The 228,018-nt window shown below is 37.2% G+C and overlaps 1 protein-coding gene across 2 annotated transcripts; it reads right to left on the bottom strand.

The window, feature by feature from the left end:
* Positions 1-33,321: 33,321 nt before the first annotated feature.
* On the bottom strand, positions 33,322-216,117 carry dacha (dachshund a). 2 transcript variants are annotated; one of them, XM_051877523.1, is made up of 12 exons: positions 215,437-216,114; positions 128,615-128,730; positions 94,788-94,919; positions 69,245-69,397; positions 68,674-68,846; positions 67,536-67,671; positions 66,958-67,035; positions 49,503-49,648; positions 48,822-48,969; positions 47,085-47,231; positions 44,049-44,114; positions 33,322-34,776 (listed from the first exon to the last, which is right to left on the bottom strand). In XM_051877523.1, the coding sequence occupies exons 1-12, from the start codon at positions 215,925-215,927 to the stop codon at positions 34,739-34,741; spliced, it is 1,824 nt and encodes a 607-aa protein (XP_051733483.1). In that variant the 5' UTR covers positions 215,928-216,114; the 3' UTR covers positions 33,322-34,738. The 2 variants fall into 2 exon arrangements, with proteins under 2 accessions (XP_051733483.1, XP_051733484.1); XM_051877524.1 differs by lacking the exon at positions 69,245-69,397 and having other exon boundaries at positions 215,437-216,117.
* Between the last annotated feature and the right edge of the window lie 11,901 nt (positions 216,118-228,018).

Here is a 228,018-nt window from a genome sequence, read left to right as displayed (position 1 = left end):
ATATATATATATATATATATATATATATATATATATATATATATATATATATATATATGTGTGTGTGTGTATTTGTATATACAGTGCTCAGTGTAAATGAGTACACCCCCTTTGAAAAGTAACATTTTAAACAACAATATCTTAATGAACACAAAAACAATTTCCAAAATGTTGACAAGACTAAGTTTTATATAGCATCTGTTTAACTTATAACATGAAAGTAAGGTTAATAATATAACTTAGAGAACAAAATTTTCAGTTTTACTCAAATTAGTGTGATGCAAAAATGAGTACACCCTACTGAAAGTCTCTGGAGCAAAGCTAAATTTAACAAGAATTCAACCACAGGTGAGTCTCATTATTCATTACACAGGTGTCCAGCAGACAGTTGACTATAAAAGGGTGTTAAAACCCCTTCCCATTTCATGCTGTCAGCGATGGCACCACATGGAAAAGAAATGTCTCAAGACCTGAGAAAGAAAATAATTTCCTTACACCAGAAAGGTGAAGGCTACAAGAAGATCAGCAAAGTTTTACTTATCAGTCAGAATACTGTGGCAAAAGTGGTACAAAAATTTAAAAAAGATGGAACTGCAACCATCTCACAGAGACGTCCAGGTCGTCCACGGAAGTTAACATCTCGACAGCAGCGTCTTCTGATGAGAAGGGTTGAAGAAAATTGGCATGCAAGTTCACTGCAGTTATCTAAAGAAGTAGAAAGCCAAACTGAGGTGACTATTTCCTGTGATACAATATGGTGTACACTGCACAGGAATGGCATGCATGGGTGCCGTCCACGAAAGAAGTCTCTCCTAAAGCCCAGGCACAAAAAAGTGTTTGCCAGGGCTCATGCTGACAAAGATGAAGACTACTGGGACTCTATACTCTGGAGTGATGAGACCAAGATAAATGTTTTTGGAACTGATGGCTTCAAAACTGTACGGCGTCGCAAAGGTGAGGAATACAAAGAAAAATGCATGGTGCCTACAGTGAAACATGGTGGTGGCAGTGTCCTTATGTGGGGCTGCATGAGTGCTGCTGGTGTCGGGGAGCTGCATTTCAGTGATGGCATCATGAATTCACAGATGTACTGCTCTATACTGAAAGAGAAGATGCTACCATCACTCCGTGCCCTTGGTCGTCGTGCACTTTTCCAACATGACAATGATCCTAAACACACATCTAAGGCCAATGTTGGATTTAGAACAGGGTGAAAGTAATTCAGTGGCTCCTGATCTGAACCCAATCGAACACCTATGGGGAATTCTGAAGAGACAAGTTGAGCATCACTCTCCATCCAGCATCCAGTCTCTAAAAGAGGTCATTCTTGAAGAATGGAAAAAGATAGATGTTGCAAAATGTCGCCAACTTGTTCGTTCCATGCCTAGAAGACTTGAGCTGTCATTAAAAATCATGGAGGCCATACAAAGTACTAGATACTAGTACTAGTAGTAGTTTTGGTAACACTTTAGTATAGGGAACATGTATTCACTATTAACTACGACTTTTCCCTAAATAAACTCCTAATTTACTGCTTATTAATAGTTAGTAAGTTAGTTGTTAAATTTAGGTATTGGGTAAGATTAAGAATACATTCAAGGTCATGCAGAATAAGGCATCAATATGTGCATTTTAAGTACTAATAAACAGTTAATATTCAAGTAATATGCATGCTAATAAGCAACTAGTTAAAAGACCCTAAAATAAAGTGTTACTGTAGTTTTTGTTGTGGGGTGTACTCATTTTTGCATGACCCTAATTTGAGTAAAACTGAAAAATGTGTAATCTAAGTTATATTATTATCCTTACTTTCATGTTATAAGTTAAACAGATGTTATATTAAACTTAGTCTTGACAACATTTTGGAAATTGTTTTTGTGTTCATTGAGATATTGTTTAAAATGTTACTTTTCAAAGGGGGTGTACTCATTTACGCTGAGCACTATATATATATATATATATATATATATATATATAATATACTGTGTTTCAAATTATTATGCAAGTGACATATCAGTAGAATTTCAGTACAATAAACATTCAGATTTCAGTTTTTCTAAGAAAGTGTTTGTTTGTTTATTTATCCATGTTTTTTAGATAACTGGGGCCTGTTTCAGAAAGGAGGTTAAGTGAAAACTCTGAGTATGTCAAACCCGAGAAAGCAGGGTAAGTCAAGCGCGTTTCTGAAAGAGAGGTAACTTATACTCAGAGTCAGTTACCATGGTAACTTACTCTGTGAACCTAACCTGGTCGGGAGCAGGTTTTCTTCGGTAAACCCAGAGTTTCCTTCGGTCTCCTCCCCCTTTTTAAAGTGCAAGTGATGTTTAAATAGTTCATTCATTAATTAATTTTCTTACTAGTATTTTTTTTGTCCTATTTCAAGTACAAATATCTAAAAATTCTTAAATCAAGATGGATTTTCTATATAAGAAAATTATATAAGATATTTAGTCTTGTTTCCTAGGGGGAAATAAATTAAGTGCATTTTACTTAAGTAAAATTATCAATATCTGCCAGTGTGGTAATAAAAATAATCTTAATGCAATCGGAAAACAAGATTATTCGGAGTGTCTATTACTAAGTGCAAATTTACAGTAGCCCCGCCCACCAATGTCCCACAAGATTAAAAACAACGCACTTGACTAATGGCTTCAGTGGTGTAGGTAGTAGCGTGTTGGGTGCAAAGAATTAACTTGTGACGCGATTGACCGGGTTTGAATCAGCCTTCTGCCGAGCTCGCTCTTTTCCCTTTTCCCATCACATATCACATCAGAAAGGCATTTATTTTCAATAAAAATGAAGAAAATATTTAAAAGTGGACGTAAATTGCCTAATGAGTGTTTGATAATGATAAAATCATTTACACTCTGTTATTATTGCATCCTGTTAATGTACAACAATACTGAGGTGCAAATAGTATGTATCTGCCAGTATAAAATATAAATAGCATCTAATTACTATTTACACTTATTGCAAAGAACTGCTGCTTTTAGCCTACATGGTAAATAGAACATAATTTGCAAAATTAAAAAAATGCACTTAAATGATTATTATTTTCTTTTTTTGCATGTTGGATCCCCTGAAAATAAATATTAGTTCAATAACTTACCGTTCTGCCAGTTTTCACCTTTGATATTATAACAGTGATAAGAATTAAACTTGCATTGACTCAGAAGTATGCGGACGTCATTTTGTCACATGCTGTTGCCATGGTGAATCGTAATATCGGAGCTCCATTGATGATGGCTTTTCATAGTCGTGGTGCACACGCTTAGTCGATTGAACTAACTTAATTCAGCTGTTCTGAAACAGAAAACTCAGAGTTTCCCATTTCAGGGTAAGTCAACTCAGAGTTCAAGTTTTAACTCAGAGTTGGTTGAACCTCCTTATTAAAACGGGCCCCTGGTATCAATCTCAGACAAAATAATTTGCCAGGTACTTAGGTAAATGGAAACCCTATTTAAAGATGTTGTTCCACATTATTAAGCAAGTCACAGTTCTCATGCAATGTGGGGAGGAAGAAAGATCTTTCTGAAGATGTAAAGCATGAAATGGTTCAATGTTGTGCAAAAGGCATGAAAACAACTAATATTGTGTGAAAAGTGAATGCAGATTATCGAACTATCATAAGATTTGTGAGTGATTTAGAGCACAGCAGAGCTCGGTCAGATAAAGGCTTATTTAGGAAAGTTTGTGTCAAACAAGTTAATTGTATTAAAAGGGCAGCTATAAAAAAGCCAGTGTTGAGCAGAAAACAGGTATTTGAAGCTCCTGGTGTCTCTGGAGAACCTCTCCATGCAGGCTCGCAGTTATGTGTAAAATTGCATTTTAGCCACCACTAACCAAACCTCACAAAGAGAAACATTTACAGTACATACATTTTCAAACAGTTTTATTGCTGTGGTGGTTTTTTTTTTTTTTTGCAGCATGGGATAGTGCATAGTGCATTGTATTTCAGAAGGCACTATCCTCTTTTTATACCATAGCAGAAAATGGTCAGTTATGATCTCCACATATCTTGCAGAATTCATTTTGACACCCTCAGAGACCCTAAAGGACCTTCCATCTCACTTCCCAATATTCCAGCCCAAATCATCACCCGCCAGCTCCCTGCTGACGTCACAGTCTTGGTGGAACGTGGTGGCCATTCACCAACCATCCAGAAATCCATCCATTTAGACCATCCATTGTAGTACGGCAGTCAGTGAATAAATCTATTTAAAAATAAGTCTTCATGTATTTCTAAACCCACTGTAAATGTTTCTCTTTGTGAGCTTTGGTTAGGAGTGGCTGAAATGCATCTTTACGCACAACTGCCAGCCTGCATGGAGAGCTTCTTGAAACTCCAGAGACACCAGGAGCTTCAAATACCTGTTTGCTGCTCAACACTGGCTTTTTTTTATAGCTGCCCTTTTAATACAATTAATTTTTTTGACAGGAACTTTCCTTAATAAGCCTTTATCTGACTGAGTTCTGCTGTGCTCTAAATCACTTACAAATCTTATGATAGTTCAATAATCTCCATTCAGTTTTCACACAATATTAGTTGTTTTCATGCCTTTTGCACAACATTGCACCATTTCATGCTTTTCATCTTCAGAAAGATCTTTCTTCCTCCCCATATTGCATGAGAACTATGACTTGCTTAATAATGTGGAACAACCTCTTTAAATAGGGTTTCCATTTACCTAAGTAGACCTGGCAAATTATTTTGTCTGAGATTGATACCAGTTATCTAAAAAGACATGGATAAATAAACAAACAAACACTTTCTTAGGAAAACTAAAATCTGAATGTTTATTGTACTGAAATCCTATTGATATGTCACTTGCATAATAATTTGGAACACAGTGTATGTATATATATATATATATATATATATATATACAGTATATGAAAACTTGTCTGCCAAATCAAAGTCATGTGACAGAAAAACACACAAAAGTTTACATTTAAATATACATTTAATATACATTTTCCAGCGATACAAGCAGTCAAGCAGTTGAGATTTGCATAGACGTTGCTTTATGTGAGAGAACTGTATGTATGCGGATAAAGTTGAATAATATATATCCAACTATATAGAGCTGTGTGATACAGTTTATTAAATGACTAAAAGTGGTACTTGAGGCCCACTCAATAAAACCATTCACTCATCGAATCTTCAGACCAAATCTGCAAAACTACAAGCACATTATCTGCTTTGCACTCAGTTTGCAATTGTAAAACAAACTCAAGTCAAATCACCTTTATTTCTATAGCCCTTTATACAATACAGATTGTTTCAAAGGTATTTTACAATAGTAACAAATTCAAATTCTCCTGAAAAGCAGCTCTAACAAGCCAATAGTGTCATCATTCAGCTCAAGTCAGTTCAGTGTTGATTCAGTTCAGTTCAATAACTGTAAAATTCATCAACTGTGCAACAACGGTGTATTCATATACTGTATATACAGTGTATTTGTGCACATACATGCCATGGCAAACTCCTGTACACTCCACTGCACACTGAACAAGCAAAAGACACAAGATAGTAGTGTTTTACATTTTTCACATCCATGTGTAGTTTGATGTATATATGGCTAATCATTTAATGCGTGTGTAGAGTTACTAAGCAAAAACACAATTGTTAAAAGAGTTGTGTGACGTTTTGCAGGTTGTGTGCATGTTTTGTGGTTTAGAGTTTTGAGAAATGGAGCCATTGTTTCAGAAATTGTAAGCAATTAAAAAAAAAAACAACAACAACTGTAATTACGTTTTTCCGAATCATATGAATTCAACATGTAGACACGCTTATGACCCGTAATCTTGCTTGCATACTTGCTCTTAAAAAGCGTAAGTGCAGATAACCTTAACAAAGCTAGTTTTAACTCAGTTACACTCACTTTGTTCTTATGTGTTGCTTCACAAAGTTTTATTGCTTTCAGAAGCAGTGGACTGGACAATAATTGTTTTATTCAGATCAAAATTAGGCCACAGACATTACAGCTTTCCTCCATTATAACCATCTTGCTTTTGCTAGTTTTATGGTTCTAAACCCCTGGTGGTGAGCTATTCTTGTTATTTATTCTGTAAAACATTGCAAATTTTCTCTGAGGGAGTTTTAAATGTATTTATCAATGGGTATTTAGTAAAACATGCAAATTTTCTAAAAAGCAGTTAAGCTAGTTTCCCTACGGTATCATTGAGCGCTTGACATTGCCGCACATCTTTGTTCAGTGTTCCTCTTTTATCTAAGTTGCCTCACATACAACATTCTAATACTGCAATAAAATCCCTACCGAGTGCGCGCTTGGTCACCTTGACATGCTGTTAAATTGCATTCGTGCTCCAGAAACTACGGATGTATCTTTTCCCCCCATTAGGTGCTCATGGGATTGCTTTTAATGACACTTTGCTGATTTGCTTTCACTGTAATAACAGACAGTCTTTGTGACATCCACTGGCTTCTGCAAACACCATGCTAATCTGACCACAGAACGTGTAGCACAGCACCAGCGTAATTCGATTCACAGCACATTGTGCTTACACGCTCCAAATCTGCCTTATGTCTGTGATATTGAAACACCTCGGTGTTTGCTGGAGCCTTACCAAATGAACGCGGGAAAGAGAAAAAAAAATTGACAGAGATGCACTCCTGAACCAGACGATAGCCAGTGGGGGCCAAATGAAAGCTCTCAGAATCGCTGTACTTACCCATCGGTCAAACAATCCATTTCTGCACTGACATCGCTGCAGTCTGTCCGTCTCTGTGTGGCACAGGAGGAAGGTGGAATAAGCTGCAGAAACAAATATATTTCATATCCTGTGCAATTTTGCAAAACTGCCCCTCAAGGTCTCCAGGTGTCCTACATTAAAATAAAAATGCATAAAAGATTTATAAACTTTGTATTTGTACAGTTATAATTATGAGATGCATACCAAGTGAGAAATTAACTTTTATTTACTATTATTATTAGTTTTTTCTTACAGGGCAGTAATTTTAGGTTTTGACCTTTACGAGGGCATATTCTATTTCTAACTGTGTGTGTGTGTATATATATATATATATATATATATATATATATATATATATATATATATATATATATATATATATATATATATAAAATGGTTAGTTCCTGTCCTTGATTCTGATAGCTGTGTTTTATTCACAATAAAACATGACTATGACCGCTTCACCCAACGGTTCTGTGTATCACTACACAACACCTTTAGCAACCACTTCTAGCAACGTAAACTGTTTGTTCTCAATTGATATTGTTCATTGAAGCTTACTGTATTATGTATAAGAGTACTGTGAGAAAGAGATTCTGCATTCAGATTTAGCATTTTCCTTCAGGTCAGTCCTATGTTCATAATAAAAAATCTGTTTAAATGTCCGATGTATTATCTTGTCCTTTTAATAGTTAAGGGGTTTTCCCGCAACTGACAGCGCTAGTCAAAGCATTTGTCAGTTGTGTCTTGTTCTGTGTTCACAACAGTTCAGTCTTTTCAATGTAAAAGTCTTCGCTACTGACTGACACACTCATAAAGACAGTCTTTGCCGCCGTCTAATGGCGTAATAATGTAACTTCTGTTGCTGTTCACGGTCAGGGACTATTTTTTCTAGCGGAAGGAAGGCATTAGTGAAAGTCTGCTTCATGAAGGTTGCATTGGTACATATTTTTGGCTTTAATATTTGTATTGTGTGGTAACCGTTTTATAAAGGCAATAAGGTACTCGAGGCTAGTGCTTTTTTTTCAGGATTCTTTGATGAATAGAAAGTTCAAAAGAACAGCATTTATCTGAAATATAAAGCTTTTGCAACATTATAAATGTCAATACTGTTTTGACCCCAAATTTTTTAACGGTAGTGATAATGTTACAAAAACTTTCTATTTTAGCGTTGTAGTAATACAGATAGAGGGATATGTTCTTACTTGGCCTACTTTTTCACTAAGACACAGTACGCATTTTGCGAAAATGTTGTCGCATACTCTATTTCTCTCACTCTCACACATATTCACCCATTACTGTTTTTTTCCCCCTGCAATATCACTGTGGTGTTTCTCCATTTATGGATGCAGGTCACTTTGCCTTTTCTTTTCTGCCACTGTGTAAATAAGTTATTTAAAGCAAATTCATCATTGGTGGTTGGATTCAGTCAGCCCCTCCTCTGAGTGCTGCTCTGACACGTGTTTATACGGCTTTTATCCTGTCCCCAACTCTTTGCTGAACAGACACTTTTGTCATGCTGGCTGGTGAATTTTTTAACAGATCTCATGGCCACTTTCGCCTTTACGATTGCCAGGTTCACCAATTTACTGTAATGGACTGAAGTAGAGAGACTGTGGGTATTACAAATGATTTTGAAAGTGAAAGGAGAAAGTGAATGGAAAAATAAACAAGCAGATATAAAACTCTTTATTTGGAAGAGCCAGAGATTAATATTTCATAAGGGCCGAGGATGTATCAAGTGTCTTTTTCACAGGCTGTAAAATAAGTTTTGTGCTGTAGTTTGTGTCAGAGGCTATTACCACATGCACCACATTCAGATCATATTATTGGGAATCGTAAAGAATTTAATGATTCTGGTTCCATTTCAAAGAACTGGTACTTTTAAAGAAGTAAATTATTGGAAAAATGTTGATGTGCCAAATGATGAGATCATTTCAATAATGAATTTGACCCCAACACATTTTGCAATAACTGTTCCAGTGACATGACTGGTCATTTTTTTTGTCCAAAGGCCTTATTAATAATAAAAAAAACAAAGATATGACATCCAAAGTATGTAAGGAAGTACAACTAGATCTTTTTTATTGAATCCAAAAGGTTTTAATTATATTTTGCTACATATAGTAAAGGTATTTTAAAGATTCGAAGTGTCAAAAGGTCATTTGGTTTAACCGTCCAAAGGCCAATACAGCCATTTCATTTGTGATTAAAATATCTTAAAATGTAATAAATGTATATATATTTTTTATTCTGGCATGATTTTATAACATCATATATCAACATAGTGCAAAATGGTATTAAAATTATGTGTAAAAGTCATTGCTTTGTTATGAGAAAGAATGTCTGGAAAAATGAATTTCATTGATGTCATTCGGAGTAACCAATATAAAGGGACCATTTTGGATCAAGTCGTGTGGTCAATATCATGTGACAGGATGTGACATCATTCAGACACCTGCAAAGGACCACATGGTCATGAAGTAAAGTAACTAACTCTCTTTTAACTATTTGAAAAATTCATGTTTTCGCTTGCTCATACGCATGTCCCGAAACATCAGGTCATTCGGTACAACCGCTATAAAACATGGAAAATGTTGTAATATTTTAAAAACTTGTACTAAATATAAAATGTTTGATTGTCCTTTTGCTAGCTAGTTAGATATCAGCCTGGTAGCGTTGTTTGAAAATATCGTCATTCAGTATAACCAAAAGTGTCATTCGGTAAACCTAAATTTTGGTGACAAATTTGTCCTTATTGTAAAAAATGACAAAAGCAGTGTTAACTGATTATAAAAACCACATAATCTCATTGTTAACACTTAATAAAACTTTAAAATTAATTATATCTCCATTATGTTTTTTTACACTTTTAAAAACCTTATCCGTCAATGAGATTAACAGATTTTTCAATGCATTTTTGCAATCTTTTTAGTGGCAGCATAAATGCAATACAATAATTGGCCTTAATATTAAATGGCAATACTAAACAAACAGAATTTAGTAACATTCATTAATAAAATATAAATGTGTGTCTTTAGCAACACATCTCATGAATAATAGCTACATGTCATATAAACAGCCAAGGCAAGTAATGCCAACATAGTTGACAATGAAAGTAACATAGTTGTTCGAGCAGACAGCCAAGTCATTTATATGTGAAGATCTCTTACGTTTCAACTTGCAAATAAACAAATCACAATTAATTCAGTAAAATTATTGAAATATTCCTTAATCCTTCCTCATCTTGATTCACACTCATGCACGTACACACATGCTCATGTTCACACAAACACTCTGTCTCTTCTGATACATATAGGGTTAAATTAACTAATTTATGGAAAATAATTAATTATCATCAGAGAACACAGTCACACAGTAGGGTCACAGTAGGGGGTTAGAATGTTTGTGGACATTAATAAAATTAAATAGTTTCTAATTTGAATGAAAATTTAATTTAAACTCAATCTATTTTCTAAGGTAGTTAGATTGTAGAAAAACATTTAATATAGATAATCTTGACTTTAACATTTTTTTATTCATTATTTTGAACTCAAGAACCACTCACTTCAAAAAGTGGAGGCAATTTCTACCCCAGAAATATCATCACCAACAAAATTCATGGACAAACTCTCACATATGCCAAGAGATTGCTCATAGGATCACCAAGAGTCAGATACAACTGAAATGGTTAATGAATGAATGAAAAGCAATTTCAAGCAAACTGAAAAAAAGGGTGCATAAAATATTGGTGTGAGATTATAGTATGCATTCTCTCAATAGACATGAAATTAAACTATAGAACTAAAAAAAAAACTAAACATAGGCTATAAATGAAATACACCACGGTCGTATAAGTTTACCTGTTCAGTGTGACGCTGTTCAATGATTTCAAAACAAGTACAAGCTTTAAACAAATCACAAATGGGTATTATGCATGTATTTTGTTGTAGAATAAAATATCTTGAGCTTATTTTAACCACAAATCTTATTTAATCAGGCATTTAATCAAAAACCCATTTTAAAAAAACCCACTGATTTTGAAACGATGGAACCAGAAGTGCTAAAATGATACAAAAATATGTAATCCCTGCAGCACTCTATTCCAGACACCTCGACACGTGCGAGAACCATTAACTGAAATGAAAATCATTCAATTCCATTATTGTTATTACTATTTTTAATAGAACAGTTTCTATAAACTTTTTCATTTAAAAAATTTGATGTTTGGACTTAGGATAAATTAAAAATATGTCACAGCCCAGAGTTGTCACATCACAGCCAGCAGTTTTGAGCAACTATGTTTTAGCTTAGACTTAAAATTTAAAGCATTTAATTTTGTGATGCAGTTTATTTCTTTTAAAATTTGAATTCCATTTCTGTGAACCTCCTATAAAGACGTGACCCCAAATGCAAAGTCAGCTTGCATACATAAACCGTTTTTATGCAGTTTATCATGAGAATTGATTGTGTGACTGTTAGTATCTGTGACATCACAGTGGCTGTGTATCACTATAAATGAGTGTTTCTGAATGCAAAGGTTGCGCAGACGGCACACAGGCGCGTTGGATAATTAGCGGCAATGACAAAGGAGCAGGGCGCTGAGCCGTGGTCTAATGCGTCGCTGGTGCCGGGACAGGCATGTGCCCCCAAAGCTCCAGTGCTGCCCCATTATTAATGAATGACCTTTGCTGATGTTAAAGGGTTTGGGAGCAAAATTAACGTCTGCGCTCATTTGTTGCTGTCACATTCCTTCCTTAACTTTCTTCATGGTGTGCGAGAGATTGCTTTTTTGTGGAGGTGGGGTGGGGGGGGGATGCTATTAACTTATTCACTTAAAGGCATGATGAGTCCAGTTAGATTGATGTAGGGATCTGCGGTGTTTACGTGCCAGTACTTTCCTCATGCTGCGATGTGCACTGCTGCATTGGGGTCATTAAGTCTTCTGTTCTGCTTTCCATGGTGACGGTTTGTGATTGTTTTGGTCATTATTGTTGCTTTTGTTTACAGCAAGTGAGTATTCAGGAAGTGTAAACAGTGGCACACATCCTCTTCTACCCAGAAGCCCCTCTATGGCCAGCCAGACAGAGCTCACTCTTACCTTACTTCAAAGAAAAAGAAAAAAGTTCAACTCTGCACAGTTTCCTACTGAGTCTTGTTAAAACCGTGTGTAAAAAAAAAAGAAAAAAAAAGAGGCACTTCAAAGGGCCGGTGCTGCTGACTGTCTCGAAAGCACAGAAAGGGTTTTTACTGGCCTGTTCTAGGTTATTAATCTCCACTGCACCTCACTAAATCTTAATTAGTCTGATGATAAAGAAAAAAGTCAACTAACAAAAACAACATAAGATCTTACGGCTAATCTCCATCAACATTGCCGTTTGTTCAGTCACCATTTGAGAGAATGGGAGATAAGAAATAAAAATAGAAGTCATAAACATGCATATGTTCACCTGCAACCCTTGTTGAACGTGGATGAACTGTGATCGTAATGTCCTGTCTTACCTTGCAGTCAGAAAGGCTTCAAGCTCTGATTCATGATGAAGTCATGATGATTTATTCTGTGTTAACGTTGTCTGGCACAGTATATTTGAAAACTGTGTGTGTGTGTGTGTTTAACACTGAAAAATAAAATACACTGTAAAAAAGAATTGTTGGTTTAACTTAAAGTAAGTTACCTGGTTGCCTTAAAATTTTGAGTTCAGTGAAATGAAAAATTTGAGTTAATACAATGAAGGCGATTAGTTTAATCAACAGAAACTCAAGATATTATGTTATCTGAACCACATTAATTATCTAAGTTGATTTTACAAAAAAAAAGAAAGAAAATGTTGTGATAACAAATGATAAAAATAATTTTTTACAGTGTAAGAAATAAAATGATACATAAAGTAAGGTTTATTGTTAAAGCCAGGCATCACATTTAGTTGCGTTAGTTTTGAGGACATCTGCAATTGTTTTCTTACTGTGTAAAATAAAATCAACGTTGTAAATAAAGATGATCTTTAACAAGAAAATACTTTTACTTAAATATTTCTTATTGAATTCAATGTGAAGCAATTTTCACTCATTTTTAACTACAAAGTAGTTAAAAAGAAAAAGAAAAAGAAATGTAGCTATAGAAATTTAAAATTGTTGTGCAGAAAAACAGCCCAAAAATGTTGATAACTCATCCTGCTCTGCACAGATTATTATCCAATCAGATGCTCTTTAGAATGAGAATGCCCCGCCCCCTAATTTCACCTGCCAGTAACTAACAATAGCAAATAGTCCTCTGATATGTCTTGCCCCAGCTTTCTGTTTTAATAGGAAAAACAGCATTTGTGGAGAAAAAAATAGCAAATTTGTCAATGGAACAAAGCAAAATTTCATGTGACAACTGATCTGGCCCCATATAACTTGCAGTTTAAGTCAGTCTAAAAATAAAGTTTTTATGAAAACAAAAAAGCTGATTTTCCTACCTGTGTGAAAGTAGCTGTAGCAGGTAAATTTATCTTGTTTAAATGTATTCTATTGGAAACAAGATACTGATTAATGTAGGCTTTTTCTGCTCCTGGTTTGCCCCCTCTTTCACCTCAGCACATTAACTGAACTGGGGTTGGCGTGTACTTTTCTCTCTTGCTGTTCTTGGTGCGCTCAGTCACTAAATGTTTATATTTATATGTATTATATTTATATATCTATGCCTGGAATGGCTGCTTATGAGATCATTTCTTTTTCCTTGGGGGAGGAAGTGTTTTTTTTGTACTGAATAAAAGCACTTCCTTCTCCCTCACAGGCCCGGATTTTATGTTTATCCATGTCGTGAGAAAGCTACCGCGTTGTAATGCCTTTTCCATAATTAGGCTGATGGCAGGAAACTCAAACTAAATAAATTGGTGTATAAATGGTGGAATGTGGTAAGAAAAAAAAAAAAAAGAAAAAAAACACAAGACATACTGCAAAAAAAAAAAAGGAGGTAATTTGCAACGGAAAGCTTTCGTACATTTCCGAAGACCGACTTTTGGCTTAAAAGGACAACATTAGTGTTGTTTGTTTGTTATCTTCATCTATGTTGCTCTGTTACAGTCCTCCAGTTTTCTGAGCTAAGTTGAAGTTGTAATTGTTTCCGTACCGCAACACTGTTCTCTGTGACTGGCTCATTTCCCCTGTGTAATCAGGCAGATCTATTGAACACTGATCACTAAGGTTTTGTCAGGATTTAAAGTGCACTTGAGTGGTTCTTCCTTGTCTGATTTGTGTACAGACATTTCTGAAACTGGGGTCTCTAATAATCACAAATTTACATTGATCAATGTTGCTCATTTATTCCTTATCTTGTCATCACAATGATTGATTGACACTTTCTGTCTCATGTTCATATATTCCTAAATAGAAAAATCCTCTCTCCTCATAATTTGGCCTCATAATTCCACCCAACCCAGGCTCATAGGAAAAATTTGCCAGTGGAAACAGTTCTGCAAAATATGAAGCTGCTTCTTGCACATTTTGCAACACTTTCAAAGTGAAATGTCCAGTGACTGGTGCAAAAAGGGTGTTTAGTTTTATCTGAAACAGATGAACGGGAATCTGGCAATATTTTATCTTATACGTTGTTACATTGTTTGGAAATGAAATGTCCTGTGAGTGTCGCTCAAAGCCTAATGCTATATCGTGTTTGAAAAATAATAATAAGAACAGTTCATTTTGATTTCATTGTAAAACGCTTACAGTACTCGACATCCTACGCCTCCCAATTTAATGGACGCGACGTCAGTTATGCTTTTTCCGTAAGTTGAATACTGAAGGCAGTCTGGTGGAAGCTAGATATTTTACTAGTTAAATATGGATATTTTTCTTATACAAATGCATTGCTTCGCTTCAGAAGGCCTTTATTAACCCCTCAGAACCATGTTGTGCACGTTTATGATGGATGGATACACTTTCTTGAGCTTCATACTTGTTGGTCCTGTTCACTGCCATTATAAAGTTTGGACAGGTCAGGTTATTTATTAATATAGCTCCGGTTGTGTTCATCAGAAAGAAGAAAGTCATATACCCCTAGGATGGCTTGAGGGTGAGTAAATCTTGGGATAATTTTCATTTTAATGTGAACTAATCCTTTAACCTCTCCTATAACCTGTTATCCTGCTGCATAACAATATTGATAAATACTAAATTAAGAGGAGAATTGGAAATGAATGATCAGCTATGTATCCACATATGGAACCACATTTAAAAGTATCCCACATTGAATGCTAAAAATCCAATATCATCTGCATTTCTGCTGTTTACATGCAAGAAAAAAGATCTGTGGTATTATCTGTGCAGGTATACGTGAAAAAAATTCAGAATTGTTTTACAGCATAAATGCAACCTTTGATTAGCCCTGAAACCAGAACCGTCAATCTAAGGGTCACATGTTGCTTCAAATTTTTGAACCAGGTTTCGTTCTAAATGAAAACTCTACTACTAGGCTCATAAGACATTTCAGTTTGCAATTCTTTATTTTATTGCTATTAGCTTATCAATTGTGTATATGTGTGTTTTCATCTTCTGTAAAATGGGATTATAATGCTTAGATAATTAATAGATTTAGAAAAACATGGTGTGGTACTTTGGTTGGTACATGAATAGCATGGAGTGTAGTATTCTTCTAGCACCTGAGTATCCCATGTTATCTGTGGACTGTGGCCTTCAGTAGGTGTGTGGTTTGGGTGTGGCAGTGTCTCTGTGTCCTCTTCCTCTGCAGGGACAGACGGCAGCGACGCACACGTTAACACTGCGCTCAAACGCTTTCTGACAGCTTTGGCATATGCCACCCGCTAATTACAGTGCCAGTCCTCCCCCGCTGCTGTTTACTCACCCTTCACTGCTTTATCTGGATTAGCCTGACGAGCCACTGCACACTTATTCACACACACATTTATTCAGCTGATGGTGCAGGGATCGATTCCTCTCATCTTTGGTTCTGAAATCTCTCATTCTTACACATTAAGCAGTCTGTCTCCCACAAACAACCACACATACACATTTCATATGTATGTGAGCAACCTTTCATATTTGTATACTACAGTACTGTTCAGATGATGCATGTGTCCAAAATAGTTCTCTTCCTCCTTGTGGAACACACAAGTCATACTTAGGGAGAACCTTCACAGCTGATGGACGAGTTAAAGGAATTGAGTTCAATACATGTTAAGTTATAGCGACAGGCTTTATAGGATGTCATTGCCATAAAAAAAAAAAAAAAAAAAGATCAGCTCCTCCCTCAGTTTTTAAAAAAGGTTTACGGGGACTCTCCATAGACGTAATGGTTTTTATACTGTACAAACTGTACATTCTATCCCCCTACACTACCCCTACCCCTAAACCTACCCATCACAGAAAACTGTCTGCATTTTTTGAATTTCAAAAAACACTGTTTAGTATGTTTTTAAAGCCATTTGGTTTACGAGGACACAGGAAGTGTCCTCATAAACCATGTTTACATTGTAATACCCATGTCATTATACACATTTGTGTCCTCATAAACCATGTATACAAGAACACACACACACACACGTATATATTACTTTTTGCATTAAAAATGTGTGTTGTTTGAGTTGTATAGTTGTTTAACTTTTTCTTCTTTGTGGTATGCTTGGGTATATTGCACAATTAATAGTTTCTGGGTTTTTCAGCTTTAAATGGGCATGACAGACTTTATATTGTCTTTACACTAACAATATATTGATTATAACTAGGGCTGCATGATATTAAAGAAAATTGCAATATGCGCTAACTTGTTAAATAATTCGATATGCATTACTATAATGCTATTTAAATATATTTAAAAACTGAAAATGATATAAAATATTTCACATTCTATTTTTTTTAAGAGAAGAAAGCATCCCTACAACTTCTGAAAGTGAACAGCAGTGGTTTACTGTAACATAACACAAAAAAGTAAGTTTAATTTTATCGTCTGTAACGATCAGTCCAACTGTAGGCGAGTTGATGAACCCATGTGCAGTTTATTGAAGCAAAGTGAGCAAACAAACAAAGCAACCACTTGACTTGAACATGAGCAGACTTGAACATGACACTCACCAGCAGCAGGGTTAAATTATCAATACACAACCAAGTAACATGGAGAACAAGAGGCTTAAATACATGGACTTAGTGAACACATGACTGAGACAACCAATGGGCAAGTGACACAAGGAACAAGGGAACCAATGACAGAACAGAACTGAGAAACCACATGACCATACACAACCAATCAGCACATGACACATTGATTAAGGGAGCACATGAGGAGCAAGGGAAGCATGACACAAACAAGCAACAAGAATCAAACTACAAAATAAAATACATGAACCATGATCATGAAACAAAACTATACATTACAGATCCCCCCCTCTATGGGCAGCTCCCGACTTCAAACAAACAAAAAACAAAACTAGACAGGTGGGCGGGGGAGGGATGGAGGGCCAGGCCCGTGCAGGGGGACAGGACCTGGACCATGGCATGGCAATGGCGGGCCTGGGTCATGGAGCAGAGGCGGACCTGGACCATTGGGCATGGGCGGATCTAGGCAGTGGAGCTTGGGCAGACCTGGGCCGTGGAGCGTGGGCAGACCTGGGGCATGGGCGGATCTAGGCCGTGGAGCTTGGGTGGACCTGAACCATGGGGCATGGGTGGACCTGGGCCGTGGAGCATGGGAAGACCTGGGCCATGGAGCATGGGCAGACTAGGACCTTGAAGCATGGGCAGACTTGGGTCGTAGAGCATGGGCAGACCTTGGAGCAGTGGTGGGCCTGGATCATGATGCAGTGATAGACATGGGTTGTGGTGCAGTGACAGGCTGTGGAGCATTGGCGGGCCTGGACCATGGAGCAGTGGTGGGCCAAGCTCTGCATCCGCTGGAGCTTGGTACCCATAGTCCCCCCCCAAAAAATCTTGGGCAGACATGACGTGAAGGGGCTCTGGTGAGGAGGCCATAATGGCTAGGGACTCTGACTTGGCAGACATGATGTGAAGAGGCTCTGGCGTGGCGTCCGTGACATGGAGAGGCTCTGGTGTGGCGGCCGTGACATGGAGAGGCTGTGGCATGTATGCGTGTGTGGCCCATACACACAGGATCGCTGTGGCCACAATTGTAAGTGCTGCACATGGCTGAGGGCTCAGGCAAGGCAGCCATCTCGGCTGAGGGCTCAGGTGTGGCAGCCATCTCGGCTGAGGGCTCAGGCGTGGCAGCCATCTCGGCTGAGGGGTCAGGACACTGGCGGAACGGCCATCTTGTCTGAAGACACTGGCTTGGTGGCTATGATGGGATGAGACACTGGAATGGCAGCCATGTTGTGAACAGACTCTAGCGTGGCAGGCATGGCGTGAACAGGCCCTGGCTTGGCAGACTTAACGTGAACAGGTACTGACCTGGCAGGCATGACATGAACAGGCATTGGCTTGGCAGGCATGGTGTGAACAGTCCCTGGCGTGGCAGGCGTGGCATGAACAGGCCCTGGCGTGGCAGTCGTGGCAGGCATGCCATCAACAGGCCCTGGCGTGGCAGACTTGACGTGAACAGGTACTGACCTGGCAGGCCCTGGCATGGCATGAATAAATCCAGACGTGATGGTCGGGGTGTGGAAAAACTCTGGTGTAGTGGATGCTGTAGGATTGCGGGGCTCTTCATCCGCAATTCCTACAGTAAATGAGGATCCACTTAACAGAAGGGCATGGTCGATATATTTCTCCAGGTACCAGTGTATTTTTCCCCCCAGGAAGCCGTGAATAAACAGGTTCATTTAACCCAAAACGAAAAATGTCTTTTAAAGCAACATCATTAAAACCCACAAGGTGAGCAAGTTCACAAAAGTCTTGAACATAGTCCTCAATAGCCCCGTCATCTTGATGGAGACACAAAAGCCGAGAAACTGCTGGGTTCATTGCATTGGGTCGTGTATTAATGAACCCATGTGTCAAGTTGATGAACCCATGTGCAGTTTATTGAAGCAAAGTGAGCAAACAAACAAAGCAACCACTTGACTTGAACATGAGCAGACTTGAACATGAGCAGACTTGAACATGACACTCACCAACAGCAGGGTTACATTATCAATACACGACCAAGTAACACGGAGAACAAGATGCTTAAATACATGAACTTAGTGAACACATGACTAAGACAACCAATGGGCAAGTGACACAAGGAACAAGGGAACCATTGACAGAACAGAACTGAGAAACCACATGACCATAAACAACCAATCAGCACATGACACACTGACTAAGGGAGCACATGAGGAGCAAGGGAAGTATGACACAAACAAGCAACAAGAATCAAACTACAAAATGAAAGACATGAACCATGAACATGAAACAAAACTGTACATTACATCGTCTTTGTAAATCAGGGGGGTTTGGGGTTTCAGGTAGGCCTACATTAGGTTTGTTTAACAACAGAAATTAAATAATCAAATGTAGAAATAAAACACTTTTTAGTCTTCACTGTATGAATTAAATATACAAAGATTCTTATTAAAGCTACAAAAGTTTTTCCATCGAGCAGTAAGTGATTTTCTCTTCATATTTTGTTGTTTGATTAAATTTAAGCAGACAGATGGAAGCAGGTTTATTAGGCTGCTGTCACTTTAAGAGCTGCACAGATCTAATATATTGTTACACACACACTTTCTTTTTGCTCGATGATCTGGTGTAGGGGCGCGATAGACAGGAGGTAGCTCATGGCAAGGTAGACGAGTGATTCCTGGCAGGCCATAATTGTCCTTCTCTTAGGAGCCTTCAGCTTCTTCCCTGCCTCCACGTAGAGGTGGAGAAGTCATGGAGGAAACTTTATTCAATTCACATCTATCCTTTCCAATATTATTCTAAGTTATTCGAATGTGGGGGAGATTGCATGAGGGAGGATATTTGTGGATGCCTCCTGTTAAAGATAGCTTGCGGGTTATAATTCACAGGCTATAAGTGAATCATCGTCTTTGAGGGCTCCGACCCTGCCGTGTAGGCCGCTACAGACCACTTTACGTGTTAGAGGGGGAGGCGTATGCGGCAGTGGTTCAGGCAGGTGGTGCTATGTTACAGACATACCAGGCGGATCCACTGAAAGATTTGGATCAGGAGTAGGGATTGTTTCCTCACCCTCCAAGCCACCAAATAAACAGCCGCTGCCATTGGTCGGTAACAATGGTGGCGATGGTGGTGACGGAGAGGCATTTGTGGTTGAAGCTGGTGGATATTAGGGGAAAATAATTTTTTCCTTGATGCGTTGGTCTCGCCCTCTGAACCTTTTGGCACGTCTGTTAGATGGTGGTTAGGAAGCTTAGAGCAGCGAGGGCACAGTCGGCGGCATTCAGGAAGTACACCCTGCACCAATCCAAATTTCCGCCCAAATCCTCTAGGGGGCTTCGGGTCCATCACAGTATAATTACTGTAGGCGGGGCCAGAGGGAGAGTGTGGCCACTCAAGCACCTCCTCCAAAGAGGAGGAAGTGAGGCGCAGGAATAACAAGACCTGAGAGAAGTAGTTAATAAAAGCGGTTTTGAATCGTTGAGTAGTAGTATTCCTCCTTTCCTTCCTGGGGTAGGTAACCAGGTAACTTGTTTTTGGACTGACTAATATTTGTTGCTCTATTACTATCTTTAACAGAAACAATGACACTGGTTGCTTAAGTAACCCTGTATTAACTCAGGGTTGAGTAAGTGAGCTGGAATAACTAGACGCCCTCTCCAATGACAGTTGGATTTTCTCACCTTCTTTCCGTCACTGACTAGTGCTGATTCAAACAGGTACAGGCTATAGTAGGTCCTAGATGAGTGTGTTAAGAGGGTTCAGCTGTATCAAAGGTTTTAGGGAAGCAATATCAAATGTTGTAGATACAGTTTAAAGTGTTTTTTCTGGGCCAGTGTTCCTGATGAGCTGTGTCATGTAAGAGAGGTTGGCATAGCTAAACCTTAGGGCTCTGCTATAATACCACTTGCCAGCTATGAGTCTTACGGCCCCGATATACTACAAACGAAGTTCTTTTTCGTTCTTCATTTAGGGGTAAAACGAAATGATGTCACATCATTTCGTTCTTCGATTTCCTTTGAAGTATATCGGGGCCTTTAGGATGCACCCCAATGATTGACACATCTGACTCTGTAGAGTCAATTGCATAGGCACAGCTAATGAGACAGGCATGGAGCATGGAGGAGTGTGTATTTGTGCCCCATATTGTCGATCCAAGATGCAGTGTCTCATTCCCCTTCTCAGGGAACCATGGTTACATTCGTAACCTGAGACGTTATCAATCACACCACCATTCAAAAGTTTTGGATCAGCAAGATTTTTTTGAAAGAAATTAATATTCAATTATTTTATTCAGCAAGGTTGCATTAAATCGATCAAAAGGAACAGTAAAGATTTTATAATGTTATAAGATTTCTATTTTAAATAAATGCTGCTCTTTTGAACTTTTTTATTCATCAAAAAAATCCTGGAAAAAAAAAAATCAGTTTCTGCAAAAAATATTAAGCATCACAACTGTTTTTAACATTGATTATAATGAGAACATTTCTTGAGCATAAAATCAGCATATTAGAATGATTTCTGAAGGATCATGTGACACTAAAGACTGGAGTAATGATGCTGAAAATTCAGCTTTGCATCACAGGAATACATTATACTTTAAAATGGTTAATTTAAATTGTAATAATATTACCCAGTATTACCATTTTTACTATATTTTTTGATGCAGCACTTATAAATAAATGCAGCCTTTGTGAGCTACAAGACTTCTATCAAAAAATTTTAAATCTTAAGAGAACCCACACTTTTGAACAGTAGTGTATAATTTTTGTGACTGCACATTAAAAAATGTGTATTTTTATCCCATTGGAAAGATTAGAAGTATTGTCGTAGCTTGCTAATCTTTATTATAACAGTTTTGGTCAAAGACATTCTTCATGCATTGTGTGTATTTCTGTGCAGTGCCTTTCCTGATAGACACAAGCTGTAAGCATTAAGCATATAACTATACTTTTGCTTGTTTTTACAAGCAAAAGAGTCAAAATAATTTTCTTTTGTAATTGACAGAGGTTGTATTGAGCCTACTACATTTCTTTAATAACCAGCATACAGGAGATTTACTTGTGTCAGCATGATTTTAGATGACATGTACAGGTTTCATCTACATGTAAAGAGAGATGAGAAGCCAGAATGTCTATTTTACGACTCATCCACAGGACCGAAAAGATGGCTGATGTCAGTTTCAGCTTTGATGGCATATGAAGCACGGGGCAAATGTACTCATAAACACTCCCTAACTGAGGAAACGGTGTGTCTGCATGTGTATGTGTGTATATGTTTTTGAGAGGCACATCAATAATAGATGAGCCCTGTATGGACCTGTCTGCCAGACACGCAGCATTAGCAGATGGTCCTGAGAACTGAGCCTCTGTCGCCACGGCGACACGAGCAGATGCCACTCACTCGCACCCACACACAGACTGCAGTCTGTGTACCACGGTAAAACTGATTTACCATGATCACTTTTCTCAATACAATCAGGAATTACTTTTTTTGAGAAAACTTTACAAGCAGTGCTGTAAAAAAAAGTAGGCACATTCCATGAAGAGTCTGTGGACTCTTCATGGAAATCCAAGAGTCACTTGGATTACCACTTCCGTGGACTTTGTATATACACCGGTGGACACTTTCACATTGGGACTTTCAGCACGCTACTAGGACTCTTAAGGACTGTTTTAGGGTATGGTGAAAATGGACTCCACGCTTTTAAATGGCCTACACTTTATTTATTCATTTATGTTGTCTGTCTCATCTTTTTAAACACTCATAACATCTCACACAGTATAATCTGACCCCAATTTTAATCAATGTAAAATCGACCGATAGGGCCGATCGTTACAGTCTATAGCAGGGCCGAACAGTTCTTAGAATGGCAAGGAACGGTTCCAGTTGTGTTTGAGAACGGTTCAGTCCGATGGTGGAAAAGCGGCTCATGTAAATATAGCTACTTTTATTTCCTAATACTCTGAGAAAGAAAAAATACATTTTTCATGGGTGCACTTACTTTGTCACAGCACTATGGCTGTTTTTATGTCAGTTATATTGTGCTTTTAGCCTTGTGGCATAAATAATATTTAACTGAAATGTTTGTATTGTAATATTTTATATTCTACCAATGATAAAACTATACTAGATGTTAAGTTTTGTGATGGATGTTCAATGAAAGCCTTTGAGCTGTGTTTGTGTTTTTTTATTTTTTATTGTGGTTTTCGATGTGCATAACAGTAACTGTAAAATATGTATTTTAGATATATGAATAGCATATTTTGAGTTTTGATATTTGAGTTATGGTTATTGAGCTACTTTTGGGCTATTGTTGATTGGCCATTGGTCTGGTTTTGTTATGCATATCTGGCAACCGTGTCTGAGGCAATAATCAAAGACGCTGTATTATTATCACTCATTGGTAAGTTTGATTCAGTCAAATGAGTTTGTTCGTTCGAAAGGTTTAGTGTAATGAACTGTCAAAAAACAGATTCACTGATTCGTTTGAATCATCATTCAGTTCTTGAAACTCCCTGCGTTGTACTTTTGTAGTAAAATATTTGGATAAATACAGCTGCACTGTTTTTCTTTTTACTTACATAAAATGTGTTGTTGTAGGGTGTTTAATCTGATTATTTATATAATTGAATAGACCTATGTAGTACTCACCCACATGTCTTTCCACACCCATAAGACCTTTGTTCATCTTCGAAACACAAATTAAGATATTTTTGATGAAATCCAATGGCTCAGTAAGGCCTGTATTGCCAGCAAGATAATTAACACTTTCAGATGTCCAAAAAGGTACGAACAACATATTTAAAACAGTTCATGTGAGTACAGTGGTTCAACCTTAATATTATAAAGCGACGAGAATGTAATGGCCGATTTCAAAATACTGCTTCGACGCTTTACGAATCTTTTGTTTCGAATCAGTGGTTCAGAAATTGTATCAAACTGCCAAAGTCACGTGAGCTATTGAAATTGTGAAACATTTATGACCTAACGAAGCCTCGTTTACTGACTTTGGCGCTCCGAAACCACTGATTCGAAATAAAAGATTCGTAAAGCTTCGAAACAGTGTTTTGAAATCAGCCATTACTAGATATTGTTGAAAAGTCGTTATTTTTTTTTTTTATATAATATTAAGGATGAACCACTGTAGTCACAAACTGTTTTAAATAGGTTTTTAGTACCTTTTTGGACATCTGAAAGTGTTAATTATCTTGCTGGCAATAGAGGCCTCACTGAGCCATCGGATTTCATCAAAAATATTTTAATTTGTGTTCTGAAGATGAACGAAGATCTTACAGGTGTGGAACAACATGAGGGTGAGTAATTAATGACATAATTTTCATTTTTGGGTGAGCTAACTCTTATTTTTTTTTTTTTTTTTTTTTTTTTTTCCCAAAAGTATAGCTTGACGTGTTGAACTACTTGCGAAGTAGCTTTCCTTAACACTGGACACCACCAAATGTTGCCCATCTGTGTGTGAGGCGTTTTTCTCCATTTAACCACTAGATGTGTTTGTAGAAGTGTGAACTCTCACTCTCTCGGTGTCTCTGTGTTTTTGTAACAAAGAACAACATGTTTTCCACCAGTTCTGCTCCACTTACAAGGAAAACTAAAACAATCCATCAGTTGTCAGGATCACTGGACCAACTGTGGGAGAACTAAATGGATCCTGGGTCTGGGAGTCTTCCCTCATGTTTCACTGTGTCTTCCTGAGTCTGCACTTGTGCTCTCATATACTTTGAAGTGGAACTCGCAGAAGTAATCCAACTTGTATGAAAATGCATCTCGCTTCATAATTCTTCAGTTTTCAATATAGCGATCACATTTCATTGTTATAAACATTACATGGAGGTTTTCCCCTTCATAAACAGATCCTGATACAATAATCTCACATCTTTTATTTAATTTTAGGCTAAATGAAATGTCCCAAACGGTTCACAGATTTCCCAGGATGCCAAAGTCTCCAATTAAAAGGGAAAGATTTTAATATAAACTCACATCACTTGGTCAGAAGAATCTGATGAGAAATATTTGTGCAATTCTTTAAAGTTTATAGCTGTATATTCTTGCTGTATGCCAGCAACTGTCAATTTTTTGTCTAATTTTAAAAAACATAAGTATCTAACACTTTATTTAAAAGACAACTAAAAAGCCTGAGCTCTGAAAGAGCAATTTTAGGGTATTATATATGATATGTATATTTTATATGTTTTAATTGATATCTTAATAGTTTACAATAGAAAATACAAAATTTAATTACTGCACATTTTCCCTTGTACTACATAAAAGAGGTTCTTTATTCAAGAACCTCTCCTCCTTGAAGACCTTCTGAAAAAAATTCTTAAACTCATGTACAAAACACCCACAACTGCTCGCAGCACTAAATAATGAAACACACATCCAGCGAGAAACGGCAGCAGTGGACAGAGCTGCTGACCAGCATTATCGCCTGCAGACATCTGAGGCTGCCCCGCTTTAAAACATTCCTATTTACGGCACGGCGGCACAGAAATAAATAAATGTGTTAATATGTTGGGAAGGCTGGTTGGAGGGACCGCTGGTGCTGTTTGGTTTTTCTGTGATGATGCCATTTATCACACGCTGACAGCCCGTTTGTGAAGTGCTGCGCTACGCGGTCCACTTCAACTCACCGTCCCGCCGTCTCAGCTCTTTGGGAGAATGCATAAACGAGACGTCACGATGCAGAACGACTAGCGTACCTTGCCCGTGGGACTTTCAGGGTGAAAAACACTGGAGATTCTCCACAGTCAGACATATGCACAAGTTGATGACACAGTTTTTGTATTTATTTAATGTTTTTCTTGAAGAACATGCTGTCTGCCTGCTTTCTGTGTTGTCTTGGCGAAGTGTGTGAGGGACCTAGGACAGACCCTTGGGGTGCTCCATATCATCAGGTGTGCAAAAGAGAAAATGGAGGTTCAAATGCATCATGAGGATGTTCCAGGCGTTTTTCCATGTAGAAGTAAACTATGGAAAGAGGGCACATTCCTGTGACCTTCAATTTTTTTTTTTACATGGATGTGTGTGTGCAGGTTCAAGCAAATAGTACAGGTGGTGATTTATGATTTTCAGTGCAGCAAGATGCGACTTGACATTTTCCTGCTGTGGTGTAGCCCAGTTCTGGCTCCATGCTTCATTACGTGAGCCTCCCAACGCGATTCCCGACCCAGTAAAAATAAGCCTGCTCACCTCAGCTACGAGTGAATGAGCATGTGTGGATCTGTCTCTGGGGTGGGCGGCTTCATTGTGCTTTGCTATTCTCACCTTCCCCAAAATTTCCATATGGCCATGATGCCACTGCTCCAGTCAACCCTTAAATACACACACACGGCTGACAGCAACTTTCAAAGTCTTACCTGATAAGATAAAGGAAACTGATAAATAAGTAAACAAACACATCTGTGAGCAAAAATGGTTGACATTTGGTGTGATGCAGATCATTTTTAATTTATGGGTGTTTTCATGTCCCTCGACCCACTTGCACAGGTCATATGACAAATGCCTAAAATTAGGTGATGCATATGTGTTCTTGATTTCTTTTCTTTTTTTTACTACTACTAATAAAAGCACATCATGCAATTCTAATAATTGTTGTTAAAGACATTTTTATATATATAATATACAGATATATACAGATATACACATTAAGGTCAGCATGAAATGGAAGCTAACTTACAGTATCTATTTTATAAATGCATGTTATTGATCTTACTGTGAACGATGAACTGATATATATATATATATATATCAGTGGTGTGCGGTGGTGTTTTAAAATGAGGAGGCAACGTCCTCATTTATGTCCCTGTTACACAATTTTCCTGGTTAAGTTAACATTACATAAAAAGAGAGACCAAATACAATTCTAATTTATATTTTTACATTATGTAATGTTCTGTTTATTAAAACCAAGTATAAATTTCATCAAGTTAGTGTTTTTACACATTTTTACATTTATTCCAAAATAATTTCTAAAGGCAGTAACAATTTAAACAATATATATTATTTATAAACTAATATTCAGCTTTTCTTTTTAAAAGTCAATTTATTTTCAGCAGTCATCAAGCTTGTACACACTGGTCAGTCACTCACAGACACAAAGATGCACCTTTAGTTTCACCACGCTGATTGCTCACTAAAACCCCCCCGCAGTCATCATGTTTTCAGGCCATTTCGAGTTTGATTTTGACATGAAATAAAGTTATATCTAAGTGACAGTTGTTTACTTACTTTTTAATTAGTCTTCCCATTGACACCATCACTGTCTTCATTTAGGCCGATTCGACGAGAACGCGCACGAAAACAAGAGGTGGGATTTATCGCAGGAACCAGTCATGTCCAATCATAACCGATATATCCAATCATAGCGCGATGGAGGCACTGCCTCCTCTCACGTGACTTTCCCCCATTCATTCTCAATTACCCCCCACTAAACCCACCGCACGCTTAGGGTGCTCTGCTTTGTTTCTATGAGCTGAAGGGAGGCAGAGAGACTTGGACTCCCCGCTGTAACTTCACCTGTGGGTGTCGCTGTTTGACAGTGTTTCTTTAGAAAAACGAGTGACTTTTACACTTTTTAATATCAAATTTTGTAACATTTGCGTTGTTTTATTTTTGTAATATCGATTATTTTCTCATCCAGGTTTTTTGAGGAGGCACTGCCTCCCTTGCCTCCTCAGAGGAAACGCCCCTGATATATATATATATATATATATATATATAAATTATGTAAACTATAACTGGATCTTCCAGTGAAACAACAGACTTCTCTCTGCTGACATTTGCCAGACTTCTCCAATCATTTAATCTGCTTAAATCCTGTCTCTTTCTTGCAATCGACAGCAAGCTTACATGCATGTCTGCCTCCATCCTCTCAACATTTTTTTTTTTTTTTTTTTTTTTTTTGGTAATCCACTACACATGGATGTCACATTATGGGGGAAAAAATGTTTTGTTATTTCCATTACGTTGTGAAATTTACAGACACTTCTAGGAAATGGGAAAAAAAAAAAAAAAAAAAAAAGTGAATTAATTTATTTTCTAATTTTCTTTAGACACAGCTTGAATTGACTCCTGTTTATAGGGGTACTCCAAAATGTTGGCTTTTCACAGTGTCAGACCCAACTGCCCCACATATAATAAATTAAATGAATAGTTAATAATAAATATAATAAATTAAATGAATAATTGTGGGGAGAAAAGTTGCTCAAAAACATGATGTGCCAAACAATTCATTATCAGTCAGTCTGCCACAAACCACCACTGCTTCAACAATGCTTTCATATTTTTAATTATAATATTACATGAGTCATGACTAACAACATACTGTGCATGGTCATGAGGTGACTGTACAGTGTTTTTTCTGAATTTAAAAGGGTGGACTATGTAGTTTAAATTGACATGAACATGTTTTCATCAATGCCTCAAAGAAAAAAGAAGAAATTCAGTGCTATCTTTCTGACAACTTAAAACAAATTACTAAATTAGCACCTGACTAGCAAGTATAGCAAATCATGGTTCGGTTTGTGGCTTTAATGTAGCAAAAGTCTATATTTTAAAAAGTGTCTCTGCAATGCGTGAACACAGGAAAGAAAACTGCACTTGTCAAGTGGTGATATGGGCTCTTTAAATTGCCATGAGCCTTATAATTTCAGAAAAGTACAGTAGAGGCATAAGTAGGCAGTCTTTAGCGTACAGTATTACCTTTGCAAAACTACAGTCTCTGCAGAAATTCATTATTCTTAATTAGCATTTCTGTAAACAGCATTAACCCCCATCATTTGCCATAGAGGAAAATCTCTGCGGTGCATTTCCACTAACAGTCGCAAACGCAGCAATTTGTTGCAGTTGTTTCTAGTTATTACTTCAGTTGTTAAGAGAGAGGAGGGGAAAATAGAGTAGAACATTCCTAGACACTGCTTTGTCTTCACAAACCCTCATCCAGACACCTATTATTCACTATTATCTTTTAACAATGAAATTTACTGCTGTTTGAATTGTTTAATGCAGCCTGTAGGTAATATCCCATGATTCCCCAGTAGACAGACACTTTAGTGAGCTCTTTAACTCCCTTTCAACTGCCTTTACTCATGTATTCATTCATTTTACAATAACATACTGTGACTTTAACAGCCAACAACAACCTGTGTTTGGGTTTTATTTTGTCTTGTAGTGCTGGAGTGTGTGTGTGTGTGTGTGTGTGTGTGTGTGTGTGTGTGTGTGTGTGTGTGTGTGTGTGTGTGTGTGTGTGTGTGTGTGTGTGTGTGTGCGCGAAGGTTTTGCTTGTAACATTGTGTGTGTACACTCAAGGTGTGGGATGCCAAGTGTTGGTTTCCTTGTAAAAAGACATCACTATTTTGGATCAAAAGGAAAAGCAACAAACAGGAAGACAATTAGGACATAGCATTTCAAGGAATTTGCTTGGCTGTTTCTACTACAGAGATACTACATTAAACAAAGCATTGTTTTTTATAATCTAATTTTAATTATTATATTGATATTAAGTTTTACTATGATAATTATATAATTCATTTTGTATACTAATAAAATATACAAATTGAACAGATATTGAAGTAATTTCAACAAACATGACATGGATGTTACATTTATTTAATAGCCTACTTGTTCACAAATAATAAGCTAAAGAAATGAAATCAAAGAGTTTCCTGTATTTCTGTATTTAACCTAAAATCTTGATGTTAAAATACTCAAATGCAGTTCATATGAGTGAAAATCTGCTTATATCATGTAAATATGTATCATCTTTTATTGGAAAATTAATAAACTTTGATGCCTAAATCTTTTAAACAACTGAGAAGACTTCAAACTTAATTTTATAAAAATCACCTGTCAAGTTTATAAAATACATTACATCAGCATATGAGAGTCAAATTGAACAACTACAGGTATTCATCTCAAGATCACCCATTTAACACTTCATTTACTGCCAACATTATGAAAAAACATCAGTCAAGAATAGAAAATTATTGAAAATATTCAAATCAGGAACGTCAGAATTAGAATTGTAATCAGAATACTAACACAGCAAAGTTTTTTAATTGGATTTACGTTTATTCTCTTTAGCATGCAGTTTGAAGTAATTCACTCAGTTCCCTGATCATTCCCATTCAGTTTCAGTGAGTGAAGAACAAATTTATACTCACGTGCGTTATGTATTACGTATGTTATTGTCTCTGACAGACAGCATGTTGAAGCCGCTCAGGCTGCCATTTTCTCCCTCTTCTTGGAAAGTGATGACATAGTCAAAACATACGGTAGTTTGGTTTTTCCAGGAAATGCATGAACTCGCTGGACCTCTGCTTCTCCTAAATACTATGTGTATTATGCATGTTATTTTTTGACAGACACCGATGTTGTGATATTCAAATGATGTGGATTTGAAAACAGATGGATCGTAAGGTAATAATTATTTATTTCTTAGCCCATTTGATTCCCACGAGTGTCTAATGTTGATGTTTTCACTGTAAAAAGTAATACGCTCTATCTGCTTAATAAAATTGTGGCAACAGATTACAAGCAATATTATTAATTAAATTCAACATATAAGAATTGAGTTAGAACTCATCAAATTAATTCCTTAAAAGTCAATTTAAAATGTGTACAATTTGCAAACACCATTGCAAAAACTACAAACTGACATAAAAAGCAAAGAGTCAAACTGGCCAACTAAGTGAAACACTGATCACCGTAATGGTGACCAACCATTTTCAATAACATCAACATCAACATCTAAACCTCTGTTAATTCATGTGTTTCTCTTTCCTTCAGTGATTCTACTTGTTATCATCAGGTGTCTTCAATGTTTACAATAAAAATTAAAGAGTTCTTAATTCATCTTTGACGTCTGTCTGTTATTCAGATATTTTTGTTTAAATTTTACTTAAATTTGACTTGTTTTAAATAGTTGACATTAAAGGAATTAATTTCATTAATTCTAACTCAATTTTATATGTTTAATTTAATTAATAAAATTGCTTGTAATCTGTTGCCAAAATTTTATGGAGTAGGACGCTATGTATTACTTTTTACAGTGTACTCCAACCGACAGCCAGCATAAATTTTTGACAGACGTGATAACGTGCATAAGGGGTGAACTATGTTTGAATTTTTGATAATCGTAAAATGTGCTGGAGACGTTCAAAATGCTTTTTGCCGTTTTACGGAATGAAGTTTATTTCGTGGCTGAAATAAATTACAAGTTACTCAGAGACTGACATGTTTGGCTTGTGAAAAAAATGTTACATTCAGCTGTTGCAAATTCTTTCTTTTGAAAATCAAATTCATTTTTTTACCAGGAAAGGAGTGGTTTTGATGCACAAGGTTATTTTTATGGTCTCTTATAAATTTAAACCCATGAAAATCACTTTAAAACTGTTGTTCCTTTATTAGCCCTTAGCAGATTTTGACTCATGTAGTGTATATTTTGCTGAAATGTATTTTGGCACCTCTCTCTAAGAGGGAGAGACATCCTGCAGTGTTGCAATGTTTCCATGACAGTCAATCGTTCATGGCCACGGTGGCATAATCTGTTCAAACAGCTCCATTCCGAAGAGGTTGAGAGTTATCGATCCCGGCCACGTGCCATATTTCAACTCCAAGAACGATGTTTTTAATTGACATGGATCTGCTCTTATGGATTATAGGCTAGAGAAAGAAACTGTGGAGGTGCACACCTGGCTCCGATGTCAAGCTTTTATGACTCTCCATTCGTCTGCTCCTTTAATCCCTGCCTTCTTGTTAGCCTTAATCAGATTCAATGTTTTTAATGGAACATATGCAAATGATTCTGTTTTTATCTTATTTCCACTGATCAAATAGTCCACCGCAGCGATTGTGTTTCAAACACTCACCTCAACCCCACCCCTAAAAACATCACTAATCATAAATGAAGTACTTTGACTACTTTACATAAAGCCAGTTAGGGAGGAGAGGGGCTAATCAAGAGTAGATCAAAAGACTCATCTTTAATTGAAGTGCAAAAACGGACCCTCTTTCTTTTTTCGTTACGTAGGGCTAATTCAGGCAGCAGCTCTCAGGGCTCTATCGAGAGGCCTGCTTCTCTTCCAACTCCCAGAAGTCCACGCAGCTACGGACAACAGATGAAGTGCAGTGGTCGCTGTGGGAAATGTAGTCTGTTACTTGACGGCTTGCGAGGCTTGGCGGTACGTGACTAATTAGGTCAGTTCCTCTGGCAGCTGTAGGTGAGAGGTGCTTGCTCGTGTTTGCTTCGTGTTGAACACCTCCGGGACAATGGAGCTTCAGAGCCGTAGGTTTTTATGGAAAGCTGGGGTGAAATGAATCTCAGGCTTCTAAAGAGTGAGACCCATGTGTGCATTTAGGAAAACTCTGAGCTTCAAAGAATGAGTTTGATTACCACAACCTCAATCAGGGAAAAATATCATGAAAGTCATTATAATAAAGAACCAGTTCTAAAGGTCAACTAATGTTTGAACTACAGGTCAACCAATATGGTTTTGCAATGTCTGATGTCAGTATTTTTATCTAGAGAGTAGTGTTGTCAAAAGCACTGACTTTGGTACCAAGTCGGTACTGAAATTTTAAAAATGTGACGATACCAGCGTTTTCCCCCTAGCATTTTGAGCGCTGTTGAGCGGATTCTTAAACAGCTCTGATTGGCCATTGTGTTCACATCCTCAACAGATATGTCTGTGATTGGCTACAATGATCAACCCTCAAAAAAACTTGTAAATAAACATCTGTGACGTGTTTGAAAGCAGGCGTCTATAAGCGTATTTGTCTATCAGTGGATATATTAGTGGTATATATATTATCTAAGTACAGTCACAGATGTCTATTTACATGTTTTTGAAGCGTTGATCATTGTAACAGACATATCTGTTGAGCGTGTGAACACAATGGCCAATCAGAGCTGTTTAAGAATCCGCTCAACAGTGCTAAAAATGCTAGGGGGAAATGCCGGTATCACATTTTTGAACTTTCAGTACCGACTTCGTACCGAAGTCAGTACTTTTGACAACACTACTAGAGAGTGGGGTGTATAATATAATATAATACATAAATAACTAACATTTAAAGATAGAAATTAATAGTTTTATTCTGCAAGGATGCATTAAATTGAGCAAAAGTGACAGTAAAGACTTTTACAGTGCTCACAAAAATATATATATTTCAAATAAATGCTGTTCTTTTAAATGGAATCCTGGGGAAAAAAGTATGAAGTGTTCCACAAAAATATTATGCAGCCCAATAATAATAAGACATGTTTCTTAAGCACCAAATCAGCATTTTAGAAAAAATTCTGAAGGATCATGTGACACTGAAGACTGGAGTAATGTAAATATATTCAATTTAGAATATATTCAAATAGAAAAGGTATTTTAATTGTAATAATATTTCACAATATTACTGTTTTTATTGTATTTTTTGATCAAATAAATGCAGCCTTGGTGAGGGACTTCTTTCAAAAACATTTTAAAAATCAGATTCACATAAGTCAAAAACAGCTCTGAAAATGACTGAGGCAGACCAGGCAAATGTTTCCATCTTAATTTTATTACTCAAAGAAAAAAAAACCTACCAAGATGTCCATAGGGTTGTTTTATTCGTTGTGGCATGTGCAAGGCTGTGATAAGTGTCTGTTGCCATTTTAAAACAAGATTCAACATCATTGATAGCTGCCGATTTGTGATCGCGTTACCTATGGAGTTGCTAGAAATGTTTAAAAATAGATTTGAAGAGGCAGCGTTTTATTTTCAATCGATACGTGTCATTTTTCATCGTTGTATTTACAAGCATGCTCGCTCTGGATGTGCATAAGGGTACTTCTCATCTCTTTTGTGTCACTAAAAATGTATCCACGTAATAACAACGTCAGGATAGCAAACGCTAAAGCATTTACAAGTCTTTATAAACAGGTAAAAACAGAAGGGGGGAGTACTGTAATACTGTTTTTATAGCAACATCAAATGAACACTTTTTTTTTTTTTACTTTTTAAGTTAAGTTGCAATAGAGAAAACATTGTCGCTGGGCAAAGTAAGACGGCAAAGACGTACAAAGAATGTTGTTTCAAGATCACTTAAGCATTCTTTTGAAATGCTGATTAAAATACAATGGAAAACAACAAACCAGATAATAAAATAAACACCAGAATAATAAACTTAAGGCAGGGAAACGACAACATGAGGAGAATATTTCTACACTTTCTAAAAAAACAAAAAACAACAAAAAAACCCAACAAATTAGAAAGAAAAATGTTGATATAGAATCCCTTTCTCAAAAGGCAAAACAACAATTGTAGACAATGTTTATTAAAGAAGCACACGTGTCTTATTTGGAGTCTGTCAGCATAATATTTGTCTCATTTGTCCCTTCATGTACGTAGAGGTGCTGTGGACAAAGTTCTCTACAGACTCGTCAAGACAGTTGTGCTGTTCAGAATCACTGGTGCACAGAATCATGGGGGATCAGCAGATAACACTCAATAATAATAATAATAATAATAATAATAATAATAATAATAAAACTGGAGATTAGAGGAGGGTGATGTTGTGTGCTTCACATAAAGAAGGGTAATTCATCAGGTAATGAGATTTTAATCCAGAAAAAAACTTTTTTTTTTAAAATCTCAAAAAAAGTGTGGGATGTAGAAGTAGTCAAAACAAGAGAGAAAGACATTTTTTTACAAGTCAGTGTGTGTGGTGTTGAAAGGTCAGCAACAAGTAGTGCTCCAGAAACACACAGGCGTCTCATGAGGACCCAAATGCACTGCACCTCCACACGCACACACACACACACACACATACACGTACATACACACTCAAGTCCTGTACATGGGTTTCAGGTGACTGGTCACCCGCACCACTTTTCCACCAGGAAAAAGCCCCACGAACCCCTCTCTGCATCTCTGGGCGGAGATGTTTGTCGTGGTTGTGGGACTAAAGATGCAAGGCTTCAGTACATGATGGGAGGTTTGGAGTAGGGTCTGTTTTCTGTAACAAAGAAAAAAAAAAAAAAACTGTGAATTACAGTGATTTATATGTATATTTCAGTCATGACAACTCCAAGTAGTTTTGGCATGTTAATGAATATGGCAATGCTATTGTCTTGGTGTCTTGCCACTGCCACTCGGAGTAGACTTGCTACTGCCATTAGATACACAGACATGCCTCTGTGAGAATGTAAGATATGCTGCTGATGGCGCATTAATAAACATACATAAACCCCATAGCAGATCTAGACAGGTGGAGCTGGGGGAGGTGGAAAGTTTCAGAGGGATTCTGATCGTAGCCTACAACGAACACAGAATCAGACTATTTAAAACTTGAGCAAACAATCTCACTGGCTGCAGAATCAGCAAAGGCCGATCAAGTAGTGCCATGTGGTAGTGGTAGCTTGCAGATTGTATATAAAGGACCTATCAGTCTGCTCCATCTATAGTTTGGGCCTAGTAATATAGCTCAGTCATCAATCAGATTTTAGAACTCTATCTATTCTTTTTATAATATGACAATGAGGCATAATATAATTTTGACTTGAAAACCAATAACATAAACACTCGATTTTAACACAACAGTGTTAAAATTAATATTCCACCACCCCCAAGAGAATCAAAAGACTTCATATTTCAAGAATCATAATTAAAAAAGGAACAAAAACAAAGACATTAATGTCTTTCAACAGCAAAATTTAGCAAGTTTTCAGAATGAATCATGTTTGCGGTGGCCGTAAAGCACTAGATCAGAGAGAAACAGCTGGTGGTTGAGGGGCAGGAGTGCTGCAGATGCATGTTAATCGGAGAGCTCGCAGCGCACCATCACACAGGAAACAGTTCATTAAGACTCGAGTGCTTTTACATGTTCAACATGCTCGTTTCTGCAAGCACCAACAGATGAGCTAATATGTATGCAGGATGTAAACAAAACAGCACAGTTGTCAAGGTACATGGATGATGAGCAAGCGTAAGAGAGGGAGAGCTGGATGTTAAACTGGGCATGTTTACGCCCCCCGCATAATCTATAGGCCTCCCCAAATCTGTGCACTTTTAAACTGGGCATGTTTACTTGTATATTTTATTGGAGTAAAATTTAAATGGTAACACTTTACAATGAAGTCTTATTAACACTAGTTAATGTATTAACTAACATAAACTAATAAAGAGCAATACATTTGTTACAGTATTTATTAATCTTTGTTAATATTAGTTAATAAAAATCCAGATGTTCATTGTTTGTTCATGTTAGTTCACACTTCATTAACTAATGTTAACAAATACAACTCTTGATTTTAATCATGTATTAGTAAATGTTAAAATTAACATTAACTAAGATTAATAAATGCTGTAGAAGTATTGTTAATTCTTAGTTCATGTTCTAAAGTAGATAATTAATGAAACCTTATTGTAAAGTGTTACTAATTAAATATATTATAAATGATTAAATTCTATTAGTTTAAATACAAAATTTAATTGCCATAAATGTTTATATCTCTGTATGTCCCATTTTGTGAGTGACCTCATTTGGTCACTTGACGGGAATTTCACACAAATTATTGCATTCACTGCATTTGCAAAGCTAAAATAGTCAACACTGTTACTTACCCAAGTTATTGTAAGAAAACGATCAATAACTTCATCAATAAATCCAGACTAACAATTTGAAATGAAACTAGTTATCCCATAATGAGTGACAGCTTAATTTAGGCTAAATTTGTAACCCTATTATTCATTACGTCTTTTTTTTTTTTTTTTTTTTTTTAATAATTAGATTTCTATTTAATTTCTATAATTAGAAATGTAATATTTGCTAATTTTTATTTGTTTATACTATAAAAGAATCACACAAATTGGAGTTTTTAAACTGTAATGTCCCAAATTTTGGTAATGGTTGCAAACATAAAACAGCTAATATATCAATGCAGCCTTAGGCCGGTTTCACACCGCAAGCGTCAGCGGCACGTGAGCGTGAACTGCAGCGGCTCCAAGCTGCATATAGAGTGAGCATTTCTTTACAAAGACAACTATAAATTTGTTTTTATAAGTTGGTCATTTATAAACTTGATAGTCTTGAAAGTTTGTTAACATGGGGAGGTGTACAACATTTGCATATAAACGTAAATAAATAAATAAATAAAAATAAATAAATAAAAGCCTCATGTCATCCATTGCTGCACATGAATGAGGTAAGCTTTGTGTTTTACATCATCTGCCGCGTGCACGTTTACAAGACAGCAAACTCGGGTTTGATTTGGGTATGCTGCAGCCTATATATCTCTGTGTAATAACTAAAAGAATGTTCATATATCATTTTCTGGCTAGTTTACTTTAGTTTTTTTTTTTATAACACACCATACTTTAACCCAAACTGAATAATTAAAAACAAGTTTAAATGAGTAAATCTTCTATAAATATTTTTTAATATTAATTTTCTTTCCTGACATACTCCAATTCTTGTTAAAACACACTAGATATGCTTATTCTGTGCATTTTGAGCACTTTTTGTGTGAAATCATATTTATTTTGTCCATCAAAGGTGTACTTTCACTTTAATTGAGCGTCAGCAGCGCAGCAAAAATAGACCCAGCGCCGAAACGATCGCAGCACTGCTGCTTCTGCTGCTTCTGCTCTGCCGCAGTCTCTGTGCGCGGTGTAAATATATGAGTATAATATTATAAAATAAGAATCACACAAATTAGGGTTTTTAAACTGTAATGTCCCAAATTTTTCAGCCATAAAACAACAAATAAAACATCTATTTTAACTTCCAGAAGTTGACAGTCAAACGTTTCTAAAATTTTCAGCACTGATTTTCACTGATTGTTTGTTGAAAAAGAATGGCAGGGCCTGTTTTTGTACCCTATTCATGGAAAGTGCCTGGTAAACTGAATTGTAGTGCTTTCTCATGTTCAACCCTCTTTGTTCTGAAGCATACATACTGTAGAGCATGAATACTAAATGTGCCATATAAACACATATGACATTCATATGTGTTCATGAACCATTCACAATGTATGAATGCCACATTGAGGCCTGCAGGTGCTGAAGGGAGGGAGAGACGCTGCAAGAGATAAATAGAAGGCGGGTATTTCACTTGCTCTGAAATATGAGTTACGAGTAATATCCTGAAGTGCAATTAATTGAGTCCTATGGCTGACAGCAGACTAAATCTGCCATGATGAAGCTGTACCCAGGAGACACCGGAGCAAATAGTTCATACACTTAATACAGAGACCTGACAAAGCAGGACACTATCTGTTTTGTTAAGTGGGAGGTGGGCCAAAATACTAGTATTCAATGCTTCAAGAATATTCATTTCTCTTTTGTAGGGGTGTAACGATACCCTCACGTCACGATTCGATACATATCACGATACTGAACTCACAATACGATATTATTGCGATTCTCCAAGACATATGGTGAAAGGATAACAAAAATGTACTGTTGATTAAATTTGGTATTACATTGGGAGTGGAAATGAATAGGTTTGGACTTGGTGCTGATAACCCAATGCACAGGACAATGGTGACACCAGAATAAAAATATTCATAATTCTAACGCTGAAACACAGATTTATTTTAGATGAATATATTTGCACTCTGTCACTGACTAGATGTATTTAAAATATTGTAGGCCACTTTTTACTGGTAACATAAGACATTTGGCATTATCAGGACCCACAAATATTCCCCCATTGCATTATTATACATTATATTCAACATTATATATAGTAGTTTAATTTAGTACTGACACTAAAACTCTGTAAACTTGAATATTTTCTCACACAGTAATTTTCATTTTGGGTGAACTATGCACAACACATATCGTCATTATCCACGATACGATATTGTTGCATTTTTGTATTGCGATATATTGTGACACGATACATTGTTACACCCCTACTCTTTTGTGAATGTTGGGAGCTTTCACTGCGTCACATGCTAAACTCCATCTAAAAATATTTTAATCTGCATTTTGCTCATTATTTTTATGACCTCATATTAATTGTAAAAATATTTGTACTTTTGTAATGAAAGCAAAAGTGCAAAAGAAGGCACATTTCATAATCCAGCATTGAAAAGTATGTTATTCCACATTTTGACAAGATGTGCTCTTCAATGTGCAAACCATTTTCATATTCACATTTTTGTATGTTTCTTTTTTTTTTTTTTATCTATTAGTTGTTGTTCCCTAACATAAAACATCCAAATATTTAAGTTGTATTCAAGGCACTCATTCTCCTCCTCATATCAGTATTTCAGTAAGTGAGTATCTGTTGCCAGCGATGAGGTCAACACTATGCATCTTTGGCTCTTTTCCCCCACATGTAGAATACTGTAAATAGATGGATGGGGAGGTGAGGGTGGTCCTCCTCTGGGACATCCTCCTCACCAACACACTCCATATTTAACACTGCTCCCCTCCCATATAACCACGGTCTCATTTATTCTCGAAACACAAACCACTGCCTCATCCTTGATTATTCACCCTTTGTTATATCACCGCATGATAGCAATTAGTGTGTTAAAATATACCACTGGTATGTTTGGTATATTGAAGTACAGTGTGTTCAGATAGATCTATATGAAATCTTTACACTTTCCACACCGATTGTTGGAAGTTACACATGCGGAATTCTTTGAAATGGCGGCCATTGAGTGTGACTGCAATGTTTTGAGTTCAGTTTGCTCCTTAATTACATTTTCACCTCACCTCCCTTCTTCACTCCCTCCACCACTCCACACTTCTCTTAATCGGCTTGTAAAATGATGTCACCTTCCTTTGTGTTCAGCAGTTTTCTGTTAGCGCCACTTGTCTTGATTAATCAGAAAAGGCACGGGTCATCGTAATGGCCCAACACAGAGGTGGAACCTGAGAAAGCGCAAAAAGCTTTTAGCCCGACGAGTGGGATCTCGGCAAGGACAATCAAACCTAATGAAATCAGCTGTCACTGCTAAGCTTGCAAAACTGTGAAGTCCGACTTGGGAGAGAAGCACGGGCTAATTAGATTTTTGCCGGCTGTAATGGATAAATGTGGTGAGGTTCGGGAGCTCGGGGAAGGGTGGAGCGGACAACAGACTTCATACACAAACTCCCCAGGTGGGGCGGCTGCCAGACTTTGTAAGCTGATTGCACAGACACCTTTCCTCTTTCAGCTTGATGGAACTTCTAGATAAAGGAGTGTAGAGATAAAGTGATGATCTGTGCATCCGAGAGAGTACGGGATCATTATGATCTTGGATGTATTCTTCCTGAACAAAACAAAGCATCCCTTAACCAACTGATCGGATACGCTCTTCGACAGTTTCTTGTTTACACTGAATAAGGAATCTACGGCCATGACACATATTTTGTTGTTGTTCATATTGCAAAATTAGTTGTTTAAAATAAGAATTGCCACCACAAATGAAATGAACATTAAAACATGAATTTATGGATCTTGCTCAACAAAAGCAGTCATTGTTATATGATATATGATTAATTTGTGATTAATTTTAACCCTAAACTGAATTATATCAACCATATTGAAGATGTTTTTTCCCCTTTAAGGTAAGATATTAAAGTGCAATGCAAGTAGGGCTGCCCTCGACTAAAGATTTTCTAGTCAACTAGTCGTTCATTTAAGCGATCAGTTGACTGTTCGCACGTGTATATTAATAAACCATATAAATCATAATAATGAGCCTTTAATTGCCTATATATAATATATAGCCTAATCGGCAAAAGTAGTGATTATGAATGTGTCATGAAAAAACAGCAAGGAGACTGTCTAAACATTTTAATAATTAATTGATAATGTTTTCTGTGTTTTCGGCTGCAGAGATGAATTTGACGATGCTGACTCTTCACCTCCGCAGTAGTAGACGCGCCTATATGAACGTTTCAAACGGATTACATAGTCTGAAAATATTTGAATTCCTCTTGAATTGGTTGATAATCACTTGACAATCACTTTCAAGGTTTCTATAGATATATTTCTCATGTCTGTGAGGCAAGTATACACTGAGTTTTGGTTTATTTTTTTGATGCGCTCAAGTTCACAGAGACCGAGACGGCAGAAAGCACATCATGATTGTTTTCTTTATTTCACAAAGGCACAACGTTTTCTTGTTATTGTGAGTTTACACAAATAAAATGAAACCCTTTACAGTTTCAAATGATGTATTACTCTTATCTGTATCCAAAATCTTATCTGACCAAAAATTGAGTATTTTAAGTTGTTTCCACTATTATCAGAAAAAATGCATGTTGCGCCGGCGCCTCCATGTCATGCAGTAAGCACGCCAATACTTCAGCTTCCACACGAACACTGGGATATGCGCCTAATAATAGCCCACATTTAGGTTAATGTTAGAGTGAGCGGCCAAGTAAAGTTGCTACTACTTACATGTTTCAAATGATAAGCTATATTTGAGGTCGATGGATGATAGGCGAACGTTTGGATTTCCTGCCCGACATACTGTAATTATCACAAGGACCCGCCGTTAACAATCTGTGACCACAAGTTTTTTTTTTTCTAACCGACTAATAACGTTTTTAGTTGACTAAGCCTCTTCTAGTCAACTAACGATTAGTTGAATATTAGTGGGCAGCCGTAAAAGCAAGGCTGTTTTTTTTTTGTTTTTTTTTCAGTTGCAGTGTGCTGATCACTACTCATGAAGTGCAGAACAGCCAAAAAACTGTGTCAGAGCGATTATGGCCCCATCACAGAGAGCCTTATTTGCACCTCGTATTAGCCTCTGCGTTATAGGGGAAAGGTCTGATCTTCCCGTTTCCTGGTTCTGCTCATTGCTCTAAAGGTCAGGGGCATTGTGACAGAGCTCTAACACTAATCCCTGCTGTTACATTCACATTAGTCACGCCTCAACTCAAGTCACAGGCCGGTAAAGCAGGCTATATGGAATTCCACTGGAAGCAGGCCTCCACACTGCAGCTGAAATGATCGCAAATGCGATAAAATATTGCTACAGTAGTTTATCATGTTTCAGTTGTCTAATTCAAAATGAACTGGGAACAGTTATTTGTAATTGAAGATACATATTAAAGGATTAGTCCACTTTCAAATTAAAATTTCCTGATAATTTACTCACCCCCATGTCATCCAAGATGTTTATGTCTTTCTTTCTTCAGTCGAAAAGAAATTAAGGTTTTTGATGAAAACATTCCAGGATTTTTCTCCATATATTGGGACTTCAGTTGGCCCCAAACGGTTGAAGGTAAAAATTACAGTTTCAGTGCAGCTTCAAAGGACTTTAAACGATACCAGACCAGGAATAAGGGTCTTATCTAGCAAAACGATTAGTCACTTTCTAAAAAATTTTTTAAATTATATACGTTTTAACCATAGACACTCATCTTGAACTAGTTCTCTTCTTCTTCTTCTCTATTAGAATTCTGGCAGTGTAGATGCTGCTAAGTTGTTATCTACTTGCACTAGCATTTTGTATATGACAATTTAGTTCAGACTTACACTTAGCAGCGTCTTAGCAGCGACTTCAACTGTTTGGGGCCAATTGAAGTCCACTGTAAGGAGAATAATCCAGAAATGTTTTCATCAAAAACCTTAATTTCTTTTCGACTGAAGAAAGAAGGACATGGACATCTTGGATGACATGGGGGTGAGTAAATTATCAGGAAATTTTTATTTGAAAGTGGACTAATCCTTTAATAACAGAGCTTTGTGGTAATAAATGGTTTTTATTTTTATTTATATTTAAGAAAATCAAACATTCTAAAAAAAAATTTATTTGTCATTGTTTAACATGGTGAGGTCCGACTGAAAAAATAAATTATTTAAATGCTTTTGCATTCTCTCACAAAAGTTTTGCATTTCCACAAGAAACTCTGTGTTCGCTCACAAATTTTTGCATTTGTTTTTCGGGGAATGCAAACATTTTTGTGAGCAAAAAATAGGATCTCTTTTTTTTTTCCATCACCATGTCTATTTAGGGGATCCATAATGTTGAATTCATTGCAAGGGAAACTTAGGGACTCCCCCAACCCCCCTCCCTCCAAATTGCCAGAAATATTCTGACAAAAAAAGTGGCCTTTACATTGGCTTCCTGAGTCAATTTTTGGGCTTGATTGTATGTGCAACAAAACGGATCTCTGTATGATTTCAAGATCAGTGCTTCTCAATTGGTGGGTCGTGGCCCAAAATGGTTTGGGATTGTTACTTTTGTACAATAAATAAATACTGTTTTGTGTGTGGTCAAAAACAACTGATCTTGTTTCAAGACAACTCAAGAGCACTAAACTTTTCTCGAGTCACGAGTTACTTGATGTCTCACAAGATTTGACAACAGCATGCTCTATCCTGTCTCCAGATGTCGGCCTACAAAATAACAACTGATGTATTTCTCAGTCTAGTCTAAGGCTGCGTGTCTTTGATCTGCAGGTTTTGTAGATCTGACCTGGAGTTGAAAGTTACAGACTTTGAAACATGAGATGGGCCACAGATTTAGGGTGAAGTAGTGTCTGATTCAACCCGAGAAACCTACAATCACCCGGGGATGACCCCTCTACACTGTGAATGAACCCTGGTGCCGCCCCAAAGAAGAAAAAAAGATATCTACTCTGCAAACGCTTCAGCAGTGCTCTGTTACAGCACCGCTGTCAAAGCCAGAAGAAAAATGGAAGTCTCTTTATTTGCAGACTGTGAAATTGGCTATATAGGGGAAAAACATTTTGCTCATTTTCAGCGGAGCACTTTGCAGCCCGTTTCCACTGCATCTTCTGTAAACATATGTATTTATTCACCTTCCCCCAGCCCCACATTTCAATAAGATGTACGGCAGCGGGTCTTTAATTCGCCGTCAGACGTGTTGATAATAGGTCCCATTTATCAAACGCAACTTTTGGCCAGATTTGGGAGGCTAGCTTGGAGGGAAGGGGGAAAGACAGATGGAACAGGGATAAGAATGAAACTGTATGAGTGTGTGCAGAAAGGCTGTAAAGCGCAAATAGATCTCGGGGAACGGAAGCGTGAAAGGCACATGAAAACATCAGTTTGTAATCTCACTCCTGAAAGAGTTGGACATCTTCAAAGGGACCCAATGAGATGTAAGGCAAGTTCAGGGATTTACTCTGGTAGTTTTGCTGGGGTTCGGCCCCAGGAGAGAGAGGGGCCTCTGGACCATATGTACAGCACATGGCTGGTTGCATCTTCTCAACTGCGGCCATTTTTACTTTTCATTCAAATACTGAATGACTCATGTTGAGTTTTGTAGCTATAAATGTAGTGTACACACAGTATGTGGAACTTCTTACCTTGTACAGCTGAGTTCTCCTGCTGGTTGCCATTATGTTCAGACTTCACCTCTGGTATCACTGCCTCTAAAACCAAATACGTCACACAGTTAGAGCTCTCACTACATGTACTTTAGCAGTAAAACACGCCATTGGTATCTATGTCTCAAATAAATATAGCATTTACAAAAAATATATAATTATTCATTATTTTTTGATGAAGTTGCACCATCTGACATTTTAAAACCTGAACTACATAGACTTATTGACCCTGATCCAAAGTCTTGAGGGTCTTCTGGAGTCCTCTCAGAGAAATTATTTTCCGTTTTTTTTTTTTTTTTCTGCATGTTTCTGCACATTGGTTGCACCACATGACTTTGATTTGGTGGTCAAAAATTGAAATATTTATAAACTTCACTGCTATTTTTTACTAAGATTTTTTTTTAATCTTCACTTTATGCTCCCCAAAAATATCAACATGAATTGTTATATTTAAAAGTGGGCATCATGTCATTTAACTTAAAATAAACGTGAACGTTGGCAACCCATTTTGGTTCTGTAATACTACATATTTTTGAGTGAAACAGGATATTCAGAAAGAAGAAAATTTAGGGTGATTTTATCCATTAGGAATTGATTAGACAGTGAAAGAAATCAGAGGTAGAGAAAGTTAAATATTAAAAATACATACATAAAATTCAAGTTTGGGGGACAGAATTGTATTTTTTTGTGTTTGTGTGTGTGTGTGTGTGTGAAAAACTAATACTTTTATTCAGCAAGGTCGCATTAAATTGATCAAAAGTGACAGTAAAGACATTTATAATGTTACAAAAGATTTTTATTTCACAGATTGTAATAAAAGATTACACTAGATTGTAATAATATTTCACATATTACTGTTTTTACTGTAGTTTTTGATCAAATACAGCCTTGGTGAGCATAGACTTCTTTCAAAAACTTTTTTTTCAAAAATCTCACCAACCCCAAACTTTTGAATGGCATTATGTATTAATAAATATATGAAAGTAAATAGATTTTTTGTTTTTATTTCATGTTGTCTACCAAGTTAAGTTTAGCTGAACTGCATTTGGAAATAATCTCCACTACAAAGGCAGCGTCGCACGGATAAACAAAAGAGGAAGTCGCGTTATCTGAGGAGAGATGTGACGTAACAGCAGACATTCACAATAGGGATCTTTTTCTAGCATTGCCCTCAGATGAAAGGCAAAAACAAAAGGCATTTCTCCTAATGAATTCACGTCTAATCAGCCTTGGCCTAATAATTGCCCCAGCACTCATGAAAATACTTGCAGATGTCTTGAAAATGTTTTTTTTTTCTCCATTTAAATTCTGCTTCTGTTAAGATATTCACAATTAAACAAGTGTAATCAAAACAACAGCGAGCGATTAGGAAAATGGTTTGGCCTTGATAAGTGTGCGCATTTAAAGCGTTTATGATAAACATCAGACTCCATTTCCTCAGCTGAGATTATGACGCTAATGCATCGCTAATAGTTATGACTGAGACGGAAATACCAATATCAGCACCAATTAAAAAAATATGAGAAAGAACAGAAGGTTGAACGAAATATTGATAGACAAACAGATGTAAGTTCTGAATAGGCAGATCTTTAAAGATAGTGTGGGAGAGTATCGCAGGATAGACTGTAAAGAGAAATCATGTATGTCTGTGTGTGTTACACCATGTCAAAACAAGTTGTGATGTGACAAGTTTCCAGCGTTAAAGGGTTAGTTCACTCGAAAATGAAATTTCTGTCATTAATTACTCACCCTTATGTCGTTCCACACCCGTAATACCTTCATTCATCTTCAGAATGCAAATTAAGATATTTTTGATGAAATCAGAGGTTTTTTATCTCCCACAGAAAGCAACGAAATTACCACATTCAAGGTCCAGAAAGGTAGTAAAAACATCATTAAAATAGTCAATGTGACTGCAGTGGTTCAACCTTAATGTTATACATTTTGTGCGCAAAAACAAAACAAAAATAACAACTTTATTTAACAATTTGAGCTGTTGTCATTAAGGTTGAACCACTGCAGTCACGTCGTCTATTTTAATGATGTCTTTACTACTTCTCTTTACCTTCAATATGGTAATTTCGTTGATTTCTATGGCAGATAGAACTCTCGGATTTCATCAAAAATATCTTAATTTGTGTTCTGAAGATGAACGAAGGTCTTACAGGTGTGGAACGACATGAGGGTGAGTAATTAATGACAGAAATGTCATTTTTGGGTGAACTAGCCCTTTAAATCAATATTCTGTTGTCAATGAAAGCAACATAATCACAGCCAAATATAACACACTTAATTTTTAAGAAAATGTACAATTGACCACTCACTTTTTCAGGGATTCTGGAAGTATTCGTTCATTTCTCCATACATATTTTTTAAAAAAAATATCCTCAATGAACCGTTATAAGCCTTAAACCAAACCACAAAGCATTTTATAAGAAAATATGAAAAAAAGAGAATGGTAAAAAGCCAAAATTCGTATATGTGGGATAGCTACTCAACCCATAAAGCACTGAGAACTGAATTAAATCACAAACAACTGTACAATATAATTCAATGAATGCAAGTCATTCATTAAAAACAATATATTTGAAGTTTATTTTGAAAATATGTAAGTTTAGCGAAACTGACTCAATTGACATTCGCAATGCTTCATGGGAGTGGGTGGTCACTGCTGAGCTCTTTTGGCATGGTAACAGTGACTTCACTGATTGGTGGATCTTTCTTTTAGGGTTACGTCCAACAATATTCGTAATTTAATGTTATATTATGAATACTGTAATATGCTAAATGCAAAGTGTTTGGCTTCTACAGAAGCAAATATCATTGATTAACAAACTCTGAGCTTATGGTAGAAAAATTGAGACTTTTATTTCAGGAACGCTTTCAACCTGTTGATCTCATAACTATATGGAGCAGGATTTTGGACCAATGAGATTTCACCGTGGGCTTGTCGTTTATTGTGTCAAATCTAGTTAGGACACTAGTTAGTCTGGGTGTCAAAAAGCGGAACCCCACCGTTGAGACTCATGCGGAGACTCTCAGGAGATGTGGCCTGTTTGAGAGCCTGTTCCACCTGCTCTCTCCTCTTGGACTCAAACTCCAGAGCCTCCTGCAGTTTCCTTTTTGCCTTCTTTTCCTTCTTCAGACGCTTCTGAATAGTGGCTGAGGGAGACAAGAAAGAGGTTTAAACAAACATTCAAACGTAAAACACTTTGCTCGTTCAGCATGGTGTGTGAAAACACAAGGAGACGCCAGCACAGACTCGCGTTCACACATTAGAGACTTGAAAGTGCTCATTAGCACTAGCAAAACAAAAACATATGGTGCGCTACGTGCAACAGCTTTCAGAAAGGATATGTAAAATTGCAAGGTTTTTAGACGTTCAAAGTAATAAACTAATGGAAATATGGCCTAGTTAGTGGTGTTTGCTTGGGCATCAACTATTACTATTAATCACATTCAGGGTTAGGGGTTTGTTCAAGTTCTTACAAGAGCCATTTTTTTCTTGGCATGAAGTTGCTGGTTTTCACTATAAAGAACCTCTTGTACAATGTTATAGGTTCTTCATAGAACCATTGATGCCAATAGAGAACCTTTATTTGTAAGAGTCTAACTACGAGTAATCGTAGTAGCACTACTAATAAAATATCAAGTTAAACCTATCAATTCACATTTCTGGGACAACACAACAGCTGTACACAAACCTCACACCAACACATGTTCACACAGCACAATGTTTTCACACAACACAATCTCTGAATATGTGCAAACATAATCAACTCTGTGTATATGTGGATTCACAGCAATTAACAGCCTTTTGAAACACTCAGAGTCTGGCAGAAGACCTTAAAACAAGCTCCCGGCGTGTTCGCTCGCTTACAGCGTTAAATGTATGTCCCTTCCTCCTCGCACCTCTAATTACTTGCCTTTGATTGGCCAAATCATCCACCATATAACAGTGCGCATTAAAATAACATGAAATGCTGTAACAGCCATGGCTAATAAATTATTGAGGTGTTTGTACATATTGTCAGAGTTGTTATCCAGCTGAATAATTGGCTTAATTTCTTGGCGCAAACGGCAGGAGTTGAATTGGCAGTAAATCCACTAGTGACACGGATTGGTTGCGATGAAGGGAGAGAATTGGCGGCATACACTGAGCTTTTTCCTGAGTGTTCGTCACGCGTTAATGTGTTTACTAAAAGAAAATGATGATTATTGTAAGACCAATGGATTTCCATGACTTTTCCAGTCATTTGTGAATACTGGATAAGACTTAATTTAAACAATTTATAAATGTATTTATGAATAAATAATTACTATTTAATGACTATAAATATTTATTATAATTACATAAATAATATTATAAATATTTAATGTATTTATTAAAAAAAAAAGTCATAGAATTACTATAGAAACTTCCATACATTTTTCATAATTTTTTAACGATTTATATGACTGTGGAAACTCTGGACCTAAAATATAACTATTATATCATGTATTATATGCTGTAAAAATTAAATATTATATACTGTAAAAGATTTTTTGAAGTTTTAAATAAAACAAAGATTATTGTAGTGCTTTCTACTTAAATGTCATGTTTAATTCATGTTTTACTTGCTTGTCTCTTTGTAATCAATTGTGAAATTTACTAAGAATTTTTGAGTGAAAATGTTTTTCAGCATATGACGATAATAGTTAAATTATGAACCACCCTAATGTCCTTCAGTTTAATCAGGTGTGTGTATGTACCTCGGCTGTGCAGTTCAGAGGTGAGTTGTCTCTCCAGACTCTCTCTCATCTCTCTTTCTCTGTACAGCTCCATCTTTAACTCCTTGCGTTCCTGTTGCACCTGTTTCTCCTGCACACGGGCATTATCCACAGCCACCTTCAGAAGACCCTGAGCCGCCAACACAACACAAGACACAGTCGATTTTAATACACAGATAAACATCCACAGTTCCCTTATGCAACATACATACTGTATATATTTTAAAGCAGCGGTTCTCAACCAGGAGGCCGAGGCCCACTAGAGGTCCTCAGCAAACTTCCAAAGGGTTGCAGGATTATATCAATATATTAATTTTTATAATTATTAATATTTAAAAAAAAAAAAACATACAATCAAGATGCAAAATCCTACACATTTTTATTGAAGAACTTTTGGAATCACAAAATGAATTGTGGTCAATCAATCTACCCATATCAACTCCCAGTTTCTGTTAATAATTTTATAGTTATATACACATCTATAAGTCTTTTGAAGCTATACAATGGATTTGTGAGAGGAACACACTGAAATTTAAATCATTCACTAGCAATCCTGTCAGACGTGTCAGTATGAACTGGGAATAACAGGGTTTGGAACATCAGTAGATTATGATTGAACTATTCCTTACAAACATATGCAAACAAAACACACACTGAATGTACCTGGATGTTAGTGAGCAATGTCTCCACGGAAGAGAGGCCATCTGCAAACAGGAAGGGGGCGGGGAAGCCTGGAGGAAGAGTCTGAGTGCCCAGAGGAAGCTTCTCGAACCCTGTCTTCTGCATGGGCAAAGCTAACTGAGCCTCATCTGGCAAAACACAGAACATAATATGAATACACACCAGTGTTTTATGACTGTCGACATTAACATTTTAACACATGCCTTAATGAGCATTTACAATTTACATTTAATTTATTGTTATTCAATTTGGCATCATAACGGTTTTATTTTGTTCTGTGTAAAATAGTGGTTGACTGACTTTTTTTTTTTTTTTTTGATGACCAATGCCGAATTTTTAGAGAGCAGAATGCCTAAAAGCTGATATATATGATATCAGAATATTTAATTTAAGCTAGTAAACAACCATTTCAATTTATACTTATTTATTTCACATAATTTTTACTAAATTAGAAATAAATTAGTTAAAATTAATCATTATGGAAAAAAAACAATTAACCTCTAAAATAAACAGAATTATTCTTTAAATAGGAACTTCTTGATTCTGTAATCTTATTATAGTATTTTTCACAAATAAATGAATTGTTAAAAGTAAAGGAAGTAGACACTGTAACCAACAATAATCTAGTAAGTCTTTTTTTTTAGTAAAGACCGTTAGAAGGGCAAACGCTGTAAAACTTCATAAAATTTGTCTTATAATTTATATTCTGATGTGTACATTTTATTAAATTAAAACACTGTAAAAATTATTTTCAAAGTAGTAAATAAAGCAGATTATTGAAGTACGTTTTACAAGAAAATACAATTCATTCCAGTTTTTCATCAAAATGTCATGTTTAATTCAATGTGTAACTTGCCATTTCTTTGTAATTATTTGTGAAATTTAGTAGCAATTTCTTAATCCCAAAGTGTACTTCACTTTTTACACGTATGCGACGGTCAGCGTACAGTGTGCGTGACGTGTGTACTGTACGTGCACCGCCGGATTTTTGTAACCACCTGTACTTTGTACTCGCACGTCGCACCTGCACATTTAATTTTTTTTTTTTTTTTTTTTTTTGCAGTAATTAGTTTATCCACAAGGACCCCCCACGTGCACTGGGGGGTCAATTCACAAGGTAGTCGAAGAAAAACTACATAAACAGAACAGACCAGACCATGCAAGCTACAGCGACAATGGAGGCCTACATAGATGCGAGATTGTGTGAAGAGGTTAGAAAGTACCCTCATTTGTACTCTAGCATGAAAGAATACAAAGATGTTTACATGGGTTGTAACTTGTAGCGAGAAATTGCTCAAAACTGTGCATGTGTATGCGTACGAGTCAAATGAGGTATACTTTCCAAGGCTGTGCGTTCGACTGTGCGTGTACACTAGCGTACACAGGGCTTAAAGGGTTAGTTCACCCAAAAATTAAAATTCTGTCATTTATTACTCACCCTCATGTCGTTCCACACCCGTAAGACCTTCGTTCATCTTCAGAAGACATATAAAGATATTTTTGATAAAATACGATGGCTCAGTGAGGCCTGCATTGCCAGCAAGACAATTAACACTTTCAATGTCCAGAAAGCTACTAAAGATGTATTTAAAACAGTTCATGTGACTACAGTTGTTCAACATTAATGTTATGAAGTGACGAGAATACACCAAAAAAACAAAATAACGACTTTATTCAACAATATCTAGTGATGGGCGATTTCAAAACATTGCTTCATGAAGCTTCAAAGCTTTACGAATCTTTTGTTTCGAATCAGTGGTTCGGAGCGTGTATCAAACTACCAAAGTCATGCCCCCCAGTGGTGAACCACTGAAATTTCGAAACACTTATCACATAACGAAGCCTCGTTTACTGAAATCACATGACTTTGGCAGTTTGATACACGGTCCAAACCACTGATTCGAAACAAAAGATTCGTAAAGCTTTGACACTTCATGAAGCAGTGTTTTGAAATCGCCCATCAATAGATATTGTTGAATAAAGTTGTTATTTTGCCACACAAAAAGTATTCTCATCGCTTCATAACATTAAGGTTGAACCACTGTAGTCACATGAACTGTTTTAAATACATCTTTAGTAGCTTTCTGGGCATCTGAAAGTGTTAATTGTCTTGCTGGCAATGCAGGCCTCACTGAGCCATAGGATTTTTATCAAAAATAACTTAATTTGTGTTCTGAAGATGAACGAAGGTCTTATAGGTGTGGAATGACGTGAGGGTAAATAAATTAATGACAGAATTTTCATTTTTGGGTGAACTAACCCTTTAAGTGCAAATTGTTTCTACACCATTTTTTTTTTCAGTGTAGTGACAAACCTATTCCAAGTAAATTGTGTCATTTCTGTGTCACCAAGCAGAATTAAAAAAGATTGTTTACAAACTGGTTTCTCAAATATTCCTCCCCTCTCTACCATTGGCCAAACAAACAGATAACCCCACCCCCAAACTCATACCATTGGTTGAGTTGTTGCTGTGCTGGGAAGGTCAGGACACTCAAACTCACAGAGCAATCTTTAAATGCTGCCACAGTTATAAAATCAACCTACAAATTGCCCACTTATAGTCTCTGCATAACAAACTGGGACAGAAGAAAGCATTTTAATCCCAAAAAATGATACTTCACCGTGAAGTGAGTTACAAATTTGTTTCAAAGAGGATGAACTGGCTACGATCAAAGCGAGACTCGACCGTACACTCAGAAACAGTAAACGCGAATATCACTCAGCGGGGAGAATATAAACCGAGTGAGCACTTCACCGTGTATTTCTGATGAAACAGAAAGCTGCTGTGTCCAAACCTCCATATAGTAGTTAATCTCTTATTTTCACACACACAATCCATATTTTACCCACAAGCCCCATAGGCAACCCCTCCCACCCACAGTGCCAGGCCACAAACTATAGCCCCACTGCACCAGCAATAACAGATAGAACTGGGCCTGAGTAAGAAAGAGCGCGAGCAGTCATGATTCACCCCGGCTAATCTGGCCAGGGCCTCTCTCAGCGCACGTTGACACGGCCCGTCCAGGGCTCCCTACGCAAGACAAATAGGACAGCTGGGGTGGGAATTGTGATGACAGTGTATCACGGGTCACATCGATTTCCCTGCCACGCGCTCTCCCGCGCCCCACCAGATAACCCTGCACTGCTTTCTGCCCATTGTTCATACCCCACCTGTCCCACCAGCTATAAATTTTCCCCTTCTTTCCTCGCCACTGCAAAGGGCATTAAAGAAGAGAGGAGCCAAGAGAAAGAGGGGAAGAATTCGCCCTCCTCCTCCTCTCCTTACAGGTTGACAGTGTGTGATTAAGTTTTTGGTGCCGGCTGAAAGTGGCGAGCAGATGAAGGTCACGCAGATAGAGTGTGAAGAGGAAAGCGCGCGAGAGGAAGAAGGATAGGGTGAGAAAAGGGGTGAGCGGAAGGGGACGCTGGAGAGAGAGGTGTGAGGTGAACTGTGAGATAAAGCTGGAGGTGAAGACCGCAGAAATGTTTAAAAGCGCAAGAGGGTGTGTGTTTATCATTCACGGCCGTGCATCTGTTCCTTGTGTTCAATTACACACACTATGCAGGCTTTAAAGTCTACATTAAAATTTTGATTGTACGTTTTTCTGGTCTTATTGTGTACGATTCATCACTGCACATTATTATTTCTGAGAGGAGCACTTTTCCTTTGACCATGAAAAATGCCGTTTTTGTCTGCTCGCTTCTGGACGACTGGCGCTTCCTCTCAGCACAAGTTTGGTATTGTTTTAAAGCGCAGCATTTCAACTTTGTGAATATTCATAGCGAATTCTAAATGGTATGGGTCCGAACAAATGAAATGTGATTTTCAAACTCATGCTGATGTAAACAAAACGATCTTACTCACGCTGACTGACAGATCCGAAGCTCACAAAGCCCAGGCATCGCGCAATCCCAATATACACATATACACAGAATTACAGTATTTCAAAATATCTGTCTTGGCGAGTATTCACACAAACATTATCTGTTATGTCTTAAAAGAATGCTTGGTTAACTGTTGGGGAAAAACATCTAATGTGTAACATATATTAGATCCGTGTCTCAATATATAGGCTGTCTGTTACATTAATATTAATCAAACAATTGTGGAATCATGAAAAAAAAAAAATAAATAAATTATATATATATATATATATATATATATATATACACATACATACATACACACACACACACACACTTTTTTTTTCCCTATAGATACGGGTTTTGACTTGGTTCGTACCAAATTTGATGGTATTACCAGGGATTTTAAGGTATGGTTGCTCGATTTTTGTAAAAATTGAGTTTGCCGACTCTATCGACTTCAATCAGGTGTAGCTCATTCATTTTTTTGTCGGATTACAACAAATAATACATAATTTTGAAGGTTTTTTAATAGAGAATGTGAATAACAATAACTCATTTTAGAAAATTTATATATCACATATGTCTTCTTAATCTTTCATTAAAACTGAAATGGCTTTTTGTTCCAAAATTTGGTTCACTGCAGCTCTAGTCTGCTAAATATGGCATAAAGATATTATAAACATTAACATCATTATTATTTTGTAAAGCTGCTTTGATACAATTTGAAAAAATGCGCTGTACAATTCAATTTGATTTTGCTTTACTTTCAGTGGAATCTGTATTTTTAACAAATCTGTTAAATGAATGATTCAGTGACTCATTCATAATACACAAAAAGACAGCGACTTGTCGCCACCTACTGGCGTAATGATGTAACTTACAAAAAAAGGGTCAATGAATGAATCAGGAAACAAATCTTAAACTGATTGAAAGATTTAAGTCACCTACATTCAGTTTTACTGAAATGGGCTCGTTTCATGAACGAGTTAAAAATCAAAATCAACCTCTTTGTAGTTCTTTTTGGTGAGTAGATGACTGAAATTCAAGCTTGGGGAACTAAAAACTACACATCCCAGGTCAATGCGGCAGTAGAAAGGAGGTTAATGGCAGCAGGCTCTTGAAAGCCCTGCCCTCCTGCTGGCCCCTGCACACCTAATTGCAAGTCCCTTTTAAACGACAGATTTATCTTGCTGCGGCTGCTGATAGTGTTCACTTCAATTCATTTTATTCCATCCAGCAAAGAGGGTGGAAGAGCCCTCGGCCCATGACATTTACAAAGTGCCCCCGTTCTGTCTCCCCTCACTGTAATGTGCACGAGTAATGATACTGTGTGTGTGTGTGTGTGTGAGTGTGAGTGTGTGTGTGTGTGAGGCCAAGCACAATGGGATCTGTTTGTTTGTACATAGTGTGTGTATGTTTGTCGGATAAAAATGTCTTTTTGGTTCCCGGCAGAAGACAATACCAAATCATTTTTTGCAAATGTAAATATTTTTAAAAGATGCAAGTAACTCAAAAAATACCTGTCCCATCGAACAAAACACGTCCATCCACTCAACCCGACAAAACACCGCCAGGCGAGAGTACAAAGTGAACAAACAGATAAATAAATAAACTAACAAAAAGAAGGGAAGTGCTTTTTTCTTTTAACTGACCACTGCAATCAATAATTCATCTATCAGACCTTTTATTTGCTGTCCACTAAAAATAAAGACAATATGAAGTTCCTGGAAAAAGCTTTCTTACCGGTCAAAAACAAAGAAACTCAAGTACCACCATGGCCACCAGAGGAAAAAAAAAGAGAAAAGAAACAGAGACAAAGTTTTGCTTTAAGATTTACACCAATTGAAAAGCTTGATTTAAATGCTTTCAAAGATTTTTTTTTTTAAATTTCCAATTTAATTATTAAATTTACAATATATATCATTTATATAATCAATTTAAATTAATGATAAACATTTCTGATTACTGGATATTTTTATATTTTATTTACCGCGTCGACTAGCCATGTAAAGTGTTTGGGAATGTACTAGAACCTCATCAAATTTGAAAACGCTTTCTCCTCATGTCTCTTCCTCGAACTTTTCTTCTAAAGATGGTTTTCTCTCAGCGAGTTGCTTGACATAATGTCAGCCTTCCCAGAGATGGTGGATTCTGCCCCCCGTTCCATATGGATGAACAGATGCCGGGGACAGGAACGAGAGGAAGAAGGCTATCTCCCTCAGCGCCTTTAACCCCAGTGTGCTTTTCTTGCCCCCACATATTTGTTAGTTTTTATTTTGTACATGTGTCGGAAGGGGACGTCTCTTGAATATTCAAAGGGATCCAATTAGGGGGTAATTTAGTGCACATCTACGGCACAGTGTTTTTGTCAGGTACGTGTACATGCTCGCACCCGCGCTCACACACTAATATAGGTTTGTTTACACAAAGATTTACATATGAAGATCAAGGCACACAACTAATCACCATAATTGCCAGAGTAAATGTTAAAAGATGGGCAACAGCTCATTATTTGAGGTTGTTTTGAACTGTGAGGTCCTTTTTAGCACTATATTAATAATGTCATGAGAGGAAATTAGTGACAAGTGTATATAATGGTGCAGTCTGAGCAAAAAGTTGTAGCTGCTGACTTTACTATTCGTTTTGCCTTGTTTTGATTAAATCAGGTTAGGATGAGGGCTGTTCGAAAATTGTGACATCAAAAATGAAAATAAGCATTTTAGTACCATTTAAGACTGTGTAGTGATGTTCATTTTAATGGCAATTAAGCATGTTGGATGTTTTAATTTTATTATTATTTATGTAAATCCCAATATTTTAGAGTTAAGAATAATGTAATATCTGCATTTTAAATACTTTAACATGTAAATAATATATTATTATGACTATTTGCATTTATTTAACATTTAATTTACCTTTTTAATTTGGAACCATAGTTATAAAAATTTAAATGTGTTTATTTATTTATTTTTTGCATTACTACAATGCATATTGGAGGGCAATTTTTAGCTGTCATAAATAATGTGAGAATACAAAATATCATAATGGTCCTAAAATAAGCTTCATTGTCTTTGTTTCCATTCATTTTTGGTTTAAATATGACATGTTCTGTGTGTCATTCTCAGTCAGCAACTAAACATCACAAAGTCGATCACGTAAGGTTGAGTGAGCACACAACACTTGTTCTGAACAGTTTGTGCCTCTGGGAAAATGAATGGATGGCAATTGCATTGAGAAATCAGGAAGAAAAAGGAAAACGCAAGAGAAATAAAACAAGAGTAAGTAAACATTGAGAAAATATTAAGAGAATAGGGTGAACAAGAGGACCTTCTCGCCGATCCGATGGCATACAGACTCTGATGGAGCGTTAGCCCACTAGAGAAAAAAGCTTGAGAGAGACAGATCGCCCCTCTGCCAGTTAGACATTTATTCCCAACAAGATGGCAGTGTTTGACAGGAGGCGCCAGGGGAGCCCTAAAGCATGGGGATCCAAACGCCTGGGTGGTATTTATAGCTGTGAGACACAGTCCAATCAGACCCAACTCACAGAGGAGTAACACGACGGAAGAAACTCCTAGATGAACACCCTCACCGATTCACAAACATACAGAGATGTGTTAGTAGACAGTCTTCAATCTACACAACTACCTGCAATTTACATGAAAATAGGTAACCTAGTGTGCTGATTACAGTGAAGGTCTGGTCACATTTATCATTGCTTTGAAAAATTTTGGGGGGATGAAATCCAGTCATTTCAATTGGGAGTTGTGCATGAGGGTGAAAAAGTTCCTTAGCTTTTGCTAATTTTCAAGTTCATGCGAATTCACAGTGCTGACCAATAGAAAGCACAAATCTATTTGAACTTACTAATCTGAAAGATCCTCTGGTTTGTTGACTTGCTATAACAAAAATTCAACAAAGCACAGAAACTTCCTACCACCAAACCGCAAGCTATATTACCGGCACAGTAAATGAAAGTCAATGAAAACAACACGGCGCACAAGTCACTCCCTATCACCTCTTAATTTCGTTCTTCGACTTCAAATAATTCTCAGGGGTTACACTTCCAAAACTTGAGGTCCACGGGGCCCCTGATTCACTAGAGCGCAGAATAACAAGCTACATTAAAACCAGGCCCCCAAAAGGAAATGCACAAAGCACTTAATGAGCTCAACCAAAGCAAAGGACCAATGTTCGTTAGTTAACCCCCACGATACATACGTATACACAGAAAAAGATGAAAGCAGGACAATAAAAAGCCCTAACAGTAATAGGTTGAAGGAGGAAGTGAATGAGGGGGTATTAGTGTATATTACATTTTAACAACCATATGAAGGCTGGACCGCAGAACACGTCTGGGCTGTTCTGGATGATAGAGAATGGTGGGAATGCAAAATGAAAGAATAGTTCAATCTAAATGGTGCAATGAGAGCTATAAAAGTGGCACTACATTGACTTACTGGATCAGTATATTAGGAAAACTAACTAGAAATCAACAGTACAGTGACTTGGAGAACTAGAAAGCTAAACTAAATCCACTTTTTCTGTTTTTGCCATTTTTCAACTTTCATTGACGGGTATAAGAGAAAGCAGACAGGGTTAAGGAAATAAAATGAACTGGACTCAAACCTCTGTTTCCCAAGCAAGCACCAAGGCTCAATGTGTCAGAGCATATGTCACGAACCACTAGGCCATGGATTTTAAGCACAAGCAAATATTCAAACTTTCACCAAGTGTAAAACAACGACATAGACTAAAAACAAACACAACTAATTTGGGCGCATTCTCACTTAAGTCTACAGGAGACTACAGGAAAGGGCAATTTAAACGAACAAATACACCTGCAAATAAACAGGAAAGTAAACAAACTAGAAAAGAGGCCAGGCTGCGTTTTCCTGACACTCCAGCCCTGTGCCTAATGAATATGTGTACATGAAATGAGCCTTAATGAGCATTTCCTTCTCCCCCAATTAGCGTGTGAAGAGCAGTAGGTGGAATATTAAATGAGAGGAATACTAGGTCAACACAGCAGCCCTTAACCTGAGCGCAGGAGGAATGGACCTGCGAGATGAACACGTCTCAAGGGACACAAAAAAGAAGTCGAGACGCCAGCGAGAAAGTTTTCCTCACATGGTCCAATTGTCCTTTCATTTTCTTTATTTGGAAATGTGAACTCTTTTGTGACTTTCGCTCGTTTTACAGCATATTAAGATCAGAATAGAGTTTAGCCTTTAGTGTATTTGCATTCAGTCTAATCTATATGTTACCATACCTTTTAAAGTTGATAAAGATATACAAATAGTCTTTAACTTCTGGCATCCAAATTATAGGCACCTGTTTTCAAGGCGGATACAAATTTGCGTGGTAAAATGTTCTCTACATTGAGAACATCCTCTTCCTCTGATTCCACCTGGGAAGAACTAGCATAGCAAGCAGCAATATTAACAGGTGGCACATTGTACATTTGCCCTGCATTGAATATACTGTAAGTGAAAAACAGCATGAAAAGAGTAGTATGTCTGAATTCATAGTATTCATAAAACAGTAGGACGTAAAAAAGTTACCTACTACTTCCATCGAGATTAAGAAGTGTGCATTTGATGGACACTTTACTATCCCACAAGGCCATGGGACAGGAGAATGGCAGTGAAGAGACAACTGATGCTGTAAGATGCCGTATGTAGTTTGTCCGGATTTCATTCATACTATATAGAATAGGGGTGTAATGATACCCTCATGTCACGATTCGATACATATCACGATACTGAACTCACGATACGATATTATTGCGATTCTCCAAGACATATGGTGAAAGGATAACAAAAAAATGTGCTGTTGATTAAAATGCTAAATTTGGTATTACATTGGAAGTGGAAATGAATAGGTTTGGACTTGGTGCTGATAACCCAATGCACAGGACAATGGTGACACCAGAATAAAAATATTAATGATTCTAATGCTGAAACACAGATTTATTTAAGAGGAATATGTTTACACTCTTGTCACTGACTAGATGTATTTAAAATAATATTTTACTGGTAACATAAGACATTTGGCATTATCAGGACCCACAAATATTCCCCCATTGCATTATTATACATTATATTCAACATATTTATATAGTAGTTTAATGTAATACTGACACTAAAACTCTGTAAACTTGAATTTTTTCCTCATGCAGTAATTTTCATTTTGGGTGAACTATGCACAACACATTATCACTATCCACAATACGATATTGTTGCATTTTTGTATTGCGATATATTGTGACGCAATATATCGTTACACCCCTAATATAGAACATACTTTTTTTAATGGTCGTAAAATTCTTATTCAAATGTAGTACCTACTAAACAGTATGCGCACTACACTTTTTGTTCTACTGACTTCCATTCATACGCAAATGCATCAGGCCAGAAACGCAAGCTAATGTGATAAGTTTCGCATTTTGCTGCTTTCCAAAGTTCAAGTTTATTGAACTCCTGTGAATTCAAATTACTTGTGACCAGCAGAAGTTCGATATGTCACGGCGTGACCTCTTGGCTAAATTAAAAGAATGCATATTTTTGCAGTAAAGTTGAGTAGATCGTATATTTTTACATTTTGAATGTATAACTGTTTGTCATATGTTGAATTCATGTTTATAAAAAGACGCCGCAGAGTGTGACGTCATTTCACGACGGTTGTTTTCACTTAGCCTTTGGTTAGCAAGCTAACAATTTAGCATATAGCTTAGCATAGTGCTAAGTGGTTAAAAAAGCTCATCTGATAACCTCGGACAAGATATAATTATTGCAATAAACTAACTTGTATGACGTCGAGTTAAAACTGTGCATGTCTATGTGTTCATCACGTTGCTTCCTCTGTAAACTGATAGTTAGAGTTATTTAATTCTGGCACATGTATTGTTTTCTTTTATCTGTGCGAGTATCTCTGTCTGCCTTGGGGCAGCTTTCCTTCAGATGTGATGGTGACACCGCACAGGAGACTGCGCAAGCCTGAGAGACAAAACCTGTTCCAACTCTTCCCTCAGAACCAGAGCAGAACACAAGCACCTGTCCTCACCCTTCTCCTCCTCTCTGCCTTCATCTGTGTGTGTGCGCGAGAGAGAGAGAAAGGAGATAGAGCGCACATCATTTATCACTTGTGTTCTCGTCCAAAAATGTCGCTTTTGTGGGGTGACTTTCAACCGTGCTAACCTTGCCCCAAATTGCTAACTGTTTACTTTTTCTTTTCCAACATGTCATTGATTTTCCTCACCTAATATCTGTTCCTCATCGTTAACACAAAGAGAAACACCGTGCGCCGTGAGCAGACCCTCTAACCCTCCAGCCGGAGAGCTCTCGAGGGCCGCTGGGGCACCGCAAAGGGTCTTGGTTTAATTAAACCATCACAAACGCGCTTAGAACAGCAATCAACCTAATGATCAAAAAGGGTCTTCAAAGCCCATGGATGGTCCCCTTTGCACATATCTGAAGGAGGGGCTTGCGAATAAACAAACAAAAATGAAGATTAAAAATACAAGGCTCGAAAAGCCAAGCGCTTGCTGTTGGAGGACCGATCCCTGACTTGGAACGAAGTAAAGTGATCGCTTCGGTTTCCTTTTACGTTTGTTGTGACTTATTTACCAGCACGCTTATCTCAAAGGGCGAAACAATGGCGCACATTTCTATCAGAAATCATTACAGGCCATTTCAAATCATTTCCGCGCAGCTAATTTCATAATAGCGGAGGGAAACATTGATTGTAACCAGATGCTACATATCTACTCTGTGGAAAACTGGACAGAGCAATTACGCAGCACAAGTCTCGGCCTACCCATGCTCCCTCTCGCACACACACAAACGTACACTAAGTGCTTCTACAGCCAAAGTGCTTCACATCAGCTTAAGCCAAATACATTAGCACATTATCACACAACACATATAGACTCTGGACTAGATTTTAAGTGTACAATGAAGTGATTTCTGAGAAACAAAAATCAAAGAAAAACACAGTGGCACCTGCTTAGCATGTTGTCAGGTCTATGTTATGCATGTTGAATGCATTTGTCATTTGAATTAGTCAAATTTAAATCAGACATCCATGTTAATGTTCTTTTGACTTCATGTTGATTTTTAAATCAACATGAAGTCAAATGAACCTTTTCTGGGTCAATCTTAGTTTGAACTATTTAATTCCTCCAACAACCTGAGATCACTTTTCACCATCCAATCAATTTTTGATGGACAAAATCAAGTCCTGCCCTGCATTTCTCATTTTACTTTGAAATATTGGTGTTTCTGGAAAGTTCATATTTACATTTTGAGAAGTCGTAATCACGACGTCAGTTGTGTTCAAATCGCTTTGGTTGGAGCAATTCAATTTAACAAATTTAATTCAATACAGAAGCTGCATTCATTGCAACCGCAATGTTTTCCCACTGAAACACCTCAAAATCTATGGGCTCAAAGAATTCCTCAGAATTCCAGAGATTTTCCCCACTCATAAAAAGTGTTTGACTCGTAAATTTGATCTTTTTGACATGACTTGAATGCTCCATCAAAAATTAAAATTGGCTGTAAATATGATTGATTTCTACGTTAGCTTAGCACATTAGCATTAATACCACGGTAATAACACAATTTCCTGTTCAATTTACACTGTACAGAACCCATCCAACATTTACAGTTTATGGTTCTGCATCCACTCCAAAATAAAGGTGTAATTTTACGCTTAAGTGGCTCTAAATTGTCCTAAAACAAACAGTATGCTAACATTAGCCTCTCAGCTCTGGAAAACACCTATATGCTTATGTAAAGTTGGTCGCTTGGTTTTCACTCATAAATGTTGTTCAATGGTTTGGGATTCAATTAACAACAATAATAGGCCATCTAATGATAAAACAGTGTTATTGATGTGTGGAAAAATGTTGCGTTTACTATTTAACAAGAAGTCATTCTTACACATGCTGCATGACTTTGTTACACTTTTTCTCAAAGGCCTGCGAGAATCAGTGGCCTGATTGTAAGATTAATGTTAGTATGTGCTAAATGGTTTGCATATGAACCAAAACCACACAGAATAATATCAGAATTTCCTTTTGCTCTTTAACGGAAGAAATGAGAGACCCTGCCTGCAGTGAGAGCAGCTCCTGTTGGCATTCAACCAGCCCTGAGTGAAAGAGAGGAAGAGAGGTAAAGAGAACGAGTGATTTATGGAGAGCTAGAGAGGGGGTTCACTCACTAAAGTCCCATTGAAACACAGTGCTCCTGGCCCCGGGCTTCACCATTCATCACCACGTACCACCACGTCACTTTGTTTATCATCACCGACACACACACACACACACACACACACACACACACACACACACACACACACACACAGAGGCCAAACAGTGCTTAAAATTCAATGGCCCTTTCGTGAGGATTCAGGAAAATTGGCCCTGAGTAATCTACGTTTGTGAGACTGATCTTTTTCACTTTAGATTTGTAGATTTGAGATTGAGGTGCAGTCATATTTATCATTGTTCAGTGAATTTTCATGGGTGAAATCCAGTCATTTCAATAGATATACAAGCAATCGTGAATTATGTTTGAGGGCGAAAGATTTCCCCATAAAGATTTTGCAATGAGTTCAAGTTGGTCTAGTGAATTTGCCATGTTGACCAGCAGAACACTGCACTGCTTGCTTTGAAAATGACTTCTTTGTGAGCTGTGCTTCATACATCGGCACACTATTGAAAATGGATATTACCAAAATTAAGGGATGTTACAGTAAAAACTAAATTTTAGGTATTAAAGGGGTGGTTGATTATGATTTTACTTTTTTAACTTTAGTTAGTGTGTAATGTTGCTGTTTGAGCGAAAACAACATCTGCAAAGTTATGACGCTCAACGTTCAATGTAAAAAGAGATATTTTCTTTTAAAGAATTATCTGTTTAAGGACTACAACAAATGGCTGGTAGGGACTACAACGAGCTTCTTCCCAGGTTAGTGACATCACTAACCCTAAAATATACATAAACCCCTCCCCCGCAACAAAGGGGGTGAGGCCACGCCGGACTGCTTCAATTCAACGCTGGATTTGCACAAAAGATTAACATGACGGCACATGCTAGTTGATAAGTTGAATCAACTCCACAGCAACTACATAAATTTATCCACTAACCATTCAGAAACGCCCAGTTTCATTCTAAAAGTTGTAACTTCTTCCTGAGTCTCTCCATCAGTGTCCGACTCCAGTTTGAACAATATAAGGCTGAACACCATTACTGACAAACCTCATTTTGGCTGCGTGAGATTCTCCACCTTTGTTGTTGAAAAGTGTGAGCTCTTTCGGAAAGCGGGCCGGGAGCAGCAGCTCATTTGCATTTAAAGGGACACACACAAAAACGGCATGTTTTTGCTCACACCCAAATAGGGGCAAATTTGACAAGCTACAATAAATGTTCTGTGGGGTATTTTGAGCTGAAACTTCACGGACACATTCTGGGGACACCAGAGACTTATATTACATCTTGTAAAAGGGGCATTATAGGTCCCCTTTAAACTTCAGTGTATAAATTCCACACCATGTGTGTACTACAAATATAAAGAAGACCTCAAATTATGCTGCTTTTTGAGGACATACGTGCTATTACTTTTGATTTAGACTTGTGATTTTCACCTGTCATGCAAAAAAGTGCCATAGACCATGTAGGGGCCAGAATATCAGAGACTTTTTTGAATTAGACCAATAAGCAAGATTCTAGCAACTGCACAGCAACGTCCTGGCAACCACCCAGAACACCCTAATACTGCGGTGGCGAGTTTTTCACAGTTAAACACCACTCACACTTTCAGCAGAAAATGTAAAATATAGTCTCCTGATATGAGATATTAAAATCCGTTGCAGGTCATATAAGTGGTTTTAATATATAAAACAGTAAAAATGCAAAAACAAAGATAAATAGGTTAGAGAAAGAGGATATGAAGTAAAGGGGGGATGAATTACTGAAGCTCAATAAATAGACACTCACTAACATGAACAGAAGAGAATTCATAACAGCATGTAACACACTTGGACAGCACATCGTAGAAGTAAACTACAGCAGACATATTTAATATAATCATGGCCAATCTTTACTAAGTCAATCCTCTCTGGTGTTCAAGAGAGACCCACTGCTGTGTGTGTGTGTGTGTGTGTGTGTGTGTGTGTGTGTGTGTGTGGGTTAAAATGATGCGCAGATAGGACAAAAAGGATGGATAAAGTAGTGCAGAAGTCTACTGATACGTGTTTGAAGATATAAAATCTGTTTGATGGTGAGTTTGGAATCTGCTGGAATGATCAGGAACGATTGAGAACATGAAAAATAGAAATAATTATAGTCATTGTGTGTATGTGGTCAGTGACCTAAATTTCCTGCATTCTTTTCTCAACCCTGCAGTAAATGCGGCATGCTGCACTTTTAAAACAAGAGCGGTTTGTGGTTTTCACGCATTTGTTTGTGTGTGTGTGTTTGGGGTAGATTCTTTTCCAGACACATTAATAAAATATGGTCGGAGGCCAGGTGCACACTGAATCTCTTTAGGAGAGCCTCAGGGCATCTTTGCATTGTCTCCTCCCAGCAGCCCTGTGTGTGATGTGTGTTAGGGGCCGCCACCTGCTGTACCAACACACACTCGCGTGCAAGTTACGCTCCAGAAACAGTGCCCACACACACCACGACATCTGAGATTCTCACACACACACACCTGCATATCTTTGTGTCATAGAAAACAAAAAAAACAAAACATTTCTTATAATGATAAATTATGCACTTAAATGCTCTAACAGCTCTCTTACACTCATCTACACACACAGGCCATAAATATGAACTTCATACATGTTCAGTTAAGCTCCTAATTAAGTCATTAATTAAAAGAGAAGTGTTGTGACGCTGATATACTGCCAGTCTAAACCAACGGGTGTAAATTTAACTAACGAGCATCGGTCCGCATTAAAATGTTGTGTGTAATGTCAATACACTCGGCAGCGTTAAACTGACCTCATCGAAGAGTCAGCTGCAATTTACTACATTGTTCCTGAGACGATGTTTAAAATTTGGTCTGTATGTTTTCCACATGGGTTTTTCTATTGCTATAATACATTCACTAATGAATTATTTGCATTCATATGCACAGGAATTTGCTCTTAACTTCATTCTAATATTAATTAGACATGTATACACAGGGCTCGAATTTTGGTGTGGGATTGCGGGTATTGCGCAAAATTTTACTCATTCCTGCAGGTTTCGCACTTATGAGGCAGGAAATTCCGGCAAACATTTATTCAGTTAGCTTGTTGTTTGAATGAGCAAATTAATTCACACAGATTATCAGATCAAATCAGTAATTTGAAAACTTTCTGTGAGACATCATTTCACAAACAGCGAGAGTGCTGCCGCGTCTTCTCTCTCGTCTTCAAAATGCGCACATGGCTTCACATCACCACATTGTCTGTACAAGGGAACTGCCTGCTGCGATACAAGACTTTCGATTGCGTTTCGGGCCAGTGTTACATGGTTACTAAAGTTTATCATATGCACGATCTATCAATTTAAACATTCCACGCTTTTAAAGCATTCAGTAGTACTTGCGCGCTCTCTGACAGACGGTTTTCTGCGTGCTCATACCGAGAGCGCACACATAAAGCCGCCTCTCAAACAGCTGGCGAGTATCAAACTGAATGCTTTTTCGTGTCTTAATGGTCAGAAACACAAAATTATGTCAAAATTATTTATTTACATAAACACAGTCGGTTATGTCCTAATTGAGCGTAAAGAGTTGAGAAAGAGTATCAGTATATTGGATCAATGCATTAGCTCTTAAAGTGACAGCAGCCTAATTTACCTGCTGTGGTCTGTCATTAATGTTAATCAAAGAGCAAAAGATAGTGAGAAGAATATATCTGTATTTAATTTATACAATGAAATATTCAATCTATTCCATTTCTGTATCCCATTTTCATTTTCCAAAATGAAATTCAGGCCCTGATTCAGGTTATGCATGTTTTATACATGCATCTGTGTGTGATTGTTTATCCATGTGGTTTTAGTTGTTCATAGTTTTTCCATAAATTTAGAATAAATTTTAGTACAAAAGTTATTAATGAATCATGATTTGGTAATGAAAACGTTTGTACGCAGATTTCACGCATATGCATATTTGTGAATGAGACCCAAAAGCGACAAATCGTTCTGTCTGTCAGTCACTTGGTTTCCTTTTTTTTTTTTTTTTTTCTTGTCTGGCTAAGTTAGGATATGACTTTATGGTCATATTTACCTTTGTTTGACAAAATTATGTGGGCAAAATCCAGTCAATTCAATAGGAATCTGCGCATAACAGCGAAACATTATCCTCACAGAATCTGCATTGGGTTCAACTTTTTCACAAAATATGTTACGTTGACCGACAAAAAGATTGGTTTGAAAGTGACTCCTGTGTAAGTGGTGCTTCACGCATTGCTACATTATTGACCTTTTTTTCCCACAAAACTTTGTGTTGCACGTTTACACCATGTCTACGCTGCAAGCGAGTGTTTAGTGTGATGCCGTGAGGAACTAACCTTTCTCTTTAAGGATTTTCTTCATATTGATGCCGGTGTCTCGTGTCTCTGGCAGGTCTCCATCGGTCTGGTTCAAAACTGCACACACAAAGAGAAAACATGTATAAAATGTGTCCTCAAGGTTGTCCCCAGAAGTCAAGTGATGCAATTCTGACAAAACCTTCCATTGGAAGCATGTGGGAACATTGTTATTTGTAAAAAGTATTGGTAACACTTTATTTTAGGGACTTTTAATTAGTTGCTTATTAGCATGCATATTACTAGAATATTGGCTGTTTATTAGCACTTATAAAGCACATATTAATGCCTTATTCTGCATGACCTTATTCTACATTCTTAATCCTACCCAATACCTAAACTTAACAACTACGGTACTAACTATTAATAAGCAGTAAATTAGGAGTTTATTGAGGGAAAAGTCGTAGTTAATAGTTTATATGTGTTCCCTATACTAAAGTGTTACCAAAGTATTTATGAAATACAGTAGGTCTGTAGTCATTATAATTAGCTTTATAGAAAACATTCAGTCTATGGTTTGTCTGCATTTAAACTAACTGTGCATGTGTGTCTGTACTGACCCAGGCGTTCAGGACTCTGTGTGTGTGGGTTTGGTGAGCTGGACACACTACTGCTGGGGTGGGAAGAGGGCTGTGATCCGGGACGAGGGGCTTCCTCCAGAGACGGAGCAGGAGACGGACTGTCCTGTACACACTCCTGACACACACACACACACACACACACACACAGATTCAGTTAACATATTCTTTACAAAGGACTCAAACAGGCTTGCCATTTTAACTGAAAAACTCTGTGTCTCAGCAAAATCCAGCAATACTTTAGTTAACTAAAACCAAAACCAAAACCATAAAAGCCATTTAAAAAAAAAAAAAAAAAAAAATTGACATACTAAACTAAAACTAATAAATAAAAATGCAATACTATATTGACATTAAAAAACTTCAACATTACTAAACCTTTCAAATTAAAGTGAAAACAAAAAATATATAAACATAATATTTAATTCAATATATATATATTTTACTTCCAATATCTGATTTTCCCAGAGGAAGAAAAAAAAACCAAAAAAAAACCCACAAATCTCTTTAATATCGCAAATGTTTCTTCTAGATAGCAGTGAGGTTACATGGAGACTTTTGCTTAAGTCAGTTTTTCACTGACTAGCTCTTGCTATTTAGTGTGTGGCAGTGAACATCTATGTAAAAGTGTGCATGTGTATGTGTGTGTACTGTACGCCTCGGGCCATTTATGCATCTCAGAGAAACACACAAGTGTCCTCCTCCAACTGTAAATTGACTCACACACTCTCCTCTCAGGGGGAACATGGCAGTAAGATAACAGATAGTGTTTGTCTTAAAAGCCTGCATCTAATATTCCCTAACACACACTCCGCACGGACCCAACAGAACATTTATTCTGTTATTCCTCCTCCGAGTATTTGGAATCAAACTCTCTCTCTCCTGTAGAAATTAAGACGGTTTGCTATACAGCTCTCTCCCAGGTGTTAAATGGCTCAGAGCGAGACAGGCTCGTGTCTAACGTGTCACTGGAGCAAGACACCAATCTGAGGGGATCTGCAGCTGATGTGCTGTGCACGCGGTGAAAATGAGCTGACTCTAGCTGAGAGATCTGAGTCCTAATGAATGACTGTTCTGCGTTTGGCCACTGAAGTCTGAACTTTGTGGCTGCGTGTGTTACCTTGATGACGGACGCTCCTGCTCTGGACAGGGGGCTGTGCATCTGAGCAGCTGCGGCCATGTTGGCGATGGTGTTCAGGTGGTTCATCTGGTTCATCGCCATGGCAACGGAGGCAGGCGGCAGACTGACGGGCAGCAGGGGGTGGGGCATCATCATAAATGGCAGGTCCAGCCCTGAGAGAGAACGACACAGAGAGGGACGGACTGTTTACATGGAACTTCGTTGGTAAACTGTGATCACAAGGCAGAAATCAACTCACTTTATATTTAAAGGCAACATGAAATCAATTCATAGTTTTCATAGGAACGACCAACTGGAGGGCAAAAGGATTTTAAAACACCCCGTGACTGTGTCTTTAAACAAAAAATGTGGTATAAGAAAACATGAAAATGATTTGATAGTCATAAATACACTTTCCACCTTATCTTTAACGTAAGAGCGAACCAAAAGAACGAACCACTGAACCAAGGAATAACTAACACGACGTGTAGGTCAATCGGCCCGAGAAGAATCAATAGACCTGGAGCTGGCGATCAAGTGAATGAGTGGATGTGATGAATGAATGACTCACGGTTAGCCAGGAGATGACTCTGCTGTAGGGAAGAGAGATGAGACCCTGACAGGCCGTGCTGAGCGGAGAGGCCGGCGTGAGCCAGACCATGCTGGGCTCCGGAGGAGGGGGGGGACTGGAGTTTCTCTTTATCCCAGGACGACTCACTGCCGCCTGGAGACAGCAGAGAGATAGAGAGGGAGGGTTGAGTGAGAGTCTGGATCTCTATACAGAGCCAGAACTCCATGTGTAATCACAGAGACAGGACTGGAGAATATGGATAAAAACCATTAAAAGCTTTTACTTGCTCTTTTGAAATAAAACTTTTGATTTGTACTATGCAGAAATATTATAAGAGCTCAAACACCTTAGTCCATCCTGATGTAATATGGAAACTCATTTGCATATACTGTCTTAAAAATAAAGATTCCAAAAGTGTTTTGTTTTTTTGCAGCGATGCCATAGAAGAATCATTTTTGGTTCCCCAAAGAACCTTACAGTGATCAGTTCTTAAAAGAACCATTTTTTTCTTTTTTTTTTTTTTAGTGTGAAGAATATTTTAATAATCTAAAGAACCGTGGTTCCGTAGATGTTAAAGGTTCTTAATGGAACCATCAATGCCAATAAAGAACCTTTATTTTTAAGAGCGTAAGTCTAAAAGTTACAGTAGTCTGTTTAATGCTGAAGGTCATTGAGAGGATGGAAAATGGTCATGAGGCCATGAAGCCATGAATTAGTTTTTATTATACAATTATATTGTATTATTATAAAAGAGCAAAGTTATTTTATCAGATTCAGTAAAAACAGTGTCCTTCAGAAATCATTCTAATATGCCGAGTTGCTGCTCAAGAAACATTTCTTATCATTATCAATTTTGAAAACTGTTTTTGCTGCTTTTTGTGGAAACTGTGATATATTTTTTTATTCCAAGATTCTTTGATAAATAGAAAGTTCAAAAGAACAGCGTTTATTTTAAATAGAATTTTTGTCGCAATGTTTTACATTCCCAGTTTAATTTACATTATTTTCAATTGTGATTCTAATTACTGTAATGCAAAATTTTACAACATTATAGAAAATATTATTCTAATAATTTTTGTTAAATTACAGTCACCAGGATATAAAGTCAGAACAATCACAATACATGTATAAATAACATTAAAATACATATAATCTATTTATTTATTTATTTATTTTTAAATACAAAAAAAATATTCATCCTAAAATAGGCTAAAGAGAACAGTAGTATATGGAAGCTTGTTTCTGCCACTGAATAAAAATAAAAAAGGTAATTGCGACTTTTTTTCTCAGAATTGTGTGATATAAACTCACAATTTTGTTTTATATGACTTTTTTCTCCGAATTTTGAGTTCATATCTTGCAATTCTGACTTCTTTTCTCAGAATTGTGAGATATAAACACGCAATTTAGAGTTATAAAGTCAGAATTGTGAGATATAAATTCTGAGAAAAAAAAGTCAGTCCTTTTTTTCCTCAGAATTGGACTTTATAACTTGCAATTGCGTGTTTATATCTCACAATTCTGAGGAAAGAAGTCAGAATTGCAAGATTTAGACTCACAATTGCGAGAAAAAAAGTCAGAATTGCGAGAAAAAGTTTGTGTATCACAATTCTGACCTTATTTTTAATCACTATTGCAAATTTAAATCTCGCAATTTTGACTTTATTTCTCACAATTGCAAGTTTATATCCCACAATTCTGACTTTATTTTTCACAATTGCAAATTTATATCCCGCATTCTGACTTTATTTCTCACAAATGCGAGTTTATATCCCGCAATTCTGACTTTATTCCTCACAATTCTGACCTTATTTTTTATCGCAATTGCGAGTTTATATCCCGCAATTCTGACTTTATTCCTCGCAACTGTGAACTTATATCTCGCAATTCTGACCTTATTTTTAATCGCAATTGCGAGTTTATATCTCGTAACTCTGACTTTTTTTTCCACAAGTCGCAATTACCTTTTAAATTGTTTCATTCCATGGCAGAAACAAGCTTCCATAGTTGTAAGAGAACACTTATAGGGGGTGTTTAAAAATGATATTACAGTGAAGGAAGGAGGGTGGGGATTCGGACATGACGCAGGCCTGATTCAACCCTACATTCCTGTGAGAACTATCGCACTATTGAGTCTCAAGCCTGACCGCCTTCACAACTTCACACTCAACTCCTGCACAAAATCCCATCTCTTCCCAGGCTATTGAAGAGTTAACCCCTCTGCCAATCACTCTGAGCTCATCCCAGAACAGATGACATCTGGGAATTAATCACTGGAATGAAATGCAGCAGAAAAAGCTAGCTGCAAAGTGTCATAAAACAACTTAAGTTGAATTAGTTGAGAGAAGAGGGAGAAAGAATGCAAAGCAGAGGAGAGGAAATCATTGTCTAATTCTGCCTAATAAGCAACGGAGGTCCTACGAGTGATCCAGCAGATGGTGTTTTTGCAACAGATTGCAGTGAGTGATTCTTTTAATAATAATACGAATTAAAATCTCTCTCTGTAGAACGCGGGGGCGCCGTTCATCAGGGAGCCATTTGAATGAGCAGGAAAAAACAGCCTGATAAAGTAATGGCTGTGCCCAAACACCTGAGGCCGAAGCGGAGTGCGCGTGTACACGCGTGTTTGTGCGGGAGATGAGTGGGGCGGACGGCTGATGAAACACAAAACGATGAGGGAGGAACCGTGCGTTCATGACATTTGATATCAATACACAATCCATAAGCAATACGTGTCCTGTGTAATGAAGTCGTAATAGGATGTAAACTGCGTTAGAATGAATTCTGAAGCCATTTGTGAGGCCCATCAGTGCGTAACGATGCATAGATATCACCGTAATCAGTTTTAGTATCCCTTCAACATGATGTAAATATTGAACATTACAACGGAAAACCAGAACAATGTCCACACTGTACTGTATTTTCGTAAATTGCTTTGTAATCTCCTTCTAGAATGGAATTCATGTTTTAGAAATATTCCTACTCATACTGTAGATTTTCATATTCAGAAGACAAGTTATATTTCAAGAAATAGAATATATTCAAGAAAATAACATAACCAAGGAATAGTGAACAGTCTGGTCTGGTCTGAAATGTCATGATGATGAGCAGAGGATGACAGAATCTTTATTTTTGAGTGAACTATCCCTTTAAGAGAGACATAGATGAAGAGGGACAGAGAGCAAAAGTGTTTGCGTTGCAAATTCCACATGACCTATATTTGCTCTTGTCTAATATAATTAATTTCTGAACATACAAGCAGAGCTCAGAGGTCCCGCAGTATAGGTGCTAAATAGCCAACGGGTGTTTCTTCAACTATGGCCATTTTTAGCCCTGTGGACTTCCAGAAAATAAACTCTTTTAAAACATGCTTTACACACTATTACTAGTTTATTTTAAGTGCCTTCTAACAATGTCCAACAGTATATCATGGGAGAATTGTGTCATTTTGTTTGAAAGTCATGAATGTTTCTACAACAGTGTCATTTCCATCACATCTTAAATGACTTATTGTGTTTAAAAACATTAGTGGGAATGACATTCAAAACATTTTTGGAATAAGATTTTGGTTTGCTAAGGTTTCATATCTAGCATTTCATTGTCAGTTTGAGCCATATTGCCTTTTAGAGATTTAAATAAATACATACATATAATTGATTAATTTAAAAAATCTTAAAATCTTTTGTGGACATCACAAATGAGGGAAGTAATGTGTGTAAAAATATTTTTGTATACACTGCCATTCAAAAGATGGAGTCAGTATATTTTTTAAATACTTTTAATCAGCAATGACGTGTTCAATTTTTCAAAAGTGACAGTAAAGTATATTTACAAGGTTACAAAAGATTTATATTTCCAATCAAAGCTTTTGAACTTTCTAATTATCAAATAATGCTGAAAAAATGTGTTATGGTTTCCACAACATTAATAAGAAATGCTGAGCATCAAATCAGCATATTAGAATGATTTCTGAAGGATCATGTGACACTGAAGTCTGGAGTAATGATGCTGAAAATTCAGCTTTGATCACAGGAATAAATTACATTTAATATATTGAAATAGAAAACAGTTTTTTAAACAACATTTCACACTATTACTGTTTTACTGTATTTTTAATTAAATAAATGCAGCCATGGTGAGCAGAAGAGCCTTTCAAAAACATGTTTATGTTATTTATGTTTGTCTTAGTTCATATGAGCACAGTTAAATATTATTATTCAAGATTTAAAGTCCCTGAGAGGATAAAATCCATAAAAAGCATTTAAAAAGTAACAAAAATACCAATAAAGGCACAATAAAAAGATTCCAAGACCATTTTAAAGTGACCTTCATTCAACAAAAATAAAAAAATAAAATTGAAATCTATTACAAAATTCAACCCTTGGGAATTAAAATGCTTTCAGTTAAAGAAACACATGTGTATGTATGTGTGAGTTTGTCTCACTCTGTTCCGCTGCTTCATAATGAACACAGCGAAGACATGAGCACATCTCCACACTTCTAAAGCGCCATTTCTCTGTTTTATTATATATATATCCCATAACTCAGCGCTGTGAACTCTGTAACAGGCTAACTGCAATGGTAGTCTTTGCGAGAGTGTGTGTGTGTGTGTGTGTGTGTGTGTGTGTGAGTGTGAGAGAGAGAGAGAGAGAGAGAGAGAGAGAGAGAGAGAGAGAGAGAGAGAGAGAGAGAGAGCATGCAGTATATCAGAGCGAGTGTGGAGTTGAACTATCCACAGCTCTGGTGCTGATGGCCCATTTGGGTTCGGTCCAAGAGCTCCTCCAGTGTTGGCTGCTAAAGTAATTAGCCTAAAAGTGATGCCAGCCAGTAGAGATAGAGGAAGAGTAAGCAAGCAAGAGAGATGGAGAGTGTCTATGTTTCGGCATCCCGTCCAGCCGTCAGTCATGCTTTGAGAATGTGTCCATCACCGTGATGCTCCTTAACCACACGCTGACAGAGCTGGTTAACTGCATCCCTTTTTAAAAAGTCTGCCGTAATTGTGACACGCATCTACGGGCACGTGCACAGATACACTATTCCCCACTACCCCGATTTGAAACTCAACGTATTGAGGCTTCCGTTATTCATGTCAATTAAAATCAAGCATTTTTTGTCAAAATCAGTAACACGTCAATGATCAAACTCACTCTGAAAACAATCTTCCATTCGACTCACACTTGCAGTCACACATTCTCTGCCATTATTTACGGTTCATTCAAGGTATCTGATAACTATAGATGTTCAGACCTTCTGCCATTTGAGCTACAGGAACAGTTATTTTTATCTGGTTTTAACGTCATGAGTAGCAAAGGTTTATAAATATTAATTAGGTTATGCACAAATAATTCAGAATGATTCCTTACTGTTTTGATAAATAGTCAATGTGGTGTTGATCCAGAAATCAGGTCTGTAGTAGAACATTTGATCATTTCCAAGTTACAAATGAGTTCCTATCATTCTCACGGTTAATTTAGGTGGTCAAATAAAACTTTTTTCGATAACTTCATTCCTACATCTGCCGCTGTCAGTCCTGGGTTTTTGCAGGATCACATGGATCAGTAACTGAATCTAGAGCTGGGCGATACAGCTAAAAAAATTATCACAATATAATGTTTCATATTGATCGGTATCAATAATTATTGAAAAAAAAATTAGTACAAAAAAATGTTTGAATTTAACCAATGCATTTTTAATTAAGGCAAACAAATAATTTAAAACAAAGCAAAATAAAATGTAAACAAATCTTTCTTATATTTTATATGAAGATTAAATAAATAAGTGTTAAAAACTTAGAGCTGCACAATTCTGGATAAATTGAGAAACTTTTTTGTTTGTTTCAAACCGGGATCACAATTCTGAATGACAACTAAAAGAAATAACATGTAATTTAGAGTTTCTGACAAAATATTAAGTGCTGCAGTCTATTTTAAAATTTTAAATATATTTGAATTAATTATTTAAAAAAAAAATCTTCAATGACACGCTCATAAATACTCTCGTTTCATTACTGGATGAATCAGTGTATTTGAAAGAATCTGTTAAATGAAGATTCAACGTCAAACACATTTTTTAACAGTCACTTGTCGCCACCTGGTGGTCAAACAATGTAATCGATAAATGCGTCATTTTCAGCGCGTTCAAGTTTCTTTCAAAAGCTTATTTGATCTATTTTGATCGGTAACATAGACATTAGTGTTTTATCTGAACTATAAACTTTTATCTCAGTACTTCTGTGATAACTTGAATATTTGTAGCACAGAAATAAAGATACTGATTGATTGAAAGCACTGTTTGTGCAGCTGTTAATACCGACATAACTGCTCTCTCAAGACGAACTTTGAAGTAGATCAACTGTAAGACGTAAGGAAACCATGAAACTGCCACACTGACGAGCTGATATGTACTTTTTTTATTCACAATCTCCTCGTCGCCGGCAGGTACAGCACTCATTTTCATGTGTTTGTGTGTTCTGATTTCACGTGGCGATTGTGCACCTGAACTCCACAGCAAATTGTTTGCTGTCACTCGTAGCGCGTCATTTAAGTTAAACTATATCGAGAGTTATATCGAACATCTTTTCTAAAGTTATCGATTAAGACGTACCGTCGATAAATATCGATACCGTTTTGTCGCCCAGGCCTAACTGAATCCCAAACATGACTAGTCGGTCCAGTGCAGGGTCAGAAATTAATGGGGGCTTGACCCAAAAATGCCATCAAAATGAACAAAAATGCCTCTCAAATTCAAGATAAGGGGGCAAAAAATGCCCCCAACTAAATCTATCACGGCTGTCGTGATTAAAGTAAAATGTGAAAATGAATGAAAAGCATCAGATTTATTTGTACGCATTTTTTTGCAGCGTTAAGAATTATAACATCTATTGTATTTCAGATACATTAAAAAAATGCCCTTGCAAAGGCAAAAAAAATGTGCCTGGAAATCAATTCCAGCTAGCAAATATTGCCCCCCTAATGAAAAAGTTAAATTCTGACCCTGGTCCAGTATGAGGGGTTCAGGGCTCTAATTTGTCCTCATATAACGTTTTATCTTATAAACCAAAATTGCAGTGGTGTCAGTGGATGTATATCAGAATTGGGAACACTTGTTTGCATTGTGTGGCTTCACTTCCATGGAATAGCGTGCATTTACAATATCTAATTTCAGCTCCTGGTCATCATAAACTTCTTACTCCAAACACACACTATAAATGAAAAATCAGTTTGACAATTGGAAATGCTTCTTTGAATTAGACACATGCCTGCTGCAATCTAATTGGTGCAACTCTTAAAAATAATGGATCTTTATTGGCATTGACGGTTCCATGAAGAACTTTTAAAAGCCATGGAACCTTTTTAAGATCCAGCAGAACACAAATTAAGATGTTTTTGATGAAATCCGAGGGTATCTGAACCATACATAGGCAGCAACATCATTGCACCTTTTGACATCCAGAAATATTAAAACAGTCGACGAGACTGCAGTGGTTCAACCTTAATGTTATGAAGCGACGAGAATACTTTTTGTGCGCAAAAACAAAACAAAAAATAATGACTTATTCAACAATTTGAACCGTTATCATATGTAGTGAACTCAGTGCAGGCTTCCTTGTTTACGTCCGAACGTTGACTCAGTATTGGCCGAAGCTGAACACGTGAACACCATGACGCATGCGTGTGATGCTGACACAGGACCCGGCCAATAATGAGCCGGCATTCGGACGTAAACAAGGAAGCCTGCACTGAGTTCACTACGTATGACAACGGTTTAAATCGTTGAATAAAGTTGTTATTTTTGTTTTGTTTTTGCGCACAAAAAGTATTCTCGTCGCTTCATAACATTAAGGTTGAACCACTGCAGTCACGTTGACTATTTTAACGATGTCTTTACTACCTTTCTGGACGTCAAAAGGTGCAATGACGTTGCTGACTAATAATTTGTGTTCTGAAGATGAACGAAGGTCTTACGGGTTTGGAAATACATGAGGGTGAGTAATTAATGACAGAAATTTTATTTTTGGGTGAACTAACCCTTTAACGTTTCTGTCTATTAAATTATTAGACTGAACTGTTAAGTAATGTCAAAATAGTCCAGCTTATGACACTTATCATCCAAGTAGGAAAACTTATCAGTCAATGTCGATAATTAAAAAAAATGGCATATATTGGCCAATATATTGGTCTTGGCTATATAACGATCAACCCCTAGTCCTAAACCTTTATATGTGGGAGAAAATGTATGTTTCCTCTTCCTTTAAACCACTGAAGTGGAGTGTTTGTTGGCCAGTCAGACTCACCATCTGGCACCTAAGCCTGCCTTCACCTACCGTTCACTGCCTGGAGACTCAAGTACATGCGTGTGTGTGGATAATATAACACTGGGCAGCGCATTAGCACTGAGGTCAAAAGTATGGCGTCTTAAAAGGCTCACGGCATTAGTAAGCACAAAATATGGTTCAGAAAACGACACAGATCAAAACAAGAACAAGTAAGCTTTGATCAGAGACATACACAAATATTTTAGTGTTTTTTGGGGTGGGTCATTACTTTTTTGTGGCCTGTGAATCATCTTCTCGGCCGTGTTGTTTGGGCCTGTGATGGGTTTAGGGTCTTTAGGCCCCTGTTTGAGCGGTCACATGTGTTGATGTTGGCTCTGTCAGTGTGTGGGACTGTAAACGGTGTGTGTATGTTTATGCAAGTGTGTGCGTGTGTTTAATCCACCCCAAACAACATCCGGGGCTAAATGTCTTACACTCAAGAACAGAGAGGATGGTACCGGTTTCACAATGTGACCCAGACAAGTGTGACGACAAGGTCTCTCAAACCCTTAAAAAATTTTCATGATTTGTTATCACATTTTTTCTTTTGTCAAATCAACTTACATAATTAATGTGGTTCAGATAAGATATTTTGAGTTTCTGTTAATTAAACCAATTCCCTTCATTGTATTAACTCAAATTTTTAATTTCAATGAACTCAATTTTAAGTCAACAATTTACTTTTTTTAAGTTAAACCGAAAATTGTTTTTTACAGTGTATGTGTAAGGTCTCATCACGAGTACAAGGCAATATTAGTGCTGAACATAACCTGCCTGTGTTGCATGTCAGCGCACACTGTCAAGAATCAATAGTAAACACAGAAACAAAAACCTCTTAAGTCATACGTGTTCATCATGTATAGCAACAAAACTCACAGTGTTGCTTTGGTTCCGCCGTCTATTTAAAACTAAACATACTGTGCGACACACGCACGCATTCATTAATATTGTTATGCCGGCAAACCTTACAGTCTCATACACACAAACACACACACACACACACACACAAACTGTCCGGGAGCGCATTAACAGCTTGTAGCGGGTACGGGCAGAGGACGGCACGCTGGCACTCTGTTTGTCATATTTCTTGTGGGCCTCGCCATCTGCCGGGGTGGCATTTTCATGGCTGTTTACCCTGACTCCCGCCAAGGAATCATCTGCCACCGCATAATGCAGCCCGCAAAAAAAAGGGGGGATTAAGTTGGTAATGCAACTGAGACTATTGCTAATTTGGTGTAATTGGGAAGAAATGAAGATAAATGAGGGCGAGAGAAGGAGAGGCAATCAGTACGGCAGGCAGTACAGCTGTGCTTTTGGCCAAACTCAAGCCCCCCGCCCTCACCCCTTCCGAGCGCCACCCCCCCGCCACGTCACCCCGTGCTCAACAAGGTGCATGCAAATTCAAGCTAATGACAAATACGCTGGGCTGACACCCACAGCACAGGTTATCTGCCTTACCGTTCATTTCGCTGGTGTGGATTTCAGCTTATGGGTGTAAACAGATGACCTTCACACAAGAATTCTCTAACTTTGCCTTAATGGTCTAAAAATAAATACATAAATAAAACTAAACTAAAAAAAATAATAATATATTACAATATAATATAATATGATTTTATGACAAATGTGCACAAAATTGCAAATTTATTCATTTTGTTTTATTAGTCATTGTTTTTAAATGTCTTAGAGATTAGACTGTACAGAAACTGAAATCTACAGGTAACACTAATACACACTAAAAACACGTAGTCACGCAATGCTGATGTTGTTAACGTTAACAATTTGAGAACAAAGTATAACAATAATAATAATTTGCACGGTTTAATGTGATATGAGCTAAGCAATCGTTAGATTTAATCACCATTGGCAGCGCAATTTATTGTAATGTTTTTTTTTTTCTCAGTTGGTCAGAACAAAAAAAAAAAAAAAGTGGCAGATTTGTTACTTGATCAGATGACATTTTCCTGTGAAAATTCTTTTTTTTGTCATACTTCCAAGACTACAATCTGTGATCCGAAGTACAGTATCCACCGGTATGGGGACTGACAGCAATCTATAGTATTTGCTGACAGCCACACATTCTTCTTAAAACATTAGATTCATCCGCGCTGAGGAGCCATGCCGATGCACACGTAAAGATGATAATTCCGCAAATAGCAGTTATTTGCGGAACTGCAGGTTTCAAACAGAGATGGCGACAAAGAGGCAAAACTTACAGACTGCCGCTTGAAGTGAATCATAGAATCATTCATTCACGATTCGTTCAAACTGGCTGATTCATCCATGAAAGAAGCAAGTGTTCACTGACTTTATGAATGGATCGTTGAATCATTGACTCACCCGATTTGTTCAAAAACTTTGAATCATTCGAAAATGAAACACTGCTGTGTGTTGCTGGGAGACGCAACTTTTCTGCTTTGTTTGGAACTATTTTCATTGGCAAAATAGAGCAAAAAAAAAAGTCAAAATAGACAATGTTGTGTCTAAAAATTGTCAATTAATTTAGTCAACATTGTTTATTGAACAGTAGTATAAAATAAATATAACATTTGCAATCATGCTGAGCAAGAGTGCTATTCGAGAAAATAGCACTCTTGCACGTGTCGAGTTCTTGTATTTTATAAACACAAAATACAAGAACTCATACAAGGGCAATTCATATCACGAATTTTGGAGGCATTTTTATTAATTTTGGTGGCATTTCCGACCTTCCACAACGCTATTTTACGTCAACGCCAGACAAGCTTGCTTGTTGTTAAGCTTAATAGAGGGCTGTTGCCTATGTTATGCTGGCTGTATTGAGATGTTTTAATAGTTGTTTAATTTCACAGCAGTAACAAACAGTGCCAAAGCCGATGGTTACCTGGCTGTCACCAGTTAAGGTTGGTCCGGGAGACATTGATGCTGTTCGTCTGCTCCGCAGAGTGCTCAGCCTGGTGACTATGACAAGGGATGTCGGAGAGTGGGAGGGGCTTGTGCGGTCTCACAGAATTATTAAGAATAAGTTGGAGGGCGCATACTTAATTGAGAATTGATAACACGGACCAAATGTAAACAAAAAATAAAATATAAAAAAATAAAAACAATGTCTTGCAAAAAGGGCACTAATCTAGTCAAATGCCAAAAGGACAGGTGCTTTAGCACCACTTGGGGTCTATCTGTACCTGCCACTATTATATACTATGTAAGTATACTTTTTTACTATATACTGAACACTATATAGTTTTTGTGCCTGATACCACTTGAAGATTATGAATATCACTTGTGTGAATTGTAAGTTATTAATACTTTTGTTTAAACAGGCAAAACAGGATAGATTTAAAAAAAAAAAAAAAAAAAAACGTAATTTTATTGGTTACGGGTCATCACATAAATACTGTATTTATCAGGATCTGCCAAAATTTTGGTGCATCCCTAAAATTGACAAAAATATTTAAGATTTAAATAATTTGATAATTGAAATTAAAGGCTCTAATATAAATTAAATACTTAATTAGAATAAATAGATCAAGTTTCTGTTTCACGTTTTACCTGGCTTTAACCTCAGTAGAAATTTTATTTGAAATATTTTGCACTACATCAGCTGACATAACTGTCATCTTTGAAGTCTGGAAGGATATCTTGTCTATGTGTAACATACTGGTTCAGACATGGTTTGCAATGTTAAGAGCGACATCTGTGTCTATCATACATGTTTTAAGGTTAGGAGGCTGATGTACATGTGTATGTGAGTGGCAGCGTGTTTTCAATGGTTTATGGGGCGCCCGCTGAGCTCTCTATATCCATCTACACTGTGCCAGACACCCCTCTGGCTGCCCTCCCCGCAGAATCCTCCCTGCTCCGCACAGATGTCCCCACACACACCCTGACACACCTCACACACTACAGCCCCCTGAGGAGGACAACCTTCACTGCTATACATCAGTCTCAGCCACCATGGTGATGCGACATCTGCGTGGATCTCCGTTCAGTCCCACTGTATGTGAATGATCTGCGCTGTGCGATATGATGCAAGCAGGTAACAACACAAACACAAAACCTGCTCTGGAATAGAGGACACAAGACAGTAGGAGAGAGGGAGTAAGCTGTGCCACTTTTAAATCATCCTCTATGCAAGGAGAAACGAGGGAAAACTAATATGCTTATTTATATTTCAGGACCAACTCAATTTAAAGAAAGCATATAAAACTTTAGGCCATAAAATATGACCTGTTAAAAAATAGTCCAGTATTATTATTATTATATACAGTTTCATATATTTGCAATTGCCCAACATAGTCTATCTGATATTTTTTTTGGACCTGGATAAATTTGCTTCGACACAAATTTAGTTTTACCTGTTATGTAGAAAATTTACTTTGACCAGAAGGTTTCTGGCTCACATTTTTCTCTAATCGTAGATATGATGGGTCTTTTCTAAATATATGGTCACATGGCCAAAATAATGCACAGTTTACTAGATTAAGGGGCCAGCACATCTTACCCCACTGAGTATATGACTAACTGCTGAGCATTCACTTTCATGCCAACTAACTTGAATTCCATTACGACACATTTCCTATTGTAATCAAGCATACTACGCTGCTGCTGGAAAGCACTTTGACAAGTCAACCCCAAATATGCTCCTGTTTCAAGTTGCACCTAATGCAATACGCCGCATCTAATCGTTAACATCCATCCCAGGTCAGTTGGATAGATTCAACGTTGAGCAACAGTAAATCTCATTAGGTAGAGCGACTCACTTGCAAACAGCTCTGTAGAAGAGATGTTATGATGACTTAGAAGACACAAAAGCATGGATGTCTTTACAAGTTTATGAAAACACCTCCGCTCAAAGCCCCATAGGAGACCATGGAGCTTTGAGTTTGGGGTGCAAAAAAATCTATTTACACGGAATAACAAAGAAGTAATAATGAAGAAGAGTGATCAAGGGGGAAAAACATATAAATTTTAAGTCATTAATTCCCTCCCTGAACAATGAGAGAGCAATCCACAAGAGGCCCGACGTAAAAGTGTTTGAATTGAAAGTGAAAATGATTAAAGAGCTCTTTTAATGAAGTGTTAATTGCTGTGAGAAGTAGGTAGAAGGTTGGAGGAGATGCACTGCTTTGACAGGCGTGAAAGCTACAGCAAAAGCACATTTCTACACCGATAAAAAAGTAAAGTGAATTTGGTAGAAGAATCTTATTCACTAATAATGTACATAGAAATTTTATCATGCATGGGGCTTCATTTGATTCTAAATTTTAGCCTTAATTCAGAATAATTGCACTAAGTGCAAACTTACTTGATGACATCTGTGTGAGAACGTCTGCACACGAGTTTTACAAGAGACATTCGTTTTACTAAACAAGGAAAAGTTAGAGTGGACCAAGGATAGAGCCCTGGTTAACACCAAGTGACAAAAAGTTTGAAAATGGGAACAAAGATGCATCCTAAAAACCCAGGTGAGCTTCTGGATCTCACTGCTTTGGTAAATAGGTTACTATTCTTGCTGAGGCCACTCAATAATGAATGTCATATTTATACCTCCACCTACAGCTGAATATTCAACATCTCATCAGCCTCGCTAACTGAGTCCTATATTGTGTTTCTCACGGGCCTTTTGTGCTCCATAAGATGGCACAGTCTTTCACTTACCCTTATCACAGACACACATTAATGGCCATCAGAGAACTCTGTTCTCTTTGAACGGTTTACGGCGACTAGCCTTTGATCATAAGTAGTGCTCGCTTCACAGAAAGCCTGAAAAGATGTCTCTTTGATATCGCCCTGCGTTTACATATCAATGAGCGCCACCGAAGATGGGGGCCCAGGCAACTCTCGTGCACCACACTTTTGGGAAATGTGGCTTAGAGGATACGTGTTGACCAGTAAATGCATACATTTGTTAGACAATTTCGTAGATGAGGTTGAGTTGAGTTGAGCAAGGACTCTTCAAGTGTTTATCCTCGATAGACTGTGGCTCATTTGACTGTTTTGGAGTGGAGAGCCCCACGTCTTTATGGGCTTTCATTAGACGTCATTTTGAGGCTCATTTGAAATCAATCCCCCTTCGGACCTTCACGCCAGCTCCGGTGTCGGCCGGATGAAAAATGAGGCGGGGCATTGGGGCTTCGGGCGGCCCCCCGTCCGTCCTGCTTGGCCCAGTCCGTTAATACAGCATCATCTGGTCGAACGGACGGGCAATTCCCACATCTCATTACCGACAGGAACTGTGGGTCATTACGCGGGATGGATTCCCATTAGCTGAACCGAGGGTTTGAGACTAAATACAGAAGCTTTGGACATAAGCGCGTACTCACAAGCACTTTGTTACATACTCCTCAGCCACTTCTCAACTTGTTCACACACTTCTTGATGAGAGGAAGGTGAGAATTACTTGAGAGAATTTATCTACTTTGAGCACTTCAGATAGAGAGCAGTATTTTGGACAATTTCAAAAAGCATGCGCTTACAGGAATAGTTCACCAAGAAATGAAGATTGTGTTGTTTATTTACCTACCTCATGTAATTTCAAAGCCGTACACTGCTATTTTTTTTTCTGTGGAATGCAAAAGTAGGAATTTTTTGAAAACAGTAATGCAGCTTGTGCCGTAGTTGATGGCTATAGTGACCAGGGGCTGTGTGAACGACTCATTTAAGTCTGTCCAATAGAGTAAATTCTTATAAATTGAGTCAACTCAATGAAAGCAATTTAGGGGCACGTTTTCCCCAAATGAAATATAAACAACATATTTCTCTTCTCCCTGAAGAGGAGTTCATTCTCGATGACGCATTAATTCAGGATGACTGCACGGTCATCCGGAAATCAAGGTAACGGAGAGGCAGTCAAGAGCGGGTTTAACCTGCAGGAGTGCAGGGAATATGTAGCACAGGCCAGTGAATGAAGATGATGCAGGTCCTTCATACAGTATGGTCCTTTGCTGTATGAGCCATCTGTTTATCTGACAGACTGCGTCCTGATGGACAGGGTGGGTAATCAATGCAGCTCTGCTCCACAGGTTTGTGTATGAAGCTGTTCAGCTTCATGCGAGCTTGAGTGTGTGTGGTTGCTATTACAATTTTAAAATGGGATATACCTGAAATGTTATGCTTCCTTGAATGTGTGAGCGGAAATACAGTATGTGTGTCTCTGTTCAAAAGAGCTCGTCTCTGGCAGTGGTCAGCAAGCAGCTCCTGTCCCTGTGGGGATGATGATTTATGGAACATTAATTTTGGATGGCTGGATCCGGGCAAATATTTCAGTCAGAGGACACAGATTGGGGGAGATTTCTGATAAGTCAGCACAACAAACTAAAGAGACTAATATGATTACAGCAGACGATCTCCAATGTGCAGCTCACCTAAAAAAGCTAAATAATAATTTGTAAAACAACATTTACCTCAAAATCATATTTAAATACTTTTTGTTACACATTGGGAATTATCTGAACCATTTATTTTCTAATGATGAGAATGCTAAACAGTATTGACACCTTTCTGTTCCTGATTTTAATATTCTGACCACATGGGGAAATGTGGACCTCTGACTTCTAAGTGTCACCTTGCATACAAGATGTTGTAATAATAGATAATAGTTGATTAATGACCTACTCTGACCTGTCTGAACTTATCACTCAGGTAAAATGTATCTACAAGTCAAAAAGGAATATATTGTGATTGATTATTTGTGTATCAAAGGTCAAACTATAACATAGCCTTCATAATATGCGAAAATAAAGTTTCTCAAAGATTAACAGAACTTTTACAAGTGGCAGAAAAAAAAACTAATTGAAAGACTGAAATAGGTTCTTCACTTAATTACGCAAGTGCCCATTATATTTAAAGCACTACATGTGTTTAGGCAGAAGATAGTAGTAAGTAATTCTGTTTTCAAAGTCACTGCACAAATTGTCACTAATTGTCACAATTTTCATTTTACATACTATTATGACCATTATAACCAATTTCCCACAAATTTAAACATAGTTGAAAATTAAGTAATGTATGTATATGTGTGTGTTGAGTGTAATAAACTGTAAACATAAACCAAAGTCCCTTTAAGACAAGTCATTTCACTCAGTGGCCATCTTTGAAACGCCTCTTGGGCATGCAAGTGCAGCTCCTATCTCTTTGAATGGGGAAACATCAAATTCTCCAGAGCTGTTTGCCAAGCTTTCGATTAAATTTAATATTTGAAATCACCAATAAAATCTGACAACAACTGCCACAAATTCTGTTTCTCAACACCTGAATCATGACAAAAAACTGTATTTCTCAGGCTGGATCAAGCAAATGCACATGCGTAGTCCTAAATGCGCATCTCTTGTGTCTCATTTTGGAGGCGCATGCCTGACTGTTTCTACAGGAACCGGAGCTTCTAACGGCCGCTGCAGTGATGTGATGACTTTACCAATCGACGATTGGCTCTTATTTAGAAGGCGGGACTTATTCTGACATATTGCGCGTTGCACTTTCTCCCATTCAAAACAATACGAGTAACGCGTCTTGTGTTATTCTATAGGGCCCTATTTTAACGATCTAAGCGCATGGTCTGAAGCGCATGGCGCAAGTGCAGTTAGGGCGCGTCCGAATCCACTTTTGCTAGTTTAAGCATGAGAAAAATGGTCGGTGTGCCCGCCGCATTGTCTAAAGAGGTTGCCCCTATTCTCTTAATGAGTCATGGACGTGTTTTGGGCGTAACGTGCAATAAACCAACCAGAGTCTCGTTTCCCATTCCCTTTAAATGGCGTATTCGCTATTTACAAGGCGGAATTTGAAAGCAGAATAACTTAGCGCATCTATAGTGAGGAAACGGATATGCTCGTGCGCGAGATTAAAGCGCGCGAGCAGACCATCTACGGGAAAAGCCAGATTCCACCAAAGCATTTTTATTTTTATGCACACAATAATAATCTTTTACATTGTAATCCTTTTATTTTTAATATTTGGCATGTTTGTGCTGCTGCACTTCCCTGTGTGTATAATAAGCAGAATGCACGCGCGTTGTGCACCCGCATATAGGCGCATATTACTAACGCACTCTTTAAATAACAAAACAAATATTGCGGCATTGACTTTAGACCAGGTTTCAGTTGGTCAATGGTGCAGTCTATTTCAGTTGCCTCAAAATAGTAACACCTGAACACACCTCGTTTTCAGACCAGCACGCCCATGGGTGCACAAATGGGCGCAAATGCATTTGGTATTTAAACAACGTGGCACAGGGCGTGGAAACGATAACTGCGCCGGGCTGAAACTAGCAAAAGACACTTGCGTCGCGCCTACCGCCGCATTGCACCAGGTGTATGATAGGGCCCATAGTCTTTGCATAAACTGGATTCCAGACGCAATAAGCCACGGTGCTCATGTGGATGACATAGATTGAGTCTGGCCTGCAACATGCCAATTTCAGTCTCCCTCCCAAATAAAATACAATTTTATTAACATAGCCACCACAAGCCATTATCAAACCACGGACATTTTGAAAGAGAATGTGAAATCACATCTATACCCAGGTATCATCCAAACCTCCATTCCCTCCAAATTCTCTTTTTCTAACAAATCTCTGACCCTGAACCCAAGTTCATAAGGTGAGCTCAACTCTCACAGAGCTGCTTCGCTGGAGTGATACAGGAAACTGATACTCCCCCTCCTCGGCCACAAGATCAACACTGATCCCTCTTGCTCTCGACATGCTCAATATTTTACATAAAACAAAGCGGAGATCAGATGATGCCGTTTATGTGAGCTGAGAGGACTGAGAAGTGTCTCCGGTTACACTGGGATTAAACTGGGACAGGGAGTCTGTTTTAGGGTGAATCTCACATAAAAACTGTCAAGAAATATCCAAAACATATTTCCAATTTCAAATATTACACTTATTCGGGACTTGTCCGGAAAGGATAGTGAGTTTAGCCAGTGCTTCATGAGGGTATGAGTGAGAAAAAGAGATGAGCGAGTGAGACGGTCCTCAGTGGCAACACTAGGACAATCTAATCTGATTTAATAAGAGTGACAGTTGCTCTCTGATGGCAGAAAAGCTCTTGAAAGTGTGATGGCAAAATGAAAGGATAGGTGAGAGACAAAGAAAAGAAGAAATAAAAGTGCTGACCGCTTTGGTAGTTAGGGATTTGCAACATACACAACTCTGAGTCCCGCAATCTCTGCATGCACTCTCTCTCTCTCTCTCTCTCTCTCTCACACTCTCTCTCTCTCCCAGCACACACCTGGTTTTTGCTAACGCGGCAAATCACATGGCTGACAGATTCCCGAGCCCGTTTAAATAATGCATGGGATTTCTCTTTTAACTTGTCAGTCGCTCCACAAAAAAATATATCAGTTCTTTTCTGATGTCATTTGTGACAGTGATTCACCCTGACAGTTCTCCATTAGACCAATGAGTCCCTTTTCGTTCGCCCATTCTTCTACCGCCGTTCCGACAAGAAACACATGTTACTCCTTTTTCTTTTTTCCCCTCTCTCTCGCCCTTTTTCTTCTTGTTAACAGGAGTTTTCAGAGCTGTATTTATATTTAAAGACACAATTTCACAGGAGCTCCCATTAACTCACTTCACCTTCTAGAGCTGCTGCAACCGTATTAGCACAAACATCGTTTTCTGCCTAACACACTCTGCAACCGAAACCGCACGCCGACTCCGAGTCGCTGAACAAACTCTGGTGTGCTTTGTGCTACTGGATAAACTCGGGGGGAAAGGCAGACTGTGTTTTTCCATGCCAAATCTCTTTGGCCCCTGTCAAACACGTCGCTGTGGCGAGTCGTTTCGCTTTTTGATTCCATGCTCTTTTTTTCGCGCGCTCTGGCGGCGAGGGTGGGGTTAACGTTTGAGCGGACAGAGTGAGGAGGGAGATTGAAATCAAGCCTATCTGTACTGACTGCCTGCTGCAGATAGCTCAGGCTTTTTGTGGCACGATTCACACAGTGGAGGAAAAGCACAGATTAGCCGTTTCCCCTTTGAAGTTCTCCTTCAAAAAAAAGCAAAAGGCTCACCACCAAGATCGAGAGGGGAGGGGACCAAAAACACATCTTGCGGGAATGTAAAGAAACAAAAAAGGAACAGGAAAAAGCGCCATCGGGACTTTGTAGCTGTACCCAAGCAAGCAGTGTCTTGGCGGCGCACAAGAGAGAGTGAGGCAAAGAGAGAGAGAGAGGTTAAAGTTGTCGGACGACTTCAGAGGGTGTTTGTTTAACTTCAGGGATTCAAGGAAGCTAGATCAGATTCCAAGACACCCCCCTTCACCACCTCTCAACTCCAAACAATGCACACCAATGACCAATCCACTGTAACTTGGGTGGTATGGCTTGCTTTTTAAGACTTTAAAAGTTTGGTCCAAAACTCAAACGTCTCTCTGGTTCCTCAAAGTTCCTAAGAATCAAATTAAAAATAACGTTAAGCAGCGCCACACGGAATCTGCCCTCTCATGTCTGTCATTCACAATGTTCTGTCTTTTGCGTATTTCTTCATTAAAGACCTCAAGTTGGAATTGTGTGACTTTTAGTTCATCTTCGTGAGCTTGGAGGTCACATTTATGCTAGTACTGTATAGAGCTGCATGATTCTGGATAAAATGAGAATCACGATTTTTTTGGTTTCAAATAGAGATCACGATTCCCCCACGATTCTGAATATAAAACTAAAAATAACATGTAATTTACTAGAGGTTCTGACAAAATATTAATTGATGGACTAATTGCTGGAAAAATGTTTAATTAATTTGAATGAATTATTTAAAAAAAAAAATGGTTTTGAATGAATTCAATGACTCATTAATAAATACTTGTTTCATTACTGGATGAAACAGTGTTTTTGAACAAATCTTTTGAATGAATGATTCAATAACAAATACATTTTAAACAGTCACTTGTCGCCATCTAGTGGCGTAAGATGTTATTGATACAACCATTATTTGAAGCGCCAAGTTTGTTTAAAAAGGTGGTTTGCTATTGTAGACATCAGTGTTTATATCCTAACTTTAAACGTTTATCACGTTACTTCTGTGATAATTTGAATATTTGTAACACAGAAATAACTACTGTGTGGTTCAAAACCGCTCTCACAAAAACAGATTTGAATGTTCCGGTATGATTTTGTCAAAGGTTTAAAAGATTGTGTCAGATTGTGTCATTTTTATGTCATTGTCATTAATAAAAAAAGATTGTGTGGGTGTTTGAATCGAGAACACAATCTTTTTTCGATTAATCGTGCCGCTCTAGTACTGTATAAAGTTGACAAAATGAACATTCAGCAGTTGGAGTTGGTAGCCTCATAGCGTGGTTATGTTCGTGATCCTGGCTCATGGTCCTTTCCAATTCTGTCCCCCCATTCTCTTTGCTTCCTTTCCACTTTTTACTGTACTATATAAATAAAAGTGAAAAAAGCCAAAAATCTAACTTTCCTTTAAGCCACTTTTCCACTATGTCCAACATTCACATAAACAGCAGGTTTTCAATGGCTAATTAATGTAAATAAATGTGCAATAATTATAATTATAAAATAATCAGATATAATTATTCATAACTTCCCAATTTACAGAATTATACTGTTTAAAGAATAACGTTTAGTGCAAAAATATTGGTAATTCTCATTTCACATTCATCACATGCGATCTAGCCATCAAATGTTTCAATGGACCCAAGCTCAAATCGGATCAGAAAAGTCCACATATGCATATGATCATAACTCCACGCAGCTCCCACAATACTCTCCCATCAAAATGAATGATTTCCAATCTGTAATTTGTTGTTTGTTGGAGAAATGGCGACTTTAGATAATGTTAACTTACAGTTAAATAGTTATTTAAGCTGCGTTTCCACCGCATGAACTTTCCCTAGGAACTAGGGACTTTGGGGTGGTACTCGGTGTGTTTTGACTACAGGAACCAGGGTCTAAATGAAGTTCTGGGTAAATTTGCCCCTCAGAAAGTCCCTGTTCACGAGGTAGTACTTTTCAAAGTTTAGGAACTTTCGGGGGTGGGATTTGGGCGCTGAACATGCTGATTGGTTGAGTTGACGCAGCTTTTTGATTGGTTGACTCCAAGCAGCATTTTATTTCAACCACCATTTTTAAAGTCTGTTGCGGTGCGTGCAGGAAGAGTTGTTTGCTATTCGAATCAATAATGGAGTTTAAAAAATACGACCGATGGACCGACGATGAGGTTCAGGCTTTATTAAGCTTATATGTGGAGGATGAAATCCAGCGGGAACTGGAAAGTCGCGCGCAGTCCTAAGTCATCTTCACGGTATTTTAGACCACGATGGAAACGTAGACCACAACAGGTCTGAAGAGGAAAAAAAGTTCCTGGAAAAAATAGCTCCTGGGACAAATTGTGGCAGGTAATTTCGGTGGAAAAGCAGCTTTAGATATTCAGGTACAAGTCTAAAAAAAAAATTTTTGTTGACTAACTTGTTTTGTTCTTAAATACATGACATTATGGAAGAAAAAATGGCTGCAAATGGTAATTCACCCTGATTTGAAATTCAAAAAGCCATCAGAAAGAGTTAATCTAGCCCTGAAGTGTCAACCTTATCAGATCTGACACCACACAAACAAACGCCTATAGTGCTGGGTCTGTGCTTACTGTGTTTCACGGCCCAGGACTGTTGTTCACTCAGCACGCTGACATCCGCAAACAGGAGTGAAATTTGACTCTGTGTGATTCTCAGCTTCCATTGATGCAGTTCTCTCTATCTCTCTCATCATCAACATTAGCTCTATCGGCAGCCAGAGTACATTAGAGGATGTGTGATTGAGTGCGAGACAGACGTGTTCTCTCCACCCCTGGCACTGGTTCTTCCTCCTCTTTCCTGCTCTCTATTCTCTCGCCATCATCTTTCTGTCACTACACACACTCTGTTTCTCTCCACACGCTGCTGTACGCATGGACCGAATTCAAAGGTGATTTGTATTCACAGTCTCAAGTGCTGATCTACAGTAGGAACAGCTTTTTGGTAAGCCGTAGTTCTGTCATTGATTCCGACTTGATGAGCCACATCCAGGGGCGGACTGGCCATCTGGAGCGCCGGGAGTTCTGGGCCGCTGGACAATGTGGACAGGCCTATTGCTAATATATAAAGAACGAATTATAGTACATTTACGTGTTCCGTTGGCCCAGCCGAATGCTCACATAACTCAAAATGATTAATCTATTTAGCGTGCTCTGGCTTATTGCAGCAGTCTAACAGCGCTCGTCAATGTCAAAATGTTTGAGATGGCCAATCAAATTAAAGAAGGCGGGATTTACTATTGACTCGTGATTGCACATAATTAGATTTTTAATTTACTTAAACTACATTAAAACTCTGTAAACAGTCCTAAAACATTTTGTTGGTTAGTCTGGATAGTCCCACCTACAGCGAAATCTAATTGGTTCAAATCTTAACTGTATATTACAAAGTGTTCTGATTGGCTGTGATTTTTAATGAGGACTGAACGACTTAAACTTGAAACTGGAGAGGAGTGAGAAATGAATATCATCTTTTGAATTTAGTGACTATTATTTACTGTAATGTTTAATATATATATATATATATATATATATATATATATATTGTGGATATGAAAAACATCAGAAGAGTTTATATGGTAAGAATATGTCACACATATTCACACTTATATGTCTGTTTTTTCTCCCTTTTTTGTTTCATGTTTAAACATTTGAATACACAATTTTAAAACCTTTGCAAACTGATATGATGAGTGAATTGCTGGTATTAATATCTCCCTCTACATATTCACACACACGCACTGTGTTTCTGTTCACGTGTGGGTGTGTGTGTAAGCGTTATTGGTCTTGGCAATAACAACGGATGGCATTTGTGTCTGTGCTCGCAGTTGTTGACTGTGATAATAAAGAATGACATTTTACTGTGTGTGTGTGTGTGTGTGTGCAGTGATGGTAACATCACAATCTAAATGCACAGTCAGGTGGGGAACATTAAAGACGTCATTAGCCTCAATAAAGCTCAGCAGAAAAGAGAGGGCTGCGTGGGTAAGAACCCATTACCTCAGGTCACGTGCCTGTGTGTGCGCGCGTGTGTTGAAGTGATTAGATTGTTGAACGCTTCCTAACAGTGCTCTTTATTTTCATATTGTGAATATCTATGGCCTGCGCTGGTAAGTGATTCAAAGCTAGTGAGTCATAAACTGGTCAAAGCTAATGGCTGTGTACCCCTGCACATCAGAAATGTGTTCTGCTGTTGCAATGGATTTGATGTATTCGATTACCAGATGAGGAGCTCAATAGTGATTCTACTGAACTATGGCAGGTGTAATAACTCATAGGCCAAGCATTTGTGAGAACACAGCAAATCTAGACACTAGAATAGTGAAAACTAGCCAAACGTGCATTTGATAAAACTATTATTAAAGTTTTGCTTGTTTTATAATAACATGCAAGTGCATGGGGAATGGGAATTGCAATGAATTTGACAACTCTATGATTCCAATTCAGATTTTTCTTAATAGAATTGTTATAGAATAACAGTCGTTAACAACTATTATCAGTACTTTTTTGAAGAAGAAATATTATTTTAGTTATTTTTATTTTTTTTAAAACAGTCAAATTATCAATCATAAATACTCAATAATAAATCTCACTAATTAATTTATTTCATACAAATTTTGGTTTATATATAATTTTTGTAGACACACTTATGTTTTTGGCTGTGTTTATTCGAAAAGGTGAAATTACTGTTTTCTATATGAAAATATTTGAAAATGTAATTTATTCCTGTGATGCAAAGCTGAATTTTCAGCATCATCACTCCAGTCTTCAGTGTCACATGATCCTTCAGAAATCATTCGAATATGCTGATTTGCTGCTTGAGAAACATTTATTATTATATTTCAATGTTAAAAACAGTTGTGTTGCTTAATATTTTTGTGGAAATAGTGACACATTTTGTTCAGAATTATTTGATTAGATATTAGATATATATTTAGACATATTTTGTAAAATTATGTCTTTACTGTCAGTTTTGATCAATTTAATGCGTTTTTAATGAATAAAAGTTTTATTTTATTAAAAAACAATCTTATAGACCCCAAGGTTTTGAACAGTAGTGTATATAATAAAGTTAACTTACTTTTACTATATATATTTAAGTATTTTTAAGAAATGCTCAAAGATTAGTTAAAATTAGAAAAATGCTCAAAGAAAGTCTGCAGGTGCATTTTGAAATGTTTTAACTAATCTTGTAATGAATGTAATTACAGTTCTTCTTTCTGAGTATGAATTATTATATGCAGTAAAAGACAACATTACTCAAACACTGTAAAAGGTTTTGCCACAAACTCAACTGACTGGCTTCTCTCCTGTATAATTTTGCATGAGTCTCTTCAGATCTTACTGTACATGAATTATGAGCTTCTACAACTTTTAACCTCTTAACTGAACTCCTTTCCACAAATTGATCATAGAAATAAAACAGTATAAATGAAAATGAATAACAGTTTTCTCTTATTCTCTCAATATTTAAAGACCATATTTTTCCTCAAGCATGACATTTGTCAGACGCTATAAGCTCTGTTGCGCAACGGATCCTCTGACATGGTCTTGTCAGTCATCTCGCCTTACTCTCGTCATGTGATCAGTGAACTCTGATTCCTGCTGCACTACGTACGACTCTGCAGCTTGTGTTGGATGAGCTGGATGGAACTGAATCCAACTGACCATTATCTAACTGAATTAAATGTTTTTTATTTCTATAAAAAGCAAAACGATAGTGGACGCGTAATGTAAACGTAGTGGTGGAATATTCTGTCCTAATTTCACCCTCACACTGCGTCATGGCAATATCACGAAACAGTTTTTCACCTCGACAAGAAATCTCGTCACATTTTAATCTTGTGTATATATATATATATACATATGTGTGTGTGTGTGTGTGTGTGACTTATGAGGACACAAATTTGAATAATGATGGTATTACAATGGTATTATGACATAAACGTGTTTTATGAGGACATTTCATGAGTCCGCATTTAAAATAGCTTTAAAAATATACTAAATGTTTTATCAAAAATGTAAAAATGCAGACAGTTTTCTGTGATGGGTAGGTTTAGGAGTAGGGGTAGTGTGGGGGATAGAATGTACAGTTTGTACAGTATAAAAACCATTACGTCTATGGAATGTCCTCAGTAGGATAGCGAAAGAAACCTGTGTGTGTGTGTGTGTGTGTGTGTGTATGTGTGTGTGTCTGTGTCTGTGTGTGTACGTGTGCTTCTGACCTGCACTGGAGTTCAGCTCCTCGTTCTCTGACTCTGTACCGTTCTGGCTTCCTGCTCCGTGAATGTTGTTCATGGCCATCAGTTTCATTTTCTGGAGTTTCATTGCTTCAGCCATGGCTGCTGCTGTCAATCCTGTGGAGAACACAAAGACACAAAGACACACACACAGAGGTAAGTGTACCTGGTAACATACTTTACACCTGGTACTAACATCCGTCTCGGGAGATCCGATCTCAAATAAACAGCCGACACAAATCACTGTTCACCTGGTATTTACATGCGTCTCAAATGCATCTCGTGATCAGATTTCATGAAGGAGAAGCTCTCTGATGTGCTTCTTCTGTGTGTTAATAAATGTTACTAAAGCACATAAGTTGGGAACCCATCCATACTGAAAATCCGTAGTTTTGCACATCCCTAATCAGTACTGGTCGTGACTGCCGCCCACCGGCAGAATGTGGCCCTCTGGAAGAGGAGGGAGGGATCTACTCCCAGAAGGCCTTCTGCTCGTGGTCCTGTGCTAGTGTGAGAGAGTGTGTGTGTCCCACGAGGATTTCCCAGTGTTACTCACTGTCTCACACACACTTCCAGAACTGTACCCTCCGCTCATCAAGGGCTCCTCAGCCCTGGAAGCCATCATCACTCAGCCCAATTAGGCCCCTAATTAATTCAATTAAACAACGGAGGGACACATTAAGTAATTCATTAAGTGACGACGCGATGCCTTCTCGCACTCCGCTCTCGAAATTTCCCCACAAATCAGGTTGGGAGGAAGTGATGGCCCACGTCCTGTGTCTTTTTCCCCAGGTTCAGACAATGGATGTCACCTTGATCTAATTCATTAAAAATTTAGCCTCCAACGGAATACGTGAACTAGCGCAGAAAAGAAGGCCGGAGAAAATTCCTTTATCCTCTGTTTCACATGTTCGGCATGGATTTGGAAGCACAGGGCACTTCTGCTCCCCAGAGGGCCGTGAGCTCCCCTGATGAGCTCTTACGGGTGAAAATTAACAACGACACGACTGGTTTTTGCTTTCTGCGACAGCCGGCAAGCTAAATAAACTGGCAAATTATTCATACTTCGAAAAATACAAGTTGTGGATATGCTGAACTTGGGGGTAGTTGGGGAGATAAATGAATCTACTTCTTGGCTTGTATTTAAACAAAAAGGCAAGCATCTGAGTATTTTTATGCAGTCAGCCATGCCAACAGTAAAGTAAAATAATAATAATAATAATAATAATAATAATTGATTCAACTTTTATGAATTCCTTTTTGTTGCCTACTTTAAGTGACAGCTGTGTGGATTTAAACAATTGTCAGTACATTTTTTTAAGAAAAATATTAATTAATTATTATTAGATTTTATTTAATAAATAAATAAATAATCTATAACAAATATAAACAATATAATAGCTAATATACTATCACTTTTGATCAAGTTGCTGAAGTTAATTTATTTAAAAAAATATCTTACAAACCCCAAACTTTTAAAAGGTAGTGTATATAATCATTTTTTTTAAATATTTTAATTAAGAAACAAAGTGTGTGTGTACAGTTTTTTAAACAGTTAAATATTTAACAGCTATAATATTAGCAATATTTTTATTGATAGTTATAATATTTATATTTTAATATTAATATTATTATATAATGTATAATTATTATAATACATTATAATTTATATAATGATAAACAGTAATATAATTATAAACTATTTTATAATATAATATTATAAATTATTATGGGTAACTTTTAACATGATAAAATTACACAAAACATAATGAATGTTTAGAAGTTTTAGAATGACAGTATTCTAAATATTTTATTATGGCACAGATTAAAGATGAATAAAGCAAACAACGGTTTTAATGCTTAGGGTACGTTTACCTGACAACAGTGTACTAAAAACAGAGAAGTTCTTCCTTCGAGTTTTTTTGCGTACAGATGACAACGTTGTCAAAACGATCTCCGTTCACACAGATCATTGAAAACGATTAAAAACGCTGTATTATTCATGCCAGGCCAGTAGTTGGCGATGTCACTTTGTAAAGAAACACTACGTGCCTGATGTCACTGTTTTCACAATTTCACATTTCCGTAGTTTACACAGACGATAACGATATCGTTTTCAAAATCTTGCACTTTGAAACCCATTTTCAAAAGTTTGCATTTTCAGGCCCACAAAACGCAGTTGTCGTGTTAAAAGAATGGCCAAAACGCAGAAAAAGTTTTCCGTTTTTAGTTGAAAGCGGTGTGGTGTAAACAGCTCTTTAGTTGTAACATTTTGTAGAAGAGCCCCTCAGAGTTTTTTTCTGTGCTGAAGTAGTGGAGAGGCATCATATCATTTCCTGTGAGGTCCAAATAAATCATGCAAACTAAACACGCACGTTTCTACAGAATACAAAGAGTAGAAAAATAAAGAAAGGGGGAAAAAGCACTCACAATTGGTGCATTGTCTTAGCACACACATTATAAGACCCCCTCCCGCCTCCCGATACTATGTCAAGGAGAAGCCCTGAGATCAAACGGCGTATGTAACAGTAATTGATGTTTGAGGAAAGTCGCGACCCGCGGAAATGGGAGCCGGCGGATGAAAGGCGAGTGCCGTTTTGCAGGGGTGGACAAACAGATTGCTTATTGTTTGCCTTTCATATGGCCCTTCAGATCTACAAGTCTCTCTGCTTCAAACTCCTGCTTTGAACACTCAAGGTATCACCCCCCTGCCGCATGAATGGAGGGCGCTCGGGCACGTCCTGAGGAGAGGAGAACACATCTATCCTCCTTTCCTCGCCCAATACTCCCTCGTTCTCAAGATCTGACAGGTCCATCTCAGTCGCTAATGGTTCACCTGGTTTGGAAGTGAGGAGGTGAGCCGACGGGGTGGACGGGGGCTTTTGTAGTCTTGAGGGGGGTCAGGTACGGGCCAGTCCTGGATTCCTCTGCGATGACGTGCCTGAATTGGCCCTTTTTCATACCTAGACAACAATGTCCCATTTAATTAAAGAGTGGTATGAGAAAAGGTAGATTCCAAAGCAAAGGAAAAATTGATCCAAAGGAGCTTCTTTTGATCTCAGAGTCAGTGAGCGTTACATCAATGGATTCTTTTCAGCATTCAGAGGCTCTCTGTTTCACTGCGTTTAACTTTCCTGTCTTTACCACGGTAATGAAACCTTAAAGACCCAAGTAAAAGACATGGAGGCACAAGCACCTGAGATTGCGGCCTTGGATTCTGTTACAGGTCAGCAAATATCGGGCATGTCGATGTACCTTATTTTTGGTTCATTCATAGGCTGAAATGGCTTCAGATGAGAAATATACAATGGTTTGCAGCTCAGATTCGAATGCCTTTTTGGTTTTAAAAAATTTTTATAAAATGTTTTTAAAAACAGGTCCAATTTTGTAAACTAAAATTCATTTCTTCTGCTAGAAGATATAGTTTAATAGTAGTTAATGGGTGTGTAGGCTTTGCAGTGACAAAAGCCAGGACTGAAACTATCCATATAGTGTCAGCAGGCCTTTCTGAGTGAAGGATTTCAGTCAATATAATGGTGATGTTGAAGAAAAATTCAAGAACTTTTCACAAATAGTTTGCTTGTTAAAGGCAGAATTCATTTCAAATGGCACACTCTAAAAAATTCTGGGTTGTTTCAACCCAAATTTGGGTCAAATATGGAAAAACCCAACCGAAAATTTGGTCACACTTTAGATTAGGGTCCAATTCTCACCTTTAACTAATTATTAACTATGACTTTTGCCTTAATGAAATCCTAATTATTGCTTATTAATAGTTAGTTGTTAAGTTTAGGTATTGGGTAAGATTATGGGATGTAGAATATGGTGGTCATGCATAATAAGGCATTAATATGTGCTTTATAAGTAGTAATAAACAGCCAATATCATAGTAATATGCATGCTAATAAGCAAGTTCATAGTGAGAATTGGACCCTAAACTAAAGTGATACCAAAAATGTAATAAAAACTTAACCCAACTGTTGTGTTTGTTCATTTTTGACCCAAATTTGAATTGAAACAACCCAGCATTTTTTAGAGTGCACAATAATAGAATGTGAAACTAATGTACATTTGGGTTGTTACACTTAAATAAAATAAAACAAAATTTAACAAACTGCTTGTTAAAGATTTGTAACAAAACTATTGTGCAAATGTACATTGGAGCTACATATATTAAATAAATATTATTATTTATTATTATCCCAAGAAATATTTATTCCAGTACTTACTTCCCCAACCAAACATGCTTATACAACCCAATTCCACTTGATCCTCACATACGAAGTGCTCCTGTGATTGTATGTCTACGAACATACAAAGGAGAATAGAGCAAAAAAAAAAAGAATAGCAGGAAGAGATAGAAATAGAGACCAAACAACACACACAACACAGATTGCCTGTGAGAACAAGCCCAGAGAGATCATGTTTTCCACAAAGAGGGTCAGTCGAGCACTCCCCAGCTCCATGCAACCGGACGCATTATTGCATTTTGCATTTCTCCTTTTCAGACGAAACATGGATAAAAAAAGAAAGGAACAGTGTCTTTTCTTTGCTTTGACAGAGCGTCTCGGGAAAAAGTATCAGATTTGTGCACAAGAAGGGGGGAAAAAAAAAACAGGCAGAGCATCTCCTTTGATTCACTGAAGAGTAAATATTACTGTCCGATTTCACGTTGAACAGTAAACCGAGAAAGGACAAAAAGGTAGAAGAAGGGAGGGCAGAGAGATGGGGGCGGTATACTGTATTTAATTCACCTTTGGAATTTCCGAACGGCGGAACAAGGGATGAGATGAACGCCTGACAAAGGCATATGGCCGGCGGGCGAAACCGGACTCTGGTGCTTTTCATCGCTCAACAGTGAGAAAGAGAGAGAGAAATGGGGCGCGATGGAAGTTGTAAATAAAAGCCCAAATGAATGCTGAGATTTCCGCCTCATGACCCCACTGTTTGTGTGTAACCCACTGGAGGACTGAGACAACTAAATCTAGGTTGTGTGTTAGTTTCCACCAACCAGAGTTTACTGTTTTTGTTGGATCCAAACGGCTCAAATGAATCTAAACTATTGAAAGACTGACAGTTTCGAATCATTTCAAAGGAAAGATTCTTAGAAACAAATCAAGTCTTTACAAAACAATGGTCTGAATTCGAAATACTAGACATAAATGACTTTTGACATTCTATTAACAATTTGTGAACATCAGAATTTTTGCGCCAATGTGAATCAAAAGAGTGAACCACTAGCGTTTTTGTTGGATATGAACAGCTCAAATGAAGCTAAACTATTAATTAATATTAATTAAATCAGTTTAGAGTCATTTCAAAGAAAAAGCTAAGATTCTGAGAAACAAACGAGTCTTAAAGGGTTAGTTCACCCAAAAATGAAAATAATGTCATTTATTACTCACCCTCATGTTGTTTCACACCCGTAAGACCTTTGTTAATCTTTGGAACGCAAATTGAGATATTTTTGTTGAAATCCAATGGCTCAGTGAGGCCTCCATAGCCAGCAATGACACTTCCTCTCCCAAGATCCATTAATGTACTAAAAACATATTTAAATCAGTTCATGTGAGTACAGTGGTTCAATATTAATATTATAAAGCGACGAGAATATTTTTTGTGCGCCAAAAAAACAAAATAACGACTTATATAGTATATGGCCGATTTCAAATCACTGCTTCATGAAGCTTCGGAGCGTTATGAATCAGCGTGTCGAATCAGCGGTTTGGAGCGCCAAAGTCACACGATTTTAGCAGTTTGGCGGTTTGACACGTGATCCAAATCATGATTCGACACAAAAGATTCATAACGCTCCGAAGCTTAATGAAGCAGTGTTTTGAAGTCGGCCATCACTATGTAAGTCGTTATTTTGTTTTTTTGGCGCACCAAAAATATTCTCGTCACTTTATAATATTAATATTGAACCACTGTACTCACATGAACTGATTTAAATATGTTTTTAGTACATTAACGGATCTTGAGAGAGGAAGTGTCATTGCTGGCTATGCAGGCCTCACTAAGCCATTGGATTTCAACAAAAATATCTTAATTTGCGTTCCGAAGATTAACAAAGGTCTTACGGGTGTGAAACAACATGAAGGTGAGTAATAAATTACATTATTTTCATTTTTGGGTGAAATAACCCTTTAATATAACGATGGTCTCATCTGGATATGAAAGTGCCAGAAGGTGCATCTAAATCTATATTAATATTGTTTAAAAAATACTGTATTGTTTGTTTAAAATGAACCCAAAGTATGTTGGAAATGAACACTTATTAGTATGTTTAATAAATTAACGTAATAATAAGTTTAATGAATAATAAACAATAAACATTTCTTAAATTGCTTATTAATAAATGTTCACCTTTTGATTATTATTGTTGCATCTAGTAATTATGTGTCTGATTTTTAATTTCCAACCTATTTTGGGTTCATTTTCAGCCAGCCATATATACATTTTTAAACAATAGTTGGGTTAAATAAAACTGCCCAGCACTTTGGGCAAACATTTAACCCAACCAGTGGGTTAAAACAATCCAATCGCTGGGTTTGTCCATTTTCAACCCAGCTTGGGTTGTTTTTAACCCAGCATTTTTTAGAGTGTATGGTTTGAGAATCTATTTTTAACAAACACCAGACATAAATGACATGAGTCAAGTCCGTATTCCCTTACAAATAACGACAGTGACCAAAGTAATATCAAAGATGGCGACGTCCATAAAACTGAAAAGCTTCACATTTGACACGAAAAGAGTCCAATCAAGCCACGAGTTAATTCGTCAGATCTTCATTACCCGGCAGCAGCTTTATATCTGGGTGAAGAGTGGAGCATTTGAGTCGAATGTAGAACACAAATCTGAGGGGAGCAGCCCTGTGTGTGAACGTAACTGGACTCAAACACAGGACTGCAACAGTATTCAGTTGCTGTGTGAATGTGGCCTTAGTAAAACACTAGTGCTGGCACTGACTCGACCAGTGTTGTCTGATTTGCAAACAAATGACTCTTGAGGTGATTCTTTAAATGAACAAAGCCCATGATTTATTGATTTGTATTGGTCTCAATCGTTCACGATATACAACAAACAAGTTTATTTCGAGCTTTATAACTTGTGCTTGTTCTTGTTTATTGACTAGTGAACAGGTCTGCCTGGGGTCGAGGGGTCTCCCTGATCCTGAGTCAGCTCTAGTGGGCCGAAACACTCTGTCTGTGAGCCCAATATGAGCAAGACTGTAATTACTTTTAATGAAGGCAGATGCTGATGTGGAGTTCTGCCATTATTGGAGCAGAGAAAAGATGATACACACACAGCGTGGGAATGAGGGCATTGATGGCCATACCCAAAGGACGGGCAGAGGATTGTTGTGGACAAAAGAAAAGGAAGAACAGAAAGAGAGATTTAATGTAACACCATGGAACCGACCAATGACGCATCACAACAGCTTGAAGCTGTCTACACTGAAGAATCGAAGAAACACTTCATCAAAAACGGTCGTCGAAACAGATAAATCAACTGTAAATGTAAAATCAAACTTTACATCACTTTATTTTCTAAGGAAATTTTAATAGCATTTTACTTTACTTTTAGGCTCAAATCATATTTTCAACTGCTATGATTTGGGATGCACTTCTAATCTAATATGCGAATTGGGACACAGATGTGCTTTAGATGTGACATGAAATACAGGACAGAGATGTCTAATTTAATCTTTGTGGGTATCTGTAAAACTCACATTACGTCATAGACATTACAAATCATAGACATTACGAGAAGACTTAATATAACGATGTGTTTTACATTTTAATTTGACCTCTGGATGCTCAGAGGAATACAGTCCAAGACACAAGGAGACTTTTTTTTCTGTTCGGCATAAAAGTGCCGACAAAACAGACAAATTGGGCCATAACATTAGCCTCAGCACTCCTCATTTCCTCTATATTACATTTAAAAACATTAATATAATCCCTCCTCGTAATTTCTGAGGCAATTAAAGGTAAAAGCGGACCAATTTACCACCCGCTATATACCAACCCGGTTTAATGTCTAATAACAGTGCCTTTAATTGTAGTATTGTGTGTTTTTTTGGCATTAATAGATGCTGAGGTCCTAGTGGCCACTAGACACAGGTGTTAATTATACAGTAAGGCAGTGGCAGCTTGCAGTTTTATATTGCATCAAGGTAAAATTACAGCACATTATTCTCCTATCAAACAGAAATAAGCTGTTAATTAACTCCCTGCTGTAGTAATCGCTTCTTTATTTATTTATTTATTTGTTTATATTATTTGTGCAAAGCCCGCATCTAGTTTCCAGTTCAGAGAGTTAAAAGTTACGGACCTAAAAGTTACTCACTAAATGCACTAATATAGTGGCCTAGAGGTCACATTTTATACTGATCTGATATCAGTTTTGCAATGTTTCATATATAATTTACAGCATTCATGCAGCTGATCTCAGATCAGCATTTAAGGAGGCTTCTACGTGGAGATTTATTAGTGTGTACACACCTAGGAGACCAAATCTGAAGTGTATTCTTATTTTGCTAAGATTTGTTCCAGATCATCATCATCATGATACTGAAACAATATTTCTAATCAGACAAATTTAGTCTTGACCATATATCTAACCCTAATCATTCAATCATGAGAATGTAGTACAAGCCTTGAAACATTTGGTTTAAACATCTTAATCATTATTTTCAAAACCGTTTTCAAAAGCATTTTTTTTTTTGTAACACCATTTGTTTATTTATTTATTTATTTATTTTTTTTAAAATAATAAAATATTATGCCAAACTGCTAAATAAGTTTACTTATTACTAAATGAGTTAGTTATTTAAATGCACAACCCAACTGTTTCCTGCATGGTTATTCCCTAGCTGACAGTGGAGTTGAAATACAAAAGTTATTTTAAAAATTAAATATATTTCAAAACACCTTTCTTTTCTTTTTGAAAAAAATAAAAATAAAATAAATAATCCAAAAATATTATGTATAATAGTTTTTTTAAATAATAATTTAATGAAACGTTTTTCTTTTTCATGAGCCTGGGACTATAGGTGTTTTGATGAAAAAAAAAAAAATATTAAAAAAATATCTTGATACATTTGAAAAATGTCCATCATACAAAGTATAGTCTAAGTGACTGTACAGTTTTCAGTGTTTGGGTCTGAAAGAAAGAAAGAAAGAAAGAAAGAAAGAAAGAAAGAAAGAAAGAAAGACAGATGAAAGAAAGAAAAAAGAAAGAAAGAAAGAAAGAAATAGACAGACAGACGAAAGAAAAAGAAAGAAAGAGACAGACAGATGAAAGAAAGAAAGAAAGAAAGAAAGAGACAGACAGATGAAAGAAAGAAAGAAAGAAATAGACAGACGAAAGAAAGAAAGAAACAGACAGATGAAAGAGACAGACAGACAAAGAAAGAGACAGACAGATAAAAGAAAGAAAGAAAGAGACAGACAGACAGATAAAAGAAAGAAAGAAAGAAAGAAGAAGAGACAGACAGACAGATAAAAGAAAGAAAGAAAGAAAGAAATAGACAGACGAAAGAAAGAAAGAAAAAGAAAGAAAGAAAGAAAGAGACAGACAGATAAAAGAAAGAAAGAAAGAGACAGACAGATAAAAGAAAGAAAGAAAGAGACAGACATAAAAGAAAGAAAGAAAGAGACAGACAGATAAAAGAAAGAAAGAAAGAAAGAAAGAAAGAAAGAAAGAAAGAAAGAAAGAAAACTAACCCAAATACACACCAGCACTCAGTAAAACACTAATGCGTGCATGTATTAGTCTGGCAGTTGTGGCTTAATGGTTAGAGAGTCAGGCTTGTAACCGAAGGTCGTAGGTTCGAGTCTCAGTACCGGCAGGAAATGTATGTGGGGGAGTGAATGACCAGTGCTCTCTTCCACTCTCATTACCTACAGCCTTGAGCAAGGCACCTAACCCCCAATCACTCCTTGGATGCTGCAGCAAAAATATATAATAATAATAATAATAAAATTATATATATATCTCTATATATAGAGAGAGAGAGAGAGAGAGAGTCAAACCAAAATTTATTCAGACACCTTGAATATTTCATTCATTAATACAGTTTATTCACTATAGTTTAAAAATGCTAATAATATATGACAAGATCTCAGAGTTAAACTGTTTTAGAAAAAAATTATCTTAATTATGTCAGATAACACTTAAGCAAAACATGGTCAGGTCAAAGTGTCTGAATAATTTTTACTTCCAAATTTTTATCAATTTTACTGGTAGTCCACTGTATGAAGAATTTTTGGGAATAACAGACTCTCTATCCGGTAAGAAATACAAAATCTTTCCACCAGGTTGTGTTTTATGTACTCTAGGGAAGAAACACGTGTGAATGTGGAGTGTGTGTGGAGTGTGTGGAGTGTGTGGAGTGGGCAGTGCCGACTGCAGCAGGATTGTGAAGCGCTGAGGATGAGCTCTGTGATTGGCCCGTGGGCGTCATGATCTGTACGTGTCATCAACAGTCGCCCTGCAGGAGCGAGGGGTGGTGGGTGGCAGAGGCAGCGTAGATTAATAACCTTGTGTCCTGCAGTCAGACTGCCTATGGAGAGAAAAGTGTGCTCACAATGATCAGGATGTTAAAATCTCACAACCGAATGCAGTGTGTGGATTTATCTGTATGTGCACACCTTTGCTCATCCCTTTATGTATTTCTATCAATGGTGTATATTAATGTTCGCATACACACACATTCGCGGAATCGCACACCCATATACACACATACTGCAATCAGCAGTGATTTCGAGGCATCCCTTTAACCCCAGGAACTCGTTAATGTTTCATGGAAAGAGCCACTAGAGTCTTCACTGGCCGACTCAGAATCTCACGACTTAGCAGAAATAAATGGGCCAAGTGTTCAAAGAGTAACAAGGCACTGCTCACTGGGCAGAAAGTGAGTGGAGAGCACTTTTCCTACCTCCTCTTTCTCTCTTGCACTGTGTCTTTGGCTCACATACTCCTCTATATTGGTCTCTACACACATTCTTTTCTTACTATCATCCATCCCCTCTGTCCAAACACCCCAAAGTGTTCTCAGAATATGGCTTTTAATTGTCTGAAACATGCATGCAATTAAATCCTGTCATCATTTATTCGCTTACACATTGTTCCAAACTTGTATGCCTTTCTTTCTTCCGTAGAACATAAAAGGAGATGTTTTGCAGAATGTCCAAGCTGCTCTTTTCAATATAATGAAAGTAAATGTGAAACGAGACCGTCGAGCTCCCAAAATGCCACAAAAACACCATAAAAGTTGTCCATGCAAGTCTGTGCACTTTATTGCAAGCCCTCTAAAGTCATATGATAGCTTCGTGTGAAGAACAGTCCAAAAATCAAGTCATTATTTGCTAAAATCCACACATGGATGGAAAACACCATTAGTTATTTGGATTCTGGAGTATAATTTATGGCAGGATTAATATTATTAACTCTAAGTATATTAAAAAAAAAACAAAAAAGTGTCAATTAAAATAAAGCTGAAATAAAAATAAAACATGAATATGAGATATAAAAAAAACTAAACAAATAAGAAATAAAATAAGTTGTAAAACTAAAATTACTAAATGGAAATAATAAAACTAAAACTTAAACTGAATTAAAAATAAATTAAACTAATAAAAAAAACTAATAAAAATGACACAAAATTACCAATTTTTAAATTTTAACAAAATGTACAAAATTTAAAAATTTGCTTTTTGTCATTTTTATGCTTTTATTGTATGGACATTACGCAAAATAGTTCCTTTTTTGTTCCATGGGGGAAGATGGAGATTTCAAAACTGCTTCATGAAGCTTTACGAATCTTTTGTTTTGAATCAGTGGTTCAGAGCACCAAAGTCACATGATTTCAGTAAACGAGGCTTTGTTACGTGATAAGTGTTTCGGAATTTCAATGGTTCACCACTGGAGGGCGTGACTTCGGCAGTTTGATACACGTTTCGAACCACTGATTCGAAACAAAAGATTTGTAAAGCTTTTAAGCTAAATCGCCCATCACTAGATATTGTCATAAAGTTGTTATTTTGTTTTTTTGGTGCAAAAAAAATATTTTCGTCGCTTCATAACATTAAGGTCGAACCACTGTAGTCACATGAACTGTTTTAAATACATCTTTAGTAGCTTTCTGGGCATTGAAAGTGTTAATTATCTTGCTGGCAATGCAGGCCTCACTGAGCCATCGGATTTTATCAAAAATATCTTTATTTGTGTTCTGAAGATGAACGAAGGTCTTACGGGTGTGGAACGACATGAGGGTGAGTAATTAATGACTAATAAATTTTTAATTTTTGGGTGAACTAACCCTTTAACAGGGTCCATTTTTGCCTCCAAATGCATAATTCTTTACCTCAGCATGCAGCTGCTAAACAAACCAAGTGTTAATAAGTAAAAAAAATTAGTTAAAGTCAATGTAAATATTAATTATAGGTATAAAAGCTGCAATTTGTGACTCCATTTGAGCAGTACCATACTCTACACGTTTGACCTCACATTAACTGTGGTTGTGTGATCTGTGCAGAGCATTTGATAAGGATACGATAAAACTCCACAGGAAAAAAAAATAATATCAAGGTCCACCTTTCACAACTGACTGCCCAGACTGTTTCTGAGAAACAGCACTTCGCCTTATATTAATATTAATAATGATGATCAAAGTTCACATGAACCATCCTGCTCCTGTTCAAACAAACCGGTTTAGTGCAGTCTGGAGGTGTGGTAATGTAAACTATGGTTATGTTTATTAGTTCATAAAACCTGATAAATTCATTTATTACTTTCACTCTTCAAATGTCTATTTCTTCATGGGATGCATTGTACGGATGTGGATGCAGAAAAAAGCCCCGCAAGCGCATACAGCGGTGTACAGTGTAAAACCTTGTTTAAATGTGTAGAAGGAACGGATTGTGTTGATTAGTGTGAAACTGAGCTGCTGTAAACCCTCGGGCATCATACCTGAAAACATCCTCACAAACATCTTCGGACAGCAATATAAGCATGTCTTTCTCCTCCCCGATATGAGTGTATGTGTGTAGGTGTGTGTGCACGCTCTTCAAACTGTTGTTGATCTAGATTAGTTGAGATGCAGCCGCAGGCATCAAACAAAGCAAAAGAGAGAGAAAACAAAATAGGTGTTATCATTTTGCTTTAGGAGGACATTTGAGGTGGAATTTCATTAAAGGGGTCATGACATGAGAAATCAAATTTGCCTTGATCTACCTTGATAAGAGGTCTTTGTACCATTAAAACATCCTGCAAGTTTCAGAGCTTAAAACGTCCTCCTCATTATAAACAAAGCCTTACTTAATCAAGCTCCAAAACAGCTCGTTTGGATGTTGTGGGATTTGTGATATCACACAGGCAAATACATTTGCATATGACTGCCTCCAAAGCAAGACCAACGAATAGTTATACATCATTGCAAAATAGGCCCCGTCCCACTAAGCGTTGTTGCGTTGCGTCAAAAGCAAATAGAACCCATTATAATCACTGATCGCTGTCTACACTTGGATGGATACAGTATACAGTATATTTGTTCCCTCGATTTGCTAAATTGTGTACAAGTTTACTAATTAATTGCCTCGATTTGCTAAATCGTACGCACGATTTACTATTTTGTTCCCTCGATTTGCTAAATCATGTGCACGATTTACTATTTCATTCCCTCGATTTATATATAGTGTGCACAATTTACTGTTTCTTTCCCTCGATTTGCTAAATCGTGCACAAGTTTACTAATTAATTCCCTTGATTTGCTAAATCGTGCGCCTGATTTACTATTTCGTTCCCTCGATTTATAAATCGTGCGCATGATTTAGCAAATCGAACACATAATGCATAGAATAACTGCAAAGAGTATAGTGCGTCATTTGGGACTTCTATGTAGCTGTTAGGTGGTGTTGAGTCAAAAGATCTTAGATGTGACTCACTGTAAACCTAAGAGGTTTTCTTTTCATCTGGCAGGTGAAAAATCTTAAAGGGGCTCTATGTAGGAATGACACCCAGTGGTCGAAATAGGTACTGCAGTCCAAATTTAAAATATTGTTTGCCCCGTCCCCTCGTTCAAAGACGCGGGTGGCCAGCTTGAGGACACGCAACAAGAGTGAGCGCAATTGACAATAAAAGCTTATACACTGTAAGAGAAGACTTACACACTGTAAGCTGATGAGTTGATTTATCTGTGTTTTAATATGCTGTCGTTCATAGATTTTTAGATGGATGCAGAGGCTTTTTAGGTCAGGTAGAATCTGCGATTCTCTGGCCCAGTTTGTTTGCTGGTTTCCATGGCTGCAATACGTGGTGTTTTCCGCCAATTGGCAACCTGTGATGTTGAAATACTATTGGATAAACTGGCAGCACGCGGTTTCGCACAGACCAAAACAAAGACAGTCATTCCGACGCGGAACGCACATTTCAAAGTAGAATATCTGGCTGTAGCATTGTTTTTCTGAGAAACAAGTAGGTGAACTTAACATGTTTCCTAAATATCTGCAAACATATTGGGGTATTTTTATGCTTTATTAAAGTAAAAATCTTACATATAGCCCCTTTAAGTTCACTTTGAATAGTAATTGCAAACCTCTCCTCCACAAGCAACATGATTTGAGGTATCATTCATGTGGAAGCGATGGAATATGTAGCATAAATTTAGTTAGAGAAAACTATTTGTATCAGTTTTGTTTTTAACCCTTATGCTATATGCTAAAAACAAAACATGCTATGCTAAACGCAAAAAGGCTTTCAAAGCAAACTGTATTTGTACTAACTTTTAGGCTAACTTAGTGCAGAGTAGACAAATAAATATGCAACTCCTATGTCTTTACTACAGTGCTTGTTTGCTTAACATCCCAAATTTGGTGCTAGCGCTAATGGCTTAGCCTCGTTAACATGGTTAATTGCAGAGGCGCAGAGGTATGACCTCCCTCACATTTCAAAGGAAGACTGAACCAGGGTCGTTAAAGACAGACCACCCAATTCTCTCTTCAGACCCACAGGCGTTTATTTTCCCGCAAGACAGCAAACCTAGAGAGTCCAGGCTTCAACAAACAACGGTTTACCTTGACTAGCATGTGTTAAGTGTTCTACAAAACCTTTAACCTCTTTTTAACTGTTGCCCCGTGGTGAAGTAGAGTCAATCACTTCTCCCACACTTCTCTCTCTCTCTCTGTAGTCAAGGCTTTTTGATGGCCTAATCAAGAAAGCTACACTTTTTTATATAAATACGTATTAGCGAAGGGAATTACATCAAGATTACAACTGAACTCTGAATGTCGTTTTGATGCATTTGCCGTTCCTTGAGCATCTATTGTTCATGGAAATGCATGAGAGGCTGTATTGATTATAATCAATAATTTCCTGTAGCAGAAGTGTGAGGTTTGGATTAAAAACAAAAGATAAGGCAAACTTCAGTGTTTCCTGGTGTTTTCTCTTTCTGAATAAGAAAATAACATCACTGAAAAAATGCTAGTAACTTTCACAAACAATTACAAAGAAAACGCAAGTAAGACATTGAATTAAATGCGAATTGTTTTAAGTATAAAGACTGAAATTGTATTTTCTTGCAAAACAACAAACGTCATATTTTTCAGAAAAAACCCAAGTGATCTTACATTCAATGTCTGTCTTTCAGAAGAGGTAAGGAAGGCTGAGCCTTCTCAAAAATATTCTACTACATTACTAAAGTGATGAAAAACTAAAAATATTACAATTTTAATTATATTATTACTAGCTTGAATTTACCTAATAATGTGCATAACTCTGATGTGTATATTGTGTTTAAAAATGAGTAAAGATGTAAGATATTAAAGTTAAAAATTAAGTCTCTTAAACCATAAAAGAACAATGTTTTTTTTTTCCTCTAAGACTGGGTAGTTCCTGTTTAACTACAGTACAAAAAAGGAAACAATAGAGTAACCATCTTCAAGAAGTGTGAAGCAGAGAAAGAGAAAGTGGGGGGTTTCGAGTCTGTCCAAATGAGTTTAATATGATTGATGAGATCTCCTTCCCGCTCTTTCTCTCTCCATCTGAGAACGCTCACTTCTGTCATGAGCTGGTACTGGAGCAGCCCTCCCACTGAAGGCAAGGTGCATCCAAGAGCCGAAACAATAGTGACAGGCGGGCCGGCCGGGGGTTTGCTCGTAGGATTAGCTCCAATAGCCATAATAAATGAAACAAGAGGACCCAAATGAAAACAGTTGGGCGCTGACTGGCGGAGGGGCTGATGGGAAGTGGCAGCTCTGCCGGCCCCCGGGCGCCGAATTAGTTTTGCCACTCGATAATTTGACTGATCCACTCCAGTGGCCGGAGAAAGCCAGAGAAAAAGGGAGTGAGAGAGACAGAAAGAGGGATAAGTAGGGAAGGTGAAAGGAAAAGGCTGATACAGTAGTTCACTGCACCTGTTGAACTGCCTTAACTATCTTTCTCAAACACTTACAAGCATTTACTGTCTCTTGTACGACTGTTTCTGTCTAAAATTAGATTAGAGAATTGTTTAAAAAAAATAAATAAAAATCAGCTAATATAGTGTAAAAAATGTTAATAATAATTAACAATACTAATAATAATAACAACAGTAATAGTAATAAAACAACCAATTGATATCAAAATTAATTATAAAAATATATGTATTGTCTTTATATCACACACATTTTAACCAGTGTTATTTTAGTACTACTTATATACTATTATAGTATTTATTAATATTTTGAATTTGTTTTTATGTATTTTTTTAGTTTTAGGCATTTCTATTAGTTTTATTCATTTTTATTAGTATTTTATGTAGCTTTATTTTTCAGTTTAGTTTTAGTACTTCAAAAACATAAAATTTATTTCAGTTTGTTTATTTCAGTAGTTCATTTTCATTTAGGTTTTTTTTTTTAAAGTTTAAGTTTAATCTAATATTTATATTTTATTTCAGTTTCATTCATTTTTTTAGTTAAAAATAACAAAACTGATTTTAACTCCATAATATTTATTTGTATATAGTGAATTTATTTGTGTATATATAGTAAGTAAATGACATTGCTGCAGCAATAGAAATGGCTAATTCCCTGGCAAGTGTACTTACTACTGAACTATGAAGACAGACCCTACTTGTGGACATGAGCACAATATAGTGGTTTTCCCTCAGGAGCTGACACATGTAAGGGCAAAATAGTTTTGTAAAACAGCCCACTAAGGGACTCTGGGTGTTTGTCTGAAGCCCTGTGTATACCAGGTATAAGATGCGTTTTGGTTAATCAGATCACAAGTAGATGACATTGGGTACAGGCGTAAACGGGGTCTAAAACTAGGGCTGGGTAAACAATATCGATTTCTCAATATTAATCAGTTCTCATTTTTACGAACCGATATTGATTCTTAAATCCCAAGAAAGACTTCAATAAAACAGCTTGTAAACAATGTCACGTAACGTCACATTTACCTCATATTCATTGACCATAAACTCATTAGTCAGCTAGAAAAGTGAACTCTAGAAAGCAGCATTCTGATAAATATAGTTATGCACAGTTACATATTCATTATAATTTTTCAATATTTAATATTTAATGCATGTTTGAATAAATCAGTTATGACAGCCACGATTTAAATGTTTATATTTATAAAAAAAAAAAAAAAAAAAAAAAAAAATGAATTGGAGTAGAAATATGATTATGTAATTCTAAACTTTATTTATTATAAAAAAAAAAACAATTGAGTGTAATTTAAGTGTTTGTATATAAATAAGTTAATTTTAACCTTCATTATTATAGTAAAGTAGTACCAACTGACTCCCATATGTAGTTTACAGCATTAGTTGAGAGATTTTTTTTCCTCTAGAAAATGCCATATACTGTAACTGATGTACTACATCCAAAATAATCAATATCGAATCGAATTGAATCGAAATCGTAATCAAATCGAAAACATGTGAATAGAAATCGAATCGTGAAAATTGTGTCAATACCCAGCCCTATCTAAAACGTACTGAGCTTCTCCACTTTTTGAACCACTTCCAGAGGTAGTCAAAAACGCATTTGACCGGATTTCTTTCATGGTGTAAACGCTCATGTGGTCAAATGCTTCCGAACAGCCACAAAAGACCACCTACTCTCCACCTACTGACCTAACGTGTAAACATTATGGGAAGCGCGCTAGCCAGCTTTGTCGGCTGAAGACCCAAGTTTGGTTTGAAGACGAAAAACGTACCAAGCACAACGTACAGTGTTCGCCGTGATCTTGCGGCTGTCAGAGCAAAAATGGAAGCTGCTGCTCTCTGTATGTTTTTCCATCATCTCCTTTCGCGTTCATATGTAAACTGCGTGAGCTTATTTCATCCATTAAGATTGAAAGATCTGAAAAAGCTCATACATTTACCCACTCATAGACCCTCCCCGTGAAGAAATCAGGACAGAAGTAGACAAAAGAGACGGATTAAAACACCAGATGTAAATGGGAATGTCTTGTACTTGTGTTCTGATCGACCAAAACGCATCTTAATGCCAGGTGTAAACAGGACCTGAGAGTTACCAAAGGCCAGTAGAGCCTGTCAACAGTGTCTTGATCTCAATAAAGACACAAGACAACCTCTTCTTAGCCATTTCATCTTTAGACTTATGAGGCATTTGTCTATAAGCTACACAACAAAAGCAGGAAATGATGAGCTTACATGTCTCAGGAACAAAGCAAGTTCAAGAGTCTATGTGAAAGAGAAAGTGGTGAGTCTCTCCGCGTCTCCCTCGGCATGCACTTGAAGGCTAACCTTTGTGTAACCTTTCTGAACGTTGAAAGCGTGTTTCGCCACTGAGTTATTAATTTGGACAAGGTCACCCTTTTATTCATTTTAATACCAGATTAACGAAGTCAGATCTTGAACTTTGATGTTAAATAATAAAAAAAAAAGTGCAGATGAGGGCAAAGTCGAGGACAGCGTGTAAAAATTAGCGTGACTTTATCGATGTGCTATTGACGTTCTCTCTTTTTTCTTCTCTTTTTTTTATACAAGGGGAAGAAGTGTCAGCGCGGCCGATACCTGGCTAACTAGCAGCGTAAGCACTAAAATAGGCATTTACATACTGCACTGTCAAAATTAATAAAGCTCGCTGTGGGATGCTGAGACTCTTTGTTTTTTTGTTGGCCCTTTTTTGTTTGAGTGTGTGTGTCTATATTGAAATTCTGTATTAGCTGTCCAGAGAGTAGGGGTGTGTGTGTGTGTGTGTGTGTGTGTGTGTGTGTGTGTGTGTGTGTGTGTGTGTGTGTGTGTGTGTGTGTGATGATGCCCTTCACATGGAGAACAGTAACTATTTCTGGTAAGCACAAGCTCATTTAGCTGCAGGTGCCCTGATGAGTAATTAACGTGGACATATTATTCATACAACCTCTTGATGCTCGATTCTCTGCTTATTAACACTTTATTACCACACAAAGAAAAAAAATATTTTAAAAAACTTTGGCATACATATACACACACATTAACACATGTTCATCTCGAATGACGGCGCATCTATAGGGTAATATGGTTTGTTGACAATAGCAAGGTGGAAAACAGACAGACAGAGTTGAGGTAATGTATGTTTCAGTCGATGGATGCGCATTCTGGCTTCCCAAAACGTTACAACAGTGATAATCAAAAAGCGTGGACAAAACAGTCACTCTTTGTAAACTTGGTTCACTGCGAGTGCCGTATGCTCTAATGTCCAGTCATTTATGCCGTCATCACCCGGGTGTTGATAGCGCGCGAGCGAAGGCGAGACCTGAACAGCACACGTTGCTATCTGTGTTTAAACTAAACTCATTTAAGCCTTGCTAATTTAAACATTCAAGAGCAAGACGCGAAAGAGAACTCGCGCGCGCTGTGAGAAGATTCGTGTGCGCTCATCCAACACGCTTATTTCAGACAGTGCGCAAATACTGAGTTCTCCTTTTTTAAGTCTTGCGCTTCAGCGGACAAATTCATACAAAAATTATGCCAACATGCCCGTCTTGTCGAGTATCCTAGCAAACATAGTCGGTTATGACTTATGCAAACGTATAAGAGTCGAGAATGACAACGCACTGGATTGTGCATGTCTTAAAGGGAAAAAAAAAATATTCCTGCTGCCTGTTTTTAATGTTAAATCAAACAAAAAATGACAAAGAAATCACTCACTGCTCTTGACTGAATAGCTTTTGTAACTTCAATAATGATTAATCTTTACTTAATTTATACAGTGAAGATAATATGCAATGTTATTTTATATTTGATTACTTTATCCATTTTTTGTCCCTGAAAACTACTGTTAAATACCTGAAAAACCTGAAAAGCACTGTATATTTTATTTGAATATTTGCTCTATTGTATTTATTTGTGCTGTTGCTTGTAGTTTGATTATTTGTTCTTATTTTCTTTATTTTTATTTGACAGTAGTCCTATTTTCCCTGAACATAGCATACCGAACTGTACCGAAACCGTGACCCTAAAACCGTGATACGAACCGAACCGTGAGCAATTTGAACCATTGCACCCCTAATATATATATATATACACACACACACACACACAGTATTGTGGGTAACGCATTACAAGCAACGTGAGATCAGATTACTTTTTTCAAGTAATGAGTAAAGCAACACATTACTTTTAAATTTACAACAAAATGTCTGATTTACTTTTTCAAATAAGTAACGCAAGTTATTCATTTACTCATCTCACTTGCAAAAAAAAAGATTCAGTATTCCTCAAAATGAATAAAAAAAAATTTAAACTCAGAATATTACGCAAACCTGCAATAATTAAATGTGCTAAATAACAGAAATATACTTAATATACTGTATTTAATCTAACTTTATTAACCAATGTCTTTGCTGCTGACCTTTGATGATCCAATTCAACCATATTAATAAGCAAAAATGATTTTAGATCAACATCACATTTGTTCATTTTTTGTTTTTATTGCTAAATAAAGAGCGTTAAACTTTCTTCTCCTTCATCCTATTCTTCTGTAATCCAGAACGGCAGCACAGCTGAAAGGTTTGTTTGAGCTGTGCCCTCTACTGTACAGGAGTGAATTTGCATTTATTTCAGCCTGTGGCTTATTCATTTCACTTTTGGTGTGAAAGGGCCTTTACGTTTGGCAAAAATAGAAGATTGTTTTGTTGTTATTAAAAAACAAACAAGCAAGCCTGGCCCTGGTGAGGAAAAGTATCGCAAAAGTAACGAAACCCATTACTTTCCATGAAAAGTAACTAAGTAACACATTAGTTACTTTTTTAGGGAATAACGCAATATTGTAATGCATTACTTTTAAAAGTAACTTTCCCCAATATGTACATGCATATTTTTTTTTTTGAAAGAAGTCTCTTATGCTCACCAAGTATTAAAAACTGTAATTTTGTGAACATTTTTAAATAGAAAGTTCAAAAGAATAGCATTTATTGAAATATTGATATTAATTTATTTATGATATATATAGAGAGAGGGGGAGAGGGGAGACAACTTCAGGTTTCTACTTGCACAATCTTTCATCCTGAGGCATTTGACTGAATGTCACTCCAAGGCTTCACAAAGACGACATAATTTATTTGGGATTAACAAATGTGTATCATTCCCCAGAACTAATCCCAATTTTGTAATCTCTGACACACGCAGATTGACTTGTGCTCACATAAGAGGTTTTGGATATGAGTGTAGGATTGATCTTAAGGTGGGTCTTAATATGTCGCCGGCGGCGCTAGCACACTCAAACAACACACATACGCTTAGACGTTCGTCCTGAACGTGAGTCATTGGCTCCAAACTGTCAATCAAGTCCCCTTTGCTAATTAAGTGGCTAATTATAGAGTTAACGCTGCCGAGCGGTGCAGTGATAAGGAGGCCAGCAGCTGACAAACAGACAGATGAGTATCATATCGCTTGAGTTCTGTAGGTGGACGTCTCAATAGCTATTAATTCTTCAATAAAGACAGATGAAGTTCACAGATGCGTTTAACAGCCCTTACAAAAATGTATGATAATTTCCATGAAAAAAGTTACAGTAGTTCTTGATACTATAAAGTAATACGTTTGAATGTGAACTTCGTCCAAATCTTTGACATTTGTTTAATTTCACTTTTTTGCGTCAACTAATACTACACTTAAAATAAGTGGTTACATTGATGGATCCACAACAAATACTAGTTACACTATAGTTCTTGTAGCAAAAGTTTCATGAAGGAGTGTTTTACTTCTTGTTGCTATGATTTTAAAATAAATACAACAGCTGTGTTGTTCCTGTAGTAAAACCATAGTTCATTTTTACAAAAAATACCACAGTTAAACTCTGGTTTCTGCAGTAAAATCAAAGTTAATTTTAGTTTAAGCCTGTGGTTACTATGGTTTTTAGCACAAATGGATTAGTTACACCACAATTGCTGAGGTAAACCCATGGCTAATTTTCATAAAAATCTGTGATTATATTTTCATATGGGTTTTATTGTAGCACAACTGCTATTTCAGCACTTTACCATGGTAAAAATTTGTCAAGGCAGCTAAAAGTGTAAGTTTCAGTGTAAATGCAACATTAGTGCTCTATCCACTATTTGATACTATATTTTGTAATTGTTTTATTTCTGTACTGTCAATTATTAGTCAAAATCTGCTAAGGGGTAATAATGGAACAACAGTTTTAAAAAGTGATTTTTTTTACTATTATTTACAACAGGACATGCAATTGTATGGGTTTAAATAAAAGATTTTTGTTATAAGAGACAATAAAAACAGCTTTGTTCATCAGAAACATTAATTTCCCTAGCAAAAATTTAACTTGATTATCAAAAGTCAAAGAATTTGTGATAGCTGAATGTAACAATTTTGACAAGCCAAACATGTCAGTCTCTGAGAAACGTAAATTATTTAAGCCAAAAAATAAACTTCATCACATAAAATACGTATAATGAACTACACAAAAAGCATTTAGAACATCTCCAGCATATTTTATAATTACCCAAAAATCAAACATGGTTCACCCCTTATGCACGTTATCAAGTCCGTTAAAAACTTTGGTTGGAATATTAGAACTAAAAACATTGACTACACTGAATTTGCCTACTTCTAAACTATATAGTAGGCAAACAACAGTATGTGAGCCAAGGAGTATGTCCAAATTCACAGTATTCATAAAACAGTAGGCAAAAAGTACAGAAGTCTTATTACTTCTGAAGTGTGCATTTGATGGACACTTTACTATCCCATGAGGCCATGGGAGAGGATTTGTGAATGGAAGCAAAGTGACACAACTGATGCCGTAGGTCACATAACAGTGACAAATTTCATTCATACTACACACATTCATACTTGTGACAAGCAGGGTGGGGCGAGAGCCGTGAGGGAATGGCGCAAGGCTGGTGACGTGATTGCTAAGGAGCATCACCTGCGCACTGCACCGGTCTCGTATCTCTCACGGAGGAGCTCCGGAAGCATAAAAGGAGGAGCGACGACAGTGAAGGACGAGAGAGGACCAGACCTGGACTTTGTGTTATGTTTTATTATGTTATGTGTGTGCGGCAGTCGTCCATGAGGGACTGCCACCATTTTACTTTCATTTTGTATTTGTTTATTTTATATATTAAAGTTGTTGAACGTTCGCCGGTTCCTGCCTCCTTCCCTGATCAACTAACCGTGTTACAATACTATACAGAACATACTTTTTAACGGTCAAGAAGTAAGTTTCAAACCAAATGTAATATTACTATATTGTTTGCGATTTCAGATGCAGCATTGGGCATCAATCACTTCACTGAATACTTGCCGGCTAAGAAATAAATAATTATTACCTTACGATCCATCTGTTTTCAAATCCACATAATTTGAATATCACAACATCGATGTCTATCAAAAAATAACGTGCACAATACACGGAGGTATTTACGAGAAGCAGAGGTCCAGCGAGTTCACACATTTCATAGAAAACCCACACTTGTGTTTTGTTTTGACTACGTCATCGCTTTCCGAGAAGAGGAGAAAATGGCGGCCTGAGCGGCTTCAACATGCTTTCTGTCAGAGACGATAACATACGTAATACATAACACACGTGAGTATAAATTTGTTCTTCACTTGATGAAATTGAATGGGTATTTGAATTACTTCAAACTGCATGCTAAAAACAATAAACTCCAACAACTGAAAAACTTTGCTGGGTTAGTGAACATCGTTCAACGTGTGGTTTTAACAGACATTTTTTATGCACTAACGATACACATTCTGATTCTCACATTCCTGATTTGAATATTTTCTATTCTTGACTGATCTTTTTTTTTTTTCATAATGTTGGCAGTAGATGAAGTGTTAAATGAGTGATCTTGAGACGAATCCCTGTAGTCATTTAATTTGACTCTCATATGCTGATGTAATATATATTATAAACTTGACAGGTGATTTTTGTAAAATGTAGTTTGATCACTATCTTCTCAGTTGTTTAAAAGATTAAGGCAATTATCAAAGTTTGACAAAATGTTTAATTTTCCAATAAAAGATACATTTTTAAATGATTTGTTACATTTAATTACCCCTTAGCAGATTTTTGACTCTTATTCTCTCACCTCTGGTGTGATACCACACAATATCTTCACATGTGGAGTAGTGATAAGTGAGGACAAACTGTTTAAAGAAGAAAAAAAAAATGTGAGAAACGCATATCATCCTTTCTTGTTCATTCGCTTCAGCTGAGTAGATCAATGCAGGAAGTGCTGGAGAAGTACTGGGAAGCCATCGGAGAGCGGCCAGCTTTGTCTTTATAAGAAGAGCAATGGAAATAAACACTTGAAGATCTTCTCCCGCGCAAGCCTCTCTCCGTCCCCGAGCCTGTGCGTGCTCTTGTAATTATGATGTCTCTGTGTTTTTGTTTTTTTTCCACAGGCTCTGCCTGCAATAATGAAGAGCTATTGAGACATCTCCTGCTAGTGTGTTTGAAGACAGGCAGATCACTCTGTGATCCAAAAAAAAAAAAAAAAAAAAAAAAAAAAATCATAGCCTTCATTAAATAGGGATTGAAGGCCACCCACCTATGCACCTGGGGGCAGATGGAGGAGAGTGAGAGTGTGTGTGTGTGTGTGTGTGTGTGTGTGTGTGTGTGTGTGTGTGTGTGTGTGTGTGTGTCTGTGTGTGTGTGTGTGTGTGTGTCTGTGTGTGTGTGTGTGCGTGTGTGTGTGCGTGTGTCTGCGTGTGTTACAGGAGGACAAAATGAGATTATAAAAACAGGGGAAGTATGAATGTGGCGCAATGAACATTACTAATTATTATACTAATACATACTATTTTATTATACTAATATATTATATATAATTATCTTTTTCTGTAAAAAATTGTTCATACTTTTCATTGCAGAAAAAAAATTCATGAAAAAAAAATCTAAAAATGTACAATTAAACTGTTAATTAGTTAACTAAATGAGTTCATCATTAACAGTGGAAATATATATTTAATAGGCAGGAAATAAATGTAATTTTACTGTGAAATACTGTAAAAATGATGATTATAGTATCAGTATGAAAGTGTGCATTACCTTATAATTCACAGTGAAAGTCTATTTCATTCAACAATAAAAATACTAATGCAATATCAACGTAAAATAATAATAATGCACTATATATTTATATACATTTTTTGGTTGTTTATCAGTATATTTCAATAAGAAAAAAAATGAAGTTAGCTCAGTTGTTCAAGTATATTAATACATTCCAATTACATATTCAGTTATGAACTGAATTATATAGTAAAGCCTGAAACATTATCACTGTATAACATTGAATTTCTAGCATCTTTCTGGTCAATTTAACAGGATTGTTGGTGTCTCTGCATATCAAGCTGTGATATGAAATCAAGAAAGTCTGCATTTCGCTTACAGTTAACAACTCTGTGTAAAATACATCAACAAATACTTCTATACCCTAAATTTTGGTCACAAATGTAACCTGTGGAATCAAATAGGGTATACAGTTCTGCCAAGACTGTACAGATGTCACCTTCGTCAGATATCAAAAAAGATGTCAAAAAGTCACAGACGTGCTAATGACTTTAAGACTGTGAGAAGTTTTTTTTCCTGACACAAAAAAAAAAAAAAAAAAAAAGCATTTGCAAATTACTAGCTTAATTTGTGTTCAACTGTGGATTTTTTTTCAGCTGACTTGTCAATTGACTGCCATATGTTAAATCTGCACGACTGTGCCACTTCAAGATGCACGGTGACTCCTTACAACGTTTTACAACGCCAACAAAAGTACAAAATTCAGGTGGGTGTTGCAGTATGCACTCTTATAAAGCGTGCACATGAATCACAGGTTTAACCAAACATAAACGCACAGTGGTTCTCGCTGATATCTATATTCCTGGCAGCACAAAGCTCTCGTCTCACACAGTTTGAAAGGCTTAGCGTTCATTAGGATGCAGGAGACGGGCTGCGCTGGCCCATATGTCACTAAACAGATCTCCATGTTTTATTTATCCTAGCTCTTTTCCTACACACACACACACACACACACACGCACACACACACGCACACACGCACACTCAGAGAGAGAGAGACAGAGTTAACCCCTCCAGTCAGAGTGCAACACAAGTGGCCAGCTCTAAAACAGACGAGGAAGAGAATCCCTCAAAGAGGTCACAGTGTTATGTTGAGTGGCAGTGCTTCAATTTGCAGTAAACAGTACATTTTGATAACCAAAATTTTCAGTTTCAAATTAATTCCCCATTGATAAAATCAAAGTCTTTCTTTTTGTTTATCTTTTAATAACTCGTAAATTAGAAACATGTCACATTACAGAAGTAAAATGGGTTGTAAACGGTTACCGCCAAGTCGACTACTTTTTGGTATGTAGCCAAAATGTTCGTTTTCAGCTTTCAATAAATTCTGGATTGATAAAATCAAGTTCTGTCCTATATATTTTTCTATTAATATCATTTAACTTAGAATCCCAAACCCAAAATGGGTCGCAAACTGCAAATTCACATTGACCTTTAGTCGGACCAGTCGACTCCTTTTTGAAATATAACCAAAATTTCAGTTTTCAGCTTCAAATTGATCGATAAAAATCAAGTTTTTTTGTCTTATTTCTTTTTAATACCTTTTAACTTACTTTTTACTGACGCAAGTAAAATGGCTTGTAAATTGCACATTTACATTGACCTTTAGTCCAACCAATCGACTACTTTCTATTCCTTGACTAGCCAACTACGTAACAACATACGACAATGACACTCTAGTTGCTCGAAAAAGAAGATGTCTTGTGCGTGCGAGAGTGCTTACAGGTGCATGACGGAGCCAGCGGCAGTCTTAAATACTCCTGCACTGAGTGCAGTGTGTGTTTCTGCACATGTGTGTGAGTGAGTTTAGGGAGGGGGGCAACAGAAGGGGGGATAAACAGATGGAGAAACTGCTCCCCAAAGGGACATGTCATTCATCAAAGTCACCAGCTAGGCCTGCAATTGTTTTCACCCACAGAGAAAGCGAGAGACGGAGTGTGTGTGTGTGTGTGTTTGTAGACAGGTTTGTGTAAGAGACGCTTTCTACAAGTGTGTATGTATGAGATCGAAGGCCGGGGACGTGTGTGTGGGAATGTGTGAGTTTGTTTGAGAGAGAGTGTTCAAGTGTCCTTTCGCTGACATTTCGTATCAGTGCCGCCCATCAGTTATCTGTTATCAGCGGTGGGCCCAGACTCGAACCCAAAACAGGCGGTGAGTTGGGAAGTCAGTGAAAGTCAAACTACCCCTGCGTATGGTCAACTATATAAGGATTGCTAGATTTTTTTGGTAACACTTTACAATAAGGTTTCATTTGTTAACTACACTAGTAAATATGAACAAACACTAAACAATACTTTTGTATTATACTACGTATTTTTACTAACCAACATGAACAAAGATTAATAAATGCTGTAAAAAATATATGGCTCATTTTTAGTTCATATTAGCTAATGCATTAACTAATGTTAATGAAAAGGACCTTATTGTAAAGTGTTGCAGATTTTTTTTTTTATTATTATTATTTATTTATTTATTTATCTTTTCAGATTTTTTTGCCACAATGCCAGGGTGCTCCAAGGGTGTGTCCACACTTGGCAGGTTTAGTTCGATTAAAATAAACCCTGGTGTGATTGCTCTGTTAGTGCGTTTCATTTGATTAAAGGATTAGTTCACTTCAAAATTAAAATTTCCTGATAATTTACTCACCCCCATGTCATTGAAGATGTTTACGTAAATTTTGAGGAAAACATTCCAGGATTTTTCTCCATACTTCACTGGGTTCAACGGGTAGCTTCAGTGGAGCTTCAAAGGGCTCTACATGATCCCAGACGAGGAATAAGGGTCTTATCTAGAGAAACGATCGGTCATTTTCTAAAAAAAAATAAAAAATTATATACTTTTTAACCACAAATGCTTGTCTTGCACTGCTCTGCGATGCGCTACGCATTACATATTCATGTTACAAAGGTCACACGTGACTAGGGATGGGTACCGAAACCCGGTATTAAAATGGCCCCGGGGCTAAATTATGAAAGACCGGTGTATCGATAAGCTCTGATGTTAACAGTTCTGCTATCGGTACTGGAGAAATTATGAAGAATTGCTATATAGACATTGCTATATAGACATTATCTTGCAAATTCTATCTTGCCAGAGTTGCCAGCTGTGTCTGTATGCAATAATATTAGGACATTTGTCTATGATGCATTTTTGCTTTCGCAATCTAGAAGAGAGATCGCGCTCACGCAGAGGAGCCACAGCGCGCACAGCCGCTCACATGAATGCCCTGTTTAATGGTGACGATGGAGGAGAGAACTAAACAACTAAACGTCTGCTTACACTTTAGGCCTGTGATATTAAGCTAATTTTATTTTTGATTTCGATTTCAAGGATCAGAAAGAAGATATCTGAGGTAAAACTATTAAAAACTAGCAGCGTTTCGTCTAGCACACCTTCATTCTATTCACAGCTGTGCGCGTTCGTTCCTCCCTAAACCCAAACTTAACGTCAGAATCAGCACAATTGGTAATTGTTGTAAAATGCAGTCTTTACTGTTTAATGTTTGATAATTATTATCAACGTTTTAAAACGTTGAAAGCACAATAATCCACGCAAGAGACGCTGTTTCTCAAGCTGAATTGTGTGTGCGCGCGCGCTCCAAAACGGATCACAAATAGACAAACAAATTACACGTTGGGCTTCAGGTGCACGTCCAAACGATCGAATACACACAAATATATGTTAAAATGACCGGATTGGAGCGTGTTTAGCTACTTAAACGCAGTTTATATCGTAAGTGTACATGAACAGCTTGGAGAAAATCCGATGTGTGTTAATATCTATTGTTATCGGAACATGAATCATTTTACAAGCTCTTCACGAGTTTTCAGCAGGTCAAAATACCATCATATGTAGGCTACGAACAGACATCGAGAGCATTTAGCCCTGCACACAGCACTGTTTTGAATGTTCGGTTAGTTCTGTCACAAAATATACGTTATAAAAGCAATATACCAATGCCTTTAGGTTTGGTATCATTAGGTTCAGTGTTAAAAATGCCATTGTGAACGCTAAGCGGACCAGGACTTAATGTTTGTTTACCAAACGAACCAAGCGAACCGTGTGTACACACACTCTAAGTGGTTGCCAGGGTGTTGCTAGGGTGTGGCTGAAAAGAGCCAAACTTTCAAAGGAATATTTCAGTTCAATACAAGTTAAGCTCAATCGATTGCAATTGTTGCATATTGTTGATTACCAAAAAAATATTTTCGGCTTGTCTCTCTTTAAAAAAAAAAAAAAATTGGTTTCAGTGATGCAATTACAATTGAGATAAATGGGACCAATCTGTTAAAATACTCAATATTTCAATAAAATAGCCACAAGATGTTAACCGTATGTTTGGATGATTTTACTAATCTTTTCTGAGTAAATTTATATTCAACTTTAATCACCTTCACCTTTAATCAACTTTACAGCTCAAATAATAGCCAAGAAGAATACATTTAAGTGTTTATACATTATAACCTGTACATTTCTGTTTTGAAATCATCAAAAAATTGGCCCCATTAACTTCCATTTTAAGTGCTTCACCGTAACCTTGATTTTTGCTTTTAAAAAAACAAAAAAACAAAGTTGAAATTATTTTTGTGGAAATCAACTTAATTTAATTCACTGGGCCTAACTCATTCTAAGCCCGAAATAAGTCTTCCAGATATGGCTTGTGCTTGTAAGTCTATAGGATTTTCATTATTTTTTATCATCCACCAGATGAAAATCACAAGTTTGATCTCTTAGGAAAGTAATAGTATACCTCTTCTCAATAAGCTGCAGGGTTTTAGCCATCATTCATGTCAAACACAAACAACGCAAGTTATTCTAATGTCTTGTACATATGAGTTGTATATCAGCTCTCGTTCTCACTCTCCTCTGCTCAAGTGCCACAGGCTTATAATGTTTCTGTCAACAGCAATTCAGGAAACCAAATGCAAAAACAAACCCCACAACAACACCTGGTTGACTCGCACCCCCCTACTGCATTCAGACTGGAAACACAGCGGAGGGCTTTGAGAAAACAGAAAAACGCTTCATTTCTCCAGAGACGTCTTTCTCTGGCTGTTTTTCTCTCTCTAAGGGTGATGGTGAGCATTGATATCCTCCGCCAAGCGCCGTATCAGCCGAACCGCCACTTTGTTCTGCCTAATTATGGCATTAGCAGGAAATAACAGCACAAATTGCTGCTAATAATTAAATGACAAGTCTGATCAGAATCTGCTGATGTGTTAGTAACACGCTAGAAAGTGACGATAGTTACGATGCCTCAAATGTATTACTAAAAACTAATGTGATGTACTGATGTATGGGCACACATTCAAAATAGTTTATTGAGTTAGGTTAGGAAAAAAAAAAAAAATTATATATATATATATATATGTTAATAAAATTATATAAAAAAAATAGTAATTTAGTTTTATGATATAATTAATTAATTATAAATACACACTTGTATAATTACTGACTATAATAAGGACAACTGTAATTAGAATCCATACTAGATTAATATTACAACCAATACTAATTACATTCATTTTTACCTCATTACAAGGTTGCAAATCCAGTCATTTGCTGTGAAAGATCTCAAATTTAGTCATCTTTGATAACTGTGGCCCATTTAACAAGATAATATTTTCAGCTATTATATATTACCATGAATACTGCATCTCAATGGAAGGGCGTTATAAACTACTACATAAAAGGTTTAGATGATTCATAGGAATTGTAAATGTTTAAGCAGCTTGACTTGACTTTCTATTTGTATTGGAATATGCACGGAAGAAATGCAAGTGGAAAGGAGTGATCGTTTGCTATAAACAATCAGTTCAGCTACTCAAGTTTCATAAATGTTGATACTACTGTCATGGAGAATCGACGGAGGCATCCTGACATACATGTGGAGGACAGTTCCTGTATGGATTCATGCACGGAACTACATCAGGAAGACCCGAGGGATTTGAGACACAACCGGATGGAATCCAAAATAAAAACTTTAGTTCATTTAACACATTTAAAAGGGTAAATGATACCAGTAACTATATCATCTGAAAGAAATATATATATATATATATATATATATATATATATATATATATATATTAATGTATATATATTATAATATATATATATATATATATATATATATATATATATATATATATATATATATATATATATATATATATATATATATATATATATATATATATATATATATATATATAATTTTTTTATTTTTTTATTTATTATATAAAGAAATATATATATAAGTTACACTACTAGTCAATTATTTGGAATTTGAAGGAAGTCTCTTCTGCTCACCAAGGCTGCATTTATTTGATCAAAAATACAGCAAATACAGTAATATTGTGAAATATTATTACAGTTTAAAATACAAATTAATAAAAATATAACATGTAATTTATTCCTGTGATCAAAGCTGAATTTTCAGCATCATAACTCCAGTCTTCAGTGTCACATGATCCTTCAGAAATCATTCTAATATGCTGATTTGCTGCTCAAGAAACATTTCTTGTTATCATCAATTTTGAAAACAGTTGCACTGATTAATATTTTTGTGGAAACTGTAATACTCTACCATTAAAAAGATTAAAAAAGTAAAATAAATGAATAGTTTGATTCAGCAAGGATGCGTTAAATTGATCAAATATGATTATAATGTTACCAAGGATTAACATTTTTAAATAAACTATGTCCTTTTGAACGTTTTATTCATCAAAGAATCCTGAAAAAAAAGTAAACCACAAAAATCTTGAGCAGCACAACTGTTTTCATCATTGACAGTAATAAGAAATGTTTCTTGAGCAGTAAATCAGCATATTAGAATGATTTCTGAAGGATCATGTGACACTGAAGACTGGAGTAATGATGCTGAAAATTCAGCTTTGATCACAGGAATAAATTGCAATTTAAAATATATTAAAACAGAAAACAGTTCTTTTGAATTGTAACAATATTTATAATATTACTGTTTTTACTTTTACTTTTTTACTGTTGTTAATGAAATATGATTGTTAGAAATGTGACAGTAAATCCATCTTTGCTAAATTCAAACTAAACCTATATTAAATGTAACCAATTAAATAAATAAATGAATCACCTGTGAGTAAGTAATGATTACGTAAGAATGGTTTTATGAATGATTCACACAAAAATTTGGGTTACATTTTATTTTAAGTTGTCTTTGTTACACTGTAATTATACATTTAAGTACTGAGTAATATTAAGTAACTACATGTACTTACTATGGGGTTAGGTTTTGTTTTAGGGTTAGTTGCCTGTAATTATGCATAATTTATAGTTATTATTATCATAACTACATGTAACATATGTAACAATGAACACTGTAAAATAAAGTGTTACCAAAATTTGTGTTCACGTTTCATGAATGAGGCCCATAATGCGAATGTCACTATGAACTAACGTCGCTCTCAAATCGCATCACATCCTGCAAAGTCAGACATTTGTTGGAGTTGGGGACGGCAAGATGAGCAGAGGGATTGAGAGAAATGTGGATGCACATTTTAAAGAGCTCCTTCCCCCCCGGAGCGGCCGGCAGAAATAACAACAGAGTCATCTAAAATCAATCAGCGGGGCCGGCTAACGGACTGCTCCGGCTACTCCGCGCTGCGCAGATCGATACACGCGCTGGCCATTGTGAGAGCTAAATTGCCACTACCATCAGCAATTTAGAGAACTGAAGCTAAAAAGCAAGGAGAGGAACGATGGCAGCGGACATGACGTTAACCGAGACGCACATGTGGTTTAGTCGAAAATATAAATACGCAAACAAACACACAGGTGAGGCCCAGTGGTTTGGGATTTGGTCTAAAAGCGATCAAACAATACCTCTGAAACGGATTGTATTCCAAAGGAAGGAAAGATGAAAGAGGGATGACGAGAGAGAAAGAGAGAAAGCAAATGCGTGCACAGGAAAAAAGCAAAGAGGCTACAGAAATCCAATAGTTTAACCTCTGTTTGAGACGCAGTGGTGGCCAGTGAAGGACAGAGGGGGAAAATCAATACGAGCTGATTTGCAGAAGGTGGAAGAGTGGGAGGAGGAGGAGGAGGAGAGCCAGAGAGATGGGAAAAGAGACCGACAGCACAGATAAAAATAAAAAGAAATCCAGATTACACAGAAGAAGGAAAAATGTTCCTATACGTGGGTTTTACACACTGGTGTCTGTCTGAGCGTGTCGTTTATTGATGGGGGAGGCGGGTATTTTTAGGTCTTCCAGGTGGGGGAGCGAGAGGTGGTCTTACCTGTCGGGGAGAGCAGACTCGGAGAGAGCAGCCCGTGAACGCTGTGAGGAAGCAGACGAGAGCTGTCCTGCATCGCCACGCCGAGAGAACGCTTGGGAGGACGACCAGGCCGAGAACTGGAGAGAAAAAAAACAGACAACATGGGTTTTATTGACATGAGATTTTTTTAAGTAGTAAATAAAATAAAGATTATTGGAGTCTGTTTTACAAGAAAATACTATTTCAGTATTTCTACTTCAAAATTTCACATTTAATTTATTGCATTACTTACATTAGCGATTTCTGAAGGAAAATATTTTCTACACCCTTTTTTTCAGTGTGCATTTGCATCTACATTTTGGCTTTGACATGTAGGTCACAAGGTCACATGACTGTGTGTGCATTTGATAACACGTAAATAAATATAGGCTACTTTTGGGTCGATGACATGACCCTAACAAAAAAAAAAAAAGAAATTCATATAAACTATGTCTTCAAAACATGATAATATATGATACAATCACTCATAAGCATGTTTTTTTAAATGTATGAATATTTTAATTTTTCTGTTAATACAACTGTTTTGATATCATAATGAAGACAAAAGCCTTTTTTTTTTTTAAATGCAGTTTTCAAAAAAAAAAAAAAAAAAAAAACACTTTTTAATAGTATTATTTAAAAAAAAAATAAAAAAGTACAACATAATAATCTGACTTTTTTTTGACAAGGTAAAGTTAATTCTGGTTGTAAAATGGAATGTGGATATCATCCCCAAAAACTTAATGACATTAATGACAAAAAACAACTTTTAACCTGAAAAATTATTTGTTTTAAAACATATTTGAAAATAATATTTAAGATCAATCATGTATTCAAGATGTCAGGAAAACTTTTTTTTTTTTTTTCCCCACTTGATGTAACCACATGACATTTTAGTGTCATTAAGTTGAAACTGTTCTTGAAATGCAGTTTTCAAAACCAATATGAATGGGTCATTGATGAATAAGGTTTTTAAAAGTGTGAAAAAACATAATCGCGATATAATTAATTTTGAAGTTTTATTAAGTGTTAACAATGAGATTATGTGGTTTTTATAATCAATTAACACTGCTTTTGTCATTTTTTACAAGATGGACAAAATTTGTCACCAAAAAAGTCATTCAATTTAACCAAAATTTCAAGTTTTTAAAATATTACAACATTTTCCGTGTTTTATAAAGTTGTACCGAATGACCTGATGTTTCAAGACATGCGTATGAGCAAGTGAAAACATTAAATTTTTCATATAGTTAAAAGAGAGTTAATTACTTTGCTTCATAACTATGTGGTCCTCTGCAAGTGTCTGAATGATGTCACATCCTGTCACATGATATTGACCGCATGACTTGATCCAAAATGGTCCCTTTATTTTGGTTACTCCAAATGACATCAATGAAATTCATTTTTCCGGACATTCTTTCTCATAATAAAGCGACAACTTCTACACATAATTTTAATACCATTTTGCACTATGATGATGTATGATGTTATAAAATCATGCCAGAATAAAAAATATATACATTTATTACATTTTAAGATATTTTAATCACAAATGAAATGGCTGTATTGGCCTTTGGATGGTTAAACCGAATGACCTTTTGACACTTCAAAATCTTTAAAATACATTCATATGTAGCAAAATATAATTAAAACCTTTTGGATCCAGTAAAAGAGATCGAGTTGTAATACCTTACATACTTTGGATGTCATATCTTTGTTTTTTATTATTATTATTATTAAGGCCTTTGCACAAAAAAATGACCCGTCATGTCATTGACCCGAATACAAAGAGTGCATTTCTAAGAAACTGACACATAAAACACTTTTTACTATCTTTATCGTGGAAACTTTCATGTCAATGAGCCTTATAATAAATTCTGTAAATGTGATTTTATGGAAAATTCAATCTCTTCATGCAGAACAATGAAAAAAGAAAGTTCTTTAAGAGCAGAATCACTACAGTTACTACATTTTACACACATACACACAATTTGTCAACAAAACATATGGTTATACATCATCCTCTGTCATGATGGATACATGAACAAGCACAGTCTTAGAAACACGTCCCGCTAACGTACAACACGCTAGACAAATTATTCAACACAAAACACAAACACACACACACTTATCTCTCACACTTCATTGTGAGAGGGGCTATCAAAGAGACAGGTACATGACAGTTCGAACCCTGCACAAGGGTGCTGGCAGAGCAAAATAAGCCAGAAAAGCAAAATGCTAATTCAACTGCTGCATATCATTGGATCATGTCCAAGAACATCAAGCAGCAAGTCTTTTTCACCATTCTATTAATACTGCAGCGCTAACAAACACAGTCCAGAGCAGAATCACCACTAAACTGATCATAGCAAAGGAAAGAGCAAGAACACCACAGCGAGCAGTTTGTTCTTAATAGTATTACATAGAAGTTTCTCAAGTCATTCATGGCAGCATACAGTGTGCGCACACACACAGACCTCAACCAAAGCAGAAGTTGAAGTCACAAAATAGCATTTGCTGTCCATAATGTGACACACTTTTGAGTCGAATCTGAATGCGAGTTTGCCATTGATTGCGAAGAACAACTGCTCTACTGAAACATCACCAGCGCCAACTTTTAATTAAGATTTTGAATGAAGTTCCCCATACTGAAGTGTTACCACTGTTTCTATAGACCTAATGTAGCCCCGCCCCCTTTCAGCACTGCAATTGTTGTATTCAGTCTTTCGGTTTGTATTTTCCACAGCTGAAGGTAAGATCTTATGAATTTATGAATGAACTGCTCGTTTTAAAATCTTCCCGGTCAACTGACATTACAATGCTCATGATAACTTTCATTAACTCTACAATGAGTAAATCCACTACACCAGCTAATTACTCATCGATGGCGGTGCCATAGAAATATACAGAGCTACCGCAAAAACGGAAGTTCAGTTGGCGCCAATAGCCTAGTGGGCAGCACGCCAACATATATTTTGCTTCATTTAGACCTTCAAATATTAAACAGGTCAAAAATACATCAAAGTAAACAGGGGAATTGCAATGTAGTGCACTACAATAGGCGTTTCAATACAACATCATCATGCACATGTTCAGAAAGACATATGCTCCAGTTCATATTGTTTACTTTGACATGTCTAGTCAGTATACACCACCTCAAACAGCTGTGGCGCATGTTGTCTATAATGCGCCTGGTGCAGATACGCTGGATGGGTTTATTATTACTCAACTCATGACACAAAGCAACATGGCTAAAGTATTACGTGACACATGAAAGGGGCATTGCAAAATATGCTTTATTTTTGTTATTCTGCTAGGTGCCACTAGTGTCACAGAAACGACATACTTCACCTTTAAAGGTGCAATAGGTGATTCCGAAAAATGTTTTTGTTATACTGGTTAAAAGTCTCCTCATATCCTGATAGCAATCACTGTTAACCAGTCGAAATGTATTTTTTTAAATATATATTGTCTGTGGAAGGCGTAGGACCCTTAAATGTTCATCCAATCTTCATATTCGGTCTGAATGAAATAATACAATGTCCTACCTGCCTGTCAACATATGATTTTACATTCCCTCGCACACCCTGTTCGCGCAGACATCATACGTCATCAGCGCGTTTCATGCTATGCAGAGTTTATACAGACAGACCTCGCTCACACCGCAAACAAAAAGCAGCCACCTTTTACAGTTCCTACCGAATCAAAACAACGAGCTTATGCTGCGCTCAGGCCATAACTAGCGTAATTAAGAGATGGCAATCTGTTACGTTCTAACCGGAGCTGTTCACGTCCTCAGACTCAGAATTATGCATTTCCATGTCAACAGTATCAACACCGAAATGAATCTGCAGCAGTCAGGTACAAGTTGTTTATGTTCATTATTGATGAGGCATTGAGACATGAGGTAGTTTAATGCCATCTCTTATGACACTTTACTGAAAGCAGCTGTGTGTGTGTGTGCATGTTTAAGTGTTTTGGAGGAGGCGTGGCTTTGGACACCGATTTGCAGGGAGGGATGCTTTCAATGCTAGCAGGCTAACGTTAGCATTTCCCAGATCACCTACTGCAGTGATTTAAACAACATGGCATCATTATATTATCTCACTTACTATTATTTACTATTTTTAAAATATATAGATGACTTTATATTTTAGCAAGAGTGTCCTTCACAAGGGGATCGTCATATTTGGGGTTGTTTGCCATCAAGTTTCAACCCTTGGCCTAAACTGTACTTCCATCACTCTCAGATTCACCTTCAATCTCTAAGACCTTAGTAGTGCACTTATGCATATTTTTAAGTACTTACATTTCAGACTTGAAGCAATACTGCAGTAAAATGATACCAATAAACAGCATCTTTACTACAAGCCAAGAGGATCAATGGTAAACTTCAAATGACCCCTTCAGCGTCCAGCTTTGTCTATACGTCACCACATGGGACTTCCTCCCTTTCCTGCCCCAAGATATTTCAGTTTGACTCGCTGATCTGTTGACAAGCTTGTCAAGGTCTGTGGCAAATGGGAATCACTTTGGACCATCACATTACTAATCTAATTAAAAACTCTGAACAGGGGAGCGTGGTGAAAAAGAGAGGCAATCAACATGAATCACTTTAGCTGTTGTAGTCCCTGTAAGTGGAGAGCAGTCGATGGAGTTAACTGTACTGTAAAAAAAAACGTCAGCACAGTTTGCCAGACCACAATTCCTCTCCAGTGCAGATAAAATTAATGGAGTCTTTGATTCTGGTAGAGTTTGACAAACTACTTTTCAGTCTCGTTTTGTTTCACTGAAAAAAATTTTATGCAGTGATTTTATTGACAGAGAAAATAGTGGGGGATCGAGACATCGAGAACACCACCTTATGCTAACCACTAGGCCACAGGTGAGAAAGAAACCTATTAAAGGTTGCAAATAACATTCATTATTTAAAAATATCAGCGAAGGCCTTTGTGTGCAAAGGCCTGAGTTTGTTTTAAAGTTGGTTTTTACATCATTCTGACAAAAGCCACGTTGGAAAACAATCAATTACCTCAGTGTTCCGATAACACAACTCCATTTCCTTTGAGGAAAGCAAATTAGAAAACAGCATGGTGGGGCAGCAAATGATTCCGTGAGGTCAATGTAGTGCAGGAAGAAAAATCAGCTAAATGTCAAAAGATCCCACCTTTGAAGACGGTCAGCTACTAACTTGAAATCGCACATCAGTGAAAAGAAAAGCAGACGTTTCCGGTTGTGCTTAAAACGAGGTGGAAAACCATTTCCTTTAAAGCTCTACGTCAACGTGTGTTGAAGAACAAGAAGAGTTCTTTCTTTCCTCATTTGGAGCATCTGACTCACTTGCTCCTTTTGAGCATTCCTAATCGAGGCGTGCCCGAAATACAAGATAGAAAAAAAAAGCCAACATGCTGGAGTCGTTAGAAATCTGCAGTCAGGCGATTGTGCGTGAACAGGCACTTGACTCCCGCGGGACTCTTAAAGCTATTTTCTTATTTAGCTCCACTTTGACTGGGTATTGTTAGAGGCCGAGCAGTTCTTTCCTCACTCGTGACAGGTGCTTCCCTTATATAAAACCCATCCTTTCATTTTCAAGAGCACTTTTGGAAAGGTATAGTCATGTACTTGACACAATGTTCCAGAAAAAGTATTGGAATTCTAATTGTATGGAAATATGTGACTTGGTATGATTACTACAAACAAGGATATAGTGTTGACGTAGCGCTGCAACTATTTAGATCATCAAATTTTGGATTAAAAGTTTATTTCCAGACACAATAATTATTGCATGATCTTACACTGATTATGCCTATTACCATGAAAACGAAAGGTCACGCAAATGCTTTTGTTAAGGTCATAAACTGTTTTTAAAGCATATTTTTGACCATTTGAGAACTTTTTTGCTCTGCACTTCCCAAAGTTTTGACATAAAAAGGGGAAAATTCAATGATTTCAAAACCTCATGGTTTTACATGGTTTTTGTTCATAATGAGATTTTTTATTGTTAGCAGCATTTTGTTGTACATGTAAATGCACTTAATGTGTAAACGAAAGTTTATTAAATTTTCACTGTGCAAAGAAAATATTTTCAATGATACTGATAATTACAGCTAATTCTCTATCGCCTTTATTGATTATTAAAAATGAAAATCTCCTTAGTGAAGGAAATATTGTCCAAATGAAGTGAACATTCTGTATTTTCACATTTAATATGGCTGTATAATGTATTTTATTTTTTATGTTCAGCCATTTTAAGGCATTTCGGTAATGATCTGTGTATGGTAGCAATGCAGATAAAAGATGGAAAGACACTGCATGTGTGAAATAAATACATTTATTGGAAAAAATAATTGAGAAATTTTACTACAATTTAACATGTTTCATGTTTAATAGTTATTTATTATAGCTTGTCAAATTTGCTGCTATTTGGGTGTGAGCAAACATGACGTTTTTGTGTGTCCCTTTAAATGCAAATGAGCTGCTGCTCCCGCCCGCTTTCTAGAAGAGGGCGGAGCTTTAACAGCTCACGCTTCGGTTGCTCAACAACAACAAAGCTGGAGAATCTCACGCAGCCAAAATGAGGATTGTCAGACACTGATGGAGAGACTCAGGAAGAAGTTACAACTTTTAGAATGAAACTGGACGTTTCTGAATGGTTAGTGGATTAATTTTATGTAGTTGCTGTGGAGTTGATTCAACTCATCGACTAGCATGTGCCGTCATGTTAATCTTTTGTGCAAAACCCATATGGACGCCCACCAAACAGAGCCATACACAGCAGGCTAACATTTATGATTGCTATCAAATTCTGTGAATGCTCTAATATTTTTTCTAAATTATCACTCGGACAGAAACAATCGAGCTTGCCAGGGTCAACTTGCAGGCTATCCAAGCTAATGAGACTCTAAATAGCGTTCTGTGCTCGTCTGTGCAGCCAACGACAGAACAGTTAACATGCTTTGCTTAAACTTTTGCCATGGCGTTAGAACTGGTACACCGCTGTCGCTTGCGAAAACAAAATGGCGCCACCATGGGTGGAAACGTGCAGATTAAGGGGCGGTAATATTATAATAAGATCCCCTTCCTACGTCACTAGGGGAGCGAAATCTGAGCGGCTTGTTTTTTCACATGCTTGCAGAGAAAGGCTTACCAAAACAATGTTACTGTGTTGTCCTTTTTCACGTTTTCTGGGTTGGTAGATGCACCACCGGGGACCCGATTATAGCACTTAAACACGGAAAAAGTCAGATTTTCATGATATGTAACCTTTAATACATCTTATAGACTAGTTGTTGTATCCATAATTTCAAATACTGAACTAAAATATTGCAGAATTCATAAAAGCTTATAAAACGAAACTGCACTAGTAAGAGGAATATCATCTTTTTAGAAGTTTACACAGTTGTACAATCTCTTCCGAATTGTTGATAAGTATCCAATAATTTGGGGGGGACATTATACATTTTCTCGGGTTCTTACTATAAAAGAATAGGATTAGGAATAAGGCAAAAACAAAATATGAACACTCATAATCAGAGTGTCCTGGCTTTGTCTCTATTATCCGGTTGTAATGCAGGTCTATTGAAGACTGCTTGTCAGTATATCGAGTCGACTCCCTGTGAACCGCTCAATGCTTTAGTCAATCTGACTGTAATGGAGCCTTTCACACCCTGAGAATTCCCTGGTATGGGAATATTTTTCATCTCCCTTTCCCACTTGCAGGCATGATGCCCATGTGCGTTCCCTACAGCCACGACAGACAGTGAAGAGCAGCGAGTATACAATCACACACACACGCATACACTCTCCTCTCTTTCCCGTATCCCATCGGGCTGGAGGAACAGATGGCAGTGAAAAGTCATTCACACGTTACTGCACGTTCCACACGCTGGAGAAGAAAACCCTGTCAGTGCGCTCGTCGCAACCAATCACTCTGCTCAAATCCCCGGCGACAGCATCGCGCTCTGCTGGGGACCGGCGAAAACTGGGTTACTAAGCACTTTTTATTCTCTCCCAGCTTCGTAAATGTGCCCTTGTCATCTTTTAAATGGCCTTATTCAATATTCATGAACAGGCGACACCTGCTTGTCTCGCTGAGACAATGTGGCTGAAAAGACGGGGGTGGGGCCACATGGAAGCTCCGAGGTAGGTGAATGAAACCACACCCCTTTCAGCTTAGTGGGGGCGTGGCTTGAGTGTCTAAGAGTTTGTTCACGGAATCAAACTTTCTTCTCTTTTTTGACGACAACTGTTTGTAATAAAATTTAGCCCAAGAAGGCGCAAAGGCCGAGGGTTGGACTGTGGCCGGAGGGGGTGCGGGAGGACACAGAGGGAAAACAAAATCAGATTTCCAAAATTATAATGGAAAACGGTTTAAACAACAACAAAGACGGCAGCTGAGGCAAGAGAAAAATGTACGAGTCAGGGTGCCTTTGAAGATATTTAATTAAAATCTAATCCTGCATTCTTAAAGGCTCACATAAATTAAGCTGTCAGTCAGGAGATTTATGCATTCACATTTGCATATTGCATACAATTCATCAATTACTCATGTTTGAAAGGCTTGAGTATCCCAGGGAGAGGAGCTACCAGTGTGCCAGCTCAGAGAGACAGACAGCGAGAGTGAGACAGCATGAGGGAGAGAGACAGACAGAGAGGATGATGGGGCTCCTGGTACCCGCTGATGCCCAAGAGGAGTCAGTCTCCATATGTCCATGCATTCAACCAATACTACTGAAATCCTTTCTCTTGCAAACATACACACACACTTTGCGTGAAGCTGTCTGGTCTCAAACTGCCACCAACTAAAGCTCTATTCTCACAGTCGGACAACTACAGCTGATTTCATTCCGCACTTTGCTCTCAGTATTAGACGACTAAACTAATTAGTGTACACTAGAGCGGACCAGAAGTATATGTGGCACTGATTTACTGAACAGTTAATATATTAACACTTCATCTATCTAAAATATGTAAAATAAAGAAAAAGCATGAAAAATAAGACATACACCAGCATTCAAAAGTTTTTGAAAGAACTCTCTCGCACTCACTAATGCTGCATTTATTCAATCAAAAACACAGGAAAAACAGTAATACTGTAAAATAATATTCTAATTTAAAATAACCATTTTCTATTTTAATATATTTTAAAATGTAATTTATTCCTGTGATGCAAAGCTGAATTTTCAGTATCATTACTCCAGTCTTTAGTGTCACATGATCCTTCAGAAATCAATCTAATGTGCTAAAGAAATATTTTGCATTATTATCATAGTTGAAAACAGTTGTGTTGGATATTTTTTGGAAACCATGAATCGTGTTTTTTCAGGATTCTTTGATGAATAGTAAGTTTAATCAATTTAATGCATCCTTGCTGAATAAAACTAAGTTCTTTCAAAAAAACAAATCATATGCAAGCACAACAAATGACATGCAATATAGAAATAATATCTCAAACAATAGAAAAAAACACACACAAACACACATTTTACACTGTAAAAAAAAATCATTTTCATCATTTATCACATTTAAATAATTAATGTGGTTCAGATAACATAATATTTTGTGCTTCTGTTGATTAAACCAAACGCCTTCATTGTATTAACTCAAATTTTTAATTTCAATGAACTCAAAATTATCTAAAAATAAGTTTTTACATGCATGTTTTACGATAAACTTGTATAAAAACAAGTATATGATTATGACTGCCCCTTAGCTTTCAATTTAAAGTGCATTTGTCAACATTTTTACAGAGTGAGGTACAAAACTGAAGTTTAAATTATTTTCTGTGATATCATTCCACATATGTTGTCAGTAAAGCTTGTATTGCCTTTATATTGTACTGCATTTCAGTACAGGCAAGGTCACACCTGACATTTTCAGGTATGTATGTTCAGTCATCACTCTTTCTTATAAAGCCATCCAATATTTCTCAGATTAAAGGCCAATGCTTTTAATTTGGGAAAGGCTTTGGCCGTGGTAGGGCTGTTTTTTCCCCTCACAGGCTTGTCTCACACTGTGTTCCATTATCTTGATTGCGATTGTCGGACGAAGACTATTGTTAACTATAACTAGCTGTTTCACTGGAGGGTTGACGCACGCCAAGTGCAGGGCGGTGCAACCGAGGCGACGCCAAGAAATTAAGACAAATGTCTCCAACCACCTACTGGTTGGCTAGTTGAATTTCAGAATGGATGAAGTGTTAAATAATCTGTGGCCAAAGAAAAAACAACAACAAAGATAGAGGGAAAGAATTCGCAATAAAGGGTTAGTTCACCCAAAAATGAAAATTCTGTCATCATTTACTCACTCTCAAGTTGTTCCAAACCTGTATGAATTTCTTTCTTCTGCTGAACACAAAAGAAGATATTTTGAAGAATATGCTTAACCAAACAGTTGACTTCCACAGTATGGGGGGAAAAAAATAAAATATGGGGCCCATGAACTCTTTGTTTTCCGACATTCTTCAAAATACCTTCTTTTGTGTTCAGCAGAAGCAGAAGAAAGAAACTCCTACAGGTTTGGAACAACTTGAGGGTGAGTAAATGATTTTCATTTTTGGGTGAAAAAATTTAGCAAAACAAGCCTTAATAGACACCTGTTATGCCACATACCCAGATAAGTTTACGGATAAGTAAATGTATAACCTCAACTTTCTGTTGCAAAAACTGAGGTAACTTTCAGGGTAAGTAAGTAGCCATAGCAACTTATTCCAGATCATAACCTTCTCCAGAGCTGGTTATGTTCCAGGGTTAGTTTACTTCAGAAGTATTCAGCATTACAGATTTTGCAAAATATTATAAAGCTCTATTATGGATTTCAGCAGTGGTGTGTAACGCAGTCACTCCTACTAGCCATTTTTGTGGGTTGAATTTTATATATAACATATACATTTTTCAATTATAGCCTTTTTTTCAAAAAAATATAGATTTTTCGATACATATCGATACTGAAATGATCTGAAAAGCTTCCAATTCTCTCTCATCTCTCCGACAGCATGTTGACACAAACCCGCCTCCCCTCTCTCACTCTTTACATTTGATCCAGATGAATATTGTTGGTGTTACAGGGCTTAAATTTCGGCATGGGATTGAGATTATTGAGCATAATTTTACTCATTCCCGCAGATTTTGTGCTCACACCCAAATTGCGCCACATAAAGCCGCCTCTCAGTACGAAATTGAGTTCTTTTTGACTGCTTTATGCGTTTAAACAGTCAAATACACACAAAATAATGTCAAAATGCTGGTCTTAGAGAGTGTTCACGTAAACACAGTCAGTTATGTTTTAAGTGAACAGTTGAGAAAGAAAACACTTGTGTAACAGTATAATGGATCTGTGCATCAGGTCTTAAAGTGACAGCAGCCTAATATACCTGTTGCCAAATTATGAGATAATATTAAAAATATCTATATGGCAGTTTTTCCCCATGGTATCGATGTCAAAATTGTAGCCAGTGTATGCTGAGTGGCTAGTAACTTTAGAAAACCACTAGCCACAGTGGCTGGTGAGCAAAAAAGGTAATGTCAAGCCCTGTATATATACCAAACAAACACTATGATTTATGTTCACTGTAATAAAAACTGATTAAAGATTAAAAGATAAGATTTAAAAAATAATTGCACTACTGCCCAGTAGGTGGTGATATTTACATAAGTGTAAATCGGCTTTAAACAAACAAAGAAAATAAAATGGCGCGCTGCTTCTTAGCGTCCATTTCCATGGTGACTCCTGGAATCGACACTCTGTTGAGAACATCTTTGCGTGTTCACCGTGAACAACGTTTTTGGAACCGATAACCGTGAGTAAGAAAGGGTTAGGTTAATCAATCGAGAGTTCGGGGTTTATGTGTCGGTAAGTTAACCCTGCTTTCTACTATTTGTAGGACTACAGTATCCCCCTCAAGTATATTAGAGAAAATTAGGAAAATTATAGGCCTGTCTCTTTACCCAAATTGGATTATTAAATTCTGAATTGCTTTTTTCAAGGGGGCCGCTATAAAAGATGACCTCAGATCAGCTAATGACAGTAAACAAAGGTGTGTTTTTCCAAAATGCTGACTCCTGGGACGCCACCAAAGAAAGGTCAAGCGTTCACAGCGACAGAGTCCTGTCTATGTGGCATGGCCTCTTTCGCACGCATACACACATATACACATGCTGTCCGGCCCTCACAATGTCGCTTTTGTTCTGCATTATTAACAGAGAATTCCTCCGCTTCAAGCTTTTATTAAAAAACTCAGTGCGGCTGTGCACAAGCAACCATTTCGGAAAAGGTGAATGTGTCGACCCGACCCAGAAAAAAAAAAAAAGAGACAGAAGAGAAATCTCCACTCGTGGATTTCTTTAAGTGCTGCCTCCATCTGACACCATGTAGCTTTTAGCTTAAGTAACCGCCGATCATAATTTTTCCCTCCTTCTCTCAGCAGTGCCACTACAGAGCTACTGATGGTATTGAATAAATGTCAGATGTCTTCCCCCCTGCTGTCTGCTCCGAGAGCGAGAGGGAGAGCAGCGAGAGAGAGGTGTTGCCTTATTCATGGTGGGCGGGCGGGTGGGGGGAGGGAGAGTTTGTTTGTGAGCCATTATCTTCAGCCATCAATCAAACCCGAGGAGCGCACGACATGAGCGCATCATTTGATTGCACATGGGAGCCTGTGTGTATGAATATCCATAACAATATGGACGTCCAGTGAGATGATCTTTATTTCTAAATGACACACAAGGCCTTGACACATACTGCTAAACAGCAGATCCCCAGGCCCTGCATGGAAAAGCTCTGTAGATTTACACAGAATTAGTATGTACGACATTCAAAAAGTTCTACACGTCCACGGCCCCTTGGTCTGTTCAACACATTTTACCAGAATGAAATCCATTCCGCAAATGAATGCAGAAAATGCAGCCAAAGTGCAAAATTCATACATGAGCCAGCTTTTTTTTTTTATTATTGAAACAATAAACTGCTTTCTACAGCATATTTGGGGTTAAAGAATACAAAAAATATATTAATTCTGTTTTATGTTATCAAGCCGTTAATCATTTCTAGCATACTGTGCATACTATTAATTTTAAAGGTTTTATTTATTTTTTTACAAAGTAGTAAACAAAGTCATGTCCATCTGTTATCGGCAATAAAAAAAATAATATAGTAATACATGATTAAGGTGGTATGTGGTGGAATAACAACCATGCAACATTTGAAATAACCATGCGACAATGGATGGATGGAGTAAACATGTGAACGGATGGATGGATGGATGGATGGATGGATGGATGGATGGATGGATGGATGGATGGATGGATGGATGGATGGATGGATGGATGGATGGATGGATGGATGGATGGATGGATGGAGTAAACGTGAACGGATGGATGGTGGATGGGTGGTTGGATGGTTGGATGGATGGATGGATGGATGATGGGGTAAACATGTGAACGGATGGATGGATGGATGGATGGATGGAGTAAACATGAATGAATGGATGGATGGATGGATGGATGGAGTAAACGTGAACGGATGGATGGATGGATGGATGGATGGAGTAAACGTGAACGGATGGATGGAGTAAACGTGAACTGATGGATGGTGGATGGGTGGTTGGGGTAAACATGTGAACGGATGGATGGAATAAACATGTGAACGGATGGATGGATGATGGATGGATGGATGGATGATGGGGTAAACATGTGAACGGATGGATGGATGAATGATGGATGGATGGATGATGGATGGATGGATGATGGATGGATGGATGGATGATGGGGTAAACATGTGAACGGATGGATGGATGGATGGATGGATGGATGGATGATGGGGTAAACATGTGAACGGATGGATGGATGGATGGATGGATGGATGGGGTAAACATGTGGATGGATGGATGGATGGATGGATGGATGGATGATGGGGTAAACGTGAACGGATGGATAGATGGATGATGGATGGATGGATGGAATAAACATGTGAACGGATGGATGGATGGATGGATGGATGGATGATGGATGGATGATGGGGTAAACATGTGAACGGATGGATGGATGGATGATGATGGATGGATGGGGTAAACGTGAACAAATGGACAGATGGATGTATGGATGGATGGAGTAAACATGTGAATGGATGGGGATGGATGGATGGATGGAGTGTAAACGTGAACAAATGGACAGATGGATGTATGGATGGATGGAGTAAACATGTGAATGGATGGATGGATGGATGGATGGATGGAGTAAACATGTGAATGGATGGATGGATGGATGATTGGGTAAACATGTGAACGGATGGATAGATGGATGGAATAAACATGAACGGATGGATGGGGTAAACATGTGAATGGATGGGTGGATGGATGGATGGATGGATGGATGGATGTGGAATAAATGGGTAAACGTGAACGGATGGATGGGGGAATAAAGGGGTAAACATGTGAACGGATGGATGGATGGATGGATGGATGGATGGATGGATGGATGGGGGAATAAAGGGGTAAACATATGGATGGATGGATGGATGGATGGATGGATGGATGGGGAATAAAGGGGTAAACATATGGATGGATGGATGGATGGATGGAATCAGTGTTTAAAAATGAACATTTCAAACAGATTGCTAAAATTCTCTAAAATGAACTGGATTTGTCAATGCTAAAGTGTTCAAAAAAGTGTATTGTATATTCTTTTCCCTTTCTACTATTAATAAACTGCAGAAAATGAATGAAATCAAGAAGAAAACTCCATGAATTAACTTCTATTTCTAAGTTAATGAATGTTTGGGTGAATCCGATTCACAACTACACTTCTACAATATCTCAGTACAGTGAGCAAGAGCATTTAAGTGTGTGTTTGTAAGGGGTCAATGCAGAGGTCATCGATATACTCAAAGGACTTGATGTTTCTCCACAGAGAAACCCTCTTCTCCTAACCTGTGCTTGACCCTTATCATTAGTCCACACACACACACACACAAACACACACACATTTTGTCCCCATAATGTAGGGTAAACTTGAACCACACACACATCACATACATTTACAAACACACACATCATATTAAAATCCTCCATCAGTACGTCTGTTCCATCTGAATTCACAGATTAATCCTTCCTCTTTAGACATGCCTACTTCCTTTTTTCAGCCCTGCATCTCTGTGAGTCTGTATTGACTCTTCACTGAACATATGATGAGCCGGTGATTTACCACACGGGGGAATGGACGGACACCGAGAGAGAGAGAGGGATGGGAAAGAGGAGGGAGAGGCTGTCGTCACTTGACAGCTCACTGAGATACGACTCAATGTGCGGCTCTTAAAAATAGCAGCTCTCTGATAAACAGCACAGGCTCCCTTTAACCCGCAGCAGAGATGCGCATTTGAGCTGGCGGACACAATGTGCCCGTCTGTGCTTAAGTTAAGATGTGATAGATTCAAAGCATCCCAGCAATGAGACCCGCTCTGACAGCCTGTTAACGGAGAGCGGACGCACATGTCGGGGCCTCCGGTGTGTGAGAGAAAACAGACAGAGAGATTCCTTATCTTTGTATACTCTCTCACACACACACACACACACACAGTCACGGTCTGTTTCACCCATGCTGCATTAATACACACTCGTATCAGTCTAAGTAAGTTTGATATCTTTTTCCATTCCACCTGTTTCTCAGTCTCACTCCATCCATCTCAGTAAGTGTTGCATTTCTTTCTGTCAAAGCGAATCTTGAATGTTTAAAGTCGACATGAAATCAAAACTGACCTTTTTACTTTTCTGTGATACGATTTATCAGCACACATTATTCTGAAGAAAAAAAAAACAGTCTGACTTGCTCTGCCTCAAAACAACTTTATTCCTGCTGACATCAAGTCAATTTTTCAACCTCAACTTTTCAGAATTAGCCTATTACGATTTAAAATTTTCTATTTTAATGTATTTTAAAATGTAATTTATTCCTGAGATCAAAGCTGAATTTTCAGCATCATTACTCCAGTCTTCTTATCAATGTTTAAAACATTTGTGCTGCTTAATATTTTTGTGGAAACCGTGATACACTTTTTTCAAGATTCTTTGATGAATAGAAAGTTCAAAAGAACAGCATTTCTTTAAAATAGAAATATTTTGTAACATTAAATGTTATCATTCAATTTAGATCAATTTAATACATCTTTGCTAAATAAAATAATTAATTTCTTGGGAGAAAAAAAAAAATTTACTGACCCCAAACTTGTGAACAGTAGTATACATAAAAACTTCACTCATAATAACATGTAAAAATATGAACTCAGAGTTTGAAATTTAGACTGCTCTCAATCCACTAAGAATGTACAGTTACTGATACAGTATAATAGCTACTATATTGGGGTCAATGATGTGACGGGTAATTTTTTTGTCCAAAGGCCTTAATAATAATAAAAAACAAAGATATGACATCCAAAGTATGTAAGGTAGTACAACTCGATCTCTTTTATTGAATCCAAAAGGTTTTAATTATATTTTGCTACATATAAAGGTATTTTAACAATTTTGAAGTGTTAAAATGTCATTCGGTTTAACCGTCCAAAGGCCAATACAGCCATTTCATTTGTGATTAAAATATCTTAAAATATAATAAATGTTTTTTTTTTTTTTATTATTATTATTCTGGCATGATTTTATAACATCATACATAAACAGTGCAAAATGGTATTAAAATTATATGTAGAAGTCGTTGCTTTGTTATGAGAAAGAATGTCTGGAAAAATGAATTCCATTGATGTCATTCGGAGTAACCAATATAAAGGGACCATTTTGGATCAAGTCGTGTGGTCAATATCATCTGACAGGATGTGACATCATTCAGACACCTGCAAAGGACCACATGGTTGTGAAGCAAAGTAACTAACTCTCTTTTAACTATTTGAAAAATTCACGTTTTCACTTGCTCATACGCATGTCCCGAAACATCAGGTCATTTGGTACAACCGCTATAAAACATGTAAAATGTTGTAATATTTTAAAAACTTGTACTAAATATAAAATGTTTGATTGTCCTTTTGCTAGCTAGCTAGATATCAGCCTGTTAGCATTGTTTGACAATATCGTCATTTGGTATAACCAAAAGTGTCATTCAGTAAAACCGAAATTTTGTTTAAACCGAATGACAAATTTTTGTCCATCTTGTAAAAAAAAAAAAAAATGACAAAAGCAGTGTTAATTGATTATAAAAACCACATAATCTCATTGTTAACACTTAATAAAACTTCAAAATTAATTATATCTTCATCGTGTTTCTTTTACACTTTTAAAAACCTTATTCGTCAATGACCCTGATATATTGGTCCATCTATACATACTAGCCGAGAAAAGCAAAAAATTGTGATTAAAAAAAAAAAAAAAAAAAAAAAGGTTTTTTTTTTTTTTCAGAGCTTCATGTCACACAAACATCCAACCAAATAAAGTGAAACATTATACACAAAAGCATCAGGAAATTTTTCTCATGTCTCTGCTCTCTGATTTCCGACCACTTTATCATAATTGAGGTTTAAAACACAGACACACACAAATTCCCTCACAAGTTTAAGTGCAACAAGTGCAATCTCATGATTGTGTTCAGACAAACTGAATGATTGGGAAAAAATGTGTCTGACTATCAGCTGATTATGGGCTCTTCGTCGATGACGTGACTTTACATTAACAGCTGACTGAAAGCAAACAATCTAGATAGCAAAACCCGCTGAACCTTGACACATACAAACACATACCGTCACCACAAAACACACACACACTTCTCCTATATCCTCTCTCAAGTATCCAGGTTCAGATCCCACTCAATTAAATTAGATCTGCTTCCCGTAATTCTGCCACTCTCAGCGGCAAAGCTGACAGCAATCGGCTTTCTTCCTAGCCGACAAAACTCGTCCCCTCCACCGCGAGTCTTTGTGGACCCGGCGGGCAGGATGATATGTGTGTGTGTGTGTGTGTGTGTGTGTGTGTGTGGGTGAAAGGGTGGGGGGGAGTTTGCCTTCAGACAATAGCGAGGGTTGGCACTTAGCTGTATGCGGATTAAATTCTCTGACATTATCAACCCGCCCGCTGAATCCGTGCAGGGGGCGGGAGGAACAGGGGTCGGCAAGACGCAGAACAAACCTTCTATCCCTGATGCTCGACATCTCACTGAGGATTACTGTCACTCAGCGCCGAGAGAGAGAGAGAAGTGAGAGAGAGAGAGGAGGCGAGGGAGGGTTACTCTCATTTATTTAATAACCCGGACCCTAATCTGTTTCAAAACAGGGGAGGGAGGGAAAATGTCATGGGAAGATGTAAACACGAGGAGCTGGTGGCTCTTGTACCTACAAACAGAGACTTTTCCAATTTTAACAAGTCTATGTGAGGACTGGGGATGAAAGTTGATGGGCTTCTTTCTCCGGCTGTTTTGGTTTAGGCATTTTATTCTGACCTCTGTACTCTTTTCTGCACACATGATTAAAACTGATTAAATATCTCTGAAGTTCTCATGAGAAAATATATTAGATAACAGCTAATTTTCCATAGAAAGGTCTTATGAAGTGACAAAAACATCCCTCTTATATGCGCCATGAGGTTGTATACAAACTTAACATGAATGCATTTGGCAAAAACTTTCATCTAAAACAATTGACAGCGCATTTACCAAAAAACTAGCATCAATATGTAATGTTAAAATCAACATGAAATGGAATTTACTACCTCTTTTACTTATATAATTCCTAATATTCCTAACTACTAAAACTTAAATATTGTTTAGTGGAACATGAGTTGATTGAATTGTGAAAAGTAACAGGGTGTTGGAGCAAATGGGTTGAGAAAGAGTATGTTGACTTCAGTAAAAAAGAAAAAGTTGGCGAAGCGAGTTACATGAAGACTAACGTATTTTTTATTGGAATAACATGCAGCAAACATGGAAAAAACATGAATTGCTCACAATAAGGTCAGGAAAATGGGGTTGATTTTAATTTCATGTTGACCAAGTACGACATAAGGCGGAGCATGTTACTCTGACAACATGACATCATTAGATATGAACCTACCAGGGTGCAGGACAAAAAGTAAGTCTGGCTTTGATCAGTCAGATGAAACTATTTACACCTCAGACCTGCCGGAAACTTATAAGCTTTTAACCTTTTATTTCGCCAGAACCTTCTTCACCTGTGGAAACAAACTTTTCCAACAGACTTTCAAATAAAAATCCCCAAAAAAGTTGAGGTGACTATTTTTGAACTATCTATTCTGGACAATGAATTGTCTGTAATGATTTTACCAGATTACAAGACGCCATATTCAATGCACTGAAAGCTTCAGGGTGCAGAGGCGGGCCAAAGGTCAGGATTAGGGACTGTTTACAAGGCCTGGGTGACAGGTCACAGGTCAGGGGCTTAAGACACACAAGCCCAATTGACACAGTAACCTTATTGAGTTTTTCCAGAGGCAGCTGCCAGGCATCCGATACCGCTTGGCGCATTGTTTATACCAAAGAGCGCTGCAGTGAATTGATAAATTGCAAAATTAATCCCTTCACACACATTTGGAATTGCAATGCTTTTCGCTCATTCAGGAGGGTCACCCTGACCCTGCTTTTGTTTTAGGCAGATTGTAGCAGCTTGACTTGATTAAATGCATTTGATCCTTTTAGCAGTGTACAACTCCATTCATATTGTACTGGGGAGATGGAGGTGAAACATTAAATGATCCGCTCTATGCAAAGTCACACACAGAACTGCACGCACTGTGCACGGTTGACAGGAGCATTTAAAGAGGTGTTGAAAAAGGTGAAATGTTTAACAAAAACTGTAAAAGATACTATTATCAAATGTGCATTTCCTTCAAAAATATGTGGGTGAAATTTTCAATCAAGAGCAGAATTGATATTGATGTTTTTAGTGCAATAATAGGGCTTTTCTCACTGCACTTAACCCCGGGTTATCGTCGTTTTAAACACGACTATTAACCCTGGGTAAAGAAACATTTCACGATTGTAATTTAGAACCGGAGTTAACACCGCTTTTTACCCGGGATTATGAAACCCTGCTCTGGAGCACCGCTTTTGTCATGTTAACCCTGCATTGCGGTGACAAACTTGTACGGTGTGAAACGATGCCATGTTACAGCAAGACGCTTAGCAACAGACAACCAATCGCATACAGAAAGTTTAGCATGTGAGAGGAAAAATGTCAAATGCTGACAGAAAACGTGACAATTTGAGTGAAGAAGAGACCGTTTCATTCTTACCTTTATAGTCCGAAATGTCCATTCAGTATAAACGATAGTACAGTCAGCAATATGAGGATCCGCAATGCTAGAGCTAGCTAGCCTATGAAAAAAATTTGTGTGCTGCGTTTATCCAATCAATGACATTGACGCAGCAAATATGCAAATAAGAACGTTAAAGGGTTAGTTCACCCAAAAATGAAAATATTGTCATTAATTACTCACCCTCATGTCGTTCCACACCCATAAGACCTTCGTTTATCTTCGGAACACAAATTAAGATATTTTTGATAAAATCCAATGGCTCAGTGAGGCCTGCATTGCCAGCAAGATAATTAACACTTTCAATGCCCAGAAAGCTACTAAAGATGTATTTAACAGTTCATGTGACTACAGCGGTTCAACCTTAATGTTATGAAGCGACGAGAATACTTTTTGTGGGCCAAAAAAACAAAATAACTACTTTATTCAACAATGATGGGCAATTTCAAAACATTGCTTCATGAAGCTTCGACGCTTTACGACTCTTTTGTTTCGAATCAGTGGTTTGGAACGTGTATCAACTGCCAAAGTCACGTGATTTCAGTAAACGAAGGCTTAGTTTCATAATAAGTGTTACGAAATTTAAATGGTTCACCACTGGAGGGCGTGGCCTCACTAAGCCATCGGATTTTATGAAAAATATCTTAATTTGTGTTCCGAAGATGAACGAAGGTCTTACTGGTGTCGAACTACATGAGGGTGAGTAATTAATGGCAGAATTTTCATTTTTGGGTGAACTAACCCTTTAACCCAGGGTTTAGGAATGTACAATGTAAAATGTCAGCTTATGAATACCCAGGATTAATTGCTAACCCTGAGTAATTTTGAGCAGTGTGAAACGTAAAGCAAGATAACCCAAAATTCCATTTATCCCGGGGTTTAGAATGACCCAGTTTTAACTATTTCAAGTGTGAAAAGCCCTTATGTGACCAAAATCTTATATCACAGTACAAGTAATGTTAATTAAAATACAGTTTTGGCTAAAAATGTTAAAGTAGCACATCTGATTATCTTTTATTTGCAACAATCTTTGATTATTTTCGTTTTCTTTTTTTGGAATTTGAGGGACATTTGGATGAGCTTCATTCATAGCAGTGGTAGCAGCAAAATACACTTTGCACTGTGCTGTCTAGATGCATTTTTAATTCACCCCTATCAAGTTTAGATATGATATGCCACTAATCTTCATGGTCTAAGAAGTCACCATGGCAATGGCCATCTGATCAATTTCCTGTGCTCGCCTGTGTTTCCTGAGTGACCATAAACGTTCATTAGCATTTCTCTGTGATTGCTAATGTTTGGAGAACACATCTAATTTTGGGTACAGACATAAAGTTGGGAAGAACAATGATTTGAAATGTGTAATGTTTTACATGTTACACCTCAAGCTGCTCTTTCAGTTGCAATTACATTATATGCTAAGTGCAAACACACACAGACACTCACAGGCACTAGTAATTCACTTGAAATCCGACTAGCGACAGATCACACAGCGGCTGAATTACGAGCATTTCACTTTACTCTCATGAGCAACACCTACCAGATCCGCTCTAATTTGATGTAGGCCGTGACAGACGTGGAAAATCAATAGTGGGCTATGAGAGTGGATTTTTGTCCTATCAAAAGATGCCACGGATGGCCGTCACTTTGCTAGAAACATTCCTCTTTTGAAGGCCTTTCCAATTAAACTAATGGTTTCTCCTGTTGAATGACTGGAGTGAAACTGGTAGCCAAAATATGTAGTAGTGAATAACATATCACTGTTTAATGAGGATGTAAATGGGTTTTGTCCACATTGCAGAACAGTCTTTTACTTAATATAGTTGCCTTGTAATTAAAGAGCAACAGATTAAATTGAAATGCATGAGTGTAACGCACAACAGCTCAAGTGCATTATTGCACCAAGGCACAATTACACTGTGTGTCTCACACACTCTTTAGTATCTTGGAGTTTGTCTCCTGTCAGCAGGGCTAACCGCTGACCCTGCGTTTGGCCTGCCTGTCAACTTCCTGCTAAGGTTAAACACACCAGGCCAGCATCCTCTTTTTCACTGCATTAACTAACCAAGCAACCATGGCTACAGTATATCACTGCACTTCCTTTACAATTATTTGTACTAAAATATTACACTGTAAAAAGTAATACGCTCTATCTACTTAATAAAATTGTGGCAACAGATTACAAGCAATATTATTAATTAAATGCAACATATAAGAATCGAGTTAGAATTAATCAAATTAATTCCTTAAAAGTCAGCCATTTAAATGAGTAAAATTTGCAAATACCATTGCAAAAACTACAAACTGACATAAAAAGCAAAGAGTCAAACTGTCCAACTAAATGAAACACTGATTGCCATAATGGTGACCGATCATTTTCAAAAAAATCAACATCAACATCTAAACCTCTGTTAATTCATGTGTTTCTCTGTGAGTTCATGTGATTCTACTTGTTATCATCAGGCTGTCTTCAATGTTGACAATAAAAATTAAAGCGTTCTTAATTCATCTTTGACGTCTGTCTGTTATTCAGATATTTTTGTTTAAATTTTATTTAAATTTTACTTGTTTTAAATGGTTGACATTTAAGGAATTAATTTCATTAATTTTAACTCAGTTCTATTTGTTGAATTTAATTAATAAATTTGCTTGTAATCTGTTGCCAAAATTTTATGGAGTAGATATAGCGTATTACTTTTTACAGTGTACAGTACTGTGCGCTATAAAACAATTTAATCAAAAAAACAATTTTCAAACACAAATAATAAAAAAAAAATCTAGTTATGTTTTTAATTTGATATTTATTTTTAAATCAAATTTAAAGTGTAAGTTTAACAGCATTTTTACTAAAATAATACTTGTAAATAATAAAATATTCCAGTATGCTGATTTGTTCTTCTTTCCTTTTTATTATCAATGATAAAAAACTGACTTTTTTTTTCCAGGATTCTTTGATCAATAAAAGAATAGCATTTATTTGAACTCGAGATCTTTTGTAACTTTATAAATGCATTTACTGTCACTTTTGATCAATTTAAGGGATCCTTGCTAAATAAGAGTATGAATTTCTTTCAAAAAAAATCTTTTGATGTACTTAACATTATTTTTACTTTTATTAACAGTTATTATTAATATCAAATCAAAGAATAACAACTACAATAATGCATTAATAATACTATTTCTAGGGATATTCATAGAAGTCTTCTCACATTGTGAAATTAGCGTACACATTCTATCACCGCCGTATCGCACAGTGAAGCATTTATATCTCTGCGATTATTAAAAGCAGCTTGCGTCCTTATTTACGCACCCCGCAGGTATGTGCTCTGTCTGCACTGTAAATACATGTATGTTCTGATTAGTGCTGCCACATGTGAACAGTTAAGCAGGCCGACGTAATGCGGACCAGACGGTATGGATTCCTGTACAGTCTTAAATGGACACATGTTTAAAATGGATCCTTTTGAAGTTGCCAAACAATGTGCAATATCAGGAAACAAGCTGTGTGCATGGGGCTGGAATGTGGAGCGCAGGGGGAAACGGAGCGGAGAGGGGGACACACTTAGCAAGCCTGTGGGTAAAAGTAACACACAATGAAACATGAAAAAGACTCCGGTCCCTATTAAGCCACAGATCACAAGACAACAGTGTGTGTGTGTGTGTGTGTGTGTGTGTGTGTGTGTGTGTGTGTGTGTGTATTTAGTGTATGTTATATCCTTGTATGTAACAGTTTTCAGACAAACATAACACTCTGGATGGATTTAAACTCGGTCTTTCAATCTCACTGGCTTTATCTCATGTAGACAAACACTCACACACACACACACACACGGGATGGCCCTCATGGTGAGAGCAGGTCTATTTTTGTGCAGGTAGCTGAGCACTTGGTGTGCTTTAATCAGGAGTGCGTTGTTAGCTATGGCCTGATGGGAGGCAGGAGGCCCACAGTTAGAAAAAGATGAAATACAAGAGAAAACAGAGGAAGCCGACATGTCCTATACGTACTCCTTAAAACATATTAAAGAAATAGTTCAATGCAATATTACAACTTCTTTCATATCATTCCAAATCCATTTGATTTTTGATTCATTTTCCGTGAAACAAAAGAAATGTTAAATTAAAAATAAATATTTAGGCCTAAATTTAAGATTTATGTATTTGAATTGCCATTTGGATTGCACAATTTTACCATAAACTAATAAACTTAATTTAATACATATTTGCCAGTCATACATAAATGAAACGGGTACAACTTCTATAATAGTACTAATAAACGGAATGTGTTTTAAATACACAATAACACAATACTAGCCATTTTTAACCATGTTCATACTTTTGAACTGATTTACTTGTTCTCACAAGAATTTGAGAGAATTTATGCTGATTTAAACTATTTGAATAAATACATTTTGGGAAAAAATGATTATTTAAAAAAAAAAAATCAAATTGATGCAAATAGTTTGTGATGAACAGACTGAAATTTAAAGGGGCCATGAATTGAGAAAACTTTTCCTTGAGCTTTTGATATACAAGAGGTCATTGTACTATAAGAATATCCTGTAAGTTTCAGATCTGAAAACTTCCTTGTTAGTCCAATAAAAGCTTTTATTGACACCAGGCCCAGCAAACGACTCCCAGAATGTGCCTATAGAAAGGTGAAACGCCACCTCCACAGAAGAAATCAACGCCTATTTCATCATTGCAACGTTAGCCCCATAGTGAGATGAGGAGAAGAGAAGAGCGATGCAGGACTAAAATGCTAGGAATATGGTTATTTATTTTCAACAATGTGAATGTCTCAGTTAAGCATTATTTATTTGTATTCGGTATTTCACTGTGGTTGTTTTGGTAAATCAATCACATTTCGACGCTGGCTTTGCAAACAGACTTTTACGGTATGGACTCAACAGTAATGCAACAACATGTAAGTAACTGTGTTCATTCTAATGCTTGATCTGATATATAATGATTCATGTACAGTCAGATGTTGTTTGTCTATGTGCCAGTAACAGCACGAGTTTATCAGTGACTGAGTTCTGGACTCGCCCAAAAACTCCCGTTTTATTCAACAAATCTCTTAGTTACATCGAGTTTGTACTGTTAGTTACGGTGAAAGCATTCGTTAGTGTGCAGAAATTGAGTTGCAATGACGAGATCACTGCTTTCATGCGCTCAACAATATGTCTGTGATCGGCTACAATGTTTCAAGCCACGATGTTTCAAACTTTCATGCCACGATGTAAATATAATGCCATAGATCTGAATGAAATGCTATAATCAACACTTTTCACAATTAGTTAACCTTGAGAGCTGTAATAGTAAAAACGTGCTAAAAGTTTTCGAGAGCAATACTTAGCTATTTAATATGAAAAGATGTTAGCCAATCACAGCAGTGGGCATTTACACTGAAGTCTCACAGCAGACACGCCCCTTAAATCAGAGCGTTCAAATCAGAGGGCTAAAATCAAATGCCTTGGTAGGAAAAATGCCTTTTATTTCTAAATTATGAATTTTTTTAAGTGCAGGAAACATTATAAAACAATAAAACAAACAATGCAGTTCATGACCCCTTTAAGTTGTTTTTCAGTGCTATATATCAGAAAACAAACAGGAAAATGCAACTGCAAAATATGATATGCAAAATGTTAAGTTGGATAATTGATTTTTCACTGCTTGTTGGTTCAATGGTATTAATGAAGGTGAATTTCAGTCTTGCAGCAAAATTATTGACACTTGGTAACAGAGGAATGATTAATTGGCTTACGTTAAAATGTCACTTGTTGGCTTTATTTATATGTATCTGTGGCTCTTTTGTGGCATTTGAACAATTTAAATGCACACACATACACATATTAATAAGACAACAGCACATCTATTGAAGGCCACACCCTTACTTTAAAAAAAAAAAAAAACACATCATAAATAACAAAATCAAGCCCTAGAAAGCAGCCACAAATTCTTGTCCATTAACATTCTGCGCAGTGTTAATGCCAACTTTTAGAAACATAAATAAATCTTTTTCATTAACGTGTGCATGACGGATCTTGCGAGGACCGTTTCTCCTCCCTCGTCCTGCAGGCATGGGCACTTGTCTGCCAAGAGTGTTCTTTAATTTAGTGAGTCTGAACTGTCAAGAGGCATTGTGGGATACAGAGCTGAGTCTGGGTGCTTGTTGACAGCCCCTTCCCATTTTCTTTTATTAAGATGAAACAGTACTTTGTCCAGAACAAGTATTGAAAAGTATTGGGAGGGGGATTAAGTGACAAAATACATATCATCTAATGTTATTATAAAGGGCAATATTCTACACACTGTTGTTTTATTATTATTTTATTTTTTATTTTATTTTCATTATTACTTTTTTTTCCCTGAAAAAAAAAAAAAAAAAAAAAAATCACATATAAATGTTATTCAGGGTTTCTTGCATTTGTTTTGAGCTACTGTACCTTTAAGACTTCTGTTTATCAAAGGCTGTCTTGATTGGCTAACCTCTATGCAGTTCATCACTTTTGGCTCAACCAGTGAAGTAAGTCTGGGGCCAGGCTATAATTAACCAATGGCAGATGTTCAGGAAACATGTTTGAAAAAAGTCATTATTTTTGCACTTCTGTGTCGCAATAAATCGCAAACATTACACTTTTAAATGTGCCGACAAACTAAAAACTTACTAATCAGGGTTTGAAATATCTCTTAGATACAGATGTAGTCCTGCTGCTATGAGTCTTTATCTGTCCGTGAGTTCTTACGACTTTTTATCTCACAATTGCGAGTTTACACCTCACAATTCTGACTTTTTCCTCACAATTCCAAGTTTATATCTCGCAATTCTCACTTCTTTTCTTAGAATTGTGAGATATAAACTCGCAATTGCGAGTTATGAAGTACAAATCTAAGGGTAAAAAAGACAGAATAGCGAATTTCTTTATAATTCACAATTGTGAATTGTGAATTATAAATTTCTTTATAATTCACAATTGTCCACAAGGTGTTGCCACCTTGTGGACAAACTAATTAGCGCAAAAAAAAAACATAAGGCACATGTGCGAGCTGAGCGTATTAAAAGGATTAATTCACTTCAGAATGAAAATTTCCTGATAATTTACTCACCCCCATGTCATCCAAGATGTTTATGTCTTTCTTTCTTCAATTGAAAAGAAATTAAGGTATTTTATTCCATCTAATGGACTTCACTGGGGTACAACGGGTTGAAGGTCCAAACTGCAGTTTCAATGCAGCTTCAAAGGGCTCTACACGATCCAAGACAGGGGGTCTTATCTAGCGAAATGATTGGAAAAAATAAAAATTGACATACTTTTAAACCACAAATGCTCATCTTGCACTGCTCTGCGATGCACCACGCATTACGTAATCACGTTGGAAAGGTCACGTGTGACGTAGGCGGAAGTACCGCGGTAGGGCGAAAAAAACTCATTTTCTTCTCCAACTTCAAAATCGTCCGACATCATTGTTTTACCTTTTTTTCTAAAGGCTGTATGGCTTAGTCTTTACACGTTTACTTTGTAGACACTGGATCGGTACTTCCGCCTATGTCACGCGTGACCTTTACAACATGATTACGTAATGCGTGGCTCATTGCAGAGCAGTGCAAGATGAGCATTTGTGGTTAAAAGGTATGTAAATTTTTATTTTTTCGGATTGTTTCGCTAGATAAGACCCTTGGCTGGGATTGTGTAGAGCCCTTTGAAGCTGCAATTTGGACCTTCAACCCCTTGAACCCCAGTGAAGTCCTGGAAATCCTGGAATGTGTTCCTCAAAAACCTTTTTTCAACTGAACAAAGACATAACTATCTTGGATGACATGGGGGTGAGTAAATTATCAGGAATTTTTTATTCTGAAGTGAACTAACCCTTTAAGCACAGTTAGAAAAATCTGTCTGTATGTGTAAAGTACACACATACTATGCCGATAATTACATTTACGTCACACGCATTGTATGCATACCCTGGCGTTTGCATAAAAATTTAAGTATGCTTTGGGGTTAAGCGTTAGTTCTTCGGGTGTTTAGGAATACCCAAACAGACATCACTGACATGTAAATGGAGCCAGTCATATTTCCCATTTCTGACACCAGAAAGCCAAGGATTTCAAAACCTCGAAGGCCTATAACTAGCTTTAAGTCATCTATCCAGATCCGTTCCATCTCCTCTCTTCCTGCTCTCGTTCCTCTCCACCTAGCTCAGTAAAGTGCATTTTAGCACATGGGATCGATGCTCAGATCTGTAGTTAACCGTGCACTGTAATGCAAATGCAGAGCCGCATTGATCGACAGGATCTCGCCCGCACCGCTGCCGCTGTCCCCGCAAGGGCACTCCCTCGCAATCCGATAAACGTCCCGGCTACAACGACTGCTGTGTGCACTGGGTCTTCAAAGTGCCGCTTCAGCACTACGGCCAGCTGCACGAACGCGGCAGCAGGAGAGAGAGATGTCAGACTTTCAGTGGCGTACAGGGAGGTGAGGAGACGCAGATGAAGGAGGTTGAGTGGGCGAGAGGTGTAAACTTGAGAGGAATATAAAGTAAGTTTGAAGTAATTACAGCTTAGACGGCAAAGTCTAATTTCATAGCAATTAGCAGAATGACTTATCAGCGCAATCTTCACAGTGGATCGCTAAAAAGAAGAAGCGCCCATCTCTTAAAACACGACGTTTAGAATGGCATCAATCAACGACAGAGATTTTATCACGACGCAGAGAAACAGGGCAGATCTTCTGCGCCTCAAAAGCTTCAGATCTCAAGACGTCATCTTATCACGTTGAGCATAACTAGATAAGAGCACAAGGAACTGAGTTGGCCTATTCAGATTGATGTTTTAGCTTCAAATACACACAAGGCCAGTGTGAGAGATGTTCGGCCCAATTCACGAATCCAGTCGAGCCAATGTAGCATTTACGCTGTCAATTCAGCTTAGAGCTGCTGTTGAGAGAGCAGATGTGCTAAGGAATGAGGGGGCGTACGCACAGGACAAAAACAGTGAGACAGAGCGCAACATAATGAAACAGACTTCTGCATGTTGTCGTAAAAATGCTGCACTCATGATGCTGAGTGAGTGATACGCTGAAAAACAACAAGACACAATGAAGCGGCAAAGACATCATGATGTCTAAAGTGTTTAAGATAGACCAACAGCTTAAAAACGTGTTGACAGCCCTCAACTTTGTCATTGTCATGAAAACCAGCATCAGTGTTATTTAAGTATCATTAAGATACTATTATAGTTTTTATTAACAGTGTGAATTTGTGTGAATTCCGTTTTCATTTTCATTTTAGTTAAAGGGTTAGTTCACCCAAAAATGAAAATTCTGTCATTAATTACTCACCCTCTTGTTATTTCATCTTCAGAACACAAATGCAGGTCTTTTTAATGAAATCTGAGAGCTTTCTGTCCCTCAATTGACAGCTATGCAACTACCACTTTCAAGCTCAAAAAGGTAGTAAAGACATAATTAAAGTAATCCATGTGACTCAAGTGGTTTACATCAGTTTTATGAAGCGACGCGAGTGCTTTGTTTGTGCAAAAAAAAAAAAAATAATTTACCTAATAATTAAATAATTTAACAAAATATTCATCGCCAATGCACATTCAAGCAACATCGTATGTTCTTGTGTTAACAATACAGGCATGTGTTGTGGTGCTCTCTTGTTAAAGCACAGTGGAGATTAATATTTTTGTAAATAAAGTAGCAAATTACGTTTTTTTGCGCAAACAAAGCACTCGCGTCGCTTCATAAAATTGAGGTTAAACCTGGAGTCACATGGATTACTTTTATGATATCTTTACTACCTTTCTGGGCCTTGAAAGTGATAGTTGCGTAGGCTGTCAGTGGAGGGACAGAAAGCTCTCAGATTTCATTGAAAAGATCTTCATTTGTGGTCCGAATATAAACTTACAGGTTCTTACAGGTTTGGAACGACATGAGGGTGAGTAATTAATAACAGAATTTTAATTTCTGAGTGAACTAAAGTTTTAGCAATTTTGTTGTTTTTCAATTTGTTTTTGTTTTTTTTGTTTTTTAAATGTCTATGTTGTTAACTATAGCCACGTTTCCACCGAAATTACCTGGATCAATTTGTCCTAGGAACTTTTTCCCCCCTGACCTGTTGCTGTCTGCGTTTCCATCACGGTCTTAAGTACCGTTAGTTACAGGCAAATTAGTCTGGTGACGTAGGACTGCGTGCGCCTTTCCGGTTCCCACTGGATTTCATCCTCTGCATATAAGCTTAATAAAGCCTGAACCCCGTTTTCGGTCCATCGATAGTATTTTTTAAACTCCATTATCGATTCAAATAGCAAACAACTCTGCCTGCACGCACCGCAACAGACATTTAAAAATGGTGGTTGAAATAAAATGCTGCGTGGAGTCAACCAATCAAAATGCTGCGTGAACTCGACCAATCAGCATGTTCAGCACCCAAATCCCACCCCCGAAAGTTTCTGAACTTTGAAAAAGTACTACCTCGTGAGCAGGGACTTTCTGAGTGGGAAATTTTTACCCGGAACTTCAGTTAGACCCTGGTTCCTGCAGTCAAAACACACCGAGTACCACCCCAAAGTCCCTAGTTCCTGGGGAAAGTTCCTGCAGTGGAAACGCGGCTAATGCTGCCTTCACGTGCTCTCGGAATTTTCGTAAATATGAGTTTCCTAGGTAGAAAATTCCACATGAACGCCCTCTCTTGTTGAAACTTGAATGTGATAAATGCTCGTAATCACGACTTCAGAAGTGGGAAATATCAAATTTCCTATAGCACGTGAAGGCAGCATTATAATAACCCTGACATGAGTATATCAACATTGAATCAAACTTTTTTTTTTTAATTGCAATATTCAATTCAAGTGCAACTGTAACTTCCGCTAAAATTGATTTATGCTGCTTCTTGCCTCTGTTCTGTTTAAATGTACATTTTCAACTAAAATAATTTAATTACTTAACTTATTTATCTTTAATTAAGTCCTCAGTTGAAAAAATGCCAGAAGAACTCTGGATCGTGCGTTTGTGAGCTTGAGCCTGTTAAATGCCCTTTATGTAGCTACATTACAGCTCTTTATTACACAACTCTCTGGAACACTTGATTACTTATTTCATTTTGTGGTCAAATATTTTTGCATAATGACCACTGAACTGTACATCTGACTGCTGTCCCTGGTAACCAGTCTTCTACAGACACTGTCTCTCAGAGCACTTTGTGGACTTTTTTCTCTCACCTAATCAAATAGTTTCAACTCAAATCAATGTCAATTTAATTGGTATGTAGATGTAAAATAAGTGAGATGATGTATAGTCATTATTGCAAACATGACCTGCTGACTGTACATGCCTTACGTAATTTACAGATACTATTAAAAGTAATCAAAAGTATATACATTTTTTATATTTATATATATATACATATATATATATATATATATATATATATATATGTGTATGTTGGGTAGATTACTTACAAACTGTAATCAATTACTGAATACAAACTACATGATAAATTGTAGACTACCAGCCTGACAAAAACTCTTATAAAAACCTGCAAACAGCGGCAAGCTTTTGTCTCATAAGTGATGACACGCGAGGCCCCGTTTTGTCACTTCCTCTAACCCCAGAATTCTTTAATGCATTAAAACATATTTGGTCCAATTCAAAACTATCAATCATTGAGGAAGGGCATAAACTGAAAGCAGAGCAAGAGTCTTACACGCACCAGAGTGGTTCCACATGTGGCCAACAACTGGAAAGCTCTGCATCAAGCCTAAAAAAAAAAACCTCACGCTGTTCCTTATTCACCCCCGCTGGTTACTCACCAGTTAGCAGTGGGATATCCCAGCCTGATCAAGCAATATTATATCAGTGTCGATTTTAACCTTGACCGTTAAAGCTTTATCATTAGGGTTCTCTATCATTGCTGTCCTGGAGGATGAAGCTGAGAATATAACCTGTTCTTTAACTTTACAGTAGAGTTATACAAGCCCTTTCATGCAAACAGCTCTGTTAAACCTTCGGATCAGAGCTCTATGGCTAGTAAAAAAGGCAGCACACACAGTAAAAGCCTTACCAGAGACCAAGTTCAAATGGTTGAGAATGGACTCAAATGCATTGTAAAATTACATACACAGTGTATGGTCATGTGATATTGCATCGTAAACAGAAACAAAGCCAACTAATAAACAAAAAAACTTGATATCTAAAAAACTAAACTAAAAAAGTACCATTAAAAAAATATTTATACACGTACACAAACTACATACATATATACATATATACACACGGACATATGTATATATACATACACACACACACACACACACATATATATATATTAATTTCACTGCTGTCATTCGGAGTAACCAATATAAAGGGACCATTTTGGATCAAGTCATTCGGTCAATATCATGTGATAGGATGCAACATCATTCAGACACCTGCAAAGGACCACATGGTCATGAAGCAAAGTAACTAACTCTCTTAACTATTTGAAAAATTCATGTTTTCACTTGCTCATACGCATGTCCCGAAACATCAGGTCATTCTGTACAACCGCTATAAAATATGGAAAATGCTGTAATATTTTAAAAACTTGTACTAAAAATAAAATGTTTGATTATCCTTTTGCTAGGTGGCTAGATATCAGCCTGTTAGCAGTGTTTGAAAATATCGTCATTCGGTATAACCAAAAGTGTCATTCGGTAAAACCGAAATTTTGGTTAAAACGAATGACTTTTTTGGTGACAAATTTTGTCCATCTTATAAAAATGACAAGGGCAGTGTTAATTGATTATAAAAACCACATAATCTCATTGTTAACCCTCAATAAAACTTTAAAATTAATTCTCCATTATGTTTTTTTACACTTTTAAAAACCTTATTTGTCAATGATATATTTATACATATTATAACCCTAAGATTGTTGAACGTATTGCCACAGTGTAGGTGAGCAGAGAACGTCATCATTGCCCTCACGCTCCTGTCCTCTACCTCGGCTCAATTCAATTACCATTCCCCACACAAACGAGCACACGTTTTCTTCTTTTCATTCTTTCATCCCTCTTTTCTTTTTTAGCATAGACAGGGCTTATGCAAATGAGCTCCTCTCTGCCACTGAGGGTTGCCAAGCCATGTGCCCCAGTGTAATGTCATCCCACTTAAAGACTATGTAAACAGCATTATCGGCACGTTTGCACGACGCTCGCCACAAGGTCATGGTGGGCAGGCAGGGGTGCGGGGGGGCAGAAAGAGACGATGGGGGGGCATGCAGAGAGGGACGAGTGTAATGCATGTTCTGCATCTGAAGACCAAGTTAAAGCATCTGAAGTTAAAGACACTTAATATAAAATGGGTAAAAAAAAATAAAAAAATGAATAAAAATTAATGTGTTTAACTACATAGCAGTTAAAGACCTGTGGGTCATAAAATAACATTATAAAATAACAAAAATAAAATAAAAATTTAAATAAAATAAAAATTTAAATAAAATAAAATAAAATAAAATAAAATAAATAAAATAAATTAAAAATTAAATTAAATTAAATTAAATTAAATTAAAATATTTCTCAGAGACAGAAACTAAATTAAAAATTGAGAAAATTGAGAATTTTGCTTAATTCTCCTAATTTATCAGTAGAGACAACCTGAGGCCGGTTAACTTCTTAGACTTCAAGAGCTATCATAACTTTTTTAAATCAGTTACATAAAAAGGTAGACTGGTCTAATTGGATCCATTTTATTTCTCTCAAGGCATTAAAGTTGAATCATCTGAGCCAGCTGATGAAGCATAACCAAAAACAAGACTCATGAGCTACGAAAGAGCAATAAAACGTGCCTCTGGGTATCGGCCTGTCGTCCGATTCAATCGCATTTCTCTTTTACCAACCTCTTTAACAACATATCGCTAATACCACTTCCATTCTTCTTTATTCTCCAGAAAAAAAAGGGAAAATGCCTCCCCGTTTCATCCGTGTCCAGGAGCACTTGTGTGACACAATGAAAGTATTTGAGACTCTGGAGGCCCCTACCTCGGCCCCTGCCTGCCTGAATGGCTGTTGTGCTCATTAGCTGCCATGGCGACACCCGGGCTGGCGAATAGCATTTGAGCTGCGGACCGGCACAAAAGCACCTCCAATTAAATGTCAATAATTTAACAAATCCTTTGAACTCCTCGCAGCTCCATGTTTACAGGGGCTTACAAGAACACTGGAGCGCCATTGTCTCATTATCTGCACAAGCCACAGGAGAGATAGAGGGAGGGAAAGAGAGATAGATAGAAGGAAAAATGTTAAGAGGGGTGGTTGAAAGGACACACGGGGAGAGGGGTGGAAGCACTCTCCCATGTTTGGGCTGGGGATATCTGGGAAATGAAGTCCATTCAATGCGATATCTTGTTGACTCCGTTAACTTCCTTGAGCCAGCGAAGAATCAAACCGTAGTGGTGCGAGGCTGTTAATGAAATCCACAGCTTCGGTCCTGCAGGAGAGAACGAGGCTCTCGACGTGGCTTCTTTCGCAAGTTTTTAGATTGTGAAATTGCATTATAAATAGTACTTGACATCTGCCATAAATAGAAAATCAATTAACATTCATACACCTTTGTTCTAAATTACAGTGACAGCCGCCGAGCATATGAGAGATGTTTCTGAGGTGTCTTTTCAAGTCAACGACCTGGTAATTTGACATGTTCTGCACTGGCACTCTTTCAGGTATTATTTTGTCAAAAAGAACGCCAAATTTCCTAACAACAGTATCTACTTTGGAATTAAATTTGAAGCATGTTGTTTCTGCGCCACTAGCATCACCAATCGAATTGTAAAATTAATTAATCTTTTCAAACTCACTCTGACTTCCATTGTTTGGACAAACAGATGTTTCTGCCTCATATGTTTCTACATTTAAAACTATTTAACAAATTTTAAAGGGGTCATGAACTGCGTTGTTTTATTGTTTTATAATGTTTCCTGGGGTGCACTTATAATGTTAGTATGCTTTTTACATCAAAGTTAGTCATAATTTAGAAATAAAAGGCATTTTTCCTACCCTGATTTTAGCCCTCTTATTTGAACGCTCTGTTTTAAGGGGCGTGTCTGCTGTGAGACTTCAGTGTAAACACCCACTGCTGTGATTGGCTAACATCTTTGCATATTAAATAGCTAAGTATTGCTCTTGAAAATTTTTAGCACGTTTTTACTAATTACAGCTCTCAAGGTTAACTAATCGTGAAAAGTGTTGATTATAGCATTACATTTAGATCTATGGCATTATATTTAGGTCGTGGCATGAAAGGCTGCAGTGATGAACATTGTAGCTGATCACAGATGTTGTTGAGCGCATGAAAGCAGTGATTTCGTCATTGCAACTCAATTTCTGCACACTAACGAATGCTTTCATCATAACTAAAAGTACAAACATGATATAGCTAAGAGATTTGTTGAATAAAACGGGAGTTTTGGCGCGAGTCCAGAACTCAGTCACTGATAAACTCACACTGATTGATTGACAGCTCCAGTGATGGTAAAGGGAGCGTTCTGATCGCTTTCTATATGTAATTTAATCACTGTTTAAATAACAGATTATTTTCATCCTACTAAGAGAAACAACATGAAGTTGACCGTTTAGTCGCTGGTTTGATTTACTGGCACATAGACAAACAACATCTGACTGTATATGAATCATTACATATTAGATCAGGCATTAGAATTAACACAGTTACTTACATGTTGTTGCATTACTGTTGAGTCCATATCGTAAAAGTCTGTTTGCAAAGCCTGCGTCGAAATGCGACTGATTTACAAAAGAATCCACACTGAAATACCGAATACAAATAAATAAAGCTCAACTGAGACATTCACATTGTAGAAAATAAATAACCATATTCCTAGCATTAGGATCCTTTGAAAGGTAATGTTATTTTTAGACCTGTATCGCTCTTCTCTCTTCGTCACTCACTAACACGCCGGTGGGCGGGGCTAACAGTGCAATGACGAAGTAGTCGTTGGTTTCTTCTGTGGAGGCAGCGTTTTACCTATCTATAGGCACATTTTAGGATCAGTTGTTTGCTGGGCCTGGTGTCAATAAAAGCTTTTATTGGACTAACAAAGAAGTTTTCATATCTGAAACTTACAGGATATTCTTATAGTATGACAACCTCTTATATATCAAAAGCTCAAGGAAAAGTTGATTTCTCAATTCATGACCCCTTTAAGAACAAAAATCACATACTTCTTCCTTAAAATTGTGGGTAACTAACTGAACTTGTTCTTCTGATCTTGTGCTCAGCTGATGACCTTACAATAAGCATGTGGTTCAATTCACTTTGAAACTCAGCATGTCAAAAACACAAAGACAGTTTTCACTGCAAACACTTCCAAAGGAATGGGACAAATGGATTAGGAAAACAACACCCCTCCTTTTCCTCCATGGCTCCCATCCCTCTGCTTACCCTCGTCCCGCTAGCAAGAAAACTCCACAAAATCAAAAGCCTTGAGATTTCCTTACTCCCTTTCTTGGCCAAACTTTTACATCTCTGTTTACTGGGATTTTTTCCTTATTACAAAATGATTTCGGTCCGCAAACATGCATGGATTACTCAGCGAGTACGACCCGAGGTCATCCCTGAACACGAGGCCAAGGAGGAAAAGAAAAACAACAATGCGATATGAAAAGAAAATAGAGATGATTGTTGTCCGACTGTGTTGCGCTTTTGTTTAAAGCAATTAAGGCAGTGGGCTTTTTTGTATTGCATTTATTAAAAAAAAAATAAAAAAAAAAAGTGGTAAGAAAAGAACAACCTGAACATGTAGGAGCAAAGCTGAAGAAAAGAAAGCGAAAAAAAGATGCAGTGGCTGCACAATCTAAACATTGACCGGCCCATGTTTTTATAGCAAAGCCTGCTTTCAGAGAGATTTGAATTTAATTGATTCCTTTTTACACAAATACATTGTTGGAATGCCAGTAATGAAAAGGGCCACGGAGGGGTCAGCGGGACACAGCGGTACGGAGAAGAAAGAGACCAGACAGAACAGGACAGGACAGGACAGACAGAAAGACAGATGGACAAGCAGGCAGGGGATGTTGATATAGATCAACTGTACACCTGCTACATCAATGCCCGAGACTGCTCTCTTGTTATTTTCTATCTTTTTTCTATATTAAAAACGTTAGGGCTTTAAAATTGTTTAATAAGATTAATTATATTCAAAAATAAAAAATGAAAAAATAATGAAATTATAATAATGTCTTTAAATTATCGATATTTGGGGGCTTTTCAGCAAATATTGATACATGCAATTAATTTGGTTAATTAATCGTCAAAATTTGCTAACACTTTACAATAAGGATCCATTAGATAATATTAGTTAACATGAAGCAATGAAAAATACTTTTCTAAAGCACTTAATAATCTGTTAATTTCAACATTTACTAACATATTATTAAAATCAAAAGTCATATTAATATTATTTAATGGACCTGAGCTACAGTAACATGAACTAAGAATGATCATTTTAACAATTAACAATAACAATATTGGCGGGTCTATGAAAATAGCGACAGAGCTGATGCTGTCATTACACAACTGATTTTTTTTTTTTAATTAAAAGCGAGACTGTTTCCTCATTTTCCAATGCTCCAAGTAGCTTGAAAGCATCCACCTGTGTGCCTCATATCAATGACAATTGCCCTGTCCTCTGGGGCACGTCACTGTTTTGTATGTGTCCCACCCTATTATAGCCCAAGGACATCAGCACGGCCCCTCTGTAACTTAACACCTATGTAAAATAATACTACATGTATTATTCATACTAACATGATGGAGCAGTTGAAAACAGCCCAGAAGACAGGCACCTATGAAAATGATGACCAAACACAGAAAGAGTCGTGAATTATTGAGGCGGCCATCAGCTGCGTTTTAGCAGCGCAAAGGGATGCTGAATAAGACGCTGACTGGAAACCCAGAATGCCTTGCAATGTTCTTAAAAGGTTAGGACCAAACTGTGGGGTATTCGCTTTATCAGTGTCTGGAAAGTTACTTTGAAATCGTTTGCTATGCCACAAGCTACTTAGTTGGCTACAAATAAAAGTTGCAAAAAAATATCAACTACAATGAATTTAAAAAAATTTAAAGAGGACCTATAATGTCCCTTTTATAAGATGTAATATAAGCCTCTGGTGTCCCCAGAATGTGTCTGTGAAGTTTCAGCTCAAAATACCCCACAGATCATTTATTATAGCTTGTCAAATTAACCCTTTTTGGGTGTGATCAAAAACACGCTGTTTTTGTGTGTGTCCCTTCAAATGCAAATGAGCTGCTGCTCCCGGCCCCCTTTCCAGAAGAGGGCGGAGCGTTAACAGCTCACGCTTCGGTTGTTCAACAACAAACAAAGCTGGAGAATCTCACGCAGCCAAAATGAGGATTGTCAGTAACGGTGTTCAGCCTTACATTGTTCAAACCGGAGTCGGACACTGATGGAGAAACTGAGGAAGAAGTTACAACTTTTAGAATGAAACTGGACGTTTCTGAATGGTTAATGGATAAATTTATGTAGTTGCTGTGGAGCTGATTCAACTCATTGACTAGCATGTGCCGTCATGTTAATCTTTTGTGCAAATCCAGCGTTGAATTGACCCTCGTTTGTGAAGCAGTCCGGCGTAAAATGACAGTCCTTAAACAGCGAATTCTGTAAAAGAAAATATCTCTCTTTGCATTGAACTTTGAGCGTCGTAACATTGCAGATGTTGTTTATGCTCTATCAGCAACATTACACACTAACTAAAGTTAAAAAAGTGAAATCATAATCAACCACCACTTTAATAAACAGTAAATGATTTACTACTGTATTAGATCCATGCTAAATATAGATAACACAACTAAAAACACTTATTTATATTTAACTAAAAGAAAAACAATGATAAACACCAGGAAAAAAAATGTGTCACAAATTTTGCTGAGGAATTTCTGAGTGATGACTTGAATTGTTGAAGATCGATTGATCGGCTGATTGATTAAGTATTTGAAATACAAAATATTTTAAATATTTGTATTTTTTCCCAAAGGCTTTAAATCAAGTGTAATTTATATTTAAATACATTGAAGTTTAGTATTTTTCTATTTTTAAAATACATAAAATACTATGAACCAGTCAACCTCTTTATTAGGCTGCTGCTTTCCTGTATCAACTACTGTAGTTCAGGCCCCCCAACCCCACCTTTCATGCACATGAGCCGCAGCTGTATGACTCCATCTAGCACTGGGTAAGCTAATTTTCTGCACTAATAAGGAATAAGATAAGGTGAGGTTGTCATGGTTGATTCTACTTGTTTATTAAGGTTAAAACAACAAGTAGAACATTTTACATGTGATTTATTTAGTAGTGTTCACCACAAGTAATAGGCTACAGTGTAACCTGTTCAGAAATAAGTATACAAATTTTAAAATACTGTAAATATTTTTTTCCACTCAGTATTTGATATTTTGTTTTGATACGTTTCAACTGAGGTATTTCATTATTTTAAATACATTTTCATGTATTTATGCCCATCTCTGTTCAAACTGAATCACTGCCAATGATCCTCAGTGCTACTTAAATGAATATTCTAGCAACATGCTCTCAAGTTGCTTGTTTGTAAAGCTGTATGTGGAGTACAATTTGACAAAAAATGTAATGTAGCAGTTTGTCACACAGCTTAAATAACTTATTGCTGGAAAAACTATGCTATTTTGAAAACAGCTGAGCTACTATGTATATTAAAAAAAAATGTTAAAAGTGACGTAAATAATTCCTCTTTACACTAGTGTCGACAAAAGGACCTTAATAAATTGTACATAATAATAATAATCAATATTCAACAATATTATTGATTTGACTGCACTGACAGTATTAGATGAGAACTGAACTAACTTTAATTGATGATCTTTTCAACAGAACTGAATCAACAGAACTGAATCAACAGCACTGAATCAACAACTGACTTAAGCACTGAACAATGACACTGTTTTCATTTAGAGCTGCTGTACAGCCGAAATGAACTCTGTTTGCATCATTGAATCCTGTTATTACTGTAAAGCTGCTTTGAAACAATCTGTATTGTAAAAAAAAAAAAAAAAAAAAAAACGCTATAAATAAAGGAGATTTGACTTAATAACAATTATTGTTAAACAGGTTTCCTAAACACAGTTTTTACTCTTTTCAGGTCAATCCCAACAAATTACTTTTGTCTCTGCACATTAATGTAGGATAGGAGAAAGTATTCTAACAGAAAAAAAAATCATAAACCACCTACAAGTTGTGCATTTAGCACATTTTAACATTCAAAAAAAAAAGAATGCATTCTGTGCAGTAATCTAGTCTGTTCCTAATGCAGTCCAGAAATGGCTCCATAAGATGGTCAAATTCCATTATTTTAATCTAATATCAACGGGGCCAGCCATATAAACATCCTTTTGTAACTATACTGCCACTGCTGGGATAACAGACTTTTTTTCCAGCCCATTTCCCTCAGCTCTGGGCAATCCGAACACAAGGGTGGACCTCTGGGTGGAATTTATGGCTCTATGGCTATGGTGAGCACCACAAAAGCTACTGATGTCACTCCTTCCTACGCAACCCCTCAAAAATGACCCTGTGAGTCAATACACCAAAACTAAATGCCTTGTTCCCAAACTGAGCGCATTACATGTAAATACTAATGGGAATGAAAGTTAGAAAGAATCTTTTTTTGTGTGTATGTTAATACACTAGGCAGATGGTCGTAGAGCGGAGGATGACTAAACGAATAAATAAACAAATACAAGACAGTATTGTTTTTGCTGAAAGTTTATCCAGCGTGGCCGGAATTAATGCCGTCCACAAAAGAGTCCCGACAGGCAGAGCATGAAATGGGAATGGTGGGGTGTGGGAAAAGAGACGAGCGAAAGAGAGGCTCCCATCTATTGTTTTCATTGTCTGGGATCAGAAGCTGGAATGAGAGCCGAGAATAGGGGGGTAGAGCGAGAGAGAAAGGAGAAACACTCAGAATCCACATAAACGCTCTTGACACAGAGTGCAAAGATGAATTACAGGTATCCATTTAGCCTAAACAGCTGGGGTAAGGGTGGGGGAAAGTTAGCGGAGGAAAAAAGAGGAGAGATAGCACAAAACATCAGTTCTTTTAACATAACCTCTTATCCCTCGCTATGACTCCTCCCTGCCTCGAACAACTCTGCGAGAATCAGTTTATGGGCCTGGAAAGAGGATCTGAATCACACTAGCAAACAAACAAGAACCCATACGCTCAGAAGGAACATCAACTATATATCACAAGCCAGATATCCCACTGTCAGATTAGACCATAACAGCTCTGCTTGGTCCCAGGCAACAGGATCAAACAAAAAAGGCTGTACAAATCAAACTCACAAAGTAAGAATCCTTGTACAGTGCAAGTCAATATAGGCTTACATCCACAAGCCTTGACTATCTAAGACCATCAATGTCCATTTTACAACTTCTAACATCTAGTATTTCCCTTAAAGCACCATTGGTGCAAGTCATACCCCTTTTCCACCAAGGCAGTTTGAGTGTTGGTTTCGAGCCAGAGCCTAGTTTCAAATCAGTTCTTTGTCTTTCGACACCCAAAGCACCAACTCTGAACCAGGAAAAGTGGTTTGTAAGTAGCACCAAAACATTGCTGGTCTAGAAGTAGGAACCGCTTGTGACAGGGGCTGGGGGCAGGGTTACCGTGACCAACAAGACGAACAGAAACTTGTGACCGCCATTTTTGAAATAACAGCTAAAAACGATGGACGAGATTAAGCCAAAACAACAGTGTTCTTTGGAGGGTTAGCGTTATTCTCAATTGTAATATAAAAAATTATGGCGAGCAACATGAACACACTGGATTCGCTGTGTTTGGATGCCGATGTAGGTTCGCAAAGCCATGAGCATCAATAGTAACGCAACGTCCGCCATTGTTGATGGTGTGTTTGGCACTGCCACTCTAGCGTTGCTGGGAAAGATGAGATGTATACAGTGACGTAAGACCTGGCTCTGTGGTGGCTTTCTAGCCAGTGAAAAGGCAAACCGGTTCTTAGAAAGCTCACCAGTCGAACCAACTCTGAACCAGCAATAGCACTAGCTCTGAACTAGCACCCGGTTCATGCTGGTGGAAAAGGGGTATCAGTGATCAAACTTTACTTTAGAATGGTTCCAGAGCTGGGGTGGGGAAAAAAAAGTTCTTAACTGCAAAACAAAACACTGAAACATCCGATAACAAAAGCGTCCAGCGGTGATCTGCAGAGAAAACATGCTCTCTACTTGCGATATGGTCTTCTACAGAGATCCAAGAGAAGTTAGAATGCTCGCAAAGGAGGAAAAAGCCTATCCAAACAATTTGCATTTCCTATCAATTGGCATTGGTGCATGTTTAAGACTTGTACCCAAATAACTTCTCCGATCAAACCTTTACTCGGGATTGACTCCATACAAGGAGGAAAAAGTGAATTATTAAATTTTACAGCTCATTACTTGGGCAAAAGAGGAATCAACTCTGGAGGGGAAGAGGATTAGTGGTGAAATGAAGCCAGTGATATGTAGTGGGGGCCATTATCTTGCCCAGTTATCTGGATGGCGCGATAAGTAAATAACCATTGCGGGAGTAACCTCCGGGGACGTAGAATCAAAAAGCACTCTGATTAGCATAATCTCTCTTGTCTTTCACAGAAGTCTCGCTCTCCCCCTCGTACACGTTCGGGGAAACTATGTTCTTTCGTAGGAAAGTCGGCGCACTGTTTTTTGCGAGCTTATGCAAGCAGAACTAACTGATATCTGCAAATATCAAAGGGGTATCTCTCGTATCGCTTTCAATTTGCACCACTTTCGTTTTTAATTAGTGTTTTAAGCCGTATCTTCGGTGAAGAGAAGAGTTTGTAGAGTTTGACGATAATGTGGAGTAGTCATCCAACACTTAAGGTTTCTAAGAAGATGACACAAGAGTGGAAAGGAATGATTTACGTAGGAAGCCCTCGAGGCAAGTACTGTGTCTACAGGTTGGCCTACCTTTGCTTCTTGTATTAAAGTCACATAGCTGGAGGTTCTTAGTTGGTACTCAAGCCTCTGCTAAGGGATCACAAGTGCTGAGGAAAACATAAATGACCTCAGACTTTCACAACCGCCTTCGCTCTATATATAAATTTTAAAACGGAGTGCTGGAAAGGAGAAAAGGTTAGACAGGAAAAGGGTGAACACGTTGCGTTTCCTGCACCGGGCCTCAATCAGAGAGAATGGACAGATTAGTGAATTGATTCTGCAGCCGTGTTTACCCAAGAGCGCAGAAATTTCCCTTCCCTCGCACCATGCTCTTATCTATATTATTCCAGTTTGTTTTTAACAAACAGCAGACTCGTAATAACCGTAGGGGCCACTGCTTGCTTTACGTTTGTGAATAAATGGCCATAAAGCATTTAATTTCAGACTTTTTAACAGGCCGTAATAAATATTTTCAGATAATAACTGAAGGTGAAGTTGGCTTTATGGCACTGTAAATTAGCTCCCAGTTTTATCAGCATATTCGCAAGCTGTTTAACTAGCACACAGATGTCATAATAACGTCCTGAAGAATAACCTTGTTGTTCCAGCGATTGCGCCGTAGTCCTATTACCCAGGGAGCTGTTACGCGCACACGCGCTCATCTTCCTCTCGTGAATCTTTAACTGTTTAGTGAGCGGCATGCACAGAGGACAGACGAATTGCCCCAGGCGTGACTGTCACACCAGCCATTATTCTCCCCTTGACTTCCATTCTCTCTCAGGCCTTCAGCTGCAGAGGTTTTCCCTCGTAATTCACCCACATTAGCCCTTCTAACTACAACCCCCCCTCCCTCGGATCCTGCGTCCAAATAAAAGGAGAATGAATGCACACCAATGGGGCAGCTATTCGGACGGACAATATTCTCATGCATACCGCCCCGCCGTTTTTTGTGTCGCATACTTGGGTCCAGTCAGTGAGAATGCCAATAGTCCGCCAGCATCGGGGGGGCTTAGTTAAGACTTCACATGTCTATGATTAATGAAAATAAAATGCAACGGGGAGCGAGTCGCCACCCCCATTCGCCCCCAGAAGGCTTAGGTTTGTGTGGAAGCAGCGGCGTGATAATTACTGATAAATCCGAGGTCTCAATGAAGCGCACTTTCCCTAATCTCACTGGAAACATCACAAAAGGTCCGGCTCTCTCGCTCTGACACTTGACAGTGCTGGTCTTTGCTCTAATTTCTGTTGGCCTGCGGCAGGCAGACAGCATCTATTGTCAGAAGCCACTCAGTGGCGAAAAGAATCAGGACGCATTTTTGGCCTGGCTAATTCCTATTGTGTGACTAGCACACGGTGACCTATGTCCATCTCCCTTTCAGAATATGTAGTCTAACATTGTCTCTTTTATCTTGAGTTGTTGCTGCTTACAAAACCAGCTAAAAACCTGCATATGTTTGGTTTTGGATGCTGGTCACCAGGATAGGATGCTTGTATATCATAACCAAAACTACCCTGGTTGACCAGTTTTAAGTTTTGCTTGTGGCATGCATGGCTATGTCTGGACCATTATCTTTTAAACAGGGAATAAGCCAAAAAACAGTTGTGTCTGTTTATGACAACTTGATTTTTCAAAGACAATTTTTTTTATGATTGGTGCTCCCTAATCTTAAATTTCTGGTTACTTCCCTGGCTACCTCTTTCTCTCTTTTTTCCCCCTCATGAGATAAGATACGAGTTGACGTTTATGTGTCTACAGAGGTGATAACTACAAACACATTACATTTTATGCTTAAGTTTCCTCATTTTCCCCTTATATAATATAGAGTCCTTCTCCTTTAGGATAGGTGTGACTGTGTGAAAAATAGGTGGCATAAATCAGTGGTATTTTTTTAGACCAAGGCTGCTGTTTACACTTGCACACACACACTGAGACTCTTAAATCCCCAGGTTGCGTATATGCATGGGGAAGGTGGGGAGTGTCACGCTGGTCAACATTTCTGGAGGATTATTTGATTAATGCTGAGGGCTGCAGTGTGTTTAGACAGGGTCATGACCCCTGGGCATCCATTTAATCAAATCTCTCTTTTTCTCAGCTCACCCAGAGGAGGTCAAAACTAATACAGCCTCCCCTGTCTCCCTTTTTTCTCCCTTTCTCTCTTTCTCTTTAATACGTGCAGCTGGCTTCGAATGCATGAATGAGAGGTGTGCATGCGTGTGCGGGTCTGACGAGAGACCAGGAGAATTTGTGGTTGAGGGTTTCGAGTGTGCGCATTTGCTTACCTATGCTTTAGAGACAAAACTGACCCCAAAACTTAGGCAATTCTGACAAAAATTATTCATTAATTAAAAAAATAAATCTTAGTTATACTGCAAAAAATTGCTTTAAGACGTCTACAGTATGTTCTCAGTTATATACAGATTATTACACTGCAAGATATATATATGTATAATATATTATATTTTAAATTGATTTTATATATATATATATATATATATATATATATATATATATATATATATATATATATATATATATATATATATATAAATTTAAAATATAATAAAATATAAAATATAATAAATAAAATTTTATATATAAATAATTGATCAGTATTTTTGTTTTCCAATAAAATATCTGAACATGGTTTTAAAAAAAAGGAGATAAATGTACTTAAGATAAATCTCATGAAATTTAGTTTTTGCTTAAAACAGGGGAAAATAGTTGCGAAAAAATGAAAAAAAAAAAATTCAAGATAGATATATTCGCTGAAAATTTCATCTTATGAAATTCTGCTCTTAAATATGTTTATCTTGGGTAACACTTTATTTTAAGGTGACGTAGTTACAAGTTACTACATGTATTTACAATAGTAATAACAGTAAATTATGCATAATTACAAGTAACTAACCCTAAACCTAACCGTAACTCTATAGTAAGTACATGTAGTTAATTAATATTAATAAGAAAGTATTTGAGTAATTACAATGTAACTACGTCACTTTAAAATAAATTGTAACCTTATCTTGTTTTGATATTTAGATATTTAATTGGAAAACAACAAAAAACAATACTGATCAAGAAAATGTTGTATGAAAAATGACAATGAAGCTAATAAAATGTGTGTACAGATATATGTCCAGATATATTTGAACATTGCTACACCGTGTCTGCAAAGTTGTGCGATAGTGTGTTGTGTCACTGGCAGTGTAAGTTTTTGTGTAAGTACAAAGTTTGTGTGTGTTTGTGTATAAGCCTCTCTTTGTTTATCCAGTGTTAACTAATTATTTTGTGGCATGGCCCGCTATCACTCTCCCCCCCCACTCGTACCCGGCCACCAGGGAGGCCCTGACCTCCGGAGAGAGCAGAAGCCCTTATTCAGCGCGATATTACTTAGTCCTTTATTCCTCCATTCCAATAGTGACACTTCAGCGCAAAACTGCCTTTCTTCCTCCACTCCGCTCACCTCTTTGAATACATTAGCCCCTGAGAAAAAATACACGCTAACAATCCTTTGTTAATGATATGCTTATTTACCTGCTGCTGTCTGAAGTCGACACTCCATCCACTCTCACCTTACCTCTGCTTGCTGCTGAAGTCATCATAATTTTTAAGCAATAGTGCAATATTAACATTTCCCCTGACTTTCTCCTCTATGCGTTCCGCTTTCCTTTTTTTTCCCACTTTGAACAAGCCAATTACCCTGTTGGCCCGAGCCAATTACACAGTATTTGTTCAGGAGTTTTCAATAATACTCTCTCTGTCTCTCTCTCTCTGTGTCTCTCTCACTCGAAAGGTTTTCAAAAGGTTTGAGCTGTAATTGCCAACCATTGATCAGCATAAACTACAGGCTAAATGGAGTGTAGTTGTGTACGGGGGGGTCTGACATGACGCAGGGTCTCTATGGTAATGGCGTCAGCATAAAACTGAAATAATTGCCTTGTTTGAATTACATGCATCTTGTAGTCTTTGCTTTTTAATTAAATCTTTACACCGACGTTATGAACATAAATCTTTAAAAGCTGCAATTTAATGGCACCTGCACAATGCTACAAGATTTCTAAAAATAGCACACATCTCAGCATTTAAGTGTTTATATAAAAACATTTATGAAACTAAAAATAAAAATTATCCCATAATTTACTCACCCTCAAGCCATCCTAGGTGTATATGACTTTCTTTTTTCTGTCAAACACAATCGGAGTTACATTAAAAAATAATCTGGCTCTTCCAAGCTTTATAATGGGAGTGAATAGTAACATATTTTGAAGCCCAAAAAAAGCACATACATCAATCATAAAAGTAATCCATATGACTCCAGGGGGTCAATAAAGGTCTTATGAAGCGAAGCAATGGGTTTTAGTAAGGAAAATATCCATATTTATAACTTACTTATAAGTTATAACATACTTATAGACTATAAGATGTAGGAGTAGCATAGTTTTTCTTTTATGATGGATGAATGTGCTTTTTTGGGCTTCAAAATATTGGTTACTATTCATTCCCATTATAAAGCTTGGAAAAGCCAGAATATTTTTTTTACTATACCTCCGATTGTGTTTGACTGAAAGAAGACAGTCATATACACCTAGGATGGCTTGAGGGTGAGGAAAATTATGGGATCATTTTCATTTTTGGGAGAACTATCCCTTTAAATTTTGGTCTGGTCACAAAAGTTATCATATAAATTCAGGACACTTGGAATATAGTCCACAGTTCATATGGACTATTTACTGGTATTTTATTGTGCTATTTTGTCATTTTTGCAGCTTGACAGTCTCAGTCCCCATTCACTTCCATTGTATAGAAAAGAGCAGCATGAACATTCTTTAAAATTTCTCCTTTTGTGTTCTACGGAAGAGAAACATCCAGACAGGTTGAAACTAAATGAGGGTGAATATATGATAAATTCACCCAAAAGTGAATGTTTTTTTGTTTTGTTTTTTCAACTAGTAACGTGTCCTTTCTGATATAATGGCTGTTAAAGTGGGAGACCATTAAAAGATCAGCCAATGTGTGTTTGTGTGCACGACACACACACACACACCCACACAGGGGGAATAAGAGAGATGTCCAGGCTGCTTGACTACATTTATTAAGGGTGCAGGTGCAAGTCTGTCTCACTTTCAATCTCACACACACACACACGGCTCCATTCACACCGACCCGCACAGCCCTGGGGTACGGTGGGTCACGGCTATGAGTGACATGGCTGAGACTAAGGGACGCACACACACACATACATACACACACTTGTGTCTTGACTCCAGATTAAATTCCTTTAAACGTGGGAGGTGGACTATACACATGACCCTTATTTAATTAAAAATCACAGGAGTGGCCCAAAAGAGAGAATCCTTCATTTTGTGCACACAGTACAGCAACAAGAAACAATAGAGAAATTCACCATGAGGGAGTGAAAAAAAAAATTAAAAAATAACTCGCTCTCCTCTATTTGAGAAGGACATTTAAACTTAGAAATGTTCAATTTGAATGGGGAACAGTTTAGCATGTTATTTGTTACATATTTCAATACAGTATTTATTCCTCCATTATTGTGTCAATCACAATGTAATTAATTGACGAACCATAGTGAATTAAAATCATCCATAGACAGGTTTGAAACTAAATGAGGGTGAATATACTGTTAGATGAAAGAATAAAACTAGTGATGTTGAAAACTATTTTAAGGACTTACAAAACGCACAAGTAAAAAAAATGTGATTTGTTACTTATTTTACAGCAAGTACTGTAAGAATGTAAATATTTTATATTAATATGTAAATATGTAATATATATATATTCAGATACTAGATATATTCAGATACTAGATATTTTTTTTATTTTTTTTTTTTATTAGTGGGTGCAGGACACCATAGTTCATTTATGTAAGTGAGGATAGCAAAATAAAGTAAACTGTGACATATTATACCCAAAAATTCTTCATACAGTGGACTACCAGTAAAATTGATAAAAATTTGGAACCAAAAATTATTCAGACACTTTGACCTGACCATGTTTTGCTGAAGTGTTATCTGACATAATTAAGATTAATTTTTTCTGACACAGTTTAACTCTGAGATCTTGTCATATTTTATTACCATTTTTTTAAACTATAGTGAATAAACTGTATTAATGAATGAAATGTTCAAGGTGTCTGAATAAATTTTGGTTTGACTAATATATATATATATATATATATATATATATAAATTATATTAATAATATAATAATATATGTTATTGTAATATATAATTATTTTGTAGCTAGGTATTGGAAAAATGTGCCTAAAGTGTGTTTGGTAAATTAGATTTCACAGGGAAAAAAAAAAAAAAAAAAAAAAAAAAAAAAAAATTGTATACAACATTGTGTGTGAAGTTAACAAAATTTAACATTATCATAATTTAACACCAAAAAAACTGATTCATAAACTTAAAATATCACTGAACAGAATCTAAACAACATGAATCCACTGTACTGCAGTGAGCTGGCGAATTAAATGACTATATTGGATATTTTATTTTGTTAAATTTTGACAACTGTCACAAATTCATGGATGTAAAAATAGATGTTTAAATGAACAGTCCATTTTTGTTCATAAGAACTGTATGGCCATTTAGGTTTCACTTAAGATTTGTGAAATTGATAATGCTATATGGATATTGTCTAACAAGCCGCAAAAATCTTCAATTCAAGGTATAAGGTAATATAAAATGAAATAAATTAGCATGGTTTATTTATACAACAAGCAAAGCTTAAATTAAGGTGTTCACTCGACTTGACTCCAAGATTAATACTTTAAAACTGACTTGCCAAACAAAGACTTTGATTACTTCTTCTTTAATTGAATCATTTCCTCCATCGCTGGCGTGCGCCATCACCAAAACCTGCCGCACAAAGGGCTAAACCTCAAATGACAGATAGCTGTTTGTTTTTCATGCTGCACTTTAATCACTTTTTCCGAGTCCTGCATTTTGTACCTCCCAAGCAGACAGGATGGGACAATTAATTAACTTTTATAACATTGAAACGAATAACAGGATGTTTTCAAACACAGCACTGTTGGAGCAAAGAAAGGCTATTGTTTAAGAGCGCGATTGTTCAGCCACCAAACACAGACGACAAGAAATAGGTATATTTAAGCCAGAAGGAACGAATGCATCTAGCGAGTTCTTCTTTTTCCTGAGATCGATCAGAGACAAAGCTATGGGAAGGAACTGGGCTAATTTAGGTCCCTTAAGACAATTAAACATTTGGTGTGCATTCAGCTGGACTAAATCTCTAATCAATTGTGTTAATGCTACTTTAGAAAGACGAAAAGTGCATTTAAACTAAAGAAACGGGCATTATTACTGAAATAAAAATGCAGAGACATTGATGTACGGATGATCTAAATACAGTTAGAGAGCTTCAAACAAACCACGTGCCCACTTAAACGCTCTTTAACCTCTGAACCCAAACTTGACAAGAGCAGCAAAAGGACTCGCTCTCACACACCAACAACAGTGGGTGATATTTTCACTTTCGTACTTCAAACACGATGCATTAATTCCCTAATTGAGTCGCCCTCTCCATCCAACCATCGCCGCTTCTTCTCCACGCTCCATGCTTTTCCTGCTTCGTTTTAATAAACTTCTTGTTGGGGCTGCCACGGCACACACAGATAGACAGTGTGATTTGGTGGCGTTGTTTAATTTGATTTGCTGTAATTAATTTGCCCCGTGCGCCGAGACACTCGGAGGCGTGCGTGTTTGTGGCTGCGCTTATGCGTGCTTGCGCGCGACCCGATAGCGGAGTGCATGAAATAAATCATTTCTGTCAGAGCCTACCACTCACTTTAATTAAAAGCATGCCGCTCTATAGAAGACAATTACGCCGGCGATTGTGACAAAGAGGTGTATTAAGCCGGACCAAATGTCATAGCGTGCATTATCTGCTGCAGGAGGCCTGAGGGAAGAAATGCGATGCAGCACCTGTTTCTAAAAAAAGGAGCGCTGTTTGCGGCCCTCTCAGGAACCGGAGTGTGTGTGAAGTGGACATTTCTTTTAACCCCTATCAATGGCACATTTTTCAGGCTGTGACATCATGACCTTGCCTGTGTCTCTTTCAGCATTCCTTACTGCGAGTCGCTCTGGCCGTGTGTTTCTAACACGGTCGAAGCGGATCAGTGATGTGTGATTGTGGTTCTATGGCGGGTGTGTCAGGGAGACGGCATTTGCACTTACCTGACATGAGGAACCCAGGAACACGCAGGAACGTGGATCGCCACATGAGAAAAGAGAGAGAGAAACGGCAAGATGAGAATGCATACGATTTTAATGCACTATTATTAAATTGAAGTTGAAATGTTAGCATACTTTACAGCACTGCCATTGACTTTAGTCCCAGCGGAGGGTCTGTACACCATTCATGATCAATTGTGGTTTGATAATGTGTGTAATCGGTTTAATATCACGCCATTCCACATCAGAAACATGTTATTTTGTTTTACTGCACAAGCGTCGGTCAATTAAATGTTCAACAGTGACATACACCAGGGCTGTAACCACCATAGACATTGAGGGGGACAAGTTTCCCCAGTAATTAGAAATGGCAAAAACTGTCCCCCCACCAATATTTGAAATTCTGCTGTACGACATTATGCAGTGCTCTGGTATGTTGTTAGGATGACAAAAAGGTTTAAAAGTTACACTTTTAGTCTGGTCTGCCTCGGCGGTCTAACAGCGCTCGTCAATGTCAAAATGATTGTAATGGCCAATCAAATCAAAGTGGGCGGGGTTTACTGTTCACAGAATCAGAGTGTGAATTCCAGCACGAAGCATCAATTTAACATTGAAAGAGTGAGGTAAGATGTAAATGGTGAAACATTTAATATGTCAACTGTTCTACGATAGAAATGTTAAACAACAGACAGTAACATCCAGTGATGCAAACTACTTGACTTTTTACTCAGATATGGCCATTTTGAATTGAAAATTTTTATATGATTCCTAACTGAGTGTGACAAGACCAGAAACGTTTTACGTTTTTGACATATTAGGCATACAAATAAAAGTGCATGTGTGCATATTTTAATGCAAATTAATGCAAATATTATTTGCAAATCATTCAAAACGATTATTTCGCAACTAGAATTTCCTTCACTGTTCTATTTCTTTATGCTTTATAAAAAATTGGTCCCCCCAATGTTCAAGACATGGTTACGGCCTTGACAAGTCAACACAAAACACCCATTTAACTTCCGTAATCGAATGTATTTCAAGATATTCAATGAGGAAATGTAGTGATTTTCATTTGCATTTACTGTATTTATTCATTTAGCAGATGCTTTTATCCTTTGAATAAATGACTGGGTTGTGAATATCATTAAAGGGTTAGTTCACTCAAAAATGAAAATAATGTAATTTATTACTCACCCTCATGTCGTTCTACACCCGTAAGACCTTCGTTCATCTTCGGAACACAAATTAAGATATTTTTGATGAAATCCGATGGCTCAGTGAGGCCTCCATAGCCAGCAATGACATTTCTTCTCTCAAGATCCATAAAGGTACTAAAAACATATTTAAAACAGTTCATGCGAGTTCAGTGGTTCTACCTTAATATTATAAAGCGACGAGAATATTTTTGTGCACCAAAAAAACAAAATAACGACTTTTCAACAACATAGTGATGGGCTGATTTCAAAACACTGCTTCGGAGCTTTGTGAATCGAATCAGATCGAATCAGTGACTTGGAGCGCCAAAGTCACATGATTTCAGCAGTTTAGCCGTTTGATAGGAGATCCGAGTCACTGATTCGATTCGTAAAGCTCCGAAGCAGTGTTTTGAAATCGGCCCATCACTATATTGTTGAAAAGTCATTATTTAGTTTTTTTGGTGCACAAAAAGTATTCTCGCCACTTTATATTATTAAGGTAGAACCACTGTACTCACATGAACTGTTTCAAATATGTTTTTAGCACCTTTATGGAGAGAGAAAATGTCATTGCTTTGAATGCAGGCCTCGGAGCCATCGGATTTCATAAAAAATATCTTAATCTGTGTTCCGAAGATGAACGAAGGTCTTACAGGTGTAGAACGACATGAGGGTGAGTAATAAATTACATTATTTTCATTTTTGGGTGAACTAACCCTTTAAGTGACATCGGTTGAAAAGTCCCTTCAGATGCAGAGAAAGTTATTATATTTTCATAATGATTTTTTTTTCTTTGGAATTATGTGCACCCAAAAAACAGGAGTGTGCATTAAAAGCAATAAAAAAAATACAAAACAAATTTACACAGAAAAATACCATTTTCCATTGAAAAACACTGCATTCTGGGTAATATTTGTCACTTTATGAAGAGGCCTATAGGCTACTTTCTCAAAAACGACCCAGAATGCATTGTAATATACAGAAGTAATATACTGTAAAAACAATGCATTCTGTGTAATATTTGTTGTTTTCCAAAAAATATCCTACAGGTTACTTTCTCGAAAACGACAAATAATATTACCCAGAATGCATTGTTTTACGATATATTACTGTTGAAAAGTGAGGGCTCATTAATTTTTTGACATGAAAATGATGCTGAAAACCAAAAGTAAACCTTAAGACATGAGAGAACTGAGAATAATTATAATTATTAATGAAAAATTATATGAAAACTCAACTTGAATGTCATCTTTGAGGAATTTTGCTAGGGCAAGCACCAATCATATTTCCTTTAGAAAATATAAAAATCTAGTTGTTTATTGTGGTTATTATTATTAATGAACGTAATTAATTACTGGTGCACTTCTTCTTTGTGTTGTGCCTAAAACACCCCTTAACCGTAGTAAAATCTACATCCTTTTGTGGCTTACTGATTTAAATGTTACTTTTTCAATAGTTTATGCAACTTCACAGTGTGGAGCTGGACTGGTAATTAAATTTTAAGCTTGTGACAATGTACTGACTTTATAATGACATCATTTCACATTAATATTTAAACGTGGCATTGTGGCAAATACGAACATACTCATTCTTGTAACCTTATAATAATCAATTTGCCAAGCACAAACTGTAATCTACTTGGCAACTGCCCTCACTGAGCGACTTTATTTGAAAGCCGAATCTTTCTGAACTCGTCTCGAGGTGACGTGAAAACTTTCTGCGTGCCCCTAAAATAATTCATGAGCACTTTGTGAGTGACAAGCTCACAATGCTCTATAGGAAATTAATCTCATAACTTGTTCAGCGTTTTGACAACGCTGTTGCCTAACAGCTCAGATTAAGGGAGACACCATCCAATTATGTGTCAGTGTTAGCAGGCAAATAATAGCACTCATCATTTTGAGAACTATTGTTGAGGAAGAAATGCCGAACAATGCTAAGGACTACATTTTGGACGGAAACGGCACTGAAGCGAGAGGCTCTTGACAGGAGAGGCGTGAAACTGCTACATCTGTGACAGGAATTTTGCCGAAGTTCTTTTAACGGTAGCGTTCGCATTTCGCTTCGTCGAGAACAATTGTTGCCCACGGACCGTAGAGGTACGGTAATCAAACAGTACCGACTTTCTCTTTTTCTTCCCAGTCTCGGAACGGCGGGCGGAGCGACTTCCTGCCAGTCAGTCGACGGAGAATGCGTATCGCGGCCTGACGTTATAATTAAACTATCCTGTAAGACATTCACAGACCTGCTGACAAGCACGTTCGCATTATGACAAAGTGGTCAGATGTTTGAGACTTATTCGTAAAGCTGCTATTAGGGAGGACCTGACAAGTCGAGTGAGGAACACACACACACACACACACACACAAAAGCGCTTTGTGGGCGTACTGGGCGGCATGAGCTTGCTGTGGCATGAAATATTTCAATGCTGTGTTAAAAAGTTGAAAACAGGCTTCAAATTTTTGACTGTTATTGTCTGTTAAATATGTTTAAATTACAGGGACTGTGTTGGTTTAAAATTGTAATTTTAATAGACATAAATATGAAGAACAAGAGTTTTTCGACTCCTCATGTGCAGTTGCGTTCTGTTTAATTCTCATTATTAACTCTCACGATCAATCATCTTATGGCCAACTTTATCATCCATCAAAAGCTACATTTGCATTTTAGTACTCTGGGCCCCTGGCTACAGAGTCCATCTCTTATACACTGTCCCCCTGAGGGCCCCTCGGGCCTCTCCGGCCTGGCGACAGCAGAAGGAATGAGGGAAAAGAAGATTCTATTACAGATGACAAAAGAGCAAAGACCCAACCTCCGGTGAGCTCTATTATTTAACATACATTATAACCGAGATCCTGATTTGTCAAAAAAGACGGAAGATATTTGCAACTGCTTGGAGCGGTGACCTGAAAAATATACATTTGGACGTGCTGAAAACTTTTGCCGTTTGTTCACTTTGAGTTCTGCCTCAAAAAGTTGAGCTTGGAAAAATTACAGCTCGAGTTGTACGCTATAACACAAAGAAAAAAGGGCCATTCCGTGTCAAATCAACCAAATTTCGGAAACTTCCCTGGCTCAAATTTTTGCTTTTGTTAATATTTTTTCTGTACAAAGACAAACATAAATAGTGATGAAAGCCAAAATATTAAATGTCATGAATGTATATTTATGGAGTGATCCACTATTTTGTAGTCAAAATGACAATTTTCACCTGAGATTTGGAGCCAAATTAGAGGGGTGTAAAAATGACTTTAGAAAGATGACAGCATCATTATTTTATTTTTATACAAAGATTGGTAGGTCTATTTGTAAAATCTGTTGACTTTAGCAATCTTTGTTTCATTATATGCCAACAGTGACAGTTCAAAAATGGCAAAAAGCTTCTTTATGTTTTTTGCCACAAGTTTGCATACCTGTAACTCAAGAAATATTAAAGATATCTTAATATCCTTCTAGATTCTGGTTCTTATCAAACTTTCCTTTTGGTATCTTCACTTTAAAGGCCCTCGATGGTTAAATCCCAGAGATATGGACATGTTAATGCGGCTTCGAGAGTAAATTGGTAAAGTTGACGGAATAACCCAAAAATGGTTTGACAAATTAACAATACACAAATAGCATGTTTAAAATAACTTTAGTTTCTCAAATCACACTGCATGACTCAACATGCCAGCTGCAATGGTTGCATTATGATTTCTATTTACAAAAAGGAAGCATGATATTGTCAATTTCCTGCATGTGCCCTCTATTTATTGGTATGAGGTCATAAAAACTAAAAGCGTGAATTGTCTAAACTAGAAGCTAGTCAAAAAAGCCAAAGCACGTCTGTTCAGCGGTCTGGAGCTGGCCTGCCACAAATAATAAAATAGTTATTGTTTTACTACAAAACTTATGCAGTCAAGAGCAGTGAGTGATTTTTTACTTTTTTCATTAAAGACAGCAGCTGGTAAATGTGGGTGCTTTAAGAAATAATGCATGAATCCAGTGATACACAGCCGCATTATTTCTCAAGTGTTTATGACAAATTAGTTTGGTGCTTGTAGCATTAAACCCTTAGGAGGAGATGCAGTTGAAAATTTTAGTCTCAGAATAATAATAATAAGTTTAAATAGAATAACAATATGTTGGCTTTCTCAAGCTAACATAATAATTAACAAATGCTGTTTAAATAGTTTTGCATGTCTTAATGCAGAAATGCACGTTGAACTTGTCTTGTAGAGAGCGCAAAGCAACTCGCAAAATATATATTAAAAAAAAAAAAAACTTAACCGTTCAAGACCACACACTGCACATACATGCCATGCACAGACACGGTCACATTCTGCTTTAAAAAAGAAAGCATTAAATGGTCAATTTCCTGTACATGTGCTCCATATATTTTAATGAATATGAGGTCATGAATAACGGCATGCATAAGTGTAAATTATACATAATTAGCACAATGCTATTTAAAACTGTTTTTAGGTAGAGTATCGCATGTCACACTGTAGTAGGGGCAGGACAAATAACGATAGTGCTATACGAGAATCGCTACGCTGGCGCCAAATATCAATATTTTAATTAATAAAATAAGGCGCTCTAAATAGATTTCCCTGCTTCCAGCGTCGCTACTTCAAGGCTCCTCGTGGTGGTGCTCAACACATGAATGAGGGAAATGTGAACATAAGTTAACTAGCCTAAGGAAAAGAGGTCTTTAACGGGATGGCGGACAGCAGTGCGAGTAAAACAATAGATGTCCCAGCCATGTTTAAGTCCAAAGTCTGGAAAACCTGCACTTAACCTTTCCACTGGCATTTTGTTTTCATAATTAGATAGATATTGTGATGTATCATTATAGGATTGTCTAGCAATATATTGATAATCGCAAAATTGCTGTATCATGATATTACTGGTATTGTGAGCCATGTATCGTGTATCGTATCGTATCGTGAGGTACCCTGTTATTCCCACCCCTACAGTGGAAGATGTCGTCAACTGTGCAAATGCAGTTTGAACTCTACTTTTCATTTCAACCAGATGATCCAACGGTAGCTGCACGGATATCAGGCTGCTTGGTGGACAATTCAGCAGGGATGAAAGAACATCACCTACAGCTCAACCTAGCAAAATCAGAGCTTATCATCTTCCCTGCCACTCCGAATGTACAGCACAATTTCACCATCCAGCTAGGTTCATCAACAATAATCCCATTAGAAATCTTGGGGCTATCTTTAATGACCAACTAACCTTCAAAGACTACATTACAAGGACCACACGATCAGGCAGGTTTGCACTGCACAACATCATGAAGATCAGGAAGATCTTCCTAACTGAGCATGCCGCACAACTTCTCGTCAAGGCTCTTGTCATATCTAGGCTGGAGTCCTACTGCAATGCTCTTTTGCCTGGACTTCCATCATGTGCAAAAAAAACCTCTACAAATGATCCAGAATGCAGCAGCATGACTGGTCTTCAATGAGCCCAAGAGAGCCCACATCACACCTCTGTTTATCTCTCTGCACTGGCTACCAGTTACGGCTCGCATCGAGTTCAAGACATTGGTGCTTGCATATAGAACAGCCATGAGCTCTGTGCCCTTACAAGTCTACATCCCCTCCAGAAGCCTGAGGCCGGTAAGTGAGCAACGCCTCGTGGTACCTTAACTGAGAGGCACAAAATCACTTTCCAGAACATTTTCCTTTAACGTTCCAGGATGGTGGAATGATCTTCCCAACCATCTTTGGAATGCTGAATCCCTGACAATATTCAAGAAACTTTTGAAAACCCATCTTTTCCATCAGATCTTCCCCTATGCTCTCACTAGTGTTGTCAAAAGTACCAACCGGTACTGAAATTTTTAAAATGTGACTCTTTTAGCACTGTTGAGCGGATTCTTAAACAGCTCTGATTGGCCATTGTGTTCACGTGCTCAACAGATATGTCTGTGATTGGCTACAATGATCAACGATTCAAAAAGGTTGTAAATAGACATCAATGACACTCTTCACCGAACACTCACGCAGATACATACAGAAGCATTTGAAAGCAGGCGTCTATCAGCGGACCGGTCCGCTGAAAGATGCCTGCTTTCAAATGCTCACGCTCCCACTTTCAAAATGCTTTCAAATTTAAACTCTCCCGTGCATTGATCATTGTAGCCAATCACAGACATATCTGATGAGCGCGTGAACACAAAGGCCAATCAGAAGTGTTTACGAATCTGCTCAACAGCGCTCAAACCGTCACATTTTTAAAATTTCAGTACTGCCTTAGTGTCGCTTTTGACAACACTAGCTCTCTCTATTCCTTAATCTCTCCCTGTTCTAGTTTGCACTATTCTAAACGATGACTGAAACTTTACTACCTGCACTTCTCATGCTTATTGCCTCTTTACGATGAATCGCTTGTATTCCTCATTTGTAAGTCACTTTGTATAAAAGCGTCTGCTAAATGATTAAATGTAAATGAAAACTTCTCTCCTCAATATTGCGAAGAAAAAAACAACTCACAAAAGATCCTAAACAGTAACATTCAAATAACAGTTTAAGACCACACATGCATTCCATGCGCGGGCACACTCGCATTCTGCTTTCGGTTTTACAAAAAGGAAGCATTAAATGGTCAATATCCTGTACGTGACCGTCTCCCCTTCTACCTTCACATATCTGACCACTCCCTGAACTGTGACCATAGGGCAGAGAGGAAAAGAGAAAGGAGATAGATAGCACACCAGCGAGAGAGAGAGAGAGAGAGAGTTACTGCAGCTCTTTCAAAGGTGAACTCTATCTGCGCTGCTGCTATAGTGAGCAGAGGCGGGTAATAAAGAATGCCGGGCCTGACAAGGAAGGTCTGGGCGCAGGTGTTAAATCAGGCAGTGCGGAGGGCAGCCGTATGCGCAGGCTGATTTATGGGCCCTTCCAACCCGTGTGTTTTAAACGTGACCTTGCGTATACACTAACCCTGACCCGCTTCTTCACCGGCCCATTTTACCATGCGCTTCTGCTCAAATACACACGCTTTCATTCCCATGCAATACCGTACATAAGGATGTGTCAGCGCGTGATGCCACGTATGTATATGTTTATGACTCTGGTGTCCTTCAGCTGCTGAGGATGTGTGCAGTGGAGTTGGTCGAGAAGGTGTGAATCGAACACAACTTACATGAATTATATGCACTATATGCTATGAAGATCTGATTCATATGTTGCTTGATGCATCTCAGAGTGTTTGTGATGTGCTGAAAAACGTGTATGTGCAAGACATTTCAGATTGATTCATGTTATTTGATGCATCTGTGTTTGTGACATGCTGAAATGCATGTTAGTGCAAGACATTTCACATGGCTTTATGAATCACTGGATGTTTGTGACATGCAGTAAAAAATGTGTATGCGTGCAAGAGATTTCAAATGAGTCGCATAAATTAATGCGTCTCAATGTACTGAAAAACTTGTGTCTATGAGCAACATATTTCAGACGGATTCACGGTACTTGAATGAGTGCGTGTTTGTGACACGCTGATAAATGCATTTGTGAAAGATATTTCAGACCGTTTTATGTTACTTTAAGCATCACTGGATGTTTGCAATGCAGTAAAAAAAAAAAAAATAAATGCGTGTGGATGCATGCAAGAGATTTCAGACCATTCACGTTACTTGTTGCATCTCAGAGTGCATGTCATGTAATGACAAAACTAGGCATTTCAGACCATTTCACATAATTTAAGCTTTATAAAGTTTGCAACATGCAGTATAAAAAATGCATTTGTATGCATGGAAAATTTCAGATGATTCAAATGATACCTGGTGTGTTTCTGAAAACGGTTATGTGTAATTCAGTTCAGAGTGATTTAAGTTACTCGATGCATCTCTGGGTGTTTGTGACGTGCTGACAAAATGTGTGTGTGCAAATTTGCCCGTTTGGATATAAGCAAAAACACGGCATTTTTGTTTGTCCCTTTAAATGCAAATGAGCTGCTGCTCCCGGCCCCCTTTCCAGAAGAGGGCGGAGTTTTAACAGCTCACGCTTCGGTTGCTCAACAACAACAAAGCTGGAGAATCTCACGCAGCCAAAATGAGGATTGTCAGTAACGGTGTTCAGCCTTATATTGTTCAATCCGGAGTCGGACACTGATGGAGAAACTCAGGAAGAAGTTACAACTTTCTGAATGGTTAGTGGATAAATATATGTAGTTGCTGTGGAGTTGATTCAACTCATCGACTAGCATGTGCCGTCATGTTAATCTTTTGTGCAAATCCAGCGTTGAATTGACCCTCGTTTGTGAAGCAGTCCAGCGTAAAATGACGGCATGACAACAACACTCTACTACAACAACTCTTCCTCTTCTCTAAAGCAGCCCAACATGACCTCACCCCCTTAGCTGCATGTTCTCGGGGGCAGGGTTTATGTAAATTTTAGGGTTATTGATATCACCAACCCAGGAAGAAGCTCGTTGTAGTCCCTACCAGCCATTTTTTGTAGTTCTTAAAAAGTGATTTCTGTGAAAGAAAATATGAACTTTGAAAAAAAACATTGAACTTTGAGCATCGTAAGTTTGCAGATGTTGTTTACGCTCAAACAGCAACATTACACACTAACTAAAGTTAAAAAAAAAGTGAAATCATAATCAAGAACCCCTTTAAAATAAATTTATTTCATACTAAGTATACTTCAAATCCAATAACATATTTATTGACTTATCACTTAGACTTACTAATATAAAATTATAATTAAACTTTGTTTGGAGTATTTCTTTATTGCACAATGCACTTACAATTTCTTAATATTATGCCTAAAAAGTGTTTTAATATCACTATTAATAAGGATTGTATGATATTTGTTGTATAATATCAGTCTTTAAATGCAAGATAATTAAATTGTACCTAAAGTATACGTGCAATAGTTCCACCTTAGCACAATCAAATATACTTCAGTATATCTTTAGTTGAACCTCAGCACTACTTTCGGACAATTAAAGCACATTAAGTAGAAAATGGCTCAGTTTCACAAACAGGGCTTAACCCAAACCAGGATTAGGCCTTAGTTCAATTAGGACATTTAAACATTACTGGTGTGCATCTTGAGACAGATATTTTAAGATATGACAGTACAAGTTACTTTAAGTTAAAACAGCTCAAACATGCATTTTAGTCTAGGACTAGCTTAAGCCTCGTCTTAGTTTTGAATGAGTTTTAAGACTTTTAAAGGATTAGTCCACTTTTAAATAAACTTTTCCTGATAATTTACTCACCCCCATGTCATCCAAGATGTTCATGTCTTTCTTTCTTCAGTCGAAAAGAAATAAAGGTTTTTGACGAAAACATTCAAGGATTAACGTTATTCTCCTTCTAATGGACTTCAATGGCCTCCAAACGGTTGAAGGTCAAAATTACAGTTTCAGTGCAGCTTCAAAGGGCTTTAAACGATACCAGACGAGGAAAAAGGGTCTTATCTAGAGAAACGATCGGTCATTTTCGAAAAAAATGTAAATGTATATGCTTTATATAAACAAATGTTCGCATTCTAAGTGCTTCCGCCAAAACCGCATTTCCGTATTCTCCAAAAAGTTTACGCTGTATGTCCTACGCCTTCCCTATTCTACTTACGGAACGAACGCAGCGCCAGTTACATTTTTTCCGTAAATTGAATAGGGTAGGCATAGGACATACAGCGTAAACTTTTTGGAGAATACGGAAATGCGGTTTTGGCGGAAGCACTTAGAAGGCGAACATTTGTTTATATAAAGCATATACATTTACATTTTTTTCGAAAATGACCGATCGTTTCGCTAGATAAGACCCTTATTCTTCGTCTGGTATCGTTTAAAGCCCTTTGAAGCTGCTCTGAAACTGTCATTTGGACCTTGAACCGTTTGGTGTCCATTGAAGTCATTATATGGAGAAAAATCCTGGAACGTTTTCATCAAAAACCTTCATTTCTTTTCGACTGAAGAAAGACAGACATGGACATCTTGGATGACATGGGGGTGAGTAAATTATCAGCAAAAGTTTATTTAAAAGTGAACTAATCCTTTAAACATACCACTTTAGTATACCAAAAGTACAATTGCAGGGTATTTTTATTTAGCACATAAATATTTAAATGTATTTGTAGTATACTTAGCACAAAATTAATGTATTTCAAATACATTTTAGTATATTTTTTTTTCACTAGGGGTTACTTGATGCATCTCTGGGTGTATGTGACATGCTGAAAAACATGTGTTTGTGTAAGACACTTCAGACCAATTCACATTAGTTAATACCTCTGTGGCAGTCCAACTTGCTAAAAGAAAAAGAAAAATGTAGAGATGCATTAAACATTCTGAACTGATTAACATCATTTGATGCATCTCTGTGATGCAGCGAAAAATGCATGTAAGAGAGTGTTTATGCAGCAAGCTTGCGTAGTCTAGTGTCTCCCACATTGCTGACTAGGACATTGAGATAAGCGATTGTACGCCAGATCAGATAAAGTTAACACCAGATAACTCCACTTCATATGTTTCGCTGTACAGCTGTACCAAACGCATCAGTCCTCTTTTAGAGTTATTAAACTCTGAGCTATGTCTATTCAGAGAGCTCTCCTCATCCAAACGGCTCGACACACTCTGAATATCAAAGAGGCACCATACACCCTGCGCAGGGGCGACTGAAGGAAACTTTGAGGGGAAAATTAATGAGCTGAAATGGTTACGAGAGATATTAGCACGGTCATGCGAGCATCCCGGGATGCACATTTGCCAAAAATGCACTTGCGCGCACACACTCATACTTTCCCATGTGTAGCTGGTGTGTGTTATGAGCTGCACGGGGCTCGTAAAAGGTGGGTCGTGTCTGCGGTTGGGTTTTTGGGCTGGGTTTTACGGCAGGTGAGGGTGCGCAAACAGCTCTCTTCTGACTCGCAGTCTGCGCCCATGCCAGCATGCCTGGTGCCAGTCTGGCAAATCACTGGTGTTGAGGGTACTTCTTTCTGCAGAGTGGTCAATTTACAAAACATACACTCACAGCATGCAAACTGTAGTACTCATATATAGTAATCAACAAACAATATCCAAATATGCTGATTTCAAATCACTGCACATAATTCCAAGAGTCTAGACTCTTTCACCAAAATAATAGGGGTGTGTAACGGTACATGTAATCGTCCCGAATCATCACAGTACGGGCATCACTACAGTCAGACAATGAATACAGTCAGTTACAGGCGATTCACACTCCGGTCCAGAAGGGGGCGCTCGCAGTAATGCATTGTAGCCTAACCACTTTTAACCAACGTTAACCACCAATAATCGCAATAAACTCTGTGTTTTGAAATGAAGCGTCATCCTTCAAATTCATTCCATTTCATCATGAAATTCAAACAATAAATGCCGTTTTGATGCTTTTTATGTGGCGTAACAGATGCTGTATAGACGCCTCAGTTCAAGTGGCAGCGTGGAGCGCGAGTGAACGCGATCACCCCTTCCTCTTCACTGCTGGTTACAGAATGAACAGAGTATTTTTTTTATATCTAAAAAAATAAATAGCAACTGAATTTAATAGTTTGGGCTCTGTTGTTAATTGTAACCTTTATAATGTGTAAGTAAATGCTCCCTAGTACTATATAGTTTACAGCATTAGCAGAGATAGATTTTTTTATCCTTAATAAAATTTTAATTATAATTTAATAAATTAATTTAAAAGACAGAGACAGTTTGTTCAGTAAACCACTGTTTAATAAAAAAAAAAAAAAAAAATGAAAGAAAATGTTTAGTTCTTTCACCCTGCTGTACCGAATCGTGACTTCAAAACCAAGGTACGTACAGAACAGTCATTTTTGTGTACTGTTACACCCCTACAAAATAACATAACTTGCTTCACTTCTGAAATGACGTTCCTTTTCTACAGAGTTCACTTCAATCAATATTCGACGAACAGCCGATTATTGTTTTAGTAAATTCAGAAGTATGCTGTTTGACTCTGAAATACATCACGTTATGCAAGTACAAGGACTTGTGAATGTTGTTTCATGTTGAAGGTAAAATGTGCATAACGCAACACAAGCGTATGTTTGTTATCAACCACACCTTCTGCCCTGCCCCCTATAGTCCCATGATCCCATGATAAACTCCTGCCATTGGTTGAATCAGAAGTTCACACTCATGAGTGTTCTCAATAATTAGCTATCGATCTGACTCAAAATAATGTTTTTCTTGCTATTGTGTTTTTATGAATTCTTATCTGAAGAAAAGCATTCACATTGATAAAGGCTGCATAGTAACAGCAGCAAGTGTATGAAATGTATTGCACAATGAATTTGCTGATATTGGCTTTGCAAAGGTTAACTATGAAATGGCAGACAAAGTAAATAAAGTTATTTATTATAAATAGAGTGGTGTTACTTTTTAAGTGATCAGACCTGAGTATCACAGAGGCGGTGAGCATCCACCAATATCACCCTAGAAACCTCCTAGCAACGCTCTAGAAACTAGAGATGCACCAGTTGACCGGCCATACATCAGAACTGGCTGTTTTTTTTCCACAAACTGCATTGCAATCATTTCCCAAAATGCAATTTGTGTGGAAATATTACGAATTCATTCTGTCTGCTGTTTTTGTTTTGTGCAGGTTTGTCGGACTTGTCGAGAGTTGTAGAGATTTGACATGTAGAGAGTCGGACTTGTAACCAGAGGTTTGCGGGTTCGATTCTCAATACCGGCAGGAAAACGTAGATGGGGGGAGTGAATGAACAGCGCTCTCTTCCACCCTCAATACTCAAGACTGAGGTGTCCCTGAGTTCCCTACTCACTGCTCCTAATATGTGTCCACTAACTTGGATGGGTTAAATGCAGAGGACAAATTCCATACTTGGTTACCATACTTGACCTTCACGTCACATCACTTCATCACTTCACTTATGTAGCATAATTTCACAAATCTAAATTTTGTTTTTGCTTTAAATCTTGAAATTATACAATCTAATTTAAATCAAAAACAACTGCTCATTCTACACGTCTTCTTTGTTTGGATCGAGAGAAAAAAATAAATACATCTTGAAGCATTATCAGAATCGGCCAATTTGCTTGTAAAAAATTGGAATCGGCAATGAAAAATCATGATCCGTGCATCCGTACTAGAAACCATCCACAACACCCTAACATCATAGCAGCAACTTTTCACTCTAAAAAATGATGGGTTAAAAACCCAGCAATTGGGTTGTTTTAACCCAGTAGTTGGGTTAAATGTTTGCCCAACCTGCTGAGTAGTTTTATTTAACTCAACTCTTGTTTAATAATTTCTGTATTCCTTGCTTAAAATGAGCCCAGAATATGTTGGAAATTAACATTTATTAATATGTTTAATAAATGAACATGTATTAATAAGTTAAATGAATAATAATTAAACAATAAACGTTTTTTAAATTGCTTATTAATAAATGTTCACCTTTTGATTGCTTGTTGCCTCTAGTAATTATGTGTCTGATATTTAATTTTGGGTTCATTTTAAGCCAGCCATATAGTAATTTATAAAAACTAGTTGGGTTAAATAAAACTACCCAGCACATTGGGCAAACATTTTTAACCCAACCAGTGGGTTAAAACAACCCAATCACTGGGTTTGTCCATTTTCAACCCAACTTGGTTTGTTTTTAACCCAGCATTTTTAAGAGTGTTGTATTGGGCAAACAGCAGTCAAATTTTCTTCAAAAAATGTAAAAAATAAATAAATAATTATTATTTTAAGTTAATCCAACAGGGGCTAGTTACATAAACTAATAAGACTAGTCTTACAAGTTAGTCATCAATATTTTTACTTCAAGACCAGTCATAACTTTTTTATGTCAGTTACATAAAAACATAGATTGGTTTAACTTAATACTAAAAAGTAAGACTGATTACCCCTAACTAACTGCTAGTTGGTCATACAAGTTCTTAAGACACTCTTAACATAATGGCTATGTTTATGCAACTGGCCCCACATGATGACATACTTCAAAAATCAAGTTAAAGTAAGCAAAATGCATGCAATAGATTTTGGCAGACTGTTTTGGCCTATCCCATGATGTCACAATTGAATACGTCCATTTCCAGCATTTTTGTTCAGGGTAAATGAGGAGAGATGGTGTGTCATAAACACTAATGATGATGCAATTCAATCATGAGTCATTTATTGATTGAACTGATGGATTTATATGTGGCTGATGGGCGTCCAATCAATGGACCTGGGGCTCTTCTTAAATGGATGGAGGTTAACACAGCCCTATTACCTGCCGCTTGATTCCAGTGTGTTTTTATTACATGCAAAGCCATCATTCACGCACATACGCATCTAGAGATACATTCCCTCGATGCTCTCTCACACACACACACACACACCATTATCACCTTTAACATTCCTAACCACACGTCACACCAGCTGCGTCGTCCCAATGACAGTATCAGCCCGAGCTTTCAACAGCTCCGCCAGCAAATAATTAAAGACCATTATTTACCTTCCTCGAGATGAACAGCTATCTCGCGCCTTTCCGTATTCCACCTTTCCTCCCCCACTCGTTCTCTTTCTCTCTTATTCTGGTCTCCCCCCGTAGTGACACGTCCATGTCAGCTCCAATAAATCATCCCAATTTGTCCCTTCTCCACCAACATGAGCTTTAATCTTCATTTACGACTCAGGAAAAAAGGTTTGTTTGTCTGAATCCTCTGATAAAACACTTAAGTAACATGTTTTTTGTTTTTTTGCTAGTGATTGTCATTTAGATGCCAAACGTAGAATAAGATAAGAGAATAAAGTGTGAACAGTATAAAGGGGAAAAATGTTAAAACGTGGTGAATACAAAGTGGGAGTGTTATTGTAACACTTGAATAGAAAATTACGCCAAATTCATACACTCAGTCTAGTATGAGGACTTCTTAAAGTATATTTAAAGAATGTACAGGACATCAAAACAGATATACAGCTCAATTTAAAATGAAACAATACGCTAATAGTCGACGAATTATATCACCTTCAGAACACAAAGCGATTCCATTGGCTGAGAAAACTTTTATTGGCACCCATTGCCTGACTGGAAATGGTAGAAAATCATTTTATAAGCCGGTCTTTTAAATTACACATCACATATTACCGAAGCTGAAGCCTTTATGATTCCAGTTAGCCTTATGTTAGCAAGCTAACATTTTATCTTGCTAGTTTAACATATCGCTGGTTAAAAAACTCCTTTAATTAGCTAGAACATCATATCACAATAATGTGCTACATACATGTAGAATCAAAGATCATTAGAAGTAGCTTTTCCACAAGCTGAGGTAAATAGGCTACTGATTATAAAGAAAGCACACAGTGTCAAACACAAGTACAAAACACCATCATGGTAACACTAAAATAACGCAATAAACATTAAGTTAACATCTCAATGTACATAACTGATAACAAAATAATAAGAAGAAACAATTATTTAAAAGAAAAAACATCAAATGTGAGTTGGGAACCGAATGCATGACCAAATGTTAGCTTAACAGGCTAGTCATTTAGTATGCTAACATACAAAAATGAAAGTGAAACGTTTAACTAGATCATTTGTTGTTTCAGTTGTATCATGTGATATGTCATATGTAATATAAATGACACTTTCATGGGTAAGACAATAAATTATCAAAAGATATGGTTGAGATTTCCAATCAGGCACAGAACAGAACACCCAAACCAGCTTCTTTCAGCCAATGGAAATGGATTGATGTCTAAAGGGTTCTGCAGATAGATTGAACTGTACAAGACACTGACATACATGCAGTTTCTTCAAAAAATGTAAAAAATAAATAAAAGACCAGCTTATAAAATGATTTTCTACCATTTCCAGTCAGGCAATGGGTGCCAATAAAAGTTTTCTCACTACTGAATCCAGCAAATGAGATGTACACAAAATTGCTGAATTAAAATAAACACTACAATATTGTGTCTACAGAAACAAAAATTTAGAAATTGGCTATGGCTAGACTTTGGAAATTAACAAATATTAGACAATCAATTGGTGTGGGCGATCAGTCATCAATGATAACAGAGCCAGAGGCTAAATATCAAGTGAACTGGTGCTCATTCGAGAGACATAAATTTGAATCTGCCACATAACATTTTCCACTCTCGTTCCTTCCACGATCCTTTACTGAAATCTGTCTACTACTATGAATATAAAAAAAAAAAAAAAGGCGAAACCGTAAAAAGTTAAATTCACAACTTTGAATGGAAACATAGCTAATTGCTCAAAATTGGAATATCACAAAAAAAAAAAAAAACACCTGCAAATAAAGCACCGTTTCCATCCCATGTGTTCAAAAGTACAAAATCGTCACTTCCTGGGAAACTGGCGCAAAATATCTGTAATAAAAATGGAAGTTGCTGCAATCGAGGACGCCACTGTGGCTGTTTTTTCATACATCATAAATGACTTGTGCCTCAGAGCACACAGACAACACACAATTAACGATATCATGCTATCTTGCATTTGGAGGTGGATGTATGGTGTTTGGGAACGCAATCAGGTGAGACAGTTCTGGAAAGGAATTATACCAAATATTTTTCACGACAGACTTTGGCTCAGGCATTTCAGAATGACCAAACCAACATTTGAGATGTTGTGCAATGAAATTGATCCACTGCTTAGTCCAATTATCCAATTACAGTTTTTTTGTAGTGCATCGAGGGATTTATTCGGTAAATGTGTTTCCACCGTAGTTTGTGTTATGCGCATGTCTTCTTACAGAATAAAAAAAATTATCTGCCTCAATTGATCACAGAAGTTTTTATCAAGTACGCCGGCACGCATCCTAAAAGTGAAGCCAAAGCATTTTGATCGCCCTCTGGTGGCTGGCTGCAGTATAGCTCTTAAACCCCGCCCTCTCCATGTAATCAAATGGGACGTGAGCCAAACTAAAAAATCCAATTACACTTCAAATGTTTTTTTCCAAAGCTGGTTTCTGTCAATTTAGGTAGTTCTTACCACCCAGACATATGTTCAAGTGTTCGTTTTCCCAATAAGTTTGATTTTAGTTAGTTATTTGATGCTATAAAAAAAACATAGACCTTCACTCTTTTCCATTGTAGTAAGTGAAAATGCCAGTGTGCCAATATGGCGCTGACATCTTGAGTCTCGAGTCTGCGCATAGTGAACTTGGAGCCAAAATCTGCGCAGTAGTGATCGTGAAGTGGAGCAGACACTCTCGCAGAATCGGTTAATACAGTTTACTGCAGAACAACCCATTATGTCGGTGTGAAATAAACAGTTCTGGAAATGTAGGAATTAAAGTTAAAGCTCCAATCTCCTCCCGAAGATCCAGAAAAAAGTCTGTTGGTGCTTCAGTGACAACTTCACTCAGAGAAGCTGTTAATCTCAGCTGTCAATCATAACATCAAAATCTGCGAACTAACTAACTAAAACCAAACTTATTTAAAGAATGAACACTTGAATAAAAACTGCCTAAAATGACAGAAAAAATTTGACATGTAATTTCATTGTTTAGTTTGTCTCACGTCCCATTACATTACATGGAGAGGGCGGGGTTTATGACCTATACTGCATCCAGCCACCTGGGGGCGATCGAGACTCTTTGGCTTCACTTTTCAGGGCTTGTGTGGCATGCTTGATAAAAAAAAAGGAGTGTAACGTCATGATTGACAGCGGTGCTTGCAGAGCGGGAATGTGGGCGGGACCTTGATGACACGGCTCCACCTCAGGATCACAACTGCCCAGACTCTGGCTCCAAATGATGCATTAGGCAACGACCATTACTGGGATATTTTGGCTTCATTTTTCTACTGTGGAAGGAAGCGAGATGCGCTGTCCATCTTTTTTTTTTTTTTTTTTTTTGTACAGTCTATGGTTTTTATCCACATTTTTAGAAATGATGCGCATCTTGGCGTTTCCATCCAGCATTTTTATGCTATACTATCCCAAAATTTGCATAAAAATAGGTGGATGGAAACATAGCTAATGTTAAAAAAGCTCAAAGTGGTTTGTCCGAATACTCTTCACCATCCTACTTGCTTCAAAGTTTTGTATACATACTGTATTTAAGTAGAATCGTCTGAAACTTTAGCCTTGCTCTGTGCCTTTAGCCACCACAGTGGCATTTTAGTTCAGTTCTCCAGCGTTCCTACTCGTCCCACAGTAGCGTACGGCAGAGGGGAGCGTATGTGTCTCAATCATGGCTCAATTACAGCCTTCTTGCCTCAGTATGAGAGATCTGTTATGAATACACAACCGCCGCCACCAATCACCATAACCACTGCTCTCATTACCATCCCTTTAACCGGAGCGATTATTACCCTTTTATTAATGGAGAGAGAGAGTGAGCTGAGAGGGAGATCGGAGAGAGAGAGAGACGGTGAAAGAGAGAGAGAAAGGAGATACAGCGGCGCACAGTAAACGAGTGTCAGGTTCGGTGCACGCACTGAAAAATTAAACCAATTAGGAGTGCCGTTTGGAGCCCCTCCGTTCGCATTCCTCTCCGAGCCACTGAACAGCTCAGAGGAAAGAGAGACAGAGGGAGAGAGAGATAGAGGGAGGAAAAGAAAGAGCTCGGCACTCTATTCTGTCATGCTCGGCGAAGAGCGGAGAAGAGCGGGAGCGAGAGAGCAAGCGTTGCCGCTGAGAGGCGGATTAAAAGCAATCTATATCCACATAAATCATTGATTAAATGAATCATGAAATTAATATGTAAATTGTGTGTTTAACCTCTATTTATATACCACTGTCTGTCATCGTAGCGTAAATCTAAAACTAATTGCGATTTCTCAGCGAGCCTGGGAAACTGCAAGAGAGAGACAAGGAGTGGAAGGAGGGAGGGAGAGAGAGGTAAAAGTCTGACATATTTATTAACTAAACGTTCAACTACATCAACTTACTCATTAACAGCGATATTAAGGGAGAGTGGTGAGAAAACCACACTGTTTGTGCTGCATCAGCACTCTAGGCATAACAAACATAAGAGAGATTCTTTCAGCACAGAAAGTACAAGAGCAAGTTATATCAGTGCTGTATAATTCATATTATTTGTTCTTAAATGTATAATTTTGATAAAGGGCTGCAACTAACAGCTGTTTTGATAATCAGGTTAAGCAGATTTTTCAATTAATCAACTAAACAATTACAAAAAGTTATTAAAAAGCATGTTATTTTACATCTGGTTATCCTTAAAACATTATGGATCTAGTACTGCAATTAACTACTTTAATAATCACTTGTTCGATTAATCGATTAGCTAATACGGTTAAAAAACAATTTCAATAATTTATGAAAAGCATTTATTTTTCTACATCCAATGTCTTTTAACAAGTGCTACAACAACAAACTCTGAACATTGATTAAGCTGTTGATAATTTGTAATCTGGTGAGTCTTTGAAAACTGATTTATTCAATAATTTGTATAATATAGAATTTACAATAATGTTATTAATCAATTAATATGAATTGCTGAATATGTTTTAATTAATTAATTATTCGGATTAAAAAAGCAAATGTTTAGTTGTTCTTTAAATAATCTTCATTGAGTGCAACTTTTGTTGGATTAAAAAATATTTTAGTATTTTAAAGGGATAGTTCACCCAAAAATTAAAATTCTGTCATCATTTACTCCCCCTCAAGTTGTTCCAAACCTATCTGAATTTCTTTGTACTGCTGAAAACAAAGGAAGATATTTGGAAGAATGTTTGTAACCAAGCAGATCTCACCCCCCATTGACTACCATAGTATTTTTTTCCTACTATGGTAGTCAATGGGGGGGGGCGAGATTTGATTGGTTACAAACATTATAATGATGACAGAATTTTCATTTTTGGGTGAACTATCCCTTTAACCAGTCGTGTTCTCTGTCAAACAACGTGCAAAATAAAAAAAGTATGTACGCAATAAAGTGTGTGCAAAACCAGGTTCAACATATAAGGAGCACAGACCCAACTAATCAATAATATTCTTGTCCACCATTTTCATTATCGATTTCTATTGATCTCATTGATTGGCTGTTGCAGTTTGATATATATCTTATAAACACTGACAGTATCTTAAACATACAAATCAGACGCTAAAACAATACCAAAGCTGAAAACTCAAAAATACTGTAAACATGCTATCTTGATATTTTATGTATCATGCGAGCATCAAACCCGACTGATAACTGCAGATGTGTTTATGTCTGACAGACACATTGTTTTGGGGTCCCACTGGCCGTTCTAGAGGCGGTGAGGTTGTGTGTGTGTGTGTGGGTGGGTGATATAGGTGAGGTGGAGTGATGGGATCGGAGGCCCTTCCTGCCCCGGCTGACATAAACCACACTCTGGACAGTCCAGCCGGCCACAGAGGACCCTGATTTATAGTCAGGCGAAAGCCAGGACAGCCGTGGTGATCTTTCAATAAAACATCAAAAAAAGCTCTGACCCATCCATTACCCATAAGCCCCTGTGGAACAGACGGGTCAGGTGTGCCTGCCATCCCTCACACTGCAATCTCACACTGAGGCACCATGGGAAAAGCCAGGAAGAGTGTGTGTACTGTTGAATTACAGCACAGTGAAACAGATAAGAGAGAGAAAAATAGCAGTAAACTACTATTAGATTCGGCTCAATTAGGGTTAATCTGATCGTAAGCTCAAAATCAAAACATTAGCACTATTTTAACTCTACTTGAGAAAACGGTTAAAATTGCTAATAAACTTCAAAGCAAATGTCATTACAAATGTCAGTACAAAAATTCTCTGCACACACTGGACGTTGTTCATCAAAAACAAGCAGAATAAATATGTACTGTAAATCGACATTAACTGATTCATACGTATTTTGTCCCATTAGATTAAAATGCGAAAATCTGTCACAATGATTTTATCAATGACGCGACGGATCATTTTTTTGTCCAAAGGCCTTAATAATAATAAAAAACAAAGATATGTTATCCAAAGTATGTAAGGTAGTACAACTAGATCTCTTTTATTGAATCCAAAAGGTTTTAATTATATTTTGCTACATATAAAAGGTATTTTAAAGATTTTTAAGTGTCAAAAGGTCATTCGGTTTAACCGTCCAAAGGCCAATACAGCCATTTCATTTGTGATTAAAATATCGTAAAATGTAATAAATGTATATTTTTTTTTTTATTCTGGCATGATTTTATAACATCATATATCAACATAGCTCAAAATGGTATTAAAATTACGTGTAGAAGTCGTTGCTTCGTTATGAGAAAGAATGTCCGGAAAAATAAATTCATTGATGTCATTCGGAGTAACCAATATAAAAGGACCGTTTTGAATCAAGTCATGTGGTCAATATCATGTGACAAGATGTGACATCATTCAGACACCTGCAAAGGACCACATGGTTGTGAAGTAAAGTAACTAACTCTCTTAACTATTTGAAAAATTCATGTTTTCACTTGCTCATACGCATGTCCCGAAACATCAGGTCATTCGGTACAACCGCTATAAAACATGGAAAATGTTGTAATATTTTAAAAACTTGTACTAAATATAAAATGTTTGATTGTCCTTTTGCTAGCTAGCTAGATATCAGCCTGTTTGAAAATATCGTCATTCGGTATAACCAAAAGTGTCATTCGGTAAAACCGAAATTTTGGTTAAACCGAATGACTTTTTTGGTGACACATTTAGTCCATGTTGTAAAAAATGACAAAGCAGTGTTAATTGATTATAAAAACCACATAATCTCATTGTTAACACTTAATATAACTTCAAAACTTATATCTCCATTATGATTTTTTACACTTTTAAAAACCTTATTCGTCAATGACCCTTACTCCAAAATTTCTTCTATTCATATTTAATAAGGCCCAATGCATAGCACACACTTACTCTTTTTTTTATAGCCAAAAATGCTTAGGTTTTACTCAAATAAAATAATTGACATGAATCAATTATTAAAATTGCATGAGACTGTTCATTAAAGCTTTAATATAATTTATAATAACTTAATTATATAATACATCATATTTCTTTTTAGCAGAACTTATATTTGCTGACTTCCATTTATTATAATATGAATTAATTAAACCAATTAAACATTTGTATATACAAAGCAAACTATGAAAGCAAATTTTCTAATTTTCTATGGTGACAAAATAACAGCAGATTATTAATAAACAACATTTAGAATTACTACTTTTCTCACAAAGTTTAAGCTGCCTTTATATTTTAGGAAGGGGGTCCCTGAAAATTAGTTTAACACACACACACACACACACCTATGTCCAGGGACAGTCACACAGACACAAGAAGATGAAAGACAATGTATCCTTCACTTGACAAGAATGCAGCACAAGACGAGCCACACACTTCACCTTTACCCACACACATACACACACACACACACACACACACACTCAGAGCTAGTTTTGATATGTTATCTGATACATGCGCTAAACTGAAGGCAGATCATTGTCAGTGTGTCTTCAAAAGAAAGCAATAAAGCGTCGTGCATGCTCTCCCCCTTGTTTCCCTAATTCACTTCATTTCATTTTAACTATCCGTAACAATCTGGCGAGACATTACCCTGTAATGAAACCACACAGGGCCTGATTGTTTTCATCAAAGGAACCCCCCCCCCCCCCCCAATCTACACATACTCACACACACAAATGACACCCATTGCTACTGACAGACACAATATTTACACTGTTTCAGACATACACAGATGCACAACATCAACCCACCCACCCATCCACACATACAAACACACACACTGACCGCATTGCTACTGATGACACACAAAAAAAAAAAATGTGTGTAACTTTATTGAATCTGTGTTGTGTGGTATGATTAGTAAAAACAATATATGTTGCAACCTTTTTACAATCTATGGGATTGTAAAAGTTGTTATTATTAGGGTGTGGGGTGGGTGTGGTCTTTAGCCATCTCTCTGATTGGATTAGGCGTCTGTGTGAGGCATTTTTAAGACACGGCTATCATAATGGTGAATAAACAAGCACATAACCTGCTTCATAGTGTGGTTCCAATTTACAGTCTATCTGTACACAAGCTTAATATGTTTCCAATCAGGCCCAGGGCCGCTATTAACGGAAAACTATCTTCATACTTATGAGGGCACAGGAAGAAAAAAAAACATGAGAATGGAAAACACATAAACGCAACTGTTATTGAGCATGTCCATGATTCACATTTAGGGCTGTTTGAATCTCTTTCAAACTAAGATACAAATGAAGTGCAATGCAAACCGAAGCAGATTGGATATTTTCTGCCGTCTTTGATGAGGGGAAGGTTGTTCATCTGCTTTAACTCATGTTAAATTGTGATTATTAAACATATTTTCCAAATGTCAATTCTGATTGGATGAATCACATGCACAACAGCCATAAATGCAGACCTGGTGGTAAATATTACATGAAATATTACATTACGCTAATGAGTAATTTTATATTGTGGTAATAACATATATCACCATAGTTGTTTTTGTAAATTAAAAAATTGTAAATATTACATACTATTTACATAGTTTTTTTTTCCCGATAATCGAGTAACTGAAATATTAAAAATATTATAATATAAATGATTACATTAAATATTTAATAATTACATATAAAAATATATTTCATGAAATTTCCACAAAATACCAATTTGACAAAAATAAAACAATAAAAAAATACATATTTTTTAATGATTCTAAATAAATATTAAATATTATTTTATACATTTTTAAAATCACATTAATGTATTATTATATATTAAATATATAATAATTATATTAATTACATATTTATATTCATTGCCATCATATTAAATGTATATTCCACAAAATAAATAAATAAATAAAAATATTTTTAATAAATATAAATATTATTTTATACATTTTTAAAAGCACTTTTTAATGTATTATTATATATTAAATGTTTACTAATTATTATTAATTATAATATTCATTATCCTTATATTAAATGTATATTCCATAAAATTTCCACAAAATACAAATGCCTGGCCTCTTGTGTTATTTTACAAAAAATAACTAATAAATAAAAAAATAAATACACACACACACTATATATATATATATATATATATATATATATATATATATATATATATATATATATATATATATATATATATAGAGAGAGAGAGAGAGGACAGTATATTTACAGTAGGCCAAAGGAAAATCCTGGACCGGTTAAAGGACAGTGCAGAGAATGACAGGAGTCATGTAGCAAGTTACAGGTGGAGGTCACATGATACTTATAAAACATTTGGCAACCACCCTCCATTATAAGGTACCCATATCCTCTGCTTTTGTCTAAAATAATTGCATTTTTTTGTAATATGATCTACATCTCTACGCGTATGATGGGAAGAAAGCATCGCTCCTGGGTGGATTTTAAAAGTTTTATAGGCTTATTCTGCAGACTTCCGGATGGTGGTACGCAGAAGGGTGTGTGTGGGGGGTGGTAATTGGAGCTGGGCCGCCCGGGGCAGATAGAGACAGAATGAATCCCTTACAGATCCGACGAGAGCACCAAACCGGCCATGATGTCACCACATACCCAGGGCTTTTCTTGATTTAACCCAGACACAGAAAGAGACTCACATACACACAAACACTCACCCACACCCTCCCTGACCCTATCTCTCTTTACATTCCACCTTGCTTTCATCTTTATTTCTTCTTTTAATAATCCAGAGCAAAACAGATGTTTCTAAGTTTGACTGCAACTTGACATTAGTATGCCTTCATTCTGTCAAAGCCTTTTTATGTAGTGAAATCACTGGTGATTGACTTGTCAGCACTCACAGAGACCACCATTTAGTGTGTTTACAATTAATTATTATATTCATGGCCTCTTGTGCGTTTTTATACCACAATCAGTAAACCACAAAAAGTCAATGAAGCAATCAATCAATCAAGTTTTTATTATTAAAAAATAACATTTTAAATGTATTATTATATATTAAATATTTATTAATTACATTAAAATTTATATTCCGTGAATTTTCCACAACATACAAATGCCTGGCCTTGTGTTATTTTACATAAATCAAAAAAATATTTTTTTTGTACATTTTTTGAAATCACATTTTAATGTATTATTATATATTAAATATTTATAATTATATTAATTACATAATTATATTCATGGTCTCTTGTGCGTTTTTATACCACCATCTGTAAACCACAAAACGTCAATTAATCCAATCAAATCAAATCAATCAATCAAATCACTCAATAAATCAAATCAATCAAATTATTTTATATTTTTTAAATAAAACGTTGAATGTATTATTATTGATTAAATATTTAATAATTACATTACATTTAAAATAAATATATATATTATTTTATACATTTTTAAAAATCACATTTTAATGTATTATTATATATTTATTATTTAATAATTATATTAATTACATCATTATATTCATTATCATTATATTAAATATATATTCCACAAAATACAAATGCCTGGCCTCGTGTTACTTTACAAAAATAAATAAATAAATATATATTTTATACATTTAAAAAAAAAAAATCATATTTTAATGTATTATTATATTAAGTGTTTAATAATTGTATTAATTATATAATATATTCATTATCATTATATTAAATGTATATTCCACAAAATTCAATATCCTGGCCTCTTGTGTATATTTATCTACAATAAATAAACAAATTATATAAATATGAATGAATAAAGATTATTTTCATACATTTTAAAAATAACATTTAAATGTATAATTATATATTAAATATGCTATATAACCAAATATTTAATATTTAATATTCATTCACAATACTGGAAAATACAGCTATGTAATACAACAGTGGTATACGGTTCAAAACCAGTGCAGATTTGTTTGATGCTTCACTGTCATTCTTGCAAAAAAAAAAAAAAAAGAGAGAGACTAGACAGTACCCCATTTAAATCACCAGATTTCAACAACATCAATATTCAATTCACACTACACCAAATGTACATAAAACACTGCACTGAGTCCTTAGGCTACTATTAATTTCATTTCAAATCTAGGGTCATTTTAAGACAGAGCTGTTCATTTCCAAGCAAGACACCCTTAAGGTAACTAACACGACTGAGAAAAAGTTGTGCTCTTCAGGTGAACCCATCTGCCCAAGCTAGATAGAGGGGGTTAATGCGGCAAATTATGGCCTCCAGATGTGAGAGACAACTGTAAACACTCTTCTAAGCAGGGAAAAGCACGACTTTGTCATTTCCTCAGATCTCCACATCTTTCAAGTCCTTCGAAACGGGATTCCAAGAGTCAGCGAGCAGAGTGTCAAACGCTCACTTGAGCTCGCCTGTCATTACCATAACCTCTCTGTTCCGGCGCGCAAAACGCTTTGTGCAAACGGATCAACAGCTGCTAGCTCGCAGGAACGGGGAAGTGCAGCAGAACATGTCATGAAATATTAATCGGCATAATTGGGATGCTAGTTAGCGCTTCTTTGACCAGCTTTAGTCCCCTCCAGCGCAGCGCACGGCAGCTCCCGCCCTCCACACAAGCTACCGCTTAGTGTCAAACTAAACTATTAAAGTGGCAGAAAAAATGATGAACTCTTGAAAATGGATTAGATGGGGCTTATGTTTAAAATACTTACTAAAACGGCTCTAATCGTCTTCTCGCCGCCAACTTAACAGACAATGGCGGGGCGGAGGGGGGGTACAGAAAACACCAGCTCTTCCGGTACAAACTACTTTGCCGATTTCAGTGTCACATTCAATTTTCTGCTTCCTGCTTCTCCCCGGATCCCCATCCAAAAACAAGCATTTAAAACATCAGTCCTAATTAGATGATTAGTGCTTGGAAGGGCAGGAGATAAGTCATTTGCATAATTCAATCATAAGAGTTAGAGATACATATTTCGATGTTCGTTTGTACAATTATCTCCGCTGTCCTGGGGGCTGTGATACTAATGTGATTAAACAATACTCTTGCACGGGGCCTAGTGTCCTCCATTAAAGCACTGCTAGAGGCAAAGCAAAAATTAATTTTAGGAGACAATCAATTTTATTCTACATGACTGTAATAAATATAGCCCGGCTGCAGATGTGTCATTAAGCTCAGGAGGAGACTTTCCCAAAGTCAAAATGACACTATTCTCTTTCTTTCCTCCCGCCGTAACTGCGGGTCTGCGGACGGTGAGCGGAAAGTGTCATTTTTCCTCTTGTGAGATTCTTGACAGGCCATATCCATCTGTCTGTTTTAACCTCTTATATCTCTCCCCCACGTCGCTGCACATCAGCGAACACCTGCTATTCCTCATCCCTATCGAGACTGTATATTAAGAGCTAACTTCGTAATTGCAGCTTCTAAATGCTCCTCAAACATCGTTTAATGAATGCGGATGTAAATATGTAATTTGTGCAGATTCACATACGTAGCAGCCTCCTTAATTTGTTTTCGTGATTTCCGCGCCCAAAAACGTTCTAGTAGCGCCTTTCCATCACTAATTGACCACATGTGTCTTTGCTTTGCCTCTAATTCATTGGTTACGCATGGGACTAGTTATTAAAGCGCTGTGGCTTGGAACAGGCACCCGCCAACATTAATGAGAACTCGCATGGCCACAAGTTGTTTTCTAAGAGCCCGTCAGCAGTTAAGCGCTCTCTCACGTCTCAAACATGTTCGCAGTAAGACATAGACGGACAGAATAGTCAGTGTGTAAGACCAGCTGTCTGCTTGTCTTCACAAAATATGTTCAACTACCCTATAAATAAAACTATATCTATATACCCATATTACATGGTGGCCCAAAAACAATTTGGACACTTAATCCACAAAAAAAAAAGTTAGAATGTAGCAGTACACAAGTTTTTGCAAAGTGGTATTTATTTTAAATAAATATACTACATTATATATATATATATATATATATATATATATATATATATATATATATATATATATATATATATTATATATTATACATATACACACATATACACATATATATATATATATATATATATATATATATATACATACATACATACACACACACACACAAGTATATTTCTTTAAAATAAATATCAGTATGTATGCGGGTCAATGACGTGACGGGTCATTTTTTTTGTCCAAAGGCCTTAATAATAATAAAAAACAAAGATATGACATCCAAAGTATGTAAGGTAGTACAACTCGATCTCTTTTATTGAATCCAAAAGGTTTTAATTATATTTTGCTACATATAAAGGTATTTTAAAGATTTTGAAGTGTCAAAAGGTCATTCGGTTTAACCGTCCAAAGGCCAATACAGCCATTTCATTTGTGTTTAAAATATCTTAAAATATAATAAATGTATATATTTTTTATTATGGCATGATTTTATAACATCATATATCAACATACTGAAAAATGGTATTAAAATTATGTGTAGAAGTCGTTGCTTCGTTATGAGAAAGAATGTCTGGAAAAATGAATTTCATTGATGTCAGTCGGAGTAACCAATATAAAGCGACCATTTTGGATAAAGTCATGCGGTCAATATCATGTGACAGGATGTGACATCATTCAGACCACATGGTCATGAAGCAAAGTAACTAACTCCCTTTTAACTATTTGAAAAATTCATGTTTTCACTTGCTTGTACGCATGTCCCGAAACATCAGGTCATTCGGTACAACCGCTATAAAACATGGAAAATGCTGTAATATTTCAAAAATTGTACTAAATATAAAATGTTTGATTGTCCTTTTGCTAGCTAGATATCAGCCTGTTAAGCATTGTTTGAAAATATCGTCATTCGGTAAAACCGAAATTTTGGTTAAACCGAATGACTTTTTTGGTGACACATTTTGTCCATCTTGCAAAAAATGACAAAAGCTGTGTTAATTGATTATAAAAACCACATAATCTCATTGTTAATAAAACTTCAAAATTAATTATAATTCATTATGGCTTTTTTACACTTTCAAAAACCTTATTCGTCAATGACCCATGTGTATATAATATAGGTCTATATACAATTATTATATACAGCCCTATTCAATAAAAACAATAATAAAAAAGAAGGCTGCTAGGTTTCAAATCATGACATGCTGTTTAAAAAATGGATATGATATACGAAAGCCGTTAACATAGGCTGCCAACATAAAGACACGCTGAAGCCCCATCTTGATGTTTCAAATTGTCTTAATTCATAATTTACTGAGCAGAAAGAGTAAAGGAAAGGGTGAATCTGCAAAAACAACCACCTCAAAAAAGGTGGATGTATAATTAATGGCTGACATTAAGGTGTGCCGAAGGAAGAGCGACAATCTGAGGAGATTTGATGAGACAGCGGGGTGTCTCGGGTGCCCGGGCCGAGCTGAGCGTCGCAGCCTCGGGCTAAGCCACAGGCGCTGAGCTGCCGTCCATATGGACCGCGCGCGCACACGAAACTGGAAGCTCGCGGTCACGCACCGGAGCGCGCACTCCTGACAGGGGATGTGAAGGTAATTGGGTGTATTAGCAGTACGTGTCTGTCATTGTCCTTGCTTTAAAGTTTCCAGATTTATTTAGTGTTCAGACTTTATGCGCGATTCAAAATCAATCAAAAGATTCAATGAGATACTATTTTAAATTAATCTACAGAACATGCTTCTTAAAGGTGTCAAATCGTGCATTTTAGGGAATCTTTGAAAGGCAGCACTTTGACGCGCGGTGTGATGGTAGCTCGCGCCTGGGGCAAAGATGGGAATTAGACACATTTTAAATTAATGACTAAAAAAAGCAAATCGCTTCAAGAGACGAAAAAAAAATATGACAGGCTTTCGAACAAGTAATGCGTTTTATGATTTAACTTGACAATTCCTGCTAAAGTACGATTGGCATGAGTGCAAGCAGGGATGTTGCTCTCCTTTTTATGATGTTATTCGCATGAAGAAACTCTCTGGTCAGCGGTGCAATAAATATTAGTGAACAAGAGCTTTCTGCACTTTTTTATTTTTGGATGTTCTTGCACTTGGTAGAGAGAAAAAAAACAGTTAAACTAATCTAATCCACCTTTGGAGAGCAAGCACAGATGTTCATCTCTAATGTAATTCCCATTCAATTTCCTAAGTGCAGTCCCCAAGTGCAAACTAGTTTAGTGTTATGTTTAGCTTGCAAATTTCGTTTTAATAAATAATGAATGCATTAAAAACCTGGAGATCAATTGCGAGCTGAGAAATCATAAAAAGCGGGCCGCAAGTGCCGCGTGCGTTTGCTGATTTGGACACTTTCTGTTTCAGTCAAGTTTTACAGATCCCTTTGCATATTTTTAGGTTCTATCTGAAAACCTACTGAGCTCCCTAGCTAGACAGCATAATGAGCTGCTGACTTGGAAGGCGCCGTGCATATACAGGACGCGTTCCTGCGTTCCGTCCTTCTTTAAGAACTCCAGAACCGAGTCTTTTTCAACACCGGCTCCAATTTTTAAATAAATGATTTGTATAACTTTCTGTTCCCTTAAAACGTGGACGAAATGCACATTATAGGTCACTGACAGTGTAGTCCGATTCCTGATCAATTGATTCTGATGAGTCGGTTCTTTTTAGTGAATCAAAAACCTAGAGCGCAACCAGTGTCCTGTTCCTGAACGAATGACTCTATGAGTCGGTTCTTTTTAGTGCATCAATGCACACTTTAAAATGAATCAAAAACACTTATGAATCAGTCCCAACGGAAAGAATTGACAGGTTAATTCATCATGTCCAACTCAAAATTAAGTTAATATAGATAATCTGTGAGTTCTGTTGTAATCAATGATATAGGATTCATTTTTGTTCATTAATACTTTTACTTAAAACGTGCTTTAGCTAGCCTATTCAAAATATCTAGGACAAATTAGTATGTCAACTTTAAAAAGTCAGTGTAAAGACTTTTTAAAACTGTCTTTACACCTTTTGCAATAATCTCTCATTTATTATCTGTTTTGTTTGAACTGTGATATGATCTCATTATTTGACTGCTGAAGACAATAAGAGTTGCATTTCTTTCTTCCAAATATGTATTCTTTAACAGTAAAAGAATCATGGAATAATGGAACTGTTAAGGAATCATTAAGAGGAAACAGAATCAGTATTGCAAAATTCCTTAAGATTCCCATTCCTATCTGTGTTGTTGGTACACAAGCATGAGACGAATGCCTTTGGCCCCTGCGTCGCATCTTGTGCTATAAGCGTTTGTCCTGTGACCCGTTTAATTTCGTTGCTCTCTGTCTGGCTGTTTTGAATACTAAAATACGTCCTAAATAGGCAGTTCACTACAGATTTTGAGACACAGAGATCACCTGGCTGCGTGGTGATCATCCTCGCTCGTTTCGCCGTGGCTGTCCCGTACAAACTGATGCAAAAGACACCCATTTGTCCCAGCTTAGCCCTTCTCCCACTGAGCTCGCGTGTGCTGAAGGAGGAGAGGAGAGAGAGAGAGAGAGAGGGAGAGGAGGCGAGGGGCCAGCACGCACATTAGTTTCAGCCATCTGGTAGTGGGACGGTGGATGATGTTTAAATCTGACTATAAAAGCGATGCTTGCGAAGGTGAACTGTAAAGCAACGATGCCGAGGAGCAAATTCAATTTCAGGGGGGCCCATTGCTCGGGCAATTTCATTATCCGACCGTATGCTGCAATCTGACAAGAAGAGTGAAAAGCGCAGTGTTCCGCACCTCGTTCTCTTATTGTCCATTTTGCCTGGACTCAAAATTAAACAAAATAATGTTGTAAAACGGTCTCTCCCCCACTCGCTTCCTCCTCGCTCTCATTTTCTAATTAGATGTGCACGGCAGATTGATTCAGAACTGCGCAAAGCCCAATAAAGTGACGGGGGATTCTTCTGGAGGTTGTGCTGGGGATGTTAAAAGGTTAATTACCGAACCTTGCCCAGAATGGCCATCTGGATATGAGCGCTCTCTCTCTCTCTCCCTTAAACACACATGTGCATCTCCACACACACACACTCACTCACTGTGCAAAGGTGCAATTTAAGACCACGTTCCTGAACCTACTCCAACCAGTTTTCAATACCTGACCTTTTACCTGTGAGAAAGCAAGAAATGGAAATAGAAAATACTAGACCAGATGCAAAGCACAAAAAAAAAATATTTTCATGATTTGTTCAAGTTAGATAATTAATGTGGTTCAGATAACATAATATTTTGAGTTTCTGTTGATTAAACCAGTCGCTTTCATAAATCAAATTTTTAATTTCAATGAACTCAAAATTAAGATAACTTACTTTAAGTTAAACCAACAATTCTTTTTTTACAGTGTGAAGATTACATACAGTACAATGTACAAAAAATTGATTTTCATGATGTGTTATCAGAACATTTTTTCTTTTGTCAAATCAACTTAGATAATTAATGTGGTTCAGATGACATAATATTTTGAGTTTCTGTTGATTAAATCAATCGCCTTCATTGTATTAACTCAAATTTTTAATTTCAATGAACTCAAAATTTTAAGGCAACCAGGTAACTTACTTTTTTTTTTTTAAGTTAAACCAACAATTCTTTTTTTTACAGTGTAGTTGCAGACAAGCCTGAACTTTTAGACTTTAAAGAAAACTTTTAATTTATATATTACGCAATATTAAATATAATATAATTATTAATGTATTAATTTGATTAAATACATAAGACCATTGATTTGTAGATTATTTTTAAGTGCTTTTACAGGTCAATTTAAGGCAAGTGTATTTCTAAACGGAGGACTTTTTTTTTTTTTATACACAACACTGTGACTGTCATTCCGCTAAAAGCGAAGATGCTACAACATATAATTAGAGACTTTTTCCTTTGGATGATAAAGGTCTTTATAGGTGTACTGCTCCCTTGAGTCCCACCACACCAGTCACATACACACACACACACACAAGCTGATATTGCTAGAGGAGCCTGAGAACACTAATGCATCTGTCATGATAACAAGCTAAGAATAACATCTCCACACCAAACAGAGCCACAGATCCAGGAGAGGTGATTCATTGATTTATGCAACATGGCCCAGCACCTCGTCCCAATGAGACGTGGGACATCATCCAGACAAATGGAGTATCAAACAAGAATTCCAGATCTGGCCCTAGATGTGACATGGGTCAAAAGCGCATTAAATGATATCGATGTCTATTCATGTAAGCCTGAGTCTGGAGCAAATAACAGAAGAAAGTGAAATGCAACCGAAGTATGACCCCTAGTCCAAAGAGCTGTCATTGTTTAAGGAAGAATAAAAGGGAAAATGTCAAATATCAGAAGCCTAAAAGTTTCTAAATACTTAAAATTATCATTAAAGTTTAAAGAGTAAATGTAGGATTTAACAAAAAGTCTCAATGAAGACTAAATCCAGCAGCTCCAGGAAAAAGTTAACTTATAAATATTATAAAGACAAAAAGTACAAATACATGCTGGAGTTTTTTTTTTTAAATTAATCTTTGCTTAACTTAAATCCTTGCAAGTTCACTAATTTAACAGTATTAAAATGTGCCTCCAACCAAATAGATTTTATTAAAAAGCATATAAAATACTATTAAATTTGCTATTCATTTTATACATAGGCCTTGAAAGTTCATATAAGAATCCTATTATTGTTTTTAGTTTATTTGAATCGTTTAGATAATAAAATGATCATGTTTGCGCTGTAATAAACATGTTTGTACAAGAGTCTCGTAAAAAAAAAAGCGGATCGAGTCAGCGAGGAAAATTAATTTTTGAACATGATTTTAGAGAAAGCTGTTCATTTTACGATTTTAGTATTATTATTGTATTCTCCTCAGGACAGTTTTTTGCTTTGAAACGAACAAGAGGTCAAAACTGCAGGTGGTTTGGCAGAAAGAAAAACTGACTGGAACTAATTTTAGACTAAAGTTTGATTTTGGATTTTTTAGTGTTTTGAAAAGCACTTTATAATAACTTTAATAGGTCATTACAGTTTAAAACATTATTCATTTATATTAAAGGTAACTAATTAACGTATTTTAGATCATGCATTAAAATAAAAATGTCATAAACGTAAAAATGCCCACATATATTCATATGTATATGTGCATTAAATCATTTTTGTTAATGACTTAATGAAAGTTATCATAAAGTGGTAGCAACTTTGCCAAGTACGACAACTCTGCAAGCTCTGAATGAAGTTGAAAAGAACGTCAGATTCCACTGCAGCTCAGTGTAAATGTGAGATGTATATGTGATTTAAGTCTTGCCTGGCATTGGTGCAGTCGTTATAGAGCGCCTCGAAGTCTTTTCGGGTGATGAGTTTGCACCGGTTCACGCCCGGCTGAATGGCCCCGAGTCCGCGCAGGATCCGCACCTGCTCCACCGTGCACACCACCGGACATATATCCAGCCGCTTCAGCTTGGTGTAGACGGTGTGCAGTCCGCCGACCAGGTGCTTCAGGAACAGGTCGAACACCTGCGGGAGACAGATGAGCTCCTGACCGTCCACGGTGAACGAGGCCACTTTCACCCCGTGCACCTCCACCATCTTACACTCGTTATTATGGACACCGCCGGGTCCGTTCCCGTTAGTGCTGCCGCCGCCACCGGTGCCGGTGATGAAAGAGTTGATCATGCTGCTGGTCAGTCGCGGGGACTCGGCCGGGCTGGAGTACAGAGAGTCGGGACGGAACAGGCTGCTCGCGCCCCCGGGAGTGGAGGTCGGTGAAAGCACCGGAGGAGTTGCTGATACGGCCATAGTTTATGCGAAGTTTACTCCTTTCCGTACTTTTGAGTCAAGCACACCTTTGCTAGCTCCTCGCACTGTTTCGCGGCTTTCACTCGGTGTTTCTCATGCGTCTCCGGTAGCCACTGCTGATAGTCGGTAATGTGCAACTACCTTCCTCGCGAGTGAGATGGATAGAAGTGTATCGCACTCAGCGATTCAATTAGCCAGCCCACTACAGGCCGGAGTGACAGCTCTTTCAGCCAATAAGGAGCGCGATGGCACACGCCTTCAAATATCATTGGCTATCTACCAGTTATGGGCGGGGACTTGTGTTCTCACTATCAAAAGCGAATACATACAACTTTTTAGATCGCTGTTAGACAGATGGTATATATTTCATCAGAGTTTTTAGCTTTTAACGATCATTTTGGTGAATGTACATCCGTTAAGCTTTATACAATTTCTCTTAATAACGACTTTATAGAAGTTATTGAAAGTTACCATAAAAACACTTCCATTATAATGAGATTATAGGCCTCAATAGCAACAATGACATTTGTAGTACTTACACTTTCATAATATTAGACTTCTTCGACTAATATATTCAAGTGTAATGTTAACAAATATTAATTATTACAGCTGTTCAATCTGTCCATACAAGTGCCCATTCCAAACATATTATTGCAGCGTCACCAGTCTCCATATCAGTTTTAAAATTACAGTACATTAACAAGTGTGAGAATATCATCAAGACAACATAAGATACATGACGATTATGCTTCTTATTTGTGATCAAACCAACTTTTCTAAGGTGCTTTAACTGTATAACATGCAACACATAAAGGTAAACTAAGGTGAGCTAACTTTACTGTCTAAGATTTGAGTAAGCACTTCTGATGTTATATAACATTGCTTTTTAGGTAGCTTATAAAAGATAGAGTCCTGCATTTTAAACATTTGGCCTAATTTGAAGCGACACGTGAAGTGGCTTGCTTGGAATTTCTAGTAGGTTATTATAGTGCTAGTATAATTGTTATTTGTCATCATTTGATTTCTTGTACCCGATATGTTAAAAACCTGACAGCACAGATTCTTTTTATATGACTTCAATTTGCTCACACATTCAATGGTGTTTGTTTTATTTTCATTTTTTTTCCCTAAACATATTTACAAATTAATTCACTGATATTAACAGAAGACCAGACCCTCTGAAAAGATATGGAGTGACTTCAATAAAGAACAACGTTCTGCATAAAACTGTATATATAAAAAAATCCACAACATGTGCAAATGTCAGTCTCTCTAATACTAATTTTTTGTAATTGTAACACATTTGACTCACATTTTTCCTTTCAATACTTTATCTTTGCTCTCATTATGAACCACTTAGTGAAGCAAATGAGGACCTTTGTAAATGAGAATCTTTATACAGGTCAAAAAAAGTCGTTGTAAAATTAATGTAGGAATCATGCTTAACCTTTGAGCCCTTGCAACTTTTGTGGGAAGATTAATATTGTAATGAGTGCCTAAATGCCATGCAAATTTCTGCCAAGTACCTGCTGAAATTAAAAAGCTAGGTGGCAATCTAGAAAATTAGATACATATTTTACCTAGCTTTCAATCGCTCCTCAACCCTTCGTTTTATATTTAATCTTAATGAATACCTGATTAACATACCTGGCCCTGCAGGCACACATGTACCGCCCCCTTCACCCACACCTCCAGCACCGCCCCAATGCTCAGTATGCATATTCATGACTTATACACATGTGTGTAATAGATCTATATATATGTATAGGCAGGCATATGTTAGTAGTGTAAGCAGTAATAGATTTAAACACTGATTTCAGTGTAAAACCTTTATCATCTGAGAAATCCACATTTTAACAAAATATATAATATAGCAATATCATTAAGCAATTTTAAAATAAGACAATTACTACTTACCAAAAAAGAGGTGACATCTGTAAATCTAAATGTAAAAGTCAAGCAATTTCACAATCTTCTAAGTAATATTGATAAGAAAAGAAAAGATAACTCATAAAGGGAAAAAACAAAGTGAGAAGGAGAGGAGTCATAATGAGATGCAATGAGAGATAAGAGGAAGATGAACAGAGGAGAAGTGGCAAGACAAGAGCGAACAAATAAGCATATAGAAAAAATAAGGCAAGAAGAAACAAGCTATGTTTAGAGAAAGAGATGAGACAAGAAGAGACAAGTTGAGCATTGATGAGAGGCGATGAAATGATGACACAAGACAATATGTATTGATAACAAGGATAGCGGTGAGGCAAAGTGAGAGAGGAGTCATACAATTAGAGAAGATGATATACTTGAAGAGAAGAGACAAAACAAGAGGAGATGAGCAGAGAAGAGAGGAGAAGAGACGAGACAAGAAAAGACAAGCTGAGCATAGAAGAGACAAGTTGAGCATTGATGAGAGGCAATGAAATGATGACACGAGACATATGAATAGATTACAAGGATAGTGATGAGACAAAATGAGAGGGAAGGAGTTATACAATAAGATAAGATTATATACTTGAAGAGAAGAGTTAAATAAGAGGAAACGAGCAGGGAAGAGAGGAGAAGAGACAAAACAGAACAAGACAAGAAAAGACAAGCTGAGCATAGAAGAGACAAGTTGAGCATTGATGAGAGGCAATAAAATGATGACATGAGACATACAGTATGAATCGAAAACAATGGATAGTGATGGGACAAAATGAGAGGGAATGAGTCATACGATAAGAGAAGATTATATACTTGAAGAGAAGAGACGAAACAAGAGGAGATGAGCAGAAAAGAGAAGAAACAAGACAAAACAAGCAAGAGACAAGAAGAGGCAAAATGAGATGAGGACAGGTGAGACAAATCGAGACAAGAAGTGATAAGTTGAGCATAGAAGAGACAAGATGAGACAAGTTGAGCATAGAAGAGATGAGACAAATGACACAAGACATGAATCAATAACACAGATAGCGATGAGACAAAATGAGTGGGAAGGAGTCATACAATAAGAGTAGATTATATACTTGAAGAGAAGAGATGAGACAAGAGGAGACAAGCAGAGAAGAGACGAGATAAAAAAGAAAAGCTGAGCATAGAAGAGACATGTTGAACATTAATGAGAGGCGATGAAATGATGACACAAGACATATGAATCGATAACAAGGATAGTGATGAGACAAAGTGAGAGGAAAGGAATCATACAATAAGAGAAGATTATATTCTTGAAGAGAAGAGACGAAACGAGGAGATGAGCAAAGAAGAGAAGAAACAAGACAAAACAAGCTGAGGATAGAAGAGACAAGAAGAGGCAAGATGAGTTGAGGACAGGTGGGACAAATCGAGATGAGAGGAGACAAGAAGTGACAAGTTGAGCATAGAAGAGACAAGAAGAGACAAGTTAAGCACAGAAAAGAGGAGACACAATAATGACGCGGATCGATAACAAGGATAATGATGAGACAAAGTGAGAGGGAAGGAGTCATACAATAAGAGAAGATTATATACTTGAAGAGAAGAGACGAAACAAGAGGAGACAAGCAGGGAAGAGAGGAGAAGAGATGAGACAAAACAAGACAAGATAGAAGAGACAAGTTAAGCATTGATGAGATGCGAAGAAATGATGATACGAGACATATGAATAGATAACAATGGATAGTGGTGAGACAAAGTGAGAGGAAAGGAGTCAAACAGTAAGAGAAGATGATATACTTGAAGAGAAGAGATGAAACAAGAGGAGACAAGCAGAGAAGAGAAGAAATGAGACAAAACAAGCTGAGCATAGAAGAGACAAGAAGAGGCAAGATAAGATGAGAACAGGTGAGACAAATCGAGACGAGAGGAGACAAGAAGTGACAAGTTGAGCATAGAAGAGACGAGACAAGTTAAGCATTGGAGAGGAGACACAATAATGACATGAGACATGTGAAGCGATAACATTGGATAGGGATGAGACAAAGTGAGAGGGAAGGAGACATACAATGAGATAAGATGATATACTTGAAGAGAAAAGACGAAACAAGAAGAGGCGAGAAGAGACAGGATGAGACAAAACAAGACAAGAAAAGACAAGCTTATAGAAGAGACAAGAAGAGGCAAGATGAGATAAGGACAGGTGAGACAAATCAAGCATAGAAGAGAGAAGACACAATAGTGAGACAAAGTGAGAGGGAAGGAGTCATACAATGAGAGAAGATATATACTTAAGAGACGAGCAGAGAAGAGAACAGGTGGGACAAGACAAGAAAAGCTATAGAAGAGACAAGATGAGGCAAGATGGAATGAGGCCGGTGAGACAAATCAAGAAGAAATGAGAAAAGAAGAGACAAGATAAGACAAGATGAGCATAAAAGAGATGAGACGAGATTAGGCAAGACGAGACAAAAAGAGAACAGACGAGACAAGAGGAGACAAGCAACATGGCACAAGTTGAGCATAGATGAGACGAGTCAAGGCCAGAAGAGACCAGTTGAGAAAAGCAAAAAAGAAAAGCAAAAAAGAGAAATACAGAGATGCAATGTGTGAAGAGATAACAATATTAACAATGAGACAAAGTGAGTAGGAGACGAGTCATACAATCTGATACAATGAGAAAAGAAGATATACTGGAAGAGAATAGGTGAAAAAAGAAGAGACAAATAGGAAAAGGAAGAGAAGAGACAAGAAAAGAAAAGAGAAGCAGAGCATAAAAGAGACTAGATGAAGTGAGACGAGACAAGATGACAAGATGAGACAAGCTGGACATAGAAAAAATATGAGATGAGACAAAACAAGAAGAAACGAGCTGAGAATAGAAGAGACAAGAAGTGGCAAGATGAGATGAGGACAGGTGAGACTAATCGAGCTGAGAATAGAGGAGACTAGAAGTGACAAATTGAGCATAGAAGAGAAGAGATGAATAGAGACCAGAAGTGACAAATTGGTCAAAAAGGAAAAAAGAACAGAAAAATTAGACATGTGGAGAGATAGCAACAAATAAAGATGAGACAAAGTGAATAATGCAATAAAAGAAGGAGATATACTGGAAGAGAAAAGCTAAAACAGACAACAAGCAGAGAAGAACACAGACGAGGTAATAATGGATTAATGGATGAGACAAAGGAATGTTATGAAATGGATGAGACAAAGTGAGACAGAGAGGAAGAGAGTTCGTGTTTCAGACAGAGGCTGTCTTTTAATATCATCAGTCTTTCTCTCTCATGTAAAATATTACACTGAGGCCAAAAGCAGATCACCAGCCCCTCTCGGTGTAATGAAATGTTTCTGCATTCATTTCCACCTTACGCAAATCAATAACAACAATAAATTACAACTGATTTTAATTGAATGTTGTTTCTAATTTTACTGTCACTCGTGATAAATATTTATGTCTATTACAGCATTTTAAATTCATTACACTCCCACATCTTTTTCACTCAACGGATTGCTACATACATCAGCAGTTCAGTAATCCATTTGGGCTGTGACACGTGCCAAAAAGTTGCCTGACTCTTAATTTAGGGTAAAATATCACCCTTTAATACTACTTAAGAATAGACAAGCTGTCACTTGAGTATGCTCGACGTACTTAATTTCTCAGAGAAAGCCACCACAGATGATTTAAGGACACTCTTCTCACACTTGCTGCCAAATCACAGGTGACTGGACCTTTTTGTGAGAGCCTCGTGTTTTCGAAGACACACCGGCTGTGTGTACGGCACTGTCCATCAACAAAAATTACTCTGGGAGAAAAGTGGCCAAAGGAGGTTAACTGTTTCGGTCACGTCAGAGTGAAATGTGTTATTTCATTTTTCAACTCTAGGGTAGTGCTGCCTTCAGCGCTTTGAATGAGTGATGTGGACTTACGATAATGGTGAACGTTACGTAGAAGGGTCCTGTTGTCCAGTAAAGTGCCTGTTGGAATCTCAAGGTGACCTGATTCATTTAATAAAACACTTTTTGGATGAATCTCAGTTTTCTGGCAAAAAAACAAAAGAAAAAAAAAAAATCTCTATGCAATATCGTTTTTTTCTTCTTTTTTTTTTTCCTTCTTTTTTTTTTGCTTAAAGGCTATTTTTAGTTCCATATATTATTTTTAGTTTTTGTATTGATGTATATTATAATTTTTATTTTTTTTATTTTAATACAATTTATTTGTCACAAATAGTCCAAAGATGAAGAAAGGTTAATAAAAACAACAACAAGGTTTATTTAAACAAGAAGCTAAAACTCGAGACAGCATGACAAACAGCTGTGATGACTGAGTGGTGGGAAACTAAAAGGTAAATGTGACTGAAGATAAACAAACTAAAAGTCCATGAAAATGAATTTAACAGAACATAACTGTGACAGTACACCCCCTCCCAGAAGGCACAACCTCGCGCCGTAAGAGGTGAAATGAGGGACAGAAAGGTGAGGAGCAAGGAGCAGGTGAAGTACTGGAAGAGGGCAGAAAAACAGGCAGGAGAGACAAGGGTAAGAATGACAGAGGTAGTATCCATGGTGAAGATGATGGAAGGAGTGGCCAGGTTATGGTGACCCAGAGCACAGCCAGGATGAAAGCCCACAGCAGAGTCAATGGAGGGAGGAGCCACGATGGTGACTTGACAGGCGACATCCAGGGGGACGACTGACGGAGATGGAGCCGTTAGAAGTGGAGCCCATGGTGCAGTTGGAGAGTCGATGGGCTTGAGTGACACCACTGACTCTGGAGACCAAGGCGAGGGTGCAGCAACGAACACTTGAGGTGGAGCCAGAGTGCCCGAGGACTGAGGCGGAGCCAGTGTGACAGAGGACAGAGGCAGAGCTGGAGGGAAGGAGGAACCCGCTGAAGTATAGGGTTGGAGAGACGGAGCGCAGCGGATAGCTTGCAAGTCCATGGCGGAAGCAGAGTGGTAACTGACCAATAGGGAGCCGATGAGATGAGGGAACCCGGTGGAGTCGCAAGGCCGAGGGTATCTGGTGGAGCCGAGTGCGGGAGAAGCCAAGGCGTAACTGACAGGTTTGACGAGCCAAGGTGGAGCAAAGGGATCAGAGGCTAGTGGCGGAGCCACAGGATCCTCTCGCTCGGGCAAGGCTGGTGGTTGCACTGCTTGCGGTTTCACATCGCAGCAAGGCGTTCCTGGGGAAGACAAAGGGCTGCAGGCATCCAGCAAAGGTGGGGTTGGAGGACTGGCTGAGCTTTGAGGTGAAGGTGACAGAGGTAAGCTTGACGTGATCAATAACGGTAATTCCCATTCCCAACAGGTCAATAAAACTGTCTCAGTGCTGTCTTGAAACAGCGATGATGAAGAAAATCAAGCGAAATCTCCGTGGTCAAGGGTGGTGGTGTGTTGAGCTCTGGGTCTGGCTGTGGTCTGGATTGGGGGTAGACACTCTCCAGACACCTGATGATGGCCTTCCTCCAACTCAGTCCTTTGGTGTCTGGGAGTTCTACTGGCTAGTGATAATTGGCCCCGATCCAGAAGAGAGACGTTAAAGTCTCGTCGTCATAGATGGAATTGACGGCAAGATGGCAAAACTGCAGCAATTAGTCCATAAAGCTCAGGGCACTCCAGGCCAAAGCAGTGATCTGAGCTGCAAAATCCATTTCTAGGTCCAGTATTCTGTCACGTATACTCCAAAGAAGATAAAGAAGGTTTATTGAAGAACTACAACTAAAAAAAAAAGCCACATGCAAGACAGCATATAAACACAAACAATATTGGACAAATGAAGAGTGCACAAAGACAAAATTAAATACACAATGGTGATGAACTAAATGACAAACAGCTGTGATGATTAAGTTTGTGTGCATGGAAACAGATGAGTGTTGGGAAACTAAACAAATGGAAACATGTGACTGAAGATAAACAAACTAAAAATCCATGAAAATGAATTTAACAGAACATAACTGTGATATTATTATATTTTATTGTTTTTTTCTTTTTCTTTAAAAATCTCATTAGATTCTAATTACATTACATTTTTGTCTTATTTAAAAATGAAAACTGTCATCATTTACTCACCTTCATGTTGGTCCAAACCTGACTTTCTTTCTTTAGGCAGAAACACACCAAGCCGACGCCAACAAACTAGTGGCAAGGAAAGCAGACTGTAGGGGTTGGCTCACGTTGGCAGCGTCTGGGTCTAAAGTTGCCCTGACACACCAAACCGACGCTCAACAGCTGACGGCCAAGTAGCACGTCCGTTCTGCGCCTGCGTAAGATGAAATGCCTTTCCATACCAGCAGGTGGCAGTAGCTGAACAGCCAATCAGAATGATCAGATGGCCCGACGGTCCGAAGAGCTCCGACACCGATTCAACATGTCGAATCGGCTGAAAAAAAGCCGACAAGGATCAACTTCAGCCGACGGTGTGGAACACACTGAGAAAACTTAGTCGGTCGACGAACAAAAACTGCCCGACGGCCGACCATCGGCTTGATGTGTTCCTGCCTTTTCATGGAACATAACAGAAGATGAGTTTGTTAACCAACAGTTTTGGTTACTGGTGACTGGACGAAAAAAAAGATTAATTAATTAAAAAAAAAACACAAAAAAATTATTTAAAATATATATTTTTTTATGTTCCACAGAACAAAGAAAGTCATACAGGTTTGGATTGACATGAGGGTGAATAAATAATAACAGAATTTTTATTTTTGGGTGAACTATCCCTTTAAATCAGCGTACATTAAGACAATATAACAAATACTACCATGATGTAATACTTTACAATTTAAATTAATGAATAAGATTTGTTGAAGTAATGTCACAACGCAATGCACAATATTTTAAACAAAATATTTATTTATTTATTTATTTATTTATCATGACAGTTTCAATTAAAAAAGATTTAAAAGATAAAACGATACCTCTGTACTTGTGGCATGACAATATTTACATGTGTTTATCAGCACTAATATGTATTCATCAGGCCATTTCTGCATCAGCCATGCATTCACAGACTGACACACTCTGATAACTGATCTCTAATTTAATTTATATTTACGGTGAGATTTATAACGCAATAATGTTCTCGTGGATGTTTCATTTGGAGAGTTTACGAGGGGCCTGACAGATGGTGTCATTGTACGTTGCTTTGCCACTGCTCACCTCTCTCTATACTCAAGATGGCCACCCTCAAAAAGAGCTGAGGGAGAAATGAAATCAACTGTGAAGTCTCCTTGAATTCCACTTCAAAGTTGCAGTTAAGTATGAAAAACTTTGCCACAGTATGTAGAAATCCCCGACTGAATGAATGCCAGATCTTTGAACAAACACTGGCGGCGAAGGCTGCAACTTATACAGTTATCGTCGCAGTGGCTCTGTTGATGAATTGCGTACTCTTTCCTTGTCTGAATCTTAATCTTAATCCTTCTTAATCAACGTTTACTCTCCGAAGAGCTTGTATGTTAAAACAGGCAAGCAGGAGATGGTAGGACCCGTCCTTGGAGACATCTTTACCCGGCCTGAAAGTATTAACGGGCAACAAAAAAGTAGACGCACTCTCCAAACACAGAAGCCGTGAATGAGGACTTCATCTCCACCGGCTCTTAGAAGCGAGCATCAAAGCCCGAGGAACTCACAGAAGACTATGACTAAAGGTGCGGGCTCTTGCAAGATAAAGAGCGCTTGATTCTTGCGGAAAGCATTGTAGCGCTCGTCGCCTTGATTTTGCTTTCAAAACCAGCCAGAACTAAATGCCTCTGAACATACGGGGTGATGGCACATGATGAAACCCAATACGAAATGATTTCAATCCACACAGGTTTTGCTTTTCATTTCTCCCTCAGATTAAAAAACAGAGCCGTATCCCCCCGAGAACAAGCCGTTGACATGAAGACACCCCTCCATCACAAACACTGCGACAAACTCTCTTGTTAAAAGCATCCCTGGTGCGTCAGATATGAGAGAGAGGGAGAGCGAGCAAGAGAAGAAAAAAGGGTTCTCCTGTTGTAAGCCATCTGTCTTGTTTTCCGCTGTTGTTTTAAGCACGGACAAGACATGCTTAAAAAAGCAGACTAAGGAAGATCAAGTGTCACCAATCTGTCTCATTTGAAGCTATAAACACCTGTCTCCATTCCGGCCTAAGAAATAAGTATCAGTGACAAAGACTGTGATGTTAAAGTCAAGAAAGCTGTGGAAAAGAAAGGTGTTAAGGGTTATCCGTGCTGCCTCTTTCTGTTTTGGGAGATATGGTCATCTCTCTTTGTTTACCAATGAACTACACCACACAGAAAAAAATGTTCTAGAGATCTACGGTGTGCGGAAAATAGAAAGCAAGTTCTTCACAGCACGCTTATACAAGATGATTTTTCAAAACCCTTGACTGGCGATGAAGAAAGCAGTAGAAACATCTGGAACATGCAGATAGGAATATTAAGAGAATATAGACAAAGCTGCTCTGAAATATATTCTCCGGTGCATTCTGGCATATCTTGAGATAAGGAGAATGTTCTTGAAATATATGAATTATAAGTGGGCAACCTCTTAAGCTACTAAAAAGGCCTGTTGTTTTGTTTTAGGAGCAAATGGTTCAGAAGCTTACTTTGGAGATATGCGTAGTGTAATCATCTGACGGGGAAAAAAACTGGCAAAAGTTCTGTGAAATTATAACATCAACCAACATTCTTTTACAATGTTCTTTTAAAAACAACACAGTTTGTTTCAGACGCCAATTCCTGTCCACATGTTCCGGGTTCAAACGCTACTTAAGATTCAGTACCACAGAAAACAATCTGGACTCGTCCCTCAGTTTGTAAAAACAAGCAAAAAAGCATATGCAGTAATGCATGTAGAGGACAGGAAATTACACCAAAATGAACAAGAATCAGAATCATCATAAACATTTGTATGCTATAAGTAAGCAATAAGGTACGAGAATGGGCGGCTGAAGGGCGTTGTTAGGCACGACGCAAAGCAAAGACTGTCTTTATGAGTGTGTCAGTCATTAGTGAAGACTTTTACATTGAAAAGACGGAATTGTTGTGAACACGGAACAAGACGCAACTGACAAATGCTTTAACTAGCGCTGTCAGTCACGGGAAAACCCCTTAACTGTTTAAAGGACAAGATAATACATTAGACATTTAAACACATTTTTTTATTATAAACATAGGACTGACCTGAAGGAAAATGCTAAATCTGAATGCAGGTAATAAACTCGCTCACTCGATCTCTTTCTCACAATACTCTTATACATAATACAGTAAGCTTCAATGAACAATATCAATCGAGAACAAACAGTTTACGTTGCTAAGAGTGGTTGCTAAGGGTGTTGTGTAGTGATACACAGAACTGTTGGGTGAAGCGGTCATAGCAGTGTTTTATCGTGAATAAAACACAGCTATTGACCAATCAGAACCAAGGACAGGAACTAACCATTTTATAACAAATAATAATTAATCAAAAAGAAGAAAAAAACACATTCTTTACAAGGGTCCCAAATTATGCTGCCTTCACGTGCTCTCAGAATTATCGTAAATGTGAGTTTTCTAGGTAAAAAATTGCACATGAACACTCTTCCATTTCAACTTGAATGCGATGAGCTCGTAATCACAACTTCAGAAGTGGGAATTATCAAATTTCCGATCGGAAATTTCCTACTTCCCACTTGTCAAGTTGTGATTATGAGCTCATCGCATTCAAGTTCTTCATTGTCACAGTTCTGACTTTTTTCTTTGAATTGTGAGATATAAACTCGCAAATGTGAGTTATAAAGTCTGAATTGCGATACAACTGCAAGTTATAAAGTCAGAAGTGTGAGATATAAACTCGCAATTGTGAGAAAAATAGTCAGAATTGTGAGAAAAAAGTCGCAATTACCTTTTTTATTTTTTATTCAGTGGCGGAAACAAGCTTCCATAACAAGCTGAAGTAGCTGTTGTGGAAAAAACTAATAGAGCATACAGGTCACAGCAGCAATCGTTCTTCCCTGTTCTTCCCCACCATATTAGGGTTGGGTCCCCATTAGGACCCCAAGCGAACCCACTGGCTTAAATTGCTTTTAATAGGTACTCTCTTTAGCACATAATTACAATTCCTACAAAATCATGTTATGATAAATGCTGTTTCAACGTTCTAATGACCATTTATGTCTGTATTAGTTAGCTTGTACTAGCATAGCATACAGGCCTGATAGCTTAGTTTAT

The sequence above is a fragment of the Ctenopharyngodon idella genome, chromosome 21 (assembly GCF_019924925.1).
Source record: "Ctenopharyngodon idella isolate HZGC_01 chromosome 21, HZGC01, whole genome shotgun sequence".
Classification (NCBI taxonomy): Eukaryota; Metazoa; Chordata; class Actinopteri; order Cypriniformes; family Xenocyprididae; genus Ctenopharyngodon; species Ctenopharyngodon idella.
The sequence above is the reverse complement of the archived record's forward strand: the minus strand, read 5'-3'. Positions and strand labels throughout refer to the sequence as shown.

Coding starts and splice junctions, on each gene's coding strand:
- dacha (XM_051877523.1), bottom strand. CDS start 215,927: ATGGCCGTATCAGCAACTCCTCCGGTGCTTTCACCGACCTCCACTCCC. Junction 128,731..215,436: donor AACGACTGCACCAATGCCAG/GCAAGACTTAAA, acceptor TTTTCTCTCCAG/TTCTCGGCCTGGTCGTCCTC. Junction 34,777..44,048: donor GGAGAACTCAGCTGTACAAG/GTAAGAAGTTCC, acceptor TCTTTGTTACAG/AAAACAGACCCTACTCCAAA.